This window comes from Mustela lutreola, chromosome 16, assembly GCF_030435805.1.
Source record: "Mustela lutreola isolate mMusLut2 chromosome 16, mMusLut2.pri, whole genome shotgun sequence".
In the NCBI taxonomy this organism is placed as follows: Eukaryota; Metazoa; Chordata; class Mammalia; order Carnivora; family Mustelidae; genus Mustela; species Mustela lutreola.
In genome coordinates, this window is record NC_081305.1 from 18,607,987 (window position 1) to 18,848,140 (window position 240,154).

General features: G+C 44.1%; 6 protein-coding genes, 1 long non-coding RNA gene, 2 other non-coding genes and 2 pseudogenes across 18 annotated transcripts; 5 read left to right on the top strand and 6 right to left on the bottom strand.

The window, feature by feature from the left end:
* Window positions 1-914: 914 nt before the first annotated feature.
* CA7 (carbonic anhydrase 7) lies at window positions 915-10,106 on the bottom strand. Of its 3 annotated transcripts, none has more exons than XM_059153140.1 (7): window positions 9,926-10,106; window positions 7,145-7,342; window positions 4,059-4,177; window positions 3,221-3,316; window positions 3,055-3,117; window positions 2,399-2,554; window positions 915-1,699 (listed from the first exon to the last, which is right to left on the bottom strand). In XM_059153140.1, exons 1-7 carry the CDS (start codon window positions 9,963-9,965, stop codon window positions 1,577-1,579), a joined length of 795 nt encoding a protein of 264 aa, XP_059009123.1. In that variant the 5' UTR covers window positions 9,966-10,106; the 3' UTR covers window positions 915-1,576. The 3 variants fall into 3 exon arrangements, with proteins under 3 accessions (XP_059009123.1, XP_059009122.1, XP_059009124.1); XM_059153139.1 differs by lacking the exon at window positions 9,926-10,106 and adding an exon at window positions 9,406-9,600 and having other exon boundaries at window positions 7,145-7,265; XM_059153141.1 differs by lacking the exon at window positions 9,926-10,106 and adding an exon at window positions 9,021-9,119 and having other exon boundaries at window positions 7,145-7,265.
* Window positions 10,107-12,251: 2,145 nt separating this feature from the next.
* LOC131818050 (uncharacterized) lies at window positions 12,252-18,816 on the top strand. Its single transcript, XR_009348685.1, has 3 exons — window positions 12,252-12,327; window positions 12,640-12,707; window positions 18,708-18,816. It is a non-coding gene; the product is annotated as an uncharacterized LOC131818050 (long non-coding RNA).
* Window positions 13,510-14,395, bottom strand: LOC131818049 (DNA damage-regulated autophagy modulator protein 2-like; annotated as a pseudogene).
* On the bottom strand, window positions 16,832-16,967 carry LOC131819046 (U4 spliceosomal RNA). The gene has a single exon (XR_009349039.1). It is a non-coding gene; the product is annotated as a U4 spliceosomal RNA (small nuclear RNA).
* A 263-nt stretch (window positions 18,817-19,079) lies between the features above and the next one.
* On the top strand, window positions 19,080-49,002 carry NAE1 (NEDD8 activating enzyme E1 subunit 1). Its single transcript, XM_059151867.1, has 20 exons — window positions 19,080-19,223; window positions 21,919-22,022; window positions 22,111-22,171; window positions 23,763-23,793; window positions 24,519-24,590; window positions 25,524-25,603; window positions 26,052-26,161; window positions 31,889-31,998; window positions 33,496-33,558; window positions 33,957-34,020; window positions 34,490-34,581; window positions 36,849-36,908; window positions 36,997-37,130; window positions 39,886-39,961; window positions 40,293-40,332; window positions 42,098-42,184; window positions 43,123-43,215; window positions 46,627-46,741; window positions 46,831-46,880; window positions 48,763-49,002. Exons 1-20 carry the CDS (start codon window positions 19,171-19,173, stop codon window positions 48,870-48,872), a joined length of 1,605 nt encoding a protein of 534 aa, XP_059007850.1. The 5' UTR covers window positions 19,080-19,170; the 3' UTR covers window positions 48,873-49,002.
* Window positions 28,866-31,503, bottom strand: LOC131818675 (cytochrome c-like; annotated as a pseudogene).
* An 824-nt stretch (window positions 49,003-49,826) lies between the features above and the next one.
* Window positions 49,827-98,388, top strand: TERB1 (telomere repeat binding bouquet formation protein 1). 7 transcript variants are annotated; one of them, XM_059151864.1, is made up of 19 exons: window positions 49,827-51,473; window positions 54,037-54,099; window positions 64,212-64,322; window positions 64,509-64,637; window positions 67,048-67,179; window positions 67,900-67,960; window positions 68,056-68,171; window positions 68,272-68,394; window positions 72,853-73,005; window positions 73,655-73,786; window positions 74,593-74,718; window positions 76,019-76,176; window positions 84,288-84,637; window positions 86,037-86,101; window positions 86,666-86,761; window positions 93,056-93,205; window positions 93,508-93,573; window positions 97,630-97,667; window positions 98,019-98,153. In XM_059151864.1, the coding sequence occupies exons 2-18, from the start codon at window positions 54,063-54,065 to the stop codon at window positions 97,665-97,667; spliced, it is 2,043 nt and encodes a 680-aa protein (XP_059007847.1). In that variant the 5' UTR covers window positions 49,827-51,473; window positions 54,037-54,062; the 3' UTR covers window positions 98,019-98,153. The 7 variants fall into 7 exon arrangements, with proteins under 7 accessions (XP_059007847.1, XP_059007844.1, XP_059007843.1 ...); XM_059151860.1 differs by lacking the exon at window positions 97,630-97,667 and having other exon boundaries at window positions 49,828-51,473; window positions 98,132-98,388; XM_059151859.1 differs by lacking the exon at window positions 97,630-97,667 and having other exon boundaries at window positions 49,830-51,473; window positions 98,019-98,388.
* A 5,089-nt stretch (window positions 98,389-103,477) lies between these two features.
* DYNC1LI2 (dynein cytoplasmic 1 light intermediate chain 2) lies at window positions 103,478-127,155 on the top strand. 2 transcript variants are annotated; one of them, XM_059151823.1, is made up of 13 exons: window positions 103,481-103,793; window positions 103,970-104,043; window positions 106,117-106,233; window positions 109,396-109,626; window positions 115,014-115,183; window positions 116,214-116,307; window positions 117,289-117,424; window positions 119,596-119,707; window positions 120,309-120,368; window positions 121,170-121,211; window positions 121,647-121,764; window positions 122,709-122,825; window positions 124,181-127,155. In XM_059151823.1, the coding sequence occupies exons 1-13, from the start codon at window positions 103,687-103,689 to the stop codon at window positions 124,279-124,281; spliced, it is 1,479 nt and encodes a 492-aa protein (XP_059007806.1). In that variant the 5' UTR covers window positions 103,481-103,686; the 3' UTR covers window positions 124,282-127,155. The 2 variants fall into 2 exon arrangements, with proteins under 2 accessions (XP_059007807.1, XP_059007806.1); XM_059151824.1 differs by lacking the exon at window positions 121,170-121,211 and having other exon boundaries at window positions 103,478-103,793.
* Window positions 127,156-145,328: 18,173 nt separating this feature from the next.
* Window positions 145,329-219,348, top strand: CMTM4 (CKLF like MARVEL transmembrane domain containing 4). Its single transcript, XM_059153727.1, has 4 exons — window positions 145,329-145,817; window positions 202,633-202,809; window positions 210,064-210,162; window positions 211,761-219,348. The coding sequence occupies exons 1-4, from the start codon at window positions 145,632-145,634 to the stop codon at window positions 211,923-211,925; spliced, it is 627 nt and encodes a 208-aa protein (XP_059009710.1). The 5' UTR covers window positions 145,329-145,631; the 3' UTR covers window positions 211,926-219,348.
* LOC131819068 (U6 spliceosomal RNA) lies at window positions 149,673-149,779 on the bottom strand. The gene has a single exon (XR_009349047.1). It is a non-coding gene; the product is annotated as a U6 spliceosomal RNA (small nuclear RNA).
* A 668-nt stretch (window positions 219,349-220,016) lies between the features above and the next one.
* Window positions 220,017-227,611, bottom strand: CMTM3 (CKLF like MARVEL transmembrane domain containing 3). Its single transcript, XM_059153726.1, has 5 exons — window positions 227,334-227,611; window positions 224,237-224,392; window positions 223,110-223,205; window positions 222,613-222,733; window positions 220,017-221,119 (listed from the first exon to the last, which is right to left on the bottom strand). The coding sequence occupies exons 1-5, from the start codon at window positions 227,490-227,492 to the stop codon at window positions 221,091-221,093; spliced, it is 561 nt and encodes a 186-aa protein (XP_059009709.1). The 5' UTR covers window positions 227,493-227,611; the 3' UTR covers window positions 220,017-221,090.
* Window positions 227,612-240,154: the final 12,543 nt, after the last annotated feature.

Genomic DNA, 240,154 nt, shown 5'->3' on the forward strand with positions numbered 1-240,154 from the left:
CTGTTCAGACTCCTCAGCAGCCCCCAGTGGGTCCCTTTCCCCTGGTGTTTTGGATCCCATTCTGTGACTTTTCTCCCACCTCTCAGCGGCTCCTGCTCAGGGTTCCCTCCTGTTCCTCCTCCGGTCATCCTCGGCCCCCTCTTTCATGGGTACCCCTCTGGGGCAGCCTCTAGACCGATCACCTTGAATTAAGATATGCCAGAGCAGCCCAACCCTCTATCTTTCTCCTGGCTAAGACCCCAACATTCCACTAATTCCTAGCACTCTCCTCCAGGGCCCTGAATGCTGCGTTCACCTTGGTCAGCTCCTGCCCAGGCTCCCCAGTCCAGGTGGAGGCCCTACCCTTGGGTCCCCTTTCCTTCCCTGTAGCCAAACCCTGTCCTTGGGCTCCACCTTCTAAACTTCTCTCATCTAGCCCACTGCTCCTCACCTCTACCATCCTGTCCCCTTTTTCCTGGCCACTGGCCACCACCTCCTCCCTGCTGCCACTCCTGCGTGCTCATTCACAGCCCCCAGGGATCTGCCCTGGTTCTACATCTGCCTCTACCCCAGACTCTTTGTGACTCCCCATTCGCCTTGGGAGAATCCCAGCCTCTCCCCCAGGGCCCCAACACCTCTGGTCCTTTTCAGCTCCACACTCTGGGCTCTCTCTCACCTTTAGGCTTGCACACCTGCTTCCCCTTGGCTTCAAACTTGCTGGTCCCTTCTCTCTGCTTTGGAATACTGACTTGAGTTTAATTTAGATGAGGTAGGCCTTCCCCCTCTCCTCTGTTTCCATGGCCCCTGCCCTGCCCTCTATATAACTCTCACCCACTCAATACCCATGTCCCTCCCCACATAGTCCGCTTGACTTACCACTGTCAGTTCCCCCAATGCCTAGAACAGTCTTTGATACAGCCCAGACACTCAGTGGGTATTTGTGGCATGAATAGATTAGTTTATTAATAATTGCATGGATGGATTGTCATGTAGGTGGCTTTGGTGGCCAGGTAGGGCTGAGGGAAGATACTACAGAAGCTGTAGCCAGTGTCTGCCCATGGCAGCAGGTGGCTGGAGGGAAAAGGCCATGTCATCTCCAGCAGGCTGAGTGCTGATTTTAATGGCCCGGCAGTGAGGTGCGTGCATGGCGGAGGCCTGCAGAAGAGGTAACGCCGAGAGGGCAGCCCTGCCCACCTCTAATTATTGCTTGAGTCTTTCTGGCAATGCCAGCTGCCTGCCCCAGAGAGCTCGGTCTCATCCATCACAGTGTGAGCTCGGGGTGGGGTTGCTGGCACTGCCAGTGGGGAAGATGGGAGAGATTCCCAGGGGCCTTTGGGTCTTGGAGAGCAGAGGCAGCCTCAGGCTTGGACCATGCTCAGCTCCTGTCCTTCCTGTCCCCAGCTGAAGGGTGTCCCCTGACTTGAGGGTCCCATCAAGAATCCTCCAGGGTGGCCAAGGAGCAAGCCAGCTGAAGTGGGGGGTCCACAGCAACCCCCCCCCCCCCCCCAGGCAGGGAGCCTCGGATGGTTTGGTGTCTGCTGACGTGGAAGCCCTTGGGAAAATGGTGCTCTAGTGGCCGCCTGGGCAGGCGGGCAGCTCAGGCCCGGAAAGAGGCCTTCACCACGCGGCCCTTCAGTGGCTGTGGCGGCCGGAAGTTGTTCACCATGTGGATCCTCTCATCGTCCTCTGAGGTGAAAAGCAGGCTCCGGAACTTCTCCATCTTGAGAAGATGGAAGAGATACTCAGGGCAGAACGGGGGTGCTGTGGTCCTCTCTGATCCCAGACATATCATCTGGCCAATCAGCTCCACCTCTCCCTCCTTTTGCTCCTAGGTCTTGTCCCCACTCCTCCCCACTCGTTCTTTCTTTGGGATCCCGACCTCAAATATTTACCCACTAAAGGCCCCCTGAACCTGGACGCTGCCCCACCTAGCTCCAGTTCCAATTCCGTCTAGCTAAGACTTATCCACACCTGCAGGATTCAGATTCTAACACAGTTGGTAGGGGTGGTCCTAGGATCCAGGGACCTCGCCTCTCAGCCTGTGCTGAGGTCCTAATGACTTACAATCAAGTGAACTCCCGGAAGTATCTAAATATGAAAACAAAAACAAACAAACAAAAAGAAAGCACGAAAGAAAAAGGAGGTTGTGGGAGGGGTCTGGGCAGCACCTGGCTGACTCATCCAGAAAGCAACCAAATCTTGATCTCAGGGTCATGAGTTCAAACCCCACGTTGGGCATTGAGCATACTTTTTTTTTTTTTTTTTTTTTTTAAAGAATCTAAATGTCTGTTAGTAAAAGGTGGCAGCCTTGATGGAGGGACCATAAGCTATAGCTTGTTGGTTGGGAGAGTCGCACTCCCTGGGATGGGCCCTGAATGCCGTATCACTCCATCTCACCTGGTTCTCTGGGAAAACTCACCTGCCTCTCGGAGATGCTGATAGGTTCCCGCAGCACGATCCAGGTGACACTCTCACTCAGTGGGGGGGTCGTCAGGGAGCCTGGGTAGGTCCAGTAGTGCCGGCTGGCAGGCAGGAGGCACTTGGGGTTGAAGCAGCTGAACTGGGCCTTCGTTCCCTGGGGCAGGGCAGGAATCAGCGTAGACCTGCCACTCGGACCAGACCAGCATCCTCCCCACTCTTTCCTGTCGGTAGGATTTAGGCTTCTCCTTGGCCCACTGATGCAAATGTGGGCTAGGCCTGTGATACCAGAGGCCATCTCCCGGCCCGGCCCAGGCCCGGTCCACCTGTTGGCCGGTATGTAAAAGCTGTGGTTCCTTAAGCTCTCTAGTCTCTGTGTTCTGTCTCTGCTTTGTCCTTCAGCTGCCCTTAGCTTCCTGTAAGAAGGCCTTTGACCAATCCTACACCCAACCGGGTGATATGCTGGGCACTCCGTGAGGCCACTGACTCTGGTGAGGAGGAGTCATTCGCAGGGCCCTGCAGCTGCTAACCTGTAACCTTCAGCTCAGCGGGGGTTTGCTGTCAGATTAGAGCAGTGGATGGGCCCACTCTCTGCTCCACCCTCTTCCTCCCTCCCACCAGGCTGCTCGGGTCAGGGCTACAGACCCTCCGGCTCACCTTAAACCGAACCATGTACAGCGCATCTGTCAGCCGATTCATGCTGGGGTGCTCGTTCCCTGTCTGTCAGGGAAAGGGTAGTGTGAGCCCAACACCCACCACGTTTGGAATGAGGCCCAGCGCCAGGCTTCCCATGCCCGTCTTGCCCCCAGTAACCACCCCTTACCTCCAAGAAGACACCGACCACAGCCAGGCCATCAGGTGCTGAGGCTGCCTCCCCAAAGGTGCTGTATTTCTTGGCGTTCCAGTGAACAAGGTGCAGCTGCGGGGGCAAGGCCAGTGCTTAGCGCCTCTGAGGGGCCCTGGAAGCTCAGAGCCGGGCTTCCCTCACTCCCACTGGACTCCTGGCCCCTCTGCAAGTGGGGTAAGGCTGTTAAACCTCCCAGGCCTCTGGGAGGACCCAGAAGAACCCCAGTGGAGCCCCCAGTGGTCACAGTTAGCATCCACACTGCTCTGAGCCCCACCTTTTCCTGAGCCCCCAGTGACCAAAGAGGAATCTGGCTGGGGCCCTGCCCTTAGTGAACTGTGAAATAGATAATGGCCCTCCCTGTGACACATCTTGGAGGAGGCAATGCCTGCAGTTGGGTCCAAAGATAAAACCCTCGGGAAAAGTACCCCAGGTAGAGAGAATAGCATAGGCAAAAGGTTGGTGGTTTGCAGGAGCTGGGTGTGGACAGGACATTCATCACATGCCGGTCAATATGGGGAGAGGTCAGGAAAAGATGAGGTCAGGCAAAGCCACTACGTGTGGGGCCTTAAATGCCAGGCTGGTCCTTAAAGGGTTGTTAGCAAGCATGTGGTGGGACTGGACTTTTCTTCAGAAAACTCCTTCTGGACCCACAGAGCAGGCTATCAGTGGGCAGAGTTCAGGTGGAAGGTGTCTCTCCAGAAACCCCTGGGTGCTCCTCCTCACCCTCTCCAGAACCCCACACAGGCACCCATCAGGTCCCTGACTCTCCTGTCCTTCCCTGAACAGTAAAGGGATTCAGGTAGAGGGCTCTTACCTCGCTGGGGAATGACTTGCCATCTACCGTGTGTTCTGAGCCCACACTGTGCTTCTTGCCCCAGTGGAAATGGAACTGCTTGAGCCGGTATGGCCCATCCAAGGGCCCCCCAGTCACCACTGCAGGAAGAAGTGGGGTGTGGAGTCATTGATGTGAGAGAGCCCATGTGGCCCAGCAGGTGGTGGTGCCAGGACCAGTCCAGTGTCCAGGACACAGAGAAAGTTTTCATTTGGAAAATTCGTTGGGCTAACTACGCTTGGGGCCATGCTCACCTAGTCCCCTAGGCCCTTAGCAGGACCATGGTGGTTGCCTGAAGGTGGCAAAGGTAGTGATAGAATACACCAGTCCACTTGGCCATCCTCCCCTTTCCCTCCCGCTTCTGTATGGAAGCTGGGACCTTGTCTCCCAGGTCCCCATTACCACTAATAAGAGGACTCTCATGTCGGGATCCCTGACCACGGGCTAGATTGGAAGGATTCTTTTGTTCAGTCCTTCTGGAAGCCTTTTAGAAGTCATGAGGGACAGAACCTGTTGTTATCGCTGTCTCATAATGGAGAAAAATGGCACAGAAAGGGCAAGATATTTGGCCCAGGTCACGTAGCAAGGCACTGAGCTAAGATATAAGCCTTTATCTCCCTTGTAAGTCCAGAGCCCAAGCCCCTACTTGCCAGATCACACTGTCTCCCTAGAACCCTGAGCCTTCTCAGGACCTGGTATTGTCCAGAGTGCAGCTCCTAAGGGTCCACACTCTGATGACCAGACCCAGGCCATCTCCCATGGCCTCTTAGTAGGTCCCTACTTGTGCTGGTTTGGTGACTTTCTCACCCTGATACCTGGTGAGCTGGGGCCAAACACAAGGCCTCCTGAGACTGATTGAATTTCCAGGTGAAAGGGATCTGGCCGTAGAGGGAGCCCTGGGATCAGGTGACAGCCCTCGGCTCCGAGTTCCACCCTAAGGCCCCTCCAGGATGGGTGACCAGGGCAGGGCTTTGCCCCTTTGTGGGGCCTGTGAGGAGGAGGATGACAGAACAGTCCAAAGGCCCACCCTTGCTACCTGGCCTTATCTGAGAAGCAGGGTCTGTCCATAGCATTGCTGGAGGGTTAACAAAGAGAGCCTGGAAGGTGGCATGGCAGGGGCCCAATCAAGCTGTCCCATCCTGGGGAGGCAGGAGCGGTAGGGCCTGCAGGCTGAGCTCCCTGATAGGACCTGTGAGGGCCCACGCCTCCGAGCATGCCCCACCTGGGATGCTACAGTGTGGTCTATCAGGGAGTAAACTCCCTACCTAAGCCCTTGAACATAGCACCTCTAGCCCTCTCCCAATGTCCTGACTATTGAACAAATTGTCACTCACTGTGCCCTCACCATGTATTCTGCACTCTGTTGCCATCAACCCCCATAGTGTACTTGAGAGGAACATATTATTACCCCTGTTGGACAGATGTATGGCTGAGGCTCGGAAAAGCAGATGTCATGCCCAAAGTCACACAGCCGGTGAGTGGCAGAACCCCAGCAGTCTCACTCCCAAAGCCCACTCTCCTTCTGCTGACTCCCTGCTCCTTCGAGCCTGGGTATCCTAGTAGGAGAGGGGAGCCAGGCCTCAAAGTAAGCCACTGGATCACTGATCCAGAAGCAATGCCCCCTTGTACTCCCTCCCTGCCTCCCAACAACAGCCTTCACTAAGCTATTGAGGTTTGAATTGAATCTTCAGTGCCCTCTGAAGGCTGTTAGAAGGTATAGTCATATGAAAACTGCTCCTTTAAAAACTGTCATTTAGGGTCATCAAGAGCCCCATGTCCCTCTCCCAAGCTCTGGGTGAGAGGCTTTATTAAAAACTCAGTACCAGGAAGTGTCTCTCTTCTGAGGGTCTGCTGGATTTCTTCCCTTCTGCAACAAGAGCTATAACTGGTCCTCTTTCCCTCTTTTCCTAGCCTACCAGGGAACTCAGTGCTAAGCAACTAAGATCACTCTTCTCTGGCTTCCCTCCTCTTCTCTGCTTTTTGATTTTCTTCTTGAAACTTAAGTTCCCTTGTGTGCTTTCATTGTGGGTGGGGGGAAAGGTGGATAGGGCCAGAGTACCAATTACTTCCTTACGCAAGAAACTCTAGCAGCTTCCCTCCTTGATTCACTCCACCCCTCATAGGCCTGTTCATAAGGATAAAATCTCTTCACTGAGGAGCATTTCTGAGGCTTCTGCCTAGGAATTTATTATGAAAGAACCTGAACTCTCAACCAAGGATAAACAGATGTCATAAGTTCTGCGGGCCTCTCTCTGGCCCAAGCTGATTGGAATCTTGAGGCTGTGGGTGGACTGCAGACAAGACTTTTGGAGTTGGACCAGGCTGATTTTGGCACGCCCCTGCTCATTGGGTCTCTGCTTCCCCATCTTAGAGTTGGGTTCTTGAGAGGAATAAAAGAGTTGCCTAAGACCTTAGCAAGGGACCTGGCACACAGAACACTCCAGCTTCCTTCTCTCTCTGGGCTTGGCCAGATCACACAGGGAGGAGGGTTTGGCTTTGGGCCGCACAGCAGGTCAGTGAGAGGGCCTGGACTGAAAACAAACCTAACCTAAAGCTGTAAATGGAAGAGAAGGAAGGGAATTCACATTTCTTGAGCATCTGCTGTGTGCCAGCACTACAAACATCACTTCCGTTTTTTATTTTTCCTCTCTGTGACCCAGAGAGGAAAAGAGGGTCTTACTGGGGCGCCTGGGTGACTCAGTGGGTTAAGGCCTCTGCCTTTGGCTCAGGTCATGATCCCAGGATCCTGGGATCGAGCCCCGCATCGGGCTCTCTGCTCAGCGGGGAGCCTGCTTCCCTTCCTCTCTCTCTGCCTGCCTCTCTGCCTACTTGTGATCTCTGTCAAATAAATAAATAAATAAATCTTTAAAAAAAAAAAAAAAAAAGGAGGGTCATACTGCTCCCATTGTATGCATAAGGAGATGGAGGCTCAGCCCAAGGCTTCACAGCTAATGAGAGGTGGAGCCTCCCCTCCCCACCACAGCATCCCGCCCTTCCTGAGCCTGCCGCATGCAGGGTGAGGACCCCAGTGGGGGGGTGGGGAGCAGCCTCTGGCAAGGGCCACTTACCAGTTCGGTCATCGCTGTCATTGAAGTCCACCTGGACAGAGTGGCCATTGTTGGCGATGCTGAGGGATATGCAGGCCTCATAGGAAAGCTCCAGTGGTTTCAGGCTGGGCGAGTACACAGCCTGGCTGGACACAATATTGATTGGTGACTGGCGGTCTCCCTGGGCAATGGGATACAGCTTGTGCCACTGTGAGGGGCCTGCAGGTGGGGAGAGGGCAAGGGCTCGGGCTGGCTTGGATCTCTGAGTTTGCAGGTGGAGGATGCCTGTGGGGGACAGTCTCCCCATACCCCTTCAGATGTCAGCCCCTGCTTTGGAGCTCCAGTCCCACCTCTGCCATTTCCCTCTCTGTCTCCATTTCCTTTCTGCAAAATGGCCTCACTAAAACTCTGCCCCCCGAGGTGAGAGGAGGCCCAGAGATGTAATTCATGCAAGGGAGCATGAGATAGCCACAAGCCTGGGGGGGTGTGGTTCCAGGCAGCGACTCCTCCCCAACTCCCAGTACATGCTCCCAGAGGGCCCCAGGCCTCTGAAGTCCCTGACCTGGTCCTCCCAGGTATCTGGCCTCTTCCCACACCTTGAGCATGTTCGTGTTGGTGTTTGTGATTATAGTAACAAGAGCTAAAGTCAACCTAGCTTTAGCTCTGAGACATGTGCTTGCCCCTCACGACCACATTGTGCAACAGAGACTAGCATGATCCCCATTTCATAGGTGAAAGAAACGAAGGCCATTCATGCACGCGTGCGTGTGCACGTGCACACACACACACACACACACACAAACTTGGGTACGGGTATAAACATACAGCTTGCGCCTGGGCAGTCCCAGTTGCCCTCCCCTCGTGTGTGCCTACAGATCTATAGAGATTTTCACGTGTGCACACATATGTGCACAGTGACCTGGGTTCGTCAGGCCCAGAGTGGCTGGACCCAGCAACATACATGTGTACATACACACCCACAGTCCTGCCAACAACACCTGACACACACATATGCACCATCACACATGAACATCCCTGTTGCAAACCCAGCTCTGCAATAAAAGACTACAGCAAAACACACACTCGTGCAAGCACGTACACACACACACACACACACACCTGCGTGCACACCCACGAGCGCCCACCACCTGCCTCCCAGAGGCTCCATCTGCAGCCGAGAGGCTCGGCATCTCCCTGGGGAACATCCTGAGATGCAACCTATTTTTAGAGCTATTGCCGGCTGGTGCTTCTCCCCGTTTTTGGCTTCTTAAGTTTTCCTCAGAAAACAGCAGCAGGTGCCGACAGAGCTGTGTCCCCAATGGATGACTCAGAATCGTGGCCCAGACCCACTGGGTTATTTTTGAAGTCCTGCGAGCATGCCGCATGCCCGCACCTCTATCCTCTGTCCTTCCCTCCCTCATTGCCCCTAGACTGAATGGCCCAGGTCCGGCTGGGTGAGGGGCAGTGGCCTGAGCAGGCAGGCCGGTGGGGCAAGCCATATAGGATACTGTATGCTCAGAGCTGGTAGGCAGGACCAACAGTCAGGGGACTCCAATTCTGGAGGAAGCACCCAGAAGCTAGTTCGGAGCCGGTACTGGAGGGAAGATGATCTTCTACGGGTACTGTCAACCTGCCCCTTCTCCGTCTCTCTCCAACTCTGCTGGTCTCTGTTGCCTTTTTGTGACTGTCTCTAGCTTTTTCACACCCAGATCTGGGGGTCTCCCCTCCAGAGTATGCTCCTGTGTCCCTGTGTTCCAGAGGGAGCCAGACACATCACAGCACCTCCCTAGCTTCCTCTGGCCCACTGCCACTTCCTAACCCAAAGATTAGCCCAGGACCCCCACCCTCCCTCAAAGAGTAACTCCCGGAAAAGGGGAGATGAGGAGTGTTCTCTCACCAGCACTTCCCTGTCTCCCCACATCCACCTGCCCTGTCTGGGGTTTCCTTCTGGCAGCGTGGATCTTGGGTCTTCATTGTTCATCTGACAGAAAGTGGGGAGCCGTTACCCCACACCCCCACCACAACTTGGTAAAAAAATAGCTCAAAAGGTAACTGACCTGCCCCAGACCACATTCAAGCCATCTGGCTCTCACCCCTGCCTCCTTCTCCCTTCCTCTGCATCCTAAGGAAACTGAGGCAGGATCTGGGAGCTATTCACCCAGACAGGAGGCTGATGTGGGCCACGCACTCCCACGCTTCACACCAGGACGTGCTCAGACACCCTCCTTGATGTAGACACCCAGACACACTCGTGCACCCCCAGTTCCCCCTTCCTCACATACCTGCCGATGCGAAAGCTCGGACACTTCCGCGGGGAAACTCTCCCGGGGACACCGCGCCCTTGTCCAGCGGAGCCTGGCTCCCGGGAGGTCCCCCCGCACACACGCCGTGCGCGCTCCCCGCATAGACACCCGCGCACAGCGCTCGGCCCCGACCGTCCCCCGCTGCCCAGGGCAACCTTCGCCCCCTGTGCCTGCCGCGGGTGAGTGAGTGTCGGGGCCCAGGTCCGGATGAGCACGGCAGTCGGGCTGCGCGGAGGAGGCGGCAAGACTCACGCTCACCCGCGGGGTGGCTCGCTGGCGGCGGGGCCGGCGGGGTCGCAGCGCGGACTTTGAGCGAGGAGCAGGGGAGCAGGGGAGCCAGGGCTCGCGTCAGGCAGGTGGCCTGGGTTCTGGGGGCTGGACCAGAGGGGTGTCCCGGTCCGGTCCGGAGGGTGGAGGCTTGCGGATCCGGGAAATCCGACTGGGCTCGAGGGTAGGGGGTTGGATCCAGAGGGTCGGGGCTGGCGGGGTCTATACCTACCGTCGTTCTGGCCGTAGCCCCAGCCGTGGTGGCCGGTCATGCCGCTGCTGTCCCCGCAGCCGTGCACCTGCCTGCTCGGCTCAGTTCCGCTGGCTCTGGCTGCGGCTCCGGCCCCGCTCGCTACCTCCGAGCTGCCTCTTAAAGCTGCGGCGCGCGGGAGGAGCAGTTCCCGGGGGACCCGCCCCCCAACCCCCTGGCAGGGCTGAAGAGGCCGGCGGTGCCCCGCCCCCGCCCACCCGCAGACCAGTTGAACCCCAGAGTTGAGTCCAGGTGGAGAGTCAAGGGACCTAAAGACCTCTTCCTACTCCCCACCTCCCCTCCCCCACCCTGGCTGGACGACTCTCCCCCCTATTCACGCGTACAGGCTCCACTGTACTGCGTGGTGAACCGCCCTGGGTTCCCCACATCGCATCCCATCCCATGAGCCGCAAATCCCATTACCCATTACCAGGGAACCTGGACTCTGGGTTCTGAGTCCTCCGGGATTGGAGAGTCCCCTCAAAACTGCAAAGTGCATTGACCATCAAGTGTCCAGGACTGGAGCTAGACACTATATGGCAGGTGCTGGACCAAGCTTTGGGTCCTTTGGGTCATCTAACTCCCTTAGCTACCCTAGACATTGTGTGGTACTCCAAGAGCCCACTTTCACAGAGACAGGGCTGAAGCCTCTAGAGGTACATGATCTGTGCAGTGTGCAAAGGATTCACGCCCAGATGGTCTTACTCTAGACATTGTGCTCTTTACCACTTCTCTTTGGTGCTGGGGGCAGGGGTCCCATGGTTATGGGTCTAGGAGAGGGGACAGGACTGGCAATCCAAACCTCTGGCCCCAAAGGGGGAATAGGGAGGAAGTAGCATCCAGTGGGCATTGAGGACAGGTGGTCAAGAGCCAAGAACCGAGTCTGAGACCCTGCCTCTCACCCTCTTCTCTCCACTGCTTCCTCCTTCCCTCCAGGACTATCTGCCCATACCTCTCCAGCTTGCTGTTTGTCCTTCCTCTCCTTTTCTCTTCATGACCTTCGGCACACCTTCTGGGAACTCAGGCCCTCCACCCTGTACTCAACCTCCCTGCCTGCCTTTGCCCAACATTTTCCCACCAATAAGTCTTGGTCCTTGCCGTGCCCTCCTTGCTGGTGAGTCCTCTGTCTTCCACCCACTGGCTTCAGGCCACCCAATCTGATTCATGTTAGGACGTGGCCTTGTGCCAAGGATAGGCCTCATCTCTGAGTAGGCCTCAGCAGGCAGTTTTGGGAAGACAAATGGGGAGGTTGATGTAAGGACAGACAGAAGATCCCACTCAGGGATCTGTACCCAACAGGAGGTAGAGGGCCATTTGACCTTGACCAGAGGAGACTTTTTCAAGCCCTGCTCTTCACTGACCTTGTGAAGGAATCTGCCATCTTGTCTGCCTGGACCCCCCCCCCCACACACACACAACTCTGTGGTTATCTCAGTTTCCCTCTTCTTGGCCTCAAACCTCAGTTCCACAAGTTAGAGTTGCGGAGATTAATTGACAACTGGTTGTCTGGGTCAAGGTCAGTCAGTGACATCACAGACCTGCCTAGATCTCTTCTCTGACCCAGGAGCTGGAAGGCGTCCTTACTTGAAATAGGACTGGCAGGTGGGGGCAGGAGGCTCCTGATAGAGATTCGGCACTATGGGGCCCTTGGAATCAGCATGTGACAGGCCCCAGGGCTAAGCCAGAACTCTTATCCCCAGACCAAGAAGACAAAAGCTTGCTCAGTCCCTTCTCCTGGAGGGAGTTGCAACACTCTCAGGTCTGGGGAGGGGGCCCAAATGTATCTCCTTCACAGAGCTACTTCTTCCTTCAGAGTGACCCAGGCCTAGTCCGTATTTATTTGTAGTATTTAATTAAAAAGTTGGAATTATGCATATAATTTTGCAACCAATTTCATCTGCACAGCAACCCTAGATGGATTTTTGCCCCCTTTTTTTTCAAATGAGTAAAGTAAGCCTTCAGGAAATTGAGTTAGGGAACATAGCAAGTGACAGAGCAAAGATAAAAAGTCCAGTGCTGCCCAGTCCCTCATTCAACATGTTTAAAAGCATGGAGAGGGGGAGGAAGTGGATTTTAAATTTGATTGTCATTTGCATATATGCAAGACTTTCCCTGGAAGGACTTAAGCTTGGGAGAGTGTTTGCCTCCTGGAAGGAGACTGGGAGACTGGAAGGGTAGGGGAAGGTGCGGAATGGGGGTGGGAGGGACACCATTGCTTATTCCTTTGTACCTTCCGGAGGAAACTATTACCTCTTTAACAACCAAATCCAAGTTTATCTAATTCTTTGCTTCCTGCACTCTGTCTTCAGCAATTTTCTCCGGGTTCTGGAGTGCTGGGCAGGTGAGAGGAGCCAGTGCGCTCTGCCCAGTGTTGCCCATTTCAGGTAAAGCCCTCGTTACCCCAGCAGCCCATTCAGGTCAATCTGGGAAAGCTGATAACCCCATTCAGGTGCCTCCTGTCTCAGTTATGGGCTGTCTTTAAAAATGAATTGGTTTCACCACCCAGAGGTTTACTCTTTGGTCTCACTGGCATTAGTGGCTCCTAGATGTCACTGTTTATAAGGGAGGGGGAGCAGGGAGAGGGTGTGGGTGGTATGAGGGCCACGATGAATGGCTGGGGGAGGAGGGGAGGAGCAGCTTAAACAGCCATAACTCATTCAAGTGGCCTTGACCAGATCTCACTTCCTCTCTCAAAGGTACAATGTCTTTGCTCTACAAGGTGATGAAGGGATTGTCCCTGCCCGGCCTACCTCATGGGGATCCTGTGAGTATTGGTTGAGACAACAGATGTCCAATGCTGTTCCAACAAGTAGAGTCGTAGGTACTGTATGTGACTTTGTTGCTGTATGTTATGCACAGGGCCTACAGGCCAGGCCAGAAGCCTTGTGGCCTGGAGACTCTAAAAGCAAAATTATAGCTTTTCTTTTCTTTTTTTTTTCTGTAGTCCTTTGGTTTTATTTTCTGGGATTAAAAAAAAAGTAAGGCATAAATGTTTTTACATGGTCTTCTTTTTTTTTTTTTTTTTTTTTTTTTAAAGATTTTATTTATTTATTTGACAGAGAGAAATCACAAGTAGGCAGAGAGGCAGGCAGAGAGAGAGAGGAGGAAGCAGGCTCCCTGCCGAGCAGAGAGCCCGATGCGGGACTCGATCCCAGGACCCTGAGATCATGACCTGAGCCGAAGGCAGCGGCCTAACCACTGAGCCACCCAGGTGCCCCTTACATGGTCTTCTTGAAGATACCCTTTAAAATAACTTACCAAATGGCTTTATTCATGTCTTTTGATTATCAGTATTCATCAATATTACTGTCAGCCATGATTAACTGGTTAAAATTTCAGAGCAGAATAAAGAACTTTCATGAACATTTCTCCCAAATCCCTGAGAATCACAATCATCACAGATACAAATCTATATTTTAAGGTTTTATTTCTTTGACAGAGAGATAGAGAGCACAAGTAGCAGAGCAGCAGGCAGAGGGAGGAGAAGCAGGTTTTCTGCTGAGCAGGGAGCCTGATGCGGGGCTCGATCCCAGGACCCTGGGATGCTCTAGGTGCCCCATCACAGATACATTTTATCCCTTCATCATAAATCTCTGGAAAGTATCCAAGTTCGTTCAGTGTTAACAAGGCAAGGAGCAGTGTCATAGAGGGTTAATCCATGTAAATTGGCTTCCACTTGTAAAGAAAGTTTCTGAAAATCACAATGTAAGTCAGGGAAAAAAACACAGAAGGAGAAAAACATAGACCATTCTGCTACAGTGGTGATCATGTGAAGCATGTAACCTTTGTCCTCAGGGTTCCAATGGAGTTTCTGTACAATATCTGTGCCAAAATTCCCACTGGATAGAAGTGATGAACAATTCAGCATGCTAAATGCACTTCCTCCACATAACTTCCTCCAGATAACCACCAGTCGTCTGATCCAGAAGACTTGTTTGCCGCCAATTTTGAGCTGCATTTGGTAGGAAAGGATAGTCTGAACGAACATGTGTAACGAGCTAATACGAAAGGTGAGCACAGCTCCACATACATGTACAGGAATAAGGCTGTTGTCTGGAAGTGTGCCACAACAGAAAGTCCAAAACAGCTCAGTAAGCCAAGTACAAGACCAGCCTCAATTAATTTGATGATATGACTCTCTTCAGGATTCAGGGCATGAACTTGCTTGTAACGAACATAAATGGTTGCAATGCACAAAACTGCAGCAGTATTTAACATTGCCCCAAACAAGCATTTTTCTGGAGCTACTGAACCAGTGTCACTGATATAAGGCAGAGCAGGGTCAGCATGGTGAAGTGTTATGGCCGTAATGTATGAAAATATGAAAGCATTAGCTGTCCAAATTACTGGGGCAGAAGGGAGGAAACTGAGACCTTGTTGAAACCACCACATCTCAAATAGGTCTTTGTTGCTTGTTTGTTTGGTTTTATCTTCCTCACTAAACCTTAGCTTCTGACAAGAGCAGGAACCAACCGTTTTGTTTACCATCATATTTCCAGCCCCTGTTTTACAAGCTTATAAGGTACTGGTCTTCAAATCTGTACAAACCTGCACCTTTCTAAATCCTGAAATCTTCTCTGCTTTCTTTGAAGATCCATGAATCAGAACTGCAGTCACAATTCTTAAATTTCACAAATATTTGAAAGCCACGGGTAATAAGATTAATTCCTTATACTGTCTCCTCCTTGCTTGGATGACCCTGCCAGGGTGGGCCGCCACATCCAAAGCTGGCCAGTGGGACTAAGACAGGGTCAGCTTTTTGTATTAAAAAAAAAAAAAAAAATTTCTGGGGCACCTGGGGAGCACCCCAGAATAAAATAAATAAATAAGATAAAATATTTTTTTTTTTTTTTAAAGATTTTATTTATTTATTTGACAGAGAGAGATCACAAGTAGGCAGAGAGGCAGGCAGAGAGAGAGAGGAGGAAGCAGGCTCACTGCTGAGCAGAGAGCCCGATGTGGGACTCGATCCCAGGACCCTGAGATCATGACCTGAGCCGAAGGCAGCGGCTTAACCCACTGAGCCACCCAGGCGCCCCCGATAAAATATTTTTTAAGAGTCTATTTATTTATTTGACAGACAGACATCACAAGTAGGCAGAGAGGCAGGCAGAGAGAGAGGAGGAAAGCAGGCTTCCCACTGAGCAGAGAGCTGGATTCGGGGCTCAATCCTAGGACCCTGGGATCATGACCTGAGCCAAAGGCAGAGGCTTTAACCCACTGAGCCACCCAGGCGCCTCATAAATAAAATCTTAAAACAAAAACAAAAAAACATTTCCACTCCAAGTATGTAGGTATGTGTGTGCAAACAGTGGGATAGGATGAGCCCTGACATGGCTTCCAGCATACCTGGCTGTGGGACCTGGGGCGGGTTATTTCACCTCTCTGAACCTGTCTTCTCATCTATAAAATGGGAACAGAGAGTCTAGAAGGCTAATAGGATGGTCAGGTAACATGATGTCTGTGAGACTCCTGGTGTCAAGGATGTACTCCTCAGACCTTAGAACATCTATTCTCTCCCCCTTTTCCTTAACTTGTTGGACACATTTAGGACCCCAAACATTCCTTTTGCAATTACAATAGTGACACCTATTCATTGTAGAAAACTTGGAAGAATCAGAAAAACACAGAGAAGAAAATTAAAGCCACTGGCCATATGATTACCCAAGAGCCAAAAGTGTTAACATTTTAGTGGCCATCTGCCAGGCTTTTTAGATATGTATTAGTATTACTGAAAAAACAATCAGAGTCACACGTATAGCTTTGTGATGGTTTTTTTCAACCAATGCCCTATGGTAAGCATTTCCCTGCTCAGCCAGCCTTGGAGAACTTGACACTTAATAACTGCACAATGCTCTAATGTATAGATAATAACCAGTTTTCACTATTGTAAATAGCACTACAGTGAACATTCTTATTTATACATCTGTGCGGGTTGTCTGATGATTTCCTTGGGACAAACTGCTGAATGCCAAAACCGATGATACACATATTGCCAGTAAGGCATTTGAAAATGAGCAAGTACGGTGGAAGCAGTTTCCAAAATTTATTCTTTCATTCAATACATGTTTATTGAAGCCTTACTAGTGCCACATTCTGAGCCAGGCTTGGGTGATAAAACTGTGAACATTACAGAGCCACACCTGCCTCAGGGGAGGGGTGAGCGAGAAAGACAAGAAATTGGCCAAAGAGCACCAGAATGAGAAGGGCAAAGATAGGCAAGGACAAGAAGGGAGAGATTGTGGTGGAGGCCAGGGAGGGTGTCCTGGGTGTGACTCATTCTTTATGGCTGATTTCCCACATATTGTATGCTCTTTCAGGGCAGAGCTAGCCCCAAACTGCCAGGGAGCCCAAGGATTTAGTCTGCCCCAGCCAAGACCAGCCAGGATGGGTAAAATAATAGATCTGACTGGGGTCTGGCCAGATCTGCTGGGGTATTTATGTATTTATTTCTAATCCTTGTACCACTTTTTAATAGCTGTGAGGCCTTGGAATTGTACTCACCTCTCCAAGCCTCTGCTCTCTTGTCTATGAAATGGGGTGAGCAACATATCTATTGCATTGGTGAGCCCAAAATGAGATGGTGCATGGCAAGGCTGGAAGGTAATAAGTGCTCAGTAAGTGGGGGTCCTACTGTGGTTGTGGGGCTCATTTTTCCCACTTGTGTTGTTCAGTGGGGGGCTAGGCTAGGTCAGTGGGTGTTTTCTGTTGTTTTCAGATTTTTTTTTTTTTATTGGACGGAGAGTTAGAGTACTTGTTGGCTGCATGCACAAGCAGGGGAGATGGCAGAGGGAGGGGGGAAAAAAGAGGGAGAAGCAGAAGCAGGATCTCTGCTGATCAGGGACCCCGTTGCGTGGTTCAATCTCAGGACTCCGGGGTCATGACCTGAGCCAAAGGCAGATGCTTAACTGACTGAGCCACCCAGGAGCCCTTAGATCAGTGGTTATTGGGAAAAGTTTTCAATTAGCAATAATCGTGCCTCGGATAAACCTCATTGGCTATGATACTGCCACTGAGCAAAGCTAGATCAGTGGTTATTAAACTTGAGTGTGCATCAGAGTCACCTGGAGGTAAGCCCTGACCCAATGTGACTGGGTGTCTTTATTGGTGACCCAGTGTCTTTTTGAGGAGAGATCCAGACAGAGACATGAGAGACAAGTACCAGGGGCCAGTGGAAGGAGAGACTGAAGTGTGGGGAGCTGTAAGCCAAGCATTACCAGCCAAACACCGGGAACTAGAAAGGCCAAGAAGGATTCTTCCCTTCAGGCTGCAGAAGGAACAAACATACTGCCCACACTTTGATTCAGACTTTGAGCTTTACTGCGAGACAATACATTTCTGTCAGGTTTTGTTTTTTTTTTTTTTTTTATATAAGAATTTTTTTTTCTCACAGATTTTATTTTTAAGTAATCTATGCACCCAATGTGGGGCTCGAACTCACAAGCCTGAGATCAAGAGTCACATGCTCTACTGACTGAGCCAGCCAGATGCCCCTATGAATCTACAGCTTTCAGCCACCCAGTTTGTGGTACTTTGTTATAACACCTCTAGGAAACTAATGCTGCGTGGTATCTTTTTACAGATACCACCAACACAAACCCTTGTCAAATTCATACAATTCTGCATGGGCATTATGACGTCCCCCAGCAAATTTGGGGATGTTTCCTTTCATGCAGTCCATGACTGCACAGAGCATGAGAAGCCAAGCTGTGGACTCTCACCTGTTGTCTTTTGACCTTCTCACATTCCCTGGGTGTATTTTATTATCCCTTATATTTCACCTGTCCAACTGGAGAAGGAAATCTGACAGCATAAGCACATGACATGCTGGGAGAACCTCATGCCTTTGTTTCCCATCAGTTGTATTCTATGGGTATTGGGTAGGGACCAGGGAAGTCCTAAGAGGGTGTGCCCCACCCTGATCCTGGGGACATCACCCAGGAGAATCATATCCATCACTTTACCGCATCATTACCATCAAACTGTCCCTCCTCCCATTCTCATCCCAGGGTTCATTGGGACAGGGATCTGTGCTCATTTTCATCATATTTCAGGCAATTATTAACCCGAAGGTGCCTTTAGGGTCTGGGAAATAGAAGGGAAAGAACCCTCATCTCCCTTCCTGCTGCTCTTCTGACTTCTAGTCTCCTCTCCCCCTTTCTTTTGGGGTAAATCTCTTCCTTGGCACCCATCCCCACAAGGCAGCCCTCTTCTTCTTGAAAAGTGGCTCTTTACAGAAAATAGAGCGCTTTACGTTTTTCTGGCTTTTATATTAAAGGGCCTCACAACCTCGCCCCTGCTGTCTCTCAAGCCTCCCCTGACCATGTCCTACCCTTCACCTAACACCCCACCACATCAAACTTCCTTTAGAGCCTCCATCCTACCCTGCCTTCTCTGCCTCCCAGGAACGACACCTGCTGTTCTTTCTGCCTGAGACATGCTTCCTTGCCCACACCATGTGAAACATTCTTGGAGAGGGAAGAAGGGGAGTGGGTAGAGTTCCTCTGCACAGCCTTCAGGACCCCAGCTTAAGGGTTAGGGTTAGGGTTAGGGCCATATTGTACTTACTTACTGTCCCTCTCCCTTCTGGAGGCTATGAACTTCTCAAGAACAGGGCCGCGGATTTATTTGTCTTTGTATCTGCAGCTGGGAGCAGCTAACTTTGTAGTTTGAAACAAGACCTTGCGTGGGCTTATTGCACGAGAGGATGGAAGAAATGAGTGAACAGTAATGACCATAATAATGAAAGTTATTATCCACACAGGATTTTTTGTGAACCTGGCTCTGTGTGTATTCAAAACCTCATTTAAGGCTAACAGAAGCCGATGATGGAGACCCATTTATCCCCACTGCACAGATGAACAAACAGAGGATTTAAGAGGTAAAGAGCAGATTTCATAAAGAGTAAGTGGTTAAAAACCAATCTGCCCGATTCCAGAGCCCGAGTGCCCTACCTACGATTACCGCACCTACAAAGTCACGGACTGGCCGACTAGCCGGGACGCAGCCAGAGGGAAAGACCCGCCTCAGTCCGGGTTCCGGCTGTGGGCTGTGGTCGTGTACTCGCGGGCGGCCTGGGGACGCGTGCGCAGTGAGGTGGTGGCGCCCCCTGCGGGCGGCGCGCGGGAGGCAGAGACGGCGAAGGGGGTGCTCAGTGCGCCTGCGTGCTGGTGGAGGTGGTGGCGGTACTCGGCAGGGGCTCGGCTGTTCGCGCTGCGGGTGCGGCCATGGCGCAACCGGGGAAGCTGCTCAAGGAGCAGAAGTACGACCGGCAGCTGAGGTGAGCCGGGGCTCACCGAGTCGGGCGGGCCGGCCAGCGGGCTCCTCTGCGTCCCAGCCGGGCCTAAGCGAGCGGGCGGCGCGGTCGGGCCTCTTCCAGGCCTCCCGCTGGGCCGGGCCGGGCAGTCTTGGGCTTGGGGAGCCGACTCTCGGGGCTCCCCGGCCTGGGGCCCTGGGGTGTCCCTTGAGGGTTGGAACTCCCCTTCTCCGAGGGGTGCGCCCGCCCGCCACGCGGTGTGCAGTTCGAGGTTCGCGGTCCCAGCGTCGGCCGGGTGACCGGGGCGGCAGCCGGCCCCGCCTCGCTGTGCGCTCACTCCTCATTTAGCAGAATCGGGGGATCGGGTGTACCCGATCCCGGTCGCCCAGAGCAGCGCCGAGTGTTAGGGATTGTCCTGAGCCAGCGCTGTCCAATAGGAATATAATGCCAGTCTTGAGTGTGAGCCGCATATGTAATTACACATTCTCTAGTAGCTACCTTAAAAAGAAAAAAGAAACAGGTGAAATTAATTTTAATACAGTTTCTTTAACCCAGTATATCCAAAATATTAACACTTAATATAAACATTTTAACACTTAATATAAAATTTAAAAAATAGAATAAAATAAATTTATTAGGGATTTTTTTATCTCTTTTTTTCATACCGTCTTCGAAATCTCGCATTTTACATACTTGGAGGCACGTCCCAGTTCCCACTAGCGGGCCTCATTTTTGGAGCTCAGTAGCCAAATGTGGTTGATGGCTACCTTAGTGGACACTGCAGGTCTAAGCCATCAGACAGGTCCTTGGCTAATTCCTCTCCCTTGCCATTTCTCCTTACACTCCCCATCCCTTATTTATTGAGCATCTACTATGTGTTAAGGTAGTGGAAGTAACACAAAGGCTTGGCCCCATCCTTTTTCAAGCACCCCCCCCCCCAAGCTGGGAGAAATTACAGTATGTCCCTATATGTCCCCTGGAACTCTCATATACACCTACAGCCTTGTTCTGTGTTAGGGGCTTTAGGCACTTAATTTTGAGAGCAGCATTGAAGGCAGGCATTCTCTTGGTTTTTGGAGTTTCTTGGAGAAACTTAGATAACTTGTCCAGAGTGTCCCATGTGTTTGAGCCCCGATGTAAACATAGGCCCTTGTGGCTCTTTCAGAGCCTGTTCTCAGTCACAGCACTCTCCTCCTAAGCTTCTGGGAAAGGAAGCAAGGTGACAGAGCCCTTGTAACCAGCTTCTGTTCTTTTGTAAATTCTTAGCATTGCTTGTGTTTTGAATTCAGATATAACTATACAAGACAGAGCTGAGAAGATATTTTAGCTTACTTAGTAACTGGACAAAAGAGAATTTTTGCTGAGTCTCATCCAGTTAAGGACCAAATTTTACTTTTTATGGTGAGAATTGCTTATCGGTTTTGGAGTGTCATAGGGAGGCAGCTACAGGTAAAGTGGTACAGCCAGGCAGCAGTCAGCCAGGCCGTGCTCTCCAGACTTAAGCCAGCAAGGGAGCAACGAGGATTGATTTCTTGTCTGGCCTCTTTCTTGAAACATGTAACCTAGACATGCACCAATATTCTGTCTAGGCTCAATATCTGAGTACCCAAGCATCCATCAACCAAATCTGTCAGTGTCTTCTATGTGCCCTACTTTCATAGAAAAAAAACAGATGTTTCCCATCTGTTTGGTTCTTCTAGGTTATTCCTCCATTCACTTTGCAGCTGTTCACTGATCACTTACTCTGGACAAGGCAGTGTGCCAGGCATTTGGGGCTCCAGTGGCCCACGCAGGGAGTTATGTGGGCCCTCATGGAGTTTAGAGTGGAATGGAGAGATGGATGTTCCTCGAATAAAAAAAACCAAATGAAGTAGTTACCGTTGTGAAATGCTCTGGAGGACATACTGGCTAAACAATAACAGGGCATCTGTTTTAGATTAGGTGACAGGGAAAGCACAGTAAAGCCTGTCAGTCCTCCAGACTGTGGCATTTTTCTGGTGACTTTCAGACTTCCCATACTGACAAGGAAGAATAATAGGCTTTCTGGGTGAAGGTAACCAGGCTGGGCCAGATGCCATGATACATGTGTGATCATGCACCTTGCCCTGTTAATGATATGCCAGTGCGAATATATGTAACATATATTTCTGATCTTTATTATATCTTTGTGTTTGATAATGTATACATTTATTAATCATGATATTAAAATAACATTGGGTGTTGTATTTTAAAGCACTCCTGTGGAAGTCATTGTGAGGCTTTTCAGATGATGGTAATTCGGTTTTCTCACTCTTGGAGATGTCACAGTGATAAGTTCTACGTCAAGATCTTAAATATACTGGCTCTATGTAATTTAAGGAGAAATGAAATAGAGGAATAGGTTTTAAGTCTAACGCAGTTATTTAATGTTAGTGTATCTAATATACTGTACTGTAAGTTATCTTGAAAAGAGTAATGGACAAGGAGCTGGAAGACCCAAGTTTTTAGTACTGATTTGACCCCCCTTCTAATCATGCAAGGCATCATGCTGAGTCTTACGTTACTCAGCTGTATAATCCCCATAACACCTCTGCTCTTCCTGTCTCACATGTTTTACTATGGTGATCACATCAGTCATTCTGTCCAAGAACACTCTGAAGGTCTAAGATCACCGTCCAAATAAGAAAGTTGTATTTGTGTGGAAGTTTTAGAAATGTTGAATTTTTGTCTTGCTTTGTAGGTTGTGGGGTGATCATGGGCAAGAGGCTTTAGAATCTGCGCACGTTTGCCTAATAAATGCAACAGCCACAGGAACTGAAATTCTTAAAAACTTGGTACTACCAGGTAATATAGTTTTGTGGTAGTCAATTTACTCTATATGGTTTTGAATTAGAAGCTATGTGTTCTTGACTGACTCTGTTTTGTCTTCTAGGTATTGGTTCATTTACAGTTATTGATGGAAATCAGGTCAGCGGAGAAGATGCAGGAAATAAGTATGTTCTGTTCTTTTCAAACACATGTGTGTTAGGAAGGGCAGTGCACTGCCACAGGAGGCTAAGGCCTAAATCCCAACTTCACTTCCTCAGTGAAGGTGACTTGACTCTCAGGTGGAAATAATCCCTGTGTTTAGGATTATGGTGAAGATGAAGTAAGTCAATATAGGTAAAGGGCTAGCATAATGTCCGGCAGATAGACCGTTAATAAAAGGTACCTGCCGTTACTGTCTTCATCGTTGTTATTAGTGCAAAGGAGTAATCCTTATTCCTTGATTTGTGAAATCTAGATAATTGCTAAGTCCTTGCATTGATCCCTAGGAGTTAGTACATAATTTGAAATTATTGTGTTACTGAAAAAAATTATATTTTTGGATTATAAGAATAAAAAAATTACCTTTTATTTGTGTTTCTTCTGAGCTTAGTCCATATATATCTCTGTATACTCCACTGTCTCTGTAAAAATGCTGTGGGGCTTTTTTTTTTTTTTAAGTTTTTTTTAATTTATTTGACACAGAGAGAGATCACAAGTAGGCAGAGAGGCAGCAGAGAGAGGAGGGGAAGCAGGCTCCCTGCTGAGCAGAGAGCCCGATCCGTGGGGCTCCATCCCAGGACCTGGGATCATGACCTGAGCTGAAGGCAGAGGCTTTAACCCCCAGAGCCACCCAGGCGCCCCTGAAAGTGCTGTTTTAAAGATGGTCTGCATATTATTTTTTAAAGATGATCATAATACAGACTTCCAAAGCATTGCAAGATTTGGATTTCAGGCTCTTTTCAGGACTCGGAGGCTGGAATCTCTCTTATTTTTTAGTATATGACAACAGTGAGTACATACAAGAAAAGTCAGAATTAGTTCATATTGAACTCTGATATCTTTTCTTTGGGTGGTAGTGTTTCTGCAGCAGCATCCTTTTATTGGTATCTTTAAAGAAAAAGTCCTGTTATCTTTGCTTACTTGGTTGGTTAGGGCAGTGTGTGATGAGAATTAAAGTTTCTTTTTCTTATGGAGCCACTGATTTTATGCTACAAAATGATACCCAGTCTGAGATCTGGGCCTTGAGACATGACAAGGGTATGTGTGGGAAGAATAAGTCTGTTTTAGTTAACCTGCAAAAGCAAGCAGTTCAATATAGCACATCCCGAGTATGGTCTGTGGAATACTGGCTCTAGGGAATGTTAATAGCTGCTAATTGGGCAAATGGGTTTCATGGTCAAATGAGTTTGGGAAATGGGTCAAATGAAGTTAAACATTTCTCTAATATAAGACCTTAATATCATGTGTTATATTTATTATTAATTTCTAAGGGGGAATTATAACATGTGTTTGCCAAACTTTGTAAAGCCAGGGAACTTTTATTCTCTCAGAGCATCTTATAAAATTTATACTCTGTGGCATACACTTTGGGAATATTGATTTATTAGCCTGGTCTTTGATTACAAGTTTCATCCTGTTATCTTCCTCCAGGAAGACTCTTAAAATCTAGAATCAAAATATAGTTAGTGTTCTATTATGAATGAAATATACTTGGTGTTACAAATAACCTTCCCTTTGTAGTCAAAGAAGCCCTTAATTTTTTAAATTCTGTTCTAGCTTTTTCCTTCAAAGAAGCAGCATCGGCAAGGTAAACCACCTGTTTCTTATAGAATATAGTTGTGTTTGAGTATCTAATCGTGCCATATGTTTTGATTGCTTGAAAAGTTTTGACTTTGAAAGAGCTTATTATTTCTCTGAGAAGAAAGTTAAATTAGCTTTTTTTTAAAATCTTGCAAATCTTTATATGCTTAGTAGTTTAAGAACTTAAAAGTACTATCTTTGTTTTTATGCTATATCCTGTATTAAAGCTACAACTTGGGATTAACATAAAGTGTAAATGTTTAGAGGATTTAATATTCTGGTTTACAAAATTTCTAAGACTTAGCAGCATATCTTTTGTTTTTGTACATTCCATATTAATCTTCTTATGAAGCCATAATAGTCAACTTAATACAATGTTCTGAACAGAAATGATTATTTCTTTGACCTGTCTTATATAGGATTATAAATGTAGGAGGTTGTAGTGAGTCTAAACTTGGTCCAGAATATCTCTACCTGCTACCCAAGGTTGTCTGGTCATTTGCGTACTCAGGAATGTTGGGTACAAATAATACAGTTGTTTAAGTAATATTTAAAATAATATTGTGGTTGAGCCTTAGTTTAAATACTATGAAGAGCAGAATTGTCATATCTATGTATGAAATTTGAGTAATTTTATAATATGTTTGCTTGATCTGTAAGTTGAGGGGTTACATTTTACTCAGATTTTTTCTAATTCAAGTCAAATGCTTTTTTTTTTTTTTTTTTAAAAAGAACCGAGCTCAAGCTGCCATGGAATTCTTACAAGAATTAAATAACGATGTCTCTGGGAGTTTTGTGGAAGAGGTAAGTATATGTCCAAAAGCTTATTAAGTCTGACTAGATGGAGGAGGGACAGAAGTGTAGTCCCCATGTAGGATTATTGGATATAAATACAAATCAGGGGTTTAAAAAATTTTTCCTTGCTTTCCCACAGAATAGTTATAAAGTCAGTTTAAAGATGTTTGATCTTTGTTTTGAGGGCAATAGATCATATGTATACGCATTATTATTTTTCTTTTTTTTTTTTAAGATTTTATTTATTTATTTGACAGTGATCACAAGTAGGCAGAGAGGCAGGCAGAGAGAGAGAGGGGGAAGTGAGCTCCCCGCTGAGCAGAGAACCTGATCCCAGGACCTGAGATCATGACTTGAGCCAAAGGCAGAGGCTTTAACCCACTGAGCCACCCAGGCACCCCTACACATTATTATTTCTGTGTGGAAATGTAACTTTTTAATAATTCAAAGCCCTAATAATTTAGAATTTTGAGTTTATTTATTTTGGTAGTCTCTACATCCAGTATGGGGCTCAGTCTCATGACCCTGAGATCAAGAGTCTCCTGTTATACTGACTGAGCCAGTGAGGCACCCCAGTATTTAGAATTTTGAATCTTTGTATCTTCATGTTCAGTTGAGAGTTGAATTACTTTATCATTGGAGTCTAACATGTTGCCTCATTTGTTCTAAAATAGCTTAACTGGGGCGCCTGGGTGGCTCAGTGGGTTAAAGCCTCTGCTTTCAGCTCAGGTCATGATCCCTGGGTCCTGGGATCGAGTCCCGCGTCTGGCTCTCTGCTTGGCGGGGAGCCTGCTTCCCTTCCTCTCTCTGCCTGCCTTTCTGCCTACTTGTGATCTCCGTCTGTCAAATAAATAAATAAAAATCTTTAAAATAGCTTAACTGTTTCTGCCATGTTTAATATGATTGTAAAATTTTTCAATTTTTTTTCTGTGTCCTATTTAGAGTCCAGAAAACCTTCTAGACAATGATCCTTCATTTTTCTGTAGGTTTACCATTGTGGTTGCAACTCAGCTTCCTGAAAGGTAAATTTTTATGTTTCATTTTTATTTTGGTCTCCTACTAGATTTGCATAGTTTTGTTTTCTCTGCAAAGACTGTAGTTCTTAAAATTCTTTATTTTAAAAAATTTTTTAATTAATTTATTAATTATACAGTGTGCTTGGGGGTGTAGATAAGCATTTTATAAATACTTTTCTCTTTGTTAAAGAAGTGTCTTTCAATAATATTCTCCCTAATACAAAAGAGAAGGCTTTCATGTCCCTGTAGTCCAAAAGACAAACTTTCTTTCTGTGAGACTGCAGTCTTGTGGAATTGCTTGTTTTTCAGTGTATCCATGTCTTGCTTGTGTAAATGTAACAGATATGTATTTGCATTTATTACTTAGTAAGAAAGTTGCTTTATTTTAGGGTATTTTCCTGTTTGGCCTGTATCCATTTGCTTATGTTTTTATTTATTGTGCTTTCCTTTACAGTACATTACTACGTTTAGCAGATGTCCTCTGGAATTCACAAATACCTCTTTTGATCTGTAGGACTTATGGACTAGTTGGTTATATGAGGATCATTATAAAAGAACATCCAGGTAATTCTGTTGCACGTATGGGGCTTGTCATTGATTGCTTTAGCTACATTTTTAGAAACCTGGCATTTGAGAAAGTCAATTTTATTTTATTATTATTATTTTTAATTTATTTATTCAACAGAGAGAGACGAGAGAGAGAGAGAGCATAAGCAGGGGGAGCAGCAGAGGGAGAGGGAGAAGCAGGCTCTCCACTTCTGCAATATGGGGCTTGGTCCTAGGATCCGGGGATCATGACCTGAGCCAAAGGCAGACACTTAACTGACTGAGCCACCAGCCCCATAGGAAGTCAGTTTTAAATTACAGAGTGGGGCATCTGGGTGGCCCAAGATGGTTAAGTGTCTGCCTTTGGCTCAGGTCCTGATCCCAGGATTCTGGCAGGCGAGAATTCTACCACTGAACCACCCATGCTGATCCCAGGATTCTGGGATTGAGCCCCACATTAGGCTCCCTGCTCAGCAGAGAGCCTGCTTCTCCCTTTTCCTCTGCTGCTCCCCCTGCTCGTGCTCCCTCTGTTAAATAAATAAATAAAATCTTTTTAAAAAATTGCAAAATAAATTTTAACAGTACAACTCTGGTTACAGGTTCAGAATCAATAGTCATTAATCTAATATTTCCTTTACTTAGCATTATAGAAGGATACAGAGCAGGAGATACAACAGGTACAGCTTCTTTATTTTATTAGGAGGCCCACCAGAAAAGCAAGTCTGTAGCTTTTTTTGCCCCCTAACCCACATAGGGCATGTAGAGCTGCTACAGGTGCGAGTCAAGGTATATGGGTCACAGTGACACATAGATGTCATACTACCTTTCTCTCCCAATCTTTCATTACATTTTCATAGAGGCCTTAGGTACAGTTCAGGTACAGTTCTACACAATAAACAAGGCATTTACCTGACTACTGCTCCAAGTAAACAGTGTTACAGGAGACCGGAGTCGTACATAGGCAGGCTTGCATTAGCTCAAGATTGATGTTAGACCTTTACTTACAAATTTTTTTTAAAAAGATTTTATTTATTTCCTTTTTAAAGATTGTATTTATTTATTTGACAGAGAGATACACAGAGAGAGAGGAGGAAGCAGGCTCCCTGCTGAGCAGAGACCCTGACGTGGGGCTCAGTCCCAAAATCCTGGGATCAGGACTCGAGTTGAAGGAAGAGGCTTTACCCACTGAGCCATCCAGATGCCCCATTATTTATTTATTTGAGAGAGAGAGTATGAGCAGGAGGGCCAGAGAGAGCGAGGTGAGTGGGAGAGAGAATCTCAAGCAGACTCAGCCCTAAGTGAGAGCCTGACTAGAGGCTCAATCTCATGACCCCGAGGTCATGACCAGAGCCAAAACCAAGAAACAGACGCTTAACTTGCTGTGCCACCCAGGCATGCCTCTACTTACAAATTTTTAATCTTAAATCATCATCCAGTTTTCATTCAGTATTCCTGCATGGCTCTGAGCCAGGTACTCTGCTAGTGTAGTGATAGCCCTTGGTGTTGGTAGTGTCACTGGGGAGTAGTATCTGCTTGGGCAGTTAGGGGGTGGCTTGTGGGGATAAACTGTTGGCAGGTGCTAGTAGGCCTTTTAAGACTTATAAGTGAGAGAGTGACGGGTGAAAATTTTATTTCAAATGTGTACCCTGAAGTGGGGTAGAGAATGAATGGATTTGAAGGGGCAAAGATCGTAGGAAAGGGTTGTTGTTAGGAAATTTCCAGTGGTGTAGCTAGGTGAGGGAGACAGACCAAACCCCTGACCTAAGGCTGATGTTACAAGGATAAGGAAGAGGGGGTAGAAAATAATGAGGGTTAATGTGCTGGCTGTGTGCCTGCCTTAATGTAGATTATTTCATATAATCTTTACAAAATCCTTATAATGTAGGCACTATTATATCTCCTTTTTGCAGATCAGGATGCTGAGGCACAGAGAGATTAAGTTATTTGCTTAAAGTCACACAGCTCACAAGTGACAAAACTTGGCCTAGTTCTAAACGGTCACTGAAATTACACATTCCTGTTCTTCCCCCATATGGAAACTGTGATATTAGGACATATGGCATAACTGATGTTGGGCCAAAGAAGAAAGAAATCAAGGATAGGGGCATCCAGCTGGCCCAGTCGGAAGAGCATGCAGCTCTTGATCTTGAGGTTATTAGTTTGAGCCCCACTTTGGGTGGCAGAGATTATTTAAAAATAAAATCTTAAAAAAAAAAGAAAGAAGGCTGGGACAACCATCAGGTTCCTAGGGAAGAGATCTAGGTAGATGGTAATGATGTCTACTAAAGACCACAGGAGGGGAAAGGTACTGTTGTTGTTAAGTATTATCTGAACACATATCTAATCAATTTTTTTTTTAAAGATTTTATTTATTTATTTATTTGACAGAGAGAAATCACAAGTAGACAGAGAGGCAGGCAGAGAGAGAGAGAGGGAGGCAGGCTCCCTGCCGAGCAGAGAGCCCGATGCGGGACTCGATCCCAGGACCCCGAGATCATGACCTGAGCCGAAGGCAGCGGCTTAACCCACTGAGCCACCCAGGCGCCCCTATTTTATCAATTTTGATCTTTTAAAATTATAATAGCAAGAAAATTAAACTCTAAAGGAATTTTGAGTTTTTCTAATTAAAACTATAGTCCACTTATGATTTGTGCATTTGGAAAAATGTGAATGTATATGTATATATAAATTTATCTCAACAGAAAAGGGGTGCGTGGAGGGCTCAGTTGGTGGAGCACTTGACTCGACCTTGGGGTTGCGAGTTTGAGCCCCACATAGGGTGTGAAGCTTACTTATAAAAATAAAAAAATTAAAATCAGTTCCTTGGGTTAAAAAAAAAAAAGGAAACAGAAAAGAACCTGTAAGCCCTATGCCCATTTAGAAATTATAGATTTCTGGGGCACCTGGGTGGCTCAGTGGGTTGGGCTTCTGCCTTCAGCTCAGGTAATGGTCTCAGGGTCCTGGGATCGAGCCCTACATTGGGCTTTCTGCTCAGTGGGGAGCCTGCTTCTCCTTCTCCCTCTCTGCCTACTTGTGATCTCACTCTGTCAAATAAATAAATAAAATCTTTTGAAAAAATTATAAATTTCTTTGTTTCATGATCTGTGATGTTTAATTTTTAATTTTTTTAATTTTAATTTTTTAAAAAAGGCTTTACTTATTTATTTGAGAGAGAGTGAAAGTGAGAGAGATCACAGAGGGAAACGGGGAAGCAGACTCACCACTGAGCAGAGAGCCTGATGTGGGACTTGATTCCAGCACCCTGGAATCATGACTTGAGCTGAAGGCAGATGTCTAACTAACTGAGCCACCCAGGCACCCCTGTGATTTTGTTTTTAATTATATTAAGCCTTATCACATAATTTACAAGCTTGTGTTGATGATCTATCTCCTCAATTTTAACCCTTCTGATGAGTTGGCAAAAGCACCATTACCAATCATACATATATGGTAGTTCCACAGTTGTGTCTTTGTTTTTTGTTCTTTTGTTTTTTTAAGATTTATTTATTTATTTGACAGACAGAGATCACAAGTAGGCAGAGAGACAGGCAGAGAGAGAGAGAGGGGCAGCAGGTTCCCTGCTGAGCAGAGATGCGGGGTTTGATCCCAGGACCCTGAGATCATGACCTGAGCTGAAGGCAGAAGCTTAACCCACTGAGCCCCCAGGCACTCCCACAGTTGTGTCTTTGAATAGCTGCTTAGAAGACAATCCTGAATTATAACTTAGTCTGACTTAGTAAAGAATCCACAAGCCAAGTCTGCTGCTATATCTTGTCACACTGAATTTTAAAAGCATCTGACCTTACAGACCATCTATAAAATGTGAGAAGTATTAAATATTCTTTATTTAATATTATACGTAAACACACAAATGTGGGCGCCTGGGTGGCTCAGTGGTTAAGCCGCTGCCTTCGGCTCAGGTCGTGATCTCGGGGTCCTGGGATCGAGTCCCGCATCGGGCTCTCTGCTCAGCAGGGAGCCTGCTTCCTCCTCTCTCTCTCTCTGCCTGCCTCTCTGCCTACTTGTGATTTCTCTCTGTCGAATAAATAAATAAAATCTTTAAAAAAAAAAAAAACAAAAAAAAAACACACAAATGTTTTTCATTAAGTAAAAGGCAACATTTTATTTTATTTTTTTAAAGATTTTATTTATTTATTTGAGAGAGAGAGACAGTGAGAGAGAGCATGAGCAAGGAGAAGGTCAGAGGGAGAAGCAGACTCCCCGTGGAGCTAGGAGCCCGATGTGGGATTCGATCCCGGGACTCTGGGATCATGACCTGAGACGAAGGCAGTCGTCCAACCAACTGAGCCACCCAGGCATCCCTGGGCAACATTTTAGATGCAGGGAATTTTATTTTATTTTTTTAAGATTTTATTTATTTATTTGATACAGAGAGAGAGAGCACAAGTAGGCAGAGGGAGAGGGAGAAGCAGGCTCTCCGCTGAGTAGGGAGCCCGATGTGGGCCTCAATCCCAGGATCCTATGATCATGACCCGAGCCGAAGGCGGCCGCTTAACCAACTAAGCCACCCAGGCACCTGATGCGGGAATTTTAATTAAATTGGCATAGTTAAGACCAGAAAGATAAAGTTTTTCTTTAGCCTTGCCTTTAACAGGCTAAGGAACACAACTTGAAACACAGCTGAGTCTTGTTTTTCTGAGACAGTGAAGGGATTTCCTCAGGATTTAAATATATTAATATAATCAGTTATGTGAATCTAAATTTTAAAAAATCTCCTATAAGTTTAGAGATAGTATTTACCATCTCTGTGAAAAGCTGAACATAACTAATCAATTCCTATCATATTTTTAGAAGAGGAAAATAGTGACAGCACTTGCTGAACCAGAATTACTATCAAAGTTCAAAAAGCTGATCATATTCATTTAACCGTGAGCCAATCTTATTTAAATCAGAACTGTTCAAAAGAAATATTCTGTCAGCCATTCATGATCTGAATTCTGGTGTATGAGATCAATTTAAATATGGCACACATAAAAAAAAGTCTCGAGACATTTTTGTTTTGTAATAAATGAGCATGGCCAACTATTTCTCCTTAGTAGCTTTTTCAGGTAAGCTATCAAGTCTGCCCTTCCTCCTGTCTTGATGTCACGGAGCTCATTTTAGTTCTATGGATGTACTTCCTGGGATTCTCCAAATACCCCTTCAGTGTCTCCTCTCCCCAGGCGTTGGCTTTGTTCTTATTGGCATCTGTGTAAGAAAATCCAGGGGCCTGACCTGTCTTTCAGCCAAATAAACCATGGAGATTTGGCCCAATCTTGTGCTTGCCTCCCTTTTCCACAGTATGGCACTGGGCACTTTTTTGAACAAAAAATCATCTTGCCCCTCTCAATATCATCCAATTTTATTTTATTTTATTTATTTATTTTTTTTTAAAAGATTTTATTTATTTATTTGACAGAGAGAGATTACAAGTAGGCAGAGAGGCAGGCAGAGAGAGAGGAGGAAGCAGGCTCCCTGCTGAGCAGAGAGCCCGATGCGGGACTCGATCCCAGGATCCCGAGATCATGACCTGAGCCGAAGGCAGCGGCTTAACCCACTGAGCCACCCAGGCGCCCAACATCATCCAATTTTAAATCACTCTTTTGTCATGCACAAAATGAAGCTGCTTGCTTGCAAGCTGGATATCCCACTCTCAAAAATTACAGATTTCTTAAGCCCATATAATGTAGTGTTAAGAAGTATCACTAAAGAAGTCTTTTTTGGGGGGGATTATTTGTTTCACAGTAATAGAATCTCATCCAGATAATGCATTAGAGGATCTACGACTGGATAAGCCATTTCCTGAACTGAGAGAACATTTTCAGTCTTATGATTTGGATCATATGGAAAAAAAGGTATGTATGACCTTCCATTTACAGATAGATTAAAAGATTTTTTTTTAACCTCAGGTTTTTGAATTATACCACGATGAGAAAATACTATAAACATCCATATTCTCGTCATCCAGATTACATAGTAACAACATTGTACTTAATTTGTTTGAAGTGAATTTGTTTTCCAGCAAAATTTGAAAAGTTCTTTTATTTATTTATTTATTTTTAAGGATTTTATTTATTTATTTGACAGAGATATCACAGGTAGGCAGAGAGGCAGGCAGAGAGAGAGGGAGAGGGAAGCAGGCTCCCTGCTGAGCTGAGAGCCTGATGCAGGACTTGATCCCAGGAGCCTGAGATCATGACCCGAGCCGGAGGCAGCAGCTTAACCCACTGAGCTACCCAGGTCCCCCTGAAAAGTTCTTTTATTGAAGAGAAGTTCGTTAACTGAACATATCAGTGTAATCAACACCCAGGTCAGTGAATTGGACATAAACATATCCCAGCAGCCCTCTTCATGACCCCTTTGTAAACAACTAAATATACTTCTTAAAAAGTGTGAATTGGGGTTTGGTGTTTATTGAAATTAATTCCTCTTTTTTTTTTTTTTTTTAAAGATTTTATTTATTTATTTGACAGAGATCTCTTTCCTCAGAGAGAAAGAGGAGGAAGCAGGCTCCCTGCCAAGCAGAGAGCCCGATGCAGGGCTTCATCCCAGGACCCTGGGATCATGACCTGAGCTGAAGGTAGAGGCTTTAACCCACTGAGCCACCCAGGCACCCCGAAATTAATTCCTCTTGAAAGTTATTTTTAGTGTTTGAAGAGTTACCAGGCAACTCCATATTTCATTATAGAAATAATGATATTTATAATAGATTATGTAACTTAAGGAGTATGTGTTGTTGTTTTTTTTTCTACCCATGTATTTATTAAAATATACAGGTTTTGGGGGCGCCCGGGTGGCTCAGTGGGTTAAAGCCTCTGAGCTTTGGCTTTAAGCCGCAGCCTTTGGCTCAGGTCATGATCTCAGGGTCCTGGGATTGAGCCCCGCAGCAAGCCTCAGCAGGGACCCTGCTTCCTCCTCTCTCTCTGCCTGCTTCTCTGCCTGCTTGTCATCTCTCTCTGTCAAATAAATAAATAAAATCTTTAAAAAAAAAAAAGTATAGGTTTTTGACTAGAAGACAGTTTTCTCAGTCTACGATTGATATCTGAAATCAAGAGATTTGTGCTTTCTCTTTGGGTGGCAGTCTCTGAGACACTTTTGTTGATGGTAAAATAGGGACAGTCATTGTACAAACCTGCCATATTAGGATTAAATTGGATATTACTTCTAGAAAAAGTTTATAAAGCAATTTTCATTAACTCAGTTCATTTCTCTCCATTCACCAATACTACATATACTGAGAGATGATCATAATTACTGTTGGATTTGTTAAAAATGAGATGATGTGATGAAGAATAAAGGTAAACAATGTTAGCTAATACTGACATTTTCTTTGATTTTTCTTTTGTTTTTAGGATCATAGCCATACTCCATGGATTGTGATCGTAGCTAAATATTTAGCACAGTGGTATAGTGAAGTACGTCCTTTTTTTAAAAAACATATATATTCCATGTGTGACTGTACTTTCAGTTTAAAGGATTTCAGTGGAGGAAAGTGGGACATTAATTCTTTTCTTTATGTGGTTACAGGGGAGGTGGGTGCTTTTCTGTTTAAATCTGGCATTTCCTCTTTTGAGACTGATATTTTTATTAACAAAATGAAATACCAATAAATGTCATTCTGAAACTGGCCATGGGGAATGAATGTAGAGAAATGGCCCAGTTTTGTGTTTTCTTTCAAGTCAACCTCTGATTTCACTGAGGTATTTGCTGATGAAATCTCAGCATGGAGGGGAGAATGGGGGAATCTTTGGACTCTTGATTTCCATCTTTTGATTTTTTATAACTAGAATTTAAAAATTTCTAACCAATTTAGACAAATGGACGAATACCTAAAACGTATAAAGAGAAAGAAGACTTCAGAGATTTGATTAGACAAGGTAATGTGATGGGATATAATTGAATGTTGTATAAAGTTTGAAAAGCAAATTGCTTGAAGCTATTTATTGGATTTCCATCAGGAGCTTTATCAGACGATGCCTTCATGAGCAGGGGAGGTTTAGGAGCCACTCATCATACAGTTTTTTTTAAACGACTAATGATAGTTTCCTCATCAGTAAATGAGGAACTGGGGGCTGCTCATACCTACCTCATGGGTTGTTGTGAGGATTCATTCATACCATAAAATGTAAAGTACATTTAATAGTGTCTGATACAGAGTAAAAGCTCCAAAAGATAGCTACTAATATATTAATAAAAAAGTGACTAATGATAAACCTGTTTATTCCTAAGTTTCAGTATCCAATCCTCCCTTTTAAGATCTGATGAGGTTATTTCCATAATGCTAGGAAGAGCATAGGGGTGAGAAGGAAAGGGCTATTTTTTGCTAACCAGTTTCTGTTTTACTAGGAATTCTGAAGAATGAAAACGGGGCTCCAGAAGATGAAGAGAATTTTGAAGAAGCTATTAAAAATGTGAACACAGCACTAAATACAACTCAGGTATTAAAGTGTTTCTGAAGAATTCATACAAGAAAGGTGTTTTTTGAAGTCCTCACGTGAAATAGTTGATTTTAGATTTCTTTCTTTCTTTCTTTCTTTCCTTTTTTTTTTTTTCAAAGATGTATTTATTTACTTTAGAGAAGGGGCACCAGAGAGAACATACGTGCATGTGTGCGTGATTTGGTGGGGCAGAGAGAGAGGGAGAGAATCCCATGCAGACTCCCAGCTGAGTGCAGAGCCTGCTGCCGGGCTTCATCCTATGACCCTGAGGTTATGCCCTAAGCTGAAATCACAAGTCAGTTGCTTAACTGACTCAGCTACCAGGTGCCCTGACTTTAGATTTAAATTAATATTTCCTAAATTGTAAAGTTGTTAGAAATTAGTGTCTATAATACGGATTGAATCGTGTTTTAGTAAAACCATACTGTCCTTATTGAAATGGATATCAGTGCTTCAGGATATAATAGTGATACAATGATTTATATACATTATTTGAAGTACATGATTTGTGAATAGTAACAGTTTGGGTGTAGGAAATATATAATGAGGTTGATATTTTGCTGGTCCAAAATTGTGTTGCCTAAAAGTTAAATCTTAATCTGCATTTGCTTTTGACAATAGTTACTTGGATATAATGGAAGACGTTCTTAATGACATTGTAAGACATTATTCGGAGGATAACTCCATTTAGATGGCCTTTGTTTTGTTGTTAAGGTCTTGCCAGTGAGGTTTTTGGGAAATTTGGAATAACACAACTGGTAAGTTAAGAATTTTCTTATAATTTCAATATGGCAAGAAAATGCTGTCTTTCACATTAGAAAAGCACTTAAGCTGTCATTACAAGCTTTTTGGAGACAATGAGGTAGTATGGCTGAGTAATTAAAAGTGTGTGCTTTAGGGGCGCATAGGTGGCTCAGTCAGTTAAGCGGCTGCCTTCGGCTCAGGTCATGATCACAGGGTCCTGGGATCAAGCCCTGCATTGGCTCCCTGCTTAGCAGAGAGCCTGCTTCTTCCTCTCCCTCTGCCTGCCATTCTGCCTACTTGTGCTCTCTCTCTATCTCTCTGTCAAATAAATAAATAAAATCTTAAAAAAAAATAAGTGTGTGCTTTATCAGTCTTCTGGCGTGATGATAATTTTCTATGTCTTAATTGAGGTGATGGTTAAAAGGCCATGCATCGAACTGTACATTTAAGATTCATTTCACTAAATGTAAAATTTACCCCAATTAAAAAAAAAAAACCCAGGGTTCCCATAGTTAGGTTCTGTATAGTGAACTAAGCAAACAGACAAATGCAGTAGATGTTATGAACAAAATTCAAGCAGAGCAGAGGGGTAGAGCATGATGAGGGTGAGGAGGCCTAGGATCAGAAGGGGTCCACAGAAGCGTTTTGAGCAGGGAGTGGAGTGACCTGATTTATGTTGCTAAAATATCATTCTGGTTCTTGTGAGGAAAATAGACTGCAGGGGACTGGGAACAGAAACAGAGAAACCAGTTAAGAGGTTACTGGTAAGAAATTTTTTTTCCCACAAAGCTATAGAATAAAAATCTACAATTTCAATAGTTGTTACTAATGTATGATGATTTTGCCAGCATTAAAAGTACTTAAACTATGTAGTTTTTACCAGAGTTGTTGTCTCTTCCAGTAGTTACTGATTTAGGGTATAAGGGTTTCAAGTTTTTGACAAGCTGAAAACACATGAAGGACTACAAATCTGAATGTCTGACTCAGATGTTCTGAATTACAAATATCTGAAATCTTTGTTATGTCTTTAGATGTAACTATATCAAAGATTTACTTTGGCTCCTTTTGTAATCCATGTGTGATGAAAGAGAACAGGTCAATCTTTAGTGCTGACACCAGTGGGCAGGAGGGGACTTCATTCCATTCTCTGTTTCCTCATCAGTTCTCTGGTACTGATTCTCAATTAAAGTCTAAGCACAGGGCGGCTGGGTGGGTCAGTCAATAAAGCATCTACCTTCAGCTCAGGTCATGATCCCAGAGTCCTGGGAGTGAGCTCCAAGTGCGGGCTCCCTGCTCAACAGGGGGTCTGCTTCTCCCTCTCCTGCCTCTCCCCACCACTTGTGTGCGTGCATTCTCTCTCTCTTTCTCTCTCAAATAAATAAAATCCTTACGAAATTGTCTAAGCTCATCAGAAGTTCGTATTTCATTACAATGTAGGAATTCAGAGAACTTGTTTGGGAAATAATGGAAATACATATGGCCACATTCTTAGTATAAGTAAATCTTTTGTGTTTCTTCGTTAGATCCCAAGCAGTATTGAAGATATATTTAATGATGATCACTGCATAAATATCACCAAACAGGTAACAACCAAAAGTAAATAGTGCCACCTTAATCTTTGGGTCAATTTCAGATGCCATTTAATACTAATTTTTTTTCTCATTCTTTTAGACTCCATCATTTTGGATTTTAGCTCGTGCCTTAAAGGAATTTGTGGCCAAAGAGGGTCAGGGAAATTTACCTGTTCGAGGCACAATTCCTGATATGATTGCAGATTCAAGCAAATATATAAAGCTGCAGAATGTGTAAGTCATGTTTTCAGACTATGTTCACTGTTTCAAACTATGTTTCTGAAAAATTAACCTGTTTCTAGTACAGTTGAATATATTTTATCACTCTATCAGAAATCAAATGCAGTGGGCGCCTGGGTAGCTCAGTCATTAAGTGTCTGCCTTCAGCTCAGGTCATGATCCCAGGCTCCTGGGATTGAGCCCCCCACATAGGGCTTCCTGCTCAGCGGGGAGCCTGTTTCTCCCTCTCCCGCTCCCCCTGCTTGTGTTTCCTCTCTCACTGTGTCTCTTTCTGTCATATAAATAAATAAAATCTCTTAAAAATAAATCAAGTGCACCTCTGTAATAGTTTCTTTAAAAATAAGCTAAAAAATAGTTTTAGGTATTTTATAGCAAAATTGAGCAGAAAGTACAGAGAGTTCCCATCTACTGAATAGGGGGCAGATTTTTTCTTTCATATTTCATTATAAAAACCTGATATTTGGGGTGCCTGGGTGACTCAGTGGGTTAAGCCTCTGCCTTCAGCTCCAGTCATGATCTCAGGGTCTTGGGATTGAGCCCCGCATTGGATTCTTTGCTCAGCAGGGAGCCTCCTTCTCCCTCTCTCTCTGCCTACTTGTGAACTCTCTCTCTGTGTCAAATAAATAAATAAAATCTTTTAAAAAGGGGCACCTGGGTGGCTCAGTGGGTTAAGGCCTCTGCCTTCAGCTCAGGTCATAATCTCAGGGTCCTGGGATTGAGCCCTGCATCGGACTCTCTGCTCAGCAGGGACCCTCTTCTCCCTCTCTCTCTGCCTGCCTCTCTGCCTACTTGTGATCTCTCTCTAAATAAATAAAACTTTAAAAAAAAAATCTTTAAAAAAAACCAAAAAAACAACAAAACCTGATATTTGAGCATTTAACTCTGTGCTATGAACTGCTCTGTATATTAACTAATTTAATGTTTACAACAGCCCCAGAGATACTATTATTGTCCCAGTTTTATAGGTGAGGAAACTGAAACATAGAAAATGTAATTTATTCAGAGTCAGATAGCTGGGAAGCAGCAGAACCAGGATTTGAATCCATGAAACCCAGCTCTATACTTTTTTTTTTTTTTTTTTTTTTTTTAAAGATTTTATTTATTTATTTGACAGAGAGAGATCACAGTAGACAGAGAGGCAGGCAGAGAGAGAGGAGGAAGCAGGCTCCCCGCCGAGCAGAGAGCCCGATGCGGGACTCGATCCCAGGACCCTGAGATCATGACCTGAGCCGAAGGCAGCGGCTTAACCCACTGAGCCACCCAGGCGCCCTATACTTTTTTTTTTTTAAGATTATTATTTTTAGGGAGAGAGAGTGAATGAAGAGGGTAGGGGCAGAGGGTGAGGGAGAGAGAGAACCTGGAACATACTACCCACTGCAGAGGCGGAGGTAGGGCTCAACGCAGGGCTCAATCTCATGACCCTGATATCGTGACCTGAGCTGAAACCAAGAGTCAGATGCTGCCCAGCTCTACACTCTTAGCTGTGGCCCTGTAGGAACTTTTATCTGTAACTTAAAACTTGAAGTCTTAGTTTGATGAATTTTTTATCGTAATGTTTCATAATTTAAAGAGTTTGCTACTGTAGATGAACACCAGCTCTCTAGGTGTCACTAGATTGAACCCAGATAGACTGTCCCACGTATAGGTCTCAGTGGATATTAATTACCCTTATGTAGTTTAGGCATGTTTTTGATGAATTCAGGGCCGCTGGCTTGAGTTCCCCAAGGACCAAAGGATGTCACACAGAAGATCTCTGTTCTCTAGATATTGCACTTTTCACCTCAGCCACTGTCTAACACATCTTTGTTAGCCTAGCCTAAGATTTCAACTATTTAAAACTTGGGAAAAGTCAGTTGAAGATAGACTGAAGTATGACCTCACATTGAAGGTAGTCAGCTTAACACAGATCATCTTTAGAGAATGAAAGGATAAATAGACTTAAAGGTTTTACATGAATTTGTAAATAGTTTTTTTCTTTTTAAAGATTTTATTTATTTATTTATTTTTTTATTTTTTTAAAGATTTTTTTATTTATTTATTTGACAGAGAAATCACAAGTAGATGGAGAGGCAGACAGAGAGAGAGAGAGGGAAGCAGGCTCCCTGCGGAGCAGAGAGCCCGATGCGGGACTCGATCCCAGGACCCTGAGATCATGACCTGAGCCGAAGGCAGCGGCTTAACCCACTGAGCCACCCAGGCGCCCCTTATTTATTTATTTGACAGAACACAATCGGGAGCAGTAGGCAGAGAGAAAGGGAGAAGCAGGTTCCCCACTGAGCAAGGAGCCCCACGTGGGACTTGATCCTGAGACCCCCCAGGATCACGACCTGAGCCACAGGCAGAGGCTTAACCAACTGAGCCACCCAGATGCCCCTGTAGATAGACAGTTTTGAAGTATTTAACTTTCTTTGGATTTAACTTCAAGGAGATACATCATGTTCTTCAGTAACGTATGTAGTCAGGTCCTCCCAGAAGTATGGCTCATAGATCCTTCTAGGAGGGTAGTTTTTAAGTTGCTGTTACTATAGAGGGAGCTCGGGCATTAGCAGATTCCAGAAGTCCATCACCAACACTGGGGAGATTCCCAGCCACTAACAGCTGCTACTGGTAGCATTTCCATGGCATTTTCACATTTTGTGTCTTACCAAACCAGTATTTTTTCATGAAAAGGAAAGAAATTTGCTTCTTGGTGATATTTAAATTTTGATAACTTTAAAAATTATTAAAACAGATGTTTGTTTTTTTCCAGTTACCGTGAAAAAGCAAAGAAAGATGCTGCTGCCGTGGGTAATCATGTTGCCAAACTGTTGCAGTCTATCGGCCAGGTAAGCTTCTGAGCTGAGCGCATTGTGCCTTTGTGGACAGTCATTGTGCCTTTGTGGACAGTATCGCTCCATTTGGCCTGATTGCGTAACTCTGGGAGCCAAAAAGGTTTAGACATAGAGGGTGTGGCACTGGTTTGAGGCCTCTTTAGAGGGATCACTCACTTACCTGCCTAATGAGAAAGGCCTTGACTAAGGAAACAAGATGTTTTTACAGAACTCTTTTGCAGCGCTGGGGGAAAGCCTTTCCTCTCCCAGTGATTGGCTTTGTGCTGCAGTCTGTGTTCATCTCCTCTTTTATACTGGAGAAAAACCTGCGTTTCTCTCTTTACAGGCACCAGAGTCCATTTCAGAGAAAGAATTAAAATTACTCTGTAAGTCCCCTTGAATTAATTTCCTTATTTGCTTGATTAAAATGTTTTCAGGAATTTTAAATGGCTGAAATTAAAATTTTTCCATGGTCTCAGTGGTATAGATAAGAATTACTAAGAGTTGGTGTTTTTTTTGCCTCATCATATAATAAAAGGAGAGTGTGTTTTAAGAGTGGGTCACAGATAGAGCACATCTGTCTATAGTAGTGCTGAAAAGACAGAAAGGTCAATTGAAAATTGTCATTAATACGGAATTATTTTCAGCTTATTACTTTTAAATAAATTGGGAAAGTTTTATCTGAGGACTTTGGACATGAAGTCTTGAGTCACGTGTGCATTGACAGTACTGTTTCAGCTTTGATTTGGGGTGCCTGGGTGGCTCATTGCGTTGGGCCTCTGCCTTCAGCTCAGGTCGTGATCTCAGGGTCCTAGGATCGAGCCTGCATTGGGTTCTCTGCTCCACGGGGAGCCTGCATCTTCCTCTTTCTCTGCCGGCTTCTCTGCCTACTTGTGATCTCTGTCAAATAAATAAATAAAGTCTTTAAAAAAAAAAAATTAGTTTAAGAGGGACACCTGGCTCAGCTGGTGAAGCATCAGCCTTTGGCCCATGTCCTGATCCCAGAGTTCTGGGGTCCTGGGATCAGGCCCCGAGTCTGTTGGGCTCCCTGCTCAGTGGGGAGTCTGCTTCTCCCTCTGTGCTTTCTAATTCTCTGTCTGTGCTCTCTCTCTCTCAAATAAATAAATAAAATCTTAAAAAAAAGAAAGAAAGAAAAGAAAAAACTAAGAGTAAGTTTAAGAATAATAAAATTTCTTTTATGTGCTGACAATTTTTCCCTGTAGCTATTGCTCTTAGCTTCTGCAAAAGTCTTTATTTTGTATGTTCCCCAGCCTTAAAATATATTTATCCATGTTTTCCCTTTAATGACTCTTCCATTGTGCTTGTTGAGGCTTAGTTTTAATGTTTTGTTTCACTACCAATCTTGCACCTTGTTTCTGCATTTGTGTTTGCTCTACTAGCTTATATGATACAAAATTAGAAGCTGGATGTTCAGTACTTGACAGTTAATTCTGTTCTCTCTACTTTGGGGTATGTTTGAAAATTTCCATAATACAAAGGTTTTTTTAAAGCAAGTTTTAGAGGGGCGCCTGGGTGGCTCAGTAGGTTAAAGCCTCTGCCTTCAGCTCAGGTCATGATCTCAAGGTCCTGGCATTGAGCCCCGCACAGCAGGGAGCCTGCTTCCCCTCTCTTTCTCTGCCTGTCTCTCTGCCTACTTGTGATCTCTGTCTCTGTCAAATAAACAAATAAAATCTTTAAAAAATTGATTAAAAAATAAAGTTTTACATATTTAAGTGTACAATATATATAATGCTCTCCATTAGGACTACTTATCCTTAATAATGAGAAAAACAACTATTCACTGAGTCTTAAAAGGCATTGTGCTAGGTATGCACTTGCTACACTTGCACATTTGATCCACAGAACAGCTTTCAAAGGTGTAATATCCCCATTTTACAAATGAAAGCAAGCTCAGAGATTTGCCATCACCTTCTTACTCAATGCTGAGCTGGTTGTACTGCTAGGGATATGAATTTCAGTTGATTTGTGCTCTAGTGCCTTCTCTGCTAACCATTCAAGCCAAAGAGGTATTTCTTCGGATTTCCATGTCTGTAAAGAGTATACACAGAATTCCCTGTTCTTAGAGTGACTTGTGATTTGGAATATTCACGTCTTAACTGTTTTCTTCCATAATGTCTTTCTTGTTTTCAGGCACCAATTCTGCATTTCTTCGAGTGGTAAGATGTCGATCCTTAGCTGAAGAATATGGCTTGGATACAATTAACAAAGAGGAAATAAGTAAGTATAATAACCTTTTGATGCTAGGTTACTAATTTTAATTAAATTTAGAGATATAAATAAATATTTTATATTTTAATAGTAATGAGTATATGATAATTGACCGAATAATGTAAATATTGTACTGTAAATTTTATTCTTTTTTTTTTTTTTTTTTTTTTTTTTAAAGATTTTATTTATTTATTTGACAGAGAGAAATTACAAGTACACTGAGAGGCAGGCAGAGAGAGAGAGAGAAGGAAGCAGGCTCCCTGCCGAGCAGAGAGCCCGATGCGGGACTCGATCCCAGGACCCTGAGATCATGACCTGAGCCGAAGGCAGCGGCTTAACCCACTGAGCCACCCAGGCGCCCTGTAAATTTTATTCTATAAACCAAGAAGTAATCATACTTCCAAATAGTCATAACTGCAAAATAAAAACTTAGTATATACATGAATTCTTATTTATTTATTTTAAAGATTTTATTTATTATTTATTTGACAGAGATCACAAGTAGGCAGAGAGGCAGGCAGAGAGAGAGAGAGGAGGAAGCAGGCTCCCTGCTGAGCAGAGAGCCTGATGCGGGGCTTGATCCCAGCGCCCTGGGATCATGACCTGAGCCAAAGGCAGAGGCTTTAACCCACTGAGCCACCCAGGTGCCCCTGCATGAAATCATATTTAGACTACTGAGTTGAAGAAGAGCTAAAGTCAGAACATTACTACATTAATAAGGATTATGTGAGTAGCTGATAGTCCTTAAGAACATAGGGTTTTTAAAATATCTCCCTCTCCCTTTATTTTACTATTATTTATCATTTTGTATTTTATTGTCACAAAATATTTAAATTTTGTGATAGAATTGCTTTGTATCCTGAAGCTTGAGTATATAGTAAATTCAGTTCTACATTGTTTTTATGTAATGAATTACCCAAGTTATATGAATTGTTTTTCCCTTTCAGTTTCCAGCATGGACAATCCAGATAATGAGATAGTATTATATTTAATGTTACGGGCTGTTGATAGATTTCATAAACAACATGGTCGATATCCAGGTAAGACTAGAATCTTATTATCATATACAATAAAGTCTTGAATAAATAATTAAATTGAATTAAATCTTAAAGTTTCTTGGGTGTTCTTGGGGTGTTTATAGTAGTGGTGCTTGAATTTTACGCCGTAAGCAGTTTATACCTTCTTCAGGTCAGTGAGAAAATACCATTTGTTTTTTAAGTGTAAGTATTTGCAAATAATGGTTTGTTGTTTTTTTTAAGATTTTAGAAATTTATTTGACAGAGAGAAACATAGCAAGAGAGGGAACATAAACAAGGGGAGTGGAAGAGGGAGAGGCAGGCTTCCCACCAAGCAGGGAGCCCAATGCAGGGCTCAGTCTCAGGACGCTGGGATCATGAGACAAAAGCCGACACCTAACGACTGAGCCACTCAGGTGCCCCATGAATAATGTTGGTTCTTAACTATTAAAGGGAAATGTTGGTTGACTGCATATAGAATAAAACTTTTTCTTTTTTTAGCAGAGTTGGTGAGAAGGAGCAGAGGGAATAGGAGAGAGAGAATCTTAATCAGGCTCCATGCTCATCACAGAACCCTACTCAGGGCTCTGTCTCACAACCCTGAGCTGAAATCAAGAGTCGGACACTTAACCGACTGAGCCTCCCAGGTGCCCCTAGAATAAAACTTGTTTTTCTGTCAGGTTCCATAGTTTACTTCTAAGACTCAGACTGAGTTTAATTTAGTGCAATGGGAAAGCTATAAGAAGTATGCCAGTGACTTGAATTCAGAACTCTGAAGATGTAGGGATTTCTTTGCTCAGAATCTATTTTTTTGGTCTGTAAATGTAGTTAATTGGAGAATTGGCATAATCTCAAATATCTTCAGTTGCCTGGAATATTTTTATTAAGATGATAATTTTAATTGTGCCGTATTATTGCATAGCAGCACATTTTAGGAGTATCACAAAACTTGCTGCCCCAACTGATGTAGTATGCCTACTGAGTTACAGGTTTTTTTTTTTTTTTTTTTTTTTTTTTTTTTTTTTTTTTTTAAAGATTTTATTTATTTATTTGACAGAGAGAAATCACAAGTAGGCAGAGAGGCAGGCAGAGAGAGAGGAGGAAGCAGGCTCCCCGCTGAGCAGAGAGCCTGATGCGGGACTCGATCCCAGGACCCTGAGATCATGACCTGAGCCGAAGGCAGCGGCCTAACCCACTGAGCCACCCAGGCGCCCCTGAGTTACAGTTTTAATGAGCAAGTGTACCAGAAGAAAACAAAGGAATAAACACCAAATATGTATTATTTTATGTGTATTGTTTGATAGCTTGTATTTTTGGTTTACTGCATAACAAACCATCCCAAAACTTAGTAGTTTAAAACAATAAATTATTATCTTGTAATTTGTGGATTGGCTGGGTTCAGGCAGTTCTTGCTGGGGAGAGGGGGCACTCTTGTTGTTGTGTGACACCTGGGGCTGGGATCATTCTGAAGGCTTGACTGAGCTAGACATCCAAGAAGACATTTTCACTATGACTAGCATGTTAGTTTGAACACCGGGAATTGCTTGGCGGTTGGTCAGACATCTCTCTCCATGGCTAACTGGGGCTTCCTTTTAGTGTTGTATTCTTAGGGCAGACTTCTTACATGATGGCTGGCTTTCCCACAGTTAACATTCCAAAAGACCTAGGTGGAACATACAAAGCTTTTTATGAGTTAGCCTTAGAAGTCATACAGCATCACTTATGCCATGTTCTATTGGCTTCATAGGGCCAGTTTAGATTAAGACTGGGAGGGGACTATGTGAGGGCACAAAGGAAGGTTCATTGGGGAGCCATCTTGGGAGACTAGCTATCACATAGAGCACAAGCTTTGGAGTTGAACCTAGCTTCAGATCTAAGTTCTGTCACTTACTATCTCTTGATCATGGGTGAGTCACTGTTTCCAAGTCTTTTCTCACTTATGGAATGGCAATAATAGTGTATACCTACTCTTGGATTTAAGGATTATGCATGTGATGTATGAAAATCACTTAGCACACTACATGGCACCTTGTAAGTATTCAATAAAGGCTTGGTATTATTATTATTAGGAAGAGTAGTGATGGTTTTTAAACCAGAAGGGCTAAAAAATATGATTTGTTTTAGTAACTTTTGAATATTACAGCAATTGTGTTCTTCCTTCCAGTAGTAATAATAGCTTGCTTTTGGAGACATACTATAATCATAAAATCATAAGCATAAGAACTGCCCAGGCCCATATCCAAGTTTTGCTACTTAGGAGCTAAGTAACTCAGCCAAAAAACATCATGTGTCTGTGCCTCAGTTTTCTCACCTATAAATGGAGATAATAATAGTACCTACTTCATAGAGTTGTTATGAAGATTAACTCAATTTATATGGTACTTAGAACACTGTCCAGCATTTACTAATGCTCAATAAATGTTACCTATTATAGCTTTATGTCTTCTGTGTCATTTAATCTTCTGGAAATGAACAGTAAACACCATAATTTTTATAAGCACCATAATTTTTTAGTAGGGTGGGAGGGGCAGAGGGATAGGGAAAGAGAATCTTAAGCAGGCGCCATGCCCATTGCAGAGCCTGATGTGGAGCTTGATCTCAAGATCCTGAGATCATGACCTGAGCCAAAATCAAGAGTTGGATGCTTAATGACTGAGCTACCAAGGCATCCCAAGCACCGTAATTTTTTTTCTTTAAAGATTTTTTATTTATTTGTTAGAGAGAGAGAGAGAGATACAGAGCGCAAGCACAGGCAGACAGAGTGGCAGGCTAGAGGCAGAGGGAGAAGCAGGCTCCCTGCTGAGCAAGGAGCCCGATGTGGGACTCGATCCCAGGACGCTGGGATCATGACCTGAGCCGAAGGCAGCTGCTTAACCAACTGAGCCACCCAGGCGTCCCTCAAGCACCGTAATTTTTATACAGAGTATAAATGGGACATCACTTTCTTATTCATTCAGTTCTCTGTCAAATAATTATTGAGCACCAAGGATGTGTCAGATAGTTTTCTAGATACTGGGTACAGAACAGTAAACAAAGCAGACTTATCAAACTTGAATTTTTAATAGGCTTCAGATGGTTTCTTTGATTGTTACAGCTTTGTGGTAGTTGTAAATATCATACCTTACTATTTTGACTAGGACACCTAAAACTGGATTTAGAATAGTAGGTGCCGGGGCGCCTGGGTGGCTCAGTGGGTTAAGCCGCTGCCTTCGGCTCAGGTCATGATCTCAGGGTCCTGGGATCGAGTCCCGCATCGGGCTCTCTGCTCAGTGGGAAGCCTGCTTCCCTTCTCTCTCTGCCTGCCTCTCTGCCTACTTGTAATCTCTCTCTGTCAAATAAATAAATAAAATCTTTAAAAAAAAAAAAAAAGAATAGTAGGTGCCATTGGTTTTTAAATTTTATTAATGAAAATTAATTCATATTGGTTTTTTTTAGGGATATCTAACTACCAAGTTGAAGAAGATATAGGAAAGCTGAAGTCTTGTCTCACTGGCTTCCTTCAGGAATATGGATTATCTGTAATGGTGAAAGATGACTATGTCCATGAATTGTGAGTATTTTTTAGGGCATAGGAGAAATAATACCTGTCTTGTAAGGTTAATCTAAGTTCAAAGTTCATGTCTCCATCTTTTTCTGTAGTTGCCGATACGGAGCTGCTGAGCCACACACCATTGCTGCATTCTTAGGGGGTAAGTTCTATAGACGCCATAGATAAGAAGACTGGCATCTCTGGTAACACAGTACAGTTAGGAAGTTTTTTTTTCTGAGCAGTTTTAACTAGGGAAGTCACTGACATAGGATGTTGTGTTGTTTAGATTATTTTACTTATCTCTCTGCTTTCCATCTCCCACTGCTGTCCATCTTAAAGTGAAGAGTCATTTTTCTAAAGCACAGGTCTGATCATGTCTCTTACTTAACTGACCCTATGCGCTGGCAGTATACACAAGCATACTACAGTAATCTTCAGAAAACAAGTGCAGAGTCCTCGATTTGACATTAAAAACACACCATGTTCTGGTTCCATTCAGCCTTTCTGGCCTTGTTTTTTTTTTAGTTATTTCCTTTTCCCAGAAACATGCCCTTTTATTTCCTGCTCCTTCAATCCTTAACCCTCAGGGTCCATTTGCCTTAAATCTCCCTATTTCTTACATGTCTAAAATCTACCTGTTCTTCAAGGCCATATGAAAATTAGCATCTCTTTCATAAAAATGCCCTAGAGGCCTGAACTCCAAGGTCAGGGCCAGGGCACCTGGTTTCTGGTGAGGCCTGTCTGTGGCTTGTAGGGAGCTACTCTCTTGTTGTGTGCCATTATATAACATTCTTTGTTCAGGGAGGGGAAGGACAGATGGGATACCTACCTGGGCACTAAACCCATTATGAGGGCCCTATCCCATGACTCTCTTTACCTCCCAAAGACTCCCGTCTTCGTCTCCAAATACTATCACATTAGGTATTAAGGATTTAACATGAATTTTTAGGACATTCAGTCCATAATGTGTTCTGTATTCTTTCCACTTTTAGTATATGTGCTGCTGAAGCGAGTTCTGTATTCTATGGGACATTGTTATATTCCGTTTCTTTCAGGTCTTTGTTTAAGTGTTAATCTTCCCTGTGTGAGGCCATTTCTGACTCCGCAGTTTAAAACTGAGTCACTCCTCTTGCACTCATATATATCCCCCTTTCTTGCTTTTTCTCCTTAGCACTTAGAGTCATTTGACTTACTATACGTTTTACTTATTTGTAAATTACCTCTCTCTTATTACTAAAAAGTAAGATCCATGAAGTCAAGGATGTATATCTTTTGTTCTTTATCCCTAGTGCCCAGAGTATTTGGTACGTAATATAATAATAATATAATATAATAGTCTCATTTTATTAAATCAATGAATGTTTGTGGAAGATGAAGCCTCATATTATAATAGGTGAAGAATTTTTTTCTGTGTAGTTTTTTTGCTTTTTCTACAGTCTTATACAGTAACAAGTTTTGAGTCTTATACAGTCTTATACAGTAACAGGTTTTGATATATTTGCAGTTTGCTTTGATTAGTTACTCAAAACCTGTTACTGTATAAGACTTACTGAGTATAGCAGCGTGGTGGTGTTTAGTATAGGTTGTTTCCAAATTACAGGTGTATTTAGAACAAATATACCATTATCCCTGTCTTATTAAAGTAAAGTAGGCACAGGGTAAAATATAAGGGTGGTCTTTGAGAATCTTTTCTGTCTATATGTATTTTTTAAAAAGCACTACCATCAACCATACTGCTCTTTTGACTTTACTTAAAATATCAACCATTCAAAACCACCATAATACTTCATTCTTTTAAATTGTGGCATGATATCCCAAAGTGTGAATATATAGGACAACATTTCAAGTTCCTGTAATAATAGTTAAAAAAAAAATTGCAGTCCTTGATTTTGATGTGATTCAGTAAGCTATCCCTGTTTTGGCTTATTTTTAAACACTTTTGCCTTTGGAAAGGAAAGGTTTTCTTCACAGAATTGAATATTTTTTATATAACTTGAAATTTACCTTTTTCAAAGCTTTGCCTTTCTCCTTTTTCCTTGCAGGAGCTGCTGCTCAGGAGGTTATCAAAATAATCACTAAGCAATTTGTAATTTTTAATAATACTTACATTTATAGTGGCATGTCACAGACTTCAGCAACTTTCCAGTTGTAGAATAAGCACCCTATGTAGTGTTAATGATTTGAACTGTAATTGCCTTCAAGTTGTGCTCTAGTCTGTATAATTCTGTTAAGGGAGGATTGTTAAATGTTTCCTTAATAAACATTTTTCTCATTTGTAATAATGTAGTCTTTTCCTTTGTGGGCTAAGGGGAAAGGAAGCAGTCGTTTTCTCAGAGAATAAAAGCTATCCATTTTTTTTTTTTAAAGATTTTTATTTATTTATTTGACAGAGATCACAAGTAGGCAGAAAGGCAGGCAGAGAGAGGAAGGGAAAGCAGGCTCCCCTCAGAGCAGAGAACCCGGCGCAGGGCTCGATCCCAGCACCCTGGGATCATGAACTGAGCCGAAGGCAGAGGTTTTAACCCACTGAGCCACCCAGGCGCCCCCAGCTATCCCCTTTTAATTGAGTTCATTATTTCTGGCATGCTAATTCAAGCTTATTTATAAAAATCTCTTGCGGGGTGCCTGGCTGGCTCAGTCTGTAGAGCATCCAACTCTTCATCTCTGGATTATAGGTTCAAGCCCCACCATATAGAGATTACTTAAAATCTTAAAAAAAAAAAAAAAAAAAATCTCTTGGGGCGCCTGGGTGCCTCGGTGGCTTAAGCCTCTGCGTTCGGGTTGTAATCTTGGGGTCCTGGGATCGAGCCCCCCCATCGAGCTCTCTGCTCAGCAGGGAGCCTATTTCCCCCTCTCTCTGCCTGATTCTCTGCCTACTTGTGATCGCTGTCAAATAAATAAAAAATCATTTTTTAAAAAAACCTCTTTTAGGGGCGCCTGGGTGGCTCAGTTTGTTGAGCGACTGCCTTCAGCTCGGGTCGTGATCCTGGAGTCCTGGGATCGAGTCCCACATCGGACACCCTGCTCAGCAGGGAGTCTGCTTCTCATGCTCTCTCTCTTTCTCTCAAATAAATAAATAAAATCATTTAAAAAAAACCTCTTGGACGCCTGAGTGGCTCAGTTGGTTAAGCAGCTGCCTTCGGCTCAGGTCATGATCCCAGCGTCCTGGGATCAGTCCCACATCGGGCTCCTTGCTCTGCAGGGAGCCTGCTTCTCCCTCTGACTCTGCCTTCCACTCTGTCTGCCTATGCTCCCTCTCGCTCGCTCTCTCTCTGACAAATAAATAAATAAAATCTTAAAAAAAAAAAAAAAAAACACCTCTTTTATGTTGCATTAGAAACAGCTTAAAATAGGCTCTTTTTTTTCTTACAGTCTTAAATAATGAACTTTAGCCATGCGTAGATTTTAGCTATGGTCCTCTTAGGACCATCACTATTTGAAAAGACAAATATTTGAGTTTTTTAAAAATATATTTTTATTTATTTATTGGACAGACACAGAGTGAGAGAGGGAACACAAACAGGGGGAGTAGGAGAGGGAGAAGCAAGCCTCCCACTTCCCGCTGAGCAAGGCCCCAACGAGGGTAGGGGGTGGGTGGTGGGTGGAGTAGTGTGGCTCAATCCCAGAACCCCGGGATCACGACCCGAGCTGAAGGTAGACAGACGCCCAACGACTGAGCCATCCAGGCGCCCCAAATATTTTTTTTATAAGAAAACAAGGATAGGAAGCTTGGGAGAGAGGAATAAGATTAGGCTTGGTGCTCAGATGGCCTCTTAACTCATGCTGTGCCCTGCAGCCACAGTCCCCAAACCAGCCTCATCCACCCAGAGCCTGCTCTCCTGACTCCCTGTTGCCAACGCCCCTCTTTGCAAAGAAAGCCCTAAAAACTGCAAGCCCTCAGATCATGGGATTTCCCGTTTACGTTGTGACTTTCCTCCCCTAAAAGACACTGCATCCACCCTTTTCACACCCGGGACCGGCTTTGGAAACATCAGGGAGCGGCGGTCTGCAGAGGAACACCGGTTCCGGCGAGGTCGGGGTGGCAGGAAGTCCCGCCCCACGGAAGTGGGCCCGTCGCGTTGGGCGGGAAACCGAGTCGAGCGTCGCTGTAGGCTGGCGGCGAGGGAGAAAGGGCGGAAACACAGCGCGCTGCGACTTGAGGGTAAAGGTCACGGCCTCTGCTCCCTGAGCGTTCAGATCCTGCCTCGGTCCCGCCCCGGAACCAGGCTGTGGCCTCCTGTGGAAGGTCGGCCGCCGCGGGTAGGCCTGGTTCCGCCCTCACACCGGCTGGGATGCGGGACTCGCGGCTATTACCCTTCCCGCTGACTTGAGGGGGTGGATTGAGCTGGCGGGAACGGGTCTTCGTGAGGAGCAACGGACCCGGCTGCAGTCCCCACAGCACCTGGTGGCAGAAAGAGAATTGTCACGTACCATGTAGTCCGGCGTGTGGAGCCCACAGAAGTTTCCAACCCCGATTATACTTGAGAATCCCCCCTGGTCTCTCGCCGGATTCTGGAGTATGGGAGGGATGGGGAGCCAGTCGTGGGGCCCTTTATCAGACGGGGGGGCCGGGCAGCGTGGGCTGCAGCACTTGAGGGGCGCCATCTCGCAGCTGGTGAATCGCAGGGACCCGGCGTGTCTTGCGCCTTTAACCAGCATCCCGTCCTTGGCAGGAGCTGGAGAGCCCTGGTCTGAGAAGAGAGGGCCTGGGGAAGACCTCTGTTCTTCAAAAGGCGATCTCCCAGCCCTGTAGGTGAGCTGGGCCTTGGTGTCCATGAGTGCAAACTGGGGAAATGGGATGGAGGTAGCCTTTCTTCCTTGGAAAGATCAGGCGTCGCCCACCTGTGCAAACCCGGAAGAGGTGACGAGGATTGCGGCGAAACAGCTGTTCCGGTCTACAGAGTCTGGCAATGTACATGTAGTGTGAACTCACTCCTGGTACCCTCAGCTCGTTTTCTGCGCCTGTTATTTCTCAATCTACTTAAACTATTGTAACAGCTAATTTATTTGCATTCTGGGCCTTTCTCCCAAGCTTCTCCTACTGTAAGGGAGTTTTCTGCAGTGTATGAATCCAAGCTGGATCATCCTGATAGTGCCCTCTTAGGATTGTTCTAAAAACTAAAAAGATAGTATTTATGAGGTTTACAGAATGCAGCATTTGCCTATGATAGGACTTGAATGTTAGAAGATTTTTATTATTATAAAAATTGTAAAAATAGGGGCGCCTGGGTGGCTCAGTGGGTTAAAGCCTCTGCCTTTGGTTCAGGTAATGATCCCGAGGTCCTGGGATGGAGCCCCAGTGTCGGGCTCTCTGCGGGTGGGGGGCCTGCTCTCCTGCTTCCCTCTGCCTACTTGTGATCTCTGTCAAATAAATAGTCTCTTAAAAAATTGTAAAAATAGAAAAAAGTGGTATAAGACACCATAGAACTACCAGCTAAAGACAAGTGTTAATATGATATTTTCTATGTGGTTTTATTTTATGTTTGCCTCTGCATAATGGGGATCATGCTGTAGATAAAAGTTTGAGCCTTGTTCTTTTAGATTAATTGTAGCAGAAGCATTTTGCCTTGTTATTAAACATTTCAAGTAAATATCAATATTCTTGTAACAGTATCCTGTGAATGCACCATAATGTACCTAACCATTTGGGGGGGGGGGATTTTATTTATTTATTTGACAGAGATAGCACAAGCAGAAAGAGCAGCAGGGAGAGGGAGAAGCAGGCTCTCTGTGAAACAGGGAGCCTGAAGAAGGGCTCTATCTCAGGAACCTAGGATCATGACCTGAGCCAAAAGCAGTTGCTTAACTTACTGAGCCCCCAAATACTCCCCAACTATTTTTAAAAAAATTTTTTTAGATTTTTATTTATTTATTTGACAGAGATCACAAGTAGGCAGAAAGGCAGGCAGAGAGAGAGAGGAGGAAGCAGGCTCCCTGGAGAGCAGAGAGCCCGATGTGGGGCTCGATCCCAGGAACCTGGGATCATGACCTGAGCCGAAGGCAGAGGCTTAACCCACTGAGCCACCCCGGCACCCCCCAACTATTATTTTTAATGGAATATCTAAGTTTTTTTAAAGAAGGCAACACTGTATATATTTATATATTATCTTATAAAAAGATTCTCACATTAGTTTTTTGGTTAGGAATTTTATTTCTATTCTGGGAATGAGAAAAAAATAGAAAGGATAAATAGCTATCTTCCTTTAACCATATAGTATTGGAGTAAGTAAGAATTCTAGAGTTCTGTGAGTCCTGATGACTCTAAGAAGTTAATTGGACTCTGATAGATTTTTTTTCAGTTTAGCATATGAGATGGGATATCAGGGTTGCTGGTTATTTTAAAAATTCTAACAAGTATTATATAAACAAAATTTTTAGCTTAACAGTAGAATGCTGTGTTGAAAAAACCCAAGTTTTTAGAAAAATAAATTTTTAAAAGATTTTTTTATTTATTTGACAGAGAGAGAGAGAGCCTGAAAAGAGGGAGGGTCAGAGGGAGAAGCAAGCTCCCCGCTGAGCAGGAATCCTGATGTGGGTCTTGATCTCAGGACTCCAGGATCATGACCTGAGCTGAAGGCAGTCACTTAAGGGCTGAGCCACTCAGGGATCCAAAAAATAAATTTTTAATACTAAACTTAGCTTGTGTAGAGAAATGGAGCTCTTAAGTGTGTGTGTTTTAAATTTTTGATTCATGGAGGGTGACTGGTCAGAAATGATGGGATGACAATTTATAAGAAAGAAAATAAGGAAGGAGTACCAGAAGAGGATCAGTTAGATTCAGTAAACCAGCCATTTTTATGTTTATTTAATAAAATGTATCAAATGCCTGTAGTACTTAAGAATGCCACATGCTTTTATGTATGTTTTCAAATTTAATTATTGCAGCAACTTTTTTAAAGTAAGAATTTCCTATTTTGCAGATGAGGAAACTGAGCCTCTGAGAACTTAAGTACAACCTTTATTACATATATATATATATATTTTTTTTTAAAGATTTTATTTATTTATTTGACAGGTAGAGACTGCAAGTAGGCAGAGGGGCAGGCAGAGAGAGAGGAGGAAGCAGGCTCCCAGCTGAGCAGAGAGCCCAGTGTGGGGCTCGATCCCAGGACCCTGGGATCATGACCCGAGCCAAAGGCAGAGGCTTTAACCCACTGAGCCACTCAGGTGCCCCCATTATCACATATTTAATAAGCTGTAGATTCAGTCCCTGCTCTCTGGCTTCTAGAAAACTATTTTTTTCCTACTCCTTTACATTTATAATTCTGTAATTCTCAAACATTGATTTAAACTAAGAGAATGCCTTTCTCTTATAGGTGAAATATAAGGAAAAAGAATACAGATGAGCATGGCAAGTGAGGACACAAAGAACATACAAGGTGAGAAATTAATGGATTATTTATTTGGAATTAATTTTATAATCTATTTGTGGGATACACTGCAGATTATCTGACAGGATCCAGGAAATGAAAGAATTATTCAGCAATTTACATACATATTTATTGTGCATCTACCCTGCCTGTCACACTGACTTCAGGATACTGACATTCTAATGGGTAAAGGCATGCTGATAATAAGAATACCATATGATAGCTGATTTAATAGAGATATATACAAGAACAGTGGGAACCTGAGAGAACTACTGCCAAAATATATATGGAAGTACAGGTTTCAGAGTTGTCCTTAGAAAGGTAGAAATTATATCCATTGCCATGGAGAAGATTCACCAGAGAGGAAATCTTTAAAAAGAAAAAAAAAAAGGTTGGGGAAAGGTGTTCCTTAATGCACACCATCTTTTAAGGGTTTGGCTGAGGAAGAGGGCCCTCAAAGACAAAAACATTTCAGAAAGGTGAATGGAAAGTCAGGAATATGGAATTGTGGAAACCAGCCTTGTAAGAATACTTCATGAGAAAGATTGCTTGAGCTCATCAGTGTCAAACGTCCTCACTTTATGCCTGAATTATCCACTAGATTTTTATTTAGGAGATCATTTGTTTTACTAACAGTAAATTTAATACATTTCAGCCAGGTTGCACTATATTGACTTTTGGATGGGAAATAAGGATCTGGAAACTTATGAATACCTAATTCTTCTTAAAAGCTTGACTGAAGATATATGGTAATAGTTAGAGGGAGACTGTAATGTTAAGGGAGCCTTGTAAGGGGAGTAGAAACAAGAGAATATATAAAGAGGGAATGAAGATTCTGGAGAGGGAGAAGTTGAAGAAAACTGAAAAGAGACGGGGATAATTGTAGATGCCCCTCTCACACCCTTTGTTACACTCTGAGAATTACGTCTTTCTCTCCATCACCAGATTTTGAGTTCCTTGGAATCAAAATCTCCATCTAGTACAGAGTAGATGCATAGTAGGCAGGCAATATGTATTTGTTAAATGAATAAATATATTTGTAAGGAATTCATGGGACTGTAATGGTGCCATTTGAGAGTTGTGTGTGCCAGTTGAGAGTTGTTGTGAGAGAAATCAACTCGAACTAGTACAAGCAAGAAAGGAAATCTTCAGTTCATACCACTGGGAGACTCAGAATTTTGAGGAAAAGTTCTTCAAAGAAAGCACAAAAAAGAGGAGGGAAGTCATTTTGGGCAGGGAAAATACCCCCACTAAAGTGTGCTAGTTGTAGTCGCAGTAGGGTCCCACAACACAGGTGAATGGATTAACCAGGAACACGAAGGTGCTAAGATGCCTGTTCTGAGATTGTGGAGGAAGAGATAAGCATGAGTGTGGCTGTAAATATTTTGTAGGAATTCTGTGTTGTGGAAAGTGGATAATTCTGTGAGGCCTAACATCTGTGTCTTTCGGGACTTATTTTGGCATTTGTAACCTGCTTTTGCCCAGAGAGCAAGGCAAGCCAGAGATGCCAGATAATAGCCCTTTCCCTGGGAGCAGCCCTGAATGAATGACTGACTGGAGTTGATGAATAAATCCTCTTCATTGATGGTTGGGATGACTCTGAGACACGTGGTTCCACCCTGGCTCCCAGAGTTCCCTTGTGCAGTGAAGCTCCAGTTACCCTTAATAATAACTTGCTTCTGTCTGCCTTCCTGTCCTCTCACTTTCTCATAAAGTACTTAACACTCAAATCCTTGTCTCTTGGTCTATTTCTGGGGAAACCCAATTAAAACAAAGTGGAAGAGAAGGAGATGTGGGACAAGGGTTGGAGGTTTAAAGATAGCTGAAGATTTAGAATAGCCACTAAGGAAAATGGCAGAGGAAGCGGAAGGGTGTGTGAGAGAGAGAGAGCTGACCATGGATGGCATTGCAGAGTAGATATGGGGGTTATAACTGGGAATGCATATCAAATATTTGTAATGGCATTGTTGCTTGTTTTTTTTTTTTTTTTCCTTTAGCAATGCCCAAATTTGGGTTGAAAGAGCAGAGAAAGCAAAGTGTTTTTGAGTCATGGTTAGGATTATAGGACACATTTAGTAGAAGGACGGGATCAAAGTAATCTTAGATATGGTTGAGGTGACGAATTATGGGATCTAGGATGAATACGGAAGGAAATAAAATGAGAAGCCTCAGTGAACAATAGGAGTAAAAGGATTAGAGATCTTAGGGATCAAGGAGTAACATAGAATAAGGAAGTAAGAGTAAGACAGTTGAAAGAATTAGGGATAATATTCCCGAAGTAAAATACAGACTTGAAAATATTACTCATAGACCTGTTATGATTAAGGGAAGGGGTCCAAAGTTTGGCCTTGGAAGTGAGTAGCCAAATTTACATATAGTCTGAGATTTAGAAAAGAGAGACTGTCTTTTTTCCAGTATCCATATCAGTCATCCAGAAGAACTGAGATTGGGGTTATTTTGGACATTGGGACAACTGCAAGGCATACCAGTAATTTGATTTTTATGTATAGACTAGCTTTATTAAAATATAGCTAACATACCACACAATCCACCCATTTAAAGTATACAATTTAGTTTTTTTAATATATTCACAGTGTTATACAACTGTCATCACAATCAATTTTAGTTCATTTTTAATCCCCCTAAAGAAACCCTGTACCCTTTAGCAATCACACCCCTCCCCAGTTGTAGGCAACTGCTAGTCTATTTTCTGTCTCTAGACTTGCCTATTCTGGATGTATAAATTGAATCATATAGGGGCACGTGGGTGGCTCAGTGGGTTAAGCCTCTGCCTTTGGCTCAGGTCATGATCTCAGGGTCCTGGGCTCAAGCCCCACCTCAGGCTCTCTGCTCAGCAGGGAGCCTGCTTCCCCCTCTCTCTCTGCCTGCCTCTCTGCCTACTTGTGATCTCTGTCTGTCAAATAAATAAATAAAATCTTTAAAAAATAATAATAATAAATAAATAAATAAATTGAATCATGCAATATGTGGGCTTTTGTGGCTGGCTTCTTTCACGTAGCATAGTATTTTCAAGGATTATTCAAGTTTTATCAGTATCTTCATTCCTTTTTATTGCCGAATAATATTCCATTGAATGGATATATCATATTTTGTTTATCTCTTTGAGATATGATGGAAATTTCAGTTTCTGCTGTTGAGCAGTTAGGAGTAATGTTGCTGTGAATATCCATGTGCACGTTTTTGTGTGACATGTTTTCATTTCTCTTGGTATATATTTAGAAGTAATATTGATGAGTCTCTGGTAAATTCATGTTTAACCTTTTGAGTAACTGCTACACTTTTTGCCAAAGCGGCTGTACCATTTACGTTCCTACGGTAATGTATAAGGGTTCCAGTTTCTTCAAATATGAACATGTGTCATAATCTGTCTTTTTGATTATAGCCATCCAAATGAATTGTGAAATGGTATTTTAAAACTATTTTAAAACTATTTGTTTATTGGAGAGAGAGAGGGAAAGAAAGAATGAGATGGGGAGAAGGGTCAGAGGGAGAAGCAGACTCCCTGCAAAGCAGGGAGCCTGATGTGGGACTCAATCCTGGGACTCTAGGATCATGACCTGAGCCAAAGGCAGTCCCTTTACCAACAGGTGCTGTGAAATGGGGTATTTAATTGTGGTTTTGGTTTGCATTTCCCTAATGACTAATGATGTTGAGCATCTTTTCATATACTAATTGACCATTTGTGTATCTTTTTTGGAGAAATGTCTATTCTAGGCTTTTTACTTAAATTATCTTTTTATTATTGAGTTTTAAGAGTTCTTTGTATATTCTGAACACAAGCCCCTTATCAGATATCTGATTTATAGATCTATTCTTCCCTTCTCTGAGTTGTCTTTTCTTGATATCTTTTGAAGCTCAGAAAATTTCAATTTTTAGGTCTAATTTGTCCAGTTTTCTTTTATAACTTGTGCTTTTGTATTGTATATACTTGAGATTTTGTTTTCTTTTTTTTTTAAGATTTTATTTATTTATTTGACAGATAGAGATCACAGGTAGGCAGAGAGGAGGAAGCAGGCTCCCTGCTGAGCAGAGAGCCCAGTGTGGGCCTCCATCCCAGGACCCTGGGATCATGACCCGAGCCAAAGGCAGAGGCTTCAACCCACTGAGCCACCTAGACGCCCCAATTTTGTTCTATTTTCTAACGGAAGTATTAAAGGAACTAGGTTGCATAGGCTAGAGACGATAAAACTGAGTTGTAGGTGTCGTTAGGTGCTTGTTTGGAAAGGGAGAGATTCTAATAGAAAATATCAAAGTAGGAGAGGGGAGTACAGGAGAGAATAGAGGAATACATAAAGAAGTGTGTTGTTTTCTGTGTTTGTGCCTGGAATTGAAAATCACCATGTTGCATTAAAAATTCTCTTTGGCTTTTGATGATAAGTGGCTTATTGCTATCTATACAGTCAAACTACCCTTCTTACAGTTTCTATTAATATAGAATATGATCAATAAATGTTTGCAGTTGCTTCAAGTTAATTTATTTTTTTATTTTTACTTCAAGTTAATTTAGTAATAACCTTTGTACTGTGGTTTTTCATTAAAAAGTTGAGTCATGAATAATTTTATTGAACCAAATTGTCTGTTCAATTTCTTTTAAAAGGAAGACTAAATACTGATTGACAATAGTCTTTTAGTGTGCTCCTCTATATTTCTATGTTCTCTCTTAATCTTGTATCTTTGAGAACTTTAAATGTTAATCCAAGCATTATGACAAAATCTGCATACAATTTTATTTAAATCCTTAAAACCAAGAGAAGAAATTGTTTAAAGGTTATAGTGAAGAGTTTTATAGGAAAATGATTGTCTTTCATTTTTAGTTGCAAATAAATATTTCAAGTTTATATTTTCATAGGTTTTGACATATATATATGTATATATGTGCGTGTGTGTGTGTGGGGGTATATACAAATAGTGGCACAATCAGGATAAGAAATATATCCTCATGCACCCTTATAATACCTCTTCTTGACCCTTCCTGGACCCCTTTTCCCCAAGCAACTACTGATCTGCCTTCTATTACTATAGAGAAGTTCACGTTTTTCCCCAATATATGGAAAAATACAGTATATATTTTATGTGGTTTCTCTTCGTATAATTATTTTGAGATTCCTTCATGTGGTTGCATATATCAATAGTTAACTCCTTTTTTTTTAAAGATTTTATTTATTTATTTGATATACAGAGATCACAAGTAGGCAGAGAGGCAGGCAGAGAGAAGAGGAAGCAGGCTCCCTGCTGAGCAGAGAGCAGATGTGGGGGCTGGATCCCAAGACCTGAGCCAAAGGCAGAGGCTTAACCCTCTGAGCCCCCCAGGCGCCCCAGTTAACTCCTTTTTATTGCTATACTTAGTGATAGCATATAGTCACACCATAATTTATTTATCCATTCATCTGTTGATGGACATTTCAGTTGTTTTCAGTTTTTGGCTATTTCATATAATGCTGCTGTGAACGTTTGTGTATAAGTGTTTGTATGGACACATACCTGCTTTTCTTTTGAATAAATTCTTAGGAGTGGAATGGCTGGATCAAATGATAGATATATGTTTAACAAATTATGAAACTGCTGAGGGGTGCTTGGTTGGTTCAGTCGGTTAAGTGTCTGTCTTTGGCTTGGGTCATGATCTCAGGGTTCTGGGATGAGCCCTGTGTCAGACTCCCTGCTCAGCTGGGAGGCTGCTTCTCCTCCCTCTGCTCCACCCCCTGCTTGTGTTCTCTGTCTCTCAAATAAACAAATAAAATCTTCAAAGAAAAAAGAAAATGAAGTTTTAAATTTTGATGAAATACAGTTTATTCATTATTTTTCGACAGATTGTGCTATTTATGTTGTGTCTAAGAAGTTTTCGCTTAAACCAAGGTGGAAAGATTTTTTCCTGTGTTACCTCTTAAGAGTTTTGTAGTTCCAGATTTTACATTATGTCTGCAATCCCTTTTGAGTCAGTTTTTGTATATGGTTTGATTTAAGTTTGGTTATGTTTTTGAATGTGGATATCTAGTTGCTACGGTACCATTTATTGGAAAGATTATCCTTTGTTCTCTTGCATTGCCTTTGTGCCTTTGTAAAAAATAAACCTGTTGGGATTATATTGAATGTGTTGATCAAGTTGGGGAAATTGACATTTTAACAATATTTAGTCCTTCAACCCATGAAAAAATGTTTTATTCCCTTTATTTCAATCTTCTTTAATATGTCTCAGAAGTATTTTTTAGGTTTTAGTAGACATGTTGTTTACATCTTTTGTCGGATTTATCCCTAAGTATTTCGTATTTTTGATACTCTTATAACCAGCATTGTGGTTGTTGTTTTAAAAGTAGGCTCCATGCCCAAAGCAGAGCCCAGTGAAAGACTTCAACACATGACTGTCAGATCATGACCTGAGCCAAAATCAAAAGTTGGATGCTCAACTGACTGAGCCATCCAGGCTCCCCATAAATGGCATTATTTTTCAATTTTAATTTTTAATTACTTATTGCTTATATATATAGACATATAATTGATTTCTGTATGTTAAATCGATATACTGAAATCTTATTTTATTCAGCAGCTCTTTTATAGATTCCATCAGATTATCTATATAGAAGATCATGTTATACATGAAAACATAGTTTTACTACTTCCTTCCTAATTTGAATGTCTTTTGTTTCTTTTTCTCACCTGATGGCACTTGCTTTGTTCTCTAGTACAATGTTAAATGGAATGTCAAATAGAATGGCATTGGCTAGACTCTCCTGTATAATGCTAAACATCTCTGTCTTATTCCTCATCTCAGGGATAAGAATTCAGTCTTTCTCTGTTAAGTATTATGTTTAATGTAGGGTTTTTCTTTCTTTTTTTTTTTTTTTTTTTGTAGATATAATTTTTTATGTTGAGAAGGTTTCCTTCTGTTCCAAGTTTGCTGCAATTCTTTTTTATCATAAATGAATGTTGAATTTTATCAAATACTTTATCTACATCTGTTGAGATGACCATATGGTTTTCAATGTTGGTTTGTCGTATTACATCAGTTGATTTTTTCATATCTTAAGCCAACCCTGAATTCTTAGGATAAACTCACTTGGTCATGATGTATTGTTATTTTAATATGTTTTTAGGTTTAGTATGCTAAAATTGTTTGGATTTTTTACATGAATGTTCATGAGGGATATTGGTCTCTAGTTGTCTTTTTTTTCTTTCTAATTGTTATGCCCCAATAATGGGTCTGTGATTAAAGGAGTGAGACTGATACAAAGCGAAGGTCAAGCAAAGCTTTATTTCGCACCAAGCATCAAGAATCTAACCGAACGTTCAGGGATGCACCTCTTACAAGAGAGGGCGACCCTTCTCTGTTTCACAGACTAGCTTTTAAGGGCAAAGGCCATGCGATCGGGCCTGGCCACGCACAGGTGGCCAATGAGATTGTAACACACACAGGAAACTCCACAGTGATGCTAGGTGACCAATTGAGTTACAATTTACCCTAGTAGACATTTGAACCTGCTTATTACACCTTGATTGGGATTGGCGCCCAAAAAGGCTCCCAAAGGGCAGGGCCCATATTCCTTGGTAACCAGGGAGACGGTATGCATCCCCCCCACCACCAATTGGGTGTGGAATTGGTATTACTTCTTCCTTAAACATTTGGAAGAGTTTACAAATAAAACTATCTGAACCTGGAATTTTCTTTATAAAATGTTTTTAAAGTATTTCAGTTTCTTTCATAGATATAGGACTATTTAGGTTATTGGTTTTCTTCTTGGGTGAGTTTCGATAATTTGTCTCTTTTTTATTTTTTTTTTAAGATTTTATTTATTTGAGACAGAGAGCATGTGTGTGCCCACGAACAGGGATGGGAGAGGAGCAGGGGCAGGAAGAGAAGCAAACTTCCTGCTGAGCAGGGAGACCTCACATAAGACACAGGACTCAGTCTCATGACCCTGGGATCGTGACCTGAGGAAAAGGCACAGGCTTATCAAAAGAAATGAAATCTTGCCATTTGCGATGACATGGATGGAACTAGAGGGTATTATGCTTAGCACAATAAGTCAGAGAAAGGCAATTGTATGATCTCCCGGATATGAGGAATTTGAGATGCAGAGTGGGGGGCTTGGGGGGTAGGGAAGGAAAAAATGAAACAAGATGGGATTGGGAGGGAGACAAACCGTAAGAGACTCTTAATCTCACAAAACAAATTGAGGATTGTTCAGGGGATGGCATGTGTGGAGAGAGTGGTTGGGTTATGGACATTGGGGAGGGTATGTGATATTGCGAGTACTGTGAAGTGTGTAAGCCTGATGATTCACAGACCTGTACCCCTGGGGCAAATAATACATTATATGTTAATAAAAATAATTAATAATTTTTTTAAAAGGCAGAGGCTTAACCAACTGAGTCACCCAGGTGCCCAGTTTGTGTCTTTCTTAATGATTTTATTTTTTTTTTATTTTTTTTTCTATTTGAATTTTTTTTTTTTCACAGAATCTTTGTTTTAATTTTATTTATTTATTTGACAGAGAGAGATCACAAGTAGGCAGAGAGGCAGGCAGAGAGAGAGGAGGAAGCAGGCTCCCCGCTGTGCAGAGAGCCCGATGTGGGGCTCCATCCCAGGACTCTGAGATCATGACCTGAGCTAAAGGCAGAGGCTTTAACCCACTGAGCCACCCAGGCACCCCTCTATTTGAATTTTTAAAGAACTTTATTCAGAATAGCCCAAACTAAACAACCCAAGTGTTCATTAAATAGTTAATGGATTAACACATTGTGGCATATTCACACAACAACATACTACTGAATAGTAAAAGAATAATGATTTTATTTTTTAAAGTAATCTCTGCACCCAATGTGGGGCTTGAATTTACATTCCCAAGATCAAAAGTTGTGTGGTTCACTGACTGAGCCATCCAGGTACCCCTAATTTGTGTTTTTCAAGCAATTTGTCCATTTCACCTGTCATTGAATCTATGGATAAGAGGTTGCGCATAACTATTACTTATCTTTTGAATATAAATGGAATTTATGATGCCATCTCTCATTCTGGTATTGGTATTTTGTGTCTTTGCTCCTTTTTCCTTATCAGTTTGTCTAGAGATTTATCAGTTTTATTGATCTTCTCAAAGAACCAATTCTATTGTTTTTCTTCTTTTAGTCTCATTGATTATTTGCTTTGATCTTTATTTCCTTCCTTCTACTTACTTTGGGTTTAATTTACTGTTTTTATAGTTTTTTTCTTTTTTTTTTTTTTTAAGATTTTATTTCTTTCGTTGAGAGAGAGACAGTGAGAGAGAGCCTGAGAGGGGAGGAGGTCAGAGGGAGAAGCAGACTTCCCTTGGAGCTGGGAGCCCCATGTGGGACCCCAGGATCATAACCTGAGCCGAAGGCAGTTGCTTAACCAACTGAGTCACCCAGGTGCCCTGTTTTTATAGTTTCTTAAGATGGAGGCTGAGGTCATTAATTTGAGAACTTTTTTCTTTTCTTTCTTTCTTTCTTTCTTTCTTTCTTTCTTGTGTTTTGTTTTGTTTGTTTGTTTTTTAATATTTTATTTATTTATTTGACAGAGAGAATACAAGCAGGGGGTGGGGTAGTGGAGCGGCAGAGGGAGAGGAAGAAGCAGGCTCCCCAGTGAGCAGGGAGCTTGATGCAGGACTTGATCTGAAGACCTGGGATCATGATCTCATCAGAAGGCAGATACTTAACCAACTGAGGAACCAAGGCACCCCAAGACCTTTCTTTTTTTTTAATAATATAAGCCTATAGTATTGTAAATTTCCTCCCAAATACTATTTTAGTAGCATCCCACAAGTTATAATGTGTTGTGTTTTCATTTTCATTCAGTTAATTTCTAAATGGCAGACGTTTGAACTAGTGTAGCTTTATTTAAAGAAAATAATATTTGAATTTTCTATTCTTATGTTTCATGCAGGGGGGAAATCTAATAATTATAAAAAGTTCATTTCAAATTCTTTTATTTAAGGAACATTTTTATATATCTTTACAGTTTGATAGACTGTAAAATGAATATATACTTATTTTAAAAGTGAACATTACAAAGATATATTTAGAAAGTGAAAATTAAATAGTTTTTGAAAGGAAACACTTGATTTTAAAAAAATGAAATTTTTGTTCTTCAGAAATGAAGACTGACCTGAACTTATTATTGGAGTGCCTGAAGTATCAAATGGACAACCCTTTCTCACAAAAGGAAGCTTTGGTTACTATTTTTTCAATTTGTCAACAAAACAGTAAGACATGATAGTGAATTTTTATCTGTGATTCTAGTTCTTTAGTATTGTGATAAATGAAATATGCAGTTATTTCTTTTTAATTCAGTTACTCTACATGCTTTGTTACTATGTTTATGTGAATTATTTTCTCCTTAAGAGATTCATAATATCATTTATGTTTTGTTTTGTCTGCACACCCTATAGGTAATGCAGGTGTTTATTTTCGGGAAATTGGTGGTTTGATGTTTGTAAAAAACCTTGCAAAGTCAAGTAAACATAGCATGGTAAAAGAAGCAGCCTTATACACATTAGGAGCTGTTGCAGAACAAAATGGTAAAATATGAAAACTTCTTTTTCATTATCCTTCAAGCATTGTGCTATATTTTAACAAACCAATAAAATGTAATTTTAGACTTAAGTTACTTTTTTACATGTCTGGATAGTTTCATGCAGGTATTTTATTTTTTAAAATCCATGCATGCCAATTATTAACTAATGAAGGAACCAGTAAAATATGACAACTGTTTCGAAGGCAATGACAAAAAAACAACATAGGCTTTTGGCAATGCTGAAATAGATTTGTAAGTAGGCACATAACTGGTCAGTATCTGCAAGGCAACAGTGATTTGCATTCTACTGGCTGAAATGTTTTATATATCTATGGTCAAGAATAACCTGGGGCACCTGGGTAGTGCAGTTGGTTAAACGTCTGACTCTTGGTTTTGGCTTGGGTTGTGATCTCAGGGTTGTGAGATTGAGCCCTGTGTGGGGCTCCCTGTGAGATTCTCTCTCCGGCTTCCTCCGTCCCTCCTGCTCATGCATGCCTGTGCATGCTCGCTCTCTCTCTCTCAAAATAAATAAATAAATAATTTTTAAAAGGGAAACTTCTATTACTATCCGTTTTCTACAATTTATACAGATGTAGAATAGCCCAATGACAGTGAAAGACACAGATAATCTAGAAGGGTTTGCTAGGTAGGACATTCAGTAATCATTTAAAAATCTTTCACAATTTTTCTTGTCATTAGTCGGAAACATTTTTTTCACTTTGTCTTCTACCGTGCATATCTTCTTTTTTTTTTTTGTTATGCAAAAGTTCTTTATTTTTACAAAAGTAAAATTCATCATTTTTTCCCCTTTTTCCTTCTGGATTTTGAGTCATAGGAAAGTTTTCCATACTCTGAGATTCTAGGAAGCCACCCACATTGACTTTTGGTACTAGTATGGTTTTATTTTTTACTTTTCTATTTTCCAGTTTCTTCTTCTTTATGTGGCAATTCAGCTATTCTAACACGTCTTATTAAAAAAATCTTTTTCACATTGATTTAAGATGCTATTAGTGCTACATGAATTTGTATATGTGGTGGGTTTATCTCTGGTTTTTCTATTAAGTTCGTTCTCTATATATCTAGGTGCTTGAATCAAAAGAGGAAGATAACCTAAAACATCTTATATATGGATAAGTGTACTCTGGGTATAGAAGTTCATGTTGGTAAAACATTTTCCTGTAATATACCCAAAATGAAGTTGAATCTAAAGTATTGTTTTGTCAAACAATTTTCTATTCTTAAATTTTCGTTCTTTTTTTTTTTTTTTAATGTGGAGCTTGAAATCATGACCCTGAGATAAAGACCTTTGCTGAGATCAAAGAGTCAAATGCTTAGCCTATTGAACAGCCTAAATTGCCCCTTAAATTATCATCCATACATATTTCTTCATCATTTGGTAGGAACCAAGTTGTATGCTAGTCATTGGGATAAATGAGACACTGTTCTTGCCTTTGAGAGAAAGTCTAATAACTGTTTTAAATACTGGATAAAATACAAATTATATCTCTGTGTTCAAATTATTATTTTTTTAAGAGTTTTATTTATTTTTTAAGTCTTTTCTTTTTTTTTTCTTTTTTTTTTTTTTGGTAATCTCTGCACCCAATGTAGAGCTCAGACTGGTCACCCCTAAGATCAAGAGTTGCATACTCTTCCAATTGAGTGAGCCAGGTGCCCTCTCAAATTATTTTTTAAAAATTCTGTTTATTGTGTTAGTATCACACACATACATACATGCACACACAAAACCTTACTGTTAGATATCGTTTTTGCTTTTCGGAAAGATATTTTTGTTTCTAGAAAGTTCTTTAAAAATTGCACAAGTATCATTTGCCTATCTTCTAAAACAGGTTTCTGAATTTAAAAAAATTTTTTCCCTTGCTATATCTTGTTACTTACTCATCCCCTTAAATTTTTTTTCATATTTTATTTTTTCGTTTAGTAAGGTTTGGGTTTGGAGGGTTTTGTTTTTTGTTTTAAAGATTTTATTTATTTATTTGTGAGAGAGAGAGTGAGCATGCACAAGTAGGGTGAGTGGCAGGTGGAGGGAGAAGCAGGCTCCCTACTGAGCAGGGACCCCGATGTGGGACTTGATTCCAGGACCCCAGGATCATAACCTGAGCCAAAGGCAGATGCTTAACTGGCTGAGCCAGCCAGGTGTCCCTAGTTAGGTTTTTAAAGAAATTCTCAGAGATTGTGTACATGTTTTAGAGCCTCAGTCAAATACTTCTGATTAAGGCTTTTTTGGCCTGCTAATTGAGTAAGCATGTATCAGTTTGTCAGAAATTTTATTGCGTGACAGATAAATGTCAATGAAATGAGATCTTGAGAACTGTTTGGCAACTTTATATTTTGTTCAACATATTTTAAAATTTATGCCAATCCATAGGAATTGAAATTATATTTTTATTTTTCAGTTTATTGTCAGCAGACTTTATGCACTTCAGAATTGTTTGAAGACTTAACTTGGTTCTTATCTAATGATGATTCAAACACAAATTTGAAAAGAATGTCTGTCTATGTTATTTTGGTTCTAGTTTCAAATAATAGTAAGTACATTCTTTTATGGTGTAGAAACATTTAAAAAAATAATAAATTGAAATAGTCTTTGTCCTTTTGTTCTATTCTTGATATCAGTGTCTTTTTTTTTTTTTTAAGTAGGCTCTATGCCAAGTGTGGAGCCCAGTGCAGAGCTTGAACTCACAACCCTGAGATCAAGAGTTGTACACTTAAATGACTGAGCCACCCAGGCGCCCTTATATGTGTCTTTTAAAAAATCTTACTAACTTCTGAGAACCACTAGCTTTAAAAAAATAGAATCACATATATTTGTTTGATATTTATTAATTACAAGAAATAGTAAATTGATTTGTGTTATTTAAATAACATTGAAAAGGAGCAGCTTTAAAAGAAAAAGAGGCATTTGATGATTAGTTTGGTTGATATTCCACGGAGTTAGACATTTAGTTACAGTGTTTATTATATCAGCTAACAATGGTCTTAAATTTCATGTAGCTCTTAAATTTTGTTTATTTTTGGAGGAAACTTGAATGCTGTCATTCTGTGAGCATAGGTAATGTATAACCCTTATTACAGATTTTTTTTCCCCTTATTACAGATTTTTATCTATTCTAATTCTGTGATACTTTGTAATACCTTAAAGTGATTAAAAGTTATTTATTAAAAAAACTACTTAAATGTTTTTCATTTTTGCAAACTTATTTATAAACAAAAGTCATATTTGTGTATTATATGTCTGTCTTTTTAAGGGACAGGACAAACACTTGTAAGAGAAACAGGTTGTATTACAGTTCTGACACAGTTGTTCAGGTAAGAAAATAAAAAATATTTTGTTGTTATTCATTACTTAAGATTTTAACACATTTGTTTAATTTGCTTCTTCCTTTTTTTTCCCCACCAAATAGGACAGTTCTTTCAAAATATGAGTTGAATTTGTTGGATGAAAATGCATTCCAGAGCTATCAGTTATGGTCTTCGGTTTGTAGTACTTTGTGTGTCTGTGTCAACAATCCTCAAAATGGTAATTATCTCAAATATTTACATATAAAAACAAAATAAAAACATATGAGATGATATTTTACAAATATATTTAAAACATGATTGACTTTGTGTCCTTTCAGATGAAAATCAAATGCTTTGCTGTTCACTTTTTCCACATGCTAATGACTGGCTAATAAATTGCGTCAAACCTGAGATAATTCGCCCTGTTTGCTCATTTATTGGACTCACTCTTGCAAATAACAGTAAGTATTCATTATTCTCTAGTTTTACTTGAAGATCCATAGTTCAAAAGATAACAAAAGCCTATTGAGTTAATTACTGAATTAATTGAATCAATGGAATAATTTTATTATAGTAAGTTGGGTCATTTTAGTTGCATTTAGACTATTACAGATAGGAAAATCTTGAAAGTAGACATTGTTAGGAAAATAATTGGGAAGATGGAGGTAGCAGCATAGTTTTGAATCCCCCTAGTTACCCTCACAAAACAGAGCAACTAGATAGCAAAACTAAAACTCCACATGGCATGTTCTCTGGTCACATATAATTAAATTAGAAATAAATAAAAAGAAAACTTCTAGAAAAGTCCCAAATGTCTGAAAATTAAACAACTCAGTGCTTAAAAAAAAAAAAAAAAAAGACTAAGGAAGAAAACCCTATAAACCCATGAATAAAAAAATAAGTCATGAAGAAATTAGAAATGTTTTTAACTGTATGATTATGAAAGCATAACATTAAAAAACTGCATTCCTAAAAATAAATAAATGAATGAATAAATGAAAAATTAAAAGCTGGGTTGCTGCAAAAGTAGTGTTTGGAGGTAAATTTATAGCACTGTTTTTCGTATAAAGAAAGAAAGCAGCTCTCAAATCAATTATATTAGTTTCCACCTAGGAAACTAGAAAATAAATTAACTTAAACTCAGAGTAAAGAAGGAAATAATAAAGAGAAGATCAGAAATCAACACAATAGAAAAATAACAGAATGGGGAAAAATCAATGAAACCAGAACTAGTTCTTTAAAAAGATCAATGAAATGGATCCTTTAGCCACAATATAAAGAGAGAGGGCCCAAATTTCTAATATCAGGAATAAGAAGTGACATCTCTCTAGCTCTTAAGAGATATTAAAAGGATAATAAAGGAATAATCAAAACAACTTTATGCAAACAACTAAATTTGACAACTTAAATTAATCTGATAAATTATTTGAAAGACACAACCACCAAAGCTCACTCAGAAGAAATGGATAGCCTGATTGACGTCATATGTATTAAAGAAATTGAATTTATAGTTTAAAACCCTAGAACAGGAATTTCCAGGCCCTGATGGACTCACTGGTGAATTATGCCAAACATTTAAGGAAAATAAATTCTACATAAATTGCCAGGAAATGGAAGTAGAAGAAGCAAAACATTTCCCAAAAGATTTTGATATTTTTATTTTATTTTATTTTATTTCGTTCTTTTTTTAAAAAAATTCTTTTATAGTAATCTCTAACCCAATATGGGCTTGAACTCATGATTTAGGATCAAGAATTGCACGGGCCGGGCATGTGCGCATGCATGTGCATGAGCCACTGGGTGGCTCAGTGGGTTAAAGCCTCTGCCTTTGGCTCAGGTCATGGTCCCAGGGTCCTAGGATTGAGCCCCATGTCAGGCTCTCTGCTCAGTGGGAAGCCTGCTTCCTCCTCTCTCTCTGCCTGCCTCTCTGCCTACTTATGATCTTTGTCTGTCAAATAAATAAATAAAATCTTTAAAAAAAAAAAAAAAAGAATTGCATGCTCTGTTGACTGAGTCATCAAGGCACCCCTTTCCCCACACATTTTAGCTCAGCATTATTCCCATACTGAAACTTGAAAAAGACCTTAAAAGAATACTATAGGTCAATATCCTTTATGAATATATAGATGCAGAAATCCTTAACAAAACATTAACAGTCAGGAGTGCCTGGCTGATTCAGTCTATAGAGTATGTGGCTCTTGATCTTGGGGTCATGAGTTTAATCCCCACGTTGGGTGCAGACCTTACTTAAAGAAATTTGAAAAAAAATTTATAATTAAAATTTTAAAATCCAGTAGTATATAAAAAGAATAATATGTTATGACCAAGTGGCATTTATCCTAGGAATGCAGGGTTGGTTGAACATTGGGAAATTCACCATATTCACAGGCTATGACAGAAATAAACTATATAATAATCTATAAGGATGCAAGGAAATCTTTTCACATAGTTCAATATATATTCGTGACAAAAGCTTTTGGTAAACTAGGAATAGATAGAACTTCTCAGTGTGGTAGAGGGTCTCTACAAAACACAGCTAGCATATTCAATGGTGAAAGACTTAATGTGCCCCCCACTAGACCCAAGACTGGAAAAAAACAAGGATGACCACTCCCACTACTTAAAAATTTTACTGGGTGTTTAAGCAGATGAAATAAGTCAAGAAAATAAAAGGCATAGAGATTAAAAAGGAAAAAGAAAATACAGTATTATAAAATATATAGAGAACTCCTACAAATTGGTAGGACAAATAACAATCTAATGATTAAAGAAATGAGCAAGATTTGGACAAATACATCACCAAAGGTGATGTGAATATTAAATTGTGAATAAGCAATGAAAAGTTTTTTGAAAAGATGCTCAGGGGCGCCTGGGTGGCTCAGTGGGTTAAGCCACTGCCTTCGGCTCAGGTCATGATCTCGGGGTCCCGGGATCGAGTCCCGCATCGGGCTCTCTGCTCAGCAGGGAGCCTGCTTCCTCCTCTCTCTCTCTCTCTGCCTGCCTCTCTGCCTACTTGTGATCTCTGTCTGTCAAATAAATAAATAAAATCTTAAAAAAAAAAAAGAAAAGATGCTCAAAATCGTTAATCATCAGAGAAAACCAAACGAAAACCCCAAGAATACCAATACATACTCATGCCATGCCTACAATCAGAAAGGCTAGTAATATTAAATGTTGATGAGGATGTGGAGCAACTAGAACTTTCTCACACATTGTTTGTGTGTACCTTTATTCACATATTTAAAGCAAATAGTCATGCTTCTCATGCAAAGGAACATATCTCTATAATTCCAAAAATTGGATCCTCTTTCCATGATGCTTTGACATTTCCTTTTTCTTTAAAAGTCAGCTTGATATAGTAATAACTTTAGGACTCTTAGCAAACTGGTATGAAATATCAGTTAGATAAAATCTGAAATATTCAGTGTACAGTGTACAAGGATATTCTTATGCTTATAAGCCTGAATTTTTATTACATAGGCTATTACCAGAAACTGTGGTAACACAGTGCTATTTTTATCTAAGCATTTAAAGATACTTCTTTTTTCAGGAGTTGTTTTTTTTTTTTTTTAATGAAAATACTTTGCAGAAAAGAAACCTGTTGTGGAGTCTCCATAATATTGAAAATGTTTGCTTATCCTTCAGTAACATTTCCTAACAGTTCCTTTCCCAGGTGTAGAAAATTCTGAACCTGATGTTTTTTTTAAATACATATTTTTAAAATATTTATTTATTTAATTGAAAGAGAGAGTACAAGAAGGGAGGACAGAGGGGAAAGAGAGAGAATCCTAAGCAGACTCTGCACTGAGCCTGGAGCCCGACACAGGGCTTGATTTCACAACCCTGAGATCATTACCTGAGCTGAATTCAGTAGTCAGAGGCTTAACCTGCTACACCACCCAGGTGTCCCTGAACTTGATGGTTTATTTTAGATTAAGATCTTTATGTTTTATCAAACAGTGTAAAAAGTAATTTTTTCATCTAAATCATCTTGGCTTAGGGTGCCTGGGTGGCTCAGTTGGTTAAGTGCCTGCCTTCGGCTTAGGTCATGATCTGAGAATTCTTGGATCAAGTCCTGCCGAGCAGGGAGCCTTCTTCTCCCTCTGTCCCTCATCCCACTTGTACTCTTTCTTTTGTGCTTTCTCAAATAAGTAAAATCTTAAAAAAAATAATCTTGGCTCAATTTGTGATACTAGGTAGACTGGGAAGATTTGTGGCAGAATTATAATCACTAATCCATGTATCCATTTGTTATAAACCTACTGCTGTATAGAGGCTGTGAAGACTATTGAATGCACAGACCCATGAGATACTCTCCCATCAGAACCATTTTCAACAGCAAAACAAGACACTTCAAACTAAAAAAAATGTATTTTTCACTGAGACTTTGCTTGGAATAGTTGTTATAATTTTATATTCTAAGAAGTAAAAGAAATAGGCTTTAAAAAGATGGAGAAAATATGTGTTCCTTTGGAATAATTACTTTGCCCTTTGTAGATTCAAGCAATCTAAGGAATGAGTAAATGTTGGAATTCAGAAAATAGGCAGCTTGCTAATTGCTATACCAAACTAAATGAATGAAGTTATTCTTCATAGCTCTATTGAAGAACTTTGAATTTACTAATGTCATTCTTGCAAAATATACTAGTTCTTGCTAAATGAAACAAAAAACATATCTAACACACAGGAAACACTGTACTGTGTATGTACTTGGTATAAAAGTTTGTTCCTTACCTAAGTGAATGACCCATTTTATGATTATATGCATAGGTAAAGATTGGACTTTTCATTCTTTAATTTGGGGATTTTTAGTATTTGAAAAAGTCATGTCAGTGTCATATTTAGTGTAATTTAATTGAATGGAACCATACGCTTGTCTTGTTTGAGGTATTAATAGTTTTGCTACTTTATTTCTTAAGCATATGTTCAGAAATACTTTATATCTGTGGGTGGACTGGATGTGTTGTCTCAAGTTCTTGTGCAACTGGAATCAGATTCACACAAGACTCTTTCCAGTGCTAAGCTTGCAGTCGTGGTGACAAAGACAGTGGATGCGTGTATTGCTGATAATCGTGAGTGAACATACTTAGTAATTTTTCTACAATTGAGTTTTGTTTGAATTCAGCATGGTGAGTGTTGAAATGATAGGCTGAACACAAATATAGGCTGGACTTCCCATCTCTCACAGCGGGAGGGAATCGTAAAAATTATCTAGTCCAACTTCTTATTTTCATGTGGAGATTATGACTTCCCTAAGGGTTCAAATTAAAGTCTTCTGACTTCAAGTCTAATGATAGAACAAGATAAAATTCTGTCGTTTCTAAACTTCTGTTTCACTGAAAGAGCAATATTAAATGAAAAGCTTTAAGTGAGAAATGAAGGGACATCTTGGAAACATAAGCAACAAAACATAAACATGGAAAACCCAATTTAAAAATCCAATTTATAGATTTTTTAAAATTGCATAAAGAATTAAGGTATACCTCTTTCTGAAAAGTATGAAGTCTGACTCACCAAGCCATAACTAGGTTTAAGAGGGCTATATAAGCCATTATCTTATTATAATACATTTATTTATATTTACATATACATATGCATATAGATGAGATGGGAATATTAGATATTATATTGGCATGATATTTTTCTTCTTCCATAAGAGCTGACAAATAGCATATATAGTTTTAAGCTTATACTTTTTTCCCCCCTATTTTTTACTGATAGCTACTTTTGGAGTAATACTATCCAAGTATCATATTGTTTCAAAACTTCTGACATTACTGCTTCATGAAAGTCTGGATTCAGGAGAAAAATTTAGCATCATACTTACTCTTGGTCATTGCACAGAAGATTGTGGTTAGTATTGAATTTATTTAGTGTGCTTATTAAAACACTAAATAAGCAGAAATCCACTTATTCCCCCCCTTATTGTCATATGGGAGGCTTGAAAGTACTGCCTTTCTGTAAGTCATTCAGGCCCAAACCTGTCATTTTGCTCCTCATCCTTCTTCATCCATATCCTTCCTTATCCCTTTCTGTCCAGGTCCAGTTTAGGCCCTCAGCCCCTCAACATCTTTCACCAATGAAATTGGAAGAGATTTCTCCTTGTGTTCCTCCTCTCCTGTCTCTCTTTTTTTTTTAAGAGGGGCAGGATAGGGAGGAGGAGGAGGAGGAGAGAGAGAGAATCTTATGCAGGTTCCATACCAAGCTTGGAGCCCGATGTGGGTCTCCATCTCAGAATCCTGAGGTCATGACCTGAGCCCAAATCAAGAGTTAGATGCCTAACCAACTGAGTCACCCAGGTGCTCTGGATTTATTCTAAATTTTAAAATTTTTAAATTTTTTATTGAGGCTTAATCTGAAAACTATATATTTTTTTCTTTTCAACTATACCTTTTTTTAAACCAGGTATGGGCTACTTTTTTACTCTCCTGAAGTATGGCTACTCAGTGGCTGTATTTCAAACATCATCACTTTATGAGACAGGTATTTTTATGTCAGAAGATTATTTTCTAAATGGAAAATACTTTTGAAACTATTTTTTTTACTCTCTTAAGATTTAAACTATGTTCATAATTATCACAGAGAATTATGACCTTATGCAGATAGTTTATGAAAAAATAACATAACTGTTTTCTACTTTGATTTTTGATGTTTTCCAGAGGAGAATCAGTATGATCTTTTTAAAAACAATGGGCTTCCACTCATGATACAAGCCTTAACTGAATCGCAGAGTGAAGAACTAAACAAAGCTGCCACTTTTGTGCTTCACAATTGTAAAAAAATTAGTAAGTTTATTGTTACTTTAAAAAAAATATGGAAGTTTATGAAGGGAAATTTATATCTGCTTTGGTGAGCCCAATCCTTTAGGCTCCCAGGCTCTTCTTAATTTGAAAAGTGGAATATATAATTTGGACATGACAACAAGAGTATTTCAGCCTTTAACCCTATCTGGAAGAGAGCAACAGTATAGCAATATGGACAATTTAGTTGTAGGAATTATATCTGAGGCCTACAGGTGACTTAAGGTTAAATTATAATACAAAATACATTTGTTTATTTACTTAAAAAAATGTTTGAGTGACTATTATTTGCCAGGCACTGTGCTAGGTTTTAGGGATACAGTGATTAGAAACAACACTCAGCACTCATAGAGCTTCATTTAACTAGATAAATAGTCCTTGAATAATCTAAAAAATGAATGAATTGTTCTGTATTAACTGAAGGGTTAGGAATGGATGGAGCATAGATTTTAGCATATAACAAAGGACTGTGACCTAGACTTGGAGCGGAAGAGGTTTCGGAGGAAATGATTGTTGAGCTGAGAACTGAATGTATAGTGTTAACTAGGTCAGCCATAAGCAACAGTGAGGCACAAAGACCCTATGATAGGAGGGAACATGCATTGAAGAAATGATGGCCATTGAATTGGCCTTTGTGGAAGAAAAATTGCTGCTGTGGTATATAAAAAGAAAACTTAAAAGATTAAAGGAAGGAGCTGCTTTATGAAAACTGTTAAAAAAAAAACCCAAACCTCAAACCAGTATCCACATACCTGGAGATGTTTATGTACCCGACATAACATATTTTCATGATGTTCTTTCTCTTTTTTTTTTTTTTTTTTTTTTTTTTTTTTTTTTTTTTAAAGATTTTATTTATTTGACAGACAGAGATCACAAGCAGGCAGACAGGCAGGCAGAGAGAGGGAGAGAAGGAAGCAGGCTCCCTGCAGAGCAGAGAGCCCGATGCGGGACTTGATCCCAGGACCCTGAGATCATGACCTGAGCCGAAGGCAGCGGCTTAATCCACTGAGCCACCCAGGCGCCCCATGATGTTCTTTCTCTTATAGCTCTGATGAGTAAAGTCGAATTTATGACTGGGGCTTGGACTTCTGCCATGCACTTGCTTTCCATTTATTTTCAGTACCACCTAGTTAGTTAAGATAGTCTACATGGGCAAAATTTAGAGAGGTGGATGTGGGGTATGAGGTAGTCCTTATTTAAAGTGTTAGAATTACATTTAAAGTGTCAGAAAAAACCCATTTCTAGTAATGAATAAATTCACTATTTTTTTTCCCATATTACAAAGCTGAGAAATTATCTCTAAGTCTAGGAGAATATTCTTTTGATGAAAATGAAGAACAATTAAAAGACATAAATATGAAAGAGAAGAATCTTGAAGAGTACTGGAAGAAAGCAAAGGAAATTCTACACAGAATAGAACAGCTTGAAAGAGAAAGAAATGAGGTTGGCTTTTTTGTTTCAAAGAATATAAAACTTTTTTCAAGTATTTTTCTACAATAGAGGTTGGAGGGTAAAAAATTTTTCTTGCTAAATTATTTTTTATATTTTAATGTTTTTTTAAAAAAGATTTATTCTAGGGGCTTCTGGGTGGCTCAGTCATTAACAATCTGCCTTCAGCTCAGGTCATGATCCAGGGTCCTGGGATCCAGCCCCACATCAGGTTCCCTGATCAGCAGAAGGCCTGCTTCTCCCTCTCCCTCTCCCTCTCCCCCTGCTTGTGTTCCCTCTCTCTCTGTCAAATAAATAAAAATCTTTTTTAAAAAAGTCTTAAAAAAAGATTGGGGGCACTTGCGTGGCTCAATGGGTTAAGTCTCTGCCTTTGACTCAGGTCATGATCTCAGGGTCCTGGGATCGAGCCCCGCATCGGGCAGTCTGCTCAGCAGGGAGCCTGCTTTCCCCTCTTTCTCTGCCTGCCTTTCTGCCTACTTGTGATATCTCTCTCTTTCTGTCAAATAAATAAATTTTTTTTAAATCTTAAAAAAAGATTTATTCTAGTAAAAGAGTGAGGTTGTGAGTGGGGGGAGGGACAGAAGGGGAGGGAGAACCTCAAGCAGTCTCCCTGCTGAGCATGGAGCCTGACATAGGGCTCAAACCCACGACCCAGAGATCATGACCTGAGCCAAAATCAAGAGTATGATGCTTAACCGACTGAACCACCAGATTTTAATGGTTTCAAATTTAAAATTCAGTTGATACTTGAGAAACCATCTTTGAACATGGGGGGAAAAACATTTTTAAAAGGTGGAAATGGGGCACCTGGGTGGCTTAGTTAGTCAAGGAGCTGCTTTTGGCTCAGGTTATGATCCCAAGGTACTGGGATTGAGTCCCACATCAAGCTCCCTGCTCACGGGAGAGCCTGCTTCTCCTCCCTCTGCCTACTGCTCTGCCTACTTGAGTATTCTCTATCTCTCTGTCAAATAAATAAAATCTTAAAAAAAAAATTAAAAGTGGAAATGACAAAAAATAAGAGACCTCGTAGATAAGGATCTAAGGTTTGTATAATAAGAGAGAAGGGAAGGAGAGGTATTAATTTCTCTCTTTACATATATGTATATGTACATGTACATGTATATGTATCAGTATTTTTTTCTGTGTATGTACACTTAGTGTCTCTGTATGTGCATGCATTTTTGTTTTTATTTTTTGAAGAGTTTTAAAAATTTATTTACTTGACAAAGAGCTAGAGCACAAGCAGGCAGAGTGGCAGGCAGAAGGAGAGGGAGAAGCAGGCTCCCTGCTGAACACAGAGCCCGACGTGGGGCTCAATCCCAGGATCCTGGGATCATGACCCAAGCCGAAGGCAGATGCCTAACTGACTGAGCCATCCAGACACTCCTATTTTTATTTTTATTTATTTTATTTCTTAAGTAGGCTCCAGCCCCAGTGTGGAGCCCAACACAAGGCTTGAACCCATAACCCTGAGATCAAGATCTGAGCTAAGGTCAAGAGTTGGATGCTCAACTGACTGAGCCACCCAGCCGCCCCTGTGCATACGTTTATAAAAATAAAAGCATAGTGCTCAGCTTAGTATGACGGTATAGTAATTTCATTCTTTTTTTTTTTTTTAAAGATTTTATTTATTTATTTGACAGAGAGAGATCACAAGTAGGAAGAGAGGCAGGCAGAGAGAGAGGAAGGGAAGCAGGCTCCCTGCCGAGCAGAGAGCCCGATGTGGGACTCGATCCCAGGACCCTGAGATCATGACCTGAGCCGAAGGCAGTGGCTTAACACACTGAGCCACCCAGGCGCCCCAGTAATTTCATTCTTTTAAATGACTAATATTCATTATTTTAGAGGATTATAATTTTATTTAACTAGTCTTTTGTTAAGGGACATTAAGATTATATTCAATTTGAATATAGTTGAATATATTCAAATATTTCAATATTCAATATTTGAATATAGTTGAATATATTCAGATATTTCAATTTGAATATAGTTGTCAGACCAGTGCTGACAACTCTAGAATAAACATCTTGCTACATATATATATGTATATATACATGTATATACATATATACTTTACTGAGATATAAATCACATTCAATTCCATTGACCTGTTTAAAGTATACATTTCATTGGTTTTTAGTATACTCCTAGAATTATGCAACCATTACCACAACCAATCTTAGAATATTTTTATCACCCCAAAAAGAAATCCCATGCCTTTTAGCAGTCACTATTCCTGTTTCTCCCATCCATTCTCCATTCTCCGCACCTCCCCAGCCTAGGCAACCACCAAACTACTCTCAGTTGCTTATTCTGGACTTCTTATATAAATTGAATCATATAACATGTGGGTTTTTGTGACTGGTTTCCTTTATTTAGCATAATGTTTGCAAGGTTTATACATGTTTATATCAGTATTTCATTCTTTTTTAAAAAAGCTTTATTGAGATACAGTTCACTTGGAATTTATAGTTCATTTTGCCCATTTAAAGTATGGTTCAGTAGTGTTTAGTATATTTATAGTTATATGTAACTATAGTCATTTTTAGAATATTTTCATAAAATGTTTCCTTGTGTCCTTTTGTAGACAGTCCTATTCCCTGTCTTCAGGCACAGGCAGTCATTGATCTGTTATCTGTCACTAGTTCTCTTTTTCTATAATTTCACATAAATGGAATTATAAATTTTTTATTTTTTCAAAAGATTTTATTTATTTATTTATTTGAGAGTGGGGGGGGATCAGAGCGAGAAGCAGACTCCCCATAGAGCTAGGAGCCCAATGTGGGACTCGATCCCAGGACTCCAAGGTCATGACCTGAGCTGAAGGCAGTTGCTTAACCAACTGAGCCACCCAGGCGTCCTTTTTAAAAAAGATCTTATTTATTTATTTGACAGAGAGATACACAGCTAGAGAGGGAACACAAGCAGGGGGAGAGGGAGAGAGAGAAGCAGGCCTCCAGTTGAGCAGGGAACCCAATGCAGGCTTGGATCCCAGGACCCTGGGATCATGACCTGAGCCGCAGGCAGATGCCGAACAACTGAGCCACCCAGGTGTCCCGGCATTATATGTTATATAATCTTTTGTGTTTGACTTCTTTTACTTAATGTGTAATGTATTTGAGATCCACCAATGTTGTTTTTTCAATATTTGCTCATTTTTATGGCAGACTGAATATTCCCTAGTATGGATGTACTACAACTTTGATTCACCAATTGATGGTTATGTGGATTGCTTCTAGATCTTGGCCATTGTGAATAATGTAGCTCTGAACATTGGGTTGCACTTCTTTTTGTGAGATTTGCATTTTAATTTCTCTTGGGTAAATACCTAGGAGTGAAATCATTGGACAATTATACCTTAAAGAAATTATGGACCTCTCTCATAGTGCATCTACTTTTACTTGCCACCACTCAAACAACAGAACACCAAAAGGAGAAAAAGTCTCTTCTTCCTCTGGCAGTCTTGTATTGTTCTTCCAGCACTTGCTATTAACAGAGACTAACATCAGTGCTAGCTGTAGAATAGCAGTCCATCGAGTCTAGTTTCAGTTTTGCAATGTAGGGCAAGGAAGCTTGGGATGGATTTTGAGGAGCAATAAATTAATCACTAGTACATCTGGTAGGCCAAGTATACAACCGTTACTGTTACCCTGGGATATGCCTTTACCATCATCTCATAGATGCTCTTTTTATCCTTCCTGCTTTGATTTCCTCTTTCTTGGAGTCCATGTCATCCTCTTTTTTCTACATTTAAGGAAGTGTTCTCATATTTACTTTTTTTTTTTTTTTTTTTTAAAGATTTTATTTATTTATTTGACAGAGAGAAATCACAAGTAGATGGAGAGGCAGGCAGAGAGAGAGAGAGGGAAGCAGGCTCCCTGCTGAGCAGAGAGCCCGATGCGGGCCTCGATCCCAGGACCCTGAGATCATGACCTGAGCCGAAGGCAGCGGCTTAACCCACTGAGCCACCCAGGCGCCCTCATATTTACTTTTTAAACAAATATGTTTTTCACTTCTGCTATCATATTTATAGTTACCAAAGCCTCTGTTTTCACTCCATTTAAATGATCTTACTCTTATTTCATGGACTTAAGACATCATTGGCATTCTTCTCTTAAATATATCAATGATAATTTTCTTTTTTAAAAATTTTTATTTATTTATTTGAAAGAGAGAGAGCATGGGTGTAGGAAGAGGGGGAGAGAGGTAGAGAAGCAGACTCCCCATTGAGCCCAGAGCCCGATGACACAGGGCTCAATCCCCAAATCCTGAGATCATGACCTGCATCAAAACTAAGAGTAGGCCACTTAACCAACTGAGCCACCCAGGTGCCCCTCAGTGATAATTTTCAGTACTTTTTTTTTTCTTCTAGGGCACCTGCGTGGCTCATTCAGTTGAGCGTCCTGGGTCCTGAGATCAAGCCCCACGTCAGGCTCCACGCTCCACAGGGAGACTGTCTCCCTCTCCCTCTGCCCCTCCTCCTGCTCATGTGAGCACTCTGTGTCTCACTTTCTCTCTTTCTCCCTCTCTCAAATAAATCTTTCAAAAAATTTTTTTTTCTTCCTAACCCATCTTTTTCCTTTGAGATCCCTTGCTTGTTTGCTTGCTTGCTTGCTTTCTGACCCTCTTTTTCCCTCTTTTTCTTTCCATCCCTCCTTCTCTTTCCCTCCCTCTCTTCCCTTCCTTCCTTGGTCTCTAGCTTTCTTCATATTTCTGGCAGTCTTTGGTTGGTACTCATATTTAAGAGTCAGATACTGAAAGTCTTTCTGAAAATTTGTTGATGATGGATTCTCATAGGTTTAGTCAGGTCATTTTGGGGCAGAACCTCCAATGTCTAATCCCCTGCTTAGAGATTGTCAACCATTTTTCTGGAATCAAAATGGGAGAAGAGAGCGTGTGGGTCTTAGTATTCAGTATGTGAATACTTGCTTAGATATGTTTCTTTAGTATTCTGCTTTCAGCTTTGTTTGGAGAAACTATTTTTTATCTCTTCCAGAGATTCAAACTTCCCCTTTCACCTGGGGAAGGAGGGGACCTTCTGGTGTCTGTCAACTGCTTGTTAAGTGTGTATATATGGGGGGGTCGAGATCTAATAAGGCAACTTTTTTTTTTTTTTATTAAGTAGACTCCACACCCAGCCTGGAGCCCAGTGCTGGGTCTGAACTAAAAATCCTGAGATCAAGACCTGAGCTGAGATCCAGGTTGGACACTCAACCGACTGAGCCACCCAGGCATCCCTGTAATCCAACTGTTTCTTTCTTTTTTTTTTTTTTTTTTTTTTTTAAAGATTTTATTTATTCATTTGACAGACAGAGATCACAAGTATGCAGAGAGGCAGGCAGAGAAAGAGGAGGAAGCAGGCTCCCTGCCCAGCAGAGAGCCCGATGCGGGGCTCGATCCCAGGACCCTGGGATCATGACCCGAGCCGAAAGCAGAGGCCTTAACCCACTGAGCCACCCAGGTGCCCCAGTCCAACTGTTTCTTAAACAGACTTTCATCCAGTCTTCCTATTTTTAGCCCCATCTTCATCCCATGTTCTAGAGGTTCGAACACCTCCAATTTCCAAGCCTTTTGAGAGTTTGGCAGCCCATCCTAGGTAGTTTCTTAGCTTTTCTGATGGTCAGCTTTGAATTCAGCTTTATCAAGACTGCTAAGTAGGTTATCATTCACCTACATGCTCTCCAATTTCCAAACTTGTATTGCCTTTATTTCTTCTTTCATTTCTCCTTGTCCTTGTGCATTTATGTCTTTTTGAAAACTGTTCTTTAATTGGTTTTCTTGGAAGGACCAAAAATAAATAGTGTTGTTAAATTCATCATATTTACCGAAAGCCCTCTTTGTTTGTTTGCCTATTTACTTATCTCTCTATATTTAAAAAAAAATTTTTTAATGGCACCTGGGTGGCTCAGTCCATTAAGCATCTGCCTTTGACTCAGGTCATGATCCCAGGGTCCTGGGATTGAGCCCCTTATTGGTCTCCCTGCTCAGTGGAGAGCCTGATTTTCCCTCTCCTTCTGCCCCTCCACTCCTAGGTTATGTGTGTGCCTGCACTCTCTTTCTCTCGTTCTTGCTCTCTCTCAAATAAATAAAATCCTTTAAAAAAATTTTTTTAATGGCACCTGGGTGGCTCCTAAAAAAAATTTTTTTTTAAAGGATTTTATTTATTTGAGAGAGAGAGAAAGCGAGCATGAAAGGGGCAAGGGGCAGAGGGAGAAGCTGGCTCCCTGGTGAGCAGAGGGCCTGATGTGGGACTTGATCCTGGGACTCCAGGATCATGACCTGAGTCGAAGGCAGTTGCTTAACCCACTGAGCCACCCAGATGCCCTCCTTTAAAAAAATTTTAAAGGGGTGCCTGGGTGACTCAGTGGGTTAAGCCTCTGCCTTCGGCTCGGGTGATCTCAGGGTCCTGGGATGGAGCCCTACATGAGGCTCTCTGCTCAGCAGGGAGCCTGCTTCTCCCTCCCCCTCTGCCTGCCTCTCTGCCTACTTGTGATCGCTCTCTCTCTGTCAAATAAATAAAAATCTTAAAAAAATTTTTTCTTTACAGATTTATTATTTTAGAGAAAGAGAAAGTTTCGGGGGTGGGGCAGAAGGAGAGGGAGAGAGAATTCCAAACAGATTCCTTGCTGAGTGTGGGACCTACCCAGGACTCAGTCTGAGAACCCTGAGATAACCAAGAGAGCTGAAATCAAGAGTTGGATGCCCAACTGGCTGAGCCACACAGGCACACCCCTAAGGAAAAAATGTTTTTTTTAAAGTAGGCTCCATGCCCAATGTGGGGTTTGGACTCAGGACCCTGAGATCAAGAGTTACATGTTCTACCAACTGAGCCTGCCAGGTACCTGCTTTATTCTTTATTTACAGTTGGAGAACAGTTTTTTGGTGGATCTCTCTTTTGAGCATGTAGGTTATTTCCAACTTTTGGCAATTACAAACAGTGTTGCGGTTAATAACATTAACATTTTGCATTTACCTGAGTACTTTCACATAAAAGTAAGATGTGCTTACCTTTACACGAGTATACCTATAGGATTTTTTTTGAAGATATGCACAGCTTTTATTATAAAAGATAATGTCAAATTATTTCTCTATAGAGGTTGTACAATTTATACTCCCACCCATAAACGTATAAGACTGTTTCCATGTGCCCTTTTGATCTTTGCCAGTTTCCTAGATGAATGCTGTCTCTGTGTGGTTTTATTTCTCTTATTCCAAGTGGGATGGAGCATTTTTTCATATGTTTAAGAGCTATTTATATTTCCTTTCCTGTTAACTGTTCATCTCCTTTTCCTATTTTTCTATACTATCATTAATCTTTTTCATATTTCATTGTAGCAGCTTTTTACAAATGTAAATAGAAAAATCATACCCCAAGACATAACATACATATTCTTTGTGCATAACATACATATTCTTTGTGTTGAATATCATTTGGCTTCTGGCCCTTTTTTCTTCTGAGTTCCTCCCCCACCCACCCACATTGTTCTTGGTCTGTAGCAGAATTTTGAAAAAATATTTTGGTTTTTTCTTTTATGATTTATTTATTCTTTGTGATATTTAGAAAAGTCTTCTTCCCCTTAATAGTGTTAAAATACTGTTTTCTGGGGCACCTGGGTGGCTCAGTGGGTTGAGCCGCTGCCTTCGGCTCAGGTCATGATCTCAGGGTCCTGGGATCAAGTCCCGCATCGGGCTCTCTGCTCAGCAGGGAGCCTGCTTCCTTCTCTCTCTCTCTGCCTGCCTCTCAGTGTACTTGTAATTTCTCTCTGTCAAATAAATAAATAAAATCTTTTAAAAAAATACTGTTTTCTTTTTTGAAACAATCATTGCATTTTTTTACAAAACAATATTTAGCTCATTTTGACTTTATTTTTGTGTAAATTCTGAGATAGGGATCCAATTTATTTTTTCCCCAGATGACTACCCAGTTGTCGCCAGATCATTTATTAAATATATTCCTTTTTCTTCTAATGTAAATAGTCCCATTTACTATGTATATTCTATTGGCAGTCATGAACTTTCCTTACATTATTTAAAGAGAGTATAAATTGAATTATAAAGCAAATGGATTATTTTGAGATTCTTCACTTGTCATTTTTACATTATAGGAAAAACTACAAAGAGAAAAAGATAAGCATAATGTTTCATCTATGAACATAAATATTCAAAATACATTGAAACACCTCCATGCCGATAGTATTGGCAGAGGTCCTACAGCAGAAGATAAAGATAAAAGCAAGTCTAGAAAGCTTCAGAGTTACCAATCCCATGGACTTCTGTCTACAGCATGTACAAATGATCACCAAATGAAGACCGTGTTAAAGAGTGCAAATCCAGTTACTGCTTGTTATAGGGAGAGTGGGCAAAATAAGAATTTATGTAAAGCCAATTCAAGCTATAATCAAAATCTACAGGAAGGAACAACTTTTGAAAAAAAGAATTCTGTTTCTCAATCAAGGTATAGTTTAATAATTGTTTCTAACTTTTATGTATTTATTCAAGTATTTTTTTGTGCAGTACTCTGTGCCACTCTGTTAAACCCTTGGATACAGAAATGATAAAATATGGTCTTGGGAGGACTCTGAATGGAAATGTTGACAATGGAGTTTGGATGGGAAGGTATAGGCCAGTTCAATAGGGCCTTGAATTTCACACTCAGAATTTTCAGTTTTCCCTCATAGGACACGGGAGCCACTGAGGATTTTAAATTGAGTGACGTCAGATTTGAATTTTAGAAAGAATATTCAGAAAACTTAACCTGAAACCCTATACCTGAAGTAACAGTGTGCACATTAGTAATCCATTAACAATGTAGCAAAAACCAGTTTCTAAATTTAATTTGATAAAAGGGAGTAGTATGTGCTAAAAATCTGGTTTAGGCTTACCTTTTCACTTGTTCCTTGCATCTCACCTCTAGCTGATGTCCCTTCTCCCTCTGGTAGCTTATGGGTTCAGACCTGGGATTGTCACCTTTCTTAAAGCCTTACTTATATTCTCTCCTCTAAAGGTTACTGTGCCAGGTAGGAAACTGAAGAGTATGCTGCTATATTCTGGGAAGGTTGCAGGGTGAGCAGGATATTAGGGAGATGGATTACATCATCACAACTCCTTTTTTTCCTTTGCATAACTGTTCTTGATGTCAGTTTTAAATTAATTTCTTAGGAATGTGGAACCGGAAAGCATTGCCATATGTTCTTGGGCCAACCTTATTGCTTTCTGATTCTGTTCTCTCCTCCCCTCACTTCCTCGTTCTTTCCTGTTTTCCTCTTTCCTTTTTTAAGTTTATGTATTTATTTCATTAATCTCTATACCCAACTCGGGGCTCAAACCCATGACCTTGAGATCAAGAGCCAGCCAAGTGCCCCATGTTTTCCTCTTGCAAAACTTATTTTTCCCATGTTTCTGCTGGCATCAGTGGTATTGCCCTTTGGTGTCTTGTGGTTTGTTTATTTTTTTTTTTAAGATTTTATTTATTTATTTGAGAATGAGTGAGCACAAGCAGGTTGAAGGGAAGAGGGAGAAGCAGACTCCCCACCAAGCAGGGAGCTGTATGTGGTGCTCGATCCCGACATGGACTTTGAGCCCTGGACTCTGGGATCATGACCCGAGCCAAGGCAAATGCTCAACCAGCTAAGCCACCAAGGTTCCCCAGAGTCTTATTTAATGCCATTTTTGGAAAGGAGGCTATAACCATTACAAACGCTACTTTGGCAGAATTTGATAGACTTTGGTAGACCCTGGTTCCATCTCCTTCTGGCTGCCAAATACCCAGAATTGCACCACTGCCTACAGAAACATTTGTCCATACACCAAACAGTATCTTTACTTTTAAATATTTGGTGTCTATTTTCTTTTAGTGACCGTGTTTTTAAACATCCAGTTCCCGTTGTCAAAAATAGAAAGCAGCAGTTACCAGTAACAGGTATGTTTAAAAATATTTCTTCTTTGAGTTTTTAAGAAAACATATTTAGGTGACTAATACAAATAAAAATGTACATTGAGGGCACCTGGGTGGCTCAGTGAGTTAAAGCCTCTGCCTTCGGCTCAGGTCATGATCTCAGGGTCCTGGGATGGAGTCCCGCATCCGGCTCTCTGCTCAGCAGGGAGCCTGCTTCCTCCTCTCTCTCTGCCTGCCTCTCTGCCTACTTGTGATCTTTTTCTGTCAAATAACTAAATAAAATCTTTTAAAAAAATGTCTATACTGCCTAGAGCAATCTATACTTTAAAAAAAAAATGTACATTGATATATTTCCCCTCTAGCATATAAGCCACACCTTTGACTCTGTTTCTGGTGTAAGTGCCTCAGTCACCTTTTACTGGTAACCAGAACCTTTCTATTTATCTACCAGGGTGACTGTATATGTAGTACTGTGCTAAAGTTGATGAGAATCTTGAGAATTAATATATTGTGTAAATGTCAGGTCCTTTTCATTAATCAATTTTCATTAATCAGAAGAACCTTACATGTTGCAGTTTTTTTTTCCAGATCCATTTACATTATGTTCAGATATAATAAATAAAGAAGTCATCAGTTTTCTAGCAAGTAACAATCATTCCAAAATGTTAAAGTACAGATGCTCAGGTAAATATTCTTTAATTACAGTTGTTTTGCAATTAAACTTTGTATGATATTAGTCAACTAGGATTTGTAGTAGTTCTGCCTATGTGATTTAAACTTTATTTCCTTTGGAAAAATAATGATCTGGAACATCATTAAACATTCAGATCAATACTTATCTGCATTTGCCTGTGCTTCCATTATTTGTTTATATGAATCACCGTAGCTAATACTTTAATACTTTATTATTATATTTTTGTCTGAATAACATCTACAAGTTTAACTTCTCTGAGTTAGGTAAACGTTTTTTATATTCTCAGAGAGCCAATAGGTATGTATTCTGGATAATGCTCTAAACATAAGACATTAAGTATTAAACAACATCTATTTTTATGTCTTTATTTAATGTATATACGTTTCTAGTGTTCCATGCCCCATTATTTTATTTTTTCTGCAAGGCCCCTGTAAATGTGCCACAGTGCTTAACCCAGCCCCTTCTCCTCCATACCCTGATACTTCGTTTTTTGGTGTCACACTCTGCTCTATGGGCAAAATTGAGGCTATTCTATAGTAGGCTTGAAATAACACTGTTCTTTAGTCTTGGATGTAGAGTTTGTCTCTATGACTCTAAAATTAGCTCTATCTAGCTATAATCAGAATCCCATTTCTTTTTTCCTCCCCATTTTAATACTTGTGAAATGTTTCTTTTCCTTACCTTTCTATTAATTAACTCCTTTTGGCCCACCTTAAACTATGTTCGTTTCTCTTTATCCAAAAAAGAAAAATCTAAGGGCACCTGGCTGGCTCATTTGGAGGAGCATGAGACACTTGATCTCAGGGTTGTGGGTTTGAGCCTCACGTTGTGTGTAGAGATTACTTAAATAAATAAAAACTTTAAAAAGAGGGGGGGATGGGCACCTGTGGGCTCAGTGGGTTAAGCCTCTGCCTTCAGCTCAGGTCATGATCTCAGGGTCCTGGGATTGAGACCCCCATCGGGCTCTCTGCTCAGCGGGGAGCCTGCGTCCCCCCTCTCTCTGCCTGCTGCTCTGTCTACTTGTGATCTCTCTGTCAAATAAAAAAAAAATCTTAAAAAAGTTAAAAATTTAAAAAAAAGAGAATATTAAATACTTGATGTGACTTGCTGTCTCTTTGAGTATTCATCTATTCTTTCTTCCATCATTCATTATCAGATACCTGCTCTTTCTCCTTTCTCTTTCATTATATTAATTCCCTTCTTAACTCCCTGCACTTTGGCTTCTTTTAGTGCCATTCTACTAAACTTAAATGCTAAAGATTTCCTGAAGTCTCTTTTTTTGTGCCAAAACCAAAGACTTCTAAAAAATTCTTATCCTTGGGGCACCTGAGTGACTCAGTGGGTTAAAGCCTCTGCCTTCAGCCCAGGTCATGGTCTCAGGGTCCTGGGATTGACACCCCCACCCCCCCAACCCCCCCATCCCTCCACCCTCTTCCCCCCACCCCCCACCCCCGGCATTGGGCTCTCTGCTCAGCAGGGAGCCTGCTTCCCCTCCTCTCTCTCTGCCTGCCCCCTCTGCCTATTTGTGATCTCTGTCAAATAAGTAAATAAAATCTTAAAAAATAAAAATTAAAAAATAAAATAAAAAATTCTTATCCTTTATGGTATTTCTGCACTGTTGACTGCCGTTCCTTGAAGTCCTCTCCTCTCCGTAGTTTATAAGTATTTTTTTTAAGATTTTATTTATTTATTTGACAGAGAGAGATCACAAGTAGACAGAGAGGCAGGCAGAGAGAGAGAGGGAAGCAGGCTCCCTGCGGAGCCTTACTTGATCCCAGGACCCTGAGATCATGACTTGAGCAGAAGACAGAAGGTAGCGAAGGCAGAAGGTAGCGGCTTAACCCACTGAGCCACCCAGGCGCCCCTCCTCTCAGTAGTTGAAGACACACTTCCCAGATCATCCACCTGTGCTCCCTGGAGCTATGCTATGAACTCAAAAGGGCACTACATAATACTTTACATTTTAAGTGAAATGCAAAATAGCTAACATTTTTTGGATACCACAGGCACTGCTAGCTCAAAGTCATTTAGAGTTTCAGCATTAGATTGCACTACATTCCCCATGATGATGTCTTTGTGGAGTTGGGCTTTCAGTGGTTGTGATAAAAAGCAAGCACTGCATGAAAATAATAGGGAACAGGAAATGAGGGTGGCAGTGTCAGATTCCAAGGTTTGAGAAGTTGTGCTGTATCTAATAGATGCAAATATCCCGTTAGGAATAATTGTGGTTAATAAGAATGAAATCTAAATATTATGTTCTTTTTTTAACTTTAAGTGGCTCAGTTGGTTAAGCAGCTGCCTTCGGCTCAGGTCATGATCCCATGATCCCCCTGGGATCGAGTCCCACATCGGGCTCCTTGCTCCGCGGGGAGTCTGCTTCTCCCTCTGACTCTGCCTTCCACTCTGTCTGCCTGTGCTCGCTCTCGCTCTCCCTCTGAAAAATAAATAAATAAATTTTTTTTTTAAAAAAAAAGATTTTATTTATTTGAGAGAGAGAGAGTGTGCCTAAGCATGATTAGGGTGAGAGGAGTCAGAGAGAGAAGAGCAAGTAGACTCAGGGAACCTGACATGGGCCTGGGTCCCAGGACCCTGGGATCATGACCTGAGCAGAAGGTAGATGCTTAACTGACTGAGTCACCCAGGCACCCCTAATTTTACTTCCTTATTTATTTGAGAGAGGAAAGAGAGCGCTTGCGAGAGGGGGAGGAGAAAAGGGAGAGGAACAAGAACACTCTGCACTGTGTATGGAGCCCAGCTCAGGGTTTGACCCCATGACCCTAAGATTCTGACCTGAGCCAAAATCAAGAGTCAGACACCCAATCAACTTGGCTGCCCAGGTGCCCCTATTATTTTCAATTTAGGTATATTATCTTTTCAAATGGCTACTAAGTTATTAGAACATAAATGCTTATTAAATTGTTTTGGACTTAACAGGCAAATCAGTATTTCTTTTGACCCAGGGGTGCCATAAAAAATCACCAAGAACTTAAGGATGCCATGAACTGGGAAAGTTTGGGAACTTCTGATCTGATGTATGTCAGAGGGCAGTGTGGGTGCTCTATAACCATTAACTCCATTTCATCCCTTACTTTGTTTGAGATGGTTTTCTCTTAGTTCCTTTCTTTAATGATGACTCATTCATTTCATGGATACTTAGGGAGTGTTTCTTCCATGGTAGCATGGGTATCAAAGATGAATAGATCTCAATCCTTACCTCAAAAAGTCTAAAAACCACTCCATTTTATCACCTTCATTACTTTATCTCTCTCTTTCTGCCAAGTTTCTACCATTATTTCCCCCAAGACATACTCTGTAGCACTTTCTCAGCGCCATTGCAACAATTACTTGGGTGGCATCAGCTATCATTTTACTGATTTTCAAATCTGTGTCTCTATACTTTGCTTCTACCTTGAACCAGTTATAGCCTCATTCCTCCACTTCCAGCTATATCCAGGACATTATTCAGTATCTTGTTTTTACTTTAAGCTTGATGTATTTAAAACAATATCTGGGTGGCTCAGTGGGTTAAAGCCTCTGCCTTCACCTGAGGTCATGATCCCAGGGTCCTGGGATCGAGCCCCGCATCAGGCTCTCTGCTCGGCAGGGAGCCTGCTTCCCCTTCTCTCTCTGCCTGCCTCTCTGCCTACTTGTGATCTTTGTCTGTGAAACAAATAAATAAAATATTTTTTAAAATAAATAAATAAATAAAAACCCTTTACCTAGTAAATCCAATTTCTTAAAAAAAAAAAAAACACTATATATATATATGATGTGTATGTTGCTGTTAACTTCTCTAACATGTGCTTTTTATCAAGTCATCAAGCTAAGGAACCCTCAGTGCTTCTTTGTAACTCATTGATTCAAACTCTCTGCCTGGCTTTTAAATTTTTGTGGAATTTTGTTCTGCTTCCACTTGTTAAATTTTATTGCATATTTGTCTTCTTAAGTCTGCCAGAAAGTTGCCATGCTTATTCCAAACTTTGTCATTCAGTCAACTGTCAAAGTACTTAAGAATTATCCTTAGTTTTTCCCTTACCCTAACAGCTCATCATTCACCAATTTTTACGTCAGGAATCTCTACATTCTCTCTGTAAATGTCCTGTTTCAGAATCCCTTCATTTATATGCTGGACTATTGAAGTAACCCCTTAACTGATCCTCTTATCTTCACCTAAGCTTTCTATGAGACAAATGAAAGTCGTTTCCCTGCTTAATAAATATCCATTAGCTCCTCCCCACTGACTTGGAGTAGATATACTTGGAGTAGATATACTTGGTGTGGCTTTCAAGACCATTCTTATATGGCCCCTGCAACCTTCACTAGTTTCAACTTTACTCCCACATTTCTCTCCAGCCACACCAAAGTACCTAAAATCATCTGAACATGTTACGCTTTTTCACTTTTTTGTGCTTTTGCACATGTTCATTGTATTTGTAATGTCCTCATCCTAGCCAGCTTTCTGCCTAACTTCTAGCCCTTTTGGAGTGGGCCATTAGGTGACTGGCAGATGGGAAACTTTATAATGGATGGAAGTGGCTAACATCACCTGAACCTACTGGTCAATCTTAGCATTCAAAGAAGAGAGAGAGAGACTGTATGTACTTCTTAATATGATTAAGTAAGAAGTCCTCAAGACTGCCTGTGAGGAGCTCTACTAAAAACAGTTGAATCTGAGCGCCTGGGTAGCTTAGTCGGTTGAGCATCTGACTCTTGGTTTCTGCTTGGATCATGATCTCAAGGTCATGGGATAAAGCTCTATATCAGCCTCTGTGCTTGGCTGGAGTCTGCTTGGAGATTCTTTCCCCTGACCCCTTCCCCTTATCCCTCTCTTTTTCTCTCTCTAAAATAAAATGAAATAGGGGCGCCCCAGTGGCTTAGTTAGTTTAGCATCTGCCTTTGGCTCAGGTCATGATCTCAGAGTCTCGGGATTGAGCCCTGCAGGGCTTCTCGCTCAGCAGGGAGTCCGCTTGTCCCTCTCCCTCTATCCCACCCCCCACTCGTATTCCTTCACTCGCTGGCTCTCTCTCAGATAAAGAAAATCTTTAAAAATAAAATAGATCTTAAAAAACCCAGTTGAATCTGAATATTATCAGTCGTTCAGATCTAATTGCTAGTTTATCGGATACCCAGGAATGTTTTAAAGCGTCTAACTAGCATAAAATCCTTAAAACCTAGGCTTGGAGTAGCTCCAATATAAATGACCCAGTGTCTATATCAAGTAAATGAGAAGGAGGAAGAGAGGAAAATTGATAGAGTTAAAGAAACTCAAGTGACATTTCAACTGAATGTACTGAAGAACCTTCTTGGATCACAGTTTAAACAAACTGTAAAAAGAAAGTTTTAAGGGCGCCTGGGTTGCTCAGTCATTAAGCAGCTATCTTAGGCTCAGGTCATGATCCCGGGGTCCTGGGATCGAGGCCCACATAGAGCTCCCTTCTCTCTCTCCTGCTCCCTCTGCTTGTATTCCCTCTCTTTCTGTGTCTCCCTCTGTCAAGTAAATACATAAAATCTTAAAAAAAAAAAGTTTTGGGGCGCCTGGGTGGCTTAGTGGGTCAAAGCCTCTGCCTTCTGCTCAGGTCATGATCCCTACTTGTGATCTCTGTCAAATAAATAAATAAAATCTTTAAAATAAAATAAAATAAAAGTTTTGAAATGATGGGGAAATTTGAACCCTGACTAGATATTAGATTATGTTAGGCATAATTTTTTTAGGCTTGATGATGGTTTTGTGTATTTGGAAAAAGGAGCCCTTCTCTGTTAGGGACACAGATGAAATGATACTTAAATGCCAGTTCCAGGCTCCATAATCCAGTGTATACATGGAGGACAGAGCAGAGTAAGTGGATTGAAGGCAAAATATGACTGAGCATGACTTAATAATTATTAAAGGTGAATGATGGAAATGTGGAAGTTCATTATACTTTCCCCTTACTCTTTTGTGTTTGAAATTTTCCATAATAAAACATTGGGAGGAAAAAAGACAACTGGGCATAAAAGCCACTTCTTTTGGTTATCTTCCCTATAGTGACTCCTGCTCAGAACCTAACCAAGCTAGGTGGTCTTTTTATATATCACTCTAACTATTGACACCTCTATTATAACACTTACTTCACTGTATTGTATCTGTTGTCTTTAATCTCTCCTGTGACTGAGCTTCTTGACATACTTAAAATTAAGTTCCTGATTTCACGTCAGTTACCATCATAAAGATATTTGTTTTCATTGATTTTTGTTATTTGATATTTTGTAATATCTATATATCATTTTAATTTGTTTTCTTTTAGGTTGCATAGCAGTAGGAAAATCCCTGAATAGCCGAAATTTTAGCAAGCTCTTGCACTCTTGCCCATACCAATGTGATCGTCATAAAGTCATTGTGGAAGCTGAAGACAGATATAAAAGTGAACTAAGGAAATCACTTATCTGTAACAAAAGTAATTAATTCAGCAGCTTTGAAACTATAATTATGACTATACCTTCTGAACTGTGATCTAGAACATTAAATATGTTAAAAAGTTAGAGGGCAAAATAATGTTGTAAAGAAAATATCTCTGAGAAACCAGTGTTTTAAGATATACCCAGGGAACAGATTTAGTCTCTGGTGGTTTAAAAATTCTTCCTAATCCATCTAAGGATTCCCATTAGAAGGGTGGGGGGAATACCATACTTATGGAATTGATGTGCTCTTACTCAGATTGATACTGTAAGTATTCTAAATGTCTTCTGTATTTTTCAGAAATTCTGCTGACCCCACGTAGAAGACGACAACTCAGTCATGAATCTACTGCCTCTGGAGAAATAAGTGAATATATTTAATTTTTAAATAAACCTAAATTGCATATAGTTCTGAGAAAAAGAGGACAGTTGAAGAATTGTTCTCGGTCTCATCGTCAGTGAGGGCCGTAGTTCCTAAGAAGGAACTTTTCACTTTCCTTCCTCATGTTGCTTTCCTCATTTCTTGCCAGCAGGGGAAGATGCAGGAGGAAACTAACATTTATTAAGCACTTACTGTATGTTACATGTTTTATAGACATTTCCTTTAATTCTTGTAATATTATAAGGTAGGTTTTATTTTATTCCCACTTTAAGGTATAAGAAATTGGCAAATGACAGAGCTTACATTCAAATGCAAGCCTGTCTTTTTTCATAAGCCCCTAGTCTATCCTCTGGATCACATTTCTATTTTAAGAACAAAATTATTCTCCTATGAGTAAGTGCTTCAGAAAGATTTTGCAGAAGGTTTTGGTTCATAACTACAGCACTTTATACCATCAGAACTGAAGAGACAAATAGAACCCTCCTTAAAAATCAAAATACTTCTTAAATGATGAGTTAATTTATTGGAATTTTTATTTAACTACAGGTTAATGTTTCGGGTTTATCACCATTCCAAATTTATTATGGAGACTTAAAAAATGTTATCATTTTATTATCTTCATATGGAATTAATATCTGCAGAGTAAGAATAAGCAGTTGAATAATCTTACTTGTCAAAATAACCTGGAATTTAGTAACATCTATAGTGTTATTCTGTCATTTATTGCAAAGATATTTAGACTTGATACATATGGGAATGTTTTACCATATACTTTTACTTACCATTTTCACTTCCAAAGCCTTAAAAGAAGTTTCAGATTTACTTTTTTAGATTTTTTTTTTTGTTGGTGGGGGGCAGCTGAGTGGCTCAGTCGGTTGAGTATCTGCCTTTACCTCAGGTCATGATCTCAGGGCCCTGGGATCAAGCCCCACATCAGGCTCCCTACTGGGAGCCTGCTTCTCCTTCTGCCTGCTGCTCCCCCTGCTTGTGCATTCTCTTTCTCTCTCTCCCTGACAAATAAATAAAATTAAAAAAAAAAAAAGATTTTTATTTTTTTAAGTTATCTCTACATCCAACATGGGGCTCCAAAGCAAAACCCCAAGATCAAGAGTCACATGCTCTATCAGACTGAGCCAAGCCAGGTGCCCCTCAAATTTACTTTTTATGGCTGGGTCTTTTTCTAAGTTTAAAGTTCTGCATGCAATTTAAAATTAAGTACAGGGGCGCCTGGGTGGCTCAATGGGTTAAGCCGCTGCCTTCGGCTCAGGTCATGATCTCAGGGTTCTGGGATAGAGCCCCACATCGGGCTCTCTGCTCAGCAGGGAGCCTGCTTCCCTCTCTCTCTCTCTCTGCCTGCCTCTCCATCTACTTGTGATTTCTTTCTGTAAAATAAATAAATAAAATCTTTAAAAAAAAAATTAAGTACAGTACTCATGTAGAGCAGTCCACTTTTTGAAGAAATATTTCCTGTAGAAACTGTTAGAAAATGGTTACTTTTCCATAGAAACATGTTGCATTTGGGAAAATTGGTTGTGACAAGGAGTTGGCATCAAATTAATAATGGATTTCTTTTCAACAACATGACTTAAAAACAAATGTATAATAACCAAAATTATATCCTATAATCATTTTACATAGTAAACTCATTTGTAGAGCCTCATGAAATGTACATAATTAGGGTTATACATTGATTTTACAGAGGAATCCTTAATACTGTTAAGTGATGTCCAGCTCATAAATAATTACATCTTTTTTATAAGTTAAAATTCTTTAGCTTAAAGCAAATAGTTAATAATTTGGGCTGCTGCTTTTTTTAGAATTTAGAAAGGCATCTTGAGGAGGTATGGTATAGATTGGTCTTATATCTTTCAAGTAGGCTAGGAATTTTGGATATGTTGCCATTTCCCACCCACTTGATTTCCCTTTCTTTTTGAGAGACATTTATGACCATTTGTTTGGTTGTAGGTTACATTCAAATTTTAAACCATCCTTTTAAGAAGAGACCATTGCAACATCTAAGCATTAAAGAGCCTAGGCTCTCGTTCAGAATGGACTGGTACTTTTTTTTTTTTTTTAAGATTTTATTTATTTATTTGACAGACAGAGATCAGAAGTAGGCAGAGAGGCAGGCAGAGAGAGAGGAAGAAGCAGGCTCCCCGCTGAGCAGAGAGCCCCATGCAATGTGGGGCTCGATCCCAGGACCCTGGGATCACAACCCAAGCTGCAGGCAGAGGCTTAATCCACTGAGCCACCCAGGCGCCCCCAGAATGGACTGGTATCTTAAGAGGGTTTGAAAAATAAGGGTCTCTAGAACTGAGCCTTCTTTCCTCCTTTCCCCTACTCTTTCCAAGTACCTGATCAATATAAGAGGAACATACTTGGGGCGCCTGGTGGCTCAGTGGGTTAAAGCCTGTGCCTTCAGCTCAGGTCATGATCCCAGGGTGCTGGGATTGAGCCCCACATTGGGCTCTCTGCTCAGCAGGGAGCCTGCTTCCCGCCCCCCCTCCTACCTCTCTGCCTGCTTGTCATCTCTGTCAAATAAATAAATAAAAATCTTTAAAAGAAAAAATACAAGAGGAACACTAAAGAAGCCACAGAAGGGAGCCCTGTGGGGTAGAGCTGCTTCCTCCTTCTAGACTGCTGTATTCTGTATTCTGCTGCAGTAACCTTTGAGGAATTGGGCACATATGTAGGAGTCAGTGAAATGTCAGCTTGATTAGAAAAGTGGAAATTGACTATGAACAACTTCCAGATGCTCGTATCCTGAGTGTTATAACAACCTGTCCAGTCCCGATTATGAGTTCAAATCATTTAGCAATGAAGTTGAAATCATGTACTTCTTGGAAAACAACAGTTTTTCAGTAGACCCAAAAGTAAGGAGTAACTTCATTGATAAGTTTTTTTGTTTGTTTGTTTGTTTTTTAAGATTTTATTTATTTATTTGAGAGAGAGAGAAAGAGAACACAAGCAGGGGGAATGTCAAAGGGAGAAGGAGATGTGGGGCTGGATCCCTGGGATCATGACCTGAGCCAAAGACAAGGCACTTAACCAACTGAGCCACGCAGGTGCCCCCATTGATAAGTTTTGAAGCACTTTTTTTACCAATGAATTCTTTCTTTCAACAAATATTTATTGATCCTCTTCTATGTGTCAGATTGTGTCAGATACTATTTTAGGCATTGGGATACAGTGGTGACCAAAACAGACAAAAATTCTTACCTACATGGATCTTGCATTCTAAGTAATACCATTAAGTAATAACCAGACATTACTTTTATTGATTTCTCAGCCTTCTGTTGGTAAGATTTTAGTTTCTGTTTTAAAAGATCTGAACTATGGCTCCTGTCCTAGGAGAGGTAGATAAATAGCTAACAGTCTTGACCTGCGCAAGGGCAAGATTTTCTAAGGTTGTCCCAGCACAACTGTTTCAAGTAGCAGCAGCCTTAAGTGGAAATACAAAAAAAAGTCTTCCTTATCAGCATCTATCTACAATAATAACATGAATTAGCAATGAATGAAAAAACTTCAAAGAAAACTATTTCCTAGTAATCATCACCAGAAGATACTAATAAACACCAACTGTTTATTCTTTTTTTTGTAGAAAGTATCCCTAAAAGCCAGATAGTTGAAAACTTCCTTCCCCCGTGCCACCTATTTTTTGAGATTTATTTATTCATTTATTTATTTTTGAAGAATTTTTTAAAATATTTATTTATTTATTTATTTATTTGACAGATGGAGATCACAAGTAGGCAGAGAGGTAGGCAGAGAGAGAGGAGGAAGCAGGCTCCCCACTGAGCAGAGAGCCCTATGTGGGGCTTGATCCCGGACCCTGGGATCATGACCTGAGCCAAAGGCAGATGCTTTAACCCACTGAGCCACCCAGGTGCCCCTATTTTTTGAGTTTTAATCAAACTGAGCACCCATATAGGTAGTGAATGTGCTTTTTAAAATGAATTTCAAAAGACCCTTATTTTAAAATATTTATTAAGCCTGTTAATTAAAGTAACAAGTGTTGATATTCTTTTTTATTCTATGAAGTAATGGAGCCCTTTGGGAAGACTGTATCTGTAAGATAGGTAAGCTGTTTGTTAATTGTCCTCACAGGAATGTTGAGAGACTTAGAAATCAAATGTTTATAAATTTTTTTGTTTCTTGATTGAAAGATATTGCAAGTATTATTGCAAGTATTATTACAATAGGATTAAGTTACAGTTATTGAGGAATTCAGAATGATAAGGCCTAGCTTCATACTAGGCACTCAATTTTTAAAATTGACAAGCATTTCTCTGTGATGAGTTGTGCAGGCAGGAAGCTTTCTCACTATATAGTTCATATCCGTACAATAAAGTTAAGCACTTATTTGGGTCTCAAGAAGATCCGTTTTTTCAGCAAGTACTAATATATTCTACAATTCTTCTTAATTACAGAAAAAAGAAGAATTCGTAAAAACTTTACTGAAGAAGAAATAAATTACCTTTTCAATGGAGTTAAGAAAATGGGAAATCACTGGAATTTAATTTTGTGGTCTTTCCCCTTTCAGCAAGGACGGAAGGCTGTGGACCTTGCTCACAAATACCACAAGCTGACCAAACGTCCCGAGTATGCAGCTCCTTGATCGGAATACTTGCCAGTTTTTAGTTTCAACGCTTAAAATACAATGTCTTGAGAAAACACAATTTAAAATACTCTTCTAAACTCTCATGAAGCAGGAAATCTGAAAACAGGAATACTGTTTTAATTACATACTTTTTGTGATGCTCTATCTCATCAAATTATTAAAGTAATTTATAAAACAAACATTTTTTTAAAAGATTTTATTTATTTATTTGACAGACAGAGATCACAAGTAGGTAGAGAGGCAGGCAGAGAGAGAGAGGAGGAAGCAGGCTTTCTGCGGAGCAGACAGCCCGATGTGGGGCTCGATCCCAGGACACTGGGATTCTGACCTGAGCCGAAGGCAGAGGCTTTAACCCACTGAGCCACACAGGTGCCCCATAAAACAAACATTTTTAACGTGTAGCTTAGTAAGACAAAAATTCATTTATGAGGTCAAACATTCAGGTAGGAATATGCTTTTATTTTTCCTTAAGCTCAAGGAATACAAGTCAGAGAAATAAAATGATCAGCCTTTTAAACATTATTTAACATTATATTGTGGTGGATACCATGTGAGACATTTGGATTTTATTGTATTCTTACCCAGTGAAAGTTCTTTCCTGGAACTTAGAATAGTTTCCCAAGCTGTTCAAATGAAGTTCCCACACATTAAATCAATGTATGACATTTTGTTAACTAAAATGTTCCCCTTCCAAAGGCTGATTGTGCAGTTCCTTTGAATACTCTCAAATTCTATAGTCAGGTACACTTCTTTTTGGTGCATGTTTATTTACTTTTGCTTTTTAAAAGCTTAGAACATTTTTTTAAGTTAGTTTTCTTTTAGTGGGAAACCAAACTATTTTATCTCAATTTTCTATTTTTCTTATTCTTTTTTTAGTATATGTGCTGCCGAAGCGAGCACTCTTATTCTTTTTTTATTCCTATCATGATCCCCAAAGGATGCTGTTGCAGCCTGTATTATACTTAAAATGCTATGCTGTGGCAAAGTGATTACGTGTCAGGGCCTGCAAGCTCATCTGTACTTATATACCCATTAGTTCACTGCTTCATGTCATTGTAGATTTCTTCAGTCCCAAAGGTTCCTTTCCTATAAGTTTTTTTTTTTTTTTAAAGATTTTATTTATTTATTTGACAGAGAGAAATCACAAGTAGGCAGAGAGGCAGGCAGAGAGAGAGAGGGAAGCAGGCTCCCTGCTGAGCAGAGTGCCCGATGCGGGACTTGATCCCAGGACCCTGAGATCATGACCTGAGCCGAAGGCAGCGGCTTAACCCACTGAGCCACCCAGGCGCCCCCTTTCCTATAAGTTTTAGTCTTTTCACATCACGACTATTTCTACTTGGATAAACTCAGAATTTTTTTTTTAAAGATTTTATTTATTTATTTGACAGAGATTACAAGTAGGCAGAGAGGCAGGCAGAGAGAGGAGGAAGCAGGCTCCCTGCTGAGCAGAGAGCCCAATGCGGGGCTCTATCTCAGGACACTGGAATCATGACCTGAGTCGAAGGCAGAGGCCTTAACCTACTGAGCCACCCAGGCGCCCCTAAACTCAGAATTTTTATTAAATTTTTTATTTTCTGATCTGTTGTGAAAATTCCAGAGAGTCAATATGCACAAAATCTTCTATTTAAATCCAAAATATCCTTTAAATGAAAGAATAATTTACAATTAGGAAAATTCTTAAAGCGCCCAAAGTGTGAATGAATCTAGCCCATTTATCTCCATTATCTATCAGTATTTCCTAAGTACTGTGGGGAATACTTAAATAGTCCGGTGGGTTGTTCCAATGTGTACTTCTCAAGATTTATGCAAGTTATTTTAGGTCAAAAGGGAAAACATTTTATCTTTTGCTTCAGCCTTACCAGTTTAGATAATCAGAAGTTGTTTCTTACTATTCCAGATATGACTTAAATGTATTTTTCTACTTCAAGTGGGTCTCAGGTAATAGTTCTTTTATTGATTAGAAATTATGTATGTAATAGGAAAATCAAACACTGCTTCAGTGAAGCATCCCCAAGAATGACATACTATAGCTTAGACATCGATTTGTGTCAGTTATTGAAGCTGTATATAAAATAACCAATATTGGGACACCTGAGTGGCTCAGTCGGTTGAGTGTCCAACACTTGGTTTCAGCTCAGGTCGTGATCTCAGGGTTTGTGAGATCAAGCCCCGCATTGGGCTCCTTGCTGGGCAAGGAGCTTAAGATTCTCTCCCTCTGCCCCTTTCCCCTCTAAAAAATAATAGTAATAAAAAGAAAAGAAAAGAACCAATACTATATTGCCTTCTTTTTAAAAAAGTATTTTATTTATTTGTCAGAGAGAGAGAGTGTGAGCACAGGCAGACAGAGTGGCAGGCAAAGTCAGAGGGAGAAGCAGGCTCCCCACCGAGCAAGGAGCCCAATGCAGGAATCGATCCCAGGATGCTGGGATCATGACCTGAGCCTAAGACAGCCGCTTAACCAACCGAGCCACCCAGGAGTCCCACTATATTGCCTTCTGAAACATTGAAATTTTGTCCTAACCCTTGACTATCTTTTGGTTAACACAAGCTGCTTTTTTTTTTTCCCCTTCAATTGGAAATATTTGGTAATATAAGAAATGAAGACATATCAAAAGGAAAGCCAAAGAATGATGACACTTTAGAGAACTGTATGGCTTTAGGAATTCAGACTTAGCCAAATCAATGGGTGATAAAAAATGATTTTAACAATGATAGACCTTTGGAGTTAGAGGTGACCTCAGTTATAGTTAGCTGCCAGAGGCATGAACTGCTGTACAGTTCATGTACAACAACCTGTCCATTGTTGGCTATCTTTGATTTTACATAAATTCTCAGAAACAGGGAATTTACTACTTAGGGTAATAATTGATAGTCATTTCCTCCTTACATTAAAATGAAATGTGCCTTCCTCAAGCACCTTTTGTAGAACCACAAAAGTTGAATTTCTTTTCCAGATGCCAGTCCTTAAGAAAGGCAAAGATAGATCACTCCCCTTTTCCCTCTACATCTTTTATCCTTCATGCTAATAAGCCCCAGTTACTTCAGCAGAACAGTGTCATGTCTCCTATGAGCTTAGTCACTGACCACTTCTTTGCCTTTATAAACTGTATCCAGAAGGAAATGTGGCCTGACTGCCAGAAAAAGGGATCAACTTTGAGGGGCCCAATGAGGTTTTATGGACCTCACCTAAGATACTTCTTGGTTTTCTACATGACCAAGTCTCAGACTCTAGTTAATATAGTTTAAGATTTACAGATTATGGGCTGCTTGGGTGTCTCAGTCCTTAAGTGTCTGCCTTTGGCTCAGGTCATGATCCCAGGGATCAATCCTGGGATTGAGCCCCACATCAAGCTCCCTGCTTGGCAGCGAGCCTACTTCTCCCTCTCCCATTCCCTCTGCTTGTATTCCCTCTCTCGCTGTGTCGCCTCTCTCTGTCAAATGCATAAAATCTTAAAAAAAAAAAAAAAGATTTACAGATTGTAATTTTAATTAATTTCTATTTTGTTCTTATGCATTTATTTTTAACTGTACTACAGAACTTTAGTAGTCTCTTAAATTTGATCTTCCTAGATTTAATCGTACCCAGTCTGTCATCCAGTATATTGGGCACCCCTTCCTGCTTCAGGTCATCCACAGCTTGAGTGTGCTGCCGCATTCTCACCAATGGTAGCTTGAGTTGGCTGGGCCAGGATGAGAGGTTGGGCAGGCTCCTAGCAGCCTCTGGTTGTTCCTGCTCATCCACCTGCTCTGGGCCTTGTCTTTAACCTCCCTCAATGTTATCATTCAGCTTGCATTTTTCACTTTCTTATCTGTGATGTGAATTTTCAGGTGCCCTGTTGAAAACTACATTTGCTATGTCTGCAGCATCCTCCTACCTGGTATTCCTGCAAAAAAGAAAAAAGACTGTTAATCTGGTCCTATCTTTTCCTTTTCCAACTGGCACATTAGAGAATCTTACTTAGGGTTGATGAAGTTCACTGGCCTGTAGTTTTAAACTCCATCTTCTATCCTGTGAAAATTCAGACATTATGACTTTCAGACTTCCAAGGGTGAAACTCTTAATGGGTTTTCACTCTCATTGTCTTGTTTGAACCTTACATTCAGGTTGGCAGATGCTATGCCCATTTGTCGGATCCTATAACTCTTGCTGCCAACATTTGGCAGAGCCGGATCAGAATTCTACTCATTTTGAAACTGATGTAGGTGGTTGCTTTTCTGCCATATCCCACTTCCTTGTGATATTTAGAAATGCCTTATAAAGTGAGCTGTTTGAGGACAGCAAAGAGCCCTCAGAGGCCACACGTAACGTTAAACTCCATAGGTGAAATGTCCTAGTTTTTTCCCATTACTTCCATACTTCCCCTTGTTGCTTCTTGACCTTTATCCTTTCACATCTTTTTCGTTCCTCCTCCCTCCCGAGAAAGGAGATTAAAGCCGCCTGTTTCTGGTGTGAAATGCTAGCTCCCTGGAAATACAATTAAAAAAAAAAAAAATCCGTGGGGCGCCCGGGTGGCTCAGTGGGTTAAAGCCTCTGCCTTCGGCTCAGGTCATGATTCCAGAGTCCTGGGATTCAGCCCCACGCCCCGGGCTCTCTGCCCAGCGTGGAGCCTGCTTCCTCCTCTCTCTGCCTGCCTCTCTGCCTACTTGTAATCTCTGTCTGTCCAATAAATAAATAAAATCTTAAAAAAAAAAACCCTTAGTAACAAGTGTATTGTTTACTGTGGAAAAGATCACTATCTCGCAGTTTTAATAGGGTCAAGGAAAGAGGAGTTGAAAGGATATTTATGAGGAGTTGAGCGTCTAGCTTAAGGTCCATCTTTCAATCCGGGGCTTGGTGAGAACTGGGCAAAGTTCATGATATAATAGTTTAATCTCAGTGCGTAAGATTGAAGTATTGGGATGCTGTCTTGGGGCATTGCGGTCCTTGGGCAGGTTTCTTAAGTTTTCCAAGCTTCAGGTTCCTCATCTGTGCAAGGGTTAGATACGATTCAGTGAGATAATGTGTGACTGTGGCACAGGTAAGCGCCAGATAAATGGCGCTGTCGTGCATTGGTCTCACTCCAAAGCCTGAGCTTTTCGCGCCAGCCCACTTGGCTTCCTGACCCCCGACGGCGCACCTCGAGAGCCCTGCTGGGCGATTGCACCAGGCAGGATGTCGCTGCGCCCCTTGGCCAGCAGAGGCCGCCCGCGCTCCCGCCGTCCGGGCGGCTCCCCCTGCAGCCGCCGTCGCCTCTCTGCGCATGGCTGTCCCGGCGGCCGCCTGACCGCCGCCCACCTTCCCCCACGGCCGCGGTCTCACAGTCTTGTGGGAGCTTGCGGACATCGTGGGCCCGACGGGGCGCGGTGGGCGGCGTGGACCCTGCAGGGCAGGTGGCGTGAGGTGTGGCGCGGGGCGGGCGGCGGGCGGCCCGGCCAGGGTCCTCGCGGGTCCTCGGCGGGCCCGGGGGAGGGCCCTCTTTGTGGCTGCAGTTGGCAAGATGGCGCCGGTGGGGGTGGAGAAGAAGCTGCTGCTGGGCCCGAACGGGCCCGCGGTGGCGGCCGCCGGCGACCTAACCAGTGAGGAGGAAGAGGGCCAGAGCCTATGGTAAGACCGCGAGGCGGCCGAGCTGAGCTGGCTGGGCCGGGGAGGGCGCGGCCGGGCGGGGAGCCGGCCGGACTGGGCTGGACCATCGGACAGTCTGACGGGCCGTCGCGGGCAGAGCAGGTCCAGTCGGGTCCAGTCTAGCCCCGGGGCTGACCGCTCCGCTGTTGTCCCCACAGGTCCTCGATCCTGAGCGAGGTGTCCACCCGCGCTAGGTCCAAGCTGCCGTCCGGCAAGAACATCCTGGTCTTTGGTGAGCGCCGGAGGCGGGGCGTTGCCCGGGAAGCTGGGGTGGGCGAGGTGGGCGAGGTGGGCGCCCCTCTCACAGGTCCCAGCCTTTTTCTCACCTCCCGTCTGCCCGCGCGGCCTGCCTTGCCCGGGAGGGCTGGAGATCCTGGCTGCACAGCCGGAGCGTGGCCAAGTCCACTTGCCTGAGCTTGGGATATCTCTTTTGGAGAGTCGAGTGATGCTAGCATGGAGTTGCCGGCACATTCCTTAGTCACTTGCAGCAACATCAACCTTGCTTTAAATGCCTCTGATTTCCTGCCTTCATAGCCTCGAAGTTCACCAAATTGCTGGTGTAGGGACGGGGGAGAGAATATGAGAAGGTTCGGGGAAGGGGGTGGGGGAACGAGGTGACTTGGGGTCAGGGCTAGAGATGATACCGGGGCACTCCTTTATCTTCATGAGTAGTGTGGACAGTTGGACGACAGTAGGTCTTGGAGTCCTTACTAGGGACTTCGCTGCATTATTCCAGCCCTTACTACTGGGTTACCTGGGTCACGTCTGTTAGTGTGTCTGGTCTCCGTTCCTTCTACAAGTGAGGGGGTTTGGTCAGGTTCATTCATCCAGAGAACCCATTGATTGAGTGGTTCCTGTAGGCTGGGCACGGAGCAGCACAGACATCCTTCAGACTTTGCATGAGAACCTCGGGTTAATGAGAGACTAACATGTTGGTAATTGTGCTACACCATATTGGCATAGCAAGATTATTGCGGGAGCATCACATTGTTTGATGTTTTGGGGTCAGGTGTTTTGAAGGATGTCAACATGCAGGGGCACAGAGGGTTAGTGTTTGCAGGAACACAGAGGTGACAGGAGGGTGTAGGGGGTTGAAAGCTGCCAGAAGCTCCTTGTGGAAGGTGATGGATGAAGTAAGTTGGGACAGATTTGGAAGACTGAAGAGTTGATGCTTTTTACTGGAGGCCTCTGACTTTCAAGGGTCTTTTGTTTCTCCTCCATCCTCATCCTCCTGGCGATCACTGTTAGGGTGGCTTTCTCAGTGTGTTTGAGAGAAGCTTATGGTTTTTAGGTGATGGTTACTACAGAAGGTAATAGAGGACCTTCAGAGATCTTCATTAAATGCAGCATCGAGGTCACCAGATCTGTGCTTTAGAAAGGGAATTCTGGGAGCAGAGTTGCTGGTGGCAAAAATGAGCAGGTACTGATGTCAGGCTGTCAAGTGTTCACCATGGCCCAGATGGAATGTGGAGTATCTGAATGGGGTAGTGGCATGGGGGATGGAGAAGGAGGCCTTTGATCTGTGGAATGCCTCTCCATTCTCATGTCCTGTAATTCCATATTATTAAATCCCAGGGGTGCTTAGTAATGTTTCTGGGTGGTGGTTTGTTTTAATGTTTAAGGTTTCTTTTTCGGGGGTGGGGGTGGTTGTTAGTTGGTGGGAGGGGAATGAGGAGGTGCTTGATAATTACTGAGACTCTGCCCATGAGTTCTGCTTAGGTCTGTAATTATTTTCACCGGTTTCCTGGCCTTCAGGATGGCTTATGAAAGAGAGGTACTAAAATCAGAAGTGAATAATAGCTTCTATTCTTCATGATGATGAGGCAGGATCAGACTTTTTTTTCTAGTTCAAAGTTCCTGGGCTTTAAGGTTAACTATATTTTATTTTGAAGATTTCTTGCTTTTCTTATAGTAAAAGTTTATTTTGTGAGAAACTGACTCCACCTTTACTTTCACTTCTTCAAATGTGTGTCTTATAAATTGTATATGTGCTGCTGAAGCGAGCACTGCATGTCTTACAAATTGTAGAGAGGGGCTGCCTTATTCCATGTAATAAAGGAATGACTGTGAAATAAGGATGACTGCAGTAGAATGTCATTTTAGATCTTAGAATTTGCCACCTTTATCACCATCCTCCTCAGCCACTCTTAAAGCAAAGCCTGCTCTGTTTATGATGAATGCAGGTGAGACCTCAGCAGCAGGCTTTGTGTGAAATTCTCAGTTGTCACTTGTGTAAGTGTCAAGACTTCCCATCCTTGCCTAGAATAAATGGCACACTTTGCCTTCTTATGTATATCATTTGTAGGTGAAGATGGCTCTGGGAAAACAACCCTCATGACTAAACTTCAAGGAGCTGAGCATGGCAAAAAAGGAAGAGGCCTAGAGTATCTCTACCTCAGCGTCCATGATGAGGACCGAGATGGTAAGTGAAATGTTGATCTGTGTTAAGGGGCTTATGCATGACTCAGACTCCATGGTTGTGGCTCCTGTAATGTGTCTGGTCAGTCTCAGTTTTCTGTTTAGTTCTAAGAGAGTTAGTCACAGGTGAACAGATGAAACATATGTCTTTTTTTTTTTTTAAGTTTATTTCTTTAAATAATCTCTGCCACCATCAAATTCACAGCCCCAAGATTAAGAGTCTCATGCTCCGGGTGCCTGGGTGGCTTAGTGGGTTAAAGCCTCTGCCTTCAGCTCAGGTCATGATCCCAGGGTCCTGGGATCGAGCCCCACATTGGGTTCTCTGCTCAGAAGGGAGCCTGCTTCCTCCTCTCTCTCTCTCTGCCTACTTGTGATCTCTATCAAATAAATAAATAAAATCTTAAAAAAAAAAAAAAAAAAAAGAGTCTCATGCTCTTCCGATTGAGATGGCCAGGCACCCCTACCCACTTTTCCTTTTTAGAGTATGTTAATAAAAATTTGGAATTGGGACCATTAACTATTGTTCCGGGTAGCCCCCAATTAAAAGGAGATATTGAAGGTAAAGTTTCAAATGCACATAAGGGTAGTAAAAAAGATATTCTTAAAAGCTTTGGGAAAAATAAAAGCATAAATGCTTTGGACGTTTCTATGAGAGAAATGCTTGGCAGACTGATTTGGGCACACTTACTTTACCATGTCCTACTGGAGAATTTGAAATTGGTATGATTCAGAGAATAACAGCTTAATAGATGTTCATAGTAGCATTTTTCTGAGTCTTTGTGGCAATGTAGAAATGCTAATTTCTTATGTAGAAATGCTAATTATATCAAGATGATATAAATATATATCATACCAAAGCATCAGATTAACCAATATTCACTTGCCTTTGAGTTGAAGAACCCATTAACATTTATTTCAGATTCTTTAAGGTTGCCTTAAGAATTTACTGGTCTCTGGCATTTTTAGGCCACCTACTTGCAGGTCTTTTTTTTGATTGGAGGAGTTGCCCTTACCAGTGGTTAGTTATACATCTTTCAGCAATAGTCTTTTTTATTGTTTGATGTGAGTGGGTTATAAATAATACATTTTTGCAGACCATCATACAGGTAGAGAAAATGGTCTCTGGCTTATCCCTAGTTTGTGATGGGACATGATGTGTCAGAGAACCACTGCCTCCAGGGTTCTGGGCATTCGTTTAACATCACATGTGGTGTGTATGATCTCCATGTAAGTGAGTGATTATGTGTAGTGGGCAGTGGGAAGAGAAGCTAAAGAAAGGAACCATGCCTGGTGAGGGGTAGACATTAAAATCAGTGGGCTTCAGGTACAGAGCAGTATCTTTGAAGACATCCACAGAACCCAAACCAAAACCACTGTCTAAAATTTATTAGAATTTTGAAAGTTTAGTTAGATGTAGATAGCTTATACTGTTGAAATAGTCATGAATATAACATTTTGAACAGCATTTGTTTTAATGAATCAGTTAACACAAAAAAGGATAGCTAACAGAACATGGGTTTTTAGAATGTATTTTGGAGTTTGTTGGGAAAGAAAATAGTGAAATGATACTGGTTGTAGGAGTTCTCACTCAAGGCACGTTTCTGAAAAAATATTTCTCAAAAATGATACCTAAAAACTTTTTAAAATAGGTTATCATTATGGAGACTTATCTTCTGTGGTTTGATCATCCAGGTATAATTTTGGAATCATGTTCTTCATTAAATATCAGTAGTTGCACATTTGTGTGTATGTTTAACTTTTTATTATGGAAAAACCTTTAAAAATAGGTACAACATAGACTTAGGATCATGAAACCCAGTGTATGTGTTATTTGCCTTGAACAGTTACCTTAAACAGTTCTGTAGCAATTTTATTTCAACTATACTCTAACTTGCTTCTCCTTTCACTCCACACTGGATTATGTTGAAGCAAATTTTAGACATTGTATCATTTTGTTTATAAATACTTCCATATGTATGGTAAAAATAGGGACTTTTTTTTTTTTTTTTAGATTTTTTTATTCATTTGAGAGAGAGAGAGAGAATGTGAGAGCACAAGCAGGGACCCTGGGATCATGACCTGAGCCAAAGGCAGAAGCTTAACGGACTGAGCCACCCAGATGCCCCTAAAAGATGAGGATTTTTAAAAACATAGCTATATTCTTCTTATACCAAAAATAACTAATTCCTTAATATCACCAGGCATCCAATAATTCATACCTCAGTTTTTATATGTAATAATTTTATCTTGGCATTTAAACACAAAGATCCTGTCTCTTTGGCACCGTTTGTAGTATGTGAACTCCCTGTTTAGTGTGCATGACAAGAAGAGCTTGTTTAACCGCAGGCTGTTCGGCACAGCTTACTGCTCCATAGATTTGCTGATAGCTGAGAATGGATTACGTAGACTGTGGTGCAGTTGACCAATGAACATTTTTGCTTTTATATGTATCTTTTGATTCTTATTGAGAGCTAAAATGCCCTTCACTCTTTATTCCTCAGACATTGCTGGAATCTCTTTAGATGTGGATATAACATATTATTGTAGTTAAAAAATTTTTAAAGTGTAGATAGTTCAACAGGCCTCTTGACCAAGGGTTACTGCTCACTGAGCACTTGGGCTGTTTTCCAATTAGGATTTCTTTTTGGAGGGCGCCTGGGTGGCTCAGTGGGTTAAAGCCTCTGCCTTCGGCTCGGGTCATAATCCCAGGGTCCCAGCATCGGGCTCTCTTCTCCGTGGGGGGCCTGCTTCTCTCTTTGCCTGCCTCTCTGCCTACTTGGGATCTTTCTCTCTCAAATGAATAAATAAAATCTTAAAAAAAAAAAAAAAAAAGATTTCTTTTTGGTTTTGTCTGGAATTCTGTGGCTGTCACCTTCAAGTTTTTTTTTTTTTTTTTCTTTTTCAAGATTTTATTTATTTATTTGACAGCACACACAAGCAGCAGAGCAGGGGGAGAGTAGAGGGAGAGAAAAAAGCAGACCCCACTAAGCTGGGAGCATGATGCACTGATGCAGGGCTCAATCCCAGGACCCCAAGATCATGACCTCAGGCAATTGCTTAACTGACTGAACCACCCAGGTGCTCCTCAAGTTCTTAATGTGGGTTTTTTCCAGCTGTGCTGATGGTTTTTGTCAGGTAATAACTTAACTTTACCTACTTTTTTCAGATCACACACGCTGCAATGTGTGGATTCTGGATGGAGACCTATACCACAAAGGCTTGCTGAAGTTTGCAGTTTCCGCTGAATCCTTGCCGGAGACCTTGGTCATTTTTGTCGCAGACATGTCTAGGCCTTGGACCGTGATGGAATCTCTACAGAAATGGGCTAGTGTTTTACGTGAGCACATTGATAAAATGAAAATTCCACCAGAAGAAATGAGGGAACTGGAACGGAAGTGTAAGTACAATAGGATTTTCGTAATTGGAAAATTAACTAGTGTCTATGGGTGGTTCAAGCCACCTTCCTTTTCAGTGTCAAGAGGTTACAAAGCTTCGGTTATGGAGTATGTGGTTTTGTTAGCGCCATTTATTTCAGAATTGCTTTTGTACATTCAGTAGTCAAAAAGTATTTAAAGTAGTCTTATTCTCAAGCATCACAGTTGAAGAAAGAACAAATCCATATTCCTTGTTCTTCATTGGTTCTCTTTTAAAATAAGGGTTCTTTCCTTGCCTCTCAAATTTGAGTCAGTTCTGTGGGTCTTTTCATTTATCTGTTACTCTGGCTGCTGAGTTAGCATCAGTGGCTGTGGAGACTTAACGTGGGATCTGCAGCTTGAGTCCATTGCCCTGGGATTCCATTGAGGCCCCATGGACTCTCACTGTCAGGCTTAAAGGAAGCCCTACAAAAGACAAATCTTTCAGCTTTTACCTTAGTTCATCTTGAGATTCAGCAAGTATGATCTTAGTTAGAAATAGGAAGGTCATTTTTTTGTCATTAAAATGAAAGGCTATTTTGAGACTAAGACACCCAAGTCCTTTTGACAATAGGGAACTTTCAAATTAAATGAAGTTTGTTTTGTTTTGTTTTGTTTTTCCTTACTGTGATTCAGAAGCTTATTTTTCCTTTCCCTTGATTCTGTGCACTTACATCAGCTTCTGTCCACTTGCCAGGGAAATGGGAGGGGCAGGGGCTGGGGCTGTGGCCGTGTGCAGCAGCAGTAGTCTTGGCCAGGGCAGTCTGGGCTCAGCCTGGCTCTTTGCCACAGGATGACATCATTCCCTTTAGTGAATTAATAAGGGCTTCTAGAGCATGGCACACAGGATCTTCACACTTACTGGCGGAAGGGTTCAGAAATTTTGATGTGCTTTCTAAATCAGTTCTCTGGCTGTGTGTCTTCCTATCATGAATTCCCCTTGTTCTTGTCCCACACTAGCTAAAATGGGAGTTTAACATCTAAATCTTTGGTTTGCTGTATGCATGTGTGTTTCCTAGGTCACCCGCATGTGTTCTACAGCAGTTGTTACGCACGCAACTTAGCTCATCTGTCTTCAACCACTGACCTTTCTAGATAATACCTCTTTTTCCCCTGGAATAGAGACCTTAAAGACAACTTCTTAGAATAGTTCTGAGGCTGAAGAGCTCTTTGTCTTTCACTGCCCTTTTAGCATCTTACCAGATTAATGGGTTAATACCCTGAAGATTTCAGTCTCTGAGTCTGTTTTCTTAGTGTTACAACCTTGTGAATACTTTTGAAACAAAAAAGTAAACTCAAGCCAAGCATATTGTTCTTTTCCAGATAGGAAAAGTGTCTTGTCTTGTGCTGGGTCTATTCTAGGCAGCAGAGATGCACACAGCAGACAAGATGCCTGCTCCTGGGAGCTTGTAGCCCCATGAACTATTAAATTTATTTTGTGCTTAGTCATTGATGTCTGTCACTTAGGATTAGTTTCAGCTGCTTGTGACATAAAACCCAAAATAACAGGGGTTTATTTATTTTTTTTTTTTAATTTAAGATTTTATTTATTTATTCGACAGAGAGAGATCACAAGTAGGCAGAGAGGCAGGCAGAGAGAGAGGAGGAAGCAGGCTTCCTGCTGAGCAGAGAGCCCGATGCGGGACTTGATCCCAGGACCCTGAGATCATGACCTGAGCCGAAGGCAGCGGCTCAACCCACTGAGCCACCCAGGCGCCCAATAACAGGGGTTTAAACAAGACAAGTTGATTTCTCTGTCCTATAAATGAAATCCAGAGGTAAGCAGTTGCGGCCTGGAAAGCAGCTCTGGGGACGCAGGTCAGAGATGCTGGCTCCTTCTCCTTATTGCTTTGTCATCTCTAGGGTGTGGTTCTCTTCCTCTGGACAACTAGAGCTGTAGCCTTCACATCCGTGTTCCAGACAGCACATGGAGGAAGAGGAAAAAGGGGCTGAAGGGTGCGTGTCTATCGTCTTCCTAAGGAGGCTGGGAAATGTAGTTCTGAATGGCCATATGTTCTGGTGTTTCAAGGTTGGGTTTGGTTATAAGGAAGAAGGGAAGAGAGGACACAGGCTGGCAACTAGCGATTACTGGAACCACATCCATGCCTCCTGACTCTGCTTATCCTTCTGAAGGCCTCTGTTGTTTTCACCGCCCTTCCTCTGAGATGTTTGGATGGTAATCATGCCTTTGTGCTGCATGTTGAAGGAGTGCCTTTGTTAGTGCTGGCTTTAGGTTACATTTTCATAAAGCAGTCAGCCATCTTGCTCATCAGATTCCTGCTTTGCAGATCAGTTGGACTCTAGGTTTTGTATTGAACGAGTAAAGGGCTGCACCCAGCCTAGTTCCAATCCAACACCAGTCTCCAGTCTGCTGAGTGTGGAATGCTGCTCCATGCCATTCCTTCAGGTTTGGTTCCCCAGCAGCCCTGAGTCTATGGCATCTGTTTGACTGGCGGTGATGGGGGAGGGCAGAACAACCCCAGAGCTGCTAGAAGGTGGTGCTTGTGTAGGTTAGTCTTTCCTGCTTTATGTCTGGGACTTCCCTTGCTTATCAAATAGAGAAAAAAGATTAGGTGCTCTCTGTGGGATGTTTTCAGAATTGTGGAACCAGTGGGTGATCAATGAGGTAGGAGGGAAAAGATGAGAGAGAGAGAGGCAACAGCTAGGGTAGAGCACTCTGATCTCCTTCCCCTTCCCACTCCCATGAAATGCTAAAGGGGGACCCCCAGGTAGACTGTAAATACTGGCCATCCCACCATTGGCGAGAAATTGTTAATACTGTGGCATGTGTGTACCTGAATTACATGGTCAGTATGTTTTTATCCTCCTTTTTCACCAACCTCTATGTTATGGACACTTACATTGCCTTCTAGAACTTAACTTTCTAGAATGCTGAGTTATTAAAAACATGTGTGTTTCCTACAGTTGCTGGATAGCCATAGTTAAGTCAGTCTAACCCCGGGCTTCCCAACTATTTTTACATCCTGGCATATGTAAAATACAGCAGTTCATGCAGGGCACTGGGTGTCGGATTTTCCTGGAGCTCACCATTGGAGCTGCCCTAGCCCTGCCTCACTTCCCATAGCCACTTAGCTGACCTGTAACTTGCTCTAGGCTCTGCCATGCTCACTCTCTTGGAATTCCTGGTTGAGTGCCTTATGTGATGTTGGGCAGTCATAGGTATTACCCAGACTTAAGGCATTTTATTTTCTATTGATCTGAAGATTTGTTAAAATTTGTTAAAATGCAGGGGGGGCATCTGGGTGGCTCAGTGGGTTAAAGGCTCTACCTTCAGCTCAGGTCATGATCCCGGGATCCTGGAATCAAGCCCCGCATTGGGCTCTGCTCGGCGGGGAGCCTGCTTCCCACCCCACCACCCCTGCCTGCTGTTCTGCCTGCTTGTGATCTCTGTCAAATAAATAAATACGATCTTTTTATTTATTTGTTTGTTTAATTTTTTAAAGATTTTACTTATTTATTTGATGGAGAGAGATCACAAGTAGGCAGAGAGGCAGGCAAAGAGAGAAAGGAAGCAAGCTTCCTGCGGAGCAGAGAGACCGATTCGGGACTTGACCCCAGGACCCTGAGATCATGACCTCAGCTGAAGGCAGAGGCTTAACCCACTGAGCCACCCAGGTGCCCAAATTCAGTCTTCTAAAAAAAAAATGCTTTCAGGGAGAAAATTTGAGAACCTTTGATTTCTTCAAAATCCTTCAACAGTCATGCTAAGTGCGTCAGAAAACCCTTCAATGGTCTTTTTTTCGAAATATAGTAAAGATCTCTTGACTGTTTATATTGACAATGAAATTATATGAATGAGCTTAATGAGGAGAAATTGTGGGACACCTGAGTGACTCAGTTGGCTAAGCGGTTGCCTTCGGATCAGGGAAGGGATGATCCCCGAGGTTCCTGGGTTTGAGTCAGGCTCCTTGCTCAGCAGGGAGCCTGCTTCTCCCTTTGCCTGCACTGCTCCTTCTGCTTGTATGCATGTGTGCTCTCTCTCTCTCTGACCAATAAAATCTTAAAAGCTTCTTTCCCTCTCCATCTCCCTTTGCCTCTGCCTCCCTTAAAAAATGTTTGAAACAGGCATCTGGGTGGCTCAGTGGGTGAAAGCCTCTGCCTTCAGCTCAGGTCATGATCCAAGGGTCCTGGGATTGAGCCCTCTCTGCTTGGCAAGGAGCCTGCTTCCTCCCCTCTCTCTGCCTGGCTCTCTGCCTACTTGTGATCTTTGTCTGTCAAATAGATAAATAAAATCTTTAAAAAATATATTTAAAAAAATGTTTGAAACCTGTTCTGTGGATGAAAGTAGTATGTATACCTCTCTTTAGGTTCTCTTTAATCCATTTATTTGCATTTTTTTAATGAGCATGTTGTGGATGAGACTAAAAGGCATTTTGGTCCTTTTGTCCCATTGGGTATAGAGGGTATAGAGCTTCATATTTGCTCTTCTAGCTCAAAGTAGCTCTAAGTATCATATCCTTGTTTTCTGGCCTGAGATGTAAGCCTTGAAGTACCCATGAAAAGCTGTGGTCTGTGAGCTTTGTGTTCACTTAGCTTCATCAGGGCCATGGACCATTCTCAGCCTGAAGGCGCTCCTGTGGGATTGCACTCTTGGCCTGAAGTAGTGACTGCCTGTGCCAAGAAGTGGACGTTATACTGCTGACTCCTTCATGTGTTAGGCGGGAACTGGTTGTTCAGCATTGCACAGTGACTCAGGATCTTCGAAAGATGAGACTGAGTCCACAAGAGTGAGGGTGATGAAGAGATGTGGATGGGCTGGCCAAGTCCGGCCTCACTCGTTAGTGCAGACATGTGTCAGCTGAGTGGAAACAGCATGTTCTTGTGGAATTCAGATGGTTTTACTAGTCTCATTTTTAAAAAAATATTAGATATTAAGAAATGTGGCTTTTTTTCATAATAGAAGATATTAAGAGCTTAGAAATTTTTAAAACCTATTTAAGGGGCACCCGCCTGGTTCAGTTGGTAGAGCATGCAACTCTTGATGTCGTGGTTGACTTTGATCCCCACATTGGGTGTAGAGATTACTTAAAAATAAAATATTTTAAAAAAGAGTAGGTAAAAAAATTAAATCCTATTTAAGAGTTGAATAATTTTTTAATTTTTATTATTTCAAGATGTCCAGGAGTATGTCTTTGCTGCTCTGAAGTTACAGTGCTCAGACTGAATGTGTCAGAATTGGGATTTTGCATCACTACCTCCAAATCCCGAATACCGCAGTAGAGCAGAGTTGGGAAGTGTGTCATGACTCTTTATGTTTTGTGCTTTTTTTTTTTACTGCCTTTTTTGGTTTTCTAAAACTGGTATGTGTGTTTATTTGTGTGTGATTTTCTTTTCCATTTTTCATCTGTAGTTGTGAAAGATTTTCAAGACTATGTTGAGCCTGAAGAAGGTTGTCAAGGTTCCCCACAGAGAAGAGGACCTTTGACGTCAGGTCCTGATGAAGAAAATGTTGCCTTGCCTCTTGGTGACAATATGCTGACTCATAACCTGGGAATCCCAGTGTTGGTGGTATGCACAAAGGTATGTGCCAGGGAGTTGTAAATCTGGCTGGGTTTGGCCAGTGTACAGTCACCGTCTGAAAGAAACTAAGGAGCTTAGCTTGTGTGTCTTCCTAAGGGAGAATTGTACTAATTCGGGATTCATTAAGATACATTGAATAGGTCAGGCTGGAGAATATTGTCATTTAGTGTTGTTGCTGGAAACATGACATGATTCAGTTTGTTCATAGTTTGAGTTAATCTCTCCATGAAGCACTGTCTACTTTATTGAGTGATTCAAACTTAAAACTAAAAGCAGCTTTCTTAAGGCTCTGTGAACCAGTTGGTCTAGCCCAAGTTGATGGTAAAAAATAATAATAAGAGCAGAATTCTATAGGGTTTTGGTCTCATAAAATCTGTTGGATTTTAGATGATTTTCAGAAAGGAACATAACACTCAATAGAAAAAGAAGGAAGGGAATGCAAAGTTACAATTTCTTCTACCCTATAGAATGATGACTTTTTAGTCATCATTGAATGAAAAGTTCAGTCAGAGAGAAATAAAGTTGTTTTGGGTTTTTGGACACCTCACTTGCTCAGTCGGAAGACTCTGGGGCTCTTGATTTCAGGTTGTGAGTTTGAGCCCCACATTGCATGTAGAGATTATTTAAATAAATAAATAGACTTAAAACACACACAGCATTTTGGGTTTCAAAAGTACTTTTTCTCAGTCACAAAGTGTGCCATTTGCAGTATATTCTGTGAAACAGGAGTCCTATGGAGTGTGCAGTGCACAGCCAAGTCCCACGGCCTGCTTCCTCATGTGACTGTGTTTAATTCTTAGAACAACTCTGAGGTGATCAGACTGTTCGGTCCCCACTTTACAGCTCTGGAAACTGTGGTCCAGGGTGAAAAAAATTCCCAGTTGTTTTTGACTCTTGTCTAATTAATACTTAGACCTTTGGCTATGGCTTTATTTTTTGGAACTATGAAACTTTAAAGATGATGCTATTCCCATCTCAGCGGGGAGAGAAGCAAAAAGATGACTCCTTTCTCTTTCTGCCATCCCTGCAGTGTGATGCGGTGAGTGTCCTGGAGAAGGAGCATGATTACAGGGACGAGCACTTTGACTTCATCCAGTCACACCTACGGAGGTTCTGCCTCCAGTGTATCCTTGGAACGCTGTGTCAGGGCATCAGAGCACAGACTCCCCGCTCTGTGCCAAGCCAGGCTGTTGTCCAGACAGGGCATCTTCAGAAAGCTCAAGTACATCCTGAATTCAGAACAAGTCTTCTGCCATGGCGAAATTATGTACATCTTTTTACTAATTTTGTATTTTACTGCATCGGAATTTGAGATGTGCTAATTTGTGTCCTTCATCAATTTTTTTTTATTGCTGTACATTGAATAAGGCTTTCATAGTAAAAAGAAAGCTGATATGGGTAGTCTTACTACCAAACTACTTTTGTCATATCTTGGAAATCTTTATAAACTTTGCTTTTTTGCAGAAAAAGTAAATTACCCAACACAATATTGGTTTCGATGCCACACAGGTTTTCCCATGTTTGTTGTGTGCTGTCTTGGAGAGAGATAGTGTGTCAGCAGTCTTTTTGAGTCTTACTTCTATAAAAATACAATAGCAGTTGGTGCTATGGACCCGTGCTCTGGAATATGGGGAGGAGGGATAGGTCCCTACCATTTCCTCTGGGCCTTTTATCTTGTCCAGTTCAGTGAAGGGTGCTGCTACATGTTAGGCACCCATGTCTTTGATGTGCTTAATGATAAATCGGATCCCGTGTGCACATCTGTCTAGGAACGAGTCTGTGTACCTTGGATATGCTGAGGTTGTTTTTCTGGGCTAACCTCAGAGCCATTAACTTGACTGCTTAGGCCAGCCTGATGGATCAAAAGGTAGCAGTCTGTGTGTTAAATGAAGTGCATGGTCTGCCAGCCTTGACATGCTCTATGCATTTGACATGTTCATCTGTTATAATTACTGCTTTAATTTTAAAAAGTTTTAATGCTTTCTAGTGATCCTGTGTTAATCAAAAACTGATTCACCTGTGAGTAGTACTTTGAGGATTATGCTTGCATATATTTGCCATTATCTTTTTGCAATGAATTTGTTTTCCTTAAGCAGATTGATTAGATGGAGCAGCATTGATTTACACATCAGTGAAGGAGGAGAAAAACCTCGACTTATTGTATAAGTACATTGTTCATAAAACGTATGGCTTCCACTTTATCACACCTGCCTTAGTTGTGGAAAAGGATGCAGTTTTTATGTGAGTTCTATATAGGTTATTTCAAATCCTTTTTTGTTTTAAATGCTTCTTTTTATAGTACATTTACCCTTCGCATTTTATCCTTCCAAGTGAGGTTCCTTCTGTTTCTGTTGTACACAGCCAGCTTTCTGCTGCCTTGGGGTGAAGTGCTTGGGCTGGACCTCACAGGGAATAGATACGCCCAACTCCTCTCCAGATGACTTGCCCATTCTGCCTCTACTCTGAGGGAAGTAGGTGAAGTGAGACCAGGGGTGCTGCCTTTCTTCATTGAGAGCAAGGTGCCAAAACTTAAGCTAGCCATTTTTGCCACTTGGTGTCAGCTCTGATAGAATACTGGCTGGAAGAGGGAGTTGAAGTGTAGGGAACTGGGCTTTGGGGAGCCTGATCTCTTCTATTGAAGTATTTGATTTCTTTGCCATAGGCTGGGAAGATTGCGAGCACCTTCACTGGTGAACCTAGTTGGCATGGACTTCAGCTATACTGAATATTTACTGGGTTTTTAGCACTTCATATATTAGGAGCTACTGGGGCTGATGGTCTTGGGCAGAGATTTGGATACCTGTTTGCTCCAGTTAGTATCTTTCTGTCCCTGGAGAATGATGAGCATTTTGGATGCATGAGTGAATGTTGAAGCTATATGGCCTCCGAGAGGACTTGTGCTAGTAGATTGGTGTTTTAAGCTTAAATATTCTCTTGACTTGGAAATTACAGTTCTTAAGGAACTACTGATCACTTCCTAGATGCCCAGGTTCTATGCTAAGGATGCTGAAATTAACAAGATGTTGTCCCTGCACACAGGACTAGAGGGCAGGGGTGGGGCAGGGAAGGCAGAGGGGTGATGGCGGAAGGCTGAGTGTGTGCGCCTAGCAGGCCAGAAGGAGTGGAGGGGCAGGAGGGACAGTTTCTGAGAAGGCTGAAGATGTGAAAGCCAAGAGCTGTGGGGACTGAATAGGGTTGCTTCCTGGACATTCAGGGAGAGCCCGATTCAGTCTGCTTACGGATGGCGAAGCTAGACCCAAGATGGATTTTAGAGAATTGTTGTCCAGAGCAGTCAGGAAGGCAAAAAAGACACAAGCTCAGTGAGTTGTATGTGGGTGCCCAAATCACTTGGGATCCTGAGGAACAGGAAGCCCAGGAAGATGGATTGGGGACTGGGGCTGTTGTGGAGAGGAGAAGCATCTCACAGCTTCCAAAGGCCGCCTGGGTCCTCGTGGCATCTTGATCACACCTTGTCCCTTTGTGTCTTTGATCTTGTTGGGAGTTTAGCTGTTTGGAAGCTGGCAAGTCAGGGTGGAGCTGAGAACGCAGTCTGGTCACAGAGCTGTGAAGCTGGGGTTATGTGGGGAAAGGGAGTCCTGCAAGAACAGTCAGGTGCCATTTTGTGCAGCTTGTAGAGTTCAAAAGTATGTTGTGTAGGGCTTTCTGCAGTTGCTCTTTCAGGAGAGCCTGGTGGAAGGCAGCTATGCCCACCACTATACCACCAACGCTGCACCAGGAGAGCCTGGTGGGAATGTAAGCTCCTGCAGCGTAACTTAATGGAACCTGGGTGCCATCCTGCTTAGCGAAATCATTCAGGGCAGCACCCATGTAGGAGCCTCAAGGACTGCTTGTGTCCCTTTGCTTTGGGGCCCAGGTGAGTGTAGGTGCCTTCGTGCCCTCCTTTGCTCTGTATCTTCCCACACCAGGAACATTAATGAAGCAGTCCATAAGAAAAAACGGAAGAGTTCTCAGAAAAAGCTCCTCTGCACTGAAGCCCAAGACAAACAGTCTCATCCTGAGCTCTGTCCTCTGTGCTGTTCTTTGTATCCTCCACTGTCGGAGTAAGGCCCCATTGTGTCCTTGCTCTTCTGGGTGGAGCCGCGTGAAAGCTCTGAGCACTTCCTGTGGGTCAGCACGTGTAGTTCATCAGCTCTCATTTTGGCTCCTTGGATATTGGGCCCATGAGCTCAGTCTGGAGTAGGACCTGCGATGTCAAGCTGATGGGTTATGCTGGCACTAAATGTTGACTTGTCTGCCACAAGCTACAAGCCAGCCCCAGCAACTACAGATCAGATCTTGTGGAAAAGGCTCTCATCTGAGAGCCCTCTCTAACCCGGAATGTGCTCTAAAGTCTAAAGTGCTGTGAGACAGTCCCAGGAGAACCAAATCAATTCCCATTTCCTTGCTTTTAGACCTGCAGGTTGGGACAATGAAAAGAAAATAGCAATTTTACATGAAAATTTCACAACTGTGAAGCCAGAAGATGCATATGAAGATTTTATTGTGAAACCACCTGTGAGAAAGGTACCCATGTCAGTCACTTTTGGGATGTAGGGTTTGTGTTTTATTGGAGGTTTCTTTGTTTGTTTGTTTTGTGAGACAAGAAACCTATAAGGAAAATATGTTTTGCATATTGAACCACTTTCAGGAGAAGAAAAAAGTAATCCAAGGGCCTTTTAAAAAAAAAAAAAAAAAGTCAGCTCAAGTCTGGTGTTAAGTGAATGGCTCCAGGTGGTGGGGCATGAGTGATGGAGTGCCCACATGGAGTTGGGCTGAAGTTTCCCACTAAGTCCTGACAGTCCACCACTGCCTCTGGATAACTGTTAGGAGATCCTTGTGCTTCTCTGACCTGCAGGGTTAGGGTTAGGCCCTGGCCCTGATCGGGGATGTGTTTAGAACCTGCCAGACTTAAATACGTCAGTTGGCCACATGCCAAGGCTGGTCTTGGAACAGAGTTGTTTCCAGACTAGGAAAAACAGAATGGTGCATTTGCAGCAGAGACTCTCCCCAGGATTGTCCCATGTTGAGACCCGAGCCCAGGATTCTTCTTTCATTGAGAATTTTGATAGTAGTTTGGGTGTTCTTGCCCTGTGACCACAAATGAGTATGTCACTTTACTTCACAGCTAGTCCATGACAAAGAGTTGGCAGCGGAGGATGAGCAGGTGTTCCTAATGAAACAACAGGTAAGAAGAATCCGGGAGGCCAGAGCAGAGACCTTCTCGTGAGTGAAATACCAGCCCCCTGGGGTGAGGCTGAGGCCATCACAAAGAGCTTGCAGCATTAACGGGCTTGTAACCAGGTCTCCTTGTTCCCTCCCATTTCTAGCATTGGTACAGAGTAGGGGTTAGACTGTTTGCCTCAGGTGATCCATTGCCTGCTTGCAGATTCTCAGCGGTGTGAGGTTTAGTATCATTTTAAGTAACCTTTCTGTCTGGAAACTAGGTTTCCTGACATAATACCTCCTGTATTGACAGTTTACCAAGTGCCTTGACCTCACTTCCATTTTTTTACATTGCTCCACACAGCCTTGTGCATGAAGGCAGGAGAGCTGACATATCCATTTTTTAGGTGAAGAGAGTAACTTCCCCAAGCTGAAAGTTGGAATGGAAACCCAGTCTCACCTTTCTGTTTTACTAGCAGTATTGTTAGACCTGTCTCTTAGCCGTCTCACGGGTCCACCTGATGGTGCAGGCAGCTCAGCGGGCTGGGGTGTTGATGGTTCTTTTGCCAACCGGTCCCTTCTTCTGTGCCCTCCTTGCTTCCTTAGCTCCAGAACTGGTTACTTGGATTATTTTTTTCAATATATACCAAATTGCTGAATTTAAACTTTCTGCATGCATAATATAAAATCTATGGCTTGGTTGTTCATGGCGCCCTCTAGTGGAACACTGGAAAGTAAGTGTTTCTGCAGAGTGCTCTGGAAGTGTTTCTTCAGTGCACTCTGCAGGCCTTGGTTAATGGCCAATATGTCCCTCTCTTTGCAGTCACTCCTTGCCAAGCAGCCAGCCACGCCTACGAGAGCCTCTGTGAGTACCTTAAACTAAACAGGGTCAAGGCTCAGTGTTGTAGGTGTCTTCAAACTTCATGCCATTATTTCTTTTTTTTTTTTTTTTCATGCCATTATTTCTAAGAGCCTGTGTTTGTGTGGGTTTTTGTATTTTCAAGGGAATTTGGTTTCTCTGAAGGCCCAGGGCCAGGAACATAATAAGGACTCAGGAAATGTCTGATGAAGGCATATAGCTCAGGGAAATAGAGGAGCAGGCTTTATTACCTTGATCTTGATATCTCTTCTCTAAGGAGAAACTAAAGTCTAGAAAGAGACTGAGCTGGAACAAACTCCCAGTCCTGCCACCTGTCTCCCTAGACTGAAAAACATCCTGCAGAGAATGTCTTCATTTTTGAAATATTTATTTCCTGTTATTTTTATGCCTTTGTGTAACTTGGGCTGGTTTTGGACTTAGGAATCCCCTGCAAGAGGACCCTCTGGCTCCCCAAGAACTCAGGGCCGGGGAGGGCCAGCCAGTGTACCTAGCGCCTCCCCAGGCACATCAGTAAAGAAGCCGGACCCCAACATCAAAAGTATGTATCCTGTCTCTGGAGAGTGCTTAGTCTTAGGCCTGAGCCCTGAAGGGCTTCGGTGGCTGGGTTTCAAAGGTGGACACTCACGACAGCTGGGCTGTTCACTTCTCCCAAGAAGGGGCTGCTTTCCCCTTTTTCTTGCTCAAAGGGAGGGGGCTCACAGTTGACAGGGACCAAGGTCTGTCCCTTTGTTGGAATCAGTGACCTCTGCATCTAAGACCCCAGTTAGGCCATGCGGGTTCCTTCAGAGAGAAACACAACATAAGAAGTCATTTTGGGGGGCATCTAGGTGACTCAGTGGGTTAAAGCCTCTACCTTCGGCTCAGGTCACGATCCCAGAGTCCTGGGATCGAGCCTCGCATCGGGCTCTCTGCTCAGCAGGGAGCCTGCTTCCTCTTCTCTCTCTCTGCCTGCTTGTGATCTCTGTCTGTCAAATAAATAAGCAAAATCTTTTAAAAAAAAAAAAAAAGTCATTTTTTGGGGCACCTGGGTGGCTCAGTGGGTTAAGCCTCTGTCTTCAGTTTAGGTCATGATCTCAGGGTGGTGGGATCGAGTCCCGCGTCAGGACTCTACTCAGCAGAGAGCCTGCTTCTCCCTCTCTCTCTGGCTGCCTCTCTGCCTACTTGGGATTTCTCTCTCTGTCAAATAAATAAATAAAATCTTTAAAAAAGGAGCTTATAAAATTTTGAAAAACACTGCCTCGTAGATGGGGAGATGAGGTGGAGCATGAGTTATATTATGTCCCTAAACAGATAGAAAATGTAAACAGGTTTGCACTTAATCACGCTAACAGTGGCTGTATATAAGGAGTGAGAGTGAATGAATGTGCTTAGTGTATAGGGAAGATGATAGCCACAAATGGATAATTCCAAGCTGAAAACTAGTTTTGTGGTGGTGTTGGGTCGTCCAATGGCGTGATGCTCTTTTTCTTAATGTTTCCATAGATAATGCCGCAAGTGAAGGTGTGTTGGCCAGCTTCTTCAACAGCCTGCTGAGTAAAAAAACAGGTTCTCCTGGCAGTCCTGGTGCTAGTGGTGTGCAGAGCACAGCTAAGAAGTCAGGTACCGGACGGCCCTTGGAGATCTCTGGTTGACCAGCACTGGATGTGGGGGTGGGGGCGCGAGTGGACAGGAGCATCTGCCTTCACCTGACATGCAGATCCTCCGTGTTCTGAGCAGCCAAGCAAGTAAACTCCTCCGTACCTTAAACGGAGCAGGACACTTTACAGTAGGATTACCTTACTAGCTTGCAGGTTTCCTTGGCACACTTAGGGTAGAATTTATGTACATTGGGTTCTCAGGAACTGACTGTTGGGTGAATTGAGGTACATTCTAAACTGTACATGTGACTGGTGTCCAAGCTATTCATGGGAGGTCATGGGAGGATATTTTATTTATGATATTTAGTATTCTATGATGCTTTATAAAGATTTTTGTTCACTGTGCCTAGTCTTGCCATGAGCTGGAGCCTGTGACCCCTCCCTGTCTCCCTGGAGGGTCGTCCCTTCCTCCTCCATGAAGCTCCCCACTTGTCACACATACTCCTGTCTGTGGCAGCCCACCCTCCTGTCCTTCCTTGTGGGCCGTAGGGCAAGTCTTTGTCTTGGAGGCCTCTGAAACAGAAGAGCCAAGTTCCTTGAGAATTACCCACTTTGCCAGGAAGCTTGAGACCATAAGGTTTTTGCTTTTACTTTTCCGTTGACCATAAGAAATGTTAATACAGTATTTTCCCTAATTGGTGTTTTCAGATGAGAGGAGGTCCACAGGAGATCACTCCATGCTTAGGTCAGCCAGACCTTCAGGGACTCCTCGGTTCTTAATCTCAGTTGGGTCTGGTAGCCCAGGCTGCAGGCTGGTATCCCCTGATAGGAGATAAGGGTCATTTCCAGGCCTCAGTTAGCATTTGATAACAAAAGAATATGAGGACCGACTTTGTGCAGTATTGAAATGTCTGGCTTTAGTCTTATATTCTTACTGAAACATGGTGTTTCCAGACTACCCGTGTGAGTTAGAGTGTTGTAATTAAAAACAAAACCTAAACACCTGTTCTGAGGCACAGAAAGTAGTTTTTGGTATACCAGAAACTCACATACCGCCTCTAAGAAGGAGGTGATGACAGTGCATGGGGTTGGAGTTGGGTAGTAAGAGTGTTTTCAGAAAGGCCCTTATATTTGGCACAAAGGCATCCCTAGGCAGGGGGCAGTTATGTATCCAGGGGAACTCAGACCTGTGATGTTTGGAATTGAGAAGGGTTGAATTAGCGGATCTCCTTATAATCATTGCACTGAAAAAAGACTTGGTTTTATTCTTACTGAGGTTGGTATCGCCACAAATGATTACAGAAGTCTGTAATTTTAAATGTTCCTTTTAGGAAAATAATTTCCCCCGTCACTGCTGACTTTTTTTTTTTTTTTAAGGACAAAAGACTGTGTTGACAAATGTTCAGGAAGAACTGGATAGAATGACTCGAAAACCAGACTCCATGGTAACAAACTCTTCAACAGAAAATGAAGCCTGATCCTCCTTAAAAAGTGCATATGTAAAATGACCAAATAACTATGTATATTGATCTGCTAAGACAAGGATTTTTCTGATATGGCACATGCTATCAGTTTTTTGGGGCAGGGGAGATGAACTTAAAAAATACTTCATTGACTCGTCCGAGTGAAATGCACATTTAGGAAGGTTACGTGTCAGACCCCTTTGTTAAGGATAACCCTTGGACTCTCAGGCATGCGGCTCTCCCGTGGGAAGCAAGTGCAGCTGGGCTTCTTGTGGAAGGGAAGGTAGATGAGAGGAAGAAGGCCTGCTTTCTTTCAGGGTGGAGCAAATGAGACCAGGAAATCATTGATCAGAGGGTGCTTAGTCTGACCAGTTGCGTGTTAGCAAATTCACTTGTTCTTGGGAAGCAGATTAAGTAGCAGCAAGTCCAGGAAAGAGAAAGGCTGAAAGGAGGAATGAGAGAAGTGATGGTGGGGAAGCCGAATGTTGAAGGAGATGAGGAAGGCAGAGATGAGCAGTGTGAGTAAATACTGTGTGGTCAGTAGAAAGTCGAGTAATCATTTTTAAGGCTTAAAATCAGAAACATTTCCAGACTAAACACTAAGAAAAATGGGAATTAGACTTGTTCTGAATGCATCTTTAACTTACAACAGATGTGTAGAGTGTGGGGGTGCCTGAGTCAGGTGGAGTTGACACGGGTGGGGAAGATGGAGGCTGCCTCACAGTCACGTGTGTGGCCCAGGCCATGTCTTGTGGGACGTGCTGGGCTCCACGGGTTTGCATCAGGGCAGTCAGACAGTCACTGTGGGGTGTGTTTAAAGTCAGCAGTTACAAAATTAGTTTACTTTGAATTGTTTTCTAAATAGCTCCTGCTTTGTTTTTTAAATTAAAATAATTTTTTTATACTACCACAGGCTGGCCTACTAATAGAGAATGGGTAACCAACCTCTCATTTTACCATAATGCAATGTGCTACACAAAGTTTGAGGGAGGTTTGTAATGTAATTGCACTCTGAATTGGCTTGCACCAATCCCTGCCTTACGGTCTGTGGAAACCTTCATGGAGTTCCATTGATGCAAAAGGGTCTTGTCCTAGCTCTCTGGTCTGATTAGTGCTATCAGATGGACAAATAAGTGTGAATGTTTTATATTGAAAATGGAAATGATACATTTCTCTTGTTTGTGTTTTTCATAAAGTGTAGCTTTTTTTTTTTTTTCCCTTATGGAAATAAGTGTTTCAGTGTTTCCATTTAGGGCAAATTTCATACACATCGTCATGTCATACCACCATTCTGGAAATGATTTCTGTGGATTTGAAATGGCACTTTCAATTTTATACGTGACAGAACATTTGAATGCAAACACTACCATTAATATAATGTGTAAAACATTTGTTGTCAAACCAAGGGAAAAAAACCACAGTTCACTTATGTGGAGTTTACTTTTTTTTATATGAATGTTTGTTGTACTGTGTCTGAGCATAACTTCCCTAATGTCATTACTTTTACATACCACATTTGACTGACCACTAATGTAGTACTGGGCATAACTTAATATCCTGTGTTATATAACAAGAAAAGACTCTAAGACTGTCTTGAATTGCTTTTTTTGTAAAGGTCTGAACACTGTTAAGGAGAAAGCTGAGTATTTAGTTGCCTTTCCGACAAACAGAAACATGTTCCTTGTGCCAGTTTTATTGTTAAAAATACACTTTTTCACCCCTTTTTAAATTCAGTTTTTGTTTTTAAATGTATTGTGGCTTCCAATTACTAGATTGTCCAGATAATGACGGTAAACTGACTGTATAAGGATAGCTGTGGTGTAGTGACCAGTAAATACAGCTGTGGCCGCACTGATGATGGGTCCCTGAACCCCTCTCTCCACAGCAGCTGGGGTGGGGGTGGGGGCAAATGAGTGACCTCAGAAACAAGAAAGAATTATTGGAAAGGCACATGCCCTCAGGGCATACAATATGATTTCAAATTGTAATGCAAAATTTTCTTTAAAAAAATTTTTTTTTGTCATTTAAACTGAAAAGCACTTTTGTGTCAATATAAAATGATGAAATGCTAAGACACCTGTCCTGTGAGGGAAGGTTTCTTGGAGATCACTTTTAGTTTCTCATGACAAGTGGATGCTCCTAGTAACAAGACACTGGTGCGTGTAATTTCATGTGCTCAGTGGTTGCCAAAGTCTACCAACTTTGGGGAGCTGCAGGGTTCTTTTGGGGGGGAGGTGGGGAGATATTTTTTGTTATTTCGGGGTTTTCAAGCAGTGGAACCAAAGGCCGAACAGTAAACAGCCTTTACTTTTTAAAGTAAAACTCATTTTATTTGCAGAATACACTTGTATGGTAGACTGTTAAAGACAATTTTATGACTATTTATATATATTATAGTGGTTACATCTGCTGTTTGTCTTTAAAATGGAAAAATCAAAGAAATAAGCCCAACCTTGAAGATGTGGCCATAAGGGCCATGAATTGGTCTTTCCTAAAAATGCAACGGGTATGCTGCTAGAATTATTTAATTTTGTTTGCACTTTTTTTTTTTTTTTTTTTTTTGGATTGGCATTTTAAAATCACTATTTAAACTGAAGACTTTGTTGTTTTTTATTAGTTTAACAAAGTTGAAAGTGACTGCTCTGTACATCATGACCTTAACAATGTTGATGCTGTAAGTGAAAGTTCACTGTCATCTCTATACTAAGTTTATTGGTGTTTTTAACTTAAAATTAGGACTGCAGATTATTCCCCCACCAGCCTTAGTCCAGGGGTGTGGCTCTAGCCGGATGCAGTTATGCAGTCATGTGGAACCTTGCTTTCTAGTGCTGGAAGAGAAGATGTCTCTAATTACTGGCTTCAATAAACACGAATCCAGACTGCTTACAACTTTTGGTGGCTTTCTTTATGGTAAATCATCTCACTGGAGATAAAAGTTGAATTGTCTGCTAATCATATGGCCTGTCTACCATGTAGCAAAAAATGTATACCTCTTTCACTAAAACTGAACAGAAATTCTGTTAAAGAAGAAACATCTTGAAGCCATATTTTGAAGTATGTGGAGTTCTAAGCTGGGTACAGTACAGGAGGGTTTGTGAGTTATCCAACATATTTTCTTGCCTCTTAGATAACTTTTTTATCAATTGAATTGGGCTACTTTTACTTAAACTAATTTAGAAGCTTCAGGCTTCATAGAGGAATTTTGAACAACTATACTGTAATTTTTTTTATCAATTTAAATGGGGAACAGTAAAATACGTTCAAGAAAATCATATTTGTTGTATTAGAGATACCTAGTTTCTGTTTATTACATTTAAGCATGTTAAATTTTTGTTCTCTAAAGCTGACTTATAATACACATTTCCTCTTGATTTCTTATTTTGAAAAATAGTATATGTGCTGCCAAAGTGAGCACTCTTATTTTGAAAAATTATAAACCTACAGAAAAGTTGAAGGTATATTGTATATTGAATGCTTATGTTCTTTTTTTTTTAACATAGAGTCACCAGTTTTTAACATTTTGAAACATTTGGTTTTTCTCCCTCCACTTCTCTCTCTCTCTCTCTCTCTCTCTCTCTCTGTCACGTGCATACACAGATGCATGCGCTCTTACACTTTTCCCTCCCTAAGTCATTTAAAGTAAATTTTAAATGTCAGGGCATTTTACCCATAAATGTATTTGCTAAGTCCAGGTCAGTTGTCTTATAGAAAATCCCACATTATGGATTTGTCTTTTTGTTTCCTCATGATTCAATTCAGGTTAAATGTTTTTTGCAAGGATGCTACATAAGTGAGGTTTGTATGTTCTAGGACATCGCATCAGGTTGTCCTGTGTTGGTGATGTTGGGTTTGATTTTTTGGTTAAGGTGGTGTCTCCTAGATCTCTCCAGAAAACTGTGGGTGGTACCATTGAGTATCTTGGTCTTCAGCCACCTTTTTTTTTTTTTTTTTTAAAGATTTTATTTATTTGAGAGAGAGCATGAGAGGGGAGAAGGTCAGAGGGAGCAGACTCCCCATGGAGCAGGGAGCCCGATGCAGGACTCGATTCCAGGACTCTGGGATCATGACCTGAGCTGAGGGCAGTCGCTTAACCAACTGAGCCACCCAGGCACCCTTCAGCCACCTTTTACACATTGGTTGTAGCATCCACTGATGATCCTTGCCTAAATCAGTTATCTCATTAGGAGTCTTAAATCAAGTACTGGTTTAAATCTTAAAGTCTTAAAATTTAAAGTCTTAAATCAAGTACTGCTGTATTCTTATCCCATCATTCCTCCTGCATTTATTAGCTGGCATTCATATATAAAGAGTTTTTTTGTCTTCCTTCTCCTTTTTTGGGTGGTTGTTTTCACTGTGAATTTTGTAATTCAGACTGTTATAATCCAATAACTCATTCTTTCTGATGCTCAAATTGTCCCAGATTTGATGAGTGGGAACCCCTTCAGCCAACTGTGTCCTTTTTTCTTTTTATTGAGCTATAATCGGCAGCATAAAACTAACCACTTTAAAATGTTGAAGGGTTCTTAGTATACTCACTATGTTGAGCACCCACTACCACTGTCAAATTCCAGAACATTTCCATCATCCTAAAAAGAAACCTCATACCTATTAGTTCAAATCTCCACACAAACCACCCCCCACCCCAGTTATTTAGCAGCATGTTTTCTGGGTTCATTGATGTCGTAGCATGTACCAGTACTAGATGATGGGTGTGTGGCTAAATAATGCCCCATTGCATGGATAAAAACTGCATTTCATTTGATCCCCTTATCGGTTGATACACATTTGGGTTTTTTCAGTTGTTATTATGAGTAATACTGCTAGGAACATTCATAGGTAAGTTTGTGTATAAACATGTTCTCTAGGCACAAACCTACAAGTATGTGCTGGGTCATATGGCAATTCTGTTTTAACTGAAAAACCACCAAATTATTTTCTACAGCAGCTGAATCATTTTACATTCCCACTTAAAATATATAAGGGTTCTGAATTCTTCACAACTTGGCTAACACTTGTTTTCTGGGAGTTTCTTGTTTGTTTTCATTATAGCCACCCTAATGAGTGCAGAGTGGTATCTCAGTGACTAATGGTGTTGAACATCTTTTCACGTACTTGCCATTTGTATATCTTAGAATTGTCTTTCAAATCCTTTGTCCGTTTTTAAATTAAGGTATTTGTCTTATTGTTGCACTGTGAGAGTTCTTTATATATACTGGATACCAGAGTCAGATACAGCTGTGTCCTTTTGATATGCCCCCCATTGGTCTTGGAGCATTTCCTTACTTGCTGGCACAGAAAGATGTTTCAGGCTTACCTTGCATTTTCCTTGCCTCTAACCTGGAATTAGCTACTTTTCCAAGGAGTCCTGGTTCTTTTTAGTGGGGATTGGTATTTAGAGCCAAGGTCTAGACTGTAGGCACAGTGAATGTTACTGGATGCTGTTGGATCTAGGCCTTTTCAGTGGACATACAATATATGCTTTTTTCACTTAATATCACCTAAAAGTTGATTTATATGAGTTCGATCTTCTGTCTTCAAGTCTTTATCCTTTTTTTAATGGCTGCGTAGTACTCAGTTATGCAGACGTAACATAGCTTATTCAGCCAAGCTCATAGGTGGACATTTAGGACATTTCTGGTCTTATTTGTACATAATGCTACAGTTAGTAACTGTGCATCTGTTTTTTTTTTTAAATCTTTGGGGATATATCTTCAGGGTAAATTCTTAACAGCAGGACTGCTTAGTAAAAGGTAACTGTACATCTGTAGTTTTTGTTAGATGTTATCAGAATCCCGTCCATGAAGGTTACATCATTTTTTTTTAAAGGTTACATCATTTTGAACACCTATCAGTTGTAGAACTTGCTAACTCATTGTTATATTTTGCCTTGAAATTGAGTTTAGGAAGTTTGATGAATAAAGATGTACTTGGGGGATTATTTTATTTCATGACTAGCAGTCACATGGTAATAGCCAAGTATACTAGAGATCACTGTATACCAGTGACGACTCTAGATGTTTTGTATAAATCGATTTAATCTTCATAACAACTCTGTGAGGCAAGTGCTGCCATCATCTCCATCTTAGTTTCCAAAAGAGGAAACAAAGGCACAGGCTGAACAGCTACTAGGGTCAGAGTAAAAGTTTGAGCCCAAGATGTCTTGCTTTGGAGTTTGAGCTCACTGTGGTGCTGTGCTGGTGTGTACTGTACTCCTATAAAGCAGATGAGGGAAATTTATCAACCGGAAGTTTTCATCTGTGGTACTAAGCCCATGTATATTGCTATTTCTTTTCCTATTTCTGTCCTGGATGAAGTTGTCATTCTTGTTAGGTGGGAAAACTGGCAGAGAATGCACCCAAAGAGAAAATACAGAATATACCTGTACAGAGGGAGAACGGCCCATAATCATAGTTTCTTTGATGAAAAAGGTGGGTTGAGGGGCCTGCCACTCCTGTCTTGGAAGGACCTCTGCCTCTTCTGGCATGAAGAGTTTTGGGGGTCACCTGTGGTAAGAGCTCTTGTCAGGCCGTAACATACTGACCCTCGTGAGTGTAGATACCCGAGTGTGCATGCAAGGCCAGCCTGTTTGCCTGCCTGCTGGCCCTCACGCTGTGGGGACCCACCAAATCTAGCCCACTCTAGATTTCCTCTGCCTGTCACCTTGGATTGGGAGCCGCACACAGAGGGAGGCAATTAGCACAATGGGGTAGGCAGGGGCTCTGCTGAGTTCCAATCCTGGTGCTTGCACTGACTTGACCGAAGTCTCACTACTTTTGAATCAGGCAGGTACAGCTGATACAGATAGGGGATGGATCAAGAAGCAAAATGAGAGGGGTGCCTGGTGGCTCAATTGGTTGAGTGTCTGACTAGGTTCTGGCTCAAGTCATGATCTCAGGGTTGTGAGACCAAGCCTCATGTTGGGCTCACGCTCAGCTGGACCTGCTCTCCAAAATAAGTGTTTTTAAAAAAAAAAAAAAAAAAAAGGACAAGAAAGCAGCCCACATTGGGGGATGTCACCGTTTTAGGCCTCCTTCCTCTATAAATGAAGGATAAAATTTCTTCCCAGTCATTGTGAACAGTAGAGGACGCATACCTGCGTCTGGCATGTGGTTGGTCTTTAGTGTGATTGCTGGCCTTGAAGATGCCTCTTGGAAACTGCAATTTAAACATTGTTCCAGCAACCTCATTTGTACCTGTGTAGAACCTACCCTTTCCATTTGTGGCATCTCACATTTTGCAGTTCAGTGTTTCATCTGTAAAGGAAATAGAGGTTGAAGGGATGGATTACCTGTAAGCTCTTGCCTGGCACAGTTTCCGCGGGATGCCACACCTGAGCCTGGATTCTGGAGGCAAGGACAGTGCTTGCTGTTCAGTAGCATAGTTCTTCCCTCCAAGGCCTGCAGATAGCCACAGGGATGCCGTGTCCTGTCCTGGTACTCTGCCACTTGAGGTACAGGGGGTTTGTTCTGATGAGGAGACAGCAACAACAGGGCTGTAGCCCAGGGATTGAAAGCAGGAGGAAGCCAAAATGCCCACCGTGGGTGGACAGTGTACCCTGTTGGTACAAAGAGCCAGACCGTAGCTGAGCAGCAGCCCAGAAGTCTCCCTGGGCCCTGAGTCTGAAGGAATCTTGGAGCTTGAAGGGAAAGGAGAGGTTTGAGAGGGCAGCAGTGGGGGGATGGGGGTGGGCATCCGATAGCGGGAAGGGTTCTGTGTGGGAGGGTTGAGGTCATGAAGTCCCTTCCGCAACCTTGGACAGCATTTTAGAAAGGAGTTGCCTAGCTTTCCTAAAATTTCCCGATCCTGAGAAATTTCAGCTTGTAGGGGTGTCTGGGTGCCTCAGTCAGTTAAGTGGCCAACTATAGATTTCAACTATGGTCATGGTCTCAGGGTCATGAGATCGAGCCCCCTGTCCTGACCCTCCTCCTGCTCATGCACTCACTCTGTAAATAAGTAAGATCTTTAAAAAAAAGAAAAAGAAAAAAAGAAAGAAATTCCAATGTGGGTAAAGTTAAAAATTTTTCCAGTACTGTTAACACTTAACTTTGTTTTCCATCTTGTTTTCATCAACCAAGCTGAATCACAAGACCGTTGAGATATCTTCATATATGATGTTTTTCTTGAACATTTAACTGAACTGAATTAACATTCGGAAATGATCATCAGGTTCCTCCATCTTCCCCACCCTACCTCCCCTCCAAAGCCACCTCACCCAATCAGCTTCTTTAAAGAACTATTTAAAGTTCTACAAAAGGCAAGCAAGATGTGAACTTAAGATTATAAGCATCTTAATTTTTATTTGGGGAAGAATTCAACTATTTATACTTCTTTTTTAAGGCAGTAATTTATTTGAAAGAGTGGGGGTGCTTGGTACATCTGTCAGCAGTCTGTGGCATGTTACATCTGTCCTTGATATTTAAAATATTTGGCGCCATTTTACTGTGAATCCATTTTTTACCTACTCAGAATCGGCTAACAAATGCTAGCCTGGAATTAAACCCCAGAGTATACAGGAAGCTAAAGGCTGTGGTTGTTTAGACTTTGTGTACAAATTGTGCATGTTGAGAAAGTATTTCAGAGGTTCCAATTAACGTTAGGTGGTTTGCACCCTGAAAACCCATCTTAGGGGACATGTTTCCTCTTACAGCAACATAGACATGTTCCGTCTTACAGCAGCACATGTTCCCTCTTAGAGCAAAGATTTGCTTCCCGTTGCTGTAATTGCATGAGCATGACCCCTCCCCCCCATTCTGCTGCAGACTCTGCCCCACACTGGGCAGCCTTACTCTTGACATTCTCCTTCCCACTTATAAAAGCCTAGATCTAGGTTTCCCACAGTGTGTTCTGGGCATATCATTATGGGTGGTTGAGTGGGATTGGAAGACTCAGGGTTAAACTGAACTAAACGGATTTTTGTTTCGTTTTGTTTTATGTGACTGGGTAGGTGTCACTTTTCAGAAGGGCTCCAGTGTGGGCTTTTCCAGCTAGCTGTGACTATGGACATCCTCTAGGTTCCGCAGAATGTTCTTTGAGAACATTCATATGAAGGGGTTACTAAGGCTGGGCCAAGATCCCTATTTTTATGACTGTTGGAACTTAGAGTCCGGTGATATTTCTGTGTGGCCTCTTAGTTTCCTCCCTCCTGCCCCACCTACTCTTCTTCCTTCTTACCTTCCCTGAACTGGGGGAAATCAGCGTTTGTAAATTGGTGGGTTTGCCATTAGAGGGACACCCCTGGGAAGTTTTGCCCCTGGGAGTAGGTTTCTCCGACTCTCAAGGGTGGCATGGTGGCAGGCACAAAGGGCAATCCAGCAAACACCTCGATTTTCCAGGCTCCCAAGTCCTCAAGGGAGGCATCACCAAACCCAGTCTCAAACCAGCCACTCTGCCAGATGGTTCTCGCCCACGCTTGGAACCATGAGTATTTCTGGCATTGAGCTGAACCAGAACTGCTCTGCATAAAAGGAAAAACATAGCCCACGGCCCCAGCCCTGACACATGGGCTGTCAGGTAGGCTGGGGTTTTGAGTCCCGGCTCCAGAGTTGAAGAGTTGTGTAATTGCAGACAAGTGAGTCACATCATCTCTCTGAGTCTTAGCATCCTCATCTGGAAAGTGGTGAGGAGACTCCATCTCCTGCCTCATGGGGAGGCTGGATGCGTTGAGGTGAGTGCCGGGCACAGTGCCAAGTGTTTTGATGGTCCTGAAACAGAACCAGCCCTGAACTATTTGAGGGAGAGACCTCTAGTGCTTGAAATCACCACTTTCGAGATGGGGAAATAAGGCCCGGGAGGGAAGTTACACGAAAGGGAACAGAGAATCCAGGTGTCCTTGCTGCTGCCCGGCTGCCTTCCTCTACCTAATCTGTACGCCTGCCCGCAGCCCCCAGGGGCAGTGCTAAACACCAGGCCTGAAATACAGAGAAGCAAATTGCTAGTTGAGACAGTGAGCAAGAGAGCTATTTTAGGGCAGACAAGCTTTCGGCACACTATAAATTCCATCACCTGGGCAACTGCCTGGTTTCTTGGGCAAGGCAGCGCCCCGCCATCTGCACGCGTGGGCTTTCAAATACGTGCTTGAGGTATGTGGTCTCTTGGGGCCTCCCCCTGCCTCTCCTCGGCAACCATTGCCATCTTCCAAGGAACAGTGGGCACGAGTGGGTGACACTCGAGATATTGATGCTAAGGAGGTAAACAAGAGGCTCTGCCCCTCCAGGACTGATGGTCTGGGAGCAACAGACAATGCAAGCAATGTGTCTAACACCACAGTCCACTTCTCTGCTCAAAATAAAACCTCAAATCTTTGATGCTTTTCCTCTTCCCCACTGATGTGGCCCTAAAGTTTTGAGATGGGCAGAGCACAGTAGGTGGCTGGAGCTGGGGTGAGAAGCTGTGGTGACCCAAAGCCAGTTTCTGGAAACTGAGCAGAGTGAAGAGATTGTCCCTAGGTGGGGGCGGTGGATGGGGGAATGGCCTGGCATTTAAAAAACCTCCTCACTCTTCTCGAGGGCATGAAGACGGCAGACCCATAGGGGGCTGTCCTAACTCCAGGTGTCAGCCCAGAGCGGGGAAGAAGGGCATCCACATGGAGTGTCAGAAACTGAGTCGGGTGACGTGAGTCTCCATGTGAGAGTTGGGGCCCAATGTGGGGTCATGTGGTAGGAGAGCATCTGCAGGGACTGGGGTTATGGGCATTGGAAAATGGTTACATACAGGGGCATTGATCATGTAAATTAATGTATCAAAGATAACAGCCAGGTTTCTCATCACCAGAGAAGGGAGTAACAAATAGTGGAGAAAGAGAAAATGAGAGGGGGGCCTCGGTGGCTCAGTTAAGCATCTGACTTTGGCTCAGGTCATTATCTCAGGGTCCTGGGCTTGAGTCCCCCATTGAGCTCCCTGCTCAGTGAGGCGTCTGCTTGTCCCTCTCCCTCTGCCCCTCCCCCACTCCTGTTTTCTCTCTAATAAATAAAATCTTTAAAAAAGGGAAAACTAGAATGTTGGAATTAGAGATATTAGTGTGAACTCATGGTATTCAGTAATAACAGATTTGCATGTAAGCCTATAGATACAGATATACACTATACATGTGTGTATTTCCTAGCTCTTTGCACCACCAGGGACTAGGAGCAGCATCAGCCCAAGTGACCACAGCTCATGCCTAGATTTTGGTTTCCAAATACCATTCTCCAATAAACTACATTGGAGCTCCTTGGAGAAATGGCTGATTCTAGGATTGGGGCAGGGAAAGTATAAGTGAGCTTGGGAGATCTGTGCCAGAAAGTAAGAAAGAGCTAAAAGAATAGGGAGACATATCAAAACAAAAAACAAAGGACCCCATAGTCAAATCAGACACAATATGAGGGGAAAAAAAACAGATTGAAAAGGATTCTAACCCATTAAAAAATAAGAAATCATGAGTCTGTAGCTGGTATAAATTGGAAGTTTAATCAGAAACAACATTCCATGTCTCATTCCTCGTTAGTATTTCAATGTATGATTTATTCAATGGGTTGTCCATTATAATCAATATTTATTTGTGTGCTCAATGTGACTCAGGTTTGTTCATTACAAAGAGTAACTTACGGTGGATCAGGCTGGTAGACGAGCTTCATCTTACTGATCAAAGTGAACGTCATTAGTAATCGGACAAACAACAATCTTGTGCCTCCCGATAGGCTGTACTGAGAAGAATACAACATTGCTTCTAGGATATTTCTGCCAAAAATGTATGATCTGAATCTAATCCTGAGGAAATTTCAGAGAAACCCAAATTGCAGGACATTCCTGCAAAATTTTGGCTGTAATCTTCAAAAGTGTGAATGTCATAAAAGTCAAGACGAGTCTGAGGAACTGTTCTAGTCAGAAGGAGACTAAAGAGATAGGACGGCTATGACAGTGCATGATCCTTACTGGGATAGCTTTGGCTGTGAACACATAGGGACATTTGACAGAATGTGAATAGGATCCGAGGATTACATGGTAGTAACATATCAGTAATAATTTCCTGCCTTTGATGGTTGTATTCTGGTAAAGGAGGACAATGTCCCTGTTTGTAGCACATACGCACTGCTAAGATAGTTGGGTGTAATGGGATATTCGGTTGGAAACTTACTTTGAAATAGTCAAGGGGGATGGGCACCTGGGTGGCTCAGTGGGTTAAGCTGCTGCCTTCGGCTCAGGTCATGATCTCAGGGTCCTGGGATCGAGTCCCGCATCAGGCTCTCTGCTAAGCAGGGAGCCTGCTTCCTCCTCTCTCTCTCTCTCTCTCTGCCTGCCTCTCTGCCTACTTGTGATGTCTCTCTGTCAAATAAATAAAATAAAATTTAAAAAAAATAGTCAAGGGGGAAAAAGTTCTTTCTACTCACAGGCTTTTGGTTTTTTGGAGGGTTGTTTTTTTTTTCTGTAATTTTGAGATTGTTTCCAAGTAAACACATTTTTTAAAAAAGATTTATTTATTAGAGAGCACATGTGAGCCAGAGGAGGGGCAGAGGGAGAGACTTTCTAGTAGACTCTCTGCTGAGCGTGGAGCCCAATGTGGGGCTGATCCCATGACCACAAGATCATGACCTGAGCCAAAAATCAAGAATCAGTTGCCAAATCAACTGAGCCACCCAGGCGGCCCCAAGTAAATACATTTAATTGAAACAACTTCCAGGTGCCTAGGTGGTGGCTCAGTCGGTGAAGTGTTAGCCTTCAGCTCAGGTCATGATCCCGGGGTCCTGGGATCAAGTCCCACATCAGTCTCCCTGCTCAGCTTGGAGTCTGCTTCTCCCTCTGCCTCTCCCCACTGCTTCTGTGCTTGCTTTCTCAAATAAATAAATAAATAAAATCTTAAAACACAAACAACTTTCAAGTCTGCCCATGTATACAGGCTAAAGAGCAAAAACCACGTAGCATTTGTGCCTTTGACAGTAGTTCCTAAAACCACTCCATCCCCATGACTTCTTTAATAAATACATCCCTCAGCCACTACTTCATTCCCTCCCTGCCTCCTGGACTCTGCCCTTGGCTTGTCCTAGTATCATACTTTCGTGCTCACTCTGACCATTTGCCCAAGGCCTGTCCCTCCTTCTAAGACTTAGCATAGATGCCCACAGATGCAGGCAACCTCCAGCTCCCCCCTTCAAGAATCAGGCTCCCTGAACTCTTTGCATGTTTCTGGCCATACCAGGGTTTCCCCAAATGGGTCTGGGGATCCCTAGGCATCCACAGATGTCCTCTTGGGGGCTCTGAGACCTTTTTTCTTTTAAAAGTCTCTTTACATTATTTAAGGCAACAGAGTCTGCTACCCATTTGATAGAGAAGATAAGACTTTGAATTATTCATCTCTACTTTTTGTTTTCACCCCAATCTGATCTTGTCAGTCCCCTGCTTAAAGAGCTCAGTACAACTCTGATGGCTTTCCTGAGTGCAGGGGCCTTCAGAATGTGTTCCCAACCTTCCCTGCCTGTCCGTCCCTGCCCCTGCCCTACTCAGGCCCTTTAACCCTCTCTGTCTGAACACACACTCAGACTGCTCACCTCTCTCCAAACCCCTCAGGCCTTTCTGTCACAATATGACAACAATAATGAGTGAACATTTTCTGAGTGTCTACTTTGTCTCAGACAGACTTCTAAACCCTTTTCAATTTACAGACGAGGAAACTGAGGCACACAGATGTTAACATCTCATCTGAAGTGACAAAGCCAGTGAAGATGGTCCTTTGTTCCTCAGATGGTTCCTTGCATGCTTACCACATGTCAGGCCCTGGGCCGGGCTCAGCAGACACAACAGAGATTATGATCTGGAAGGGCTGCGGATGGGTTGGTAAATACTTCAATGCAAGGGGCTGGGGAAGCCAGGGCAGGAGCCCCTGACCCTGCCTGGGGACTCAGGAAGATGTTCCTGAATGAGTTGACATCTAGCTTGAGCCCGATAGGAGACCTAGGAGTTAGCCCTCTTCATTGGTCTACTTTGAGGATTAAATGAGGTAATATATGAAAACTGGATAGAGCAATATCTGGCCCATGGAATGTAATTAAAAATGGCTCCTCCTCCTATTGGCCTCATAAAGGAATGGGCAGGGTTGCAGGTTTGGGGTGCCAGCGGGTGGGATTATGAATTATGTTTCAGCCTCATGAAATTCAGGAACCCAAGGGTGACGTCTACTAGGTAAGTGGATCTAAGTGGCTGAGCTCAGACGAGTAGTGTGGAGTTAGGGAAGGTGATGAAGCTAGTACCCTGAGAAATACTGAACTCCAGGGACCAAACCTATAAGAAGACTGAAAAGAGTAGCCAGAGAGGTAGGAAAAAAAACAGGAGAGCCTGGGGCCATATTATACCAGGCAAGGAGACTGTTTCAAGAAGACACAACTATTGGCGGGATCACATGCTGCTGAGTGAATTCCTACTTGGCCTTCGAGACCAAGATTAGCTCCTTGAAGCTTTCCCTGCCCCCTCCTACCCCAGGCAATTGTACTGGTCAGGTAGTCCTGTAGACATTTGCATCAGCAGATTCCTGTCCCCACCTTAGGCCCAAGTATCAGATTCTTGGAGGAGGTCCTGAAAATCTACCCCTTCAATTATTCCCATGCATACCTAAATCTGTATACCCCTCATTCTAGAGAGAAAAAGCCCGGGGTAGGATATTCATGGGCTCAGCTTAAGCCCCAAGGCCACCCTAGCCAATCTAGGGGAGAAGGGGACCATGACTTCTCATTCTTGAGTCAGGGGCTGACCTTTCCTGGGTGGGCATCACCTGGGAGATGAGAAGTGGAAATTGGAGTAGAAAGGAGCAGTGCAGAAAAGAGATGGGGGTGCTGTTGTTAGAAGCAGGGGGATGGATGCTAGGCAGACAGAAGCAAGCATGCCCACTATGGCCTCACAGTGACCACCCCCGCCCCTGCTCCAGTGCTTCCGTGAGATCCTCAAGGCTGTAGCATGTGGCCCAATGGCTGGCACATGGAAGCAGGCCATTGGCAAAGGTTTGGTTTATATATGTCCCCGCCTGGCTACCACAGAGGCTCCCTGAGTTACCCAGGCTAGTTTAGTCAGCATCCGGCCTGGCATGGCCATGGGGACAGGAGGTAAGTGAAGGCAGCACCCACATTTCCTTACGGTCATACTTTCCACCTTCCCCAGAAAACCATTCCCTCCCCTCTGCCACAAGAAGGGAAGGTGAAGGGCTGCCAGGGAGAAGCAAGGCAGCTGCTGAACAGGCGAATCTTTGCCTGAATGCTCAAGTGCCCACGAAGTTTGGTGGCAGCAGGACCTTCCAACTGGCCTCCCACGGAGGGTGAGCTTTCACCGGCATCTCTGGGAAGGGGCGCAGATGGCTTGGCTTGAGTTGTCCTTGGACACAGGAACTGAAAGAATGTCAAACTGGAAAATCCCAGCAAGTACTATTTTTAGAGAAGACTTGGAGAGCATTTTTCTGGCTGAAGAGACACGTTTTTTCAGAAGCAGCAGTTAACTCCAATCCCCGAACTGCTCCCGCCTGGAATTCGCCCAGGCCCAGCCCCTCCCTCCAGGCGTGTGGGAACGAGGCTGGAGGGGTCCGGTCGGTCCTCCCATGGAGGACAAGGGGCATCTGCTTCTTTCAAACATAAAAATGGGTTGTTTATTTTTACGCCTTTGAGTCTAATCCTTCAGACATAAGGAATTTGTATGGGTACTTTTCCTTGAAAGGCCATTTACAAGTGAAATTGTTTCAAAGCAACTTGTTTGTCTTGTGATATTAATCAGAAGATTTTCTTGGGCATTTCGTTCATTTTGACATTAACACTGATAATTATTAATGCTAAACCTAACTCATCTTCTCGCTGTATACTTCATGCTTGAAATGTTCTTGTTCCTCACCACAGCCTATATTTTTGTTTGAAGGAGAAGTCTCTAGGGATCCTGCTAATTACTGAGCTTATTAAAAGTAGATTAGATCTATTGCTTAATTGAAGTTACTGGAAAAGCTACCCGCACCTTCAGCACTGACAGAGATGCACGAGGGAGAGGCCTCAGGAAGAAATGAAGTGAAATATGAACCCCCTTTTGCCTCAGCAACACCAGGCACTGCCTCCAGGTATAGACCACCAGGGACCACACCATTCAGGAAGGTGTTTTGCTCCCAGTCCTTCATGGAATTAGGGGTCTAAAGTCCTTGGAGGACCGATGCTCTTGAGGTTAGAACTTTCCATGAGTCCATGGAATCATTGTGTTTTTGGAGTGGGACTAGAGTGAGGAGGTCCCCCAGCCCTGGAGGTAGTTGTCCTTGGAGGGAACTAAGCTCAGAGCTAAATGAGAGGTTGAGAAACGCCTGATCAGGTGATCCGGGGTATCCTGGGATTAGCCCTTATCTAAGAATGCTTTGCTCCAAGAAAGTCTTTCAGGAGGGGTTCAGGGAGTGAGATACAAAGTTGGCATTATGATTGCCGGTAGAGTCTATGCACTGACAGCAATTAATAAAGTAACATCTGGTTTATCCATCAGGCTTTTGAGTCTTGTTGCCTTGTCTCAGCCCTGGATATGTGGACTAGACCCTGAAACCGAGGAACCTGGCAGAAGGCTGCTCACTTCTCTGTCATTATCATCCTCATTTTGATCTCAGCACTGACAGACACTTGAAGGCACAGCTACAGCCACAGACTCAAGATATATTGCAATTTAAAACTGAGGAAGACCCTGTAATGCCAGGCTGTACCTACCATTACGATGTGGGATTCCTAACAACATCCTTTGGAAGCCTGTTTAACTTCTGCTAAAAACCAGAAGTAAAAATTTTGAGTCTGTCCCTAGAACTAAAAACACTAGGCTAGTGTCCAGGAACAGGGAACAGTTAATACGTGCTGGAGGAGACTCTAATCTCACTTCCGTTCTATCCTTCGCCCTCGGTGAAGTCAGAGTTCTAGCAGTCAGGCCGCCCCAGGTCACTGTCTCGTTTGGACACTCTTCTGTTCAGAGTCCACCCTGCCACGCAGCCCACAAGGGGTCTGTAGGGACCGACCAGAGGCTTGCTTCCAGCTCCAGGTCTTGTCCGCCATCCTCCTCCCTTTGAATTCTGTGTTTGAGCCTCTTCATGGTGCCTTGCTTTCGCTTGTCTCTGGGCCTTTGCACATCTCGTTCCCTCTGCCTGGAACACACTTCCTTCGACCCTTATCATCTCTTTGCTTCGCTAACTGCTCTTCACATTTCAGACGAGATCGGGCGCGTTCAGGGTGGTATGGCCGTAGACTGCTCTTCACATTTCAAATCTCAGCCAAAATTCTGATCCCAAGACTCAATTAAATCCTTGCTGGAAATTCCCATAGCCATGAACAACACTCAGCACATGCTCTGTTAGACTTACCGGCTTCCAGTGCTTACCCTCCATGCCTGTGCCAGGTGGGGGGACTGTGTTGGCCTTGCTCACCATGGACTCTCAAGTTCCTTTATTAAAAATTCTTTTATTTTTTTATTTATTTTTTTTTCAAAGATTTGATTTATTTATTTGACAGACAGAAATCACAAGCAGGCAGAGAGGCAGGCAGAGAGAGAGAGGAGGAAGCAGGCTTCCCGCCAAGCAGAGAGCCCGATGCGGGACTCGATCCCAGGACCCTGAGATCATGACCTGAGCCAAAGGCAGCGGCTTGACCCACTGAGCCACCCAGGCGCCCCTAAAAATTCTTTTAAACTTAGCTTTTCTTCTTAGATATTTATTTTTTTTTTAATTTTTTATTTTTTTTTATTGATCAGAGAGAGAGGGGGAGAGAGCGAGCACAGGCAGACAGAATGGCAGGCAGAGGCAGAGGAAGAATCAGGCTCCCTGCCGAGCAAGGAGCCCGATGTGGGACTCGACCCCAGGACGCTGGGATCATGACCTGAGCCGAAGGCAGCTGCTTAACCAACTGAGCCACCCAGGTGTCCCTCTTCTTAGATATTTAAAACATATTTAAATATTTTATTTTTTAAAGTAATCTCTACACCCAACATGGGGCTCGAACTCATGACCCCAGGATCAAGAGCCACATGCTCTGCTGACTAAACCAGCCAGGACACCCAGCTTAGTTTTTATTTTTGTTGTATGTGCACCAAGTTGAGAGTATCAGATAGTTCTACAAGGCCTGGAACCCTCATTAAATTTCCTTTTCCCCATAGGCAACACTTTGAAACTTTTAACTGATTGTTTTTGTACCTTTCTTTATATTTTTAATTAGCATGCCTATACTGCTACCTCTTGATTTTTCAGTTTTAAGCATCTACTGATCTCTCATGATAGATGATGAGTATTTCAATCTCTTGCATACCCTCTGCTTCTCCCTATCACACCTGCACACATCCTGTTCCTCTTTCCTTGCTTTCTGCTCCAGTTACTTATTTCTGGTTAGATCAGCATTCATTGTTTAAATTATTATATTTATGCAAATATTATTGAACCTTGAGATTTACCATACTTGTTTTCTATGCATCATTTTATTTCCCTTGCAGTTAATAAATATATATGAATATTTGCCTCATTCTCTATGCATTTATCCGTAACTTATCTCAAAATCTTCTCAAAACTATGCATCTCTCTTTCTGTACACTCAACACATTAATTTCATCTTGAGGAGGTCTCTTAGAGCCTCTGGCTGCTCCAGTCTGGGCTGGTTGATTTCCTGCCCTTTTGCACTGGAGTCTCTGCCCGCCTCTCCCTGGGCTCTTCACCGCCTCTCTCTAGACAGCATCCACCTTTTCCTGCATTCCACGTCCTTTGTTTCCTTGGTTTAAATCCTAATTCTGGTGGAGTCCTCCAGCAGCCTCCTGATAAAAGGACAAAGGGTGCCTTGCCTGTCTGAAAGAGACATCAACTTTTGTACCTGATTGATCCTCCAGACAGAACCAGATTTCAAGGTGGGGATCATTTTTCCTCAGGATGTGGGAAGGTTTGCTTCATTACCTTGTAGCTCCCAAAGTTGCTGTAGAAAAGTCTGATGCCTTTCTGATTCGCAGTCCTTTATAGTGAAACCTGCTGTGTTCCTCTCTGTAACCTTGAGAATCTTCTCCTTGACAGTCCCATGGGCCTGGGTGCAAGTCCATGTACATTCACTGTCCTGGGCAATGTCCAAAACTGATATGCTTTGGTTCTGGAAAATGTTATTGAATTATTATGGTTTCTTCCCTCCATTTCCTTGGTTTTAGCTTTATGGAAGCCTTACTCTTCTATTATTCTCTTGGACTATTTCTCTAATTTTCTTTTCTCTCATTTCCCATTTCTTTGACTTTCAGCTCTACTTCCCATACGACTTCCTTTCAATTCTTCCATTAAACTTTTTTTTTTTTTTTGCTTTCATATTATTTAGCATCCAAGGTGATGCACATAGACACACATAGATACATAGTTTTCAGTAGGGTACTCCTGCCCTTCACTGTGCCTAGTGATCAACTCCTACATGGGCTTGGTGCTGCCCGTTCTGGAGCCCTCTGTCCTGTGATATAACCCAGGTTGTAACTCAGCTTTTTTCTGTGCCAGTTTAGAGTTTAGCTTTCTTAGATCTGCTCAGTTATTACTTGCCCATTTGCTATTCTGTTTCCAACACTTTGTTGCCCTTGTCCCCCATGCCCATTCTTTGTCCCAGTGTTTTTGTTTTGTTTTAAGATTTTATTTATTTATTTGACAGAGACACAGTGAGAGAGGGAACACAAGCAGGGGGAGTGGAAGAGGGAGAAGTAGGCTTCCAGCCAACCAGGGAGCCTGATGTGGGCTCAATCCCAGGATGCTAGGATCATGATCTGAGTCCAAGGCAGACGCTTAAAGATCTAGCCACCCAGGCGCCCCAACCCAGTGGTTTCATGCTAAAAATAAATAAATATATAAATAAATCCCTCATCACTGTCATTTTACTGGGTTTTGGGGAGACAACAGAGGCCAAAGCCTACATCCAACCCATCATCTTTACTGGCAGTCTATTTCCAGATCCTAGTATATTTCTTAGCACACAGTAAGTGCCCAATACAGATTTCTTGGTTGAATAGAGTATTAGAGATACTGGTTTCCCCTTCTTTGGTAACCTGAAGGTGAAAGCCCTTTAAATGGAGATCTTTTTAGTTATGATGTTTACTGCACCTCAGCTTGGAGCTCACCAGGCTATCTACATTATATCTGAGGCAACATTAGTGAAATGTTGGTACTTGGGTTCCGCTCACCACGGAATTGTGTCGCTGGAGACAAGCTACTACCACTCCTGAGCTTTAGTCTGCCCTTTTGAAAAATGGGAACAATAATACCTTCTTCAATTATCTTGCTCAGTGCCTAGAGTGCATAAGAGTTCAGTACCAAAGCGACAATTCTTAGAAAGTCAGTGTTTTACTTAAGCTTAAAATTAGCCTTCACACTTGAATTGCAAATTGGTCCCTAATTAATGCCCGTCAGAGCAAAAATCTGTACTCAACCTGACTTGACGATTAGAAAGAGATTGCAAAATCTTTTCAGCAGAGAAGCAACTAACGTTGCTTACGGAGGGTCTACAATGTGCTAGCGCCCCTCCACGGTCAGGCCGGTGGATCCAGAACTTACATCGGGAGTTACAAATATTTATCGTGTCTGTTCTGCAGACCTTGTGCTGAGCGACCCCTCATTCATTCTTTCACTCCCGCAGCACTCTGTCTGGCTTCAGTTCTGGTTTGTCGCAAGGCTCCCAGGGAGGGGATCCAGACCCTTAGCTTCCCTCTAACCCTACCCACCCGGGACCAAGCACCGCTCGCAGCAGGGGGTCGCATAGCACGTCTTGGTCTTCACCGGGAAGTCTCCCAGCCCACTGCAGAGGACCCCACTCTCTCCAGAAGAGAAACTAAGGCAGCGCCCTGGGAAAGCAACTCTGTGCAGTCTGGGTTCACTCTGATGCTCCCTCAGCCCTCCTTCCTCTCCGCCCTCACGACCCCCTCACTCGCTCGCGGGGATGGCAGGACTTGGAGCGGGTCCCTGCGGCCCCAGCGCACAGGCAGGTGAGGGCGGGGTCTGAGGAGACGGCGCCCCGCCCCGCCCCGCCCGCCGGAGCCCCGCCCCCCGAGGCCCCCGAGGCGCGGGCCCTCGCCCCCGTCTCGCCGCAGCCGCGGAGCGCCGCCGAGGAGCGCCGCCGAGCGGCCGGCGGGTGGGCACTCGCTCCGCCTCCTCCCGGCCCGCCGCGCCGGCTCCCGCCTCCTTCCCTCTCCGCCTGCTCCCGCCTCCCTCCCTTTCCGCTGCCGAGGCGGCGGGAGCCGAGCCCGAGCGGACCGAGCCGCGGCTGCAGCCGGGCGGCGGGCGCAGAGGAGGCGGCGGCGGCGGGGCGGGCCGCGGGCGGTCGGGCAGGCGGCGGCGGCGATGCGGCGGCCCCGCTGAGCCCGCCAGCTCCGGGCGCCGGGGGCCGGCCGCGCGAGGCGGCCCGGGGCCGGGCGGCAGCATGCGGAGCGGCGAGGAGCTGGACGGCTTCGAGGGCGAGGCCTCGAGCACCTCCATGATCTCGGGCGCCAGCAGCCCGTACCAGCCCACCACCGAGCCGGTGAGCCAGCGCCGCGGGCTGGCCGGCCTGCGCTGCGACCCCGACTACCTGCGCGGCGCGCTCGGCTGCCTCAAGGTCGCCCAAGTGGTAGGTGCCGGGCGGGGCCCCAGGTGCGGGCGGGCGGCCTAGCTGGGCGCCTTCCCTCCCCGCTCCCGCTTCGGGGGCGCAGGCCCGGCCGGCCGCCGCCGCGCACCAGCGTCCCGGAGCCAGACTCCAGCCCTTCGCGCCCCCTCTTCCTCTCGGGGTCCTGGGCCACCCTCCCATCTTCCCTGGGGACCGAGCCCTCTCCAGCCCCGCACTTCACCTGTGCGCCTCCTACTCGAACACCTGCCCCCCTCCCCCGGGCCTACCTGTTCACTCCCGCCTTCGCCGTCGCGAGCCTTTTTCATTTTTGGGCTTCGTGGTCAACGAAGTCCAGCGCGGAGGTCATGATGTCCCCTGAGTGACTACTGGCCACAGCAATTTGTGGCAGGTTTTCGGGGCCCGCACAACCTCTACCTCCCCTGAAGGCCCTTCTCTGTGTCTGCTTCCACCACTGGGGACTGTGGCTTGATTTCCTGCGCCGCACCTAGCCCAGTGCGAGGCATTGGGTAGACACTCAACAGATGGGTTGAATGGAGGCATGTAGCCTAGATGCAGTGGGGGGGGGGGTGCCCAGATCTGCCCCTCAGAGTCTCCAGTTTATAATGGGGAGATTTGATTCCCCCTGATTAACCTAGAAGACCCAACCAGCATCCTTGAAGCCTCTGTCCCTGCTGGGTGGCTGGCATTGCCCAATTGGTGCCCAGAGTTAAATCACTCGAGGAGGGCAGCCAGTGTTGGAGGCAACAGCAACAGAACTTTCCGTCAGACTTGTCGCTCATTTCTTAGAGTTCTTATTTTCTGCTTCCAGGGTATTTAGAGCAGGGGCCTGCCAGCCCTGCTCCTCTTTTATGGTTTTGTAACAGGCCTCTCTGGGTAGTTGCTTAGCTCTCTTGTGGACAAGGCATGCTCCAGTTCAGGAAAAAAGTGTGTCCCCACCTTCCCTGTCACAGGTAGGCCTTCCTCTGAGTCCCCACAACAAAACTTTATAGCCTTCTCAGCTAGAGAAGCCATTTGCTTGGAGCTGCAATGTATGTACATTTTGTTTCTTCCAAGCCCTGGGCTTATGCTTACTTGAGTACATAGATAAACATCCCTTAGGAATAATACAAAATGTGGATACCCTTCAAGTAAAGGTCTCAGTATTTGTAAATTGCAGAATCTGAGACTGTTTTCTCTCTCTCCTGCTTGTTCTGCTGATGGCCAGGGGATATTTTTGAAGGGCTCTAAAGAGAGACGAATGGAATAGGTTATCCCTCCCTAGAATTTTAAACTGACCTTATCCAGTCAGCTGGAATGTTCTCAGGGATATGTTGGTTCTGTAGTTAGGCACTGCTGTTAGCAAGGAGAATGGAGGAGGTGGGGGAGGGAGGAGGGTGGTGCCTTTTAAGAGGCAGCTAGCCAATGTTTGAGTACAGCCCGAGGATCAGAAATGAGTAAAGAAAAGAGCAGGGCGTGAACTTGGACCCAGGTGGAAAGCAGGACCTTCTAACCTACCTTCCTTTGTTGATTCCGTGGACTTTTGAAAGTAAAGAGAAATTGCCACTAAAATGTAAAAGAATGAAAATAAGTAGTTTGTATAAAGCTCTAATTGCCTTCTCAGCGCTGGAACTTTGTCACTGAAGGCCAGAAATGGAAACTGGTGGTGTTTGTCATGGCCCTTTTGGTAAGGTGCTGTTTTGTTGTAGAAATTTGCTTTTCATGTGGAAAAACGTGCGGGCCCAGCCCCTAAAACCTCACGTAATTCTGCCATTTGTCTCATGTTTGAATTTAAACGCAAGAGGATGTGTGGGTGAGTGAAAGGAAGGGACCTGCTGGAAGGCTACGGTAGCTTGAAACAGTCTCCCATGTATGTGGCTTCTCGGTCTTGATCTCAAGTCAGGGATTTTAGTGGGGACAGGGACCCTCACAAAGCTCGGAGAAATTGGCTTCTGGGATTAAGAAGTCCTTATGAAGATATTTTAAAGATGTTACAAAGTTCAGAATCCCATCAGGAAATATGGATAAGTTTTAATTTTTACATTAGAGCTTATATTATGGCTAATGTATTGTTTTGAGAAGAATCTGACTCTTTCATTTTAGTTTTTCATGGACTTTTTTCTTTTTGTGGTTTGTGACCTTCTTGTAACCTGTAGCGATCCTTGGTACTCCTCAGTGTGGTCCACAGAACAGCCACGTTGCCAGCATCACAGAGCTTGTTGGAAATGCAGGATCAGAGAGCTTACCCGGGACCTTCTGAATCATAATCTGCAGTTTAACAGGATTCCCCCGGTGATTCACATGCACTTTCAAGTTTCAGACTTTAATTTTTTAAGATTTTAAAAATTTATTTGAAAGAAAGAGTGGGAAGAGAGACAGAATGAGCAGGGGGAGAGGGAGAAGCAGAAGCAGGCTCCCTGCTGAGCAGGAACCAGGTGTGGGCCTGAATCCCAGGACCCCAGGATCATGACCTGAGCGAAGGCAGATAGACTGAGCCACTCAGACATCCCTCGCTGTCATTTTAATATTAAAGCGTCACATTGGTGTTAGCAATCAGTTCCTTTTTTTTTTTTTAAGATTTAATTTATTTACTTGAGAGAGATCACAGGCAGGCAGAGAGGCAGGCATGGGGTGGGGGGGCGAGCAGACTCCCCTCTGAGTAAAGAGCCTGATGTGGGGCTTGATCCCAGGATACCCCGAGATCATGACCTGAGCCGAAAGCCGAGGCTTAACCCACTGAGCCACCCAGGTGCCCTGCGATCAGTTCTCTACCAGAACTATTTACTCAACCTCAGGGCTGAGGGTTTTTTGTTTTTTTCAAGATTTTATTTATTTGACACAAAGAGAGAGATCGTAAGTAGGCAGAGAGGCAGGCAAGAGAGAGAGGGGAAAGCAGGCTCCCCGTTGAACGGAGAGTGGGTTTTGGGCTCTGATCCCAGGACCCTGAGATCATGACCCGAGTGGAAGGCAGAGGCTTTAACCCACTGAGCCACCCAGGCGCCCCAGGGCTGAGGTTTTATTGTTAAAACAAGCCTGTGCCTCTTAAAAGTATTAAGAGAATGAGGTGATGTAGAAATTAGCACCTACCATTTTAGGTGCTTAGTTAGAGTGTAAGAAAAGATAGATACCACTGTTGCTAATTAATAAATATTTCCTGTCTTTAAAGAAACTTGGTGAAGTTGCCATCCCCAAATTACAATTCTATGTTTGAATTAAATATAGTTTACTTCCTAGTGATTTCTGTCTGTCTTTTTTTATTTTTAAGAGTTATTTACTTATTTTAGAGAGAGACAGAGAGAGCAAATGGAGGGGAGGCTCAGAGGAAGAGGGAGCGAGAGAAGCAGACTTCCCCAGTGAGCTTGGAGCCTGAAGCAATCTCAGGACCTTGAGATCCTGACCTGAGCCGAAATCAAGAGTCAGTTGCGTAACCAACTGAGCCACCCGGCTGCCCCAGCTTCCTAGTGATTTAAAAGCTAAATTGATGGGGTGCCTGGGTGGCTCAGTTAGTTAAGCCTCTGCCTTTGGCTTAGGTCATGATCCCCGTGTCGTGGGATTGAGTCCTGCATTGGGTTCCCTGCTGGATGGGAAGTCTCTTCCTCTCTCTGCCCCTCAACCTGCTCGGGTTCTCTCTCACTCGCTCTCAAATAAATAAATAAAATCTTAAAAAAAATTTTAAATGGATTTTAAAAAAATAGTTTATTTATTTATTTGATAGACAGAGATCACAAGTAGGCAGAGAGGCAGGCAGAGAGAGGGAGAGGGGGGAAGCAGACTCCCTGCTGAGCAGAGAGCCCGATGTGGGGCTCGATCCCAGGACTCTGGGATCATGACCTGAGCCGAAGGCAGAGGCTTTAACCCACTGAGCCACCCAGGCGCCCCTAAAAAAATATGGAACTCTTCACGAATTTGCGTGTCATCCTTGCGCAGGGACCATGCTAATCTTCTCTGTATCGTTCCAGTTTTAGTATGTGTGCTGCCGAAGCGAGCACTGGATGTTTCTGATAGTAAAACTAATCTGAAATATGAAGATTGATCAGTGTAGTTTTGTAGATTAAATCTTTTTAAAGCTTTTATTTATTTCAGAGAGAGAGAACATGCAAGCATGAGTGGGGGGAAGGGTGGAGAGCAAAGCAGGCTCCCCACTGGGCAAGGAGCCGGGTGTGGGGCTCCATTCCAGGACCCCAGAATCATGACCTGAGCTGAAGGCAGCTGAAGGCAGACTGAGCCACCCAGTCACCCCTATTGATTATTTTTTTTAATCTTTATTTATTTATTTGACAGAGAGAGATCACAAGTAGGCAGAGAGGCAGGCGGGGGCGGGGGGGGGGCTCCCCGCTGAGTAGAGAGCCCAACGTGGGGCTCGATCCCAGGACCCTGAGACCATGACCTGAGCCGAAGGCAGAGACTTAACCCAGCTTAACCCACTGAGCCACCCAGGTGCCCCTAGTATTTCAGTTCTAAAAAGATTTCTGAGGAAGCTCTTTCACCTCACATCCTTTTCTTAAGCCTCTCCCATGGCTGATGGACTTTCTGACATTGCATTGCCATTATTTCAGAACTTTTTTTTTTTTTTTTTTTTTTTTTTTAAAGATTTTATTTATTTTATTTGACAGACAGAGATTACACGTAGGCAGAGAGGCGGGCAGAGAGAGAGAGAGAGAGAGAGAGAGAGGAGGAAGCAGGCTCCCTGCTTAGCAGAGAGCCCGATGCGGGACTCGATCCCAGGACCCTGAGATCATGACCTGAGCTGAAGGCAGCGGCTTAACCCACTGAGCCACCCAGGCGCCCCATATTTCAGAACTTTTTATAAGCAAAGTTGGGTGATATGAGGTGTTTAAAATCAGATTTTAGTTCTACTGATCTTGAAATCTCTTAACCCCATCCTTGGCTTGGCTTCCTCAATAGTATAATGTGGTCAGTAGTGACGAAGCATTTTAGGAATTTTAAGAACTCAGAAGTCCGTTGTGATAGGTGCTTTCTTAGGTAATTCAAAGGCAAATGTGAGTATTTACATTTCAGGGTGGAGTAATAACATAGCTATATTTGATGGAAACCTTGTCTGCTTTTTATCTCAAGCCAATTGGGCACAGCCCCTTCTCGAGGTGGCTGGGGGGCGGGGGTAGGGGGGTGGCAATGTGATAGGGCCTTAGGGTGAATGAAGTAGTGAATTTTGCTCCATTGTATTCTCGGATCTACCTTAGTGGCTCCTTGTAAAACAATCTCACTTTCATTTAGGAACTTAACTGTTATCTTTGGAAATTGTCTTCCTGGCCAGAGACTTAAAACCAAATTAATTCTACCAGAAAAGCAAAGTTAAAACCACTCTTCCCTTTTATGGTGTTCAAAATAGTAAATTATCATCCCAGACCTCAGGAAAGTGTTAAAGTACACATCCACTTTATAAAGCCAGACAAAGACAGTTCAAGAAAAGAATACTACAAACCAGTCGTTCTCATGAACACAGATTCAAAAATCCTCCACAAAATACTAGGAAATCAAATCCAGGGATAGTATATAAAAAGACTAGTATACCACCACCAATTGGGACTTATCCCAGGAATAAAAGACTGGTTAAGTTTTCCAAAATCAATAGATGTAATCCACCATATGAACAGCTTAAATAACAAAAAACACATGATTATGTCAATGGATGAAGGAAAAACATTTAACAGAATTCAACATTCATTCATTCCGGATAAATGCAGCCAACAAACTAGGAAGAGAAGGGAACTTCCTTAACCCAAAAATGGTCATTTACCAAAAATCTACAGCTGACATACTTAGTGGTGAAAATGAAAGCTTTCCCCCTGTGATGAAACCAGTGATCTCTACTCTCCCCACAGATACTCCGCATTGTACTGGTATTGCTAGCCAGTGCAGGACAAATAAATGGAAGGCATACAGACTGGAAAGAAAGAACACCTGTGGGATGCCTGGGTGGCTCAGTTGTTAAGCGACTGCCTTCTGCTCAGGTCATGATCCCAGGGTCCTGGGATTGAGTGCCGCATTGGGCTCCCTGCTCAGCAGAAAGTTTGTTTCTCCCTCTCTACCACTCGCCCTGCTTGTGTTCCCTCTCTTGCTGTGTCTCTCTCCAAATAAGTAAATAAAATCTTAAAAAAAAAAAAAAAAAAAAGGAAAGAACAACTGTCTCTCTGCAGATGTCTGTGTAGACTATCCCATGGGAATCTCTAGATAAAGCTCATAAGCTCACAAAAATCAGTATTTCTGTATCCTCACAATAAAAGCAGTAAATTGTCAGAAACGGGGAAAAAACAAACCAAAAAACTTGACAGTTACAACAACTCTTAGGTATAAATCAGATGAAATATGTACAGGATGCACACTGAAAATTCCAGAACACTGAAGAAAGAAATTAAAGACAGCCTAAGTAAGTGGACAGATTTACTATGTTCATGGTTTAGAAGACTCATTATGTTTTGTTTTTGTTTTTTAAAGATTTTATTTACTTCACAGAGACTGAGCACAAGTAGGGGGAGCAGCAGACAGAGGGAGAGGGAGAAGCAGGCTTCTGGCCGATGGCGATCCTGATACCGGACTCCATCCCAGGACCCTGGGATCATGACCTAAGCCGAAAGCAGCTGCTTAACCTCTAATTGACCGAGCCACCCAGGTGCCCCATAGAAGACTCAGTATAGGTTTAATACTCTACACAAATTAATTTATAGGTTTAACACAATCCCAAAATTCCTGCAAGATTTTTTTAGATGGAGACAAACTGATTCTAAAGATTTTTTTTTTTTTAAGAATTTTATTTTTTTTTAAGTTATCTCTGAACCTAGTGTGGGACTCAAACCCACAGCCTCAGAATCGAGAGTAGCATACTGTACCGACTGAGCCAGCCGGGTCCTCCTCATACTAAAATTTAGATGGAAAGTCAAATTAGCCAGGCAAACAGATGGTGAAGATTGGTGGGAGAATATTTAGGGGACAGGGAACAATGTAACATCAAGTCACCTTTGGTTAGGGATGCACGTGTGTGTGTGTGTGTGTGTGTGTGTGTGTATGCACGTGTGTGTGTGTATGTGTATGCATTTGCGGGTGCGCGTGTTGGGGAGTAGAAAGATGGGGATGGGTTCTGAGAGTATGAGATGTTTGGCCAGTTTCTTGTTCATGTCACGTAAACAGGTCTCTTGACTTACAGTTGGGGTTGATGATAGTACTACCTGTGCTGATGAACATAGCAGACAAAATTCTGAGCAAAGTGCCTCCAGTATAACTTGTTACACCCCTGTTGGCACTATAGAATATCTCTAAAATGATACAAGCTGGTGGTGGCTGAAGGCCAGAGTAGAAGGGAGACTGAGTTTTACTGTATGACTTTTTGTACTTGTTGAATTGGATGCCACATGCAAATATCTTCTATTCAAAAATTATTAAAATGTTAGCTGTTATTAGTTCTACATTAACATACATTAGCCTGAAAGCTGATGTATGACCAAAACCTTTATTTATTTATTTATTTAAAATATTTTTATTTATTTGTTTGACAGAGAGATCACAAGCAGGCAGAGAGAGAGGAAACAGGCTCCCTGCTGAGCAGCTGAGCAGAGAGCCCGATGCGGGACACAGTCCCAGGACCCTGAGATCATGACCTGAGCCAAAGGCAGAGGCTTAATCCACTGAGGCACCCAGGCATCCCAAAACCTTTATTTTTAAAGATTTGATTTATTGGGGCACTTGGGTGGCTCAGTGGGTTAAGGCCTCTGCCTTCAGCTCAGGTCATGATCTCAGGGTCCTGGGATCGAGCCCCGCATCAGGCTCTCTGCTTGGTGAAGGGTCTGCTTCCTCCTCTCTCCTCTCTCTCTGCCTGCCTCTCTGCCTACTTGTGATCTGTCTGTCAAATAAATAAAATCTTTAAAAAATATATTTTTTTTTTTGAGAGGGGGAGAGAGAGAGAGAGGGTAAAAATGAGGGAGCAAGAGCACAAGAGTAGGGGGAGAAAGAAGCAGACTGACTCCCCACTGGGCGTGGAGCCCTTTGCGGGACTTGATACCATGACTCAATCCCTGGACCCTGGCTGGGATCATGACCTGAGCTGAAGGCAGACGTGTAACGGACTGAGCCACCCAGGCATCCCCTGACCATAACTTACCTTTAACTTGACTTTAACTTACTTTTACCTACTTTGTAATTTGGAGGCCCTCAGGGAGAATGATTCAGACAATACAGAACTGTTAAAGAATCTAAAAGCTTGAACATTTTTTCAGTAGCTTTTCCTGTTTAAAAAAAAAAAAAAGGAAGGAAGGATTCTGCATGATAGCAGGCACTTGATCTATTTAATGTATTTGCTAAAGGCAAAATTTCTTTCATTTGAGAGGAATTTACCCTCATTCTATTTGTTGAAATGTCATATGTGTTTGTAACATGCTATAGCATGGTGACTATTGTTAATAATCCTATATTACATATTTGAAAGTTGTAAGGGAGTCTATATTAATAGTTGTCATTACAAGAAAAAAATTTTATAGCTGTGGATGATAACACATATTAACTAGAATTATTGTGGTGATCACCTCCCAGTATAAACAAATACTGAATCATTGTTGTACACCTGAAACTGATAAATTGTTAAATGTCAGTTATATCACCATTTAAAAAAACTGTAACAGGGGAACCTGGGTGGCTCAGTAGGTTAAAGCCTCAGCCTTCGGCTCAGGTTGTGATCTCGGGGTCCTGGGATGGAGCCCCGCATTCCGCTCTCTGCTCAGCAGGGAGCCCGCTTCCTCTCTTTCTCTGCCTGCCTCTCTTCCTACTTGTGATCTCTGTCTTTGTCAAATAAATAAATAAAATCTTAAAAAAAAAAAAAAAAACTGTAGCAGATAGGAAATGAGGAAAAAAGAAACCTTAGTATGACAGAGCAAATGAAAAGATGTTTGGAGTTTTTCTCTCCCAAAGGCTTAATGGGATCATGATTTCCAATTTTTGGCTATTTAAGAAGAATGTTCAGTAAATGTCCTGCACTCTTCTTTTGATTTGTTACTACTTTTTGTTACATTTCAAGGAATGCTTTTTATTAGATCAAAGGACAATGCCATTAAATTTCTGAGCATTAAAGAATTGTGGTGCTGGTCAGCATTTCTGTACAATATGCCTGAAGGTCCCAGTTTATTCCAGGTCTCCAGTGTGCCTAACCTCAAGTACTTACCAGTGGGGAACGGTGAGCTCCATAAGACCTTCTGGCTCCTCCGGGGTCACAGGGCAAAATCACTTCTTCCTTGACAGCCTTGGAGGAGGACCTTTTTTCCTAACTGGAAAGCAGGAAGAGCCTTTCCCAGGTCATGCATGGCCCTGCAGAGGATGCTGAGGGGAGACAGACCGGGAATGTATGCGCACTGCCCAGTCCGTGATGCCCCTCCCTCCTGGTAAAACGGATGTCTGCTTGGGTGCTCAAGAGAGGCCTATTTCCAGCCTGGGGGAGTTCCGAAGACACCTGAGCTACAGCACGTGCAGGTCCCGCCCCCTAAAGGGCTGAGGTCTGTGTGGCAGCTGAGGCTGATGGTTTTGGAAGGTGGACCGGCTAGCTCCACAAGCTCTTGGAATAACCCACAGTGCCAGCATTCGGGCCTGACCCCCACCGCTGCTGTCAGTGCCTCTCTCTCCTCATTGCTCGAAGTAGCCTCAGATCCTTTTGTAGGATGATGTCCGACTTCTATGGACAGTCCAGTTGTTTGTTCGAGAATAGAGCTGTACTCCAAGGCCCCTGACTGTGATCACAGATTCTGAATTTTCCCAGATGGTCCCCGTGTGCTGTGTGCTGTGTCATCAGATGATGCATAAGTACATCTGAAGTTAAAAAAATAATGATACAACTTTAAATTATGAAATATTCCAAGCATTGAAATTATAGTGATTCATACAACAAGTACCCATGTACTCACAGTGTGTCCCGATATTGTTGTTTGGAAAATGAGATTATCCCCGGGGGACGGGGAGAGACAGGCTGTGTGTGCGCCAGAAGTAAAAAGCAGGGCGAGAGGAGCTGGGGTCTGGATTCATTAGCGAGGTGGGACTCCAGAGAGCCCAGGGGGAAGGAGATTAGACCCGGAGAGGTAGAGAATGAGAGAACAAGGCACCCCCAGAGGAGGGGATGGCCTCAGCCTTGTGTGTGGTGGCGGAAAGCCAATTTAAACTTTCAAAGGCCCCGTTCAAAGTGGTCCAGGACTGGGAGCAGGCCTGCAGCTGGCTGAAGAAGGGACAGATGAGTGGAAGGGGCCGGGATTTAGAGAGCAACACCTCCTTTGGGAAATCCTGCTTTATTTTTAAGCAGTTGAACTTCTTGATGGGGAGGATTCTTGGTGTGGAAGATTCTCACTTGAAGTGAGGTCCGATGTTCATGGTGGTCTTGTCTCCAGACATTAAATGGTGGGGTCCATCCCTGGTTTTCAGAGTGGGGTCCTCTGGGAGCCCTAGAGTTTATTAATGCAGAAATAAGGAGATTGAGAGACTGTGGTGCAAGGTGCATTCTATTTCCAAAAGTCCAGTGTAGCTACATTAACTAGTAATCAGGCCACTTTCTTCTTTGGCTGGAATTTTAACGGTACTGATGATTTTATGTTGATCAGAAGCTTTGATTGACGTTTTGAGTAACATACTCCTGCCTTCGAGTCTTTGCATTTGAGATTTATTCTTGTGTCCTCCACTCCCTGCCCCCTTCCCCCAAAATGTCACTTGGCTCTGTTCTTCAGCACCGTTGTTGTTCTGTTCTGCTCCAAAGAGACCATCCCTGACCCCCCTGTGTAAAGTAGGACACCCCCATCCCCACTCTTGATCCCCTCTTCCTGCTTCATTTTTCTTCATAGTTTTTACCACCAGACTAGAACCTCAGCTCGATGAGAGCAGACATGTTGTGTGTTAAGTTTCCTGCTATGTCCCTGGGGTCTGAAACGGTGCCTGGCCATAGTAAGGCCCTGGGCAGCCAGTTGAATATGCATCTCTGTTTAGTAAAAGAGAGAAAAATAAAGGGGGATTACTTAAGGGAGCTTATAAGGTCAAACTGTTGGAAAACATAGGATCTTGGAGGAAAAAATAACCTATATTTGTGTACTTAGAAATAAGCTTCTGGACTCAGCTCTGAGTGGAAAATATTGGGGAGAAAAGTATGGAAACAAAATGCCACTGTAATTCTTCTTTTCTTTTTTTAAACTGTGAGTTTTAGAGGGTATCTACTGCTACTAGGAAACAGAAGCTTTTGCTTAGAAGGCAGATTTTTGTAAAAGGAGGGGAAACCATAAGAGGCCTCGCCAAGCTTTTTGCTTGGGAAAGTGTAAGATGAAAACCAGGGATTCTCCGATTATTGTCGAAGTTGTCTGCTTTCTGATTAACATGTTAAGAGAGAGGATCGCTCAGGATCTGCCAAGCTGGCATCTTTGAGAGCTCTCAGAGCAGACGCTTAACATGTATAAAGAAAAAGTTGCAACCAGGATTGAGGCTGAGGGTTCTAGTGGTTGTCTTTATAAAGACTTTTGGAAATAAAAGAACAGCAGTTCATGGGGCCTGGGAAGGGAGGCCTCGATCTTCTGGAGGCTGGAGGGGGCTGGAAGGAAATACAGGAACCCAGAATTTTGTCTCTGAGCACTTCAAATAATTGGCTAAATTTGGGAATTATATGGGTTAATAAACACTTAAAATGTTCAGAGTTCAATCAGATGTGGATAGTTTTGGATGGCTTCTTTTTTACCACTACAGTTTGATGGCTGGCACAGTGGAAGCCTTCATTTTTGTGGTTTCCCGTTGATCCCAGCGCAGCTATGAAAAACAGTTTAAGGCTAAAAGATTTTTGTGCCAATAAACAAAACAAAACAAAACAAAACAACAACAACAACCCAAGCCCCAGGAGCAAGGGCTGTCCCAGCGGTAGTTGCTGCTTTAGCTCGCATGGTTGGTCTCAACCGTTTTTGGTCCAAACCCCGTACGTGTGTGTCCTTTAAGAGTTGGCTGAATGACTTGAGAGTTAGATCAAGATCAGAAGCTAAATGGTAAAGGTTCTAACGTATTCTTCCCTTTAAAAAAAAATCTGTACGTGTTTGAAACCCTCCGCTGGGTCAGCTGCTGTTACACATGAACAGGACAAAAATCCTTGCCTCCGATGGGTGCTTGGTTGGCTTGGGAGTGAGGGTGTGGTGTTGGTGGGAAAGCACACAAACCATTGTTACCACCAGAGCCAAGGGTGCTCTCCTAGGGGCCAGGGACGGCGTGGCAAGGAAGCCCTTGCCCCTGGGAAAGGGGCCGTCACATGTCGAGTGGTGAACAGCCAGTGGCTGGCGCAAGGTGTGGTGTGTCCCGTGGAGGAGAAATACACCAGGTGCTGGGAGTTGGGGGACAGGTAAGGAAGAGGGGTAAACCCAGGCAGAGTTGTGGAAGGAGGGAAAAGGGCCTGATTTGTGAGGCCGGTGAATTTGGATTTTTCTGGAAGACATGGGGAGCAGTTGGAGCTGAGGCCGCCTGGAATGTGGGTTGTACGAAACTGAGATACGCGTTAAGTACTAAATACACACCAGATGATGAAGCTGTGACCGGAAGAGAGGGAGTGTAAAATATCTCCGTTTTTTATATTAATCACATGTCGAAATAATACTTTGGATATAGTTGGGTAAATATACTCGGAAAATTCTGTTTCTTTTTACTCCTTAAAAGGTCTGGCTACTAAAAAAAATATAAAATCACTTACGTGGTTCTCATGTTTCTCTTGGCTGTTGCTGGGTTAAAGGGGGCGAGGACGGATGGTTTTGAGGTGGACGCGAGAACAGCCTGCCTGACGGGCTCTCAGGTGAGAGCGGGAGACCCAGCGGGTCTTCTGGCAGTGGTAGTGGGAAGGATGTGACAAATGCGATTTATAGGTGGCGGTTAGGTTTTATTATAGTCCTTGTTTTTATTTTACATTATATTCAATTCACTCTCAGCCAGAAAACGACTGAAGCTGACATTTATTGTGCCTCTACTATGTGCCAGACTGCGGAGTGTTACACACGTGTTCTCTCCTGTAATGCCCGCAGCCGTCCTCTGAGGCAGATGCTTTCTAGAGGAGAAAACAGGCTCTTTGGTATCACTAACTCGCTCATGGTCCCCACGGCTACGGGGTGGGGAGCCCGGCAGCCAGCCTGCAGAGACCACACCCGGGACCCCCTTAAGGGGGTTTCTATAACCACAAGGCAGGTTTTGAGCCTTGCTCCAACGACCTGCGTCTTTCTCGTCCTATGGGGACTTAGAGGATTTCAGTTTCTCCTCTTCATCTCGCCCTGCTCCTGGTAGGTCTGCCAGCCTCAAGAGCCCTTCTGGCTCCCGAAAGTTCCACAGCGAAGGGGTCACATCTGTCAGAGTCCGGAGAGGTGCTGGTTTCATTGTAGAGGGGAGACTCTCAGTCCTTCTCTACTGGCTCCTCGAATTGCCAGTGAAATTTAAGAATTTCTAGATCAGAGCCAGTGAAAGTCTTGAGGAAACTGGAGGCTGCCAGCTGGTGGAAGAGGGGCAGAGAGGTGAAAATTGCGGCTTGATTGTCCTGTTCCCCTTGAGCCAGCGCCTCAAAGTATGTGGCTTTGAAGGAACTGTTGGCCTCTGGAACCTGTTTTTCCCTTTGTAGAACAGCTACTGCACAATATTGGCCTCCATTTGGGCTTTAGCTTGTTTATGGGCCTTATAAGATAGTTTTTAAAGGATAAAGTCAGAACTCACGTACAAATACAAAAAAATTTATTAATTAATGATGGGACTAGTAAGATTAAACCCATAAGATTACAATGTGTTGGAAGGAGAAGTCAAGACATTTGCACGGAAAGAGTATGTGTGCATCCCCCCCCCCCCGCCCCCTCCACCCCCTCCCCCGCGCCAACACAGATACACACTCACCATGAAATGAATTTCGAATACATGCCACTTTGGCTTTAAGGAGGGTCACTTGTCTCTCCACCAGAAGATTAATTTGCCTGTCTACAGACAAGAATCCTTTGCACTGCTTATCAGTTTCGTACAACTTAACAGAGTTGCAGAATATCTCAAAGGTCCTAAAAGGCACAAATCCCACAGAATCAGGTAACTTGGAAAGTTATGTTCTAACAAGGCCCCTTCTTGTATTAAAGATACTCAGTAACCCTTTTTGGTCCATTTCAAAGTCTTTGAGAGTTGATTCTGAGATGTGGGCTATCTGGAGAGGGCCCCTGTGGGCTGCGTTTTCGTGCGTGTTAGGCCCTCCCGGTTTCACTTGTGCCTTTCACTTGTCCTCTGCTCCGCCCGCTGTGCTGTTGGGTGGCTGGAAGAGGCCCGCCATGGCTTTCTGTACCCCAGTCTGGATTTCTCTGTTGTTTTCTTGCTTCTCCCTGGTCACTTTTCCTTCCCAGAAAGAGGTCTTGACCACCTACACTTAGGGCCATGCCCCTTAGTCCTCCTCAGCCTGGTCTTCAGGGGCCTGAGTCAGGCCAGAAGGGCAGGGAATACAGGTAAGGGAACCACCAGCCGCCTCGGGGTTGGCGTGAGGTTGGACGGAAAGGGCCTCGCGTGGAACCTGGCCGAGGGAAGTGCCTGCTGAGTGCTGCTGTTATCCTTCTCGCCCCTGGGTCCTGGCTCCTCCGCTGGGTCTGTTTCATTTCAGGGTCTGTCGACCTAGATCAGGCGCCTCATCCTGGCTGGAAGCTCCGCGTTCTCCCGCAGTAACACACGGACCCTGTAAGGGCGCTGCAGCCCTTTGCCCAGCCAGAAGGTACCCGGGCAAGGAGTGGGCCGGGGTGAGGCAGGGTCATCCTCTTCTCTCTTTGCTCTCCCCCAGCTTTCTTCCTCTGGTCCTGCCAGGCCCATCCTGGGTTTTCTTGGTTCCAGTTTGTGTCCTGGGATGGAACACCAGCTTACGCTCCATGTGGTCCTCCCTCTCTGGACCCCCTCCTCCCTTCCTTCCTCTCCTTTCTCTCTCTCTCTCTCTTTTTTTTTTTTTTTTTTTAAGATTTTATTTATTTATTTGACAGACAAAAATCACAAGTAGGCAGAGAGGCAGCCTAGAGAGGAAGGGAAGCAGTCTCCCTGTTGAGCAGAGAGCCCTATGCAGGGCTCGATCCTAGGACCCTGGGATCATGACCTGAGCCAAAGACAGAGGCTTTAACCCACTGAGCCACCCAGGGGCCCCCTCTTTCCTTTAAAACAATGTACTTATTTGAGGAAAAGAGTGCGCATGAGCAGCAGGAGCAGAGGGAGAGGGAGAGTGAATTTCAAACAGACTTGATGAGCTCAGCTCAGAGCCCAAGGCAAGGCTTAGTCTCATGACCCTGAAATCACAACCTGAACTGAAACCAAGAGTTGGACACTTAACCAACCGTGCCACCCAGGTGCCCTTCTGGCTATTATTTTTTTTAAAGATTTTTATTTATTTATTTGACAGACAGAGATCACAAGTAGGTAGAGAGGCAGGCCGAGAACGAGAGAGGAAGGGAAGCAGGCTCCCTGTTGAGCAGAGAGCCCAACACAGGGCTCGATCCCAGGATCCTGAGACCATGACCTGAGCCGAAGGCAGAGGCTTAACCCACTGAGCCACCCAGGCACCCCCCCTTCTGGCTTTTTAAAAAAATTTTTTAAATTTACTTTTTCAAGTGTTATTTATTTAAGTAATCGCTATACTCAGGGAGAGGGGCTCAAACTCACAACCCAGAGTGGGCTGGGGTGAGGCAAGCCTCTCTGACTGAGCCAGCCGGGCGTCCCTGGGTTTTCTGGCTTCCTGAATAGATTCGGGTATACTTACAGTTAATTGTCCTAAGGCCGTAAACACCTGCAAGGCAGAGACCCAGGTTGCTCCTGTTCAGTTTTCACAGTAGCAAACACTTGGCTGCTGGGTAAGCACTTCCTGTTCATCCAAGTTCAGTTTGATCTATTAGCGAGTCTAGAACCAGCCCCAGATCCAGGAAGAAAAGAAAAACAGCTAATTCACGTTGAGGATATGTCTTCACCTGCTGTACAAAATCCCATATATTGGGTAGCTTTAATAATAGTAGTTTTGTTGCTCATAGTATTGGAGGCTGGGCCAAGGTCCCTGCGAGGTAAGCGTCATTCTGAGGTCACTTCTCTTGGCTTGCGGTTGACAGTCGTCTTGCCCCGAGTGCTCACATGGCCTCTCCCTGCATGCAAGGAGAGAGGCATTTCTCTCCCTCTTTTTTTTTTTTTTTTTTTTTTTTTCCTATTTCTCTTCCTCCTCTTTACAAGGGCACTAACCTCATCACGCCAGCTCTGTCCTTAGGACTTCATTCAACCCTAATTACCTCCCAAGGGCTCCCTTGCCAGATACCATCATTACCATATGAATTGGAGAGGGGGGGATAGACTTAAGTCTGTAGCCAGGTGAGATCACGGTATAAATCAATAGTGGAGGTCCAAGATGGCTCAAGAGATTCAGAAAATTCTTGAGATTCAGAAAATCTCAGAATTTTGGGTGCCTGGGTAGCTCAGTCGATAAGTGTCTGCCTTTGGCTTATGTCATGATCCCAAGGTCCTGGGATAAAGCCCTGCATCGGGTTGGTTCTCTGCTCAGCAGGGACCCTGCTTCTCCCTCTGCCACTCCCCTGGCTTGTGTTCCCTCTCTCACTGTGTCTTTCTCTGTCAAATAAATAAAATCTTAAACAAAAAAAGTCAGAATTTTATACTAGGAGGAAACTTAAAGCCATTCATGTATGCCCCTCCTTTGTTTTATGGGTAATGAATCTGACCCCTAAAGAAGCTGTGGCTTGCCTGTGGCTACCCAGTTTGTTGGTGGTCCTGGACCCTGAGATTTAGGCTGGAATTCTTAGTTGCTTCTCTTCTGTGAAGACAGCTGTGGAACAGCTCTCTGAATTCAGATCATCTTTCTTATGATTATGGGGAGAGAGGATGAGTAGTAAATATCCTTGGGTGCTTCCTAGGGCATTACTGTAGTAAAGACCATATAGAACAGATCAGATCTTTGGCTGTGATGTTGGACGGTAAGTGCAGTTGTCTGACCAGCCCAGGCAGGGGGCTCAAGTGAGCATCCGGGGGTGGCCAGTTGACTCGGGGGCCCTGAAGTTTGGATTATAACAGAACCCAAATGTTGGTAGAAATAAAGTTGCCTTTTTGTCCCTTCATCTCTCTGATAATAAATTGAAATCAATATAATTTGCTAGCAGGTTGGTCTGTCTTCTTGTAGAGTACGGTTTTGGAGCTGAAACTGGGAACACAGACCCCATTTGTCCCAGGGGAGTAGATCCAGATGGCTCTCTGCACAGTCCTGACACAGCGTGGTGACGGTGGAGGGAGGCTGAGGCCACTACAGGAATGGGGGTGCCCAGGCTGGTGGTGGTGGGCTGGCTGGGGAGACACTACAGATGCCGCATCTGCACTGGATGCTTTGGGAAAGCTTCAGCTGTTGGGGTGTGACTTTGGGGGCCCTAGGGATTGCCACTCTGATTAGATGAGTGAGACCCACAAAGAGTGACCAGTTGCCAGATGGAGGGAAGCCTGCGGGTGTCCTGTATGGTCAGTGTTTTGTGCAGCCCCTCCTTTTTGTCTGCTTCCGCAGAATTCTCTAGGAGCCCTGCAGTTCTTTTTTGTTTTTTGATGGACTGTAAAATCTACCATTGTGTCTCAGACCAGATCAGTATAAATGAAAATAAAGTTAAGAAACAGTAAGCTTCTTTTTTTTCCTTTTTTCCTTCCTTTTTCCAATTTATTTATTTGAGAGAGAAAGAGAGTCTGTCCCAAGCACACTCCGTGCTGAGCACAGAGCCAGACGCAGGGCTTGATCCCACAACCATAAGATCACCCCCTGAGCAGACACCAAGAGTCGGTCCCTTCACCGACTGCAGTAGAAAACATCTTACTGCTGAACACACAGATGATTAGGGTCCGGCAGCTATAGGATTTAGCCGGAGTGGTTCAGCAGCGTTAGTGTCCTAGAGGGACATGGAAAGTCTTCATCGTCCTGCTGTGTCCAGAGCTACTTTGTACAGTTGGGCAGGTTGTGTGCTGCACGGCAGGTCTGACTGGGAGGGTGAGGGGGTGCTGAAGTCCAGCCTGCATGCTGCTCTTGGCCCGGCACATGGCCGGCGCTGGGCTGTGTCCACTGGGAGGAAGGGTTGCCTCCTCCACTTCATCAGCCCTGGTGTGTGTGTTCCATTTTTAACTCACTGTTCCCTTACCGAGCCAGGCCCACCCAGACTGGGCTCCGTCTCTAACCGGCACAGAGGTACGGATGCGGCAGCTTGTGTCCTCGGTACTTAATTGGGAAACAAACTGGCAACATGGCTTAGCTGTGATGTTAAGCTAGATAGGAAAGTGTATTTTTAAATAAGACCAAATAAAGCAAAAAAATGTAAACTTGCAATTTAATTTTCCAGGTAGAGTATTTTAAACAGATTTATTTTGAATTAACAAGCATGTGCGTGTGCCGGGCCTCTCAGCACCTTATGTGGGCCTCTGGGGGGTGTGCGGATGACGATGTATTTAATACCACGTGACTGAATGAAGACAGGTACAGGAGTAATTCACTGACTCACTTGGACAAGAGCTCCGATGTCGTTGAAATTAAGAGCTTTCAGTCCCGCTCAGAGCATCTGTCAGACACTTGATGGTGTGTGATGGGTCATGGGGGTTGGTGGGGATAACTGGATGGGACTTTCCCCCCATTGGGGTGTGTGCACTGGGCTGCCTATGTGACCAGCTGGGTGGGCTGCTCCCGAGGCTGAGCCCATCCCTGCGGCCTTGGTCAGCTCTTAGTTCTTTGGGGTTTGCTGCGGGACAGGTAAGCCAGGCCTTGGGGGGAGCCCTGGGAGGGCCAAGCCGTAGGGCCTCACGAATCTTGGGAGTTTAACTTGAGCGGAGTGTATGGGACTAAGCGTTTCTTTCTCGCTGCCCAGTCAAGGGCCTCCCATGGCTCCTAGGCTACAGAGGGCCCGTGTCCTCTCTTCGTAGAATGGACTGTGGACTAACCACATCTGAAAGAGGACTGGGCTCTGCCCAGATTCATGCCGGTCCCATTCTAACCTGAGACTGCCAAGTGCTTCATCCCCTGCCACTGGGGGCTGTTTGGGGATGGATAATCTGTCCCTTGGACTTGTATCTGGCAGGAGCTTATGAGCATGGACTAACTTGGCCTGAGGACTTGGGGGCAAACACTTGGCGGGGGCCAGGGGCCATGACCCCCACTGTGGAGGGCGGCATCTGGCGCTGTGTCTGTCCCACAGAGCCAAGGACCAGCAAGAATCCCGGGAGCAGGTCTGGTCCAGGACCTGAGAGGAAGTGGAACACCCGGTGAGGGAAGGTAGTTTTCCTAATAAAAGTGAATGCTCTGGTTGCTTCCAAGAAGAGAAAATTGGCTGAAGAAAACACTGTTTTAAAGTAAGGAGACTGCAAGGAAGAGTCTGTGAAAACCCTTGTTGCCTCGCTCGCTCGCAGAGGGAAACACCATTTTGGGCTGTAAGGAATGCCAGAGTGAGAGGCCCTATGGAACAAACGCATTTCGCTGTTCAACAGCAGCCTATGAGTGCGGGACAACACTCGACTCTGCAGGGTGACACCTCAGTGTTTTCTGGAAATGATTGCCTCACCCCAAGAATAGCTCTTAAAGGTCAGAAGAAACATGAAAGAACGCTTAGGAAAGTGCAGTCGTGTTGTTTTCTGATAAAGCTATAGCTGTACATATTAGAAGTATATTCTGAGAGGTTATTTATTTTATGGTATTTATTCTTTAAACTCTATACCCACCATGGGGCTTGAACTCATGACCGTGAGATCAAGAGTCGTGTGCTTCAGTGACTGAGCCAGCCAGGTGCCCCAAGTCTGATAGGCTGTGGAAAATGTTCATCCCAGGTCTGTCTGCTCTCTTGGCCACCAGCTGACTGAATTACAGGCTGAATTACAGGTCTGATTGGCCTGATTCCCACTGACTTTATTTGGGTGGCGTTTTCCCAGCCAGGCCAGATTAGAGGTGCCTGGCCAGCCTGTGGACTGGCTGCCCAAGGGTCAGGCGTCCACCCCTATCGTGTATTCAGGATCCTGAGCGTGACACCCCTGTGCAAGGAGCAGCCTGGGATCACTTCTCCTAGGGGAGGGGAGAGGGATGGATTAGGGAAGGTATCAGTGAGCAGGGACAGCTCTTTTCCTATGAGACTACTGTTAACTCTCCGTCACACGCCGTCCTTCAACTCTCCTTCCTTCATACCTCTTCCAAATTGCGTGATCTCCCCCTGGGTCCACTCCCCTGCCTTTTTCCCATGTCAGGATCCATTCTGCTTGCTCACCATCACTCATGGGCCTCCCTCCATCTGAACACCATTATCACTGGCCTGATTTCTTCCCCCTTCTTCATATACAAACACCAGAGAAGGCATTTCTCTTGCAAAGGCTGCTTCTTTTTTTTTTTTTTTTCTTAAATATTTTATTTATTTATTTGTCAAAGAAAGAGACAGCCAGAGAGGGAACACAAGCAAGGGGAGTGGAAACTGGAAATGTTGAATTATGTGAAATGTTTTTTCTGCAGCCGTTGACATAATCATGACCTGAGCTGAAGGCAGATGCTTAATGACTGGGCCACCCCGTGCCCAATGACTGAGCCACCCAGGTGCTCCTTGAGAAGCCTTCTATATTTCTGTTCTTCATTCTCCAGCCACCCATCTGATAAAGTGTCTTTTGGGATCTGGTACTATGTGTGGCTTACAAAGCTCCTTTATGTCAAGAAGCACACAGTGTTAAGTCATATGTAAATAGATCTGTAATATAAATACCACATTTTTAAAAAAAGATTTTTATTTATTTATTTGACAGAGAGAGATCACAAGTAGGCAGAGAGGCAGGCAGAGAGAGAGGGGGAAGCAGGCTCCCCCGCTGAGCAGAGAGCCCGATGCGGGGCTCGATCCCAGGACCCTGAGATCATGAACTGAGCCGAAGGCAGAGGCCTAAACCACTGAGCCACCCAGGTGCCCCTAAATACCACATTTTAAACTTGATTTCTGTTTTCCAAAGTGGAAAAAACTTATTTTCTTATTTTAAAGGTATTTTGTATTTGTTGTTTTATTTTTAAATTTTATTCATTTTTTTTTTTTAAAGATTTTATTTATTTATTTGTCAGAGAGCAAATGAGAGCGAGCACAGGCAGACAGAGTGGAAGGCAGAGCCAGAGGGAGAAGCAGGCTCCCTGCGGAGCAAGGAGCCCGATGTGGGACTGGATCCCAGGATGCTGGGATCATGACCTGAGCTGAGCTGCTTAATCAACTGAGCCACCCAGGTGTCCCCGTATTTGTTGTTTTTTAAAAAAAAAGATCAGGGGCGTCTGAGTGGCTCAGTCCATTAAGCATCTGCCTTTGGCTCAGGTCATGAATCAGGGGTCCTGGGATCGCGCCCCACGTTGGGCTCCCTGCTCAGCAAGGAGTTTACTTCTCCTTTGCCCTCTGCTCCCCCTCCCCTGCTTGTGCTCTCTTTCTCAAATATATGCAATCTTTTTAAAAAACACATAAATAAAATTTCAGAAGATCAGATACAGAAAAATGAGCAAAAGAAGTAAAAATCACCAGTATTCTATTCAGTCAGTTATAAAGAATTTCCATTAGCAGGTATATATTGTAGAAATGGGATACTATACATGCAGTTCTGTAACTTGCTTTTGGATATATTTATAATTCCAAAAAATACCCTGCTTGAATATTTAAACTATGAACATTGAACACTGTGTCCCGAAAGCTAGCATCTGAGCGTGCTTCCTTATGCTTTAGACTGTCTCTGCTCGGACCTGTCCAGTAGACTCTGGCTTGCTTTTTGGTTGCCATTTTGGAAATTGATCTGTTTCATTCTTTTTTTTAATGGATTTTTTAGAAAGGTGTTTTGTTTATTTATTTGCAGTCAAATGCTCTACCACTGAGCTATAGCCCCTTGTTTATTTATTTGAATGGGGCTGCAGAGGGAGAGGGAGAGGCAGACTCCACACTGAGTAGGGAGCCCGATGCAGGTCTTGATTCCAGGACCCTAGGATTATGACCTGAGACAAAGGCAGGCACGTAACTGACTGAGCCACCTAGAAACCCCTTAATTAAAAAAAAAAAAAAAAAAGATTTTCTTTATTTATTTGAGAGAGATTGGGGCCAGGGGTGGAGGACAGAGGAAGAGGGAGAAGCAGACCCCCTTGCTGAGAAGGAACCCCAACATGGGACTTGATCCCAGGACCCTGGGACCATGACCCCAGCCAAAGGCAGGTACTTAACTGACTGAGCCACCCAGGTGGTCTAATCTGTTTCTTTCTTAAAATTATTTTTGTTTCATTTAATGACTGAATGGCAAGATTGAAGGCTTTTACTCTGTATTTGAATCTGGAAGAACAGCATTTAAAGGCTAATTTAGAATTTGTCATATTATGGTTTTGAGCTAAATCAGCAAGAAAATATTTAATTAGGGAGCACACACCATTTTCTTAGCGCATAAGAAAACTGACAGAAGTTGAGCTCTGGAGGTCTGGGCACGTGCCAAGGATTTTGGTGGTCTCCACGTGTTCTGTTTTTTCAATTAAAATACACTGAAATGAACTTCTTGGTGTACAGTTCTGTGATTTTTTAAAAAACAGATATATACATTGACCTAACAACTACTGTAATTAGGGCATAGCGGTGTCACCAGCCCACAAAAGTTTCATGCTCTTTGCAGTCACACCCAGCCCTCCACAGCCATTCATCTGTCCCGCATCACTGTACTTTCGTCTTTTCCAAAATGTCATAGAAGTGAAATCACCAAGTATGCCACCTTTTGAAACTGTCACTCAGGGTAATACACTCGAGATGTGTTCATGTCGTGTTTGTTATTATTTTTATTTATTTATTTGAGAGAGAAAGAGAGAGAGAGAGAACACAAGCAGGGGAGTGGCAGGCAGAGGGAGAAGCAGGCTCCCTGCTGAGCAAGATGCCCGATCCGGGACTCGATTCCAGGACCCTGGGATCATGACCTGAGCCAAAGGCAGATGCTTAATGATTGAGCCACCCAGGCGCCCCTCATCTTGTGTTTGAATTATAGTTCATTCCGTGAACAGTTTTCCATTGTAGGTATGTTACCACAGTTTCTTTATTCATTTATGTGTTGAAGGACATTTGAGTTGTCAGTTTTATGAATGGAGCTGCTGTAAACATTCATAGATGGTTTTTGTGTGCACATAGGTTTTTATTTCACTGGGGTTGGTACTTGGGAGTGGAATTGCTGATCTTAAATTAAGTGTGTGTTTAACTGTCTAAGAAACAACCATGGGGTTATCCCGAGTAACTATTATTTTGCCCTCTCTGGGCGATGAGGAGTGTTCCAGTTGCTCTGTATTCTGGCCAGCACTTGGTATTCTGTATTCTGGCCAGCACCTCCCCCCTTTTTCTTTTAAGCCAGTGTGATAGGTGTGTTGTGACCTCTTATGGTGGTTTTAATTTACATTTCCCTAAATGGCTAATGATGTCAAGCATCTTGGGTTTTTTTGTGGTCTGTATATTCTTTTCGGTGAAAAATCTGTTCAGGTCTTTTTTTTTTTTTTTAAGATTTTATTTATTTATTTGACAGAGAGAGATTACAAGTAGGCAGAGAGGCAGGCAGAGAGAGAGAGGAGGAAGCAGGCTCCCTGCTGAGCAGAGAGCCCGATGCGGGACTCGATCCCAGGACCCTGAGATCATGACCTGAGCTGAAGGCAGCGGCTTAACCCACTGAGCCACCCTGGCGCCCAAAATCTGTTCAGGTCTTAATGCCCATTTTTAACTGGACGCTTTCTTTTCTTTCTTTCTTTCTTTTCTTTTCTTTTTTTTAAGATTTTATTCACTTATTTGACAGAGAGAGAGAGAGCACAAGCAGGGGAAGCAGCAGAGGGAGAGGGAGAAGCAGGCTTCTGCCAAGCAGGGAGCCCGATGCAGGGGTGCGATCTCGGGACGCTGGGATCATGACCTGAGCTGAAGGCAGACGCTTAACTCACTGATGCTTAACCACTGCCCAGGTGTCCTGACAATGTATTTTCTGTTGAATTTTGAGAATTCTTTATATACTTTAGATAGAAGACCTTTGTTAGATACATGACTTGTAAATATTTTAACTCATTGTTTTCTTCTCATTCTCTTAACAGTGCCTTTTGCAGAACAAGTTTTTAGTTTTGATGAGACTTGGTTTGTCCGTTGTTTCTCATGGACTGTGCTTCAGGTGTCCTATCTAAGAATTAATTTTAGGTCATGAATATTTTTCCCATTGTTTTCTTCTAAGAAATAGTTTCATGTTTTACATTTAGATCTATAATCCCTTTTGAGTTAGTTTTTATGCCAGGTGAAAAATGTAGATTGATGTTCATCTATGTGCCTATTGGTATAAAGCTGTTCAAATACTGTCTGTTGAAAGGGCTGTTCTGTGTCCTTGAACTGCCTTCCCACCTTTGTCAAAAATCACTTGGCTCTGTTTTGTTTCTGGGCTCTTGGCTCTTGGCTCTTGATCTGTGTGGGTGTCCTTGCATCAATATTACGGTGTCTTGTTTACTGTAGCTTTGTAGTAATTCTTTTTCTTTTCTTTTCTTTTTTTTTTTTTTTAGAGATTTTATTTATTTGAGAGCGAGAGAACGAGAGCGCCAGAGCACTAGAGTGAACGCAGGTTTGGGGGAGGGGCCGCGGGAGAGGGAGAAGCAGATTCCCCTCTGAGCAGGGAGCCTGATGTGATCCTGGGACTCCATCCCAGGACCTCAGGATCGCAACCTGAGCTGAAAGCAGACGCTTAAGTGACTGAGCCATGCAGGCATCCCTATAGTAATTCTTACATCAGGTAGTGTGTGGATCCTCTGCCTTAGTTCTTTTTCAAAATCGTTGTCACTATTTATATTCTATATAAATTTTATAATCAACTTGTTTCTATCTATTAAAAAAATATTGCTGGGATTTTGGGATTGTGTTAAATGTACAGATGAATTTGTGGAGAATGGGCATTGTCACTATTTCGAACCTTCCAGTCCATGGATGCAGTCTGTCTGTCCACTTATTTAGGTCACCTTTGATTGCTTTCTTCGTAGTTTCATAGTTTTCAGTATGTGGATCCTGCATACAATCTGTTAGATTCCTACGTAAGTGCTTCATTCTTTTCAGCTCTTGTAACTGATACAGATTTTTGTTGCTGTTGTTTTAATCTTGGTTTCTGGTGATAAATTGCTAGGATACATAAATATGATTGACTTTTGTGTGTTGACCTTGGACCTTACAACTGGGCTAGCTCACTCAGTTGTAGGAACGTCTTGAGAGATTCCCATGGGATGGTCTGCATAGACAGTCATGCCATCTGCACATAGGGACAGTTGTTCTTTCTTTCCAGTCTGTATGCCTTCTATTTATTTTTCCTGCACTGGCTAGCAATACCAGTACAATGTTGAGTATGCGTGGTGAGAGTAGAGATTGTTGCTTCGGTCCCCTTAGGGAGAAAGCATTCATTTTCACCACTAAGCATGTTAACTGTAGATTTTGAGTAGATGCCCTTTTTTTGGGTTGAGGAAGTTCCCTTTTCTTCCTGGTTTGCTGGCAGCGTTTCTCATGAATGAATGTTGAATTATGTGAAATGTTTTTTCTGCAGCCATTGACATAATCATGTGTTTTTTGTTATTTAAGCTGTTAATATGATGGATTACATCTGTTGATTTTTGAAAATTGTACCAGTCGTTTATTCTTGGATTAAGTCACAATTGGTTGTGATGTACTATTCTTTTTACAAATTGCTGGATTTGATTTCCTAGTATTTTGCTAAGGATTTTTGTGTCTCTGTTCATGAGGAATAGAGGTCTAGTTATCTTTCCTTGAACTGTCTTTGACTGTTATCAAGGTAATGCCGGCCTTATAAAATGAGGTGGGAAGTATTCCTTCCTCTTCTATTTGCTGGGAGAGATTTTTGTAGAGGTCGCATTCTGTTTTTGACGTTTGGTAGAATTTGACGGTGAAATCATCTGGGCCTGGAGTTTCATTTTTTAGAAGATTTTTAAACTACTAATCCAATTTATTTGATAGATATTAGACTATTTAAGTTCTCTTTTACTTCCTGGGTGAGGTTTGGTAGTTTGTGGCTATCCTAAAATTGGTTCCCTGTCACTGTCAGACTTTGTGTATTGATTTGTTTGTTGTATTTCTGTATTACTCATTTAGTGTTTGTGGGGGTTCAGAGGTATATCTTCTTTTTTAATTCATGGTAGTTGGTAGATGTTGTCCTCATTTTCCTTCCTGTAACCATCTGGCTAATGAACTAAACCAGTTCTTTTTGTTTCAGTGGTATTTCCCTGTTTTTCATTTTAGTGATTTTTAACTCTTTAGTATTTCCTTTCTCCTATTCACCTTACGATTTCTTTGCTCTAGGAAAAGTTTCTTAAGGTGTGATTCTTAAGGTGGAAATTTAGATTGTTGATTTGAGAGCTCTGTTCTTTCTAAGATAAGCATCTCACAAGTTTTTGATACGCTGTACTGTCATTTTCATCCAGTTCAAAATATTTTCTAATTTCTCCTGAGACTTCCTCTGTGACACATCAGTTATTCAAGAATATGTTGTTTAGGGATGTCTGGGTGGCTCAGTGGGTTAAGCCTCTGCCTTTGGTGCAGGTCATGATCTCAGGGTCCTGGGATTGAGTCCCACATTGGGCTCTCTGCTCGGTGGGGAGCCTGCTCCCCCCTCCCCCGTCTCTCTGCCTGCTTGTGATATCTCTCTCCCTCTGTCAAATAAATAAAAATCTTTAAAAAAAAAGAATATGTTGTTTAATTACCGAGTGTTTGGAGATTTTTCCAGTTTTTGTTGCATTATTAATTTCTAGTTTAGTTCTGTTACAGTCAGAGAACATACTTGATGCAATTTTGTTTTTTATTTTTTTTATTTTTTATTTTATTTTATTATTTTTTTTTTTTTTAAAGATTTTATTTATTTATTTGACAGAGAGAGATCACAAGTAGACAGAGAGGCAGGCAGAGAGAGAGAGAGAGGAGGAAGCAGGCTCCCTGCTGAGCAAAGAGCCTGATGTGGGGCTCGATCCCAGGACCCTGAGATCATGACCTGAGCCGAAGGCAGCGGCTTAACCCACTGAGCCACCCAGGCGCCCCTGCAATTTTGTTTTTTAAAGTTGAGTTATAGTTGCATACTTTATGCAGTTTTGATGCTTTCAAATGCAGTAAGGTATGTTTTCTGATCCAGGAAACAGTTGGTCATGATGTTCTAAGTGTGCCTGTGAAGTTTGTGTCCTCTCCTCTTGACAGGTGACATACTCTGGAATTTGTTAGATTCAGGTGGTTGGTGGTATTTTTCAGTAATTCTCTGTATATTTTAAAAATTGTGATAGAATATACATACCATAAAAGTTACTGTTAAAACCATTTTTAAAAGTGCAGTCCAGTAGTGTTAAGTACATTCACATGATTGTACAAGCAATCGCTAACACTTATTTGTCTTGCAAAACTGAAACTCTACACCCAGTAAACATTTGCCTGTTTCCCTCTCTCTTAGGTTCTGGCAACTGCCATTCTGCTTTCTGTTGGAATCATGTAATATTTATTTTTTTGTGGCTGGCTTATTTCACTTGGCATAATGCCTTCAGTGTTCATCCATATTGTAGCATATCTCAGAATTTCCTTCCTTTTTATGGCTAAATATTAGTCCATTGTATGCATATATCACATTTTATTTATCTGTTCATCTGTCAGTGGGCCTTTGGGTTGCTTCCATCTTTTGGGTATTGTGAATAATGCTGTGAGGAACATGGGTATGCAGATAACTTTTTCAGACCCTGCTTTTAATTTTTTTGGATATATTCACAACATTGGAATTGCTGGGTCATGCAGTAATTCTATGTAAAAATTTCTGAGGAGCCACCATACTTTTTTCCATAGTGGCTACATGGTTTTGTGTTCTCAGCAGTGCTCAGGAGTTCCATTTCTCCACATTCTCACCAACACTCATCACTTCTTCTTCTTCTTTTTAAGATATATATATTTTTTTATTTGAGAGAGAGAAAGAGAGAGAGTCCTCAAGCAGACACCCCCGCCCCCCCGAGCATGGAGCCCAAAGTGGGACTCAGTCCTAGGACCCTGAGATATGAACTGAGCTGAAATCAAGAGACGGCTGCTTAAGGGACTGAGCCCTCCAGGCGCCCCAAGACTTGGGGTCTGTATTTTTTTTCTGTATTTTTTTTTGTTGGATAGTAGTCATCCTGATGGATAGGAGATGATACCTTACTGTGGTTTTGATTTATATTTCTTTAATGATTAGTGATGTTAAATATCTTTTCATGTACTTGGTGGCCATTTGTATATCTTTGGAGAAATATGTCTGTTTAAGTCCTTGGCCCATTTTTTAATCTGGTTGGTTGTTATTGTTGAGTTATGGGGATTCTTTATATATTCTGGATATTAACCCCTTATCAGAGACACAATTTGCAGATATTTTCTCCCATTTTCTAGGTTGTCTCTTTACTCTGTAAATTATGTCCTCTGATGTACGGAAGTTTAAAATTTTGCTGTAGTTCAATTTATCTGTTTTTACTTTTGTTTCCTGTGCTTTTGTTGTTATATGCTAGAAATCATTGCTAAATCCAATGTCATGAAGCTTTTCACCTGTGCTTTCTTCTAAGAGTTTTATTGTTTTAGGTCTTCTGTTTCACTCTGATCCATCTTTCTTCTATATTCTTGCTGATTATTTTGTCTGCTACTTCTGTCAGTTATGGAACAAGGAATGCTGAAGTCTTCAACTGTATTTGTTATTTCTTCTCTCATTTGGATCAGTGTTTGCTTCATGTATTTTGAAGCTCTTTTATTGTATACATATTTAGGATTATTACCCCTTTTTAGTGAATTGAAGCTTGTATTTTTTATATAATTTCTCATTTTATCCCTGGTAATTTTCTATGCTCTGAGTGTCCTTTGGTATTAATATACTATTCCAACTTCTCTTATTGGTGTTTGTATGGTGTATGTTTTTTTATCATTTCCCTTCTAACCTACTTACATCATTATATTTGAAGTGAGTTTCTTAAAGACGGCATGTAGTTGGATCCTGTTTTTTAGTCCATCTGACAGTGTCCATCTTTAATTGGTATGTGTGTAGACTACTTACATTTAGTGTTATTAATATGTTTTGATTCAGGCCTACCATTTTAAAATTTATTTTCTGTGTGTTCCCTTTGTTCTTGGTTCCTTGGTTTTCCCTTTCCTCTCCTCTTTTGGATTATTTGGATATTTGCTAGTATCCCATTATATTTGATATGCTGGGTTTTGACCGTGTATGTCTTTCAGTAGTTTTGTAAAGTGTTTGCCTTAAGAATTACTTTATAGCATTTCACAGTCTAATTATAATTACTATTTTACTACTTTAGGTAAAGTACAGAAACCTTACCATAACATGGGTTCATTTGCCTCTTGACTCCCTTCCCTCATTTTAGTTGTCATAGACCCTGAAATCCCATCAAACAGTGTTAGAAATTTTGCTCTCAAACATCATACGTATTTTAAAGAACTTGAGAGGAGAAAATTGTCCATTGTATTTACCCAGGTTTTTACCATTTCTGTTGCTCTGCTTTCATTCCGGACATTCCAGGTTTTCCTCTGGGATCCATTCTGTCTGATGATTTGAAATTTTAGCATTTCATTTAGAGCAGGTCTGCTGGCTATGAATTCTCTTAATTCTTTTTCTAAGAATGTCTTTTTTTTTTTTTTTTTTTTAAGAGTTCTAATTTTTATTTGACAGAGAGATAATGAGAGAGGGAGCATAAGCCGGGGCGAGTGGGAGAGGGAGAAGCAGATTCCCCACTGAGCAGGGAGGCTGATGTGATGATGGGGCTCGATCCCAGGACCCTGGGCTCATGGCCTGAGCCGAAGGCAGATGCTTAATGACTAAGTCACCCAGGCGCCCCTAAGAATGTCTTTATTTCACCTTTAAACCTGAAGGATAGTTTTGCTGGATATAGAACTTCTCAGTACTTTAAAAATGCTATTCCTTTTCTTTCTGGCCCCCATGGTTTCTGATGATAAATTTGCATCATTCAAATCATTGTTTGACTACGTAGAATGCATCTTTTTTCTCTGGCTGATTTTAGGACTTTTTTCCATAGTTTTCAGCAGTTTGGTTTATGATGCATCCAGGCACAGACTTCTTTTATTTTTTGTTTAGGATTTGCTGAGCTTCTTGAATCTTTAAATTTATGTCTTTTGTCAAATATGGGGATTTGTCTGGCATTATTTCTCCAAATGCTTCTTTCTTTTTCATGTTTTTTTTTTTCTTTTTTTTTCTCCTCTCCTTTTGGGATGCCAGTGACAGAAATAAGTAGACCTTTTGGTATTATGCCATAGATCCCTGAGGTTCTCTGCAAGTTATTTTACTTGATCAGCTCCATTCTGCTTTTTAGCCCATCCATTGAGTTTTTTTAATTTTGGATATTGTTCTATAAATTTGCACTTGCTTCTTCTTCTTCTTCTTCTTCTTCTTTTTTTAAGATTTTATTTATTTATTAGCCTGCACACATAAGCATGAGTGTGGGAAATGACAGAGGATCAAGACAATCTTCAAGCAGAGTCTTTCCTGGTTGAGCGTGGGGCCTGACACCAGGCTGGATATTATGACCCATGAGATCACAACCTGAACTGAAGCCAAGAGTTGGATGCTTAACTGACTGAGCCACCCCAGTGCCCTTGGTTCTTTATATCTCAGTTTCTTTGCTGAGACTTTCTTTCTTTTTTTGTTTCAGATGTACTCACCCGTCCTTTTTCCTTGGATTATTTTTACTACAGCTGCTTTGTAACCTGATAATTCCAGCACTGTGTCATTTCAGCATTGGCATCTGTTGATTCCCTTTTTTCATGTGATTTGAGATTTTCCTGGTTCTTTGTATGCCAAGTAATTTTGGATTATATCATGGACATTTGATTATTATGTTTTGAGACTCTGGTCTTGTTTAAATCCTGTGAAGAATGTTGATCTTTGTTTTGTTTGCTTTAGAAGGCCATCAGCCTGCTTGGATTTGGGTGGCAAGCCAGCCTTCTGTGGGGTTGAGGATTCTATGTCAGTTCTGTTTCAGAGCCTTTGTGATGCTATTTGGATGGTCCCCTTATGTGTGCTGTCCAGGGGTCAGTCTCAGAGCTGTGCGGTGACCTGTCCCATAGTTCGGTTCTGAAAGTCTTCACTGTGCTGCTTAAGGTCAGGTCTACACATGTCCAGTTTGGAGTGAGCCCCCAAGTTTATGAGCGACTGATGGATCGCTTTCCCTTTCTGCTAGTTCCAGTTCCCCTTTTCACCCCCTTCTTTAGACATGTGTCCAGAAGCTGGCATGTTAGTTGCTATTGTCCTGTTTTCATGGCTGTGCCCATGCCCAGTAGCAAGCAGTAGGAGGACTGGGACAGGGAAAGGAAGTCGGACTCCCTCTTGGAATTCTGCTTCCTTAGATCATATGGGAAGAGTCTCCTTCGTCAAAATTTAGGGCGTCTGCGGGCTTCTGCTGCTGCAGCTGCTTCTGCCGCTTCACGCTCGCCTGGGGTCTGGAATAGGAGAGTGAAGTAAAAAAAAATTTTTTTTAAGGAAAATTAAAAACAGGATTTCCCACCAATATTTATAGTATTAAATAGAATGCCCTCGACCACTTCTCTAGCCAGAACTGGCGGGATTGGCCTAGAGCTCTCTCTCTCCATACCTGGTTCCCTTTTCTGAGTTTGAGGTTGCCTTGAGTCCAAGTTGGGCAATACTGAGAGGAAAAATAGGAAACTGGCTGCTGGTTCAGTGAACTCTGAATTCTGGTCTGCTTCCCTCATCTGCCTACTACTGTTTAGTTTTAAGTGTCCTGAAGGAGCTGCTCCGTGCACTGTTTCCAGATTTTACAGCTGCATTCAGTTGGAGAGACGGGGTGCACTGTACTTAATCCATTAGCTGGAACAGGAATTCCCAAATTGTGATATTTGGAAGCTTTTTAATTTGTTTTTCTTTCTTTCTTTTTTTAGGATTTATTTATTTATTTTAGAGGGGGATAGATATGCATGTGAGCAGGGATGAAGAGTAGAGGGAGAGAGTATCTCAAGCTGACTCCCCATGACTTGGTCTCATGACCTTGAGATTGTGACCTGAGCCAAAACCAGAAGTCAGATGCTTAACCAGCTGAGCCACCCAGGTGTCTACATTTTCTATAGCAAATAGGCTTTTGGCTTGTAGGCTGCAGGGACCTTAGTCTGCTGAGGCTAGAGAGAAATTGTAGTGCTGTGGTGTTTTTCTTTTTCTATTTATTTTTGTTTTAGAAGTAAGGAAATATTTAAAATACTGCTCTGGATCTTCCTGGCATGTGCAGGGAATCACAAAAATACACTTTTTTTTTTTTTTTTTTTTAAAGTAAGCTCCAGGGGCACCTAGTGGCTCAGTTGGTTAAGCATCTGCCTTCGGCTCAGATCATGATCTCAGGAGTCCTGGGATCGAGCCCCACATCGGCCACTTGCTCGGTGGGGAGTCTGCTTCTCCTTCTCCTTTTGCCCCTCCCCACACTCATGCTCACTCTCTCGCTCTCAAATAAGTAAATAAAATCTTTTTTAAAAAAATAAAGTAAGGGATGCCAGGGTGGCTCAGTTGGTTAAGCAGCTGCCTTTGGCTCAGGTCATGATCCCAGCGTCCTGGGATCGAGTCCCACATCGGGCTCCTTGCTCAGCAGGGAGCCTGCTTCTCCCTCTGCCTCTGCCTGCCATTCTGTCTCGCTCTCCCTCTCTCTCTCTGATAAATAAATAAAATCTTAAAAAAAAAAAAAAATAAAGTAAGCTCCACACCCAGCATGGAGCTTAGTGTGGGACTTGAACTCACAGCACTGAGATCAAGACCTGAGCTGAGATCAAGAGTTGGATGCTTAACCGACTGAGCCATCCTAGGCGCCCCGCAAAAATGTACATCGAAATGAGTTGGGTCTTCATATCTTTTCAAACTAACAGACAGACTTCATCCTGTAGGTGTGAAAATGGAATGTCCAAGATGAGAAAAGATTAATGACCCTTCAGTTCAACCCTGCCATCAAAGTTTAAGTCTTCTATCTCATCCTTTACTGACTTTTAGCTTCAGTGTGACTGATGTCACCTAAAATCACCTAAATTCGTTTTCACTTGACACTATTACCACATCTGGCCTCTTCCTTATTCCCGTAGCTGAATCTTTGACCCTTGAGTGTGTGTCAGAAGGCACTAGCCTGGCCCTCTATCCCTTTGGGGTAATTTTAAAGCTTATTATCTTATGAATTGACAGTCCCGGGTCTCTGATCCACAGATAAGGCAAGTGATAAGCCAGCCTTGCATGTTTTCTGCCAAATAACTTCTAGAAGCTTACCTGGCCAGGGGTCATCCCAAAAGCCTTTCACCTGAGCTTGTGTTCTAGGTTGACCCGAAACATTAATTATCTCCCTTTGGACAGTGTCTGGTTACCCTGTGGGTATGGCTTAATGGTCATTTATTCGATGCCTGTTCATTGGTCGTTGGCCGGTCAGTCATTAACCAGCTGGTTATTGAATGCCCCTTAAGGGGGGATGGAGCAGGGACCAGAGAAACACGATTCCTGAGACAGGCACCGCCTCGCAGTAACTGAGTGATCACGGGAGCAAGGTATGTCGGAGGCATTTCCTCCTTGAGCTCAGTCAGCAGGAGAGCCTAAAGGGCCACGGAGAAAATGAGACTGAGGGCAGCCTGCTTGGAAGACATCGAAGGGAAGCCTGAAGGGAGAAAGGGCTACCTGTGGAGAAATCAGGAAAAGCTTCCCAGAGAAGCTGGTGTTTATCATTTTATCTGTTTGTTTCAAGATTACTCTTTAAAGAAATCATAAAGGTACCACAAACTTATTTTTAGGGGAAAAAAAATCAGAAAATACCAGTACCTTAAAAGAAAACAAGCGAATTTCCTGGAATCTTACTAATCAGAGACGAGCACTAATCACGTGCATAATGCTTGTGTCTCTGTGCGTATGCATGGGTGTGTGGACACACACATACACACACACACACACACACACACACACAACCTGCAGACTGCTTTATAACGGGATGATAACATGCTTCTTTTATCAACAGACTTCACAGCCTTTTTTTTTTTTTTAAGATTTTATTTATTTATTTGACAGAGAGAGAGAGATCACAAGTAGACAGAGAGGCAGGCAGAGAGAGGGGGAAGCAGGCTCACTGCTGAGCAGAGAGCCAGATGTGGGGCTCGATCCCAGGACCCTGAGATCATGACCTGAGCCGAAGGCAGAGGCTTTAACCCACTGAGCCACCCAGGCACCCCTTGTTTCTCATTTTTATTAAAAAAATTTTTAAGTTGACACAGGATGTGTTTTTCAGTATTTTTCATTTGAATACAATAAATTTCACTTTTTAAAGTGTATACCGATCTGTGAGTTTTGATAAATATATAGCCCTCTGTCCACCCCTGCAGTCAAAGTAAAGAATAGTTGCATCAGAATTGTCTTGTTCCTCCATGTTCTTGTTAAATTCCCTCTTCTTCCACCCAGCCCTTGGCAACCAGTATGTCTTGTTTCTATCCCTACAGTTTAGCCTTTTCCAGGATGTCACGTAAGCAGACTCACAGTCTTATAGCCTTTGAGTCTGGCTTTTTTCACTTAGCATGATGTACTTGAAATATTCTTCCGTGTTCCTCTGTGTATCAATAGTTTGATCCTTTTTTTTGGGGGGGGGCTAAGTGGTATTATGGGCATACCACTATTTGTTTATCCATTCTTGAAGGCCACGTAGATTGTTTCCAGTTTTTGGTGATGATAAGTAGAGCTGTCGTAAACCTTACGTGTAGGTATTAGCGTGATCATAATTTTCCTTTCTCTAGGGCAGACACCTAGGAGTGGGATTACTGGTCGTATGGCATTAAGTGTATGTTTGGCTTTATAAGAAACTGCCAGACCATTTGTAGAGTGGCTTTATGCCATCTTGCTTTCTCACCAGTAGTGTATGGGAGTCCTAGTGGCTTTGCATTGTTGTTATCTGTGAGAATTGTTATTTATTTTTTAATTGTTATTTTCTAAATTGTAGCCACTCTGGTGAGTATGAAATGGTATGTCATTGTGATCTCAATTTGCATTTCCCTAGTGACTAATGGTGGTAAGGGTCTTTTCTGTATCTGCCATCTGTGTATGTATCTTCTTTCATGAGGTAATCTACCCACTTTTTTTTTTTTTTTAAAGATTTTATTTATTTGAGTGCAACAGAGGGAAACAGAGGGAGAGAGAGAGAGAACATGAGCTGAGGGAAGGGGCAGAGGGAGAGGAGAAACAGACTCCCTGCTGAGCAGAGACCCCCCCCCCCCCCTGCCAATTCAAGACTCTATCCCAGGACTCCAGGATCATGGCCTGAGCCAAGGGAAGATGCCCAACTGACTGAGCCACCCACGGACCCCTCTTCTACCCGCTTTTTTAAATTGGATTGTTTCTTACTGTAAAGATTGGAGAGTTCTTTGTATATTCTGGATATAAGTCCTTAAACATCTTTTTAAAAGATTCTATTTATTTGAGAGAGAGAGGGTGAGAGGTCACAAGTAGAGGGAGAAGCAGACTCCCCATTGAGCAGAGAGCCTGATGTGGAACTCAATCCCAGGACCTCAGGATCATGACTTGAGCCAAAGACAGACACTTAACCAACTGAGTCACCCAGGCGCCCTCCACATTCTTTTTAAATTAAGGTTTTTATTATGGAAACTTACAAGCATTTACTAGTTGTATTAATCAGCATTCTCTAGAGAAACAGAACTCAGTAGGATATAAAAGGAGATTTATTGTGAGAAATTGGCTCACATGGTTGTAGAGGCTGAGAAGTCCCATGATCCGCTGTCTGCAAGCTGGAGATCCAGGAAAGCTGGTGGTGTAATTCAGAGTCCTTTTGGCCCAGAGCCCATGACGGAAACTCCAACCCAAGGGCAGGAGAAGATGGGATGCAAGCCGTGGGCCAGGAAGAAAGGGATGAACTCTTCCCCTCTTCCCCTTTTGTTCTGTTCAGGCCCTCAGTGGACTGGATGGTGTTCACCACACTGGGGAGGGCAATCTGCTTTACCGAGTTTACTTAAGGTTCAAATGCTGCTCTCCTCTGGATACCCTCACGGACCTACCCAGGACATGTTTAATCTGGGCACCCCTTGGCCCACTCAAGTTGACACAAAGAATTAACCTTCATCCCAGTACAGTGAATTGTATTATGACCCCCCCCATATCCCCTTCACCCACCTTCAGCAGTTACCAACATTGTATGTTCTTCTTTTACCAGTGACCACCCCCTCCCAACTTTTTCTGGCTGTCCTGTTAAAACCGGTCTCAGATACAGCAGCATTTCAGCTGTAAATACTTAGTATGCAGCTTTAATGGTTAAAGACCGTGTTCCCTAAATGACACGCCACAGTATTGTCACATCTAAATAATTAACAGTTCCTTAATGTCTTAAGATCCAGAACGTGTTTCTTTTTCTCCAGGGATCTCAGAAGTGCCTTTTTGGTTTGTTTCAAGTAGGATCTAAACAGGATCCAAACGTTGCCTCTGCTCAGGACGCTTCTTAGGCTCTCCTAGTCTGCAGGAGCCCTCCTCTCCTTTTAGGCTGGTTGTCTGTTGATGAGAAGAGGTAATGTGTTGTGTAGCGTTGCCCACATCTTGAATTTGGCTGAGGGTCTCGTGGATGTAAAGTTAACGTGCTTCTCTGACTCTTGCCATTCCTGTAAACTAGTTCATTCTGGAGGCTTGGGTTCGGGGGATGGCAAGAAAGCTCTCTCGGTGCTGCCGTGTCCATCCTGTTGCATCGACATCAGAAGGCAAAAGTGTCTGATGGTCTTGCTTTCAGTGAGACCGGGATAGATGGCTCAGTATGAGTGTATTGGTCCATCTACTTAAAATTCCTCATTGGCCTTTTTTTTTTTTTTTTTAAGATTTTATTTATTTATTTGACAGATAAAGATCATGAGTAGGCAGAGAGGCAGACCGAGAGAAAGAGGAAGCAGGCTCCCCGCTGAGCAGAGAGCTCTGAGCTGAAGGCAGAGGCTTTAACCCACTGGGGGAGCCACCCAGGCACCACCCTCATCAGCCTTTTACTTAGTAGCTTAACAGCCAGTGATGATCATGACCTGGATCCGTGGTTCTGAATGGAGGTGCGAGATTTTGCCCTTTGGGGAACATCTGATAATATCTGGAGACATTATTTTTTTGGTTGCCAATGCGGGACTTGGGCACTGCGGGGGTTGGGTTGAATGCCAACGCCTTTATCAGCTTTTTTTTTTTTCTTTAATAAAGACTTAATTTATTTATTTAATTGACAGAGAGAGGGACGCCCGGGTGGCTCGGGGTCAAAGCCTTTGCCTTTGGCTCTGATCATGATCTCAGGGTCCTGGGATTAAGCCCTGCATGGGGCTCTCTGCTCAGTGGGGAGCCTGCTTCCCCTCTCTCTGCCTGCCTCTCTGCCTACTTGTGATCTGTCTCTCAAATTAAATCTTAAAAAAGAAATTGACAGAGAGCGCAAGCGAGACAGTGAGAGGGAACACAAGCAGGGGGAGTGGGAGAGGGAGAAGCAGGGAGCCTGATGCGGGGCTCAGTCCCAGCCTGGGATCCTGACCTGAGCTGACGGCAGCCACTTAACCACTGAACCACCCGGGTGCCCCTTTATCCGCTTTCCTAATAACAAGCTGATGCTTTAGCAACCCCCAAAGGCGAACAGTGGGATTTTCCCCTTGAACTGTCCATTAAAAACTTATGGCTTTTGTGTATTTAATATATTTCATTATTTTGTGGTCTTTTAAAAAGACTTTGGAATCTGAAATAATTTCAGACTTACACAAAAGTTGTGAGAGTGGTACAGAGTAATCTGTACTCTCTCCTAGATTCTCCAAATGTTAACTTTTTACCACATTTGCTGTATCTTTTCCCCTTGTGTGTGTACAGACACATGTGTATGTGTATATTTATGTAGTATTTTAAGACTTTTGAGTCTTTTAAGTCTTTGGTAGTATGGACTTGACACCGGTTTATCCTTAAATACTTCATTGTCCTTAAAGACAAGACCCTGTTGTTTTAAAACCACAGCATAATGATCAAAGTCAGGAAATTAACACTGATACAATACTAAAGCTAAACTGCAGACCTTATTCATAATTCTCTGGTTGCCTCAAAACTATTACACGCAGGCGCCTGGGTGGCTCAGTCGTTAAAGTGTCTGCCGTCAACTCAGGTCATGATCCCACGGTGCCGGGATCAAGCCCCGAATCAAGCTCCCTGCTCAGTGGGAAGGCTGCTTCTCCCTCTCCCACTCCCCCTGCTTGTGCTCCCTCTCTCTCTGTCAAATAAATAAATAAATTCTTAAAAAAAAAAAAAAACCCGACAACCTACTCTACATAGTACAAGAACATCCTGGATCACATGTTGTGTTCAGTCATTTCTCTTTAATCTCCTTGAGTCTGGGATAGTTCCTCAGCCTTTGTGTTTTGTGACATTGACATTTGGGAGGAATGCCGGCCAGTTATTTTGTGGCACGTCCCTCAATTTGGGTTTGTGTGACGTTTTCTCATGTTTAGACTCTGGCTATCTTGTGGTTGTCAGGAATGCCGCAGAAATAATGATGCCTTATTTTCAGTGCCTCCTGTCAGAGGCAGATGACGTAGATACCTGCTCCCTTACTGGTGATCTTAATTTGGTTCAAGTGATAGCTGCCAGGCTTCTCCACTCTCAGGTTACTCTTTCTCCCCCTGTATAATTAGTAAGTATTTTTGTGGGAAGATACTTTGAATATGTAACTATCCTGTAACTCCTCAAGCTTTCACTCATTAGTCTTAATATTCATTGATTCTTGCTTGAATCCTGTGTTGTTACGATGGCTGGCAAATGACCATTGTATGGATCCGTCTTTCCTTCAGTCTTATTAGCTGGATTTTTTTTTTTTTTAAAGATTTTATTTCTGGGACGCCTGGGTGGCTCAGTTGGTTGGACGACTGCCTTCGGCTCAGGTCATGATCCTGGATTCCCGGGATCGAGTCCCGCATCGGGCTCCCAGCTCCATGGGGAGTCTGCTTCTCTCTCTGACCTTCTCCTCACTCATGCTCTCTCTCACTGTCTCTCTCTCAAATAAATAAATAAAATATATTAAAAAAAAAAAAAAAGATTTTATTTCTTCATTTGTCAGAGAAAGAGCACAAGTAGGCAGAGCAGCAGGAAGAGGGAAAGGGAGAAGCAGGCCTCCAGCCGAGCAGGAAGCCTGATGCGGGGCTCGATCCCAGGACCCTGAGATCATGACCTGAGCCGAAGGCAGACGCTTAACGACTGAGCCACCCAGGCACCTCTAATTAGCTGGATTTTCAACTGTAAGAAAGAGTTTTCTCCTCTTCCCTGTTTGTTTATGTCAGTATGTGTTCATGGGTTCATGTTTTATTCACAGACTTTAATATTTAATTGTTACCTATTTTGATGCTCAGATTGTCCCAGATTTGGCCAATGGGAGCCCCTCTGAACCATTTCCAGTGCCCTTTAGACATGTTCCCTTCTTCCTCAGACACAAGAATTCCAGGCTCATCTTCGATCCTCCTACCTCAGCCCTGGAATTCTCCAGGGAGCCTTGGTTCCCTTCACTGGAAAATGATATTATTTAGAAATCAAGGTTTGAAGGTTACTCAGATGTATACAATGTCCTCAGGTGTATACGTTTATTATAATATGTATTTATGTGTATATTTCTATGTATATTGTATAAATACATCTACTTGTATTATCTTGTTGGCCATTGGGAGCCCCTTCAGGTTGACTCCTGCCTCCTTCTGACAAAACCTCAATGGCCTTCGACCTTATACTTGCTTTCGCATAGGCTTACCTTGTGTGTGCCCTGCCCCAGACCTGGAATCAGTCATTTCTCCTAGAAGTTCTTGTTCCTGTTAGTGTAAAATAATACTTAGAGACCTCAGTCTGGGCACTAGGATGGTTACGATTACTGACCTTGTGTTTCTAGGCCTTTTCAGTGGACACAGCTATTTAAAAAAACATTTTTTTTTAAAGATTTTATTTATTTATTTGACAGAGAGAGAAATCACAAATAGGCAGAGAGGCAAGCAGAGAGACGGGGGGAAGTAGGCTCCCTGCTGAGCAGAGAGCCCGATGTAGGGCTCCATTCCAGGACCCTGATCATGATCATGAGCCGAAGGCAGAGCCTTAACCGACTGAGGCACCCAGGGTACCCAGTTGCTTAACATCTTGCCCCTCATTTTTAAAATTTCATTAATAGGATAGGAGATTAAAAATGCATCCATGTTCCTTGGGGCACCTGATTGGCGCAGTTGGTTTATAGTATCTGACTCTTGATTTGGGCTCAAGTCAAAAATTGTGAAATTGACCCCTGGGTCGGGCATTGCTGGGTGTGCTGCTGCCCAAGTAAAGCGTCTCTCTCTCCCGCCCCCCCCAAACAAACAAACATGTTCCTCTTAGAATTACCTTATGGTGATGGTTGTGTAGCTTTGAATATACTAAATCCCACTGAGGTGTATACTTGAAATGGGTGGATTTTATGGCCCATCTATTACATCTCGATTGAAAACAAGCAGATCAACCATGTGTTCTTCACAGGGTGGAATGAAGATGACATCGAGTGAGAATGCTTGGGGCAGTGCCCGCCGCATCATGTGGCCCACAGGAGAAGCGCTCAGCAAATGTTGAATTTAGTAGGAGGGCCACCATCCTTATTGTCTGTGGAGCTGGGGACACCACTGACAGATCCTGCTGAGTGGTAGTCCCCTAATTTGTGTGTCAAGGTCTGGAGGAAGGTACTTAAATCTGCAAGTCGCTGACTGTTTGTGCAAGGGCCTGAGGGCCATGGGGTTTGGCCCCTGAAGTAGGTTCCTCTCCTCTTGGACCCTCCCGCCGTTGACTGATGCAGAGGTCCCGGGCTGGTCGGGCTCTGGGCCTCCCGGCTGTGAGGGTTTTCCAGGCGGGTTTTCCTGACCTCTTAGGATACGCAGTTCACTGTTGCGGCCCAGATTAATCTTTCGCAAAAAGCTCCTCTTGGATGACTGGTTTCTCATTCAATGGGAAAAACAGTGCCCTTGTCACTTAAGGTGGCTTGTCAAGGATGCTAGGGTGCGGAGCTGCCTGAGAGTTCAAGCAGGGGGAGGAAGGAAAGGGGGCAGGTTTTGCTTTTGAATCCAGTAGGGATGTGATACCACTTCCTGGGGCTTCAGCTTCATCCGGGAAGCAAGGACTTGAGAAGGGCAGCCGGGAGAGGAATGCAGCCGCACAGTTAACTGCCTTCACATGTGCACGGTTTGAAGGCATCGCGTTTCCTGTGTCCTCTACATGTGCGCTGTTTTTTGCTCCATTACTAATTGAAACAGTCTGAAAATGTAGCTTTTGGGGCAGGGTGGCATTTGCAGGAAAATGTTGTGGGCATTTTTTTGGCAAGAATGATGCTGACCGTCCTGTGGTTTTCTGAAGTCATGTGCAATTCTATCATCACACCGCATAATAAGTTTTCGAAACTTTTTTTTTAAAGAGCAAGAAAATGTTTTGCATTTCATTGGGAACACTGTTGGTGTGCTCTGCGTCGTTGGATGTCCAAAAATAAGCCTATTTTAATCTGTCCGGGACTGTGGTGTGCTGTGGCTAGCCAGTACATACAAGTGACCCATGGGTCTAGTGTGTGTGTGTGTGTGTGTGTGTGTAAGAGAGAGAGAGAGAGAGAGAGAGAGATCAGGCTCACTTATGTAAATATAATCATTGGTGTTAAAGGTGAGAGTCAAGCCAAACAAAGATACTGAAATGCAGTCCCTTGAGTTCAGCTCTAACTTATGTATGTCTTTAGGATCATAAAATGGCAAAATTATTGACACAGCAGAACCCAGCTTGGAAAATATGTCAGGATCCCTGGGCGAGTTGGCCTGGTAACATGGGCCAAACCCGGACCAGACCAGGCTGACAGCTTCCCAGACCGGCCGCAGCCCAATCCCTCCTGTCCTTCATCGGAAATGAAAACGAAGCCTTCGGAGTTGGGAGTGGCTGGGAATGTGGGTGCCCGTGGGGGCACACCTGGCAGAGCCTCGGGTGCCTGTCACCTCCCCTGGTCTCCTGCTTTCTTCTTGCTGCTCTCGGCCCCAAGTCCTTGGCAGCCTTCCCTTTCTGTGCTCTCTCTCCCTTTCTTCTCAACAATAAGGCATTTATTTGCCTCTGCCCCTGGGCTCCTTTGCCTAACGATTTCTCCTGCCTGATCAGGACTCCCTGCCAGCCTGGTGGCTCTCAGCTCTTCTAAGCAGGTAGTTCTCTTATTTCTCCTAATTCTCTGCCTCCAATCTGTAGCTCCAGTCCACTGACATTGCAGTTAGCTCACTGGTTTGAGAACCACCAAAAAAAATAAAATAAAAAATTAAAAAAATTGCTCATTGCTCTACTGTCTCAGGGGAGAGGAGGGAAAAATTTTAAATCCACTTTCCTCAGGGGATGGCCTCCCTTGAGAGGAGCAACTCGTGGATCACTTTCCTTAGGGGGGAAAAAATGTTTTTTATGACTTCTGAATTCTTTTTTTTAAATTTATGCTCCATTAGTCACCATACAGTACATCATTCGTTTCTGGTGGGGTGTTCGGTGATTCCTTGTTTGCATACAACACCCAGTGCTCCCCGCAGTCCGTGCCCTCCTGGATACCCATCACCGGGCTCACCCATCCCCCCACCCTCTTAGAAAAATTAAGATGTGACTGTAGTTAGATCCCTTTGAGAACAAGTAGCGAAGCTGTGAGCTTTGTCACAGGCCCTCGCAGCCCTGGTTGTGGAGGTCGCATACTGTGTTTCTGGAAGAGAAGCCATGCAGGGATGCTTTCCTCCAGGGGGTTTCAGGGGGGACTGGACCCTGGTCAGTCACAGGTTAAACATCTGGTGTAGGGGAACAGGGTATGTGGAACAGTAGCTTGGGGGCCTTGGATGTCTCTTCTGGCCACATGACGGAGACGCCCTCTGCTTCCCGAGTGGGCATGAATGTGACAGCAAAAAGACGGGGCCCAGCCCGGGGCCTGAGAGCATCGTACGTTATTGATGCTCCCTCTACACAAACCAGCCAAGGCTCTCATTTCAGAAGTCAGGCACCACCTCACACAGGCTTTCTCTCCTGGTTCTCCTCTAAGACCACCTGAGTCCAGTGCCCTCCAGGCAGACTTCTCAAGCCCTCTGCTGCCACCCACGCCCTCAGTGACCCTCTGTCGTCCTCAACAACTCCTGGACACTGAGCCTTCGGACCTGGGTTGTTCTCTGTCTGTATGTATCATGGGGTGTGTTGGCTGCGTTGGTACTGAGACCCCAAGCCCAGCAGGCCTCTAGGTGCCATCAGTGTTACTGAAGAAACTGGCCACCTAGGAGCCACTGCAGATCGCATTGTTGGAGATGGTCTTCATGTGGGCAGTCCCTTTTGCATGGGACTGGTTGTTCTAAGGCTCCTTAAAATTATTTTTAAATACTGTGATTTTTGCTTATATGAATATATTTTTTTTTAAGATTTTATTATTCATCTGGGGCGCCTGGGTGGCTTAGTGGTTTAAGCCTCTGCCTTCAGCTCGGGTCATGATCTCAGGGTCCTGGGATCGAGCCCCGCATCGGGCTCTCTGCTCGGCGGGGAGCCTGCTTCCCCCCCCTCTCTGCCTGCCTCTCTGCCTACTTGTGATCTCTCTCTGTCTATCAAATAAATAAAAATCTTTAAAAAATAAAATAATTTAAAAAAAGATTTTATTATTCATCTGAGAGAGAGAATGAGGGAGAGCATGAAAGGAGAGGGGTCAGTGAGAGAAGCAGACTCCCTGCGGAGCAGGGAACCCCATGCGGGACTTGATCCTTGGACTCTAGCATCATGACCTGAGCCAAAGGCAGTTGCTTCACCAACTAAGCCACCCCGGCTCCCTTACATGAATATCTTTGAATGAGTTTCATCAGATCCATTGGTAAACTGGTGATGAAGGAAGGTTAGGATTTTGCTTAATCTTCGAAAATGTCTTCACAGATTTTAGGGTCTCTCTTCCGGGGGGGCGGGTGGTCCCTGCCCTCACTTGAGTCAGAGTTGTTACATGCTGGCCTCTAGGCTGTTCTGTGCCCACGGCTTGCACTTAGAGTGCAGTGGCAGCTGGGCTGTGGGATTGTGCTCTCAAGAAGGCTTTAGAAATGATGAACTCTTCTGATACAGAAGCAGGACCAACATGGGCTTGCAGAATGACTCTCATTTTCCATTAGAGCTTTTAATGTCATTGTAAAATATTCATGAATGGTTTCAAAACAAATAAGGATTGATTCTTGGAGGTCACTAACGTGTAACTCATAATAAACCTGAGTGCTTCAAAAAGTGTTGATGGAGAGAATTTTGAATTTTTTTTTTAAAGAAGCACATATATTCATTGTAGACATTTTGGAAAATAAAAGACGCCTACTAAAAAAAGAAACAAACAAAAAAACCCAAAAACCAAAAAACTTATCCACAGTCCTATCACATAGATGCATTTCTGAAATAAAATTCCGCATATTTTATTCTTTTGTTTTAAAAGTATAAATAACATGGTCCATATCTCTATATCTTAAAGATTTTATTTACTTATGTATTTGACAGACAGATCATAAGTAGGCAGAGAGGCAGGCAGAGAGAGAGAGAGGAGGAAGCAGGCTCCCCACTGAGCAGAGAGCCCGATGTGGGGCTCGATCCCAGGACCCTGGGATCATGACCTGAGCCGAAGGCAGAGGCTTTAACCCACTGAGCCACCCAGATGCCCCATATCTCTATATCTTAACCTTGACAATCTGGTAAGAGTTTGTAAAACAATTTGCATCTGGTGTCTTGAAGAGTGAGTGACACATTCATTCTGTAAAATTTGCAGTTTATTTTTTTTTTTAAAGATTTTATTTACTCATGAGAGACAGAGAGAGGCAGAGGGGGAAGCAAGCTCCCCAAGGAGCAAGGAGCCGGATGCAGGACTCAATCCTGGGACCCTGAGACAGTGACCCGAATCAGAGGCAGACACTCAACTATCTGAACCACCCAGGCACCCAGATTTGCAGTTTCATACTAAAGATACGTTGTGAAATTTTACAGTATGCCACAGCACCTTTTCTAGTCAGTATGAGTTGTGTTATGCTGCGGCAACAAACAGATCTAACGTCTCCCTTGCCTGCTGCTCCCCCTGCTTGTGCTCTCTCATGCTCTCTGTCCAATGGATGAATACAACTTAAAAAAAAAAAAAAAACTTTAAAAAATGTCCTAAAACCCCATGTTTCTACTGGTGGGAGTGTCAGGTGTCAGGACTGTTCTGGAGGGCCGCAGTAAGGAACAGCGCTGTTTACCAGCATGTCTTGTTCTCTGCCTTCCAGGCACACTGTGGGGTTGGACATTTGTTCTGTGAGATGTTCCCCAGGCAGATACATGCTCACCCTGGTGGAGTTTATGCCCCAGAACTCCACATTTGCCACTCTGACTTCTAATCACACCTCCTCTGGGCGGGTGGTGATGGAGTAACAGTGGGCGTTCCGGGGATTTGGCTCATTGGAAGCCGAGTGAGAGATCGGTTACATTTGGTCCCTCTGTCACATCCACCCCTAGCTAGTTACTGTAGCCTTCCTTCTGCAGGAATGGCTTTCAGATAGGCTCTGAACTGACATCATGAAGAAGAAACGGGCCCTAAAACCCACAGGATAGATCAGGATTCTGTTCAGTAATGCAGAATATGCAGTTATAAACACACTGTACATTTTCTCTGTTTTGGGTGGAAATCACAAAAAATAGAACTGATCAAAATTCCAGGGTCTGTGTGGCAGAAGCCTGCAGCGGTAGCACAGAGCACAGTCCGTGTGTGGGGGAGATCACAAGCCCTGTGTCCCTGTCAGATGGTATCTGACAAACCTTGAACTGACTTTGGAAAGTCCCCCCCCCCAATGTCCCCAAATGGCACATAAAACTGCTTCCCATGCACTGAAACAGACTGAACAAATGTGCTAGTGATAAAGTGCGACACACTTGTCTGTAAGTTAATGTATGTGGTGTAAGAGCACACGGATTGTGTAATGGTGTTGTGCTCAATGCAAAATAGTGGCAGTCTGAAGTTTGAATTGTTCCTGATGTATACCAACATTTCAGATTAATTCTGTATACTTTTTTTTTTTTTTTAAGAATTTATGTCTTGAGGCACTTGGTTGGCTCAGTTGTTAAAAGTCTGCCTTCAGCTCAGGTCGTTGATCGCAGGGTCCTGGAATCAAGCCCCACATTGGGCTCCCTGCTTAGTGGGAAGCCTGCATCCTCCTCTCCCACTTCCCTGCTTGTGTTCCCTCTCTCACTGTGTCTCTGTCATATAAATAAATAAAACTTAAAAAAAAAAAAGAATTTCTTTCTTTGTCAGAGAGAAAGAGCACAAAACAGGGAGCGGCAGGGAGCCCAAAGCGGGACTCGATTCCCGGACCCTGGGATCCTGACCTGAGCCGAAGGCAGATGCTTAAACAACTCAGCCACTCATGCACCCCTGAAATTTTTTTAAAGTTTTAATAGTAACTTAATCAGCTCAAGTCTTTTCTCCCTCCCTTCCTGCTTTTTGATGTTGTCAATCATAATTAGCGGCACTGGTGGAAACCTGACAACCTTTGAATCCCAGCTCACTTACCAACTGTGAAAATACTCCTGGTCAGCTGGTCAGTGCCCCATGGAAAGGGCTCTGTCCAAGGATGGGCAGGATCCCCCAGTTGGCAAATGCAGTAACTGTTACTTATTGGCATCTCTTTGAACATCTCTGTGCTGTTTCACATTGTGACGTTTGTCTACTGCAGAACTGTTAGAAGTTGAATTACTCTTCATTCCTTGGTTCCTTTGAAGTTGTTGGCTTCCCGTATAATCTTGAGCCCTTATTTCCTTCTTGTGGGTCTATAGGTAGCTTTTATTTTAGCAATGATTGTTAGACTTCACTTTGCTGGAGGAAAATTAGGTATTTGCTGTGCCAGAAAGCAGGCAAAAAAGTGTCCTGTTTATTAGAAACAGAATATTAGAGGCCACCAAAATATCTGTCAAAGGGGGACTGATGAAATTATTACGAGCGTAGTTGTGTGTGCGTGCCAACCTGTCCATATCTCTGCATTTGAATACTTGTGGTCTTGTGTGTACGTGTTCTTCATCTCATTTCTGGTGTGAAGCTCCTAAAACCCTTGAAATTTTCTACATGATAAGAGGTGTCTTTTGATCTTCTCAGCAACCCGCTTTCAACCACATCCGAGTTTGTGGTAATGAGGGGACCTAGGGCTGGGGGCTGGCTGCCAGGGAACCAGCCATGAGATTAGAGAGTTGGAGGTGTCAGCCGCACTCATCTCTGGGAAGGGGAAGAGGGCTACGGACTGAGCCCTGTGGAGACTTGAACGCAGGACATGACCGCTGCCCAGGCCCTTGTGGACCTTGCCCTGCCTATCTCTTCATTCACTGTTCAGTTACATCCTTTTGTAACCTGGATGCCGGAGCCCCTGGCTCCAGGGGTTCCACACAGACCAGGTTTGGCTACTGGCCACAGACAAAATACAAAGGCAGAGAGAGACGGTGTGGTGAAACTAGAAAGGAATTGATTCCAGTGAGGGCGACACCAGGAAGACAGAGCCATCTCTCAAGCGCCGAAAATACTTCTGGGTTTAGGTAAGGAAAATGTGGGGCAGAGGTTGTAGGTATAAGCCGGTCGGCCGGAAAGGTCAGGTGCAGGACGGTCTTGGGGTCAACCTGGCCGGGTTCTTGCTGGCACAGGGCAGGCCCTGTTGCTTGAGGGAGTAGTTTCAATTTCTAGCCCAGAATGCCTTGCCTGCAGGGTGTTTTTCCTGAGTGGAGAGATAAGCTTGAAAGAACTCAATCAGATAACAGACTGAGGTCAGAATGGAGGCAGTTGAAGTTCTCTTCCACATGAATAGCCTTTCTAAGAGACTGTAATGAACTTCGTAATAAATCTAGAACCTTCTCAGTGAGGCCTTCCGTGTCACTCCCTAAAACTTCAAACACCTTTGCCCTAGTTACATTGCATTCTCCTTCCCTGCTTTGATTTTCTTCCCCCTTTGTACTTCATACCGCCTGGCACACTGTACTTTTAATTTCATTTCTGAAAGCTTCTCCTTAGACGATGAGCTAGAGAGCAGATTTCTGTTTTGTTCACTGCTGCTGCATGAGTGGCCCGTTAGATTTGCATATTCTTGAAACTGTTTTTATTTTAATATTTAAGACTGTAGGTGTTACCTTCCCACACAAATATGGTTGAAGTTAGCATACCAGAAACATTTGTAACTCATCAGTACAGTGTGTTATTTCTTGCCCAAGATTACTAGATCCAGTTACAGGGAGAAGAAAAAGGTTAGGAGTTTCCCTTATATGAACTACTTCTTTGTGAATTGATTGCAAGTCAAGCATGTAATTCAGATGGAGAATTCAGGTCCCTGATTCAATAGAAAATTAAAAGAGCCATTAGGAAAAGGACAAAGAATGTGCTTAAAGACTCCTGTCTCTAATGTGCTGACTTACACTGTGAACCACAAATTGATAGGAGAGGTGTCTTTTATGATTGCTGGGCACAAATCTGGATAATGGATAGAGCGGAGCTACCCTGCCCTGCCTCTTAACGGGGAGACCTGGCAAGCATGTCAGTAACTGTGGGTTGTAGATTTTTAGTCCCCCACCTGCCCCCATTTGTTGATGATGTGCAAGTTACTGCACTTGGTACCTTGGGTGGAGAGAGATGGGCTGGCCCCTGTCCTCAGAAAGCTCAGGAGGCAGAGGGAGGCATAATGTCAAGTATAAAAAAAGGGTAGAATGCAGTCACACATGAACAAGCTTTCCTGGGAGAGGGTGGAATCAAATAATGTCTGGCAGGGGGAGAGACAATCAGGGAAGGCATGGGGAGGAGGTGGCACTGAGTGGTGCCCTGAAAGGCATGCGTGGGACTCCAGGAGGCAGAGAAGGGCCACAGAGCAGCCCCTGCCTTGTGTTTCCCACGCTTCAGTCATCTGGGGATCTTGTCACTCCGACTGCACAGATCAAAGAGGAGAGGCAGAAATTCTGTACTTCAGCCGGCTCTCTGGTGATGCCGATGTTGCTGGCTCTGAGGACAGATCTGGGACCATAGAGCTGCCTGCGTACACGTCCTGGACCTTTGCAGTGGAGGTCGCCTCATGTTCTGACCCAGGCTGGACATTGTAAAGTTTTTTCCGGTGAGATAAACACAACACCAGGCAAAGTGGGTGCAAGGCAAGATTTATTAAAAACGCTCTCCAGCGAAGTTTCAGGGCTCAGGAGAAGGGGAGCCAGGAAAGTTGTGCCGGGAGGAGGTGGGCATCCTTGGGCGAGGTTCCGCCACTCTGGAAAGCAGAGTGGCGGAAGTCACGCCCAAGGCAGGGAGGAGGGGGCTTTTAAGGGGTCTCGGAGGAAGCTCAGGGGTCTTTTGGAAGTTTCCCTTATTTGGATATCCCGCCTGCTCATCGGGATCCCATTGGTCCACGGGAGCCCGGGGCGGGGGTCTCAGATTCCTGCTTGGGCCTTTGTTCTCCTGTCCGAGCTCAGGTCTTCTGGCGGGAACTTTCGCCATCTTTAGTAGCCTTTCCTGCCAGCCCAACATTCCGACCTTTTGCTTAATATAATGGTGTCAGGGGCGTCGACTTGGTTCTGGCTACTTCCTGCTGACAGGGGGCGTCGTCATAGGGGTAGTCGGAAGTGGGCAGGCGAGAGTAGGGCTGGAGGAGGAGTTGATTGACAGATACTCAGGCAAGTTCTTGTAGGCTTCCCTGCAAATACCGGAAAAGACAGGGAGCAACTGAGATTAGAAGGAGGATTATGCATACAGGTCCCGCCAGAGGGAGCAGCCAGGTTACCCAGTTGTAGGGGGCCTGGACAGGAGGAGGATGTGTCTCGCCACGGTGCTTGGATCCGATCCCTGAGTTCTTTGATCTTGGAAGTAACTATACCTGACTGGTTAACAAAGTAACAACATTCTTCATTTAAGAATAGGCAGGTCCCCCCTTTTTCGGCTGTCAGAAGGTCTAAGGCCCGTCGGTTCTGTAGAGCTAAGGCTGCCAGGCTGGTGACTTGCGTCTGTAGGGCTGTGAGGGAGTCAGCAACCCGTTCCGTGTCATCATTCAGGGCTTGGGAGAGTTTGTAAGAAAAGTCTATGGAGGTTCCTATCCCGCTGTTCCAGTTGCCACCCCTGTGGCTATTCCTGCCCCTGTTATGAATGGGAGGAAGGCAGCCCTTCCTCCATGGTTTTGGGGAAATAGGATGGACAGCAGCTGGGATTCAGAGTAGATGGTGGTAGAAGGAGATACAATGAATATACAGCCCAGGGAGTCATTAGTGGTCAGGCAGCGATAGATTCCCTGAGGGCACAAGAGAAATATTCCCGAGGGAGTACAGTACAGGAGGGAGGAGTTAGTGATATGGCAGCTGCGGTGGTAAGGGAGGACACATTAATAATAGGTATGTTTCCCCCGATGAGGCCCATATGGACCGTATTATTTGTGGCCCTGAAGTTGGGGAGTGGCCAGTCAATAGGGAGGGGTATCCCTACGACGTAAGTGAGGTAAGGTAGATAGGATAAAAGAGGCGGGGAAAGGGCCGGAGGGCTATGATTTCTAAGAAAGGGCCGGCCGTATAGTAATTCAAATGGGCTTAAGCCTGAAGACCCGCGGGGCGTAGCCAGGAGTCTTTTGAGAGCTATAGGCAGAAGTGTAGGCTAGGAAAGATGGGTTTCTAGGGTAGGTTTGGTGAGTTGGGCTTTGAGCACTGCGTTGGCCTTTTCTACCTTACCGATGACTGTGGGTGGTACGGGATGTGAAGTTTCCAGGTTATGTTGAGGCTCTCAGCTACCTGTTGGGTTACACTGGGGATGAAGGCAGGTCCGTTGTCCGACTGGAGGGTCCGGGGCAATCCGAACGTCGGGATGATGCGCTCGATGAGTATTGTAGCCACTACGTCCCCTGTTTCCCGGGCCATGAGGTATGCCTTGATCCAGCCTGTGAAATGTATTTTATGGTGAGGCATGGGAGTGAAGTCCAGTTGTCAGTCTTCCCCCGGCTGATGACCTCGGAGGTGTTGGTTAGGCCTTGGTCTGCGGGATTCCTCCTTGTGAATTCACGACGGAACAGGTTTTGCAAGCCCTGTGGACAACTTCGATTACCTTAGATAAGGAAGGATGATAGAACAATGGCTGAAGAAATTAGTGGAGAGCCTATGGGCCACTATGGAGGGATTGGTGGATGTCAGTAATCAAGGTGTGCACCAGATTGCCTGGCAGGGCAATCCTGTCCTGGATGTAGATCCACCCCTTATCTGGCAAGGGTATAGGCAGTAAAGTTGCAGGGTTTAAGCGGGGGGAGGTAGAGAGAGAGAGATGCGGGTTCTTTAGGAATAACAGATGGAATAGCTGGAGACGAGGAGTCAGATGGGCCAGGGATCAGTGGCTAAGGTCTGTGAGTCGGCAGGAGAGTAGACCGTGATGGGCTGCCCTAAGGTCATGTTGAGGGCCTTAGAGGGGGGTACTTGATATCCCTTGGCCCCCAGAAAGTTAAGTAGGGTGGAGGTGTTGTCTTGGGAGACCGACGGGGAGGGGCTACAGAGGAGGAGGTCATCCACATATGTAGTAGAGTACTGGCCTTAAGGACGCACTGCTGTTAAGTCTGTAGGCCTGGCCGAAAATGTGAGTGCTGTCCCTGAACCCCTGGGGTAGAACAGTCCAAGTTAGTTGTCCAGAAGCATGCGTGTCAGGATCCTCCCAGGTGAAGGCAAAAAGAAAATAGAAATCAGGGTGCAAAGGGATGGTGAAAAAAGCGTCCTTTAGCTCCAGTACAGTAAAGTGAGAGGTGTTTGGGGGAACGCGAGACAGTAGGGTTAGGAACGACTGGGTGGAGGGGGACCACGACCTCGTTGATAAGCCTAAGGTCTTGTACCAGTCGATAAGCCCCTGAGGGCTTGCGTACTGGGAGGATGGGTTAAGGGGGAAATGATGGGGATCAGGAGTCCCTGACGTTAAAGCCGTTCTATGATAATTTCAGGCCCCGGCGGTGGGCTAAGGAAATAGGGAACTGAGCTTGAGGGAAACTTAGAGTTATCCTTAAGCTGTACTTTAACCGGAGTAAGGTGGGAAGCGATGATGGGTTCCGAGGTGTCCCACACCTGAGGGTCTACAGTAGGTAGGTCATCTGGAGCGGGGGTCGAGGGAGTGGAGAGGTGTAGGATGAGACGGGTTGAGGTGGATAGAGGGGAGGAAGGGGAGAGGCAGACAGTTGCCCTCAGTTTCTGGAGAATGTCCCTACCCAGTAGAGGGACCAGGCAGGAAGGAATCATAGGAACGAGTGGGGGAAGGGAAACCCATCCAGGCTACAGGTAAGGGGAAGGGTCACCCTAGGATTGGAGGAGGTCCCATCGATCCCCATAACAGTAATTGGTGAGGTTCGAGTAAGTCCCGAGTAGGAAGGCAGAACAGAGTAGGTAGCCCCCGTGTCCAGCAAAAAAGAGATGGACTTACCCACTACCTGGAGCGTAACCCTGGGCTTGGCCTGGGTGAGAGGGGTGGCTGAGTCTGGGCTTCGTCAGTCGTCCTCCAATCCAAGCAGTTGAAAGGCCATACTTACTGTCTCGGGGGGCCCCCCACGTTGAGGTGCTGAAGATACCCCGAGGTTAGGGCAGTCGGATTTCCAGTGGCCCATCAAATGGCATTGAAGGCAAGGCCGAGTTGGGGGCTTTGGATTGGGGCACTGGTGAGCCCAATGTCCCTCGGCCCCGCATTTGAAACAGGCCCCCCCGGGGGGGGGTGATTGGTTGCCCCTCTCTGCTGGCTCCCGGAGCCGGCCGGCCGCAGGGCTGCTACCAAGGCTTGGGTCTGCAACTGAACCTTTTGCTGGAATATGGCTTGTCGTTTAAGCTCAGCCGCCTCCTCACGGGAATTAAAGACCTTAAATGCCATTTTCACCAAGTCAGAAATGGGGGTCTGGGGGTCCTCCTCAGCCTTCTTTAACTTTCTCTGTATATCCGGTGCCGATTGAGAGATAAAATGAGTAGCCAGTACTGTGGCCCCCGCAGGAGAGGCAGGGTCCAAGCGAGTGTACTGGGTTAAAGGTTCGGTCAACTGGTTAAGAAACATGGTGGGGTTGTTGTAGGGGCCTGGACAATCTCCCTAATCTTGTCGTAATTAACGGCCTTATTAGAGGCTGCCCGCATGCCGGCTATGAGACACTGGACCATGCGGTCGCGGCACCAGTGGCCATCTTGGCCATCCTGATAATCCCAACCTGGTTCTACAGCTGGGACCGCCTGGGCTCCAGCATCAGTGAGCTGGACCTGATCCGCGTGCTCCCGGGCAGCAGCCTGGATGCGTTCCCTCTCCTCTATGGTGAGGGTGGTGGTCTGGACCACATGTAAATCATGCCAGGTGAGGTCATAGGCTTGGGCCAGATATTGGAATTCTTTAATGTAGTTATCAGGACTGGCCGAAAAGGAGCCCAAACGTTTCTCAATTTGGGAAAGGTCCTGTAGAGAGAAGGGTGCATGAACTCAAACAACTTCCTCAACTCCAGCAACCTCCCTTGGGGGGCAGACTAACTCGGAGTGGGGGGCTTTCGAGCCCTAGTGCGGCTGGAGCCACACAGACACATTCACGCAGTCAGGCACTCTTCAGATTCAAACAGATTGGACACCCTCCCCTTTGGGTATCCCTGGCTAATGGGAGATGATCAGTCTCCCCTTCCATTCTTTATGAAAGGATTTAGCTCAAACAGTAGCCCTGCGGCTGTTAAAACAGAATTCAATTAAGCACAAAAGGTGTTTACCAACAACAGATTTCAAAAGCGTAAACCTAGTTCCGGGACCAGCGCTCTGGTATTTTATCCCATTCGGTTAACGGTTACCAAAGACTTTGAATGCTACCTTAAGAATGACCCATTAAAACTCCAAGACACACAATTAACCATCAGTTCTAGTCATCTCTTTGCTAGCAGATTTTAACAAATAACAAGAGCCTATTTGACCTTCAGTAAACTTTGATTGGAGTTTCCCGTTTACTGCGGATAAATTTGTCAGGAGTTCGAATAGGAGTGGGGAGGGAGAGAAGGAGGGGTAGACGAGGGCGCCGGTTCAGAAATCCTGAATTTAAGGGACCTTGGGGTGGAGGATCGCGGTAAGGAGGAGGAGGAGGAACCAGAGGCCCTCTTGTCAGTGGATGGGTGAAGCTCTCCGGGGGTTCAGAGAGAGGAGATGGGGAGGAGAGGTCCGAGTCTTTGGGAGCAGTGGGTGGCAGGGTAGGGGGAGGGGAGCGGGCCAAGAGGACCTGAGAGGTGGAGCAGTGAGAGCAGAGGAAGGGGCGAGAGTGCAGAGTCCAGAAAGCTGGACATAAGGGACCTTGGCCCATCTGCCTTGGAGTCTGCTGAGGTTATTTAGGTCCATGAAAATCTGATTGTTAAATGTGCCTTCCGGAGGCCATTGGGACTAATTGTCTAATCGGTATTGTGGCGAAGCGACAGTACAGTAACGTCGTTTTCGCAGGTCCTGGTCCAGTTCCAGGGTTTTAAGATTGGCCAGCAGGCCTAAAACACCCCCGGGATGTTTTAGGGTCGGATTTGGATTGGAAGGTCCCCACGATTCGTTGCCGGGCAACCCGAGGGCTGGAGGAAGGCGTCCCCTCGTCCACCACTGGGTTGCGGAAAAACTGTGTCAACTGCCATAGAGGTTAGGACGTCTCCCAGCCTCTCGAAGTCACGGAGGTCACCTGGTGACCAGCGGGGTCCACCCTGACGCGGCCGTGATTAGGGCAGGGCTTTCCGGAAGGAGGTGCGGAATCGGGGAAACTCACCACAGCTTCGGAAGTGGCGTTTGGAAAGGCAGGTCTGGTTCGGCCAGGGAAAGGAGAGAGCCTCCCCACTGTGTGGGGGCTCAATCCCCTTCCCGGGTTTCGGCACCAAATGTAAAGTTTTTTTCCGGCGAGATAAACACAACACCAGGCAAAGTGGGTGCAAGGCAAGATTTATTAAAAACGCTCTCCAGCAGGACGCCTGGGTGGCTCAGTTGGTTAAGCAGCTGCCTTCGGCTCAGGTCATGATCCCGGCGTCCTGGGATCGAGTCCCACATCGGGCTCCTTGCTCAGCAGGGAGCCTGCTTCTCCCTCTGCCTCTGCCTGCCATTCTGTCTGCCTGTGCTCACTCTCTCCCCCCCTCTCTCTCTGATAAATAAATAAATAAAAAAAAATTAAAAAAAAAAAAACAAAATGCTCTCCAGCGAAGTTTCAGGGCTCAGGAGAAGGGGAGCCAGGAAAGTTGTGCCGGGAGGAGGTGGGCATCCTTGGGCGAGGTTCCGCCACTCTGGAAAGCAGAGTGGCGGAAGTCACGCCCAAGGCAGGGAGGAGGGGGCTTTTAAGGGGTCTCGGAGGAAGCTCAGGGGTCTTTTGGAAGTTTCCCTTATTTGGATATCCCGCCTGCTCATCGGGATCCCATTGGTCCACGGGAGCCCGGGGCGGGGGTCTCAGATTCCTGCTTGGGCCTTTGTTCTCCTGTCCGAGCTCAGGTCTTCTGGCGGGAACTTTCGCCATCTTTAGTAGCCCTTCCTGCCAGCCCAACAGACATGTGGTGGGCTGCGAGGTACTTGGTTGGAGAAGTGCTAGAGTAGAGGCCAGGAGCCCAAGATCGATCTGGTTTTTGGTGCAAAACCACCTGACCTTTCATTGCTCCCTGGGCCATCCACTGAGCCTTTGGGCCGCCTCCTTCTCCTGAAATCTTCCTTTAAAAGCTCACGTAGTGGGGCGTCTGGGTGGCTCAGTGGGTTGGGCTGCTGCCTTCGGCTTAGGTTGTGATCCTGGGGTTCTGGGATCTAGTCCCGCATCGGGCTCTCTGCTTGGTAGGGAGCCTGCTTCCCCCACCCTCTCTCTGCCTCCCTCTCTGCCTGCTAGTGCTCTCTGTCTGTCAAATAAATAAATCTTAAAAAAAAAAAAAAAAGCTCACATGTTGATTTCCACCGATACCTGTTTGACTGTGATCTCCAAGCTCTTAGGACATATTGCTGGAATGTTACTTTGGTCCTTCAGGAAGAAATTGGTGCCATTATTGGTGGATTTTTCAACATTTTTTTTTAAAGATTTTATTTATTTGACACAGAGAAATAGTGAGAGAGAGAGAGAGAGAGAGAGAGACAGCGCGCGCCCAAGCAGGGGGAGTGGCATGCAGGCAGGGAGAGGGAGAAGCAGGCTCCCCGCTGAGCAAGGAGCCCCATATGGGGCTCCATCCCAGGATGCTGGGATCATGACCCGAGCCGGAGGCAGCCCAACTGACTGAGCCAAACAGGCGCCCCAATTTTTCAGCATTTTTATAAGCTGTCGTTCTGACTTTGTAATGGCCAGGCCTGGTGATCGCCTTTAAAAAGCATAGCTTGTGAATGAATTAGGTGGGCCTCGCCTTTAGGCGCTTGTAATTGTTTTAAAGCCCTCCGGGGTCCGCGACCACCTGCTTGACCTCTGCCTGAACCCCTAGGGTAGCTGCAGATGGCATAAACAGACACCATTTGGACCCTGCCCTCTGGCGTCAGCATAATTGCGGTAGGGACTCGGAATGAGAAACCTGTGTCGGCCGTGACCACTTGCTGGTGGTGGAGGAAGCACTGAACACATGGCAGAGCCGTTCCTGTTTGTTCCCAGGGGCCGAGCCGCCCCCAGACAGTGGCCGGGGACCACGGCGGGGCGGAGGTGTCCACGTTAGGACTTGGTCCCTTTGCCAAGGCCCCCATACCTGTTGTTACATAAGAATTTCATCGGGTCCTGTTCCTGACAGCGATACTGCCGTCCCCTGAGGACTCCTGGCCGCATATGGCGGCGGCGGTGGGGTTTTATTTAAATGTGGCAGGCACATATGTCCACGGATGGATACTAAATATACACACGTGTGTGTGTTTCCAATTTTCTTCCTAGATCTTGGCCCTGATTGCGTTCATCTGCATAGAGACCATCATGGAGTGCTCCCCGTGTGAAGGCCTCTACTTTTTTGAGTTTGTGAGCTGTAGCGCTTTTGTGGTGACGGGAGTCTTGCTGATCCTGTTCAGTCTGAACCTCCACATGAGGATCCCCCAGATCAACTGGAACCTGACCGTGAGTATAAACCCCCACCACCCTCTGACCCTGAAAGGACCGGGTGCTGTCCAGCATCAAGGGCGGCCCAGAGTCTCTCCGCCATCTTGTTGGGCGCCTGTTTATTTGATGCTGGGTTTACTGCAGTGCAGCTGTGAGAGTTTAACTTTCTTCACTGGGTTGAGTAAACCTGTGAAGTAAGTTGAATCTTCACTAACGGTAGAGCCGTCGTATAGCAATTATTTTGCCCCACTTGAAAGATGTCATTTCAGTTTTATGCTCCTCTGAGCAGATTGGTAATGTTGATATTTGCAGAACCTGGAAAGAAAAAAATGGAATTAATACGTTTGCATATTTTTCACACTGGACCCAAAAGCTGTTTACAAAAGCATTGATTTGGGAAGAATTGAAAATACGAATGAATATGCCAGTGACTTGCCAAGCCTAGGATTAGCATTAAATTCAAAGGCAACTGGGAGGACATGGAGGGTTCTGTGCTTTGGTCAGAGGTGTTTTTTTTTTTTTTTTTTTTTTTTTTAAGATTTTATTTATTTGACAGACAGAGATCGCAAGTAGGCAGAGAGGCAGGCAGAGAGAGAGGAGGAAGAGAGATCGCAAGTAGGCAGAGAGGCAGGCAGAGAGAGAGGAGGAAGCAGGCTCCCCGCCGAACAGAGAGCCCAATGGGGGGCTCAATCCCAGGACCCTGGGATCATGACCTGAGCTGAAGGCAGAGGCTTAACCCACTGAGCCACCGAGGTGCCCTTTATAGGGTTGTTTTAAGAATGAAACGAGACCGTGCATATAAGGGACCTCAAGCCTGTGTACGCAGCTGCCATTCTGAGAGAGATTAATATGACCGCAGGCATATTGGTCTCCTACCAACCACGTTTCCCCTACAGACTTCTGCCAGGTTTGGCTTTACTCCCTCATTAAGTCTTATCTACTGATTTGACAGCTATAAATCTGTTAAAAGATTTCATACTGCAGCTTAATAACTAATTCATACTGGCCATTATCCCCAGAAATACCTCTTTAGTGAGCTTGCTAGAATTCTGATTTTTCTGTTTTAAACATTAAGGGCCTTTTCCCCTTGGTGGCTACCACATGTTGGGTCATACTGACCTGCATCTTTTTCACTGGGAAGTTCATATACATTCTCTTTCCTGGACAGCATTGGGTAGGGCACACGCCTACGTGTGATACGGTCACTTGAGAACACTTTCAGCCCTCTGGGATCCTTTCCAGAATTTCCACCCTTTTGGAGCAGATGAAGGTGTATGCATGCTTATTCAACAGAAGAGTGCATGAGTACATGAACTTGAGGAAGTGTACTTACTGAGGGGAGCTCAGGTCATCTGTTCTCCGGGAGGGGAGAAAAAAGTGAGTTCTTCAGGGCTGGACACAGCTCACTGAGTCGCTACAGAGGGTTGGCCTTGACCATGTTTTTTCTCTAACAAGGGGGTGGGAATATTTTGTCCTCATTAGAGCCAGTTATGGCTAATGAGTGAAACAGGGTGTGATTGGTATAGAGTTAGAAAAATGGTGATTTCAGGAGCCTTTGTTGACACAAAAATATTCATGGAAAATGATAAATAAGGAGGAAGCTGCAAAGTATATATTTTATACAAGCATTATTTGATGCAAGCAGAAAGATTCTCTTAGCTCTGGACTTGCTTGATTTTGATGAATCTGTGGGACTTACCTGGTGATACTTGTTTTTCTCTGTATATTCGGGGCTCATACACCGTTGTGTCCCACTCATGTTTACCTTAATGAGTGCCCAGGCCTCCTCCCTCAGGCCACCCCTCTCTTCCATCCCCGCCTGTTACTGAAAGCCGGCTGCTAGGGGCTCCTACTCTCCTTAGCCAGCTCGCTGAGTCCCGTCATGGACTGCTTCTCCAAACTTCTAACAAGGAGGGAAGGTCTGTGCTCTATTCCCTCCTCCCCATCACTGTTTTCTCACCTCTTACTGTCAAATATAGCTCACCCAGAAAACGTGCTAAAATGTACCGTTGAATGAAGACTGATAAAGGCTGTGGAGTATCCACCTGGGTCAAGAGAGAAACCTGACATCCTTGAAAGTCCTCTGGTCAGGATCACTGGGGCCTCCATGGTCCTGGATCCCTTGGCTGTTCCTCTGTCTCCGTATCCCCCCACCACCGCCTCCTCCACTGAACAGTGCGAGCAGAACTGCCCTGGAATGTTCTGTCCCTCCTGCTGCACTCTCTGCTCTTGCCTGCCGTGACACCAGACTGTCCTGGCTCTTCTTCCTCAGTGCCTCGGTGGCCCCTGCTCACCCCACAGACCTTGCACAATCAAGAACCCAGGTTGTTTGTTGAGTGGGGACAGTCTGATCACCCAGAGGGGCCACCTGCAGAGCCCCAAGGCCTTGGCCATGACTCATGGTATAATGTTTCCTGACACCCCTTTTCACACCAAATATAGGTCTTTTTTTTTTTTTCTTGACAACTAAATCTGTGTAGTATTTCCACACCAAGCAGATCTCTAATTCTCTTGACACTAACAAGGTGTCTGAAAATTCAGCTCTGTTCCGACGCTGACTTCTGCAGTTGGCACAGACCCCCGGGAGAAGGGCCCAGTTGGAGACTGCCCCCTGCTGCAGACACCTGCCACAAACGGGGCTCCTGGGGGACCTGCACCAAGTGCAGATTTGCCTCCTGGGTTTTGTAATTCTGTAGAACAATTTACAGAGCTTGGGAGGAGTGCTGTACTTAGGCTCACTGGTTTGCCAAAAAGGGTACAACTCAGGAGCAGGCAGACGGAAGGGATGCATATGCATAGGGCAGGGTCCAGAAGAGTCTCAGCGTTCTGGAGCTTCTGTCCTTATGGGGTGGGGGTGCAGCATCAGCTCAGAAGCTCCCTGCACACCGTGGTTTGGGGCTTTTCGTGGAGATCTCATTACACAGGCATGATTGAATTAAAGTCATTGACCATTTGCATCCATGTGTAGAGATGACACCAGAGCCAGCCACAGATCCTCGTGGTTTGGGGGCAACTGCAGTGAGAACCTGGGGCCTGAGCCTGTTTTCAGCTGTCTCACCTGTGGCCTGTCCAGCAGACATCTGATGGACACCTGCTTTGTGCTGGGATTTGGGAACCAAAAGCATGGGGTGGGTCAATGCAAGCTGCTCGCCCCTTGGTAAGCGTGCTTCGTGAGATCCAGTTTTGTGGAAGTCCTGGTGGAACATAGGCAAAGAGGTAGTACATGCCTTGGGGCAGAAGCCTGGAGTGGATGTCAGCAGGGGAATGTTCAGAGAAGAAGCCAGATGTCGGCTGGGCCTTGAAAGCTGTGTGGGTACCCACTGGGCCCAGAGTGTGGATGGATAGGGAGGGCATGTTGCTGGATGGCCCATTCTCTGGAATGGAGATGGTGTTGGAGACGGTGGGCCTGCCTGGGCTGGGCACCTGAGCAGATAGGCCAGAGATGGGGCGACAGGGCAGGTGGCTCTCCTTCCCAGTCCCTGCTGTGTCATTGCTTCCGGGCATTTCTAGAACAGCTTTTCAAGAACAGCTAGAAGCTTCTTTTTTTTCTTTTTCTTTAAGAGGTTAGTTTTTAATGTGCGGTCTTCCGGTGTTTAGATGATGGCGTGTTCAAATTTGTTTGGAATGCTGTGCACGTCAGACCGGTCTGTGGGCCAGATATGGCCAGTAGGCCTTGGGTTCACACCCTCTAGGCCACATCCTGTTGACCTGTTAGTGGAGTTAGAGAGGCTCACCCCTGTATCTACCAGTGTGTCAGCAAAGGAGACACCCGGAAGCCTGTGTTTGGGAGTGTGGATTTCCTCTTCATCTCCTAGCACAAGGACGGTCTGCACCCTTGGGTGTTCTAGAGGCCAGACCGGAAGCATAAAGTGGTGGGGGGTATGAGATGATAGGGAGTGGGGATGACTGGGGCAAACTGGAAAGCATGTGGCTGAGAGAGTACACGTCCCAGTAAGAGCATTTAAAAAAGGGGTCAGCTCATTGGTCAAGTTTCTGAACTCCTGAAAGACTCAGCCTATTCCCGTAAAATGGGAATATCTACTGCATAGGCTTGATGTGAGAATTAAGTGAAAGCATGTATTGAGGAGTACATTAAAATGGAACTGGTGAAGGTAGATATCAAGAATTACTTTTGGGGGCACCCAGCTAGCTCAGTAGGTGGACTGCATTGACTCTTAATCTCAAGGCTGTGAGTTCAAGCTCCATGTTGAGTGTGGAGCCTACCTAAACAATTATTAAATAAAATGTTACTTCTATATTTTAAAAAAATGGATCACCATCGTTGACTAACCACCCCCCCCCCCCCCCCGGCCAAAGCCCATCAGAGGGCATGTCTGTGTGTTCCCCCTAATGTGAAGGATGAACCTGCAAGGCTTGATTTTTGTTTCCCGGACAAGGAACTCCAGTAGTTGATGCTGACCCACACCCGCGGTATTCCCCCTTTTAAGTCTTTTAAGCTGTGCCGAGCAGTGTCTGTTACAGAAAAGCTGGAAGATGCAGGTAATAAAAAAAATAAAATCATGTGATGATCCAAGACCAGTGAAAACATACATCTCCTCAAAACCTTTACATTCACACGAGGGTCATTCAAAATAACCGGAAAGTAGAAATAACTCATGTGTCCAAAGACGGACGAGAAGGTAGATAAAAACATGGTGTATGCGTACGACTGAATATGGCCTAGTCATGGAAGGGAGAGAAGTGATCCAGCAGGAGTGATCCCTAGAACCGTGCTCCTGAGTAGAAGAAGCCAGTCACAAAAGACCACATAATACATAATTATACTTATATGAAGTGTCCAGAACAGGAAGACACAGAGACAGAAAGCAGGTGAGTAGTGGTTGCCTAGGATTAGGGGAGGGAATGGAAAACTGCCTGCTGATGAGTATCTTGGAGTGCTGACAGTGTTCTAAAATGCGATCGTGGTGACTGAATTGTGTGTTTTAATTGGGCATAGTATGTGGTATATGAGTTACGTCTCAGTAAAGCTGTCAAAAAGTCCTACAGGATAGAACCCATCGGGATAACCACTTGTATTACTTGGTGTGACAACCTTCCAGACCAGGTAGCCTAGCTTTCCCATTGGCATTACGTGGTGATGTGTGAAGCGGGGAGAATGCAGCCATCAGAATCACGCTTTTTCACTTAAACTATCTTAGGTATATCCCATGGTAAACGTACAACTGCATCATTATTTTTATTTTATTTTATTTTTTTTAAAGATTTTATTTATTTATTTGACAGAGCGAGATCACAGTAGACAGAGAGGCAGGCAGAGAGAGAGGGAGGGAAGCAGGCTCCCTGCTGAGCAGAGAGCCTGATGCGGGACTCGATCCCAGGATCTTGAGATCATGACCTGAGCCGAAGGCAGCGGCTTAACCCACTGAGCCACCCAGGCGCCCGCATCATTATTTTTAATGACCACATCGTGTTCCATTGTTCTGATACCATTTTATTTTATTTTATTTTATTTTATTTTATTTTATTTTATTTTTAAACTTTTTCTTTTTTATTTTATTTATTTGACAGAGAGAAATCCAAGTAGGCAGAGAGGCAGGCAGAGAGAGAGAGGAGGAAGCAGGCTCCCTGCGGAGCAGAGAGCCCGACGTGAGGCTCGATCCCAGGACCCTGGGATCATGACCTGAGCCGAAGGCAGAGGTCCTAACCCACTGAGCCACCCAGGTGCCTCTCTGATACCATTTTATTTCACAAATCCCCAGTTCATGAGCATTTTCTTTGCTTCCAATTTTTTTTTTTTTGTGCTATTTTAAGCTCTACCACGAACGTCCTTATACTTGGACCTTTCTGCACTAGCATGATACTTAAAATGAATTTCCAAATGTGGAAATCACATGGACAAACACCATGAGCCAGCAAGGGCATGTAGGCCCTTGACCACACGTGTATGTTTCTGTTGTTGTCCCTGATGTACATATAATGTTGTTTGATGTCTGACCTCAGCATCGTATCGTAAAGCATGCCCCCCACTTCTGAATAGTCTTTGGTTCAGAAAGAACATTTTGTAGTCTTCGTTACCCCTACAGCACCTTACGCAGAACGGAGCATTCTAACTAAACACTTCCTGGTTGGAATTTGTGAAAAATCTGCCCTTGCTGAACACTGGCCACAGCTAAAAGTGGCCCCGCTGGCTGACATTTCTGGATAGTTCTGTAGTTGTGGGTACTCGCAGCCCGCCGTGAGCCCCCGCAGAAGCCCACGCCAGGAGGGAGCCAGGGCTTCCTGCCGCGCATCTTCAGTACCTTCATGATGAGCACGTTGTTCTTCGTGCATCTTTAGAAAGAGGAGATGGCCCTTGAGGGCCACCACCCCGGGCACTTAAACAGTCTAACATGTTTTCCGTGTTCTCTGGGTTCTTTCTCTGTGGAGATGATAGAGGGGCTCTGGCATGGCCCAGGCTGTTGGGGGCCCGCTGTCACACTGCAGTAACAGAAGCAGCACTAAAGGCAGGGAACCATAACTGTGAGCCAGGTGCAGGGCTCGGCGCTTCTTGTGCGTGGCTCCCCCGGGGCCCTAGGAGAACTCGGTGAGGCGTGGGTGCTATTCTCATATGAGACACAAGAAATGAAGTGGCTTATCCTATGTCGTGCCTGGTTAGGTCCGAGTCGGGTTGTGACACTTAATCGCTGTGCTCCGTTCCTCTCAACAACTAAGAGTTCAATCTTGGAAGCATTGGATGTGTAACCTCCTTTGCTTTTCAGAGAGCTTAGGAGAAAATCCTCTGGGTTTTAGCCACACAGAGCCTTGAAAGACTGTGTAAGCAAGAGCATGAGGTCCGGCTGCGTGTGTTGTCTAGGTTGGAAAACAGTATGCTCGGAATGTCACACACAAACGAGGGCACGTTGGAGGGGATATCGCCAGTTTTGGTATATTCTGGACTCCCGGGGAGTGTTGTCCATGCCAAGGTGTTTTGAACGTATATTTTTAAAAAGGTGACAATAGAATTCTAAAGGGTAATGAGGGTGCGTGTCCTTGATGGGTTAGCCATTGGGTTTCTAGACAAATTCACTAAGAAATGACTGTGTGGTTGGTTAAAACATGAATTTTGCCATGGTGACCTATCAGGTGATGTACATCGTACACCGGTCCCATCTCTGCCTCCCTCCATGGGCCCAGCACCCCTGGGCCTTCAGGACTAAACTGCGGAACCATCAGAGAGGCTGGATGTTGTGCTTCTTATTTTGAAAATCTTTGCATTGCTTTCAGGGAAAAGCATGAAAAAATTCTTTTCAAGTGACTTTATTTTTTCTTTAGGATTTGGTCAACACTGGACTCAGCACTTTCTTTTTCTTTATCGCTTCGACCGTACTGGCTGCTTTAAATCACCAAACCGGGGCAGAAATTGCTGCTGTGGTAAGTGCACTCGGCTGGTGAAAACACAGGCCGATTCGTACATGCTATGACTGGCTCTCCTCTGTCCCCTAGGATGTGTCCTGCTTGTTCTTCTTGGGCTTTTTCTTTGCTAATGATGATGTTACTGGGACAATGGAGGTCCTAGTTCCTTTAGTGCTGTGGTTCTCAAAGTATGGTTCCCAGAACAGCAGCCTCTGCATCACCAAGGAACTTTTTAGAAAGGCCATTCCTGGGGCACCTGGGTGGCTCAGTGGGTTAAAGCCTCTGCTTTTGGCTCAGGTCATGATCCCAGGGTCCTAGGATCGAGCCCTGCATCAGGCTCTCTGCTTGGTGGGGAGCCTGCTTCTCTTCCTCTTTCTCTGCCTGCCTCTCTGCCTACTTGTGATCTCTCTGTGTCAAATAAATAAATAAGATCTTTAAAAAAAAAAAGAAGAAGAATAAGAAGAAAAGAAGGCTCCCCCAGAGCTACTGAATCAGAAATGTACCCCCCCAACTTTAAAGATTTATTTATCTCTTTGAGAGAGAGAGTATGGTGGGAAGGGGCAGAGGGAGAGGGAGCAAGAGTCCCAAGCAGACTCTGCACTGAACACAGATGGAGCCTGACGCGGGGCTCGATCTCACGACCCTGAGATCATGGCCTGAGCTAAGAACTGAGAATCATACCTTCAGCCGACTGTGCTATCCTGGAGCCCTTGAACCAGAAATACATTTTAACAAGCCTTCCAGGTGCTTCAGGTACACACTCAAGTTTGAGAATCACTCATTTCGTCTGTTTGCAACAGAGCCCTGGATGTCTTGTTAGTGTTGTTGCTTTTAAGAGCCTGATCTGTCAGTGTGGGGCTCTTAATGAAGGAGAGGGCAGTCCTGATGTCATTTAGCAGCCAGGTGACATTTTTTTTTTTGCTCTTCAAGGTAGAATGCCTTTGCAGGCAGGGTAGGAAGCAGATCATGTTAAGACTTTGATTCTCTGTGCTTTGCATTTCTGTGTTGTTCTGTATTTATAATGAGCAGGCAGCACTTTTGTGATGTGAAGGGGAGTTTAAAAGGTTTGTAAAAAAACACGGAACAAGCTGTTCACCTAGGTGTCACTCGATAGGTTGACCCGTCATTAGCAAATCATTAAAATTCTGCTGCTGCTCACCTAGGAGCTGCCCACCTGGGGCTGTCCAGGGGAAGGCATCTGGGCAGCAGGCAGAGGCTTGGGGGCCACAGTTTGGGACGTCAGGCGTTGTGGCTTGACACTCATTTTCTCTCTATTTGGTATTTTGGCTACATTGTATTTTCTTACCCAAGACCAGTGGCCACGAAAAAGAGGCACTTCTGTGAAGTGTGTGTGTGTGTTTGTGTGTGTGTGTGTGTGTTTCGTAGATCCAAAATACTTCAAGAGAAAACCTCAGGCTGTCTGTCTTCTGGTCAGGCAGGACTTTCTGGGCATCATGATTAACTACACTCTTGGCCGTAGTCTGACAGCCAGATAACAGTGGGTCTGGGCATTGTGGGGACGGCTCAGGTCAACAAGAGCCGCTCGGGGCCGGTCCTGCCCAGACACCCCGTCAACGGCTAATGGTCCGAGGACTAACCGTGCCTGTGTTTTGTAGATATTTGGCTTCTTGGCAACTGCCGTGTATGCAGTGAACACGTTCCTGGCGGTGCAGAAATGGAGAGTCAGTGTCCACCAGCAGAGCGCCAGTGACTACATCCGTGCCCGCACGGAGTCCAGAGACGTGGACGGTCGCCCTGAGATTCAGCGCCTGGATACATGAGCCCCAGGGGCCCTCCTCCCTCTCATCCTCATGCCCACCCTTCCAACCAAGTTTTCTTTTCCTCGTCGTGTCAGATTTTCCTGTGATTAAGCTGAATTTTGTCCTCTTGGTAAAAAGTTCATTACGGGAAAGGGTTTTCGGAGAGTGGCCCTGTTGGCGGGTCTGTGAGGCGGGACCCCAGCCGCAGCTGCTGAGACGGGGGGGCAGGGGCGGCTTCTCCAGCATTCAGTAGCTGTCGGAGCCGCCAGCCTCACTGGCTGCTGTGTCTCCTCTAGGTCCTCACTGTCCCCGAGTACAGGCTTCACATCTGACGCTGAGCCACCCTGTCTTAGGTTTTTGTGACAAGTCAAGACTTTGGATTAATGGGAGCTGCTAAGAGGGGTAAAAAAGAATCAAGGACTGAAGGTGCAGGGTTGAAGAGCCAGCAGTAGTTGCTGGCCAGGCCCCCCGCGGGCCCCCGGGCAGCGTGTAGTCCTCCCCCCGGACCCCTCCCCTGCTCCTCGTCTTCCGTCCCTGGGCCGTGGAGACACCAAGGGTTTGGCCCCGCGTGTGCTGCTGGAGCTGTTTGCAGGGTCTGGACTCTATGGGGATGGGAAGAGCTGCTGTCCTCCTGGCACAGCCTGGCAGGCCTGCTGCCATGCGGGAAGGTCGCCCTTCAGAAAACTTTCCCTGCCCTGCAGAGAACTCACTCCGCTGCTCCTCCCATGCGTCACCTCCCCGAATCCCACGATCTCCTCCAGGCATATGGGACCATCCTGTTTTCCAGTTTCCTATCCACCCTTGTTACTTGGAGGCCGAATTGCAGACTTCCTGCCGTTTGACCTTCTCAGGTAAAAGTCACACAAAAAAGTACAGTCCATTCCACCAGCCAGAATGCTTGCCCATTAGCTGGCTTCATGGACCACGGGTGGGGACACATCTCTGTTTTAGGGACGTGTGCTAATTTTTGAATGCCTGAGGACAGTTGGAAAGTGATTCTGAGTAGGTTTGTCTAGGATTTGAAAATACTTGAATTTCCACCACGACACATGGTTTCACTGATGTTTCGGGAGGCACAGGTTGTCGCTCTCGTGCCTCAGGGTCCTAACTATGAACACTGATCTGGGAAGTTGTTGGGAAGAATTGTGGTGACGTCAGATTTTGAATGGATTCTTGAGAAAGTGAAGGTTATGCAGTGAGTGTGTTCACTGAGCCCCTCTGATGCTGTAGTGTCGTGTCTTCTGTCCTTCGTATTCTTCCTGTTGGAGACTAACTATTGTTCATGGAAAAATTGTTTGACCTTGTTGGTTTCCCCTCTCTGAACTGTTAATGTTTACAGACCTTCTTCTCACTCTACTTATTCTGCGTTCGGCCATCCCCCGAGAGGAGACCTGTCCCGCTGTGGGGACAAGTGTGCAGCCCCGGGAGAGCCCCTGGGCCGACCTCGCGGAGTGGTGGACGATGGCAGTGGTGGCCGGGCACCGTGTAAGGGGGGAGCGGACGTGAGTGTGTCGGGCGGTGGGGGGGGACACAGCGTAGGTGAGAAAGCGTCCAGCCCTGCCCATGCCTCTGATTTCCCAGTGCCGGTCCCACTGCTCAGCCTGCAGTTCTTGAAGGGTGGGGGCAAGGGGTTAGCCCCGTGGACAGGCCATCCAGTACGATTGGAATTCTGCTGTGTTTCCTTTCTGGGGCAGTGGCCTGGGTCACATGTGTAAGCTCCTTGTCTGTGTCCTATGCAGACCCCTGCTTCCACGCAGGTGGGATGGAGCCCCCGGCCCCTGTGTGTGTTGTGAGGCAGCACCAGTCAGGAGTCGTAGACCTTGAACTTAGTAGATGTAGTGACTTTGGAGGAGATTAGGACATCTGGATTTTATCTGCTCCTTTTGTGTATTTATTCTGCATTTGTTGAGTGTGTCTGCGTTGTCAGAAATGGGCTTATCTCCCTCTGAGAGTTCCAGTTAGACACAGGCTGGCAACGACTCAGCCCTGCATTCAGCGGGGCCCACTTGGAAAGACCACCCTGAGCTTTATCAGCAATCTGCTGGGAATCATGTTACTTGGCCTCACTAAAAAGCCACCTTTGAAGTGAGATGGAGGGGTGGAAAGAATACCACTCAGGCAGGTTTGCTGCCCAAGTTTTCCCAAGTCACTACAATAAAACCGGTTTATCGTCTGGTGAAAAAGGGCCTGTTGATCTCCTGAGGATGTGTTGAAAGCTGCAAGAAATGGTTCTGAAGTCCATCAAAACTGTAAAGGCTTACAGGTGATAACAAGTGATGGCATCTTGTGCCACAGAGGGGCTTAGAGTCAGTTTGCATCATAGTGTTAGAATCTTCAGAATTATTTATGTCCCTATAACTATTTAATATCTTTTGTGCCATGAGGTCCCCCCATGCTTTTTGTAAATACATTGCTTTATATTTAATTAGCTCCCAGCAAACCCAGCAGCGGCCAGGCCCACTCTCTAGCTCACAAACCTGGGTGACGTGGTGACACAGATGGTCGCGCCGGGCAGTGTGGCAGTGAGCACTGGTGGAGGGAATTCGGCTGTCTAGGGCAGGTGTGACGCTGCCTGCATTTTCCTTGTGCTGCCTCTGTGTACAAACAAGATAGTCAAGATGTAGGGGGGCTTAACAGGCCCTTTTTTTTTTTCCCCCCTTTCCTCCAAATTGAAGGAAGCCTATTTGTGCATTTAATAGTTCCAATATGGACCACATTGATTTGGTTTGGGGGATTTTAAGGCTAAGGCAATCTTCATGTTTCTCAGCTTTCTGGTAGGATGATGCTGGCTTTCAGAGTGGGAGCCAGACTTGATGGGAACTGCAGTTGCTGTATAAGTTGGAATTTGTTCCTGGAGACTGTGTGATTGAAACCCGCAAGCATCTCGGGGAACTTCTGGGGGTTTTGGAAGGACGCAGACACTGACGTCTTCAGGGAAGGTTGGTCTTGGCACTGATTCAGTTGATGTGGTATTTTTTTCCTCCGCTTCTCCTGTGTCTTTTTTCAGTGCTGAAGATATGGAGAGAGAGGTCTTTCCCTTACAAACAGAAGGATTACAGTCATGGAGGCTTAAAGACCCTCATTGGCCTCATAGAAAGCCAGGAAAGGACAAAGGCCTACGGATTACACTCTCACAGAAGTTTGATACAAAGTATTTTATTTTTGATTTTTACTTTGTGCAGCAACACTTGTCCAAGAGGGATGACCTTTGCCTACCAAAAGGCAGGGATGGCATAGCCTGTCCAGCCCCAACACCTTGCTCTCTCGGCAAGCAGAGCTGAAGTGCCCTTATGGGCAGAGTCTGGCCCAGCCACACGGAAGCCAGTGGGGACCCAGTATGGCTCTGAGGGTTCAGCTCCGGGAGGCAGAGCCCACCCCAGCCCTTGGGGCACTGCGACAGTCCCCTGGCAAGGATGCTCTTGCCTGTGGGTAGAGGTGGTAAGTCTGATGTGTTGGATGCTTCTGGTGAGAGCTTTTGACTCCACTGAAAACATGTCTACTCTTTTAAAATTTGCAGTTTCATCAGTCTTTCTTTGATGCTTTCTTAGTGATTCGGTCTTCAGTTAAGCCATAGGCAGTCTCCTGGGGAGAGGAAGCACCAACTCCTTTGTGCACATACGTGAATTCTCGCTTGCAGCCAGTAAGCCTGAAATAATGCCTCCGTGTGTCGTATCCTGTGTGTGGTCCTTCTCCTGTAGACACTCGTGTGTTCTTTGGGAAGAAATTCCTCACCTCTGCATGTGTTTAAGAGGTGGAGCGGGTTCTAATCTCTGGCTATGCAAGATCTTCCCTAAAGATGAATAGCGTGTGGAGGCAGTGTGTGGCCAGTTCAGTGATTCTGGGAGTCAGTGATGGTTTAAGTGGTCCCCATCGTGCCTCTGTGTTCAAAACCAAGCAACCATGAAGTCATTTGCTGCCACCTGATGTTTTTTCCCTATCTTGTTTATAGGAAAATAATGACATTAAACAGGTAGCAGCAAAAGGCAAAACAAAACAAAACAAAAAATATTTCTAGACTTAAGGCTTTTGCCGCTTGATTCTCTCCAGCAAAATAAAAAGTTGCTTCTTGCCCCAGGGATTGCCATGAGCTTGTGAGGTCCCAGACGCTTTTTTAGTTCCTAGTGAACTTTACAGAACCCAGGAGTTCTGTCTTTGAGTGTTTCTTACCTTATCAGCAAGCACCCACTCTGAGGACCAGCTAGGCGAAGGCCTGGAGAGGTGGGAGCAGGGGGCGGGGCCAGTTCGGGCAGTGGGAGGAAGGAGGGGCTCAGCACACGCCGCTGTGTACTGGGGATCCTTCCTCACACCACATGTGGTGACGGACCTGGCCCATTTGGAAAAAATGTACTTGGCGACCTACCTTCCTATCCTCTTGCTTTGGAAAAAATGAGGTCTTGTGTTTGGAATCCGCCTGAGAGGGAGAGCTGGATGTGGGGACCGGCCCGCCTTGGCGCTCTACATGGGCTCTGGGTGTCTCTTGAGTCTGGACGGGGTGCCTCAGATTTCGGTGTGCGGGCCTAGAGGGAACGCAGCGCTGACGCTGCCCGCCTTGAGCTTTGGAAATCTTCCTGGCTCTTCATAAAATCTTGTGTTTCCTCTCTCCTCAGCAGGTATTACTGAGATCTTAAGAACTGTCTGGTTGAGAAGGTAGTTTGAAATATTTGACCCTGTCCCTTGCTTTTCTTTAGAAACCATCTCTGACAGAAAACACCCTCAATACCTGTTCGATCGGGAATTTCCTTCTGAAAATGAATGTTCCGGTTGACTTTTCCTTACACCTGTAAGTGGCATTTATACACTCCTGGGCGTGAAACAGAGCAATGGGTCCTGATGTATTTTCCCTTCTTTGGTCTAGATTACATTTTTATTCCACTTGGATGTCATTTCCCAACCTTGGGGATTTCCCCCCCCCCCCCTTCCAGTTTTTCTTATCAATCAACAGTACAGAAAGAAGTTACCTATAAGCCCACTGGGCTTGAATCAGTGGCAACTTGCCTAAAGTAAAACTTAGATTATGGATCCTTTAATAGTGCATCATTTTTATAGGGTTAGTTTTTTTGTCTACATTTTTATGCCAGGACATTAATTTGGTGACTTGCTTATTAGACTCCTGGGAGTGGCCTGTTTTCTTTGGGATGCATTGTACACAAAGGCCAGAGAGCAGAGAGCCTTCATTAAGGGGTTAAAAGCCCGGCTGGTAGGGAGCTCTGAGAACTTTTCTGTTTCTAATGAACTTGTCTCAGAGGACCTGAGCAAGCTCTGTTGATGGGATTAGGGCTCAGCCCAAAGTTTCTTTACTGAATTGTGCCTCTGAGGAGTGAGTGGAGGTGTGACAGGTAGATTCAGGGGCTGGTTTGTATGGGACTTGGTAATAGTCTGAACGGGTCAAATCTGAGTCGTCTCTGGAGGAGGATGCCAAACACTGGTGGGAAGCATCTTGTTTAACCAGGAAGTGAGGACATGGTGGGGTGGGGGGGCGGGTTCCCAGGCCAGGCAGGGCCAGGTCTAACGGATGGTTGTCCTCCTCTGTGGGCCATTTTGCTTTCCTGCCTTTCCAGAATAGGTTTGCAAGTTTTGAAACTCTGTTCCATTCTCTAGAGAATGGAGGAAGGCAGATCATCAGGGCTTGGAGAACTGGCTGACTCAAAGCTGGGGGAGGGCCGGCTCCCTGGGAGAGGCCGAGGGCAGGAGGCCTGCATGGACCCCCAGGCCGGTCCAGACCCACGTGGGGGCTGCCTACTTCCAGCGCTTCCACTCTGTAACCCAAAATGAGTTTTCCATCCCTGCCTCCTGATGAAACTGACATATGTGGATAAAACCAGTGCTTTTAATAACTTGATTTTGATGTTCCCTCGAAGCGAATGTAGGGATCGAAACTATTTGTATATGTTGAAGTTTGTAGGGGTTCAGGAACCCGTGGCAGAAACACTTAACTATTTATTACAGGTATGACTGTATGTGTTTCCCCCCTCCCCACAACGTAGGTAATTCTGTCTTTGTATATTTTAAGACAAATAATAATCTCTTCACCTTCGGTGCCTTCCGTGTGTCAGTCACATAAACACTTGTCAATCATGGAATTGAAAAAAAAGATGTACATTTAGTTAAACCAGATGACACTATTTTTGTAGCATGATTTTAGATTGTGTCCTTTTAATATTGCTTTTAGCAATGATGGTTTTGAGGTTTGGCCATTATCCCTTTAAACTTCGTTACGTATTTTAAAAAAGAAAAAAAACAATAACAACCCACCTTGGCTATTCCTGTCTCCTCTCTGCTGCTTTCTCTCCCCAGCAACTTGTTTCTGCTTATTTCAACAGTCTGAGAGTAAGAGTATATTTCTGTGAAATGATTATTAATCAGTATAACTGCATCTGGCATTTTTAAACCACTTGGTCAGTTAGAGAGCCACTGCTCACCTCAAGCAGAAAGGAGAAAGTGGTTTCATAAAAAAGGATAGACACACGTGGTGCTGACTCCCCCTTCTTTGGGTCCAAAACAGCGAAGAGCCCCATTGTTGGGGGCTGGTGAGGCTGAGGGCCTTCTTCGGCCTGATGTCTTCCAGGACCGGCTCGGGCCAGTGCTCCTGCCAGGCTGCTGGCTTCCCTCTGCCCGCGCGGCCTCCACTGGCTGGCCTTCTCGGACCTCACATTGGTTTACGGATGTGCGGGGTGGGCTCCGTGGCCCTTTCTGATTTTCTGCCTGGACAAAATAGATGTCCTGCTGCGAGGAGCTTCATGAAATCGAGACTTGCTACACTCTACCTGCTCCTTTGGCTTTCCCACCCCAGTAGGATGTGGGTTCTGTCTGGTCAAGAAAATTCTTGAGTAAACTAGCTGAGCCGCTGCAACATGAAGGAGTGGATTTATGGAAACGTAAGATTATAGCTTCTCTTTTGTCCCTTTGAAGGGTCAGAATATGTAATTATTTTAACAAAGGACGTCAAGTCAGATGGCTAATAACTCTGATTATTCATTGGTACTTGGCCCAGTGGCACTTTGGGGGGCAATGTTAATTTAACATTTTACATTTTGCTTCTTAAAAAAGACTATTTCCTTTGCTAGTTGGACACAGCTGTGGGCATTCTGAGGTAATGCCCATGTGGCACAGGATGGTTTATGCTGTTGGTGGGTCTCCTGGCTTCTCAGACTCTAGCTTGTGGGTTTGACACTATCCATTTGGAGTGGTTTTGGCGCCCCAAAGCCTTTGCTCCTGGCGGTTTGTCCCTGACAGCAGACAGAGCCTCACATTGCCCTCAATTTTGCCCCTTTATTTCTTTTGAAGGACCTATTTTTCATGGTACTTGTCCTGATTGTTTTCATAGTGTTCAAATCTGTATTTTTGTATGTAGAGGAAAATAATTTTCTCAACACTAATCGCTAATAAATATTGTATTAAATTGTCATGAAGGAGTACTTGTTTAATAAATGGACACATAAAAGTGGCATTGTCTCTGTCCTTGCTCTCACTTCCCCTCTGTACCTTCCAAGGCTGTGGACCCAGTTTCTGAAACAGGCCTCGGAGGTGGAGGCAGAACACAGTCCGCATCCACGAGAGGGGCCATGGTGTGGGTGTCGACAGGCAGCAAGGCTGGCTTACCTGCACAGGCACGGTGGGGCAGAAATTCCCGCCGTACGCTCCTCTCAGCATCTGCACGCCAGCTCTCAGACAGGTTTTTGAACGTGTGCAAAAGCTGGAGCAGAAGGCCTAGGCCAGATGCTGACCCAGCGTCCTCCCAGGCTCCAACTCTGAGGTCCCTTGTGCAACCAGATTCCAAACCACGAGAGCCCCAGGTTGTGGCTGCCTCAGAGGCACGGTTGATCGTTAACCCTGACACTAAGTGAGAGGGCCCTGGGCCCCTTCAAAGGGGCTCCGGGGACCAAGGCAAGCTCCAGAACCTTCTTTCGGTTTCCTGCACTGAGAACCAGGACTGTGTGAGGAGTGAGGGAGAGCACATGCGTCAGAGGCGTCGGCGGTGTGAGCTGTGGAGCAAGAGCTGAGCCCTGGAGCTGTCGGACTCACCATCGACAGGAGCCATCTGTGCTAAACAGGACACTGGACTGCACTGCCCTGGGTGGTGTGAGTTGTTTTCAAACGCATACACTCCAAGCATGGAGTCAGTCTGGTTTAATCCATTATGGCTTTTTTCACATGCAAGAGAAGAACAAAGGTTACAAATGCCCAAGACATGGGTCCACATCTGGCTCATTCATTCATTCATCAGGCCTCTTGAGTCAGAGGAAATGCCATTTAAAAAGCTACTTTTGTGTAAAAAAAGAAAAAAAAATTACATAAAGTTACAAAATCCCATTGAACATACACAGGACGTATACTCAGGTGAACGCAGAAGGCACATCTCACCTCTCGAAAGGCAGTCAGGAGACCTGCTCTGGTGTCGAGAGACTATCATCCTGAGTGCCCGAGAGCCCCTCGCCGGCTGGCGGGCCCCCGGGAAAGAGGGTTTGGCTGGGCCTGCCCAGCCCCCCAGAAACCATCAGTTATTTCATGGTTAGGTATCCGGATCTTTTGGACCTGGTAAGCTGATCTACAGCTGTCAGGTCCCCCAGAGAAGACGTGGCCCCCCAGGGTGTGAGGTGCCTGTTCTGGGCACTGTGACCTGCTCGCTCCTAGAGGAGAGCAAAGGTCGGTTTTCTTCCTGCTTCAAAAATGAAGAGGGAACTGGTGCTCCTGGAACAGAAGATCTTGCAAGGATCATTCTCAACAAAGTGCCTGGCTGAGTGGGACACCAAATGCAGACAAAAATCCCGGGGGCCTAGCAGGTTGGCCCTGTGGTGGCTTTGGTCCTACTTTTACCCCCACTCCCCGCTGCAGGGGACAGAGGTAACAGGGCTCCATCAGCTCTGTCCCCTTGTGCTTATTGTTGGCAGAGAGTGTACAAGGCTAAAGGTCTGTGGGGCAGAAATGAGGAGGCATGGCAGACTATTGACGATGCCCCCGTGTGTGCAGTGGTTATTAGATGCTGCTCAGCCAAGGGGTGCTGTTGGGTAGGCCGGGCTTGGGCGTGTCACCTCGGGGCGTGAGGAGGCCGGCTCTGTCAGAAGCTCCCACTGCTGCTGGAGAAGTCACCGCCTCTCTCCCAGCGCATGTGGTGTCTTGACTGCACCCAGCCGGAAGGCACGACTGTAGGAGCCTGGGGGGCTCCGGTCGTTGGGGCGGGGCAGGGCTTCAGTCAGAGTCAGAGTCGGAATTCTCTTCTGAAAGCAAAGCAAAGGGGATGCTTGGCAGGAGTTTGTAGGCCAGCGGGGCCTGGAAGCTGTTTCTGGGGAGACTGGCTGGGTTTCTGGCTGTTGGCTAGAGCCCCAGGCTCAGACCCCTCCCGCGTGGACTGTGCTGTCGATGGTGGCAGCTTAGCAGGAGGGCTGGCCTGGGGCCTGGGACCCAACGCTGCAGGGGCAGCTGCTGTCACCTCCAGGATGTGGCCACATGGAGCGGGGAGCCCACATGCTCCTGCTCCAGGCCCTCTCCAGTCTCCCCTGGGCTGTGAGTGGGCTGGGGCTTCAGCCTGAAAACTCACCAAACTCAACCCTACCATGCAAGTCAGCAGGGCAGGGTGGGGTCAGCTCTTTTCTGGCACAAGAAAGTAAAATATACTAGAAAATCAGGAAGTTGCTTTTTAGCCATCTTATAGTTTGAGTCCCCCTTGCCCCCAGTCCTAATTTTATATGATAATCAGACACATTTTATGACGTTAAGGGCCTATCTAAAGTTTGAGTCAAGGGTTCCTGAAGTCCAATACTGAGTACTCTCTAGAATCTTCTGGAACCCCCACTCCAGGAAGGAAAAGCACCCAAGTCGCTAACCCTCCAGCCTCAGCCCCAGTGCCGGTTGCTAATTTCAGGGAGGGACACCCCTTCACCGGCCAACTCGGTCTCTTGGAGCCCCAGTCTGTCCTCACCCTGTTGCCGGGTCACGGATGAGCTCCGAGAGCCTCTGTAAACCCTGACTCCCTTGGCCCTGTCCAGAGGGTTAGACTGGTCTGATTTGGTGGGCTTCCTGTATTCTAACACATAAGCTAGGAATCATTTTACATCAAAAAAATCATACGTCCATCTCCAAGTCTCAAAGCCCACAATACTCAAACACATGTGTCTACGGTCACTTCCTACTTGCTTACTGGGCTAGTGGTCTAGAAACACCCAGGGCAGGGAATGAGTAGGTCACAAAGGCCTAAGGAAAATGTCTACGGTCAGTGACCCTAGGTGTGGCTGAAATACAGGATGGGAGATGGGCCTCATCCATTCTTAGCAAAAGGATGGTTTCTGCTCATAAACCTGAGCTTGCCCAGGTGCTGCAGGTAACGATGAGAGCCTGGTTCTCTGGCCCCTGAGCCACGGGCTGGTGAAACTGGGCAGGTGCCTGGGTTTCAGGGTAGGTGGCCACTCCGGCTGCCTTGGGGGCTCACGACGGAAGGTCCTGTCAGCAGGAGGTGCCGGGCCTGCCCTCAGCATGCCTTTCCTGGAAAGCCCGAGGGCCCGGGGAGCCAGCCTAGCCTGCTTTATGATCCATATCCCATAAAGGAACAGGAGAACCAGGCTGGGAACCCATGTCCTGCCCATATTGGGAGAGAGGGAATGCTCCTCCAACCTCAAACTGGTCAAGCATCCCTAAAGGAGAACAGGGTCCTCAGCAACAGTCCTGGGTTGAGAAGCCAGGGTCCCAGGTGAAAACCCACAGGGTGGCCACCCACCTTCTGCCTTATCGGCTGTGTTCTCTTCTGCTGAGTCCCCTTGTTTGAGGAATTTGGCCACATCATTAAAGATCAGGTAGAAGTCGATTGCAAACACGATGGTGGCAAAGAAGCCAAACACCTGTGAGACAGGGGACAGGATGGATGGGAACGATCATTAGAAGCTGGGAGTCCCGGGTCCGAGAGCCCGGGAGAAGCAGAGAAGCTGCCGCCCTGCTCGATATGCTCGGATACGTAGCTCAGATAGCAAACACACCCCTCCCGGTACCAACAAGAAGCAAAATGAGCTGTTACCTTGGCTCGGCAAACAGCCTTCAAAACTTGGGGCAGATGAAGTCTCTAGTAAGAGGAGTTTGGAATCTCTGAGATCCCCTGTGGGCATAGACTCTGCCCCAGACGTTGAGCGTCCAAGGGGCATCTGGGGCTCCATCAGAGGTGGGGTGAACTTGAGGGGGCATTGCTGGGCAACCCCTTACAGGGTTAGGGTGGCTACTCACCCCAGCTGCTTTGGAAGCCCCGTCCGAATACTTGGCGACAGCTGTGATGGAAATGGCGAAGTAGATGAGAGCGGCTGTGACACAGCGCAGGAAGTCCTGGGGAGAGGTGGGCGTGGTCACTGCCCTGGGCTCCAGGAGTGGAGCACAGCTTTGGGATCTGGAGCAGGGCTGGGAGCCCAGACAGGGGCATGGGCTCAGAAGGGCACCAGGTGGCAGGAACGCAGCTGGAACCCACTGTTCCCAGGGGACAGTGGGCCCTGCAGGCTGCATAACACACCTGGTGCCCTGCAGGTCTGGCACCCCTGGGGCTCCGCCCTGTCCTGGCCCCACCTTGCACTCCCTAGTTCTCCCTTCCCCCCATTCCTGCCCCTGACCAGGTGCCCCTGGAGGCTTCCAGCAGCTGGGCTGCCCCGTTCCGGGTCCAGCTGGCCATCCCCTGCCCAGTGGACAACAGGACGTGGGCCAGCCTGCAGTTTGCCCTGTGGCTGGGCCCACAAGCACATCTCCCTGTTTGTTGAGAAAGATGTGGGAAACCTGGTCACTTGTTTCCTGCTGGCTCTCCAGTGGGGAGATCTGGCCTTGGGCCTCGCTGTGCCACATACTTGTGGCAGATACCTTTACCTATCATGGTTTCTGCTCACCTGTTCCTAAAATAGGGACACAGAGTGCAGCCCATCAGGAAACACATTGGATATGAAGCCAAGGAACCAGGGTTCACTCGCAGCCCTTCTGTCCCTTCTCAAACAGCAAAATTTGAGGTGGGGCTTTGGGGCCTCCTGGGTGACCAGGCAAGCTGCCAGATGGCTGGGGTCTGGCTGAACCCCGCAAGTCCTCATTTAACCTGTCCTGCTCTTGTGGAAATGGCTTGAATTCCTGCGGCGGAGGCTCATTCCGGCCGGCCCGGCTGGGAGCACCAGCGCCACCTGGTGGCCAGTGGCCAGGATGTCAGCTGGGGTTCTCAGCCTCCTCCAGAGACCTCCCAGAGGTAAGACAACCTGCTCTGGGTCACGTGTCGGCTGAGTGGGGAGTCCAGGCTCCAACCAACTGTAAAGAGCCCCTTTGGCGCACTGAAGAAAGGATGAGGGTCAAAATGCAGCCAGCCCCTTCCTCCTGGACCCAGCCCTTACCATCATGGGCCAGCACAAGCCCTGCCACTTGTCATTCAGCTGCATCGCATCTGCAAAGAGGAAGTAGAGGGCCAGCAGGAACTCCAGCAGAGGCGCTGCAAGGAAGGCGGATGCAGAGGACGCCACATAGCACACAAAGGTGATGAATGAGAGACCCTGGAGGGGACGGGAGGAAAAATCAGAACCTTTTTTACAACCCCTGGCCCTGGGCTCTGCAGCCAGGGCCAGAGGTCCCTCCAGCAGGGGAGGTGACCTGCCCACAGTCCTGCAGCTGCCAGGATGAGAACCCCATCATGGGGCCCTGGCCCACATGCTTGCTGCCCTTGAGGCCTCTGGGCACAGGTCTGCACCCTGATTCCCGTGCCTGTGCCCTCTCAGGACCCAGTCAGGATGTCCCAGCTTCCCATGTGTATCCAGCCCCCCAGGAGGCTGCCTTCTGTGGCTGCATACCCAGCCCCCGCACCCCAGCAGGCTCTATGGCAGAATCCACCCAACTTAGATGGTGCACAACAGGGCAAATCAAACCCAAGCAGTCTCAGAGGCAGCTCATGAAGCAGGAACCACTTCAACAAATGACACCCAACTCCCAAAACAATACACAAATCTTGAATTTAATGATATGCATGATGAAGTGCTCAGAGTTGAAATGTACTGATGCAGGTAATTTATTCTGCATGAAAACCTAACTGGTGGACAGACAGAAGGAGAAGATGCGTGATAAAGCAAAGCCGGCAGCAGGTTAACAACTGTACAGTCTACGCAGTGGGTCTATGGGCATTGATGATTTAACTCTTTGGGTTTTCTGTTTGCCAGTTCATACGAAGAAAATACCTCCGGGAGGGGGGTGCGTTGACCCTGCCGCTTCAGTGCATGCTGCACTAAGGAACAAGAATCAGCATTCTCCGCAGCCCTGTCCACCTGCTGTGGGTGGGAACTGATGCCTGAAGATGCTGAGGCCCCCTGGCCAGTTCTGCAGACCATATGAGGCGCTGTTTCCTTGGCCAGGGCCTGAGGCTTGGGCATCCTCACAACTATCCATACACGGGTGCTGCCCACAGCCCACCTCACAGATCAGAAGACTGAGGGACAGACAGGTGAAGTGAGTTGCTCAGTATCATGGGGCCAATGAGAAGGCATCGGAATTTGAACCCAGGGCTGGCTGACCACACACCTGTAGGGCTTAAGGAACCCTGCCCTATGGGTGCTGGCCTTTATCTGTTTTGATTTCTGTCACTATGGCTGGGCAGGATTTGCGCATGTCCATGGCTGAGTAGCTTGGAGTGGAGCCCAGGGGGCCCTGTAGGGACACTGAGATGCCCCACAGGAAATGCTGTGGCTGCTTCAGACAAATGAGCTGCAGAGATCCCAGGGAGTCCCCAGGGCACCCAAAACTGCCTTGAACAGGGCCAGGGAAGTAGCCGGGTTCAACCCGACAGATGGGAAATTAAGGCACAGAGAGGGGCCTCCCAGGAAAACAAGGCCATGAGACCCTGACCCACCCCGTCCATAGCTCCTGCTTCAAGTCCTCTTCTTATCTCCCTCCCCTTCCTGTCCACCACCCCCCAAAGCCAGATTCTGGGAAGCTCCCCTTCATTCCTGTTTCCTCTTTCCCTGATTCCTGGTGGCTACTTCCTCCCCTTTCCTGTCCGTCAGCCTCCCGTTTCCTTGGGCCTGGAGGCAGCGAGGGGTGACCAGAGGGAGGCAAGACTGACCAGAGTGGCTCCCTTTGTGATCAACTCTAACCAGTTCTTCCCCCTACTTCTTCAACCTCCTAGATCTGGATTCCTGACACCCAGCTACAAAAGGGCCTCGTCTGAGGCTGGCTGGAGGGGGGTTGGGGTTGGTGTCCCTCACTGGCCTGTGGATTTAAGGCTTCTCTGCAAAAGTGGCTCCCATCCACCTCCAGGCTGGGACTGGGGTGCCAACGAGAGGAGTGTGGGCTGATGACCTCTGGGCTGACCCCAGGGGTAGAAGTAGTGGCAGGAAGGCCTCCCGCCATCTGCCCTGAGCAGTAGGAAGAAGAGGTCTGGGGCAGAAGCCTCCTTCCTCTGATCCCCACTCTCATCCTTCCCTCACCTGACCCTCAAGTCCTGTCAAATTCCCTAGACGTCCTGGCCTCAGCCTTCTTGTCTGCAAAGTGGGAATAACAGGGACAGCCAAACTGCCGGGGATCTAAGTAACAAGAGCTGCTCCTTATCTCGCCTTCCCTGCGCCGGGCCACTTCGTTCCCTTCCCTGCACAGCGGCCCAGCACCAAGACCCCGCCCCACCCGCGGATGGTGCGGGAGTTCTCGTAGTGTCCCCAAGACAAAGGCCTGACAGGCCCGGGTGGGGGTTGCGGGAAGGAGGAAGGAGCTTGGCGGGGGCGGGGCGGCTGGATCAGGGCAGGGGAGGGGAGGAGGGGGATGAAGTCACCCCGTTGGGCTCCCGCCCCCGCCCCCTGCACCCGGGGGGAGGGGTCGGCCTGCACACCCCGCACTGTGCGGCCCGGGCCTCACCCAATCCCGGGGGTCCCCTTCCCACTTCCCGCTGTTCCCCGTCTTGGCTGGCCGGAGTCCACCCCGGCCTCCGCCCTGCAGCTCGAGGCCCGGCCGGCCCTCCCTGCGCCCAGGAAAGCAGGCAGGGGCGCGGAGAGCCCACCCTGGCCCCGACTCGGGCGTCGCGAAACACCGAGCCGGCTGATTTCTCCCGGGGCGCAGCCAGAATGGCGGGAGAGTTTGGGGAGCGGAGCGCCCATGACGGATGCCAGAAGATGCGGGGCCGCAGCCCGTTCCGGGGGCCCAGAGAGGGCGGAGGTGCCCGAGGTCACACAGTGCCGGGCTGAGTTTCCAGGGACCCTCCCGTCGCCTTGGCAGGCCCGGGCCTCAGACTTCCCGAGCAGCCCCCAACGTTGGGTTAGGGAGCCCGAAGGGCCTGGGTTCGGGCTCCGCCTCGTCTCTGCCTCCCGCGTGGAGAGCTTCGGCGCCCCCCGACGCCTCGGGAAGTGCTCCCAGGTCCGCCCGGTCCGCCCGTCTTCCGCGCTTCCGAGGGCTCGGCGGGGCCCGGGAGTCCCGACGACGCCTCCGCGGTTCCATGCCCGGGCCCCGCGCCGCACTCACCGACTCGGCCAGCAGGAGGCGGCCTTTGAGCGAGCAGAGGAAGGCGCGCGCCGGCAGGAGGGCGCGGAGCCCCGGCATCGCCGCGCCGGGCGGAGAGCGGCCCGCGCGCGCCGAGGCCGGGTCCGGGTCCGGGTCGGGCTCCTGGTCTGGCGGCCACATGGCGGCGGCGGCGGCGGCGGCAGGGACCGAGGCGCGCCCCGCTCCTTCACCCCGCGCCCGGGAGGGAAGCGGAAACCCGGACTGTGCGGAAGGAGAAAAAGGCGAGACCCAGGAGCGGGGGCGCATCCCCCACCGCCCCGCCCCCCCGTCCCCGCCCCGCCCCTCCTGCCTCGTCCCCTCCTCCCCTCCTTAGCGGTCTCCTGCTCCGCGCGGCCCAGCTAGCTTCTTCCGCTCGCCCTCCTCCTCCTGCCTTCCTCCCCTCTGACCTAGGTTGCCCCAGCTGCTCCGCCCCCCCCCCCGGGGGCGGGAGCGCCCGTGGGGCTGGCCTGAGGCCCCCTCACACCCCCGCACTCTCCGCACAGCCGTGGCCCGGAGCTCCGAGACCTTCTTTTTGCGTCCCCTGAACGCCCCGTCGGGGCTTCCAGTCTTCCCTGCCTGCCCTGAAGGCTTGAGTACACTCGTGCGTCGTCTAGTTTCCTGCCCGTGTCCTTGCTCACGTCCAGGCCCCAGGAAGCCAGGCGCCCAAACGGCAAGACCCTTTCGTCCTCCTGCGCTTTTCCTGGAGCGGTCAGCTCCCCACCCCACTCCCTCTTTCTCCCCTGGCCTCCCTCCCATCTTTGGCCAGCCCGGCCTCTTGTACTGGCTGCCCCAGCCTGCCTTCTGCTCCCTCTTACCATTAATACCCCGGCGACTCCCAAGGGCACCTGGGCCCCAATGAAGGGCACCGCCAGCCATCCTTCCCTCCCCAGATCTGAGACCCGAGGTTGTCCTGTTCTCCCTCACCCTCACCGCTAGTCCATCACCAAGGCCCGTACCTCTTCACCTCCTAAAGCCTTCTTTGTCTCTGTTCACTTCTCACCATCACCAAGACCCCTAGAAGGCCCCAGAATACTCCCGTCCCCTCCCAGGACTGTTGGAAACATGTCTTTAAGAGGCCTCTCTGCTTCCTCTCTTGGCAGCCAGAAGGATGCTTAAATCCTCAATCAGGATCACTTCCATTTCCCTTATCCCCCAAACCTTGGGAAATGGGGAGATTAAACGTTATCTCTTGGTGTCCTCTGCTCCCTGTCTCTCCCACACATAGGCCTTCTTACAGTTTCTTGAACAAATTGCTCTCCCTCCTCACTCCAGGGCTTTGGAGCCTGCTGACCCTGCTACCCAGAATGCTCTTCTCCACCTCCTTATCTGATGAACTCTTCACTCTGGGATCATCCCACAGTGTCACTTTCTCAAAGAAGACTTTGATGGCACCTCCTGCTGGGTAAGAGGCATTCATTCATTTATTTATTCATTCAACAGCAGTGTTAGGAAGATGCATCACCTTCATTTGCCGGGTGTGGGTCAACAGTGTGTCCGGAGACTCCTGAATGAGATGATTCTTGGTAATAGGTGTCTGGCTGGTTATGTCGGGTTCTGAGGGTTGCCAGGAGCCTTAGTGGAAGAAAAGACTGAGCAAAGGGCCAGGGGGACAAGACAGATGGTAAAGAGCCAGACCCTGGTGTTTGGAGCTTACTCTAGATCCCCTGGGAGAAGGCCAGGTGAGGGTTAGAACAGAGACAACCTGATACTAATCAGTGTTAATTTGGCTCAAAATTGTAACTCACTAAGAAGTAGTAAACAACCCAATTTTTTTTTGATTGGCCCAAGTTTTAAACGGACAATCCAACGAAGATATATGAATGTCCAGTAAGCACTTGACACTGTATTCAATATTATTAGACATCTAGGAGTGCAAGTTAGAGCCACCATGAGATACTATTTTATAGCTATTAAAATGGCTTCAGAAAAGGGGACTCTCCCATTCAAGTGCTGAAGAAGATGTGGAACAACCGGAATTCTCATACACCCCTGATGGGGGTGGAAGTGATGACCCCCACTGAGGAAGATTGTTTGGCAGTTTCTTAAAATGTTAGAGATGAAATGCCAACTGAATATTACCCCCACCTTAAAAGACCACCAGAGACGTGAGTCAAAGCCAAGCAGCAAGGGTCGTTTATTGCAGGTTCGAACCTGGACCTCTGCGCTGCATTTGCAAACCAAGGGAGACTCCTGTCTTGCAGGACTGTGATCTCAGCAAGTTAACTATTTATCATTTTATGGCAGTCAGGGGTGCCTCAGGAATGCTACACATATGGAGGGGAGCGGATGGGGGGGGTGCAAGGCGCCAGCTTTTGCTTTGTCCTCAGCCAGCCTCCTGCTCCTTCAGAGACATACCATGTTCCCCGGACATTTTATTTTATTTTAAAGATTTTATTTATTTATTTGACAAAGAGCAATCACAAGTAGGTAGAGAGGCAGGCAGAGAGAGAGAGAGGAGGAAGCAGGCTCCCTGCCCAGCAGAGAGCCTGATGCGGGACTAGATCTTAGGACGCTGAAATCATGATCTGAGCCGAAGGCAGAGGCTTAACCCACTGAGCCACCCAGGTGCCCTGCCCTGGACATTTTATTTGGAAGGAGTTACCCAAGAGAAATGAAAGTGCGTGTGTTTCAGAAGGCTTGAACCTGAACATTCATAGTGACTCTATTTTTATTTTTTAATTTATTTTTTATTATTTTTTAAGATTTTATTTATTTACTTGTCAGAGACAGAGAGAGAGTGCATAGGGGCGCCTGAGCTGGAGCACAAGGCGGGGGAGGGGCAGAAGCCTGGAAAAGCGGCTCCCTGCTGAGCAAAGAGCGGATGTGGAGCTCAGCCCCAGGACCCTGGGATCCTGATCTGAGCCAAAGGGAGAGGCTTAACCGACTGAGCCACCGCTGGGGGCCCAAGGCTCTATTTTTTTTTTTTTTTAAGACTTTATTTATTTATTTGACAGACAAAGATCACAAGCAGGCAGAGAGGCAGGCAGAGAGAGGAGGAAGCAGGCTCCTGCCCCGAAGAGAGCCTGATGCAGGGCTCGATCCCAGGACCCTGGGATCATGACCTGAGCCAAAGGCAGAGGCTTTAACCCTCTGAGCCACCCAGGCACCCCCCAAAGCTTTATTTTTAATTACTCAAACTGCAGAAGGCCCAATGGCACATTACAGTTGAGAGTATGAACTCACTGCGGGGCTTCCCGCCCCTGGAATGTGCTCAGCAGGAAGAAGGAGTAAACCACAGACAGATGCAACAGTAGGGATGCATTTTGCGGACATGATGTTGAATGAAAAAAGCCAGGCTCAAAAGGGTACATGCTGTATGATTCCATTTTTATGAATTTCTGGAACAAGCGAAACTCAGCTGTGATGACGGAAGTCGGATCAGTGGTGACCTGGGTTGGGGGCAGGAGGAAGCTCTCTGGAGCGCTGGAACTGTTTTTTTATTTTCATGAGGGTGATTGTTGCACAGAAATACGCATTTGTCAAAGCACATCAAATGCACCATTTAAAATGGTTGCATTTTATTTCAAGTAATCTCTATCTCACTTTACTGAAAGGGAACTCGTGCTAAATAAATAAATAAATAAATAGAATAAGGTGACTCACTGGGGTGGCTGAAAGGGCCCAGGGGGAGGCAAGGAGAACCCGAGGGGTGCCCCTGCTTGAGGTGACTGGATGCCTGTGTTTGCTGTCCCTCCACCACAGGCTGTGAGCTGCATGGGAGACTGTCCTCGTCCAGCCCACAACCTGTCACTCAGATGGCACCGGGAAGTGTCTGCTATGGGATGAAGAAAGGTGCTGCTAATTCCCTTTACATTCCTGCGTGAGGAATATTTTCTGTTCTGCACTGATTTTTTTTTTTTTTTTAAGATTTTATTTATTTGACAGATAGAGATCACAAGCAGGCAGAGAGGCCGGCAGAGAGGGGGAAGCAGGCTCCCCGCTGAGCAGAGAGCCGGATGCGGGGCTCGATCCCAGGACCCCGGGATCATGACCTGAGCAGAAGGCAGAGGCTTTAACCCACTGAGCCACCCAGGCACCCCTTGCACTAATTTTTTTTTTTTTTTAATTCTTTGGGTTATAATTGAATACGATCATGCTTGATTTGTTCGTTAAATTGTTGAATCTTTGGCCTTTATTAGCTCCTACTGGTGGGCTTCTGGGTACCCATTCCCCATCCTCCCTCCTCCCCATTTCCTTATTTTCTGGTCCTATAAGATGCGTCAGGTTCATTTTGTATTCTCCCCATCCCAGCCCTAGATTCCTCCAGGAAGCTCTGGTTTTCACTAGAGAATGGTATTTAAAGATAAATCCCTCAGGGCGTTCCTAATTTGCATTTCTCTAGTTACGAGTGGATCAAGACAGGGGGGGGGTTGGTTGCTTTTCGTTTGTTTGCATGTGTAACAACCATTTGCATTTGCTTTTCTGAGAACTGACTTTTCATACACTTTGTATGTTTTTCTATTAATTGTTGGTTTAAAAAAAAATGGGCACATAAGAAAGTGTATTTTCAGGAAATTAGTCCCTTTTCTGAAATTTGAGGTACAAATAGTTCTTCCTGGCTTATCATTTGTCTTTTACTTTGCATTTTTGCCGTACAGATTTCTCCTTTTAGAATGTGGTGTTTTTCTCCTTCAGTCTATGAATGTGGTGACTGACGACGATAACAATTTTTTCCCCGGAGCTCCCTGTCCTTGCATTCATGGGATGTGCCTTTAATGGTCATGTTGCTTCGCTATTTTGATAAACCCCTAGATTCATTTAGTTAGTATTTGGGGGGAGATTTTTGCCTTTATTTTCATAAACAGAATTGACCTCTAGTTTTTGTTTCATTTTATTTGTTGTGTGTTGGGTTATCCTTTATTTAAGTCTTGGTTTCCTAATGAAGGCATTTAAAGCTATAAATTTTTCTCTGAGGACTGCTTAGGACACATTCTTAAAATAATGCTCTAGTTTTTATCCACTTCTAATTAGCTCATAGTTTCCATTTTAAATTTCCTCTTTAATCCAAGAATAATTTAAAAAGGTGTTTTAAAATTTTTAGTTTGATAAATTTTTGGCTGCACTTTTATGGTAAATATCAAATTTTAGTATTTATTTTATTCAGAGAACAGCTCTGTATGTTCTGCTTTTTGGAACTTTTTGTGATTTTGAGTTCTGATACAGATCAGAGGTTGTAAGTGTTCCTTGCGTGCTTTAAAAGATGGAAAATTCCGTCTTAGTTGGGTACCATGTATCCATTATGTATCTTGTTAATTATATAATTTAAACTCTCTGTATACTTACCCCCCCCTTTTAAGGTTTATTTATTTATTTGAGAGAGGCAAAGCATGAACACAGGAGCCGGGGGAGAGGGAGAGGGAGAATCTCCATCAGACTTCCTCCTGAGCCAGGAGCCAGGTGCAGGGTTAGATCTCAGGACTCTGAGATCACCACGGAACTGAAATTAAGAGTCCAGTGTTGTAATAAACATGGGGGTGCAGATATCTCTTCAACATGATGTTTTTATTTCCTTTGGCTATATACCCAGAAGCAGAATGGCTGGGTCATATGGTAATTCTGTTTTTAATTTTTAAGATATTTACTATTTCTGTTGCTCATCCTTTATCCTTGAAATTCTGTGTTTCTTTCCCAGTATATTCTCCCTACTGTCTAAAGAACTTCCTTTGGCACTTCTTTCAGAGCAGATCTACTAGCCATATGTTCTCTTCATTTTCCTCTTGTTTTTTTAGATTTATTTATTTGAGAGAGAGAGTGTGGAGGGGAGGAAGCGTGGGGGGCAGGTTAGAGCGAAAGGGACAGAGAGAATCTCCAGCAGACACTCCTGCTGAGTGCAGAGCCCAACTCGGGGCTCAGTCTCATGACCCAGGAATCATGACCTGAGCTGAAATCAAGAGCTGGATGCTTAACTGACTGAGCCACCCAGACACACTCCAGTTTTCCTCTTTTTGATAATGTCTTTTTTTTTTTTTTTTTAAGATTTTTATTTATTTATTTGACAGACAGAGATCACAAGTAGGCAGAGAGGCAGGCAGAGAGAGAGAGAGGGAAGCAGGCTCCCCGCTGAGCAGAGAGCCCGATGCGGGATTCGATCCCAGGACCCTGAGATCATGACCCGAGCCGAAGGCAGCGGCTTAACCCACTGAGCCACCCAGGCGTCCCTCTTTTTTTTTTTTAACCCCCACTCATGAAGGGTATTTTTACTGGATATAGAATTCTGGGTTTGACAGTTCTTTTTAGAGATTTATTTATTTGAGAGAGAGAGAGGACACGAGCAGGAGGGGCATAGGGAAACGGAGAGAGAATCTGAAGCAAGGTCCATGCTGAGTGTAGAGCCCAGTGCAGATCTCAGTCTTGACCCTCAGATCACAACCTGAGCTGAAACCAAGAGTCGAATGCTTGACCAGCTGTGCCATCTGGGTGCCCTGACAGTTATTTTCTCTTAACACTTGAAAACTGTGCTGTTTCTTCTTGGGCTCCTTGGGTACCCGATGAGAAATCCTCAGTCATTCAAATTGTTGCCTCATTTTTCTGTAGGTACTTTCAATATTTTTTTCTGCATCTTTAGTTTTCAGAAATTTGATAAGATGTATCTTGATAGGCATTTGTTTGTTTGTTTGTTTCTTCTGTTTGAAGTTTACTGAATTTCTTGAATCTATAAATTTATGTCCTTTGCTAATTTGGGGAAGTTGTCAGCCATTATTTCTTCAAAAACTTTTTTTGCCACACTCTTACTCTGTTCTTTGTGGGAATCCAGTGGTACAAATATTAGACCTTTTGGTATTGTCTCTAAAGTCCCCAAGGATCTATTCATTTTGTTTCAATTTTATTACGTTCTTTTGTTGACACTGGATAATTTCTATTGAACTGTCTTCAAGTCCACTAACTCCTTCCTCTGCCATTTCCATTCTGCTGTTAAGCACACCCAGTGAAATTTGTATTTTGGTTATCGTGTTCACTTCTAAAATGTCCATTTGATTTTTTAAAACATCTTATATTTCTTAACTTAAGACTTTCTACCTACCCATTTATTATCCATTTATTTCACTTATTCTTAGAGCATGGTTACAATATTCTCTTTCAATTTTTTTTTTAAAAAGATTTTTATTTATTTCACAGAGAGAGACACAGCGAGAGAGGGAATACAAGGAAGGGGAGTGGGAGAGGGAGAAGCAGGCTTCCAGCCAAGTAGGGAGCCTGATGCGGGGCTCGATCCCGGGACCCTGGGATCATGACCTGAGCCAAAGTCAGACACGTAACGACTTAGCTACCCAGGCGCCCCTCTTTCAATTTTTGTCTAATAATCTGCCATTTGTGTTCTTCTTGGGTTGTTGTCTATTGACTGTCTTTTTCTCTTATATTGTTGAGATTTTTCTAGGTCTGAATATGTCAAGTAAGTATTGAATGTATCTTGGACCTTTTTAATATTCTGTGAACTCTGGAGTTAATTCCTATAGACATCATAGGTTTTTGTTTTGTTTTGTTTTTGATTTTTGTAAGTATACAATCAACTGGTTAGATTTAGGCCACAGTATCCTACCCACCATTGAACTGTGGCTCCAATGTCAGTTCAATTTTCTTTTTTTTTTTAAACAAATTTTAAAGGTTTTATTTATTTATTCAAGTGAGAAAGAGAGCACTAGCAAAAGGGGCAGAGGGAGAAACAGACTCCCTGCCAAGCAGAGACCTGACGTGGGGCTCAATCTCAGGACTCTAGGATCATGACCTGAGCTGAAGGCAGATGCTTGACCGACTGAGCCAACCAGATTACATCTGTAGTCATAAAAAATATTGGTATATAGTTTTCTTTTTTTGTGATATCTTCATCTAGCTTTGGTGTCAGGATAGTGCTGGCCCCACAAAATGAGTTAGGAAGTATTCCTTTGTCTTCTGTTTTTTGGAAGAGTTTGAGAAGGTTTGGTATTCATTCTTTAAATGTTTGGTGGTACTGGACTTATATTTGTTGGGAGGTTTTTGGTTACTACTTTGATATTTTGTAGATCTATGGGAAATTTTCTATTTCTTCTTGAGTCAGTTTAGCTAATTCATGTGTTTCTTGTGTGTATGTCCATTTCATCTAATTTTTTGGCATACAACTGTTATGGAATTATCTTGTAATTCTTTTTATTTATCTATCATCAGTAGTAGTGTCCTCACTTTCAATTCTGACAAGTTTTTTGTTTGTTTGTTTCTCTTTGTCATTAGGTAAAGAGTTGTTGATCTTGTTGATATTATCAAAGAACCAACTTCTGGATTTGTTGATTATTATTTTTCTACTCTGTGTTTTATCTCTGCTTTAATCTGTCTTGTTTCCTTTCTTCTAGCTTTAGGTTTAGTTTGGTCTTTTACTGGTTCATCAAGGTGTAAAGTTAGGTTATTCATTTGAGATCCTTCTTCCTTTTAAATGTAGGCTTTCACACCTATAAGTATCTCTCTGAGTACTGCCTTTGCTGCATCTCATAAGTTTTGAATGTTGTATTTTAGTTTCACTCATCTGTACATATTTCTTTTTCTGATTTCTAATTTTCTATGTTTTCCACATATTTGTCAGTTTTCCTCCTGTTATTCATTTTTAGTTTCATTCCATTGTGATCAAAGCAGATGCTTTGTATGATTTCAGTGTTTTTAAATTTACTGAGATTTGGTTTGTTCCTAACATCTGGTCTATTTTACAGGCTGTTTCATATGTACTTTTAAAAAAATTATTTTTATTAACATATAATGTATTATTTGCCCCACGGGTACAGGTCTGTGAATCATCAGGCTTACACACTTCACAACACTCACCATATCACATACCCTCCCCAACGTCCATAACCCAGCCACCATACCCCTACCCCCAACACCTCCCAGCAACCCTGTTTGTTTTGTGAGATTGAGTCTCTTATGATTTGTCTCCCTCCTGATCCCATTTTTTTTTAAGATTTTATTTATTTATTTGACAGACAGAGATCACAAGTAGGCAGAAAGGCAGGCAGAGAGAGAGAGAGGTGGAAGCAGGCTCCCTGCCGAGCAGAGAGCCCGATGCGGGGCTCTATCCCAGGACCCTGGGATCATGACCGGAGCCGAAGGCAGAGGCTTTAACCCACTGAGCCACCCCAGTGCCCCCTGATCCCATCTTGTTTCATTTTTTTCTTCCCTACTCTCAAACCCCCCACTCTGCTTCTCAAATTCCTCATATCAGGGAGATCATATGATAATTGTCTTTCTCTGATTGACTTATTTTGCTCAGCATAATACCCTCTAGTTCCATCCACGTCATTGCAAATGGCAAGATTTCATTTCTTTTGATGGCTGCATAGTATTCCATTGTGTATATATACCAACTCTTCTTTATCCATTCATCTGTTGATGAACATCTAGGCTCTTTCCATAGTTTGGCTTTTGTCGACATTGCTGCTATAAACATTCAGGTTCACGTGCCCCATCGGATCACTACGTTTGTATCTTTAGGGTAAATACCCAGTAGTGCAATTGCTGGGTCATAGGGTAGCTCTATTTTCAACTTTTTGAGGAAACTCCATGCTGTTTTCTGGACTGGCTGCACAAGCTTGCATTCCCACCAACAGTGTAGGAGAGTTCCCCTTTCTCCACATCCTCTCTAGTATCTGTCATTTTCTGACTTGTTAATTTTAGCCATTCTGGCTGTTATGAGGTGGTATTTCAGTGTGGTTTGGTTTGTTATTTCCCTGATGCTGAGTGATGTGGAGTACTTTTTCACGTGTCTGATGGCCATCTGGATGTCCTCTTTGCAGAAATGTCTGTTCATGTCCTCTGCCCATTTCTTTCTTTCTTTCTTTCTTTTTTTTTCTTTTTTTTAAAGATTTTATTTATTTATTTATTTGGCAGAGATCACAAGCAGGCAGAGAGGCAGGCAGAGAGAGGGGGAAGCAGGCTCCCCACTGAGCAGAGAGCCCGATGCAGGGCTCGATTCCAGAACTCTGGGATCATGACCTGAACAGAAGGCAGAGGCTTTAACCCACTGAGACACCCAGGTGCCCCCTCTGCCCATTTCTTGATTGGATTATTTATTCTTTGGGTATTGAGTTTGATAAGTTCCCTATAGATTTTGAATACTAGCCCTTTATCTGTCATTTGTGAATATCTTCTTCCATTCTGTCAGTTGTCTTTTGGTTTTCTTGACTGTTACCTTTGCTGTACAAAAGCTTTGATCTTGATGAAGTCTCAATAGTTCCTTTTTGCTCTTGCTTCCTTTGCCTTTGGCGATGTTTCTAGGAAGAAATTGCTGCTGCTGAGGTCGAAAAGGTTGCTGCCTGTGTTTTCCTCAAGGATTCTGATGGATTCCTGTCTCACATTGAGGTCTTTCATCCATTTTGAGTCTATTTTTGTGTGTGGTGTAAGGAAATGGTCCAGTTTCATTCTTCTGCATGTGGCTGTCCCATTTTCCCAACACTATTTGTCTTTTTTCCATAGGACATTCTTTCCTGCTTTGTCGAAGATTAGTTGACCATAGAGTTGAGGGTCTATTTCTGGGCTGTCTATTTTGTTCCATTGATTTATGTGTCTGTTTTTGTGCCAGTACCATACTGTCTTGATAATTACAGCTTTGTAATAGAGGTTGAGGTCTGGAATTGTGATGCCACCAACTTTGGCTTTCTTTTCTTTTTTTTTTTAAGATTATTTATTTATTTATTTATTTTTCAACATTCCTCTGGCTATTTGCGGTCTTTTCTGGTTCCATATAAATTTTAGGATTATTTGTTCCATTTCTTTGAAAAAAATTGATGGTATTTTGATAGGGATTGCATTAAATGTGTAGATTGCTTTAGGCAGTGTAGACCTTTTCACAATATTTGTTCTTCCTATCCACAAGCATGGAACATTTTTCCATTTCTTTGTGTCTTCCTCAATTTCTTTCAGGAGTACTGTATAGTTTTCTGAGTACAGATTCTTTGCCTCTTTGGTTAGGTCTATTCCTAGGTATCTTATGGTTTGGGGGGCAATTGTAAATGGGATTGACTCCATATTTTCTCTTTCTTCTGTCTTGCTGTTGCTGTATAGAAACGCAACTAATTTCTGTGCATTGATTTTATATCCTGACACTTTACTGAATTCCTGTACAAATTCTAGCAGTTTTGGAGTGGAGTCTTTTGGGTTTCCCACATAAAGTATCATATCATCTGCAAAGAGTGAGAGCTTGACTTCTTCTTTCCTGATTCGGATGCCTTTTATTTCTTTTTGTTGTCTTATTGCTGAGGCTAGGACTTCTAGTACTATGTTGAATAGCAGTGGTGATAGTAGACATCCCTGCTGTATTCCTGACCTTAGGGGAAAAGCTCTAAATTTTTCTCCATTGAGAATGGTATTTGCTGTGGGTTTTTCATAGATGACTTTGATGATATTGAGGTATGTACCCTCTATACCTACAATTTGAAGAATTTTGATCAAGAAAGGATGCTGTACTTTGTCAAATGCTTTTCAGCATCTATTGAGAGTATCATATGGTTCTTGTTCTTTCTTTCATTAATGTATTGTATCATATTGATTGATTTGAAGATGTTGAACCAAACTTGCAGCCCAGGAATAAATCCCACTTGGTCGTGATGAGTAATCCTTTTAATGTACTGTTGGGTCCTATTGGCTAGTATTTTGGTGAGAATTTTTGCATCTGTGTTCATCAAGGGTATTGGTCTGTAATTCTCCTTTTTGATGGGGTCTTTATCTGGTTTTGGGATCAAGGTAATGCTGGCCTCTTAATATTAGTTTGGAAGTTTTCCTTCCATTTCTATTTTTTGGAACAGTTTCAGGAGAATAGGTAATAATTCTTTAAATGTTTGGTAGAATTCCACTGAGAAGCGTTCTGGCCCTGAGCTCTTGTTTGTTGGGAGATTTTTTGATGACTGCTTCAATCTCCTTACTGGTTATGGGTCTGTTCAGGTTTTCTATTTCTTCCTAGTTCAGTTTTGGCAGTTTATATGTCTCCAGGAATGGATACATTTCTTCCAGATTGTCAAATTTGCTGGCATATAGTTACTCATAATATGTTCTTATAATTGTTTGCATTTCTTTGGTGTTGGTTCTGATCTCTCCTCTTTCCTTCATGATTTTATTTATTTGGGTCCTTTCTCTTTTCTTTTTGATAAGTCTGGCCAGGGGTTTATCAATCTTATTCATTCTTTCAAAGAACCAGCTCCTAGTTTCGTTGATTTGTTCTGTTGTGGTTTTGTTTGTTTGTTTGTTTGTTTTCTATTTCATTGATTTCTGCTCTGATCTTTATGATTTCTCTTCTCCTGCTGGGTTTAGGCTTTCTTTGCTGTTCTTTCTCCAGTTCCTTTAGGTGTAGGGTTAGGTTGTATACTTGAGACCTTGTTTCTTGAGAAAGGCTTGTATTGCTATATACTTTCCTCTCAGGACTACCTTTGCTGTGTCTCACAGATTTTGAACAGTTGTGTTTTCATTGTGAACGTAGCCCAGTTTGTCTCCTTTTGAACAGTTAGCGTCTTTTTTGCCTTTTGGCTATGATGAACATTCTAATACACCATTTGTCCTGGCTCAACCCTGAGGAGAGGAATTTTGGGTCACATGGCAGGATAGGGTACACTTTTGAGTTTTCAGTACAAGGGACCTCCCTCATGTTGCTCCCACTTTCCGCAGGGTTGTGCCTCTCCTGCCCAGTCTGGGTGGGTGCTGGGGTACTGCAGAGGGAGTAGGGACTGGAGGCGTGGGGGGCCTGTGAGTGGGGCCATCCAAGCCCCTGGCTCTGCATGCTTCCTCCCACTCCCCTGGAATGCTAGGCTGCATCTTCCTTCCAGCCTCTTTCCTGGCAGAGGCGGACTGTGCCACTT

What these genes read in the sequence shown, in the direction of transcription:
- CA7 (XM_059153139.1), bottom strand. Translation starts at nt 9,528, where the DNA reads ATGCGGGGAGCGCGCACGGCGTGTGTGCGGGGGGACCTCCCGGGAGCC. An exon ending in GCAAGTCATTCCCCAGCGAG is followed by an intron (nt 3,317 to 4,058) that starts GTAAGAGCCCTC and finishes TTGCCCCCGCAG; the next exon opens with CTGCACCTTGTTCACTGGAA. An exon ending in TCAGCATCTCCGAGAGGCAG is followed by an intron (nt 1,700 to 2,398) that starts GTGAGTTTTCCC and finishes CATCTTCTCAAG; the next exon opens with ATGGAGAAGTTCCGGAGCCT.
- NAE1 (XM_059151867.1), top strand. Translation starts at nt 19,171, where the DNA reads ATGGCGCAACCGGGGAAGCTGCTCAAGGAGCAGAAGTACGACCGGCAG. An exon ending in GGAGAAGATGCAGGAAATAA is followed by an intron (nt 22,172 to 23,762) that starts GTATGTTCTGTT and finishes ATTCTGTTCTAG; the next exon opens with CTTTTTCCTTCAAAGAAGCA. An exon ending in GAAAGAATTAAAATTACTCT is followed by an intron (nt 40,333 to 42,097) that starts GTAAGTCCCCTT and finishes TCTTGTTTTCAG; the next exon opens with GCACCAATTCTGCATTTCTT.
- TERB1 (XM_059151859.1), top strand. Translation starts at nt 54,063, where the DNA reads ATGAGCATGGCAAGTGAGGACACAAAGAACATACAAG. An exon ending in GTTCTGACACAGTTGTTCAG is followed by an intron (nt 67,961 to 68,055) that starts GTAAGAAAATAA and finishes CCCACCAAATAG; the next exon opens with GACAGTTCTTTCAAAATATG. An exon ending in ACTCACTCTTGCAAATAACA is followed by an intron (nt 68,395 to 72,852) that starts GTAAGTATTCAT and finishes TTATTTCTTAAG; the next exon opens with CATATGTTCAGAAATACTTT.
- DYNC1LI2 (XM_059151823.1), top strand. Translation starts at nt 103,687, where the DNA reads ATGGCGCCGGTGGGGGTGGAGAAGAAGCTGCTGCTGGGCCCGAACGGG. An exon ending in GAAAAGGATGCAGTTTTTAT is followed by an intron (nt 117,425 to 119,595) that starts GTGAGTTCTATA and finishes CCTTGCTTTTAG; the next exon opens with ACCTGCAGGTTGGGACAATG. An exon ending in GCCGGACCCCAACATCAAAA is followed by an intron (nt 121,765 to 122,708) that starts GTATGTATCCTG and finishes ATGTTTCCATAG; the next exon opens with ATAATGCCGCAAGTGAAGGT.
- CMTM4 (XM_059153727.1), top strand. Translation starts at nt 145,632, where the DNA reads ATGCGGAGCGGCGAGGAGCTGGACGGCTTCGAGGGCGAGGCCTCGAGC. An exon ending in AGATCAACTGGAACCTGACC is followed by an intron (nt 202,810 to 210,063) that starts GTGAGTATAAAC and finishes TTTTTTCTTTAG; the next exon opens with GATTTGGTCAACACTGGACT. An exon ending in GGGCAGAAATTGCTGCTGTG is followed by an intron (nt 210,163 to 211,760) that starts GTAAGTGCACTC and finishes TGTGTTTTGTAG; the next exon opens with ATATTTGGCTTCTTGGCAAC.
- CMTM3 (XM_059153726.1), bottom strand. Translation starts at nt 227,492, where the DNA reads ATGTGGCCGCCAGACCAGGAGCCCGACCCGGACCCGGACCCGGCCTCG. An exon ending in GCTTGTGCTGGCCCATGATG is followed by an intron (nt 223,206 to 224,236) that starts GTAAGGGCTGGG and finishes ACCTCTCCCCAG; the next exon opens with GACTTCCTGCGCTGTGTCAC. An exon ending in CACAGCCGATAAGGCAGAAG is followed by an intron (nt 221,120 to 222,612) that starts GTGGGTGGCCAC and finishes CTTTGCTTTCAG; the next exon opens with AAGAGAATTCCGACTCTGAC.